Source organism: Pleurodeles waltl, chromosome 6 (assembly GCF_031143425.1).
Source record: "Pleurodeles waltl isolate 20211129_DDA chromosome 6, aPleWal1.hap1.20221129, whole genome shotgun sequence".
In the NCBI taxonomy this organism is placed as follows: domain Eukaryota; kingdom Metazoa; phylum Chordata; class Amphibia; order Caudata; family Salamandridae; genus Pleurodeles; species Pleurodeles waltl.
In genome coordinates this window covers 711,000,769-711,289,126 of record NC_090445.1, presented here as the reverse complement: position 1 = coordinate 711,289,126, position 288,358 = coordinate 711,000,769, and the positions used below count along the sequence as shown (strand labels likewise).

The 288,358-nt window shown below is 45.9% G+C and overlaps 1 protein-coding gene across 1 annotated transcript; it reads left to right on the top strand.

Moving 5' to 3' along the window:
• The first annotated feature begins 52,746 nt into the window (after positions 1–52,746).
• On the top strand, positions 52,747–282,152 carry HTRA1 (HtrA serine peptidase 1). The gene is made up of 9 exons (XM_069239178.1): positions 52,747–54,098; positions 119,913–120,012; positions 136,123–136,339; positions 224,092–224,286; positions 224,938–224,970; positions 234,471–234,585; positions 264,074–264,131; positions 264,705–264,800; positions 281,275–282,152. The coding sequence occupies exons 1-9, from the start codon at positions 53,642–53,644 to the stop codon at positions 281,441–281,443; spliced, it is 1,440 nt and encodes a 479-aa protein (XP_069095279.1). The 5' UTR covers positions 52,747–53,641; the 3' UTR covers positions 281,444–282,152.
• Positions 282,153–288,358: the final 6,206 nt, after the last annotated feature.

The following is a 288,358-nucleotide window of genomic DNA, read 5'->3' as shown; positions in this document are numbered from 1 at the left end:
GCGTGGTAAACTCACTAAAAAAGCATGCGTGGTAAAAGGTGCCCGATAAAGGCACTGCACTGGTGATACTTAGTTGTAAAGGATGTTTCCCTTCTTTCACAGCTGTTTGGAAAATGAGTATGAGCAGATTGATAAAGTAAATAAGCACAAAAAGCAATAAAGAAACTACAAATTTTAAAACGCTCTGTAAATGTGAAGGAATTTACAATTGGAGGCTAGGTATTAAATTGATATCCTTAGCATGCCTAGGGGTGTGGCACAAGTACAGCAAATTAAATGTATTATGAATATTTGGTGGTCTAAATTGCACTGACAAAAAGAGATAATGCTTTAGGAGCAAAAAAGAGAAAATTATACTGTTAGACGTGACAGCCTTAAGTGGTCACCCCTAACTTTGCCTGCCTCCCTCCACTATTTGGACACTGTTGCTAACCAGTGCTAAAGTGCATATGCTCTCTCCCTTTAAACATGGTAAAATGGATCATACCCAATTGGACTATTTAATTTGCTTGTAAGTCCCTAGTAGTGTGCACTATATGTGCCCAGGGTCTGTAGATTAAATGCTACTAGTGGGCCTGCAGCACTGGTTGTGCCACCCACTTAAGTAGCCCCTTAACCTTGTCTCAGGCCTGCCATCGCAAGGCCTGTGTGTGCTGTTTTACAACTTTTGCGTTTAAAAGTACTTGCCAAGCCTATAATTCCCCTTTTTCTATATATAAGACACCCCTAAGGTATGCCTTAGGTAACCCATAGGGCAGGGTGCTGTGTAGGCAAAAGGCAGGTCATGTACCATGTAGTTTACATGTCCTGGTAGTGTAAAACTCCCAAATTCGTTTTTACACTGCTGTGAGGCCTGTTCCCTGCATAGGCTAACATTGGGGCCACCCTCATACATTGTTTGAGTGGTAGCTACTGATCTGAAAGGAGTAGGAAGGTCATATTTAGTATGGCCAGAATGGTGATATAAAATCCTGATGACTGATGAAGTTGGATTTAATATTACTAGTTTAGAAATGCCACTTTTAGAAAGTGAGCATTTCTCTGCACTTAAATCTTTCTGTGCCTTACAATCCACGTCTGGCTGGGTTTAGTTGACAGCTCCTTGTGCATTCACTCAGACACACCCCAAACACAGGATACTCAGCCTCACTTGCATACATCTGCATTTTGAATGGGTCTCCCTGGGCTGGGAGGGTGGAGGGCCTGCTCTCACACAAAGGACTGCCACACTCCCTACTGGGACCCTGGCAGACAGGATTGAACTGAAAGGGGACCAGGTGCACTTCTAAGCCACTCTTTGAAGTCTCCCCCACTTCAAAGGCACATTTGGGTATATAAACAGGGCCTCTGCCCCTTCCAACTCAGACACTTCCTGGAGAAGAAACTTGTAACCAGAACCTGCATCCTGCCAAGAAGAACTGCCTGGCTGCCCAAAGGACTCACCTGACTGCTTTCTGTGAAGGACTGCTACCTTGCTGTTGCCCTGCTGCCTAGCTGCTCCCTGGTTGTGGTGAAGAAGTGCTCTCCAAAGGCTTGGATAGAGCTTGCCTCCTGTTCCCTGAAGTCTCAGGACCAAAAAGACTTCTCTCTTGCAACTGGACTCCTTGTGCGGCGACAATTCGATGCACAGCTTGCTAAAACCGAAGCACAGCCTGCCCAGCGGTGAGAAATTCACTGCATGCCGAACCGGAACGACGCAGCGCGACTTCACAAGGAGAAGATCGACACGGCGCATGCGTTGCGACCGGAACTCCGACGCACGGCCCACTGGATCAACACACAGCCGACCTGGGACGACGCAGCCCGACTTCCAGAGGGGAAATCGATGCAGCGCCTGCCGTGTGAAAGAAACTTCCCTGCAACTCCCACCGGAACGACGCAGTGCTTGTGACTTTGCTCCACAAGCCCAGGATTCTACGCACAGACGCCGGGGCATCTGAAAACCCCACAACCTGAAGAGGATCCATGACCAAGCACCGGAAATCGACATACAGCCGTCCCTGCGTGGAAACTAAATGACGCGTCGCTGTGTGTGGCCCGAGAAATTGATGCACACCCACTTTGTTTCCACGCTTCTCCTCCTCTGTGGCCCATTGCGTAGATTTGTCACGGGAATCAGGTACTTTGTGCTTATTAGAGACTTTGGGGGTTATTACAACATTGGTGGTATAAGGCGCTTACCGCCGTGCAGAAGACCGCCAATACACCGCCGCGACCGCGGTAGACCGCCACAGCTATTATGACACACATCAAGGAATCCGCCGAAATTCAGACACCCACACAACACCGCCACACCAAAGGTCAGCGATAAACTGGCGGTAACAAATCCTCCACCTCCACGCCAACAGAAACACGCCCATGCAATTACGACACACGAATCCACGCGGCGGTCTTTCAACCGCGGTATTCCATTGGCGGTACACACCGCCGCGCTCAAAATACACACACATCTCCAAAACACCGCCACATTGGACAATTCGAAATACACACACCTGATACACATACACACACCACTCCCACACACCCAATACTATATAAAACACACACCCACATCACCCACAAACCCCTACAACCAGAAATTCTGAGAGAAGGCCACAGAGACAGCACAGCTATTGACAACCCCAACACACAGAGGCACACAACACCATCATCCACACAACATCCACGCACAAAACACCACATACCACTACACTCATCCACACTCATCAACACATACACCACCCCACACATCACACATAACACCCCATGTCACGCCAAAGACACCCCCGCTTCTCCGAGGAGGAGCTCAGGGTCATGGTGGAGGAAATCCTACGGGTAGAGCCACAGCTATTTGGCTCACAGGTACAGCACACATCAATAGCCAGGAAGATGGAGCTATGGCGCAGAATAGTCGACAGGGTCAACGCAGTGGGACAGCACCCAAGAAATAGGGAGGACATCAGGAAGAGGTGGAACGACCTACGGGGGAAGGTGCGTTCAACGGTCTCCAGGCACAACATCGCGGTGCGGCGGACCCCCACCTCCTCCCCCACAACTAACAACATGGGAGGAGCAAGTCCTGACCATCTTGCATCCTGAGGGCCTCGGAGGAGTCGGTGGAGGATGGGACACTGGTAAGTCAAATCTTAACCATCACATCCCCCACCCTACCTGCATGCTATCACACACCCCCGCCCTCACACCCTCCCCTATCACCCCAAATCCTCACCAATCTACCCATGACACCAAGCACCCATCCCAACACCAAGCCCTGCATGACACAACTAAGCATGGGCACCCCTCACTAAAGCATGCCCACTGCACATACCCAGAACACCCCCCCAAGCATCACCACGAAAGCCCCCACACAGGAATGCCTGCACTGGGGATCACACACACCCAACCATTGCACACCATTACACACACAAATGCAATAATCATGTGCCTATACCCCTGCAGGAACCCGAAGGAACGTCACCACACCAGAGGGTCCAGACAACACCACTCCACCCCCAGAAGAGGCCCACAGTGACGACAGCAGCTCTGCCCCACTGGATCCTGATGACCAGCCCGGACCATCGTGGGCCTCAGGACAGTCGGTTCCCCTTGCCCAGCCACAGCCCAACACCGAGCTGCCACCCTCTGGTAACATCAGCACAGCCCCCACCCAGCGGGCCCAAACCTCCCTACCCAGGACAGGTCAATCAGCGGTGTGTCCACCACTACAGGGCACCGAGGCTAACCCACCACCCCAACAACAACAGGGACCTGGGGGTAGTGGTAGTGGGCACACGGACCAGGGGACGGAGGCACAGGAACACCGGGGAACTGGGAGGGCTGCTGTGCGACAGAGGGAGGACATGCCAAGGGAACCAACTCTCCACGAGGCCCTATCCTCCATCATGGGAGCATACCACCACTCCCAGGAGACGATGGCCACGGTCCTGGACAAGTTGCAGGAGACCCTGGGTCTGCAGGACGAACTGTATTTGGGGTTCAGGGAGGAGCTCAGGACCATCAGGTCCGCCCTGGGCACCATCGTAGGGGTTGCTGACGGATATTCAAAAGACCTTGAGGGACACCGTGGCACTCCAAGGGGCCCCTGACTCTAGCCAGGACGACAAACTGCCCACCACCTCCGCCGGCGCTAGTGGGCAGGACGCCCCGCCACAGGACCAACACACCAGCACCCCATCCCCTGCAGACGGACAACCACCACGCAAGCGGTCTCTGAGATCCAGGAACAGGACAGAGCAAGATGGCAAGACCCCCGCCAGGAAATAAGACCACCCTGATTGTCCCCCCACTGTCCCACTTTGTCACCCTGTCCAGATAGGAACTGCCCCAGCTCCACTTCCAATGCCCAGATGGGCAGTGCACCTGTGAGACGAATAGACTGGACTCTGCCATGGACATTCCTCCACCATCACCCATCACCATTTTACAACCTTCCTTGATTTTTTTAGCACTTAAATAAACACCCTTGAAAGCCAAAAAAACTTGAGTCAGTCTATGATTTGGAACTTTGTATTATCAATTACAGTGTCATAATGGGTTACTCATTGTAAGGCTAACATACCAATGTCACACATCACAAGCCCTTGATGGATGCAAGCAGTTGACATGTAGGTTACCACACTTGTGAAACTGAAATGGAAGGGTACAACTCAATTAACAAATAGTGAGTGAAATGTAGGTACAGGATGGAGGTAGACGTGTGAAAGTTAATGTAATGTTAAACCTGAAAATGTTCTCACCTGGGTGTCACTGGAAATATTGCTGTATGACGGACTCCCTGTTGTCGTTTCCTTCCTCCTCAGCTTCATCCTCATCACTGTCCACTGGATCCACAGGCTCCACAGCTGCCACAACACCGTCATCTGGATCATCCTCCTGCAGAAAAGGCACCTGGCGTCGCAATGCCAAATTATGGAGCATGGAGCAGGCGATGATGATGTCGCACACCTTCTTCGGTGAGTAGTATAGGGATCCACCTGTCATATGGAGGCACCTGAACCTGGCCTTCAGGAGGCCGAAGGTGCGTTTGATTACCCTCCTAGTCTGCCCATGGGCATCATTGTACCGTTCCTCTGCCCTGGTCCTGGGATTCCTCACTGGGGTCAATAGCCAAGAAAGGTTGGGGTAACCAGAGTCCCCCAATAGCCATACCCGGTGCCTCTGGAGTTGACCCATCATATCAGGGATGCTGCTATTCCGCAGGATGTAGGCGTCATGCACAGAGCCAGGGAACATTGCATTTACCTGCGAGATGTACTGGTCTGCCAAACAGACCATCTGGACATTCATCGAATGATAACTCTTCCGGTTTCTGTACACCTGTTCACTCCTGCGGGGGGGGACCAGAGCTACATGGGTCCCATCAATGGCACCTATGACGTTGGGGATATGTCCAAGGGCATAGAAGTCACCTTTCACTGTAGGCAAATCCTCAACCGCAGGGAAAATGATGTATCTCCTTACGTGTTTCAGCAGGGCAGACAACACTCTGGACAGCACGTTGGAAAACATAGGCTGGGACATCCCTGATGCCATGACCACTGTTGTCTGAAATGACCCACTTGCAAGGAAATTGAGCACTGACAGCACCTGCATGTCAGGGGGGATTCCAATCGGATGGCGGATTGGTGAAATCAGGTCTGGCTCCAACTGGGTACATAGTTCCTGGATTGTGGCACGGTCAAACCGGTAGGTGACGATGATATGTCTTTCTTCCATTGTCAACAGGTCCACCAGCGGTCGGTACACCAGAGGATTCCGCCATCTTCTCATATGTCCCAGCTGACGGTGCCTAAGAAGGACAACAGCGAAGAACCTGTCAATATTCCTCCAGGTATGTACCCACAGTTACACACAAGACTACACCAGACAAAAAAGCCTTCCTGTATGTGTGTTGAGTATAGGCCTAGTTATGCATGACGCAGTAGTAAATGAAGGCATGTGGGCCCCTGAAATGGCGGCTGCCTGACCTCACAACTGGGACAATGGGATTGTGGGGTAACTGCGCTGGCGTTGCACACCGTCACGGTAGGCGGTCGTAGACCGCGGCGCAATGCTGCATTGGTTAACATTGGACCCTATGGGTCCCAGGAGCCAATAAACAGGTGCGCCGACGATGATGATGCTCACCGCCGCGGACGTCACTGTCATTTTCTATCTGTTCACTCACTAGATACCTGACCTTCGACAAGAGAGGACCTACACTGCTAGTGCTGCTGTGACCTCGGTCTGGAAGCGACGATGGCTGCTGTGTCTGGGGAAAGGGCCCCTGCCTTCACTGCACAGGAGTTGGAGAAACTTGTGGATGGGGTCCTCCCCCAGTACACGCTACTCTACGGTCCTCCAGACCAACAGGTTAGTACACAGGGAGCACGTTGTATGGGCTAGGCCTGGGTGGAGAGGGCTGGGTGGAAGAGGGAAGGGGGCAGAGTACATAGAACACTTATGCATGGGAATGAATGGGCCACATGGCCAGAGTAGGGAGGGGGCCACTCACATTGACAGTGCAGTTGGTAATGACTGTTCCTCTTTCCTTGTGCATGTCATGTAGGTCAGCGCCCACCAGAAGAGGGACATTTGGCGTGCCATCGCCAAGGAGGTCCGGACCCTGGGGGCCCACCAGAGACGGGGCACCCACTGCCGTAAGAGATGGGAGGACTTCTGCCGCTGCAGCAAGAAGACGGCGGACGTTCAGCTGGGGATGGCCTCCCAACGTGGGAGGGGTGCCCGTCGCACCATGACCCCCCTGATGTTACGGATCCTGGCGGTGGCCTACCCGGAGTTGGATGGGCGCTTGAGGACATCACAGCAGACACAAGGGGGTGAGTACAACCTCATTCAGCGGAGTTAGTGTGCAGTGGAGGGGTCTGGGTGGGGTAGTTGGGCTGTGGGTGTCCCTAGGCCAGGGCGAGTTAGGTAGGCAAGGCCCCTCCGTTATATAGGCCATGTGGCACTCAACCCACCTCAGCAGAGTGCCAAGTTGAGGTATAGTTGCTCCTGTGGCATCCATGTGCGCAGATTCCCACCATTGCCATGTAGGCCATGTCCCAGAAATTGCATGTGCAGAGGTCAGGAGAATGGCGTAATGCAGGGGGCTGCTGCGTCTGTCTTGTCCGCCAACGGTAGCGGCATGCCATGCACTAAAACTCTCTTTCTTCTGTCTCCCCCCCTTTTCCTGCTCTCCCTGTCCTTTTGTACATCAGCATCATCAGGCGGAGGTACAGTGGCACCGGAGCACGAGGGAGCTGCATCCCACATGGCCATGGAGGGCCACACCACAGAGTCTGAATGCACCAGTGGGACGGAGGGCGAGGGGAGCTTCACGTCGGCCACCGGATCACCAAGCAGCGACACGGACTCGTCTGCCGATGGGAGCTCCCCTGTGGTGGCGGCACCACCTGTGCGCCCCACTTCTACAGGTACAGCCGCCACCCCCGTACCAGCACCGCCATCCCAGCAGCCCCTCAGCCTTCGTCCCGTGCCCGCTCACCCAGGAGGGTGGGCATCACCTTCGCCCAAGGCACCTCAGGCCCTGCTCCTGTCACCCCTGCTGCCCTCAGTGAGGAGGCCATTGACCTCCTCAGGTCACTCACTGTTGGGCAGTCTACCATTGTGAATGCCATCCAGGGTGTAGAGAGGGAGTTGCAACACGGTAATGCATTCCTGGAGGGCATTCATTCTGGTCAGGCTGTCCTTCAGCGAACCCTGCAATCTCTGGCCTCAGCACTGATGGCAGCCATTGTCCCTGTGTCTAGCCTCCCCCCTCCAACTTCCTCCACCCAGAACCAATCTCCTGTACCCCAGCCCTTCCCAAGCACACCTACAAACCAGCATGCAGACAAGTCAACACACACAAGTAGCTCAAGCAAACATAGGCACCACACACACCACAGGCACTCACGCAAGCCTCACCCACTTACAGACACAGCAACATCCACTGTCTCCACTGTGTCCCCCTCCTCCTCTTCTCCCTCCTCCCTCCCAGTCTCGTCTACACACACACCTGCATGCACCACATCTACAGGCACTAGGACTCGCACCAGGACACCCAGCACCACAAGCCGCTCACCTGCACTCACCACCTCCACTGCCATTTACACGTCCCCTGTGTCCTCTCCCAATGTGTCTGTGATGCCCCCTCCCAAAGTACCCAAACACCGCCAATCACTCACCCAACATCCATCCACCTCACGACAGCCTCCAGTACCTGCACCTGCACCCAAAACAGCTAAAGTGACACCTCCTACAACCACCTCCTCTTCCTCCACTCCCAGACCCCCTCCAGCTACCCATCCCAGTGTTCGTCAGAAACTGTCCCTCTGTGAAATTGACCTTTTTGCCCCCCCCCCTTCAATTCATCAGTCCCGTCGTAGCGCCTCAGCCAAAAAGCCTCCAGTACCAGTGGTGCGTGTTCCAGGTTTTTGGAGTGCACCGGCCACCAGGGCAGGCAGTAGGACCCGGAGCCAAGGCAGTGGCAGCCCACCCCCTGTAAAGGCTCTGAAAATGGAGAGTGGACGACGGGACCGTCTTAAGACTCCTGGTGGGACAACAAGTGACATGGGATCGAAGGCGATTAGTGAGTCAGCTGTAACTCCAACAAAGGTGGGGAAGGTCCAGAGGAAGTCTGCCCAGCCTGTTGTGAGTGTCACGGCGGAGAAGTGCGCCATCATATCCGGCGGTCCAGACAGAACCGCCAGTACCGTCGTCACTGGTCAGGAGACCACCGCCAGAGTCACAGGCCAGGAGAACCCAAGTATCGTCACTGGTCAGGAGACCACCGCCAGAGTCACAGGCCAGGAGAGCCTAAGTATCGTCACTGGTCAGGAGACCACTGCAAGAGTCACAGGCCAGGAGAGCCCAAGTATCGTCACTGGTCCAGAGACCACCGCCAGAGTCACAGGCCAGGAGGGCCCAAGTATCGTCACTGGTCAGGAGACCACCGCCAGAGTCACAGGCCAGGAGAGCCCAAGTATCGTCACTGGTCAGGAGACCACCGCCAGAGTCACAGGCCAGGAGAGCCCAAGTATCGTCACTGGTCCAGAGACCACCGCCAGAGTCACAGGCCAGGAGGGCCCAAGTATCGTCACTGGTCAAGAGACCACCGCCAGAGTCACAGGCCAGGAGAGCCCAAGTATCGTCACTGGTCAGGAGACCACCGCCAGAGTCACAGGCCAGGAGGGCCCAAGTATCGTCACTGGTCAGGAGACCACCGCCAGAGTCACAGGCCAGGAGAGCCCAAGTATCGTCACTGGTCAGGAGACCACCGCCAGAGTCACAGGCCAGGAGAGCCCAAGTATCGTCACTGGTCCAGAGACCACCGCCAGAGTCACAGGCCAGGAGGGCACAAGTATCGTCACTGGTCAGGAGACCACCGCCAGAGTCACAGGCCAGGAGGGCCCAAGTATCGTCACTGGTCCAGAGACCACCGCCAGAGTCACAGCCCATGAGGGGCCAGGATGCCACAGCCCCGCTGGTCAATGATGGAACGTCAAGCCACACACCAATGTCCGTATCAGAACCGCCATGGCAAAGCACCGCTGAACAGGGCAAAGACCGCCATGGCAAAGCACCGCTGAACAGTCCTGAAACGCCATGGCAAAGCACCGCTGAACAGGGCAAAGACCGCCACGGCAAAGCACCGCTGAACAGGGCAAAGACCGCCATGGCAAAGCACCGCTGAACAGTCCTGAAACACCATGGCAAAGCACCGCTGAACAGGGCAAAGACCGCCATGGCAAAGCACCGCTGAACAGGGCATGCACCGTCTAGGAATGAATGGACCGCCACATCAGGCATCCTTATCCCATGTGCAGCTGGGACAGTGACAGGACAGGTACTTTCACGTGGAGACTCATTCAGTCTGGGCACCAATCCCCCTCCAGAACCAGTGGAGACCTGCATCTACTTGAGAGACTGTGGCTTTGCACTCTCCAGGATGGCACAGTGGGCAAACCACCCACTGTAGTGACTTGAGAGACTGTGGCTTTGCACTCCCCAGTATGGCACAGTGGGCAAACCACCCACTGTAGTGACTTGAGAGACTGTGGCTTTGCACTCCCCAGGATGGCACAGTGGACAAACCACCCACTGTAGTGACTTGAGAGACTGTGGCTTTGCACTCCCCAGGATACATCAATGGGCATGGAGCCCCGTCGTGGATCTGGCTTCACATTCATCTGGCTGAGGTGCCCCCCCTTTCCTTCCCCCTCAGGTGCCTGTAGTGTTTCTATCTGATGCCCCAGCAGTGTTCTCTTCGATTTTGGTCAGGTATCTATTGTGGGCCTCGCCCATGCTTTTTTAGACTGTTGGTGCACGGACATTGTTGTGTACATATCTGCACCAGTTCTCGGATTGTATGTGTAAATAAGAGTGATTTTGAGATAGGTATATCTGTATATATTTTTTTGACATGTATATTGGCACATTACAAGGTTTGCCCACATTGTTTTCATTCTTCCGGGGGGGGATTGTGGGTTGTTCTTGTGATTTTTGTGACTGCATTGGTGTGCATGTTGTGATATGCGAGGGTGGGGGTAGGGGTGTTTGGTGGGTGTCCCCCTAACTTTTGCCTCTCCCCTCCCCCGTGTCGTAGGTGCAGTACTCACCAGTATCTTCTGCGCCTACGTAGCTGTTGATCGTAAAGGAGCAGAAAGACAAGGGCAGGTAGGATTTGTAATTCGGGCTCCATGGTGTCCTCCTTCCTCGTGGGATGTGTTGAGGTGAGCGTTTTCCCATAGCAAAAGCTGTTTCCGCCGTGTTTTTATCCGCTGTGCATCCGCCCCGGAAAAGGTGGCGGATTGGCGGGTTGTAATAGTGTGGGCGGTACATTGTGTCCCACCTGTCTGTTGGTGGTAACCGCTGCGCTGCTTGTCTGTACCGCCGTGGCGGTCGGAGTGTTAAAGTGGCTGTCTTTGTTGGCGGTTTCCGCCAGGGTCATGATTCCCTTTTTTTGTCCGCCGGCCTGTTTGCGGTATTTCCGCAGCTTTAACACCGTCCGCCATGGTTGTAATGACCACCTTTGTTTGCTTTTAAGACACTTTATATCACTTTTCAGTGACATCTCTACATTTACTTATTGCATCTTTGACTGTTTTGACCTGCAAATATCCAGATAAATATTATATATTTTTCTAAACACTGTGTGGTGTATTTTTGTGGTGCTATATTGTGCTATTGTATGATTTATTGCACAAATACCTTACATATTGCCTTCTAAGTTAAGCCTGACTGCTCAGTGCCAAGCTACCAGAGGGTGGGCACATGATCATTTGGATTGTGTGTGACTTACCCTGACTAGAGTGAGGGTCCTTGCTTGGACTGGGGTAACCTGACTTCCAACCAAAGACCCCGTTTCTAACAGATATACTACAGTGTAGCATATCACTTCATCTTTCAAAACATACATTTTGAAACGCTCCAACCTTCCCATTAAAATTAACATTTCGATTTTTACATATCTTATTGATTAAACAAAGTATGTAATAATGTGAATACAAAACAAGATGAGCATCCTCAGGTGAACATGGACGGGGAGCGCAACCATCTATAAAAAAGGAAGTGTCATAGGGGCTTAGACAATCTGCCTGCCATGGCCTGTGAAAAGCTAGGGGATGCTGCAATGAGCAAGGGGGACAAATGCCAAGGCAAAATAGTTTTGTAATAAGAAAATACCCCAGCGCCAAGGAAAAAGACACAGAGTTGGACATCCTATGAGCAATGGGGAGCTCTACAGACGACAGTGATAAAATAGCGGGATGAGGGCACTACTTGAGAAAATGAACTGTATCCTGGCCAAGAAAATAGACGCGCTAACACTGAGCTGGATGACATGAAAGAAAGGCTGGAGAGGCATGACCAGTGGCTCAGCATGGCCAAGCAATGGATTTTGGAAACAGAAGACACGCTAAAAAACGTGGTCAAAACACAAAATAAATGGAGAATGAATTGGAGAAAATGAAGCAGGAAAACAAGGATTTGGAAGCATGTGCAGGAAGAAGCTATGTGCGCTTAGACGGAGTGCCTGAGACTACAGCAACAGGGAAAATGTAAACTTTTGTTGAGAACCTGCTGACCACTGCGTTCATCCATTCCAACCTGTCACCCATGTTCGTGGTCAACAGAGTGCACAGCACAACACATTGGGCCCCCCTTCCCCTCACCGGTGCCTGGTGCGCTGCTGCACTCAATGAAGAAAATGAGTCACACCGTCTTTTATATAGCCACACAGATATGGAGACCAGGAATGCCACTCAGTCCTAACAAGCACGATATGTGTACATGGCCAAAGGTCACTGCCAGGGTATTGGACTGATGGCATGGAAAGTGAGGGGACTATGGTACAAGGAAAACATGTCAAGGACTAGCTCACTCTACCAGACACCACATAGATATACTCCAACCTCAAGAAACGCATCTGTTGCAATGTAGGTGTGGCAGGATGGCCAGGAGCCGGGTCCCCATAGGTATTTTGCAGCCTACTCAGGATAATCTAGAGGGCTGGTGGTGATCTTTAGGAGAGGTATGACTTACCAACACATAAAGATCTTAGCAGACCCTGAGGGGCAGTACGTGATTTAGTCCAAGGGATTCTAAATCAGACCCCTTTGAGGGGCTATGGTGTCCTTAAATCCATAAGAGGTCCACTAGACAAACTGGAATGAGAACTCCAGATTCTAGAACAGGGGCATAGTGATATGAAACAGCAAAAAGGTATAGCGAGGGCAAATGCCCAGGTCACACACTTGCTGGTCCCATCTGGCCCCACTGGGCAGCCAAGCACATTGTTACACTGATGAGGGGGATGTAATACATCACTCCACCGAGATTCTTTTATAAAGAATATGGTAAATATAGTAACCTACTTACATCCCACCTTCTAGATATGCTAGATAGTATGGGGAGGCAATCGTAAAAGATGAATTACTGCCTGCCATATGGGAGGCAATTACACCACAGAAGCCAGGCAAGTCACCGCAGTTGTGTAACTCCTACAGGACACTATTGTTAATAAGTATTGACAATAAAATATTGGCCAAGATTATTAGAGCTCGACTGCTCCCTCTGATGCATGAAATGGTCCTACCAGACCAATTAGGTTTCATTATCCCTGCTCCACATCAGGCAATATAAGAACTCTTCACTGTGGAACACCAGATAGACCCAGAGTGCAAAGTGGTTGTAGTCTTTTTAGATACCACCAATGCATTGAATTCCATCATGTGGCCATACCTAATGGTGACCTTAAATAGTCGGTCTGGGAAAAGCAATGACGTGATGGATCGAACTACTACATACAAATCCAGCTGCATAAATCAGGGTTAACACCATTGCAATACAGCAGGGTACATAGCAGGGATGTTCCCTGTTGCCATGGATATTCATTCTAGCAATTGAGCCTCTCACTTACATCCTGCATGAGTGTCATGTGCACAGAGGGATACAGTTTGGCATTCGCTGACTCTTAATATCCCTGTATGCAGATGATATTTTACTGTTAGATAAGAACCCAGACACAAATTTAGCACCAATTGTTGATGATATTGTGAAATTTGGTTGTTGGTCAGGTCTCACCATTGACTGGTCCAAGTCGAATATGATACCGCTAATGCTCACCACAACAGCACTGACACTGGTATACCCACTGCAGTGGCAGGAGTTACCTGTACAATATCTGGGAGTGAAGTTTCATAGGGACATTTCAGTTTTTATCAGCAAAAACTATGGTAAGACCATGGACAAAGTAACCACCAATATAGATATATGGGCAAAACTGCAAATAACAATATCTAACGGGATTGGTTTGTCCCCAGTTGACATATCTGTATCGGATAGAGACTTCTAGTTGCAGATTCCTTACCTTGGAATTTCCCCCAGATGTCAGTCTGGATCAGGAGATTTTTCTTGAGCAGTACCCCTGCGTGCCGTTAAGTGGCATTGGTTGGCTCCTCGTCCAGTGTCGGCATTGTGCATGCCGGATATGACATTGCGGGTCCTATATAGGCGCCAACCCGGCCCACTAACATCAGTTCTTTTCTTTCTGTGCCACCCAGCTCTGATCCAAAAAGAGCTACCCCTCAGTCACTTTTTGACTGCCTTTTTTTCGACTTTTTGTTGAAGATTTTTGAGTGCTTACACTCCTGGTGCATCAATGATGACTTCCCTGCGGATCCTGTATCAGGCAATGTCCATGACGGATCCACACCTCGTGTGTTTGTGTTGTTTGGAGCACGACCACTATCCAAAGTCGCGCTCCGTGTGCTGGGTCATGAATCCTAAAGCTTTGAGGGAGCTGTCCCTAAAGCTCCTGGCAGCCCGGCTCTTGGCTCCCTGTCGCTCCAGTTCTCGGTCGAGAGGACAGTCTCAAGAATGGCCGCCGAGCCCCCCTTCACAATCATCCTATTCCAAGTCCTTGGGATGGTCGGGAAAGTCAAGGCATAAGAAGAAGTCAAAGAAGCACAAGCGTTCTTCGACTTCGCCATGTCCGTTGGCCGACATAATGAGGGAAGAAGAGTGTCATTGTTCGAGGCCTCCATCCTCCAAGACTCTGTCTGGGCAGACTCCACGTTTCCAGGAGCTGGAGCGACCCCTGACTAACTTAAGAAATTTTATGAGGCTATGCGCCTCATCTTTGGTCAGTATGACTCCGCTGGGGTGGCTTTGGGCCAGCGGGGTTGGCAGGGGCCCCCTTGGGTTCCACACTGGCAGCTTCAGCTTCAGGGGGCTTCCATTGATCTGTTTTGGGATCGAAACTGGCATCAGTCGTACCAACACGACCTTCCCCAACGCCTGTTCCGACGTCAACGCTCCTAATGCTGCCCATGCCCTGGGTGGTATCAACCCCATCCTTATTGCCGACTCTGACATTGAGCCGGATTGGCGTTGCATGACACTGACTTTGGCAGGGGCCTTGCCCCCTATGTCAGAGCCTGACCCTTTTTCCTGTAGGTTAGTGTGTGGTGAGGGATGGACGGGATCGCTGGACCCTTTAGGATACCAGCTAGGAGATCCCATGGAGCGGCAGACAGACCTGGGTGAGGCCAGTGGTTTGGACACGTACCCTGACACTAGCATGCTTTCTCCCCCTGCCGTGGCTATGGAGGAGGGAATGTTGTAATCACTGGTGGTGCAAACAGCGGCCAAGGTCCTGGGCCTCGAGCTGCCTTCAGTGGCAGTCAGAACTAACCTCCTGACAGAGGTGCTTCAGCCTGGGGCTTCCTATTTTGAACTCATTTTACCCTTTAATGAAGCCCTTACTGATGTCCTGCTGGGGGCCTGGTCCAAACCCAGCTCAGGGGCTACTGTGAAAAGGACAATCGCCTGCCGCTATGGACCTACTCCACATGACTCAGTGTTTCTGAAGCAACACCCAACCCTTGAGAGCTTGGTTATCCAAACCTCCACGTCCCCAGCCGCATTCCCTTCCGCACCCTCAGATAGGGTATCCAAGAGGCTGGACAAACTTGGGAAGAAGATATTTTCTTCCTCCAGTCTGCCATTGCAGTCCATCAGCACTGCATGCCTTTTGGGCTGTTACTCCCATACTGTATGAGACACGTTGCGCAAGTGCTGCCACAGGTCCCAGAGGAGGCCCAGGCCATGCTCTCCTTTGCTTCTGCGGTTGGGAGGGATGCAGCAAAGTTCACAATACAATGTGGGCTGGATATGCCCGACTCACTAGGCAGATCGGATGCATTGACTGTGGCCTTGAGGCGACACACTTGTTTGAGGACGTCTGGCTTTTCGGGGATCTCCAATCTACCCTTATGGACATGTCCTTTGATGGCACCCATCTCTTTGGAGACAAATCAGACTCAGTGATTGAGCGCTTTGTGGAGTTCCAATCTATGGCCAGGTCCTTAGGATTCGCAGCAGCCCCTCGCCCCTCTCAGTCTGCTTTTTGGCCCTTTCGTGGCTATGGAAGGGGTGCCCAACCACAGCCGTTCCCCTCCAGCCTCTGTACTGCGCATGCTGCCCAACCTCTGCATAGCCGGGGACATGAGATCCACTGTCCTCGTGGATCAAGGAGCCAGCGGTCTAGCCAGTCCACCGCCCCTGCAGTGACCTCCATTACTTCCTAGTCTGGCGCTTCCCCACCAGGGACCAGTCGGAGGCAGGATTCGCCATCACCTGTTCTGCTGGCAGTCCATCATGCCAGACAGCTGGGTTTTGCAAATAGGTAGAAGGGGCTACTCCCTCCCCTTCAAGACGACCCCTCCATCCATGCCCCCATCCTATGATTGGATGGTAGAGGATCACCTGGCACTTCTACGTGAGGAGGTTACGGCTCTATGACAAATGGAGCAATAGAGAAGGTGCCTGTGACAGAAGTAGGTCATGGTTGTTATTCCTGCTACTTTCTGGTGCCCAAAAAGGATAAGGGCCTCCGCCCTATCCTAGACCTTTGGTCCCTCAATCGCTTCCTCAAAATGGAGACTTTCAAAATGCTCACTCTGGCTCAAGTCTTATCTTCCCTGGACCCAGGAGACTGGATGGTAGTGTTGGACTTGCAGGATGCTTACTTTCACGTCCCTGTCCTGCCTGCCCATTGACATTACTTGCGGTTCATGGTAGGCTACGAGCACTTTCAGTTTACTGTGCTCCCCTTCAGCCTTACCAGCACCCCTCTGGTGTTCACCAAGGTGATGGCGGTGGTCGCAGCTCATCTGCACGGGTCAGGGGTTTCAGTCTTCCCCCTACCCCAACGACTGGTTGTTAAAGGCGGACTCACCCCAGGCTGTTGTCTCCCACCACCAGCCTACGGCAGACCTCTTGCATTTACTGGGGTCCACTAGAAATGTGCCAAAGTCACACCTAACTCCCTCTCATATGCACCCTTTCATCTGAGCTGTTCTGGACACAGTGCAGTTTTGGGCTCATCCTCCCAAGTGGCTAGTCCAGGATATTCAGGCTATGATACCGATGTCTTGGCCGCTATCCAGGGTTTCAGTGAGAATGACTCTGAGACTGCTAGGCCTCATGGCCCCCTGCATCCTGCTGGTGACACTTGCCAGATGGCATATGCGGGATCTGCAGTGGGACCTGAAGTTCCAGTGGGCGAAGCATCAGGGGAATCTCTCTGACATAGTCCAGATCTTGTGGGGAACTGCACAAGATCTGCAGTGGTGGCTAACAACTGCAATAGGGACAGAAGCAGATCCCTCTCCTTCCCACAACCAGATCTGACTGTCGTGACAGATGCGTCACTCCTGGGATGGAGTGGCCACATGGGAGATCAGATGCGTCTGGTCTACAGCGGAGTCTGGGCTCCACATCAATTTATTGGAGCTCCAGGAAATCAGATTGGCATTGAAAGTATTCCTTCCCTCTCTCAAAGGAAAAGTAGGGCAGGTGTTCACAGACAACACCATCGCCATGTGGTATTGCAACAAGCAGGGCAGGTAGGGGTTGTGGACCCTTTATCAGGAGACTCTCCACCTCTGAGCATGGCTGCAGCATCAGTGCATCTCTCTGGTTGTTCAACATCTAGTGGGCTCTCTGAATGCCAGAGCAGACAAACTCAGTCGTTGATGCATAGCCGCTGACGAATGGCGCCTCCATCTGGAGGTGGCACAAGGTCTCTTTCAGCAGTGGGGAGAGCCTTGGTTAGATATGTTCACCTCTGCAGAGAACGCGCTATGTCAGCTGTTTTGCGCGTTGGAGTTTCCAAGCCGGCACTTGCTCGGAGACGCATTTCGTCTCAAGTGGAACTCCGACCTCCTTTACTCCTTTATGCCTATACCACTTCTGTCCAGAATTCTCAAGAAGATCAAGAACGACGGGCCTAAGTAATCTTGGTGACTCCGGACTGGGCACGGAGAGTATGGTATCCAGAGCTACTGAGCATGACCACCGATCCACCACTCAGACTGCCCCTTTGGGAGGATCTTCTGTTGCAGCAATAGGGGACGGTTCTCCACCTGAACTTGTCCAATCTCTGCCTTCATGCGTGGAGATTGAGCGGCAGCAGTTGTCGGCTTTTGACCTTCTACCCGAAGTCTGTGATGTAATCTTGGCAGCCAGGCGTCCCTCCACCAAAACGATATACGTCTGTCGTTGGCATAAATTTGTGGTATGGTGTACCAACAAATTTGTTGATCCCCCCTCTGCTCCTCTTTCTGAGGCTCTTTTGTTCATTCTTACTTTGGCTCAGCAGGGCTCTGCTTTGGGCTCCCTAAAGGGCTATTTATTGGCTATCTTAGCCTTTCTTAGGTTACCTGATCAGCCTTCACTCTTTAAGTCTCCTATTGTTAGTAGATTCCTTAAGGGCCTCACCCATTTGTTTCCTCCCAATCCATTCATCATGCCTCAGTGGGACCTCAATCTTGTCCTTACTTACTCAATATGCGCTCCTTTTGAGCTAATGCACAATTGTCCATTACGGCTCCTTACTTTCAAAACTGTTTTTCTTGTTGCCATCACTTCTGTTCGCAGAGTGAGTGAGCTTCAGGCTCTATCTTCCAAGCCCCCATTTTTGTCTATGCACCCTGACAAAGTGGTGTTACGCACTAAGACTTCCTTCCTTCCCAAAGTTGTTATACCTTTTCTTGTAGGCCAGTCGATCACTTTGCCTACTTTTTACGCACCTCCACATCCTCCTCATGAGGAGGACAGACTCCACCGCCTGGATCTAAAAAGAGCATTGGCGTTCTATCTCAATCGTACAAAAGATTTTCGGGTGGACGATCAACTCTTTGTTGGATATGTGGGTGCGATTAAAGGGAAGGCGGTGCAAAAATATACCACTTTCAATGGGTACTTCTTTGCATCAAAATATGCATCGCTTTAGCGAAGAAGCAACCCCCTGAGGGCTTGCGCGCTCATTCCACCAGAGCAATTGCTGCTTTCACTGTGTTAGCATGCGGAGTTGCTGTTCTGGATATCTGCCATGCAGCTACATGGGCATCCTTGCACACGTTTACTAAACATTACTGCCTGGACAGCCCAGTCTATAGCGAAGGCTACTTCAGTCCTTCGGTCCTGCAGGACTTTCTAGTATGATCTTGGTTCGCAGCCCACCTCCAAGGTGGCATTGCTTGGGTATCTATTCTAAGGTAAGGAATGTGCAACTAGAAGTCTATATCAGATATACAAGTTACTTACCTTCGGTTACGATATATCTGTTAGAGACATATTCTAGTTGCAAATTCTTTACCGACGCACCCATCCTCCCCGCTCCCAAACTGATTTCTAGGGACACGGCTTCCCCATTCAGGGCCTTAGCTCTGGTGAACCAATTTCAGTGTTCTTCACGGCTCTGCGCTTTGGCGGAAGAAATTCGTGAAAAGAAACTCATGCCACTGCTCTGAGGCCGCATCTATGTACTACTCCCGATGTCATCACGGCGACTACGACACTAACGACGCCCACGGAGTCGACCGTCGCCACTTAACAACACACAAGGTTATTCCTCGAAGAAAAAATCTCCAGATCCAGTCTGACGCCTGGTGGAGAGTTCTAAGGTAGGGAATCTGCAACTAGTATATGTCTCTACCAGCAATTTTGTTACCCAAGGTAAGTAACTTGTACAATGGGCATATCGTTGCAAATACACAAGGGATGTTTTCATGAATGTCAGAAGTGGATTAGTGCACTATAAATTCTTACACCGCATGCCTTACACACCAGACACCCTAACAAGGTTTAGCAGGCACGAGAACAGACACTATCTGAGATGTTACGCTTCCGGGGTAGACTTTATCCATCTGGCGTGGGTGTGTCCGCCGATCAAAGAATACTGGGAGAAGCTCTTCCACGACCTAATTGAAATGACAGGGCTGACCCTGGCAGCAGAACCGCTGTTATTGTTGATGGAATAAGTGAAAAAGGTCCCAAAAGTATGAAAAACCTGGTGGGGCTTGCAAACATCGAATAGCCATGTGCTGAGGGAGGGGAGGGCCCCCCGCTGTCCGGGAATTGGTACACGACTTAGCCACTTATAATGTGCATGCAGAAATGTATGGTGAATTGTCGTCAAGACCTCACTGTCAAAAGACATTTCGGACCCCAATAAACATTACTTGGTTGAGAAAGCTCCAAGCCGGCACGTCTAACACCCCTATGTTTCTTAATAACATCGCTTGAATGTTCAAGCTTTCTCTCTGACGAACTATGTAATGATGCTCTAAGTAGTTTTGATATCATTTGATGTAACTGTGTTAGCTTTGTTATTTACTGGTTGTCAGACAAATAAAGGGTTAATAAAAATGGTTAGGCATGGGGTCCTTAGCATCCAGTTTTGATTCGATGGAGGTCCACAGAAGTCAAAAGGTTAAGAACCGCTGGTATACAGGATATAGAAGAATAAAACATGAAAGACCTACAGACCAGGGAAGCTGTTAGAATAAAATAAATTCAAGAATGTAACTTTACAATTTCTTTAAATCATTGAAAAGGCTAAAGCCTAATTTATTTAGAGTGAAATATGATGTCTAGAACAAAGACAAGACAGAAGTATCCCCTAGTCTATCAAATACTAGTGACTAGAGAGAGTGAGCCAGTCATTTCAAAATAGAGTGAATCGCTATTGCTTGTACAATCCAGTATCAGCTATTGTAAGAAACCTCCTAATTTTTTTTCAAGGACCTGAGCACCACTGTGTATGGACTCCTATGTGAATAGCGTCACTCTTAGTATGGCTAACCTCGGAGAGACATATTAAATTGCTCATGACCGCTCTTAAAGTTGGCAAGATACCCAGAAAAGACTTTGGCACCAGCTATTCAAAGGTAGCAGATAGATGGAGGGTCCAGTTAACTATATGCGGTGACTCTTCTTACTAAAGGAATCGTCAAGTCTTTAAAGGGGTCATCAATGACAGCCTAAGTTCCGATCGGTAGATGACTTGCTTAACACCTCTTTAGAAAAAGCTGTTTTCAAATAATCTACTATTGTTATTTCAACATTTTACTGAAACAGCAAAGTGAAATTTACTCTAGTCACTCTTGAAGCCCTGTTTGCCTAGTCACACTTTTTCACATGTATGGCATGTTGTCCCCGCAGTGAAGGGGGATGGGACATTTTTCCCAGCTGTGTTGCCTTATATATTTGGTGGCATCATTACAGATAAGTTTTGCTCTCAGTACTAACAGTAGGTGAATATAAACTAGAGTCACAGTGGCAGATGGGCTGTATAGGCAAAGGGAGGGGAAGTCCGACTTGGAGTACAAGAGGCACTGTGGTGACTAACTGCCACTGAGTGCACCTTTCCATGTGGTTATAAGACCACTATTTAGGTAGGAGGAGCTAGCTGGTTGCCTAGACACACTGGGTCTAATTTAGAGTTCGGCAGACGGGCTACTCCACCACAGATGTGGCAAATATCCCATCCGCCTTATTACAAGTGCATTATATCCTATGGCACTTGTAATGAATCGGGCCCACTATCTAGTGTGTTTCACTCAGCCTGGGTTTTAATGTTGTAGGTCTGTCCCTACCACAGGCTTTCCTACTTGTCCAGTTTCTGAGCAGACCAACATTTCAGTGTTTGTTATCCACCTTTTCTTGGGACCTAATGGTGACAACTGGCCTCCATTCCTGTGTCGTGTATTAACTGAGGCGGAAGGGAGAACGAGCTCATTATAATCAGCAACTCTCAATCCGATTTCCCCATCTCCTAAGAAGCATCAACTTCAGAAGTAGACCTAGGTGAAGGGATGGAATAGGTTCAGTCAGTCTCCACTCTGGATAGAATTAGCATGATAATGACAGTCAGCATTTTGTTTCTAGAGGATAATTGTAGTGGAGGGGGAGGAGTGTCTACGAGTCAGTGTCTCCTGCCCATTATCATAGTGTTAGATGAGTGTCTGGCTCACAATCTCTGGTATGATTCTTTTACCTTCCAGCTCCCTAAATAGCCTCTAACTAAGCTGCCACTGTGTCTTTTAGGTAGAAAGCAGCAAGGCTTCACCAGTAGCTTGTAACCTGTATTGCTTCCAACTTTTTCTGCAACAGTGGTTCCCAACCTGTGTAGCCGTAAAGCCGAATCAGGAGGTCCCCAACAGTTTAGAAAATTAAATAATATTAACAGATGAATAAAGGGTATATATATTTTAAAAAAATGTAAATCTGAGCATTTTAAAATATATAAATGTGAAGGAATTTAAAATCGGAGGCTAAAAATTAAGTTTGTGTCCTCATTTTGACTTGTGGAAAATGTGTGTAGGAAGTTGGCTCTGTATATTCTATCTCAAAGTGAGAGATAGTGTGCACAGAGTCCAAGGGTTCCCCTTAGAGTTGATAGTGGCAAAATTAGATAATACTAATGCTCTATTTTGTGGTAGTGTGGTCGAGCAGTAGGCTTATCAGAGGGTAGTGTTAAGCATTTGTTGTACACACACAGGCAATGAATGAGGAACACATGCTCAAAGACAACTCCAAGCCAATAGTTTTTATATAGAAAAATATATTTTCTTAATTTATTTTAGAACCACAAGATTCAAGATTTGAGGTAAGTTCATAAAATGCAAGGTACTTCACACAGGTAAGTATAGAACTTTGATTTAAAACAGCAGTACACACAGTTTTGGTTAAAATGGCAATAAGCTATTTTAAAAGTGGACACAGTGCAAAAATCAACAGTTCCTGGAGGAGGTAAGTTTGGTTAAGTTTCTCAGGTAAGTAAAGCACTTACACAGTCAGTCTCTTGGGCATAGGCAGCCCACCGTTGGGGGTTCAAGGCAACCCCACAGCTACAGCACCAGCAACACAGGGCCGGTCAGGTGCAGAGGTCAAAGGAGGGCCCAAAACACATAGGCACCTATGAAGAACAGGGGTGCTCCGGTCCTAGTCTGCTTACAGGAAAGTACCCGCGTCCTCGGGGAGCAGACCAGGGGGGTTTTGTAGAGCACTGGGGGACACACACAAGGCCACAAAGCACACCCTCAGCGGCACAGGGGCGGCCAGGTGTAGTGGACAAAGTAGGTGTGGGGTTTACTATTGAAAGCAATAGAGGAACCCGGGGGTCACTTAGGTGATGCAGGCAGGCCACAGGGGGGCGTCTCGGGCCAGCCACCGACTGGGCTAGGATGAGGGGCGTCTGCTGGTCACTCCTGCACTGGTAGGTGGTTCCTCTCAGTCCTGGGGGCTGCGGGTGCAGTGCTTGGTCCAGGCATCTGGTTCCTTGTTACCAGGCAGTCGCGGTCAGATGGAGCCTCTGGATCCTCTCTGCAGGCGTCGCTGAAGGGGTGCAGGGGGGTTAACTCAGGGTGCCCACGTCGTGGTAGTTACCTGGAAGTCCTCTCTGCGGTGTTGGTTCTCCGGAACTCGAGCCGGGGGTGTCGGGTGCAGGGTGTGAAGTCTCACGCTTCCGGCGGGAAGAGAGAGTTCTTTGAAAGTTGTTTCTTTGTTACAAAGTTGTTACAGGTTTTGAACAGTGGCGCTGTTCTCAGGAGTTTCTTGGGGCCAGATGTAGCAAGCGTTTTGCATGGTGCAAACAGCAAATTTTGCTGTTTGCACCATGCAAAACGCACATCGCGATGCTCATTCCCATTTTGCGAGTCAGTAACCTGGTTACCGACTCGCAAAATGGGAATGCGACTCGCAAATAGGAAGGGGTTTTCCCCTTCCTATTTGCAATTCGCATCGCAATGTAGAATTGGACCACTGCCTGCTCTAAAAAATGAAACAAAAACGTTTCATTTTTTCGTGTGTATTGCAGCTCGTTTTCCTTTAAGGAAAACGGGCTGCAATACAACAAAAAAAACTGCTTTATTAAAAAGCAGTCACAGACATGGTGGTCTGCTGTCTCCAGCACGCCACCATCCCTGTGAGTGCTGCGAATCGGAAGGGGGTCGCAAATTGCGACCCACCTCATTAATATTAATGAGGTGGGTCTTTGCGAACCCCTTGCGATGTGCAGATGGTGTCAGGGACACAATCCTGCATCTGGGTTTGCGAATTGCAAATTGCGAGTCGCTCAGACTCGCAATTTGCAAGCCGCAAACTCAGACTTACCTACATCTGGCCCTTGGTCCTTTAGGTTCAGGGCAGTCCTCTGAGTCCTCAGAGGTCGCGGGTCCCTGTCGGATGCATCGCTGTGCAGGTTCTTTGAGTCTGGAGACAGGCCGGTAGGGCTGGGGCCAAGTCAGTTGGTGTCTCCATCGTCTCTGCGGGCTTTCAGGTCAGCAGTCCTCCTTCTTTCTTCAGGTTGCAGGAATCTGATTTCCTGGGTTCAGGGTCGCCCTCAAATACTAAATTTAAGGGTGTGGCTAGATCTGGGGGGCAGTAGCCAATGCCTACTGTCCTTGAGGGTGGCTACACCCTCTTTGTGCCTCCTCCCTGAGGGGAGGGGGGGGCACATCCCTATTCCTGTTGGGGGAATCCTCTAAAACCAAGATACAGGATTTCTAAAGGCAGGGGTCACCTCAGCTCAGGGCACCTTATGGGCTGTACTGACTGGTAGTTGACTTTTCCTTGTTTTTCTCATTATCTCCTCTGGACTTGCCGCCAAAAGTGGGGGCTGTGTCCAGGGGCGGGCATCTCCACTAGCTTGAGTGCCCTGAGGCATTGTAACACGAAGCCTGAGCCTTTGAGGCTCACTGCTAGGTGTTACAATTATTGCAGGGAGGAGTTGTTAAGCACCTCCATCCAGTGCAGGCTTTGTTTCTGGCCTCAGAGAGCACAAAGGCTCTCACCCCAGGCGGTCAGAAACTCGTCTCAGTCTTAGGCTGGCACACACCAGTCAGTCCTGCACTGAAATACTGGGTAAAATACAGGGGGCATCTTTTAAGATGCCCTCTGTGTGCATTTTGTAATCGAACACTGGCATCAGGGTGGGTTAAATATTCTTAGAAGTTTGATACCAAGCTTCCCAGTATTCAGTGTAGCCATTATGGAGCTGTGGAGTTTGTTTCAACAAACTCCCAGACCATATACTTAATATGGCCACGCTGTACTTACAATGTCTAAGAATAGACTTAGACACTGTAGGGGCATATTGCTCATGCAGCTATGCCCTCACCTGTGGTATAGTGCACCCTGCCTTAGGGCTGTAAGGCCTGCTGGAGGGGTGACTTTCCTATGCCACAGGCAGCATTTTGTGGGCATGGCATCCTGAGGGGATGCCATGTCAACTTTGCCTTTTTCTCCCCACCAACACACACAATCTGCAATGGCAGTGTGCATGTGTTAGGTGAGGGTTCCCTCAAGGTGGCACAACACATGATGCAGCCCTTAGGGACCTTCCCTGGTCACAAGGCCCTTGGTACCACTGGTACCTTTTACAAGGGACTTATCTGTATGCCAGGGATGTGCCAATTGTGGAAACAATGGTACATTTTTAGTGAAAGAACACTGGTGCTGGAGCCTGGTTAGCCGGGTCCCAGCACAATTCTCAGTCAAGTCAGCATCAATATCAGGCAAAAAGTGAGGCGTACCTGCAACAGGGAGCCATTTTCCTACAATGTGCAAGTGCATCAAACAGAATGTTATATGGACGACTAGTGGCCTCAAATGAATTTAGAAAAGATGAACCGTTTCCATTAAAATTTAGATTGTTTTTTTATATTTGTTTGCAAAATAAATAAATGATTAAATATTTGATGTTTTTGTTTGAAAAATGCTTGTTTCTGTATTTTTTGTATATTGTTTTGTGGTTCAAATCATCAAAAAAGATTAGGCTGGGGTCTTCTGCTTCAAATAATGACCCAGTGGATGTCCCTGGATTCCAATAGTGATTCAGTAGGGGTCCTTGGATTCTTGTAATGATCAATTGGGGGTCCACATGAGTCAAAGGGTTGTGAACCACTGCTCTACAGCATATACACTGGGGTGCACATATATTTATGTATATATTATGGTCCTTAAATAGCACAAACCTTGCTAATATTTGAACACTGAACAAGGATTTGGCCCTTCGATATGCAAACTATTCTTCCGAGTTAACATGATGCAGCAAGTCAAATGTACATTCCTATTGTGTTGGGTGATAGTGCTCAATCAAGATATGTGTTGAAAGCCTTGGTTCCAGATACTGGGTGCATAGACAGAAAAGGCCTGCTGTCTGGGCTTTACAACTTGCACATATTTGTCTTTTGTCTTGCAATGTCCTGGCCTTTGGTTTGTCACTGCCCACCAGAGGTGGTTACTTTCAGAGTCGGTGCTTATGGTCATGAATGTGATGTAACTGGTTTTGAAGATGATGTAGGGATGGAGGGGAACCCAATGTAATTCTTCAGTATAGTGGTAATGCAGTCCAAGTTCTTCAAACACAGGTAGGCATGCTGTAGCATTAAACTTGTCTTTGAGGGTTACCAGTGCTGCATCAGAAGGCTGTTGAGCACAGCATTGCCTCTACCCAGCTGGGAGAGGACCAGGACTTGCACTTTTGTTTTTATATTGGTTTTAAGTAGAAAAGGGTTCACTGTTTCATGAGAGAGAGTCAGTACCTTTCTGAGTTGGTGTTCTGGCTCATTTGTTCTTTGAAGGTGTGGTCCGGGTTGAAGGTGAAACTACGTGACTGCATTAGGTGTCTGCTGATGAGGGTAGCTGCCTAGGTACATGCCAGGTAACCAGACATCTATATGTGGTTATTTCGTGCTATGTGTAAATACAAGAAATACAGTTTTTGTTGGGTGTTCTTAAGGTAAGTGCTTCACATCCAGCTCTGGATTAGCTTAAGGCACGTCTGAGACACTAAAAATCTTGATTTAAGGATATTCTGAACTCCAGTTGTGTGTCGCCTGGCATTGATGGATTTGTATGAAGTTTAGGGCCAGCTTATTAGTTGACAAACAGGCTAGGGACAGTTTGTGTCCTATTTGCCACAGACAGCCTGTTGCAGAACTACTGCCTGTGGCATCTGGCTTGATCTAGACACCATGTCGTGCACAGCTGCTGGAGGGAGGAAGGTTTCTGGATCTTGAATAGCCACCATCCTCCTCAACCATGGCAGGCTCAAGTGTAGACTATCTAAGAGAGGAGAATGTAGAGCAGCACGCTGATGGGGGTCTTTTTGTACATATAGGGGGTGATTCTAACCCTGGCGGTCGGTGTTAAAGCGGCGGCCAACCCGCCAACAGGCTGGCGGTAAAAAATATGGGATTCTGGCCCTGGCGGGAACCGCCAACACAGACAGCCACCTTAACACTCCGACCGCCACGGCGGTACAAACAAACAGCGCGGCGGTCACCGCCAACAGACAGGCGGCAGACAATGTACCGCCCACACTATTTCAACTCACCAATCCGCCACCTTTTCCGGGGCGGGAGCACCGCCGATAAAAACACGGCGGAAACAGACTACGGACGGGAAAACGCTCACCACTACGCACTCCAGGAGGAAGGAGGACAGCATGGAACCCAAATTAAACATCCTACCTGCTCTCGTCTACCTTCTCATCTACCACGAGTACGAAGTCCGGCGCAGACGACAACGGTGAGTACTGCACCTACGACACACGGGAGGGGGAGGACGAAAGGTTACGGCCACACACATATGCGCTCCCCCCTCCCCCCCAACTACGTACTCACCAATGCAGCGCACCAAGTCACAGTGACACCACCCAAACACCCCTGAAAAATGCTAGGACATAATCATATTTGGAATAAATATTTATGTACCAAAAAGCTCCAGAAAATTAGCGTACAACCATGAAAGATATCCACAACAAAACTAATTACACACACATCAGTGTATAACTGAAGTACCAAGTCCTGCACAACCTACGATTTCAGCATGTCCGTGGGCCAAAGTCTTGCGAAACAAGGGCAAAGCCCACACAGGAGACCTGAGTCCTTTGGAGAGAACACTGCAGGGGCATCAGATGTAAAAACTACAGGCACCTCAGGGGGAAGGGAAGGGGGGGGCACCACAGCCACATGAGTCCACGACGCCAGATCCACGAGGAGCCACCATGCCCACTGGACCATCCTGGGGAGTGCAAAGCCACAGTCTCTCAAGTCTCTGCAGTGGGTGGATCGCCCACTGGACCATCCTGGGGAGTGCAAAGCCACAGTCTCTCAATGTCTCTACAGTGGGTGGGCTGCCCACTGGGCCATCCTGGGGAGTGCAAAGCCACAGTCTCCCAATGTCTCTACAGTGGGTGGGCTGCCCACTGGGCCATCCTGGGGAGTGCAAAGCCACAGTCTCTCAATGTCTCTACAGTGGGTGGGCTGCCCACTGGGCCATCCTGGGGAGTGCAAAGCCACAGTCCATCAGGTGGATGACAGTCTCCACTGGTCAAGGAGGAGGCATGGTGGGCACAGTGAACCATAAACGGTGCTTGCGACGGCGGTGCCCAGCGGAGCGGTGCTTGAGAGGAAGGGCCCAGCGGAGCGGTGCTTGAGAAGAAGGGCCCAGCGGAGCGGTGCTTGAGAGGAAGGGCCCAGCGGAGCGGTGCTTGAGAAGAAGGGCCCAGCGGAGCGGTGCTTGAGAGGAAGGGCCCAGCGGAGCGGTGCTTGAGAGGAAGGGCCCAGCGGAGCGGTGCCTGAGAAGAAGGGCCCAGCGGAGCGGTGCTTGAGAGGAAGGGCCCAGCGGAGCGGTGCTTGAGAAGAAGGGCCCAGCGAAGCGGTGCTTGAGAGGAAGGGCCCAGCGGAGCGGTGCTTGAGACGGCGGGGCCCAGCGGAGCGGTGCTTGAGACGGCGGGGCCCAGCGGAGCGGTGCTTGAGACGGCGGGGCCCAGCGGAGCGGTGCTTGAGAGGAAGGGCCCAGCGGAGCGGTGCCTGAGAAGAAGGGCCCAGCGGAGCGGTGCTTGAGAGGAAGGGCCCAGCGGAGCGGTGCTTGAGAAGAAGGGCCCAGCGGAGCGGTGCTTGAGAGGAAGGGCCCAGCGGAGCGGTGCTTGAGACGGCGGGGCCCAGCGGAGCGGTGCTTGAGACGGCGGGGCCCAGCGGAGCGGTGCTTGAGACGGCGGGGCCCAGCGGAGCGGTGCTTGAGACGGCGGGGCCCAGCGGAGCGGTGCTTGAGAGGAAGGGCCCAGCGGAGCGGTGCTTGAGAAGAAGGGCCCAGCGGAGCGGTGCTTGAGAGGAAGGGCCCAACGGAGCGGTGCTTGAGACGGCGGGGCCCAGCGGAGCGGTGCTTGAGACGGCGGGGCCCAGCGGAGCGGTGCTTGAGACGGCGGGGCCCAGCGGAGCGGTGCTTGAGAGGAAGGGCCCAGCGGAGCGGTGCCTGAGAAGAAGGGCCCAGCGGAGCGGTGCTTGAGAGGAAGGGCCCAGCGGAGCGGTGCTTGAGAAGAAGGGCCCAGCGGAGCGGTGCTTGAGAGGAAGGGCCCAGCGGAGCGGTGCTTGAGACGGCGGGGCCCAGCGGAGCGGTGCTTGAGACAGCGGGGCCCAGCGGAGCGGTGCTTGAGAGGAAGGGCCCAGCGGAGCGGTGCCTGAGAAGAAGGGCCCAGCGGAGCGGTGCTTGAGAGAAAGGGCCCAGCGGAGCGGTGCTTGAGAAGAAGGGCCCAGCGGAGCGGTGCTTGAGACGGCGGGGCCCAGCGGAGCGGTGCTTGAGAGGAAGGGCCCAGCGGAGCGGTGCTTGAGACGGCGGGCCCTGTTCAGCGGTGCTCTTCTGCACCGCGGGCCCTGTTCAGCGGTGCTCTTCTGCACCGCGGGCCCTGTTCAGCGGTGCTCTTCTCCACCGCGGGCCCTGTTCAGCGGTGCCTATCTCCACGGCGGGGCCCTGTTCAGCGGTGCCTATCTCCACGGCGGGCCCTGTTCAGCGGTGCTCTTCTGCACCGCGGGCCCTGTTCAGCGGTGCTCTTCTCCACCGCGGGCCCTGTTCAGCGGTGCTCTTCTCCACCGCGGGCCCTGTTCAGCGGTGCCTATCTCCACGGCGGGCCCTGTTCAGCGGTGCTCTTCTGCACCGCGGGCCCTGTTCAGCGGTGCTCTTCTGCACCGCGGGCCCTGTTCAGCGGTGCTCTTCTCCACCGCGGGCCCTGTTCAGCGGTGCTCTTCTCCACCGCGGGCCCTGTTCAGCGGTGCTCTTCTGCACCGCGGGCCCTGTTCAGCGGTGCTCTTCTCCACCGCGGGCCCTGTTCAGCGGTGCTCTTCTGCACCGCGGGCCCTGTTCAGCGGTGCTCTTCTGCACCGCGGGCCCTGTTCAGCGGTGCTCTTCTCCACCGCGGGCCCTGTTCAGCGGTGCCTATCTCCACGGCGGGGCCCTGTTCAGCGGTGCTCTTCTCCACCGCGGGCCCTGTTCAGCGGTGCTCATCCAGCAGGTCAAGGGAGCCAGACCTGGCCTCGACTCCCTGCTCAGTCGCCCTCGGACCGTGACGTTTCTGGACCCTTCGGGGACGGACTCCTGGCCTCCTTAGTGTCCTCCTTCCCAGCTGGGATGTGGCATGTGGGGTCCACCTTCTCCGCGCTCCTGCTGCCCTTCCGCTCCTTTGATGGGGCTCTCGGGCCCTTGCCTCCCCCAGATGGTGTGGGTGGTGAAGTGGCCGCACATTGCTCCTTGGGGGCAGCCCTGTCGGTCCTCGCACGGCGGTCCTTGGTTTGGCGGGTCCTCTTGCCGGGGGGGGGGGCTGGACGTGTCCTTGCTGCAGCTCGATGTGTCACTGCTGGCAAAGGGTGGGCTTCAGAACCCAGGCACAACAGTGACACCCGAAGCTGGGCTGGTGGTGGCTGCGGTGCTCTTGGGACTCCTTGAAGATGGATGGGGGAGGTCATCGGGGGGAAAGAGGTTAAGGTTAGCCAGGAAAAGTTTTTTAGGGCCAAGGTAAAGGGTAGGAGGAGTGGAGATGGAAGTGGAGGTAGAGGAGGTGGTTGTAGGAGAGTCAGGTGTGCTGTCATTGGGTGAAGGTGCTGGTGCTGTAGGCTGTCGTGAGGTGGATGGCTGTTGGGTGGGTGGCTGCCTGCGTTTGTGTGTCTTGGAAGAGGGGGTGACAGACACAGTGGGAGAGGACACAGGGGACGTGTACATGGCAGTGGGGGTGGTGACTGCACGAGTGTGGACTGTACTGGAGGGTGAGGTGGTGATGGAAGCACTGGCTGATGTTGGGGTGCATGCAGGTGTGAGTGTAGACGTCACAGGGAGGGAGGAGGGAGACGAGGAGGAGGGGGACACAGGGGTGGCAGTGGCTGTTGGCATGTCTGCATCTGGGTGTTGCTCGGGTGAGTGTTTGCGGGATCTGTGGTGCTTGTGTTTGGATGAGCTGCTCTTGGGTGTTGAGGTGTGTGCAGGCTGGTCTGATGGTGTGGATGGGATAGGCTGAGGAACAGGAGACAGAGACAGGCTGGAGGCAGTCAGAAGAGGGAGGCTGGAAACAGGGACAATGGCTGCCGTCAGTGCTGAGGCCAGAGCAGTGAACGCTCGTTGATGGGCAGCCTGACCCGAATGAATGCCCTCCAGGTACGCATTGCTCTGTTGCACCTCCCTTTGCACACCCTGGATGGCATTCAAAAGGGTCGTCTGCCCAACAATGAGCGTCCTTACCAGGTCAATGAGCTCCGCACTGAGGGCAGCAGGGGCAACAGGGGCAGGGGCTGAGGTGCCTGGGGCGAAGGAGACGCGCGCCTTCCTGGGCGAACCGGCACGGAGCGAAGGCTGAGGGGCTGCTGGGAGGGCGGGGCTGGTGCGCTGGGTGGCGGCTGTACCTGTAGAGGCGGGGGGCACGGATGTTGCCGCCACCCCTAGGGAGCTCCCATCCGAGGACGTGTCGCTTTCGCTGCTCTCACCAGCGGTCCCCGTCGTGGTGCTCCCCTCGCCCTCCGGATCACTGGTGCCCTCGGTGTCTGTTCCTGGGCCCACCGGGGCCTTGTGTCCTGCAGCTCCCTCGTGCTCCGATGCCATATCTCCTCCGCCTGATGATGCTAATGCACACATGCACAAGAAGATGAAGAGAAAGGGTGGGGGGAGAAAAAAGAAGACCAGGTTGAGTGCATGCAATGTCAACACCGTTGGCGGAGAGGACAGACACAGGTGGCTAATGCACTAAGCCGCGCATTCGGGGTACACTACTCAGTACTACTGACTAGGACAACAGGCCAAGAGACGTCAAACGCGCACATGGGAGATGCTGGACCTTCAATGGCTGTACTTGTCACCCTACAGAGGTGGGGGCCGGGGGCACAGGGCCATGCCTAAGGGAGAGGACTACACTACAGAAAGCGCCCTGGCCTAATGTCACCCACAGCCCTCCTCCCCCACCCAGACGCCTCCACTGCGCAGAAAGATAGGAGAATGTGCTGATACTCACCCCCTTGTGTCTGCTGTGATGTCTTAAAGCGCCCATCCAATTCAGGGTAGGCCACCGCCAGGATCCGGGACATCAGGGGGGTCATGGTGCGACTGGCACCCCTCCTAGGTTGGGAGGCCATCCCCAGCAGTGTTTCTGCGGTCTTCCTTGTCCCGCGGCGGATGTCCTCCCACCTCTTGCGGCAGTGGGTGCCCCGTCTGTTGTGGACCCCCAAGGTCCGGACTTCCTTGGCGATGGCACGCCAAATGTCGATCTTCTGATGGGCGCTGACCTATTAGACATGTACAGGGTGGAAAGGAGGAACTCATCAATGACCTGCATGTTAGATGTAATTGGCCCCCCCCCACCCACTTTGCCATATGGCACATGCTCTCATCTGTCGGGCGTTGCACTCCTCATTCGCCCCCCACCCCACCAACTTACATCCACCCCAATCCACACAGGCATAGCCCATTCCATTAGCACCCGGTGTACTCACTTGTTGGTCTGGAGGACCGTAGAGTAGCGCATACTGGGGGAGGACCCCATCCACGAGCTTGTCCAACTCTTCAGACGTGAAGGCAGGGGCCCTTTCCCCAGGCGCAGCAGCCATTGTATCTTCCAGACCGAGGTCACAGCAGCACTTGCAGTATAGGTCCTCTCCTGTGGATGATCAGGTCTTGAGTGATTAAGCAGATAGAAAATGGCGGTCACGTCCGCGGCGGTGCGTCCCGCGGCGGTGCGTACCGCGACCGCCGGCGCACTTCGTTATTGGCTGCTGAAACCCATAGGCTTCAATGTTAACCAATGCGGCTTTGCGCCGCGGTCTGCGACCGCCTACCGCCACGGTGTGCCCCGCCAGCGCATTGACCTCACATCCCATTGTCCCACTTCACAGGTCAGGCAGCCGCCATTTCAAGGGCCCACATGGCTTAATTTTGACTGCGACACACAGGCCTAGGCCTTGCATTGCCACACATACACGCCTTTCATCCCATTGCCATTCTTTAACTGTGCAAGCTGTCTGTACGTACCTGTGTTTTGGCTGACTCTGTGCTCCATGTTGTCCTTCCTAGGCACCGTCCGCTGGGACTTGCGATGAGAAGGAGGAATCCTCGCGTGTACCGACCGCTGGTGGACCTGTCGACAATGGAAGAACGCCATATAATACTTTGATACAGACTTGACCGTGCCACTATCCATGAACTGTGTGCCCAGCTGGAGCCAGCCCTGATGTCCCCCATCCGCCAACCCACAGGGATTCCCCCTCTGGTGCAGGTTTTGTCAGTCCTCCATTTTTTGGCCAGTGGGTCATTCCAGACCACAGTGGCCATGTCATCTGGAATGTCTCAGCCTATGTTTTCTAAGATTTTGAGCAGAGTGTTGTCTGCCCTGATGAAACTCATGCGGAGCTACATCATTTTCCCCGAGGAGGGTGACTTGCCTACAGTGAAGGGTGATTTCTATGCCCTTGGACACATCCCCAACATCATTGGTGCCATTGATGGGACCCATGTGGCTTTGGTACCCCCAAAAGACGATGAGCAGGTGTTCCGAAACAGAAAAAATTATCATTCGATGAATGTCCAGGTGGTCTGTTTGGCTGACCAGTACATCTCCCATGTAAATGCCAAGTTCCCTGGGTCAGTGCATGACGCGTATGTGATGCGAAATAGCAGCATCCCCTATGTGATGGAGCAGCTACAGAGACAACGTGTGTGGCTAATAGGTGACTCTGGTTACCCCAACCTGCCGTGGCTACTGACCCCAGTAAGGAATCCCCGGACAAGGGCAGAGGAACGCTACAATGAGGCCCATGGGCGTACTAGGAGGGTGATTGAGCGAACCTTTGGACTCCTGAAGGCCAGGTTTAGGTGCCTGCATATGACTGGTGGATCCCTAATGTACTCACCAAAGAAGGTGTGCCATATCATCGTGGCCTGCTGTATGCTTCACAACCTGGCTTTGCGACGCCAGGTGCCTTTCCTGCAGGAGGATGGTCCAGATGGTGGTGTTGTGGAAGCCGTGGAGCCTGTGGAGAGTGAAGAGGAGGAAGACTCAGAGGACGACACAGACAATAGGGATAGAGTGATACAACAGTATTTCCAGTGACACCCAGGTAAGATTCACCCACGCCATTTCCCAATTGCTTCTAGCCTCCTGCATCTGTACTTTCTGTAGTTCCCCACAGATGTTTTTCAGTAATTTTTGCCTTTCCCTTCCCTTCTCAGTGCTGTCTGACTCAGTACCTGACTTCTGCTTGGTTCGCCCATGAAATACAGCGTATTGACATTGGTATGTTGTCATGACTAATTGACAGAACAGAAATTGAACAGTGATATGTAATACATTTGTTAATAAGACAGCATGACTCAAAACAGATTATTGTGCAAAATGTGATTTATTTACAGTGCTAGATATCGGTACATGTGATTCTAAGGGTGATGGGTGGGGGTGGAGGAATATCCATGGCAGAGTCCAGTTCTCAGTCTCACAGGTGCATTGTTCTTTTGCCTGGGGAAGGATGGAGCATAGGCAGTTCATGGTTGGACAGGGTGGCAATGTGGGACAGTGGGAAGAGTTCAGGGGGTATGTCCTGCTGGCGGGGGTCTTGACATCCTACTCTGTCTTTTTCTTTGGTCTCAGGCTCCTCTTACGGGGTGGTTGTTCTTCAGCAGGAGGTGGGGTTCTGGGGGGCTGTCGAGGTGTTGGGACCTCCTGTCCACTAGCGCCGGCGGAGGTGGTAGGCTGTTCCTGGTCCGGCCTAGTGACAGGGGCCCTGTGTGGTGCACCATGGTCCCGCAACGCGTCCTCTATCCTGTGGAGGGCCAGGACGATGGTCCCCATTGCGGTCCCGATGATTCTCAGCTCCTCCCTGAACCCCATGTAGCGTTCTTCCTGCTGTGCCTGGACCTCAGTGAACCTGGCCAGTACCGTCGCCATCGTTTCTTGGGAGTGGTGGTAGGCTGCCATGATGGTGGTGAGGGCCTCTTGGAGAGTGGGTTCCCTGGGCCTCTCCTCCCCCCCCTGTCGCACAGCAGCCCTCCGAGCTGCCCGGTTTCCCCCGGCCTCTGTCCCCTGGCCGGTGTGCCCGCTCCCACTGCCCCCAGGTCCCTGTTGTTGTTGGGGTGTTGGGTTAGCCTGGGTGCCCTGTAGTGGCAGACACACCGCTGATTGAGCTGTCCTAGAGACAGAGGCATGGGCCCGCTGGGTGGGAGCTGTGCTGGTGTCGGCAGAGGGGGTCGGGTCTGGTGTGGCATGTAGCTGCCTGAGGGGAACCGACTGCCCAGAGGTCCCCGATGGTCCGGGCTGGTCATCAGGTTCACTGTCGACAGAGCTGCTATCCTCAGTGTGGGCCTGTTCCGGTGGTGGGATGGACAGTTCTGGACCCTCCTGGCTGGTGTGTTGTCGTTCGGGTCCTGCATGGGGTAAGAGAGTTTGGTTATTGTTTCTGTGTGTGCAATAGCGTGCCCTTGTTCCCCAGTGCAGGCATTCCCTTGAGGGAGGTGTTGTGAGGGTATTTAGTGGGGGGGAGGGGTTGGTGCAGTGGTCATGCATAGGTGATGGGTGCCCATGATTTGTGTTATCATGCAGGAGTTGGTGTTGGGATGGGTGGGTTGTGCTGGTGAGACATTGTCAGGGAGGATATGTGCTGGGGGGTTGGGGGTGAGGGTGGGGGTGTGGGTTGGCATGCTGGTGGGGTGGGGGGGATATAGTAGTTGAGATGGGACTTACCAGAGTCCATTCCTCCTGCTACTCCAGCGAGGCCCTGAGGATGCAGGATGTTCAAGACCTCTTGCTCCCACGATGTAAATTCGGGAGGGGTGGGTGGGGGTCCGCCGCCAGTCTTCTGGACCGCGATGTTGTGCCTGGAGACCATCGATCGGACCTTCCCCCGTAGGTCGTTCCATCTTTTGCGGATGTCCTCCCTATTCCTGGGATGCTGTCCCACCGCGTTGACCCTGTCCACGATCCGCTGCCATAGCTCCGCCTTCCTGGCTATACTGGTGTGCTGCACCTGCGAGCCAAAGAGCTGGGGTTCCACTCTTAGGATTTCCTCCACCATGACCCGGAGTTCTTGGTCCGAAAAGCGTGGGTGCCTTTGGGGTGCCATGGGGTGGTGTGGGTGAGGTGTGGGGTGGTGTATGTGATGAGGAGTATGTTGGTGTGTGGTCCTTTGTGCTACTATGTGGTGTGTGTGATGGTGTAGTGTGCCTCAGTGTGTCTTGCTAGGGATTGTCTGCTGTGTCTCTCTCTCCTTCTCTCAGTAATTCTGGTCGCAGGGGTTTGTGGGTGATGTGGGTGTGTGTTTTATAGTTGGTTGATTGTGTGGGAGTGGTGTGTGTATGTGTATCAGGTGTGTGTATTTCAAATTGTCCAATGTGGCTGTGTTTTGGTGATGTGTGTGTATTCTGACCGCGGCGGTGTGTAGCGCCAATGGAATACCGCGTTTGAATGACCGCCGTGTGGATTCGTGGGTCGTAATGGCATGGGCGTATTTCTGTTGGCGTGACGGTGGAGGTTTGGTCATCTCCAGTTTATCGCTGCCCGCCGATGTGGCGGGCTGCAGTGGAGGACGGATTTTTGGAGGTTTGGCCGTTGTGGGTCAGAATGACCGTGGCGGTTGACCGCGGCCGCGGCGGTGTTATGGCGGTTTTATGACCGGCGGTAAGGGCATTTCACCGCCGAGGTCAGAATCAACCCCATAGTTTTGTAAGTGGATAATGCAGTACTGTGGGTAGATTGTAGGTGCCTTATGTACTATGTGGGTACAGAAATGTCATGAGTACTTATGTAGAGAAGGGGTATAAGGCAAAACAAAATGTCCTTTAATCTTATTGAAAAATCTAGGTGACACATTACTAAATGATTTCAGTTGCAAAAATGCAAAATAAGAAGACTAAGCGCCACATTAACGTAATTATTTTTTACTTTAATGTGGCCCAATGAGGCTGAAATCCCCATGCCATATTTACAGGGTGGCGCACTGCATGCATTACGCCACTCTGTAACCCTTTGTGCTACATTATGCCTGCGCCAGAGAAGCGTTAAAAGGGGATTCCATTCTTCAGATTCGGGTCCTATGTACTCTGCAGGAGTAGCACCAATATTATGGCACTACTCCTGCTGAGCACATCAATAGCGTCATGAGAAATTACGCTATTGCCCCCTACCATGCGCCATGTTGAGCATGGTAAGTATTTTCAAGAACAGACCCTATAACAGCAAAGATTATCAAAGACAATTTTTCCCTTCACCCGTACTCATGGTGTGAAATAATCAATGAGCCCTTAAACGAAGAAATATTTCTGGCATCTCTGAAATCCAGACAAATTTGCCCCATCCTTAAAGAAACTAATCAGAACTCCATAACCCAGTCACTTCTCATTCTATTTGTAACCTCCTTTGGTTGGGGAAAGCTATGGAAAGAACCGTAGTTGACCACCTGAACGCTCATTTATGCAACAAAAGGCTAATATCCAACCATCAATCAGGCTTTGGAGCTGGCTACAGAAAGATTCTACTTTCTTAAAAGTTCTGAGTAACATACAAAGCCAGACTGTATACCAAAGTCAGCCCTCGCAAAAAGTGGCAAACGAGACCCCCATCTTACTACCCTTTTTAATCTCTCTGGCATTCTATCTAGTCTTTGTCCCTCTCCCTCTTTGTGATTGCTCCCCATTCTCTTTCTTAGGGCCTGATTTCGAGTTTGGCGGGTGGGTTACTCTGTCACAAACATGATGGATATCCCGTTCGCCATATTACTATTTCCTTGGGATATAATGGAATCATAGTACGGCGGACGGGATATTTGTAACATTTGTGATGGAGTAACCCAATCCGCCAAACACTACATCAGTCCTTCAGTCTTTTTTTCCACTCTTTCATTCACATATCTCTTTCTCGCACTGTTTCACTCCTTCTTTGCTCATCTACCTTCTGTACCTGCTGCAGTAAAGTGTCAGAGATGCCAGCATTGGCACTGAGGGTTCAAAACCGATCTCCAATTGCTCCAGCCCCTTGGGAAATGTCAAGTGCGATTAATGGCAAGTCCAGTCATGATGATGTATATCACATCATATATAAGGGTCACCCATGCCCTATTGTTCTCATTGATTTATCTGCAGCATTAAACATTATCGACCATTACAGTCTAATTTCCAGACTAGAACATTGCATACATCTCAAAGAAGAGTTCATAACTTTTTTCTCTTTCCTGGCTGACAGACATTTCTCAAACAAATGTGGTGACAAGACCTCTGACTCAGCCAAAATGATCTGTCGGGTCCCACAAGGATCGATCCTAGCATACACTCTCTTCAGCTGCTACTTGAAGGTGCTGAGCTTGGTTTGGAAGGACAAAGGGCTAAATCTACATCAGTATGCTGACAATGCTTGGCAGTATTTAAAAAGGTTGAATATATGAGAGATTAACTACTTTAAAAGTGCCACTCCTGTCTGCAAACTGGATAAAAGCCAACTTTCTGCTTTTGAACCTGGAGAAAACATTAGCATTCAATAGCTGTAAAAAAAAAACCTCTATCTTTTGCTCCCCAACACGGAAGACTTGTCACCACCTCACCATCAGCCATGTCCTTGGACTATATGATCAGCACTGCCCTTACTTTCATCTCTCCCACTAAGTGGATAGCAAACAGGACAAACTATGCAAATCTCTACTGAAGGCAGCATTCAATCAAAGGAGGATACGGACTTGCAGGCAAGCAGTGATTGCCTGTTTTAAACCCTGGGGGATGTATGCCCTGGCATTACACTGAAGAGCCATGTGAATACAGGAATTACACTGGTGTTTAATACAATGGTAGGTCATGTTGCTACAGGAATGCTACTCCTACTTTACGTTTTGATGAGCCAAGTAGATGCAGCAAACGTGGTCATGTCTATGACAAGGCAATTCTGCGAAAAATGCATCACAGATTACCCTTAACCCCAACAAGTGTTGCCATCACTGTTCAGGAACAGGAGTAGCAAAATGACACTTGGCCTAGTGTTGTAAAATTGTCACAGCAGCTATCCTTTCAGAGGCAATGGTTCTTTACATGCTGAGATATCACAATGTCTTGTCTTTTTTCTAGGTCCTGGGGCAGTTAGTTATTATTGGGCAGTATCTCTTGTGTCCCAGGGCATTGGCTTTTATTACACTGTAAAAGGTTAGCCAAGAATCTCTTTGTGGACTTGAAACTTCAATGTTAGTTTTGGTCAGTCTGCCAAGAGGATGTAAGTTATCATCCAAGTACAGTCTGACAAAATAATTTTCAATAATACATGGCAATTCCAGTGTTATTGTTAAGAAGGAATAAAAAGATTTCTAGCTATTACTTAAAGAATGTTCAATTCCATTAAGGACACAGATATGAGGATTATGCTTTCTCTCTCTTTACTCAGAAAATGACAGCAGCCAATCAACGTTAAACATACAAAAAAACTATATTTCCCAACATTCCCAGTAATCCATATCTTGCCCAATCCCAGGCCTGCTCTCCATATAAATGTCTCTGCCTCCTTAGTCCTTCTTCTTTCTTTGCAATAACAGAACAAGACAGTCTGTACTCCAAGAATTGGATTCTTCCAACTTTAATGAAGAAAAAACAAATTGAAGCCACCAACTAAACACTGGTGCGTGTCTCATGCCATTAGCGTCCCTCCGGGTACTCATGAACCCTTGTTATACGATCCTATTCATGAAAGGAAACAGTGCTAATAATCTGCTATTGACTATTAAGAAAAACATGGGTGGGCATAAGAATAATACATGCAAAATCATCACACATGAATTAAAACAGTAATATCTTAATTATAAAAACCTTTAATAATCATTATCTTAAATAAGGGTGGGATAAGCCTTGACTCCATGTCCTTAATAGAATTGAAAATTCTTGATGCGATAGCTAGAATTTTTTTTATTCTATGGCAGAACCGGAGGCTTCAGATTATGCAAGTTCAAAGTTGATCCACTAAAGCAGAAGCTACATCAACAGTAGGCTTATAATAAAAAAAAAACTTAAATGTATTATCAGAAGACCAATCTGCGGCAGCCATAATATCCTCTAAATGATTAAAACGACTTGGAAGCTATGGGACCGCGCACAGAATATGCCCCAAAAATGGCAACATCTAAATAAGCCTCTCCCAACAACCATCTGACTGATCCGGCCAAAGTGGCTGACGACACTGGAGAAAACGTCTTTTGTAATGAAATTAGTAATTGTCCTCGAGTATGTCTGTGAAATTCTTGAGTGCAATCCTAATAAGCCTTCAAACATTTTACAAAATACAATTTTTGATGATGGGGAAAAGCCGGGTAAGAAATACATTTAGTAACAGACTTTGTGCGTTTGGAAATAGTGAGGGAAACTCCTGTAGGAGTAAATACTCTAACTGCAAAATCACGTGCTCTTACATCTGATACTCATCTACATGAGATAAGACAACACCCCCGCCCCCGCACTACCTTCCACCATTACACCGCCGACGAACTCCACGCCTTAAACCCAGGTCGTTCCTCCACCTGCTGCCAGTCCACACCAACGCGCATCAGAGGACCCTTCTCTTGCAATGCCTGAAACTTCACCTGCAAGCCAACCCCCGAACACCATACCAAAACAACAGACTGCCACCTAAGATGCATCCTGCTGAACACCCGCTCCGTCCACAAACATGCAATTGAACTCTGGGACTTACTGACCACTCACTTGCTGGACATCGCATTCCTCACCGAAACACCGCCACCAACCTGCATCACTGGATAGAAGACTGCGCCAACACCCTCGCACCGCTCAAAAAACACCCAAACACCCCGCACAGAATCAAGGCCAGCTGGTTCACCCCAGATTTACAGGAATCCAAACAACGATGCCGCAGAATGGAAAAAAGCTGGCGCCGTGACCCTACCACCTCCAATCTCATCGCCTTCAAGGAGGCCCTACGCAGACATCACCAATTGATACGCACCGCCAAAAGGACCCACTTCAAAAACTGCATCGACACCAACGCTCACAACAGCAAAGAACTCTTCGGCATCATCAAAGAGCTATCCACCACCAGGGCATGCTCCAAAGAACCCCCGCCATCACAGGAGCTCTGCAACTCACTCGCATCCCACTTCCTTCGAAAGATAGAAGAAATCCACAACAGCTTCAACTCCCAGTCCCACCAGCTAACTACAAACACCCTCGAACCCTACGCTCCAAGCAACACCCACCTCCTCCACACCTGGTCCCCGGTCAACACAGAAGACACCGTGAACACCATGGCCACCATCCACTCCGCATCACCATCGGACCCTTGGCCACACCACATCTTCAACAAAGCCAACACCATCATCGCCCCCCATCTCTGCCACACCATCAACAGTTCCTTCGAATCAGCCACCTTCCCAGAGAGATGGAAGCACGCAGAAATCAACGCCTTGCTAAAGAAACCTAAGGCAGACCCTGACGACCCCAAGAACTACCGACCGATCTCCCTCCTCCCCTTCCCAGCCAAGGTCATCGAAAAAATCATGAACAATCAACTATCCCGGTTCCTGGAAGATAACTAGGCACTCAACACCTCCCAATCCAGATTCCACAAAAACCACTGCACCGAGACCGCACTCACTGCTGCAACAGATGACATCAGGACCATGCTCGACAAAGGAGAAACAGCATCACTCATCCTCCTGGACCTCTCCGCAACTTTCGACACGGTATGCCATCACACTCTCCGCACACGCCTCCATAACGCTGGAATCCGCGACAAAGCCCTGGACTGGATCTCGTCATTTCTCACGGACAGGACCCAGAGAGTCCGCCTCCCGCCGTTCCTATCAGAAGCCTCCAATATCACCTGTGGCGTCCCTCAAGGACCTTCACTCAGCCCCACACTTTTCAACATGTACATGGCCCCCCTCGGCAACATCGCACGAACACACCACATCAACATAGTCTCCTACGCTGACGACACTCAGCTCATCATCTCCCTCACGAAAGATCCCACTACTGCAAAGGACAACCTCCACAACGGACTCCACTCCATAGCCAGCTGGATGGAATCAAGCCACCTCAGGTTAAACACAGACAAGACAGAATTACTCATCTTCGGCACCAACCCCTCAGCTTGGAACGACTCCTGATGGCCCTATGATCCGCACCCTCACCCACCACTCACGCACGCAACTTGGGCTTCATCTTGGATTCCACACTCAGCATGACTCAGCAGGTCAATGCCATCTCCTCTTCCTGCTACAACACCCTCCGCCTGCTCTGCTGAATCTTCAAATGGATTCCCATCGAAACCAGGAACACCATCACCCACGCCTTGGTCAGTAGCCGATTGGATTACGGAAACGCCCTATATGCAGGAATAACAAACAAACTCCAAACAAAACTGCAAAGAATCCAGAACGCATCCGCCCACCTCATTCTGGACATCCCACGCTGGGACCACATCTCACCCCACCTCAGAGACCTACACTGGCTACCAGTATCAAAGAGGATCTGCTTCAAAATCCTCATCCATGCACACAAGGTCCTCTACAACACAGGTCCCGCCTACCTCAACGACAGACTCACCTTTCACACCCCCACCTGCAACCTTCGCTCCACCAACCACGCCCTCGCCTACGTTCCTCGCATCCGCCGCACGACTGCCGGAGGAAGATCAGTCTCTCACCTTGCCGCGAAGACCTGGAACTCCCTACCACTCCATCTCCGCCTGACCCAAGACCTTCTATCTTTCAGTAAACACCTCAAGACAGGAGCCCAAGATTGGGATAAGAAGAGCAGATAAGAAGAGCATAGCGTCTCTCGAAACGCCAAGCACTTGCCAACGTCTCCTGAAAGTTTCCAAGCCATGAGAGACAAGAGTCCCTGCATTATCAGAGGATGAGGAAGGTCTCTCATATCCAGGAGTAAGGATGGAAATGATGGAAGGAGGATCAGGGAGGCACATGATAGAGACATCGCCACTAGGAACCACGACTGAGCCTTCCAAAGAAGGGTCACCAGAATGATCTCCACCAACTGTCTGTTCACTTGAGAGAGTACTCTCTGAATCAAAGAGAATGGAGGAAACGCATAAAGGAGATCCATGGACCAGTCCTGGAGAAAAGCATCTGACCCCAGGGCTAGCTGGTCCAGTCTCCAGCTGTAAAATCGTGGGAGTTGAGCTGTGACGCACAAAAGTCTATTGAGCACTAGCCCCATTGATTCGTCTGAGCGAGAATCATCAACTGATGAAGTCTCCAGTCGCTGCCATCGGCAAAAAAGCGAGAGTTCCAATCCGCTACCACATTGGAGTGCACCAGGATTTATTCTGCCGTCACTGAAATCTGGTGTTGAAGGCAAAAGTGCCAAATATACTTAGCAATCTCCGCAAGGACACGGGATCTGGTCCCACCCAGGCGTTTTATGTATCTCACTGCTGATATGTTGTCCATACGTAATAGTATGCAACAACTGGCCTTATGATGAGAGAGGGAGAGAATTGCAAATGCTCCCACCAGAAGTTTCAAGCAATTGATGTGAAGGGTAAGCTCTTCCGGAGACCAACGGCCTCCCGTTTCCACTATTCCGCATCGGCTCCCCATCCCCACTGACTAGCATCTGACTCTATTATTATCTCCGGAGAGGACGTAAGGATCGCTTTGCTGTTCCAGGCATCCATGTGATCTAGCCACCAATGAATCTCTAACCTGGTCTCATCTGTCAGACAAATCTGTTCTGCGTAACATAACCCTTTAAGACGATGAAGGATCTTTAACCGTAAAAGGGCCCGGTAATGCAGAGGGCCCAGAAGTATTGCTTGGATAGAAGAGGCCAGGAGCCCCACAAGGCGTGCAGGGCTTCTCAATGATATAGTCGGAGAACCAAGTCCTCTCCATAACTCTCTCTTGATCAGAGTTCGTTTCAGAAGAAGTTATCTTAATTGCGCCTTGATGGAGTCTTCCTGAAAGCCTAAGAATTCTATTCATTGTGAAGGAATTGTGATAGACTTCTCTGAATTTATCAGAAAACCCAACTCCTGAAGAAGCCGAATAGTCCACAACAGATGCAATAAAACCAGTTCCTTGGTTTGGGCCATGATCAGAATGTCATCTAGATAAATGATGAGGCGAAATCCTCATTCTCAAAGGAATTGTACAACTGGTCAAAGTAGTTTGGTGAAACACCATGGGGTGGAATACAGTCCGAATGAAAGGACTGAGAACTCAAACCACAGATTTTTCCAACAAAATTGGAAGAAGCGACAATGTGGTGCAAAGACTGGCCTGTTAAATAGACATCTTTAAGATCTAGCCGGGCAGGCCAATCTCTGTCCTGCAAGAGATCTCTTAATAGATGTATGCCCTCCAATATGAAATGGCTGTGTACTATACAAGAATTGAAAGTTTTTTAATTTAGGTCTAGGCGGTAACCCCCACCTTTATTCTGCAATAGAAAGATTGTGCTGACAAAACTTGTAGGGTGATGGGTCGTCCTTATTATTGCTTGCTTGCGCAGAAGAGAAGCAATTTCGTCATCTGTGAAAGAGCTCTCTGCTTGGGAAAAATGTAGAGAGGGGGGAATAGTTGCTTGCCTGGGAGGGGAGTAAAACTCCAGCTTGTACCCACAAATTGTTTGAAGGACCCAGGGGTCTTAAGAGCTTTGTTTCCAAGCCTGTAAATGCCATTTTAGTCCCTCCCCCCCCCAAGAACAACCTCTGAAAAGGGAATTATTCTCACCTGCTGTTGCCATGTCTGAGGTGTTGACACCACCTCTGTCCCCGCACCTGTAGGTGCAACCCTGGCCTCTCCTGTTGCGTGGGGGTAGAATCCTGATGTGACTTGGCATGAGCCTAGACCTCTTTGGCAGTAGCTTGCAGAGGCCTGATAGAAACCTTGTGATAGCGTCCAGCCCTGTGAAAAAGGCCTCCGCTGAACATCTTCTTCATTGAGGCTTGAGCCTTGTCGAGGGCGGAAAAGGTGGAAACATATTTCCCTAAGTCTTTGACAAATTTATCAACAAACAAAAGACCATTTGCCAGAGTTCCAGGTTCTGATGGGGCCATTTTGACCAGTTTAGGGCCAATCCTCATTAGAAAGGATTTACGCTGTTCCGTGGACATGGCACAGTTGGCATTACCAAGGAGGCAAATTGCTCTTTGTGCCCATTGCAACACCGTTTTATGGTCTAGTGGCATGTTGGCCTCTTGCCCTTGAACTACCAATTCTAAAATTTTAGTGATTAGTCCTGATATTTCCTGTAATTTGTCCTGCCAACATCTCCAGGCTCGATCTAAGCCTTTCTTGGGGTCTTTAGCAAATTATTTGAGAAAAATGGCCATGCTAGGGTCCAGTTCTGGGGTGTCTGCCACTTTGCCTAGGAGAGAAGGGCGTGGGCATTCTGATTGCAAGGTATTGCGCACGTCTTTGTCAAACCTTTTACAAATTTGCTCTTGCACATAGTGGGTCACCTCCATAGAGGGTGCCCATTCAGTGGATCTTGGATGGATAATATTTTCGGGGTCAAAAAGTAAATTCCTGTGAACCACTGTCTCCTCAGTGGTATGATGGGTCTTGCGCTTTCACTTGGTTGGTTGTTTGGGTTCATCCAGTGCCCGTTCTGAATCCGAAGATTGGGAAGCAGAGGTTTAGGATGCCTCAGTGCGTGGTGCTGAGGGTGTAGGAAATACGCTCTGAGATTCCAAGGAGCCCCTATGCCCATATTCCCATATTCATGGTGTTTTAGCACTGAAGTGGCAATTTGCACTAAAATTTCAGCTGAGGAAACAATTCCCATTGAGGCTCTCTGGGCAAAGCCCATGTCAGAAGGTTGGATCTCTTGGACCCGTTTCTCAGAGGGGGTCTCCCCATCCGTTCTCTCGGTCCAGACCTCACCAGGGGTACTATAGCCTGCTTAACAGAGTCCTGCACATGGTGACCCAGGGCCTGTACCAGTCTCTCCTCCATCTGATCCACTCTTTGGCGTAGTATGCCATTTTTATCACAAGAGGAGATGGAGGACTTCAAAAAAGGGTGTGGGGGACAGCCCTTGCAGGTAAAATGAGGAGAAACTCCTAACCACAAAGAGAGGACAAACTCTCCAAAACGACCAAAATCAGAGTGCAAATTAAATTCCCCTAAGGCAAAGCCTTGAATCGTTTTTGCACCCCGCCATGCGTTCAGGGGGTACTTATATAGCCTTAGAACCCGCCGTAGCGGGCTCTACCGGCTATTAAAGGCCCGCTCCCGAGTTAAATGCCCGAGCCAAAGGCTAGGGCATTTAACAAGGGAAAGGGCCTTTAATAGCCAGTAGAGCCCGCTATGGCGGGTTCTAAGGCTATTAGAACATTCTGCCACTCAGGGCAGAATGTTCTCTTAAAAAAAACAAATTGCTCACGGAGCCCGAGGGGATTACAATCCCCTCGGGCTCCATGAGGCTTTGTTCACAGCTGCTGCTGTGAACAAAGCCCATTGGAATGTTGGCGCTGCGGGCTTTTACCGGCCAGTAAAAGCCTGCAGCACTCCATTGTTTTCAATGGAGCTGCCAACTTCCAATGTTCTAATTAAGGTGAGCACATGACATGCTACACAACAGACGAACTCCGAAGTGGAAAGCAACCTCGGAGTTGGTCCCGCGCATGCGCGCGCATAGAAGTAAAGAGAGGACAATCTTCTCAGTCCAGTGCTCGTCTGGCCTCAACGAGAGCCCAGTCACACTCTCCTGAAATACGGAGCGTCCTGCGTTCTGCGGGCATGCTCTGATCAATACCATTGGGGGAGAACACGCGTTTGCGATCCAAGGAAAACCTCGTAAGAGAAAAGGGTGTGTGAACCATGTAGAGAGTGAATAATAGGGGGAAAACAGAGTCCCTAGCGAAGCGCCTTTCAAAACCCCACTCCCGCTCCACGGTTGTACAATAAAACCAATAAAGTCAATTATAATGCAAAACGGACTACAGTGAAAAGTATTGGGTACCTATCTGGCTGCGAGCAGCAAAGAAAGAGGAAGGATTGAGGAGGCAGAGACATTTATATGGAGAGCAGGTCTGGGATTGGGCATGATTTGGACTACTGGGAATGTTGGGAAACATAGTTTTTTGTATGTTTAACATTGATTGGCTGCTGTAAATTTCTTAGTAAAGAGAGACAAAGCATAATCCAAAGCCTCCGGTCCTGCCTTAGAATAGGTCTAACATGCGGTCCAGAATAGGCCCTGTCCCTTCAAATAGGAACAATGCAAACGCAAAGGTTCTAGAAGGGGTGTAACACATGCATATGCAGCCCCTTTGGTGCAGAAGGGCACCCACCCCTTCAAATCCTTCAGTGGGCCCCCTTCAGGCAGATGTGATCGAATATCTAGGAGATATTTCAGACTCAAAAAGCCTCATCACATTCTGTAGGAGGGGACATCTTTTTGAATTGTGGGCTCTAGAATTTGAAGTTAATGATTCCTGAGATGATTTTGAGTTTGGCAGCAACAGCTGATTTGTACACTGACTTGGTACTAGTCCTGCCACATTTAGAAGTTGAGAGATGTTGGGTAAACCGTCAAAGTCAAGCTGATAGACATGGAGTCGTGCTCACGTATTTCCACGCGGTGGGAGAACATTCCCAATGGACCAGTGGCATTTTTTTGTTTTATTTTGCCAAGGAAACCCCTACCTTTGTAGTACGTCTTCAGAATATAAAAAAAATATGGTGACAGTTCCGCCATTGCATACCTAGTGGGCCCTGGATGCTTTCAATGGATAATATAGTTTTGATTAGCATGCTCCAATCAATGAATGTCACAATGCATTTTTACTTTCTACCCATCTGGGCTGAACTCTTGGGCTGCACAGCAAGAGCTTGCCAAAGTAAATTAGGGGATTGAGCCTAGCTCTGCCAAATACCTGACCACCCACCCAGGGTCAGGAGTCAGACCTGTATACAATGTGTGCATTAAGAGTGAAACAAGCAGACCTTTTACAAAGTTGATTTCAAATCTGTTGTAATGGCCTGCGTGAGCACCCAGCAAGGGTTCAAGTTACCCTTTCTGTTCCGGTGTCAGTTGACAGAAGTCACATTGTGCCTCTAATCACCTCATTTTTAGGTAGAGTCTGCAGGCAGCACACACATACTGCTCTCGATTGGTAAGCAATTGTATCTAAAAAATAACAAAATCCTTAAAGGGGCTTTTAGCCCACCCATTACTTAGCATTCATTGGCATCACTATTAGTCTTCTCTTCTGTCTTCTGATTTTACAGTGCGTCCCAGGTGTTGGTTCCTGCGTCCCTTCCGTTATTTGTATGGCACGTGGGAGAAGTCCAAATTGATTTCTCTCAATGAGTGTCCATCCACTCCTCACATTGTGATTAAGGTACTATTTTTTCATTTTTTACAGTATTTTGATAACGCTAACTTGACCTAAAGGTAATAGAACGCTTTACATGAGCACAAGTTACATTGCACAAGGACATGTTCATTTTTTTGTAGTGTGTGATTTTGGGGGACTTTGCACTTGACAGAACTTGTGCAAGGATGATGTTTTGTGTGTGCATTGTTTTGTCCTTCTCTCCACACTCCTCTACTGTACTCCACTCCACTCTAATCCACTCCAGTCAACTCCAATCTGCTCTTCTCCAATACACTCTAGTCCAATCCAGTCGACTCAACCTGTACCCCCTCCCCCCACTGTGATTTAGCTAAGTATGATGATGGGAGTATTGCTTGATGGCTGTCTGAGTATTGTGACCGGTTTTTATCACTTCAGTGAATGGTGCTGTCTGTATCTCTCAAACCCAGCCTGGAACATTGCTATCTTTTTTCTTTGTTATTTAACACCTGACTGTAAACTAGACATCACTTACTACCTTGCTGAAGATGATAAGTTTAAGCTACAAAATTCAATAAATGGAATTTAAAAAGAAATCACGAGTCCCGATTGGGAACTATGCAGAGTGGAATCTCTTTACACAGTGGCGTAATCAAAATGGTGGGGCCCCCTTGCAGAATCTGCTGAGGGATCCTGGTGTCTCCCAGATTGCACAGATATTCATTGGTCTTGTGCTCAGTGGGGACCCTGAATGGTTGGCCCGTAACCCCTACGCTGCAGAGGCCTACTCTGAAATCACAGTGGCTTTTCCCAAGCCTTTAACTATTTCTTATTCCATGCCAGTGCACACATTTTGCAAGGCATGCAATTGCATGGCTTAGAGAGTGAAGGTGCCTCCTCCAGAACAAGGGACCCTGGGGACCCCCACACTGCTGGGGCCATGGGGGCCTCTGTCATGCTCCTATCTTTCCACACAGTTATAAGTGGGCCAGTATTCCTGGACTGGAAGCAGGACAAAAAAAATATTTTTACCAGCTGGAAAATCCAACAGATAAAATCACTGTGGCATAAGCCTGCATTAGAGCCCTGACCCCTTTCATGACATCTGCTGAAACCTCAGAAAAGGCATGTTCCCCCAAGCCAACATTTCCCACTCTTTGATTCATCCTCCTCACCTCCTCCTTCCACCACTGCCTCACAATACACCTTTTCCACAGCTGCATGTATACTTTTACCACCTGCTCAAAGCAAGTGATAAATGTGTATGTTATACCCCATGGAAAAAGGAACACCATGCAGAATACCACTTGGTAAATCCGGGTCTGCACAGTAATCCCCCATTGCTTGGGGTTTAACCCGTAATTGCATGGTACTGGTGGGTTGTTACCACACAATACTGGTAGACTTTGCTTTTATGTATAGATTTTCTCTGGAATGTTGTCTATGAAGGGGACATTCACCAGCACTCCCCTTGTGTAACATTTCATCACTGTCTCCTGCCTCTTGGAAATAGTTTAGTTTGGCCGAAAAATGCTTGTGAAATCGTATTCTGCTGTCAAACCAGGCCTGGGTCTGTGAAAATCAGCATAACTATTGTGTATAATAGGTTACCAGTGCAAATGAATTGCACAGTGAAAGCACTACTGTGTGCACTACTCATTCTAATGACAAACTAGTAACCATGTGGTCTGCCTTGTTTCTCTTTTGTGTCCTATTCACGGTTGTTCCCTTCAGTACCCACGCCAGAATAATTAACATAATTAGTATGGACTTTTAGGGGAATGTGGTCATTCTTCTCATAGGAATTTTGGAGAAATGTATATAACAAATGTTGCATTTATAATACACATTGGACCTGCAGGATTCAAAAACATAGTTGATTGCTATTAAGATGCATGATTTCTGTTGGAATGACCTCTTTGCTGGACATTGCCCATGAGCCACACATTCTCTGTGTTCTGGAGCTTAAAGGAATATTGCATCCTTTGCATGTTAGAACGCCATTTGTTGCAAAGTTATTTCAAAGCATCTAACTTTTTTGCCTTTTCTTTGGACTTGGTGGATGTAGCTCTGTCATCTCATATGAGACCTGTTCAACATTGTCAGCTAACAACAACTATTTTGTTTTGATATAGAAGAGCACATTTTCTTGGCAGAGTAAATAACAGGTGTTAATATTGCCATATGGTTGGTCCTCAATTATTCAATCCTAGTTGGCAATCTCAGGCAAACGGAAGGTGCATTAGTTATAAAACCTGGGAGTGGCCAGACACACATCCCAAAATAAGGTATGTTAACCCATTAAGATCAATATTCTTGTTCTTGTACACGTGTGGGACTCAAATGAGCATATGTCCCAATGTACCAATGAGCAGACTAAAATCCCACCATCGCACAAAAGGCTGTCAGGATGGTCTTTCTGAAAACGAAATCAAAAATATTTCATAAACTCACAATCATTTCATAGAAGGAATTTGAATAATTGGCGAAAAGGGCCTTCGTCTTGTAACAGCTTGGCAAAAATTGCTTCTAAAGTATTTTGTATTGAAATTTGTAAAAGCTGCTTTTTAGTTTTTAAATCACCCATTCTTCCTTTTAAATATTTTTGTCAATGGACTAAAAACATTATCAAATCCACTAAAACATGTTTATTGTTATCCTAAACCATGTTTATTGTTATCCTATAAGGATTATCAAGATGTTTAAAATGTGCTGTTTCTCACTATAGTTTCTTGAATTGTTTTGAGGATAGGCCGGCCCCACTGTTTGAAGTGCTAGCTCCGACCCCAATCGTTGACCTATTAGCCATCCCCGAAGTTCAGATCTAGTTGCATCCCTGGTTGGACCCTTGGACTCCTGTTTTTTGACTGCAGCAGGCAGACCTTGATTTGGGTTCTTTATACAATGACTCAAAGGGTCCACTCCTGACCAGTGCTTAAAATGGAGCTATAGAAGTGTGGGTAATTTCTATATAGAGTACCTGTTTGCTTCTGAGAAGTGCCGGCACACTCCCATTAAATGTATCACTTCCATGATAAGAAGTGCCGGTATTCTGCCTTTCAGATTTAAAAAAAGTGCATGCACTCAATACCGGGCAGCACCTGCCCATTTAAAGCACTAATCCTGACCAAGGCCCACTGGTACAGTCTGAACGCACACCCGTTCAACGCTGGAGAACCGTAAAGCGCTCCTTAACAGATTAGGCGGGATAAGGGGATGGCGGTTCATGGAGAGGAGTGTCTGTCTTTGCAGGAGTCCCAGGAAAAGGTTTGCTTGAGACCTTTCTGAACTATCTTCTCATCTTTTTCTTGTCTGAGCAGGATTCGTGTGTTTTTGCCCTCTCTATAGCATGTCTGTGAAATCCAGAAAGCCTCGCCTTACACACCCTTCCTCCAGCTCTCTTTGGTGACTTTTTCTGCATCTGCTTCATGGCCATCTCGTGTCTCGTTTCTCCCAGCTGCAAAGATGTCTCGTCGCCCTTCCTTCCCGTGTCTTGCTTCTTCACTCCCTGCTGTATATCCCGCTATCCGTGTCGTCCTCGGTTTGGGTTTCTCTGCACCACCATGCATATGGCTGTCTCTAGTCTATGCTCGCTCTGTTGTATCGCGTTCTTCTGTTTATGCACTCTTTGCTGTCGCGACTGTCTCTCTTTGTCTGTGCTGTGCCTGCTCCAGGCATCACTTCTGTCAGGCTGAGTTGATGTGTCTTATCCAATGAGCTGGTGGTTTGGGGTATAGGGCAGTAGTCAGTGAAGGAGGCCAGCAGTCTCGTCCCGTCTCGACACTCCGTGCTGCATTTCTGTTTCTTCTTCCTATATGACCCTCTTGTCTCTGCACTCCTTCTGGTGGCGTCCTCTTGTCTCTCCACTACTTGCTGCATGGCAGTCTCTTAAGTAGGTTTGTTGCATGACTGTACCCCCCTTTGCATGAAAGACTTTTGTCTTTTTCAAGCCTATTATATGATGGTATATTGTCTCTGCACTATGGGCTGCTTGTCTCTACAGTTCCTGTTCTGTGGTTGTCTTGTCTTTGGTACTTGCTCTGCACATGTCTGTTTTCCTTCTTGTATGACCTTCTCTTATCTCTCCGCTGTTTATTTCCGCTCTTCCTCTTGTATAATTGTCTCATACCTCTGCTCTGTAACGGTATCTCAACGTCATCATTAGCGTTATTACTGCCTCTTTACTCTGTTCTCTCTGCACTGCGGGCGTCTCTTGTCTCTGCACTCCCTATTACATGCGGTTTTCCTCTCCTCTGACTGCCTTGTCTCTGACTAGTCTTTTCTCTACACTCTGCTGGGTGACTGTCTCAGCACGCCCTGCCTTCGTGTCTCACTCGTGTCTCCGGGACCTCCCCCTTCTTAGCACGAACTCTTGGATTCATGGTTTTGGTGTTTTTCCAACTATTAGGGAAAAATCGCCCTGGAGTGCTGCGGCCAGTGATGGAGCAGTCCCCATGGCCCCTCCTTCTCCATGCACAGCGCCTGGTATAAAGGAGCGCTTCCAGTCTCTTCACCTTCACACGGCAGCCTCGGCTCCAGCAGCCCTCAATCGCACAGCTGTTTGCCAGGACTTCAGGCTTCTTACAAGTGGCGCCCAGGGCAGACTTTCTTGGCATCCACTGTAAACTCGAAGTGCGGCGCGAGCCATCCCGCTGCCCGTGACAGTCCGGTGAAGCTAAAGATCCAGTAGTGCTGGACACGCCCGCCGAAGAAGTCAAGGAAGGACTGCACCCAACCCATTCCTTGAAGGTCAGGTCCGGGAAGGACTGGGCTCAAGACTGATCTTGATTTTTAGGGAAGAACTGTATTCTGGCCTACTTCCAAGGATTGTCCCAGTCCCCTGAGCTTACTGTCGCTGTAGGATCCAGGGCAGCGTGCGGCGGTTATAAGGATTAAGTTCAGGGAAGGTTTGACACATCTCCTGGGGCTATATCTCCTGCAGGTTTAGGGGAGGGCCGGACCCGTCCCCTGCTTCCGGACCTAGTGTCCCTCAAATTCCAGGGTTGTAGTTCTGAAGGTCTGATACTCGTCCACAAAAACTCTTCAATAGTGTATTACCCTGCCTTGTCTGTATCACGTGTACACGCGCCATCTATGGTCCTAACTTTTCCTGCAATGCCCTTCATCCTTTGACAGTTAGGTCATTTGTTTAGCCTTCTCCTTTCACTCCCTTACTCGGTGATACCACTTGAGGCATCTCTGTGGCCCTTTTGTCCACTTGGTTTGATCTATTTATTTTTCCTATACACAGCAGGAATGTGTAAGATGCCCCATTTACTCCTTCTTGCACTGCTATTCCTTCTTGCCACTTTCTCCCTTGTCAGCCCCCTCCCAGACTCCGGTTGCCCCGACAGGTGTGACCCATCATCATGCGCCCCCAGCCCGGCTCCTGAGGTCTGTGAGTCCGGGGAGACAGTACTTCACTGTAACTGTTGCCTGGTCTGTGCTGTCGGAGAAGGCGGTCGGTGCGGTCCAGGGCCACAAGGCGAGGCCCCGACGCCGTGTGCATCTGGGCTTCGATGCACCTTTCCGGGCTTGCGGAGGAGATTGGCGCACACCAGCGGGCGGTGTCTGTGCGCCTCCAGTGAACCCGTGTGCGGAAGCGACGGAAAGACTTACAGCAACCCCTGCCGGCTGAAGGAAGCAAGCAGGACCGCCGAACAGAGACGGGAGCCAGTGGTGATCCTCATCCAGCGCGGAGCCTGCGGGCGCGGTAAGGAATACACGCGCACATGTGGGTGAACCACGAGCCCAGGTCAGGACAAGACGTCACAGGACCTAATCATGTGCAGCACAGAGCAACGGCCGATCATGCACACAGCTCAGTACAGGGCCGAGCTGTGAGTGTGATTCAGCTCCACACAATCTCAAAGGGGTAGGACACCATAAGCAAACACTCAAACACAAATACATCATGTATATAAAACAAACTCAATACAAAGCCACACTACAAGACTCACTATATTGTTAAACACCATAGATAGACACTGTATGGCATTACCACACAAATCAACAAAAAACTCACCCTAATTGTAACTCGATAAAAGGTTGAGTCCTCTGACAGTTACGTCATTTGTTTAGCCTTCTCGTTTTACTCCCTTATTCGGTGGCACGAGGCAACACAGCTTAACACTATCACGAGCACACCTTAACACAACTGAAGAGACAGCAAAACAATGATCGCACCTCTGCACATCTCAACACAATGCCAAAACGAGATTACAATTCAGCACAAATCAATAGTGGTCAAACCGTGAGCCTCACAGAACTGAAAGGCAAACAATCAAGCCATAACTATAGCTCAACGCAAACCAAAGCATGCAACAAAGCTTAACCAAGGCCGAACCTTGAGCAGAACCCATTTTAAAAACAATGAATAAGAATTACATAACAGATTAGATCGTACTTTCTAATGAATACATGGCTTTCATGTAGAACCCAATCTGTTGTAGTCACAACTTTTGTATCCACCCTAAACCCTGTTTTTGCGTAATCCTCCAGGGCCTTGCCATTTCAACTCTTTTTTAGGCAGAGACACCTTTAGCTGTCTCACAGGGACTTGTTGAGTTATAAAGAGAGATGCTAAAGGTTAGCCCCCCGTCCCCCATCCACAGATTGTGTCTTTCACGCATTGATCAGCCTACATTTATCAGGCATTGCTTCTTTAGAACTGTCACTGCTGACATATTGAGTTTTTTCTCTTCATGGGCATATTTTCATTGCATTAGGACAGTAGGTTTGCAGAATGTGTTGCTGTAGATCATATGCTGTGCACACTTCGCCTAGGGAGAGATGTTTTAATTTGCTCTACATTGTTTGACCAGACGGCTTAAGAGGAGTGGAGAAAATCAAACCGCTTCTACAGCTGAGGGAGAGAGACAAGCCCTGGTGTCTTGTGGGTGCTATATTGTATTCATGGCCAACTAATATGTGGTGCCAGAGTTTTCCACCTCTGCCGAGGTATGCTATGACAGTTTTCAATCAATGGGCATGGGCCAGAGCTTGAAAAATAAAGTTTGGGACTGGTGGTCACAGACATAGATGTAGGACTACGAATTGGTAGATATCACGGATAAAGGAGAATTAACAGCACCGCTTCACACAGAAAAGGAGTATGTTCTCAATGCATGGGCGTAAAACCCATGTTAGATATATTAGTGGTGGATGTTTCAGTCGTTATTAAGTTTGTTTCATTTTACCACATTTTTACTAACATAGAGCTCTAAAGTAGACATAACAGGCCTGGGTGTATTGTGCAGTACTGGTCTTCATTTCCCATTTTGGTAAGTGTAACTTTGTTTCGTATTATAAAATGCTATGGTTATGGATGTTTCTGTGGATACTCTGGAAGCATAAATTGATGGACAACTTTGTAGGCTGACTGTGTGTGCAAGTAGTGAGATAAGTATGTTTGAGTGGGTAAGTGAATGGACAGGACAGGAGAATAATTCATAGTAGATGAACAGCCCATGTATTTTCAATGTAGTCAGACCTTTACCACTACTCACAAATGGGCACATTAATCCATCCATGCGCTCATTATTTACCGAGGCACTCATCCATTCTTTCGCCCATCAGTTCACTCATCATTTATCCTTGTACCCCTTTACTGACTTATTCAGCCCTCTCTGCATTCAGTTTCATTCAACCATTTAATAATTCTTGCATTCGCCCACCCATTTATCAATAAAAGTCAAACCGAAAGGCTTTGTCAATGGCTATTTCCACTCACAAGTAATATTTATTCACTCCTTTAAGATCTTTTATCCAATCCATGCTGATGGAACCCAAAGTCTCCTCAATTTCAGAGGATAAAGAGGTGCATTTTTAATTACACTGTAGACATTCTTTATTGGCAATGAAACAAAGGGCAATCATGAAATAATTGTGAATTTCCGAGCTTTTAACTTTATCAGGCAGGACTTCTGGACCTCTCATAGACTCCAACCTCTGCTCAGTAGCAATAATACCTACTGTAGTGAATACTTAAAGATCCAACGTTTAAAGAAAACCTACCCTCCTTGCCAGTGCATAAATGGATAAGTCCATACTAGATTTTGGTTACACCATCAGCTTGGGTTGCCCAGGAAAACCATGTTTAGAGCGTTGCTGTACAAACGTGGATTAATCTGATGTCTTCTGCCAACTTCCGTCTTGTATTTAAGGCTCTCCATGACCCAAATCTTCCTTTTTGTTAAAGCATTTAGTGACGGATAACCCTAGAAGTAATCTTTGCCAATCTGGGTCTCCAAACTGATGAAAGGTAGAGTTGCTCACAGATTGTTCTCTGTTCAGTTCTGTACATTGTGGGTCTCCCACCCACCTCTGCCAGGGGTTCCAGATGGACCTACCTGATAGGCCAGTGTTTGGGCCGGTTTTGTGGCTGTGTGTGGGTTGGTGCTATAAACACCTTTAAACAAGCATTTGTAATGCAACAGGTCTTGCATTTGTTTTAGTTAGTACTAATCGTATTGTAAATTTGTAAGTGGGCTTTTCTTGCTACATAAACTGGTCAACCCTGCCTCATAATTTCATCTTTTCTTGTCATATAAAATTCCAGTGGCCCTGCATATAACTAAAGCACTTCCATTTACCTTCTTCCTCTGTCTGCAGCAAAAACCGAAAATGTTGCCATTTAGCATCCTAATTTAAATCTGCCATGCTAATTTCAATAGAATATCACTTTCACCACCCCACCATCAGAGTTGCTGGCTAGCTAACACAATTCCCAAAACAAGACAGGCACGGAGGAGTAATGAGAGGAATAAACTAGAAGGGTCACCAAACATGAGTGTTCAAACAGTCATAGTCACTAAATTAAGCCCACAAACTTCACATACGACCTATTGTAAACTGGGCAAACCGTCTTCTTGCTTAGGGTGCCAAAAAATCTTTTGTACTGGACTTTATTTAATGCTTGCATTCCATCTCACTTTGGTGAATTGGGATCCAGCTTTTGACGTCTGAGGTACTGGTGACTGCCAGATGGGGTTAAATTCTGCACTTTGCAATAGTGACGAGTAAACATAGGGCTGGAATTTAACATTATAAATCTGAGTTCATGTGTTAAGATTAATCTCTGCTAAATGGGCAAATGCAGCAATTGCGTGTATCTTGCGATATTGAATGCATCTTGACTGCATTCGGCTTGCAGACCTTGTTCTTCTTCATTTCAGAAACATAATAAATATACTTTGAAAGCAAAAAACATAACGCTCTGTTTTTTAGATTGTTCCAAACAGTAAGTGAACGCCGATCTAGATCTGTTACTGCACATTAAAATGTGTTTGTGTTCAGCGCAGTGCCAGGCTATGTTGTCTTGCATGGAGCCGAGAGACTCGATGTTAGAAGAATCCTGGCTTCCTTGCATGAACGCTTTGTGAGATCTCGGGGAAATCACTATCATCCACTGCCTCTGTCCTCTTACCTGCCTAAAAGGAACACATAAGGAAATACTAATTAAAGCAGGCATGTGCAATGCAATAGGTGTCGCGTATATCAAACAAGTTTATTGTCATCTTTTGACAACAGCACCCACTAGCAAAAACAAAACAAAAACATGAGTGGAAACTGAGAAAAGACAACTCAACAAAATAAAATAAAGTTAGCTTTAAAAAATAAAACTTTGCCATTTTGTTTGTCCTGCTGGGCACGATTTGCCAGTCAAAAGCTTTCTGTTAGGACAGAATAGTACCTCGATCACGTCATGAGCAGTGGACAGGCATTAATTAAGTTAAAATCAATTAGTGCTTGATCCCTGCTCCAACCAGAGGAGTGGGAATGATGTCAGACATGCGTTGAGGAATTTCAAGGCTGTAAAGAAGAGTGCTTGCAAACCAACAAATGGTGAGTGACAGGTGGGTTCCAAGCCCTTTACTGAAAACAACAGCATCTCACAAACGAGACGCACACGCAAGGGCATGCACTCGCATGCTCGACCCTAGTAAAAACTAGGCGACTGTAGCAAGCAACACTGTGCAGGCTGTGGATGCTGTTGTCTAACTGCATCCGTGTGGATGAACCAATTGCACTTTTTGTTTAGAAAAGCAGACATGAGTCATTTAAAAAAAAAAATCTTTTTGATAGTTAAGGGACATAATGAATTTCACTGCCATATTTCTGGACTACTACCACACAAATTGCCTACAGCAAGCACAAATACATATAAGTGGTTCCCCATCTTTCGGTGACCACTCAGACAGCATGCCTTAAAAAGTAAAGAGTTGATCAATTTACAAATGTGGACCACTTTTTTTTTTTTTTTTACCATCCAGTTCATAAATATTGGTCACTTTTATTTTGGTGCTCCGGCCCTTTTTTTTGCCCCAGTCAGACCTTTTCTAATCTGCATGAAAGAGTGAACCCCCTGAAACTTAAAATGGCTAATAAAACTTGGCAGCTCCCAGCACTTTATATCCTATGTCTTTTGAAATATGAAGATATGACTTGTGTGCAAACATAATGCTGTATTAACTACCACTTTAGCATACCATAACTATGCCCACCATGAGCACAGATTCATACATGGGTTTATTATAAGGACATTGCATCACAGCACAAAGGCCGATTCGTGAACATAACTCAGCAATGCAACATAATTCAATGCGAAGTAGGATCATAACCTTAATTCAACATAGATCTAAGCCATGGGCATCACTGAAACAAAAGGTCAACGTGATGTAGCTCACTCTGCAGAAGCCCAAATCACAAGCACAATTCAACTTGAGAACAAATTATGGCAACAATGCAATGCAAAAAAAGCCAATTTATGAGCATAATTTAGCCAAAGGCATAACAGAAGACAAGGCCAGACAAGAACACAGCCAGACAAGACAGGCAAAAGAGTACAACTCACTCGCTGTAAGGACAAGTCAGGATCATAACTGAATATAAGAGCCAAACTTGAACACAATGCCAGGAATCACAGTAAAAATGCTGAACTATGAGCATAATTCAAAATACGACTAATCCAGGAGCATACTGCAACAGAAACCAACAGAAGGCGAAACTACACTTGTTATAACCATTGCCACATGAGTTGACAGCGCAGAACAACGAACATAACTAAATGCGAGGACACTTCATGAGCATAGCCCACCACAACAGCTAATCACTAGGGCAATGCAGCACAACATAAAAGGTAAATCCAAGAACCTAACTCCACACATCTCAACATGAGGCCAAACCATTAATACACTACAGCACCATGAGTATATTTTAACAAAGGTCTGCCGAAACTCAGAACATGAATTCCAAATTATTACAACCCAGCACCCTGAACAGAAATCAACAGAACCTTAAACAGCAAGTAAAATTCACCCACTCCAAGGGGCATATTTAAGAAAAGTGGCAATGCATCCACTGCAACGCCACTTTTCTGGCGTTCCTTGCGCTCCCCTACTGCCACCATGTGTGCACTGTATTTAATGTACCGCGCACCATGGCGCAGGGTCGGGGCAATTGCGATTAATTTTTTTACGATATTGATGTACTTTGCAGGACTAACACCAACAATGTTGGTGCTATTGCTGCAAAGTACATAGAAGCCCATTTTAACAAATAGTGAGCCTCCTTTTAATACATGCTCAGAGCAAGCTTTACAAAATACAGCTAAAAATGGCTCAGTGGCTCTTCAACGTTTACATGACCCCCCTCGCCAAAATCGAACGAACCCACCACATCAACATAGTTTCCTATGCAGACGACACTCAGCTCATCCTCTCCCTCAGGAAAGACCCTACAACTGCAAAGAACAACCTCCACAATGGATTTCACGCCATTGTCGGCTGGCTGGAATCAAGCCACCTCTAGTTAAACACAGACAAGACAGAAATAATCATCTTTGGCAGCAACCCCTCAACTTGGAATGACTCCTGGTGGCCCACCTCCCTAGGAACAGCGCCCTCACCCACCACCCACGCACGCAACCTAGGCTTCATCTTCGACTCCACACTCAGCATGACTCAGCAGGTCAATGCCATCTCCTCTTCCTGCTACAACACTCTCTGCACGCTCCGCAAAATCTTGAAGTGGATTCCCGTCGAAACCAGGAAAGCTGTCACCCACGCCCTGGTCAGCAGCTGATTGGACTACGGAAGCGCCCTATATGCAGGAATAACAACCAAACTCCTAACAAAACTGCAAAGAATCCAGAACGCATCCGCCCGCCTCATTCTGGACATCCCACGCCGTGACCACATTTCCCCCCACCTCAGAGACCTTAATTGGCTACTAGTGTCAAAGAGGATCACCTTCAAACTCCTCATCCACGCACACAAGGCCCTCCACAACACAGGCCCAGCCTACCTCAACGACAGACTCACCTTCCACACCCCCACCCGCAATCTTCGCTCCGCCAGCCTCGCCCTCGCCTCCATCCCCCGCATCCGCCGCACCACCGCCGGAGGAAGATCCTTCTCTCACCTAGCCGCCAAGACCTGGAACTCCCTACTGCTCCACCTTCGCCAGACCCAAGACCTCTTGACATTCAGGAAACGCCTCAAGACATGGATCTACGACCAGTAGCTCCCCCCCCAGAGCCTTGAGACCCTAACGGGTGATTAGTGCGCTCTATAAATCCTTGATTGATTGATTGATTGATTGATTCCACTGTGCCATTTGTGCAGTCCCCCTAACGGGGGAACGCCCTCTTTGCATACATTATGCATGGTACATTCATAATGTGGCGCAAAGGGTCGCAAAGTGGTGCAATGCATGCATTGTGTCACTTTGTTAATATGGCGCAGCGATTTTTGAAGCCTAACACTACATTAGCTTTAAAAAAATGACGCTAATGTGGCACTAGAGCTTCTTGAATCTGGGCCCAAGTTTTTTTTAATATGCACCCACACCCCCTAGCATGGAGGCACAAAGGAGTTTCCTTCATTCGTCCTTGAGCAAGGCAAGAGGGAGTTATTATTAAACCTTCCTCGCCCTTAACCAATGCTAAGAGACATGGTGTTACACTACCCATGACATAGGCAAGGTAGGCATATTTATTTCATGCCACCTACCCTTGGGCAAGTCAGACAGTATCTAGCTCTATAACGTTCCCGTCCCTTTGAAGGAGTTTCATAGTAAACTCCCTGCCCCCTTATGCCATTTAAAAATAAATCAGTCTGTGGAATTCAGTGCCATACCTTAGTAGTGGTTCCATGTTAGTTTATAGCACTTAGGTTGTGTCTCCATGTAGGTGAGGAGGGCCCCATGTGTAGTACAGTACCAAATAATTCATGTTTGCGAATGTCCTGTTCCATGTAGTTCAAACCTTTAGCATCATTGGAGCTTGGCCTTTGTGCATTCCTGGCAAAGTGTAGGGGTATAGCAGCTGCTTTGTCCCATTCACTTGTTTAACACCTTGTGTGTGATAGTATTTCTAAGGTACATATTGGCTGATTTAAGAGCCCCTAGCACCTCCTTGTGCCAATTTAGCGACATTTTCTTTGTGCTAATGTGGCCCAAAGAGGCCAAAATCGCTGTGCCAGATTTCCAAAGTGGTGCAATGCATTCATTGCGCCACTTTGTAACTCTTTGCACTACATTATGCCTGCACCAGGCATAATGTATGCAAAGGGGGTGTTTCCCCATTAGGGCGTCTGAAAAAATGGCGCAAGGAAATCTAAGAGATTTCCGTGCGCCATTTTTCTCTGCACTTTTGATGCCTGCTCAGAGCAGGCCTTAAAAGAGGGCATGCTATTGAATGCAATGGGCCCCTATGTACTCTGCAGGAGTAGCACCCAAATTTGGGTGCTACTCCTGCAGAGTACATCAATAGTGTCAAAAAATGTACGCTATCGCCCCCTATCCTGCGCCATATTTTAAATATGGCACATTCCATGTAGCGATGACATGATGTGTCGGCCTGGGGTTCTTTTCCAGTATACAGCGACTGGTTTGTGTCTCCATATAGGTGTATGGTGCCTCGTAAGCCATATAGTACCTAAGCCACATTATAATGTGTTGGTTCCATTGATCTAAAGGGGGGTTGTTTAATACCTGTTCTTCCCACCACCCCATATATAAATTGGCATAGCTTGGTGCGAAACAGGTTCCCATCGCTGTTCCGCACTTTTGTTCAAATATTTCGTTATGGAAGAAAAACATATTGTGTCGGAGGCACCAGTGAATCATATTCATTACCATTTTACTATGTTGAAAAAACCTAATAGGTCTGGCTCTCAAAAAAGGTTTGATGGCATTGATGCCCAAGTCATGGGGTAAACTGGTATACAACGCTGTCACGTCTAACGTCATCAGAAGAAAGTCTGCCTCCCAGCTGACATCAAACATCCTTTTCAGGAAATCTGTACTGTCCTTCAAATAAGAAGACAAGTTGCAAACAAGTGGGAATAGAAACCTGTCTACATATTGAGATAAGGGTTCAAAGAGACTTCCTCTGCTTGAAACTATAGGTCTCCCAGGGGGTTTGACTGCATCCTTGTGTATTTTGGGTATCAGATAAAATACAGGTAATTTAGGATGATCAACCTTTAGAAATCTATATTCATCATCAGTAATCAAACATTTATCTTTCCATTGCTGTAATTCCATATCAAATTTGTATTTTACACTTTCCACGTATTTCATGTCTATTCTCTCATAACAAATTGTATAATTTAACTGTCTATAAGCTTCCTCCATGTATTCCTCAATCGGCCAAATCACAATATTGCCCCCTTTACCTGATCCTCTGACTACTACTTGTGAATTCTTAGATAGCTTCTCGAGGGTCTTGAAATAACTACTCTTGATCTTCATTATTTTCTTTGACTCTTTTACTCTCAGAGCCTTTAAGCCTTTAGTTATTCTGTCTGAAAACTGATCAATTAAATCACCACTGGGTGCTGGAACAATTTGGGATTTGGGTTTTAGCCCTGAAACATCTGCCTTATCTGTTACTACCCCTTCCAACTCCAATCTGGTAATAACTTGCTCATCATCAATTGTACTGATATTCTCCTCCAATTCCCATAACTCTCTCATTAATGTAACATCTTCATTTACTAGATTGTCTTTCAACAATTCAGTTTGAGTGTCACCATCAACTGCCACTGACTTCTCCACTTGTGGTGTTTTGTTGTTTTTAAGTTTATGAATTTTTAACAACTTCAGTTTCCGTATAAATAAAAAAAGCTCAGAGCAGGCCTTAAAAGATGGCATGCCATTGAATGCAATGGGCCCCTATGTACTCTGCAGGAGTAGCACCCAAATTTAGGTGCTACTCCTGCAGAGTACATCAATAGTGTCAAAAAATGTACGCTATCGCCCCCTATCCTGCGCCATATTTTAAATATGGCACATTCCATGTAGCGATGACATGATGTGTCGGCGTCGGGCTCTTTTCCGGTATATAGCGACTGGTTTGTGTCTCCATATAGGTGTATGGTGCCTCGTTAGCCATATAGTACCTTCTGGCACAAGTTTACAAGCATCATTAGCCTTCCAAACTTGTAGCATTGGTGGGCTCCATCTATGTAGGTGTACTGCGCTTCCCTTGCCAGGGCCTCATGTTTGATAGTATGTGCTAGATGTATAGCACCCTATGTGTGATATAGAGCTCAATTATTTATGTTTATGAACATAATGTTCAATAGCGCTCTAATTTGTAGAAACCCCTGTGCCAGCCAAAGGTAGGGTGACCAGACGTCCCGGATTTCCCCGGACAGTCCCGGTTTTTAGAGGACTGTCCTGGTGACCCGACGCTTCTCCTAATTTTAAACAAATGTCCCGATTTTTGGGACACAGGTCAAATTATTACATAAATGTCTCGGTTTTTGGAACAAAGTTCAGATTATCTAGGGAAGCATAAGTTAAAGGTAGGCTCTCCTTTAACAGACGCCTTTTACTGTCAGGCAACGGAGTCCCCTGTCTGCTTCCAGCAGCGAGAGGGAGTGGGGGGCAGAGAGAGGTGGGTGGGGGCTGTTTGGGGGGTGCAGGCTGGGAGGTCAAGCCATAGCTAATTTTATATTTTATATGTATAGTCTTGTAAATGTTTATGTGTGTGTGTTTATATACATATATACACGTATAGGCACACATTCACAAAGCTACGCAAAAAAACGAGATAGGCCAGATATAAAAGTGAGTGTAAAGTCGTTAGCCTTTCTTTTATGTCTGACCTGTCCCGGTTTTTGCTCCTCAAAATATGGTCATCATAGCCAAAGGTCACGTGGGAGCCTGAGAAAGAGGAGTTGGGCCCGGGCCTTGACAAAGGTCTTGCTCTGCTCCCAAATGAGACTGAGGCAGTGAAAATCAAAGTGCAGAGCCGAAAAAAGTGCACACCCTGCACCCTTAGGTGGCGTCAGCTGCGGGGGTCAGGCTGCTTAGAGCACGGCTGCGTGCGTAACCTGTTAGTTACCGTAGAAGTCGGCTAATCATTGTGCGATCACGAGTGATGTATTGAGGGGAGTTAATGCGTTGTTTATCATAGCAGCCGAATTTCAGTGTTTTTTATGTTTTGTATCGTGAATATTAAATGATGCCCTTTCAGCTAAAGTCTTTTAGGAGATCGTCTACTTTTTTCGAAAAATAATGTTACTTTTCTTCTGAATAAAAAAATAACAAAGCCTGCAAACACGGTGTTTTCAATTATTCAGCTTGTCAGCAATATCTGCAACGTACGTTTATCAATGAGGCATCTCATGTTATGGTTGACATAATACTTCAGAGGAAAAGCACATTTTCCTTCATTAGTAACTTTGCTGCTTCTTGACCTAGAAGAAGGAATACCAAGTTGTGTTGCAAAATTGTAAAAAACAAGACTTTGAAGAAAGCATACACTATGAAAACAGTACTTTAAAGTTTGCTCCTTTCTGGTGCACGTACCGTAATCATAGCAACACGGGGAAGGACGAAGACAACAACACAGTATTTGAGTTGCCAGTGTCAGTGGAGGAACTTGCAAAAACAGCACAAAAATGTGTGTAATAAGGTGTATGTAGCCAGTAGCGATGGAGATACAACAAAATGCCAGGCAGTCACTGCAGCGAACTCCCAAGTGGAATATTGAAATATTTGACCGAACAGCAACATGTTTTAACCTGCATAGGATTTCTTCAGTTTAATTAAAAAATGATCTGATCAAACCGATTATGGTTTAGTTCAACCTTCCCTCTCCCAGCCTGAGAGAATTTCTCTCACTCGGTAAACATCCCTTGATTAAATATATCTTTCTCGTAATGTGTACCTGTGTGATATGATCCAGAAATGTCAGCAAAGGGTTCTGTTGATGAAATAACCTACAGGACCAAAAGCTGAATGTTTGTCAAAAGTTAATAAAACCTCGAGACCACACTGTCGGGCCATAATGCTCGTTTTAACTCTTATGTGTCCTGTTCAGGAAAGAAGTAGTAAGTAACTGCATCCGTAGATTTACAGTATGTGCAGATTTACTACTTTTTGCTATTGAACCATATTCCTAGTAGTCAGGGCCACTTGAATTATGTGGCAAGAGAGGGCCAAATAATGCGGCAAGTTTGAATAAATTATGCAGCAGGAAAAGTCAAATTATGCAGCGTAATGCGGCACATTTTGTACTAGTATTACTTTATTATTTTGCTCATTTTTAAACTTGGTAACACTGTCTGGGCATTGGTTGCACCTCATTAGTACCGTTTTAATATCCAAATATAGCAATAAGTAACAAAAAGGTGAAAAGTTCAGCCTTGCAAAGGGCCTTTCACTGCGCCGCAATACATGTTGCTGCATTTTTAGAAACTTTTCAACTGTTTGAGCTAGAAACATTTTTTTTTGTTAAAAATCTGCAGATCATGTGGCTGATAATGGATTATGTGGCAAATGCGGTAAATCTATAACTATGCGACAATCGCTGTAGCCATACAATGCCATAATTCCAGTGGCGGTGCTAATAGTACACCTGGAAAGCTGCGGCAGGACCGAGTTTTCAGGCGTATTACCGGGAATGTCAGGTGACTCTTCTTGTATGGTGCTATTATCCTTGTACGGAGTTCTCCATAACAGAGAAGTTTGTACAGGTGAAATGGCGCCCAGTGTGCAAATGCACAATTTTGTTTCACTTCGGAGAAAGTTCTTCCCTGTGGAAAAAAGTGCTTCCTCTACATCTTCACCAAATTTGGGAATTAATAGTCTCCCTCATCTGGATTTGCTGAGGAAACCCTTCACCTGTCATCCGTCTACTAGCAGGCCACCAGATCACAGTGACTGTTGCCGAAACCCAGTGCCTAATGTGAGCTGGTGGTTGCTAAGGGGCCCACCGGCACTCATTTTTCCTCATCAGATTTTGACCTAGAGCAAGTGAGAGCTAAAAAACACAAAGGTGAAATAAGAAGAAAGAGAACAACCAAAAACAGTGACAAAGGGAGAATCCAATGGTGAAAAAACCTGAAAGAGTGAGATAAAGGTGCAAGGAGTGTATGCTGGTAGATTAAAGAGGCCTGAGGTGCAATCAAGACCATGCTGCATTTTGCATCCTGACCTACAATAGCTCTGGTCATAGGCTTTGGAGCACAACTTTGGGCCCTGTCACTTATTCTTTTACAAATTAAGCACTGTTCCCGCCTATTTAGAAGGGGCAACCATCACTCATTTTCCCTGCTGTGCTTTGACATTCTAGAAATAGAGGGCTGGGACACGGATAATTCACAGTAGTGCTTATGTGCAGGGAGACTACTTTTTCCATATCAGGGCTATCACTGTTTTGTATTAGGGAAACAAACTCCAGCTTTGTGGCTAAGCAGAAATGTATCATGGCAGCTGGTCAGCATACTCATCTGCCTTCAGCTCATCTGCTGTACTGGTGGATGCTCTGAAGGCAGCAAGGCCCCCTCCTGGAAGGCAGGGATCTCATAAAATGACAGTCTGAGTTACCACCAAACTAGATGGCGGAAAATAAATCACACTAAAACTAGGCCTCTCTTTAGATAAAATCTATAATTCACGGGAGTCCTGGAATTTCTACGAATTATGGATGATAAGTCATAGGTATGACATCATCCTTTGAAATTAGGGTTCTGTTCTTGTGCAATAAAAGTAGCCAAAAAATGAATATGCATCTAAGCCATGACAGTGAAAACAAATGTGACCCAATAAATTAATGGAAACAAGTGTAGTAATAAACAAATATTTGCAGATATTTTGTGAAAGTCATATTCTATGTTAATACTAGAGCACAAGCTTAAAAAGAGTCTCTCATAGTTTTCGAAATGAAGCCACAGGTTGTGTAATTAGAAGTCCTGGCACTCTACTTTTGAATACCTTAGTTTATAGGTAATGCACATAAAAACAACATGGCTTTAACCATATATGCAGATCCACAGAAAGTAATATGCTGTTGAGGAAGGAAGCTGAAGGGCATCATGACATACTCTGAGTTCCACACCCTAGTCACATCCGCATCTCACTTAGGGGCATATTTATAATGCCCGAGTGCCACCTTGCGCCACATTAACGTCATTATTTCTGTTGTTAACGTGGCCCAACGAGGCCAAAATCCCGATGCCGTATTTACAGAGTGGCGCAACGCATGCATTGCGCCACTCTGTAACCCTCTGTAACCCATAAATCTGCCCCTTAATTCATTCAGCACATCTATTGTATATATGTATTTATATATTACACAGTGGGGATTGCCACTTGGTAGTTATAATTAGGTCAGTGTTTCCATAGGAAATGTGTTTTTTGTGTTGCTAATAACTTTGGCATGGTTTGACTAACCGCCACAAAACTTTTTTAAAAAGTGATCACTTTTGCCTAGTTCGTGCATGGAAAGATTTGTGGTGATTCGTCAAGCGGCAGCCAAGAAAAAAGGGGAGTCCCAAAACACAAAATCCCCATGCATTTTTCATGGACGTCTTTAAGAAGCGCTACCACACAAATTGGTGAATGGAATTACACCAAATTTGTCAGGAAGCTAGATCTTGGTCCACAGATTGTGATTTGGTGTAAATCTGTTCAGTATTTTTTGAGAAGTTAAGGTTTATAAATTGTATATCTGGATGATTGGCACTGGGAGAGGCTTGAGAGAGGTTTGCAGGACTGCCAATTTAAAATTAGAGCATTCTTAGGAACCTTTTTTCACTTGGGCTATCTTGCTCCCACTGGAGTGAGCGTTCTGATTGGCTGCCAGCAACATCAGAAAAATATTGCTGGCAGTCATTACAGGACTTGGGGACTTAGGGCCAGATGTAGGTAAAACCAGCACTGAGACTCGCAATTTGCGAGTCGCAATGCCGTATGCAGGATGGTGTCCCTGACACCATCTGCGAATCACAAGGGGGTCGCAAAGACCCACCTCATGAATATTCATGAGGTGGGTCACAATTCGCGACCCCCTTGTGATTCGCAGCACTCACAGGGATGTTGGCCTGCTGGAGACAGCAGACCATAATGTCTGTGACTGCTTTTTAATAAAGCAGTTTTGTTTTTTGTATTGCAGCCCGTTTTCCTTAAAGGAAAACGAGTTGCAATATACACGGAAAAATTAAACGTTTTTGTTTCATTTTTTCTGCTCTGAAAAAATGTTTTCAGAGCCATTCACAAAGGGGAAGGGGCCCCATTGGGACCCCTTCCCTTTTGCGAATGGGTTAGCACCCATTTAAAATGGGTGCTAACTGCGAATTGCTTTGCGACCGCGTTCGCGGTCACCAAGTAATTCTACATCGCGATGCAAATCGCAAATAGGAAGGGGAACACCCCTTCCTATTTGCGAATCGCATTCCCACTTTGCGAGTCTGTAACCAGGTTACCGACTCGCAGAATTGGAATGAGCATCGCAATGTGAGTTTTGCATGGCGCAAACAGCGAAATTCGCTGTTTGCACCATGCAAAACGCTTTCTACATCTGGCCCTATGTCCCCATCCTGAAGTTAAAAAAAATAAAAAATAACATAAGGGTGCATGGTATCTCGCGCTGCACACATCCTTTGACCGTGCATGGCACTGGGTTGGCTTTATGTATGGTAATAAAATATTACTTTACATAAAAAAAACAGAAATTCTCTGAGAAAACAAAAGTTAAAGTAGCGTTATAGTCAGGTGTGATAAAACGTCTGTTTTTTTTGTTTTTTTAAAAACAACCTTAGAAATTCACTCAAAGAAACAAAAAACTAACTTTATAGTTAGGTGAATATGTAAATGACAGCATTAACTTTTTGAACTAAAAATTACACAGAAATTCACCAGTTATATTTAGCAGAGCCACGCTTCTTTTGCACACATTTCTCTGTAAACAAGTATGGCATTAGAGGCCTGAAAGTAAGTACAAAATAGCTCAGAATAATATAAGGCATCATTAATGTCATCACAGAAACGTCTCCCTGGCTGTAGCATGCTTGGGTTATGTGCAACATTGACCCTATACCATACACTTCATGGGTAGCTGAGTTCAACCACGGATATATGGGAAATCCTGTTTGCACTCCGTGTTCATTCTGTATACAACTGTTCAGAGAAAGTTCTGGAAGGTACTCAATGTTTAAAAATGAATGACCTACTACAAGCAGCTTTTATCTGTATCAAACCCCTCACCGTCACTGAACATACAATGAAAAATGAAGTTGCTATGAGTAGAACTCTGGGTATTGTAAACACTATTTATAGAAAGAACTGACTCTGTAGTACACTGTTTACAAACAGTGAAACTCTCATGAGAAATACACTACAGAGTATTGAAACAAATATACTAAGATCAGTATGCATTCCATGCCATACCACAGGTAGCCGATCTTCTGAGGTAAAAGAAGCACATGTACAGAAGTTAGTACCTGGTTCACATAGTCTTCTACTTTATGTAGAAATGTTCATACTTAGTATCTACTACATAGATTCTTTGCCCTGTTGGAAACTTTTTCTGCAGAAATAAAAAACTTGTGTGAAACATACTGGACACAAGTCATCAAATGCTATCTTCACACAGAGTTACTCTTCAACACAAAGATTTCTAACATGTTCCTTACCACTATATACCTATAATGCATAAGCAGTGCATGTGTTTTGTAAACACTTAGACCCATTAGCTAGACACAGGCAGTACACGATTAGGTATGATGTCATTTGAGATGTCGTCCGTGATGACATAAGTGATGTGATACGTGAGGTCATAAGCAATGCATGGTGGGAGTGCAAGGTATAGTTATATTCACCAAACCATAAAATTATATATATTACCTACTGCCGGTCACCAGTAGGTAGTTATAGCTAGGACCATGTTTCCATTGAAAAAGCATTTAAAAAATATCTTTGCCACAAATTCATGGTGGATCTGGAAATTTGTGGCAACATTTTTTTTATAAAAGAAACAAATTCAGGCTCCCACACATGTATTTAAGAAGCTCCTGGGTGGGCTGGGTCCTGGGTGCATTTTTTAATAAAGGTATTGGGCGCACAAGGCCCCCCTGTTAGGGCAGATTGATGACCGGGGGACAGCCACCTCCCTGGGGCTTTGATGAAATATAATGCGGGGGGCTGCCTTGCTGCCCCCGCAGCCCCAGGGACCACCACCTCCCTGGAGCTGAACTAAAAGCATGAAGGGGGTTGGTTGCGGACCTCCCGCCCCGGGGATCACCACCTCCCCGGGGCTATTCTAAGTTGCAGGGGGGGTGCGGTCCACCTTGAGGAACCAAAGATGGCCCTGGGGACCAGCACCCCAGGGCAGGCTCCTGCATTGTCCAGGGTGTCCACTCCGGTACATAGCAGGTTGATCTGACTTGGCGGGAACTTTGACAGCTCCCACCAAATCAGAGCAAACACTTCACTTTCTGCAAGTGAGAGCTGTCTAAAAGTAGCACTCTGTGCTACTCTGCTCTACACCACTCCAGTCTATACCACATTACTCAACACCAATGTACTCCACTCTATTCTATGCCACTCTGCTCTTTGCCAGTCTACTGTATGCGACTTCATGCTACTTCACTCTACTCTATGCCACTGTACCCTTTGCTACTCCACTCTTCTCTACACCACTCCATTCAACCCCACTCCACTCCATTCATTCTATGACACTTTACGCCACTCCATACCACACCATACCACACCTCTTTAGTCCACTCTCCTCTACACCACACCTACTATTAACTATTCTGAACAGCAGCCACACAGCTCTACAAAATGGCTAAAAGGCATTTGCAAAAACAGTAGCTCTCACATAAGGAGAAACCTATTGGTTTTGCCGATACTTGTTCTTTTTGCGTTTAACTATGGCCATCCCCTCTGTGCATGGCCATGATCCATGTGAAGAGGTGGTTGACCTCCTGTGGAGGATAGTGAGCTGGGTGTGGCCAAACATTGTGGTCCATTTCTGCTGTATACAGACAAATACTGTTCGCAGTGCAGGTTGACCACCTGTGGAGGATTGGACGCAGGGCCTGGTCACTGCCAGTTTCTGTGGCTAACACCCATTGTGCAAGATTAAAGGCCGTGCACAGTTGGGGCTGGCTGCTCATGGTTCATTGGGGCAGTGAACTATTGCATGGCGGATATGATTTTAAAAAATGACTGAAGGAAACAAAATGAAACTTAAAGGGAAGTTAAGGTTACGTTTTGTTATAACACATCACCATATGTTTAACAAAACCTTAGCAATTCACTTAAAAAATAGACCTGCACAAAAGTTTAATTACACCTCTTAGTTTCAGGAACGTTTGGTCAATGTTTGAGGTTTAGAAACTCTGTGATTTCACTCACAGCTGAGGTTGATCACTTACGGCGCTATGAGCAGATGTCAGACATAAAAATTAACATGATCCACTTTAAATTCTAGGCACTGTACCTTGCAGACCTTAAGGCCTACGTGGAGGTGACATATTTAATATTCAAAATATTCAAAAGTAGAGCTCCTTCTTGACCAAAAGGAATGTTTGGACAGGTTTGTCTGCAGGTTCAAAAGCTGCAGCAGACAGGTTACAGGTGTAGGCCTGAAGCCATTTTTTTCTTTTGCAGCCTAATGGATGGCACAATATTTGCTGCTGTCCACTGATAACATGTATCTTTCCATGCAATTGATATATTTTGTGCACAATATACTATGGAATCAGGGGAAAGTTAAAAATGTCAAATGGGCTCAAATACTGGGAACAGGACAGCAGTGCCCCAATGTTCAGAGTTAAAGAATACTAACACTACCAGTCTGGAAAAAATTGGGTTGATCATGCAAAAAGACGGATTTTCCCACACATAAGGTGCACATTTTAGTGTTTTCTCATTTTAAATTGTAACCTTAACTGCACTGTAACTGTGTTTTAAAGTATTTAAGCAACTGTGAAATATTTCCCATATATATCAACCAATTAGGAAACTTGTAGACTGCGCTAAATCACCCGAAGGGGTACCCAACCCAGGCACTGGTGTAAGGAGGGTCTTTTTGAACAGCCAGGTCTTAAGTCTGCTCCTGAACTCGGCGATGGACGTTGCTGTGCGAAGGTGGATGGGGGGTCGTTCCAGGCCTTGGCAGCGAGGTGGGAGAAGGAGTTACATCCGGTTTGGGTGCAATGAATGCATGGGACATTGGCAAGGGCAATGGAAGCACACCGCAGGTGTCTGGTGGGACGGTGGAAGGTCAGGCGGTTGAGGTAGTCTGGTCCAGCATTGTGGAGGGCTCTGTAAGTGTGGGTGAGCAGTTTGAAGTGGCATCTCTTCTTGACAGGAAGCCAGTGCAGGCTGGCTAAGGAGGTGGGGGGGGTGATGTTGGCTCGTTAGGCAGGTCCAGAATGATTCTTGCCACTGCGTTCTGGATGGTTTAGAGGCGATTGAGAAGGTGAGTGGAAGTTCCGGCACAGAGGGCATTTCCGTAGTCGAGTCTGCTGGTGATGAGTATGTTGGTGACGGTTCTTCTGGTGTTGGTGGGGATCCATCTGATAATTTTCCAGAGCACTCTGAGGGTATTGAAGCAGGTGGAGGCAGTTGAGTTGACCTGGCATCTCATGGAAAGTTTTCTGTTGATGATGATTCCGAGGTTGCGGGCATTAATGGTGTGGGTGGGTGGAGGTCCGAGGTTGGCAGGCCACCAGGAGTCATCCTACAGTGAGGGGAGTCTTCTGAAGAGGAGAACTTTGGTTTTGTCCGTGTTGAGCTGGAGGCAGTGGCTTTCATCCAGTCGGCCACCTCTGTCATGGTGTTCTGAAATCTAGATCTGGTGGAGTCAGTGTCTTCGGAGAGGGAGAGTATGAGCTGTGTATCGTTGGTGTAGGAAACAATGCTAAGACCATGGCTGCGGGTAATGAGGGCCAGTGGGGTGATGTAGATGTTGAATAGTGTTGGGTAGAGTGAGGAGCCCTGCGGTACGCTGCAGATGATGTTCTTGGGGTCGCAGGTGAACGGCTGGAGGTGGGTCCTTTGGGTGCATCTGGTAAGAAAGGAGGATATCAGCTTTGAGGTTGTTGCTTTGAATGCCGATGTGGTGGAGACTTTGGATAAGGAGATGGTGGGAGACGGTGTTGAAGGCCGCTGACAGGGCAAGGAGAATCGGGCTGCTATGTCGCCGCTGTCAAGGATGGCTCTGATGTCGTCAGTGGCAGCTATGAGGGATGTTTCTGTGTCGTGGTTCGGGCAGAAGCCGGATTGGGAGGGGTCAAGTAGGTAGTTGAACTCTAGGTAGTCTGTGAGTTGTTGGTTGACAGCTTTCTCGACTACCTTTGCCAGAAAGGGAAGGAGCGAAATATATAAATATATATATATAGATATAAATATATATCGCAGTGCCCTAAGCCAACAACGCGGCAGACAGAGACGAGGTCGCGACCCTCGTAAATCCAAACAGACGTTTATCCGGCCGGGCAGAGCATATGAGCCGTTCTTGTCGAAATAATGAATCTCTGTCACAGCACTCGGTTTAAGTGAAGTTTTAATGGACAACCAAACAGCCAATGCGTTTCGGAAACTAAGTTTGTTCACGGGTAAGTAACCCTTCGACTCTTTCTATTTTAAATGGTAAGTGCACCAAACAATAATTAACAATAAACAATGAAGACAGACCTTGGATTCACACCTATATAAATTTACTTGAAAAGTGTCAGCCATCTTTGAGTGACTTTCAATTCGAACAATACATATTATCAGTGTGTATTTAAGCACAATTCAATATTAACAATGTAATCACACTTGTTTATCCATAGCCAATTACCTTGAGCTCTTGATTATTTGGCATTGAGTTCAGATTAGATCATGACCTAACATCTCTAATCGTTGTATAGTATTCACAAATCAGTAATTTAATTATTTTGAATGAGAAAAGTATATTCAATCAGACTTATATAAGTAATAATTAAAATCGCAAAAATTACAACAATAATACTCAAAATAAATATAGGTCAAACATAATCCTTCATCAATAATCCACCCAAATCCATTACTTATTGTTATGTACTCATTATGCTATGCTTATGATGTTCTCATTTTAGTCTCGTAATTGATCAGCCCAGTGGGCAAACCAAATTTACTTTGAGTTGTCACATACATCTCCAATGACCACAATTGTTAAAATATTTTAAATTATATATTCAGATAACAATTCTGAATAAATCATTGCAAATGGATTTAATAGCTCTTTTGCTTTCCTCTTTTCTCCAAAATTCAAGGTCCATCAATATCACACCCAAAGTGAAATTGCCACCTAACAAGTGAAAAAACAAAAGGTTAAGACCTTGTTTTTAACACATTTCTCAAACATATTACTATAAAAACACACTTAAAATCAACTTCTATACATCCAGACAAATCATCATCATCATACTATAGGGGGCCCTAGCTATCCAAATATTACAACCTTTTTACAGCAATTTGATCTCATTTGTTCCCATTTTTCTTTTAGCCCAAATGGCTAGCCAATTCCTCATCAATATTATGTCCAATGGGCTGTATTGTGTTAAAGCCAATAATGAATATTGACTCGAGTCTCCTCAACTCCAGTACTCTATTACCACCTCTTTCTCTAACTGGAATTCTGTCCAGGACTACAAATTTTAATAAACCAACCCTTTGATCATGAAACTCTCTAAAGTGCCTCGCAATTGGATATGTTTTTTCATTATGAGTAATCGCCTTCATGTGCTCCAAAACTCTTTTTTGAGCAGTATGAATAGTACTGCCAATATAGTATTTATTGCAGGGACAAATTAGCCATAGTCCGAATTACACGATAGATGTTTTCTAATGTCAAAAGGTCTTGGGCAAGTATGAAATAACAATCTCTTGATATTAGTACTATGTTTACAGGCTTTTCACCTGCCACATACATAAAATCCCTGAATTTGTTTTTGTTGGATTTTTAGTTTTCCCCTCTGGTAAAAGACACAAACTCAGCGAATCTTTTAAAGTGACACTTCTCCTAAAGGAAAACTGGGGATAATCATCAAGTTTATTTGCCAAATGTCATCTGTTCTCAAAGCCAGGCAATATTTCCCACAAATGTTCTTAAGCCCATAGATACTGTTTTGATATGCAGTATTAAACCTTATAGGTTGTTTATCTTGTTGGCATTTCAACTTTGTTACTAATAAATCATCTCTGTTGACTCTCATTACTGTACCGCTTTGTCAATAAATTGTTGGCTATAACCTCTATGACTAAATCTGTTAGACATGATCTTAACTTCAGAAAGAAAAGCCATCTCTGAACTACAATTTCATCGAGCACGTAGCAGTTCACCATATGGGATACTTTGTATTACACTAATAGGGTGACTGCACTTAGCATGCAGCAAGCTACTACCAGCTGCTTCTTTTCTATATAAAGTGCTCATCAATTTCCCATTCACAATGCTTATTCTTACATCTAGAAATTCGATAGACTCAGAGTCAATCTAACTTGAAAACTTTAAATTTAAGGAATTTTCATTCAAGGCATCAACAAATTTGCCCGCCAGATCTGCATCACCACGTCAGATACAAAAGATGATATCAATGTATCTGACCCAGAGGACTACATTGGTTTTCAGAAAGGTTGATGTTCCCAACCACCTGTTCCTCCCACCAGCCAAGGTATAAACCTGCATAGCTGGGTGAGAAGCAGGTTCCCATTGCAGTCCCCTTGAGCTGTCTGTATATAACTTTATTGAAAATAAAAAAGGTTATTGGTAAGTGTTAGACCTGACAGCCTTAGGGTGGTTATCCCTAACTTTTTGCTTGCCTCCCTCCACTTTTTGGGCACTGTTTTTGCTGGTTTTAGGACTCTGCAAATTTTACCATTGCTAACCAGTGCTAAAGTGTATATGCTCTCTAACTTAAAACATGTTGACATTGGTTTATACCCAATTGGCTTATTTTATCTACTTGTAAGACCCCAGTAAAGTACACTACATTTGCCCAGGGCCTGTAGATTAAATGCTACTAGTGGGTCTGGTCTGCAGCACTGATTGTGCCACCCACATAAGTAGCCTCTTAACCATGCCCCAGGCCTGCCATTGCAAGACCTGTGTGTGCAGTTTCACTGCCCCTTCGACTTGGCATTCAAAAGTAGTTGCCAAGCCATAAACTTGCATTTTTCTACATATAAGTCACCCCTAAGGTAGACCCTAGGTAACCCATAGGGCAGGGTGCTATGTAGATAAAAGGCAGAACATGTACCTGTGCAGTTTATATGTCCTGGTAGTGTACAACTCCTAAATTCGTTTTTACACTGCTGTGAGGCCTGCTCCTTTCATTGGCTAACATTAGGGCTACCCTCATATACTGTTTGAGGGATAGATTCTGATCTGAAAGGAGTAACAAGGTCATATTTAGTATGGCCAGAATGGTAATCCAAAATCCTGCTGACTGGTGAAGATGGATTTAATATTATTATTTTAGAAATGCCACTTTTAGAAAGTGAGAATTTCTCTGCACTTAAATCCTTCTGTGCCTTACAATCCACGTCGGGCTGGGTTAGTTGACAGCTCCCATGTGCATTCCACTCAGACAAACCCCAAACACAGGATGCTCAGTCACACTTGCACACATCTGCATATTGAATGGGTCTTCCTGGGGTGGGAGGGTGGAGGGCCTGACACTTACATGTCAAAGGACAGTAGCCTGTCCTCACACAAAGGACTGCCACATCCCCTACTGGGACCATGGCAGATAGGATGGAACTGAAAGGGGACCTTGTACAGTTCTAAGCCACTCTTTGAAGTCTCCCCGACTTCAGAGGCACATTTGGGTATTTAAGCAGGGTCTCTGACCCTACCAACTAGGACACTTCTGGACAAAAAAGCACTGGGAGAGAAACCCTGAACCTGAACCTGCAACCTGCCAAGAGGAACTGCCTGGCTGCCCAAAGGACTCACCTGACTGCTTCTCTGCAAAGGACTGCTGCCCTGCTGTGCCTTGCTGTCCTCTGGCTCTGCTGAGAAGTGCTCTCCAAGGGCTTGGATAGAGCTTTCCTACTGTTGCCTGAAGTCTCAGGACCAAAAAGACTTCATTTCTGCGAAAGAACTGTTTGTGCGGCAAAAATCGTTGCACAGCCTGCAAGAAACAATGCACAGCCTGAATCACGGTGAGAAAATCACTGCATGCAGAACCGGATCGACGTAGCCCGACATCCCGAAGAGGAGAATGACGCAGTGCCAGCGTTGCGACCGGAAATTCGACGCATGGCCCACTGGATCGATGCAAAGCCACGCCGGAACGACACAGCCCGACTTTCTGAGAGGGATTGACGCAGTGCCTGCTGTGCGATAGAAATTTCCACACATCGACCACTGGATCAACGCAGCCCCTGTGACTTCTTCCTGCATGCCCAGGATTTCAACGCATCGTCCCTGGGGCGTCTGAAAACCCCGCAATCCGAAGAGAATCCCAGTCTAGGGGCCGGAAATCGACGCAAAGCCTGCCCTGCATGAAAACTCAATGACGCATTGTCTGTGTGCGCCAGAAAAATCAACGCATACCTCCCCATTTGCCATGCAACTCCCCCTCGGCGGTCCGTTGTGGAGAATTTGAACGCAATAAAGGTACTTTGTGCTTGCAAGAGACTTTTGTTGCTTTTTAAGAATGAAAGACTCTTTATATCATTTTCTAAGTGATAGTTCAACGTGTAATTATTGAATCTTGATTGTTTTGACCTGCATTTAACCAGATAAATATTATATATTTTTCAAAACACTGTGAGGTGTATTTTTGTGGTGTTATACTGGGTTATTGCATGGTTTATTGCACAAATACTTTACACATTGCCTTCTAAGTTATGCCTGACTGCTCAGTGAAAGCTACCAGAGGGTGGACACAGGATAATTTGGACTGTGTGTGTCTTACCCTGCCTAGAGAGAGGGTCCTTGCTTGGACGGGGGGGTAACCTGACTGCCAAACAAAGAACCCATTTACAACAGTAAGGCAAATCAAAATCATGTCGAGAACCATCTCTGTATGTAAAAGATAGGATAAAGATCGGGCTCTTAAGAAATGTCGAATGGCATAAATGCATAAATCATCTAAACACATCAACAGAAAATCAGCTTCCCAAGGAATGTCATTAATCAGTCGCAAAAAATCAGTAGTATCCCTGATGTATGAGGGAAGTAATTCCACAAAAGGTTGTAAGAAAAATTCGACATACTTAGAGTTATTTTCCAACAGGCTCCCATTAGATGACACAATAGGTCATCTTGGGGGATTGGTCAAATGTTTATGCAATTTGGGGAGGAAGTAAAGAGCTGGAGTTTTTGGAAACTGACATTTTAAAAATGAGTATTCTTCCCATTCCAAAAGATCTCTATCTTTCCATTCCTCCAATAACAGCCAATCATTTCTATTGGCTTCTTTGACATCAACTGTGAACAAGACCGAGAGGTTGAAATAAGCTCTCCTGGAGTTCAACAAATCAATTGTTTGGGTTTCTCCAAATGACACTGAAAATGCCAAACACTTAATGATGGGTGCCTCCTCTGTGCAAGTGGCATACACGTAAAACGGCTTAACTTCAAAGCCATACCAAGCATCACGCGTTTTGGCTAAATGCCTTTCTCAAATGCTAGCAAAATAAAAAGACACTTGTATTCATCTGTTTAAATAGTCTCCCTTCATTGTTAGTTTCGATATTAGTCATCACTGAGAAAGGACTTCAGTTCATCCATAAATCACTTGGCTAAGAGTGCTGCCATTTTAACCTGTGTTGTTTATAGTTTTAAAGTCCCAGTTACAGTCTCACTATTGTAGATTTTGCCATACTAGTGATTCTGGGCACATTAAAACTGTCATTGTAATCGGCGCGCTTTCAGCATAAAAACTCAATGTTGTTGTAGAAATATATGAATGTCTTTTCATGAAACAAATTAGTTAAACCTGTTCATCTCCATCTTATGCCCATGTTATTTCCATACCTGAAGGCAGCAGTCTCGTGACTAATGCCAATCCATGTATTCATGTCCTGTAAAATCAGCAAGTATTTCAGTATTTCAGGGCTGTGGCAGTTCTGCCATTTATAATTGTAAGTTTCTCCAAATGCCACTGAAAATGCCGAACACTTAATGATGGGTGCCTCATATATATATATATATATATATATATGTTTATACAGCAAAGATTAAAAGGATGTTATAGTTAGGTGAAAATGTCAATGAATATATACCATTTTAAGCAAAACTACTGAAAGTTGTCAGTTACAATTTACTGAAATTCACCAGTTACAGTTATCTAAAGTACCTATAACTTGTGCACTAAAGTAACTATAATTCATGGGATTATGCAATCCATGTATAAATGTATGTTGCTAATTTCTTTATAATTAGAGATTTGTGAACGACGCAGTGCCAGCGTTGCAACCGGAAATTCGACGCATGGTCACCAATTTTAAAGAAACAATATCAAAATTCAACTGTAATAAGTTATTGTAGTTGAGTTCTGACGTCACAATGCCTGTTGCAGAGCCAGTAGCCGAGGTGAAAGGCAGGTCAGGTCACGAAGCAGCTGTTTAAAGCAATGAAAAGGAAATGTTGCGCTTCTTTCTTCTGCTCACAGTGACTACCAGAAAGAATATGACCATTTTTTTGCATTCCTTAGATAATTATAGAAAAGTTAGAATCTTTATGAATGTTTCTACACATTCTGAGCTACTGCAGATTTTAAAAAAAATCTGACATATTGAACTTTTTCTAATTTTTTGCAACAAATATCTTGATGTGTTTAATTTTGCACTAGAGGTTCTATTGTTTTCTTCATGTTTGCAAACATCCTCTCTCGTTCATATGAAAAAGCTATGCACCAATGTTTCAGGTGGTTTGTGGGAAAGGTGAATGTGTGACCAAGTATAAATGGGATAAAGTACCCCTTGCCATACATGATAAGGATATTGGAAGTCACTTCAGAGTTCCATAACCTAATATAGGAATTCGGCCTTCAGCCTCACTCTTGGAACTCAATGGAGCTCCTCAGTAACTTGCAATATCCTTTTAATGTAGTGAATGGGGTACTTTATTCCTTATATAATATTTGGGATTCTGTAATCCCTGTATAAACAGAAGTCACTCTTTATAATTGGCGACTTGTGATGCACCAAGTCGATGATTATAAAAAAAAGTCATCAGAACTTGACTAATAAGGTTATTACAGCCGAGTTCTGACATCACAATGCCTGCTACCAGAGCCACCAGATGAGATGAACGGTAGATCAGGTCACGGGCAATAATTAAAGCAGCTGTTATAAGCAACAAATCAAAAACTGCTTTTCTTTGTTCTGCTCTACTTTAGTAGCTTACAATGACAAGCAGAGAGAATATGTTCATTTTTTGCATGCCTAATTTAGAGAAAAGCTAGAATCTTTCTGCATGTCTCTACAGTTCTGAGCTACTTTAGCTTTTTTAAACTGTCTTGCATTGAACGGCTTCTCATGTGTGTTTGCAAAACCCTAACAGGTTTTTGATGTATTTACTTTTGCACTAGAGCTTTTATTTTTATTCTTTATGTTTGCAATCATGCTCACTCTTTCATATGATGGGCCTACGCACCAAGATTGTAAGTGGTTTGTGGGAAAGATGATGGTGTAACCTTGTATTTTATGGGATAAAGTACCCCCTGGCATACATGATAAGGATATTGCAAGTCACCTCGGAGTTCCATAACCTTATAAAAGAGCTCGTCCTTCGTCCTTGTTGCTTTATATGGTCATAAAAATCCTCGATGACTTGTAATATTCCTATAATGTATGGCAGGGGGATTTTATCCCTTATATAACGCATGCCTCCATCATGCACAATGTTGTCATTAATGATGTAATTACAGATGTTGCAGTGATGTTATAAATAACGTCATAGAACACGTCCTGAGTGTTGTAATATGCGAGGTAATTAGCAGTGCATGGCTAAGGCACAAGCTATAGTTACTTTAGGGCATAAGTTATAGTTACTTGAGCAGTTGCGGCTCGCACGATGCTGAAGATGCTGAAGGGACGGCGCACGGGGAGGGGGAGATATTAAATTAAAAACACTTACCTGTGCCGCCGCCTCCACGACCGCTCTGCTCCTCTCCTCATATCTGCCTGCAGGCGCCCAGCCTGCCCTGTGCTAATCCTGACACTGCTCAGAGCAGCATCAGGATTGGCTGGGAGCGCCCAGCTAGGGTGCTCCCAGGCAGGCTGGGAGACAGTGCAGGCTCTCTCCAGCTCAGCAACCCTGTGCGCATGTGTATTTGGCCGGCCTGAGATGGCCACCCAAACATGCATGCGCTCTGAGGGGGAGTGCTGAGCACTCCCCCTCATTGCTCGTCACCCTCGTGGCCCGCCCCGTTTCCCCAAAAATGATAATAAACAAAGTTTATTATTGCTTTTGTGGAAAAGATTTTCAGCTGCTGCTGCTGCTGCTGCTGGCGATGGGGGGGGGGGGGGGCGACGCTCCTCTGCCCTCATGGACGAGCCGCCCCTGTACTTGAGATAAATATAACTGGTGAATTGCAGTGATTTTGTTCATTCAAAACAGTGTGTTGTAACTGACATTTCCACCTAAATATAACGTCCCTTTAACCTTTGTTTTTTTCAGTGACTTTTTAAGGTTTTTTAATGTAAAATAACATATTATTACAATTCCTAACTATAACGTCAATTTAACCTTTTTACTAAAATAAAATGTCCATCAGCGTGTGTGGCAAGGGGTTGGACTCAGGGCCTGGCCTGTGACTGGGCCTTGTGCCCAGTATGCCACTGTGCTCAGCCTTTGCAGCCTGACTTTGTCACAGGGTCAGAACACCACAATATATAAAGTAGCATGCCTATTGGCTTGATGAATAGGTCAGCACATCAACGTATATAAAGCAGACCTACTGGCTTTGTCAAAAAGTCAACAATAACTATATTCAAATGTAAATTTTACAAATCCACACATAGCAATATTTAATATTAGCAACTGTCACAAAATATTTTAAATAGAGCATTAAAAAAACATGCAGCTCCAGCTCAGAGCACTTTAAACAAATATGGTAGCTCTCCTGGGGTCATAGATTCATTGATCCGGGATGTTGTTGGGGGGCTGCTGCGCTTCTTGAAGCCCTCTCCATAACATTAAGGAAAATACTTTGTGGTACTACTGCTCCTTTTAAGGGAATCCCCAGGATCCAAAAATAATATTCAAAAAGCCCTTTCAGGGCATTACGGAGCTCTCCGTGCATGGAACAGTGAATAATAAATGAGGAGGTTCAGCAGCTCATTTATTATTTTTTATACAAATATTTTTATGGGTTCCCTGGTGCCCACCTGGGCACCCACAACATGCCCAGGGTTGGAGGCTGCAAGGATGAACCCCAAGGTTCAGAGGACCCCTGCGGGCTTCCTCGCCAGCCCCGTGGAAGGAGATGTCCATTTTTGTTTTAACCCTGGTGCCCCGGTGCTCACGTCTGGAGTTCCCCTTTAAGAGCAAAAAAAAAAGTGGTGAAGGCTTCTTAATACCAATGAGCCCAGCGTCATTGTATCACATTGCGCTAGTTGTGTAATCGGGCATTGGTTGTTTTTACGCTTGCACTTTAAAATGTATTCAACATCATGGGCGTAGGAAGTGTGGGGGACGCGGGGGATATGTCCCCCCCAGATTTTGGAGTGGGGGGGACACGGGGGACAAGGGTGGGGGGGACGAGGGAACAGAAGAATTTTCCTTTCTCCTGTAATTCGCAGGGCCATTAGCGCATGAAAGCGCTACCTATATGGCCCTGCACTTGACCTGTGACCTGACTCCAGGACACTCGCCCTCTGCCCTTTTGTTGTGCTGCAGCACACAAGGGATTCTTTCTCACCTTGCCGCCACAGCTGCCTGCAGTTTGCACTTCTGAGAACAAAGGGGGAGGAGAGGCCCTTTGTTGATTGCTGTGTGCATCCAGTCCCTCCTGAGCCCGACCCTTCCTGTCCCTTGAAGATCGAACCTTGAAGACAGCAGCAAGATTTGAGAAGGTAAGGAGGTTTGGGTAATTAAATAAACTATTGCTAAGTAACTCCCTTTCTTTTTAAATACAGTGCTGTGTTGCAGAGTATCTCCCTTTCTAAAAACAGTATTGTTGAGTTACTGTTAGATATGAGCAGGACAGGCTTTAGCGCGCTAGTGGCACCCTGTGCGCCAGTGTTTGTTAGGGCCCCCCTTTCTGTCGCCTCTCTCTCACTCTCTTCTCTCCTCTGTCTCCAGCTTGCCTGCCCCAGTGCTAACTATTGTCCCCTAAGTTGACATCCTGCCCCCCCCCCCAACATTTCTGTCCCCTGTCTCTCCCTCAGCCTTCCTGGTATTTGTGAAAGCCCGCTCTGAAGGGCAAGGGCTGTCTGTAAATCTCATTTCCTGCCAATGGCCTGTGGATGCGAAGCCAGCACTGTGGCAGCTCACAGGCTTTACAGGACTTCACAGGCTATGGTGGAACAGAGCCTGACACTGCTGGATAGACAGCAGAGAGACCAGCACACAGCATGGGTCCCAGGAAGAACCAGATGGCCTAAGAGATGGACAGGGCTAGGTAAGGCAGCTAGGGCGATGCAACCGGTGCTGCCGCACTGGGTGCTGACTTAGGATGGGGGTGCTATGTTTGCAAGTATATTGTGACTTTAAAAGCACCTGCTGGATGTTCCTTGCCACCAACAGTTTTCAGGCAACAATAAAAATCTTAAGATAATTCTGGTGATTAATGGTCATTCTGGAGAGAGACTGAAGTTTTGTCTAGTGGAAGTTTTGACTCATCATAACGTACAGGGTTACTATGCCTGCTACAAAGGCCGTCTACATGCAGATCACAAAGTGTATATAATGTGAATAGGTCAGTGGGTTTCTGCTATTGTCAGATGCAGAAAAGTACCCTCTTTTTGGCATGGTTACCCCACTTTTTGCCTGTTGTCAGTATGTTTTGACTGTGTTCACTGGGATCCTGCTAACCAGGACCCCAGTGCTCTCTCCCATTAAATTTGGTTGCTTGGACCACACACACACCCCACTTGGCATACTGGTGCCCCTTATAAGTCCCTAGTATATGGTACCCAGGGCATTGGGGGATCAGGGGTTCCCATGGGCTGCAGCATTTATTATGTATTATGCCACCCATAGGAGCCCATGTAAACTGTGTCTGCAGGCCTGCCATTGCAGCCTGCGTGAAAAGGTGCTTGCACCCTTTCACTTCAGGCCACTGCACCAGGTCACTGTAAGTCACCCCTATGGTAGGCCCTCCTAGCCCAGAGGGTAGGGTGCAAGTACCTGTGTGTGAGGGCACCTCTGCAGGAGCAGAGGTGCCACCACGAACTCCAGCTCCATTTTCCTGGACCTCGTGAGTGCGGGGACGCCATTTTACGCTTGTACTGGACATAGGTCACTACCTATGTCCAGCTACATAATGGTAACTCCGAACCTGGGCATGTTTGGTAACAAACATGTCAGAATCATACCCCAATACTATTGTCAGTATTGATTGTATGATTCCATGCACTTTGGGGGCTCCTTAGAGGATCCCCAGCATTGCTCCTACCAGCTTTATGGGGTCTTCCGAACAGCTCACGCTGCTGCCACCCCTCAGACAGATTTCTGCCCTCCTTCTGCTGCTTGAGCAGCTCATGCCCAGGAAGGCAGAACAAAGGATTTCCTTTGGAAGAGAGAGGCAACACCCTCTCCATTACAAGGCTTGGGAGGGGTAGCCTCGCCAAGCTACTAGTATGCTCTGAAGGGCACATTTGGTGCCCTCCTTGCATAAACCAGTCTGTACCAGTTCAGGGACCTCAGCCCCTACTCTGGCGTGAAACTGGACAATGGAAATGGCGTAACCACTCCCCTGTCCATCACCACCCCAGGGGTGGTGCCCAGAGCTCCTCCAGGTGACCACTTGATTCTTCCATCTTGAATCTAAGGTTGGCAGAGGCCTCTGTGAGAATCTGAGTGGCCAGGTCAGGGAGGTGACATCACAGCCCCCTCCTAGGTGGTCACCCGGCTAGGTGACCAATCCCCCTTTCTGGGCTATTTTGGGTTTCCCTCTTGGGTGGGTCCTCAGATTTGACGTGCAAGATTCCAGCAGGACTCCTCTGCAACGTTTACTTTGACTTCTGGCCACTGGAACCGCAACTGGACTTCACAGGAACCTACAATCTGCAGCTCCAGCGACGACTTTGCCACGCAACATTGTTTCTCCGACTCCTTCCAGCAACTGCAACATTTGCCCAGCTGTGCTTCCTCTGAGGGCAGCAAGTCTTCAGTCTGCATGAGAAGAAAGAAGGAAAATTCCTTGAAGTGAAGGAGTCACTTATCTGCATCCGCAGGCACCAACTGCAACAACAACCGGCTGCGTGGATCTCCTCTCCTCTCCTCCTGAGCTGCGTGGATCCTGCACCAGGGGTGGTAGTCTGGAGTGGTCTCCTTGGTCCTCTCTACCAGCTGCCCAACTTTGGAGTAGGTAGGTCCTTGCCTTGCCATGCAGGACAGTACCCCCATGCACCGCATCTCTTGCAGCTACCCCCGGCACTCTTCTCTGTGAAGCACAGCCCTCAATGTGCTTCGCCTGTGAAGTGGGATCTCTCTTCAGGTGTGCTGTGGGCCTCTCTACAGCTCCTGGGCTCCTTGCCTGTAGGTCTTCTGTGGGGGCTGCCTCTCCTCCTCCAGACTCTCTGCCTTGCTGATGGTCACCTGAGACTCCCCTCCATGGGTTGAGTCCCCCTGGAACTTGCTGGTCCCCGGTAGCTCCACTTTTCTCCTACTGCGACATTTGCTTTTGCCAAGGCTTGTTGGTGGGTTTTCCACACCACAGACTGACTGCAATTCTTCATCTGGCGTGGGACGTCGACTGCATCACCTAGGAACTCTTCATCTGCTCCAGTGCTGCATTGCTGACCATCTTTGTCTCCCCGTCGACCAACTCCTGCATCCACAGATGGGTGGGTTGTGGCTCCTGCCACGACCGGACCATCCTACGTAAACTGGACTTGGTGCCCTTCTTTTCCAGGTCTTACTCTTCCAGGATCCACCTCTAGTTTCTTGCAGTCTTGTCTGCGTTTTGCAATATCCTTCTCTGAAGTCCTTTTGGTGGGTCAGGGAAAAAACTGTAACTTACCTCTTTTCTCCTGGTCGCTGGGGGGCACTCTGGTACTTACCTTTGGGGTTTCCTAGTTCCTCCAGCTCCCCTCTACCAATTCCACTTCCTTGGGTGGGGACCCGGCTTTCGCATTTCACTTTCTTAGTATATGGTCTGGTCCCCTCTAGGCCTTCAGTATTGCCTATTGCTTTTCACTGTTTTCTATTGCTTTTTATGCCAATTTGTGATTGCTGCTGTACATATAATAGTGTGTTACTTACATCCTATTGGAGTATTGCCTATCTAGTGTTTTAGTGTTTGTGTTACTGTAATAAGGAACCTTTATTTTCGTAACACGTGTTTCTTTCATGTGTGTAAGTGCTGTGTGACTACAGTGGTATTGCATGGTCTTTGCATGTGTCTTAGATAAGTCTTGGCTGCTCATCCACAGCTAAATCTAGAGAGCCTGGCTTCTAGACACTGCCTACACTTCACTAATAAGGTGATACCTGGACCTGGTATAAGGTGATAATACCATAGGTACTCACCACACACAAGGCCAGCTTCCTACATCAGAGAGCTCCTTTTTTGTCCCCTGCAATTTATAAATGAAAACTGAATATAGAACAGTGAGCAATGAACTCATCAAAGAGCTGCATGCAAACATCAAGGTATAGATTAGAGCGTCATGATTTCCCCCCACTTTTTGATTAACTTAATGTTGCAAAACAAGTTGATTTGAGTGCAGTTCTTATTATTAAAGAGAGCCCCCAACCATGGTGTTATGTTTTAAATTCTGAGTTTGCGCTTCTCCAGATAAAGCACTCTGAAACTATACCTGCTACCAGTATGGATGACCTGTGACACCTACACCTTGTAGTCCTCTGTCTTATGTAACATTTCATATACACTGATTTACACATATATGATGATTGTCTCTGCGTAATGTCTGTGTGATGTAAAGTGCTTTGACACCCTAGACTGGTATGAGGGATGAATGATAGAACAACACATGCGTATATCGTGCATGCCTTAACATCGCGTTCTCAACAATGACCGTGTCTTTACTACGCATGCCTTTACAACGAATTTCATTGTAAAAGCATGTTTGGTAAAGGAACATGCGTGGTAAATTCTCCCTACCCTGCCCCCTTACACCTGATACCATACTCCACCCATCCAAGCACTTAAAACTGCCCCTGCCCTGAGCCCTAAACCCCCCTGCCCTGAGCCCTAAAAGTAACCCTGCCCTGTCCTAAAAACTACCCCGACCCCCACTCTGAACCCTAAAACCTACCCTGAACTGCTCTAAAAACTACCTTGATGCCCCTGCCCCCACCCTGAACCCTAAAACCTACCCCGCTCTGTCCTAAATACTACATGACCCCCACCCTGTACCCTAAAACCTACCCCACACTGTCCTAAAACTACTTGAACTCCATGCACTCCTCCTGACCCCTAAAACCTACCCCACCCTGTCCTAAAAACTACCCCGACCCTACCCTGACCTAAAAATGACCCCAACCTCCCACTCTAAACCCGGCCACAGCCCTACTTACCTCTCTCTCCTCTGCTTCTTCCTGTTCCACCCGGACAGCTAGACCGCTATCTATGCTGTAACCACGCATATGTGTTGTAAAGATATGTGTGGTAAAGGCATGTGTGCTAGACCCATATTTGTGGTAATGGCAGCATGGTCAATGCATTGCATTGCATTGATTGCGTTGTAAGGGATATTTCCCGGTATGAGTGGTGCTATAAAACGAATGAAATGCATCTGAGAGAGAGTGGTGATGGATAGTAGTGAGGGAATCCGTGGCAGAGGTGGTCACTGGGGGGCACCAACAAACAATGTCGCACAGGGCGCCACCAGCACTAAGGACGGCCCTATCAGACAGCACAGCAGTTCACAGGAATGCGGCAGCACAGAGAGTGCCACTTGACAGTCAGACAAGGACCTAGCAGCAATCATAGGCCTTACTGGCCTTCATAGGCAGGCGGAGGCCCAGAGACTTATACAGCCTGACTAGTAAGAAAGCTCCCAACAGGCAGCACAGTGCCTGGCAGACAGCACAGGAATCGACAGGAAGCACTGCGCCCAGCAGGCAGTACAGGCCTCTTAGGACTTCACACAGGCGAACAGCATCACAGAGCCTGTCGCTGCCTAACAGGCAGCAAAGGGCCCAGCAGACAGGGAATTGCAGGCCACACAGGACTCGACTGGAAGCGACCGTCTTCCCCATCTCCCCCCACCACGGCAACCCTTCTGGGTGCAAACTTTGTGCAGGGGGCCCACCTCAAGGTTGTCCCTGTCCCCCCCAGAAATGTAGTGTCTCCTACGCCCCTGTTCAACATGATATATTCGCGTATCTGTTAATAGAGCGGTTCTATCTGGTTTAGTGTTGTTGGTACTGTGATTTGAATGGAAACATTTTAAACTAGCGGAAATCCCTCACCCTTCTCCTCATTTCTTCTTGACCTCAAAGGACTCTCTGGATTAGGCCTGCGGTGGGCGTGTCTCAAGTGAACTCTGCAGAGTAAGCTTTTTTGCCGGTCCTGCCTGCCTTTCGTGGAATAGATATCTTGCTTTTCACTAGTTGCAGCGAGCTTTTCAAGGAGCTTCGTCAGCTTTATTTTAATATCTTTTGCCAAAACACATTAATGTGATCGTTTGGCGCGGTTCTGCATGAAAGAGAGCGTCTTTTCTATCCCATCAGTACAGATGTTTGACAAGAGCTGGTGCACACGTGCCGTGTGTTGGCAAGCTCTGCCGCACGTGGGTGGAGAGCAGGATGTGGCCTCTGATTTGAGGAGAACACTATCCATGTGCATGCACTCTCAAGACTTGGCTACTGTGGTCTCATGAAACACGAGTGCGCAGCGTACATTTTGTTTCCAAGGTTCGGTGTGTACTTGGCTGTTAGCATTCAGCTTGAGAATTATACAAAGACACATACACAGTGCTGTACGCCACAATCAAGTGGATACCTCTTTTCAGATGCCGCGCTGAAGTGTAAGCCACTAGATGTTGACCACTGAGGGTGTGGCGGGTTAAGCTGGGGTGGTCGTATCAGCAATGTTAAGTCAGCAGCATCCATCTGGTTCTAAGGCTCTTGCACGGTTAAGGTAAACACAAAAGTACAATGGAAGCAAGTAGCCCTGTCTAGTTTATTAAGCTGTAAGCCGAATACCTTGTGCCAGGTCTTTTCTTCAGGTCATGTGGCAAATGGCGCCCACTGGGCCAGGGCTGTGGGTATTGTGACACCGCAAATACTCCCTTTGTAGCATTGATGCCAAGCAGTAGTGTGGTTGAGCAGTCACCTCATGCTCTAGAAAGTAGCACAGGTTGTGCTTCCAGTGACAGTTTAACAAAGTAATAACGCAAAGTAAAGAGCAATGCACAGTCACGTTAAAAAAAAATCAGGATAGTTAGAAATTGGTTGCAGTAAACAAACCTAAAGGTCGTAGCCTACTAGGAAGCCAAGACATGACCCCAAAAGCAATCCTAGAGCTTCCAAACAAGTATTGACTAAGTTACCTGCCCTGTGCTTTGGCTTTATAGTAAGTCTCTGGGAACAGTTTGACTCTGGGCATGTCATGGAAGGTTTGGCTAGGCCTTTGAGGAATAGTATGCTTCTCACAAGCCACTCAATGAATGGCATAACAAATATCAGCTCTGTAGTTGTCTGGACGAATTTCTGGACTGCACATTAGGCGCTTTCCAAAACAACTCAGGAGTCTAAGTCAAAGCTGCAGAGATCAGCTTAAAAAAACACTGGAATGTACCAGAGGCAAAAACAGAAACAGTGGGAGCGCTAGGATGGTAAACACTTTACAGTGTGGATTTAAAATCTGTCCATGTGTTGTAGCTTCCAGTTTTACAGTAAGGGGCATCAATAGGGTGAGTAAGACAAACGGGTTATAAAGCTGATGAGGCTGCAGTTTAGGAGTCCAAGGGTTATGATTGACTTTAAGCTCTAGTATCTTGATTCCTATTTGTTGCAGTCAGGATTGACTGGTGCAAGTGGCAATCTACAGATGAAAAGGGACTCAACACGTTCTCTGGGTGGCTAGATTCAGAGTTAGGTTCCACAAAAGGCGGCTAAAGGATTTGGCCACCAATATTTCTGGAGCAAACGTTTTAAGAGACTAGCTGAAAATGTGCCACACTGATTTCAGGCCTGGCTTTTCAGTGGACTGGGCCCAAAAGGTTCTGCATTCAAGAGTGAAGGCCTTGCATTTCTGTAGACCAATGGTGTTAGATAGGGGCATGCTAAAGCCAGAGGGGGGTTCAACGGATGCTTGGAGACTTGGCAGAGCAGTCAAAGGATTGTTACTTTCAATCATTGTTGCTTCTGCACAAGCGGGGTTGGGAGCACACTGCCTATCAGCCCGCACAATTCACCCCATTGCATTCTGGCAACTTACTCCAGAGTTGCTGTCGTTTATCACCAAAGTTGGTGCAGGTAGTGCTGTTATCTCTAGACACGTGTTCCTGGGTTTAGCCCTTCATATGTAGAGAGCAGATGTTATAGAGAGCAGCGAAAAGTTTTGTGGGGTTCCTGAAATGCTGCCCCAAGTCCTCACAGTTCACAGTAACACTCCACAGGCACACAGGCGCATACCAGATGAGGTTGTCTGCTTGTTGGATCAAGGGAGCCTTTTAACGACAAGGGGGGAGGGAGCACACTGCCTCTCATTTCAGCACAGTTCACCCTGTTGCATTCTGATAAAGGCAGTACGCTTTTTCTATTTCTACTGCACCCTGGATTATGTACCCAGGGCTCGCTACCAAACCCCACTATTACAGGGTAATGGGCACTGCGAATTGTTCCAACCGACAAGGTAGGTGAGAAAGTGTCAGTGCTTGTGGTATCACCTACAGAGCCTTGGGTATGTGATAAATGTTGAAGGTCCTTCTCCTTTCATGGACTGTGCCATAAACATCTGGGCTACTGTTCTCCATTGATGGCTGTGCAAATGTTCTTAGTGCCACAGCTCCCAGGTTGTTAGATCATAGCTGAGTCTTTTCTTTGTTCTCATATCTTCTCCTCAGAGGGAGCTCGTGCCACCAAACAAGTTTATCAGAGGGGTTCAGATTCTTTGAAAAATGCCATCAGCAACAGAATTCTGGTTCTGATACTCTCAGCTTTCCTGTAGAAATTGTTCCACAGTCCAGAGTATTTCTAGGTACTTCCTCTTCTAGGCAAGAATATATCCAGTTTTGGGGGCACTGGGTGGAAACAAGGATCCACTTGAGAGTATTGTCTTGTTCAAATGTGTTTTCAAGACAAACAGACATTGGCCCTCATTACAACATTGGCGGGCGGCAACCACTGCCCGCCAAGTTGTAACCGCTGTGCGGCCTCCAATGCAGCCGCACTCCTGCGGTGGCCATTATGAGATCCCCGCTGGGCCGGTGGGCGGAAACTGAGTTTCCGCCCACCGGCCCAGCGGGGATGTCGGCCTCAACACGGGAAGCGGCTCCAAATGCCATGCAGACAGTGAAAAGCTTCATGGGGCTGTGGCAGGGGGCCCCACAACTCCCCTTTCCGTCAGCCTTTTCATGGCGGTTCCTACCACCATGAAAAGGCTGGCGGGAGGGTGACTCGTAATCCCCTGGGCAGCACTGCAAGCAGCGCTGCCCTGGAGGATTACAACTGCTGGGACCAACGTGGTGATAAACCGCTGGTCCCGGCGGTGCGACCACAGTGCTTCCACCGCGGTAGTAATACCAAGGATTGCACTGTTGGCGGTGCAACCGACGTAACAGCCCTGGCCAGGGTTGTAATGAGGGCCATTGTTTTTGCCACCTTCTTTCTGTTCTTGCTGTGCTGAAGGTGGAATGTAGGCAGGCTATAGTCAGTCAGTGCTGCCTGGATGTGTCGTCTACACACCAGGCCAAATACTTGCAGTACTGCTTCCGAGGAAACTATGACGATCTGCTGCCTGCAGAGGGTTATATCTGCCGGGATTAACCCTAATTTAATGACTATTAAATTGCTGCCACCATCCATCGGTCAACAGGTAACTGTACCTCCTCCACCCACAAATGGTACACTGGTTAGTGTGCCACTATCTGAGAGGCAGGCATTCAAAAGGGACCATCTCAGTACTTGAAGCCAGTAAAACAAGTGATTTTGAGCATATCAGTTCTCTGAGGACAAAAGCACAGAGAACATCTAGAATATGAAAAATCGACGCAGGGTAATTTGGGACATTTGATCTCATGCACTGTTAAATGGGAACTCAACAAAGCAAATACAGAATAAAAAACATTAATGAATATACAAAAATACCTTGTAACTACCTGTGGCGCATTATTATTTGTAATAAGAAACCTTTGATTAGTGGGATGGAAAAGGCCTACAGACTCACTGATTTTTAAAGTCCTGCTCCTGTGTGCTTAACCTCCCCTTGGCCTACATCGGTTTGGTGTGAAGTGTTGCACAATGCAAAAGTTGTGTATCTGCACTGGGTGTATGAGTGCCTGGCAAGAGTACAATACAGGGAAAATGTAGTACTGTGCAGTGTGTGTATCTTTAATGCACGCACTGAATGTTTGTATACCTAAGAGTGGTACAGTACCTGAAGGATGTAGTAATGTGCAGTGCATGCATGATAAATGCAAATGCTTGGATGCATGTGTACCTGTGAGTGGTATAATATGTGAAAGGCACAGTGTGTGCATGTTAAATGCATATGCTGGATGTATGTGTGCCTATAAGTTGAACAGTACATAAAGGATACACTGCTGTGCAGAGTGTGTTGGTTGTATACCTGCAATGGGTGTATTTGTGCCTGTGAATGGTACAGTAAATTAAGCACCCTCGTTCCATTATGGGAGACTCATGCCTGCATGATGAAGTATGAAGAGGAGGTAGAGAGATTTCCCCAGACAGATTTGTGTATTGCTACATTACTGTAAGCTGGGTAGGACACACACTGGAGAGGGGAGATCCAGGCTTCCCCTTTAAACTTCAAAGGGTGCTCTTTGATTTACATGGAGGCCACAAGGAAGGGGCCTGGGCAGATCTCACAAAGGAGAAGGAGCAGATAAGATAATCATAAAGAGTAGGGCTGGGGACTCTAGGCTAATCTTTTGCTGCACAGTTCACTGTGACTGTCAACGAGGTGTAAACTCTATTCATTCTCATGGCCTGTGTTGTGGGACTAGCTGGTGTGCAGGCAACCTGCTCTGCCTGACTGCTTTTCAGGAGAAGAGAGAATAGAGGGTTGGACACTTCATAAGAAGCAGAACCCCAATATAAAACTTCAAAGACTCAGCCCCTAAATCATATTTGCTGTCTGGGGATGCACTATAAGAAGAGGAATATGAAGTTCCAAAAACTGCCATCTGCTAAGCAGATGGTTGGGCTATATGAGGAGGGTAAGCTCTGCAAGATTTCTGCCTATGACCAGGACTGGGGACCAAGGACACATCAATGGCACAAAGCTGCACATCACAAACTGCATAACCTATGGCATTACAAATCTTTCTTCAGAGTGCCTTATTCACGCCAGTGACCACCACGCCCGCTGCACCATGCTCTCAGGCTCCTTCCCACATTCAGCCAATCACAGTATGGTTTTGGGTGCTTGTGAAGAAAGAGTTGCACTGAAAGAAATATTACCCTGTGTGATTGTGAAACTGTGTACAACATTTGTCTTCCTACCACCACATACCTTCTCGTTTCAGGTCCTGCTTTTTCCTTCTCAGTATGCCAAACCCATTCAGCTGAACTCCTGAGTTTTTTCGGCTCCAAAAGCACTGAAGAAGTTACAAACCTAAAATACAGACTAATGTTTACTGATGTCATTCTGCACTTGATGTTTGTCCGTCATCCTTCATGTATTTTTTTATCTCTGGAAATTCTATATTTATGGAGTAGTCTGAGCCGGGCCAGTCTTGCCGGAAGGCAGGGATGTTTAAGTAAGCTGTGAATTGGCAAACAACTTGCAACATGTCCAGGAAGAAAGGAAAGCTCTGTTCGACGCGAGGGCGGCCTGCCAAGTGTGACACACAGGCTTGTGTTTTATAGAAGGCCCTTATGCTGCGGGGCAGGTAAATCACAGCTTCCAACAATCCATAGCCACGTGCTGTCTCCATGCTCACATTCAAGTAGACGTTGATGATGTTTTATGTTACTTTACTAAGGATTTTGCAATTACAGCCTCTGTTTTTTTTACAGAGAAAAGGGCTCCTTGTGATCCCGAAAACTCATACTTATTTGTAACTTGTATTTCTTTACAGAGGGCCTTTGTTATCGTCACACCACTATAACTCAGTTGGATTGTTTGTACCTGCTTTCAGGTAGTTTTGGTGGAGGTAAGCAGACTAGTCTGCCTGACGATTTTACACTAAAACTGACCTCTAACGTCGTTTGTTTTCCAAGATACAACATGCAGGCTCCACTGAGCAGGCAGATGTTTTCGAACCGCCCTTGACATGTCCTGTGTAATTTCCTGAAGTATATAGCAGCATCACGTGGCCTCTGAAGGGCGCAGGGCCTGTCCAACATGCTGCCCTCGGGCATCGCTTTTGTGGTCTTCTAAAACGCAAGCGGGAAACACGTGCTTCCCGGATTGCACTTGTAATTTTTATATAACAGTCTAATGAATTTTGCATAATCACAGTTTGCATTTATATAACACTTGCTCACTCTGTTTTGCCGATTTACCCAAGCTGTAAACAACAGATGGTATTAATCCTGAGACAGGAAGCCTGGACTCAGGCGGCTGGTGAGTTTTGAAAGTGGTGGGGTGTAATACCTGCCAGGTCACCCCATTTTTTCCCAAAATTGACCTCACTCATACTCACTTGCTCTCACATTTACTCTTTATCCTCACTTCCTCTAACACACATTTGATCACTTACTGATTCTCAGTCGTACTCACCCCTACTGACTGTTACTCAAACATAACACTATTCTTCTCACTAGTTCTTGGTCTCACTTAGAAACACGCTTACACACACACTGGCCCTTTCACACTTACTGACTCTGGGCCCTGGTGCAAATGCACCTTCTGCACCATTGATAGCTACACCGTTGACTCACTTCCACTCCCTCTCACAATGTACAATCATGCACTCCTAATGCACTCAGACTCCTTCACTTACTCCCTCGCACTCACTTTCACTTATGCATACACATTCAAACTTATATTCTCACTCACTTTCACTCTCATTGACATTCGGAAACTCCCACACACTTTCACTTAATCCAAGTTAATCTCAATCACTCACAAACACACACATACATAAAAAGAGAAGCCAATATTTTTTAACATACCATGCTTCCTTTGCAGCAGAGTAAGAATCTGGTGCTGGACATTGTAATCAGCAAGCCCTGATTCCCAATGAGCAGCCATCCAGAACAGCAAAGGTAGTTTGAAAAGGGATAGGCCCTCCTCAGTCCCCATCCCAGCTTCTTGATAGGACTGGCAGCACAGCCCTATAAGAAGCTGAGATAAAGCTGGGGGATCCTGTTCCTGATGCTCTGTGTAGCTTCTCATTGCCCTGAGGGATGCACTGACGTGCACCCTTAGCAGAGATAAAGTGCTGCCTAAGGCATGCGCCGTATGTCTGCTAAATAAACTGGATTGTGTCTGTGTGAGGGGACCATAGTTCAGCTATACCTCTAACTTATGCGCAGTCCAGACATCTATCTACTGAGTGTTGTGTTTAAACAACCTTCTAAGCCCCCTCCTCCTCCTTTTGTCACCAACAGCCTGGAAGAGGACATAGGGCTGACCTGCCCACTGGTACTGTTCATGAAAACACAAAATGTGTTTTTGTTATGAACAGTAAATTAAATAATGTATTGTGTCAGGACTCAGAGAGGCAAGGTGCAGAATGTGGGGCCTCACAGAAGGCAGGGGGGCTTCAGCCTGGAGCCCCTGACATTGAGCTTGAGTCAGCCTACCAGGATGCAGCTAGTGCACACACCTCCTCTGCTACCTTCCTGGCACAGGTTAGATGTTTAGTTTATCTTGCTCTTTTTTCAAAGGTGGAGGCACGAACAGTCACACTTCCATTCATGTGTTCGTTAAATTGTCTGTTGAAAGTACAGAAGCATGTTAACCATTCTACTCGAGCCTGGGGTATGGTGGGAGGGAATGTAATCAGGAGCCTTTATGAAACAGGCAGGAAAATCAAAAGGTAATATGTTGTCTATATATTTACAGTATATCATAACACAAATAAAAGTGGGAAAGTTCACATTCGATGGTGGTAATGCCCTGCCATATGTGTTCTGGTGTTGTTTTCCATTGGTTGGAATTGGTGAAGGTGATTACACAGCAGTCAAAAAATATGCTATAAACAGTAAAAATGTACAGGGTGATGTAGGAAGCTGGCCTGATGTGTGGTGGTACATAAGGTACTTACACCTTATACCAGGTCCAGGTATCCCCTATTAGTGTAATGTAGGCAGTGTCTACAAGCCATGTTCTCTAGAAGTAGCTGTGGATGAGCAACCAAGGCTTATCTAGAAGACATGCAAAGCTCATGCAATACCATTGTAGTCACACAGCACTTACACACACAAAAGAAACACTCAGTATTACAACAACAAAGGTACTTTATTTTAGTAACACAATTACCAAAAAGTACTAGAGAGGCAAACTTCCAATAGGAGGAAAGTAACACACTAGATATGTACACTAGAAATCAGAAATAGGCCTAAATAGCAATAGAAAACAGTGCAAATACTAATAGACAGTAATGACCCAAGGGGAGCCCAAACCATGTACTAAAACAATGGAATGCAAATGGCAAACCCCCATCTAGGTAAGTGGAATCTGTAGAGGGGAGCTGGGGAACTAGGAAACCCCAAAAGTAAGTACCATAGTTCCCCCCAGGACCAGGAAGAAAGGAGTAAGTTACTGGATTTTCCCCAAACCACCCAAAATGACTAAAAAGAAGATAATGCAACACCCAGACAAGACTGCAAGAAACCAGCAGCGGATGCCTGAAGAGGAAGACCTGTGAAAGAAGGGGACCAAGTCCAGAAGTTGCAGGAGTGTCCGGTGGTGGCAGGAGCCACTAAAGAGTTGGTCGATAGTAGGACGAAAACGGTTAGCAATGTAGCCCTGGAGTTGGTGAAGAGTTCGTGGAGGATGCAGTCAATGTTCCAAGCCGGATGTAAGATTGCATTTGGTCAATGTTGTGGAAAAGCCATCAACAAGCCTTGGCAAAGGCAAAAATCGCGATGAAGCAAAAGTGGAGCTGCCAGGGACCAGCAAGGTCCAGGAGGACTCAACCCATGGGGGAGTCCTGTGGGGATCCTCAGCAAGGCAGAGAGTCCACAGAAGAAAAAGTAGCCCTCACAGGAGACCCACTGGCAAAGAAACCAGGAGTCGCAGAGGAGCCCAAGCAGTACAACTGGAGAAGGGTCCCACGCCACAGGAGAAGCATGCAGAGGGCTGTGCATCACAGAAAGGAGTGCTGGGGGCTGGGGCTACATAGAGACTGAAGATCCCTTGTAGGAGATGCCAACAAGCCTTGATAGCTGCAAGAGACGTTGTTCGGGGGCTACTGTCCTGCGTCGGAAGGCAAGGTCTTACCTTCACCAAAGTTGCCCAACTGGCATGGAGGACCAAGGGGACCACTCCAGACTAGCACCCATGATGCAGAATCCACACAGCTCAGGGTGAGAGGAGATCCACACAGCCTGTTGTTGCAGTTAGTGCCTGCGGATGCAGGGGAGTTACTCCTTCACTCAAGGGGAGATTCCTTCTTCCTTCTCATGCAGGCTGAAGATTTGCTACCTTCAGAGGATGCACAACCGGGGAAATGTTGCAGAAGCTGGAAGGAGCCATGGAAACAATGTTGCAAGCAGAGTCTTTGTCGGTTGCTGGAGGGTTCAGTCGTGGTTATAGTGGTTAGAAGTCAAAGTAGAGGCTGCAGAGGAGTCCTGCTAGAATCTTGTAAGCTGAATCTGAGGACCCACCCAAGAGGGAAACCCTAAATAGCCCTGAAAGGGGGATTGGTCACCTGGCCAGTGGACCACCTATTAGGAGGGGGCTCTGATGTTACCTTCCTGACCTGGCCACTCAGATGCTCCCACAGGCCTCTGTCTGAGTAAAAACCTAACCTCCTCTGCTTCTTCCTGCTTTCTCTTGTTTCTAGGCACTGTTGCTGCACACTTTGTTCTTCCTGTTTGCTTGCTGTCCCTTCTAACGTATCTCTGCTTCTTCCATTTGTAATGCTAACTTGGAGACCATTGCCGGTATAGTGGGAGTAGAGTTAATCCATAACACCCAGTCTCAGCCTCTCCCGCCTGTAAAAGGGTGGTCATCTCTGACTTAGTTTCAATAGTTTCAGATGATATCCATGGCAACGCTCATTTTTATCAGTTCTTTGGTGCCTTGGATTTCTGTGATATCACTTGTTACTGTTGATGTTGGGAACCTTTTTACCAAGTCTTCCAGTATTGTCTTATTTCTAAACAAAGAGGATGTGGTGCCCTTATTTGAGATTTAAACTGTTGTTGCCTTTTTAGAAATAATTCCAGACATTATTCTTGGATTTCTGGCTGAAAATTTCCTTCTACATAAAATAATTCTTAGTTCATATTACCTGTATCGGACCGAATCATAATGAGAACCAAGTTCTTCTAAGGCAATTGTGATTAAATTTGAGTAGACTACGAGCTTGCCCAGAAACTAAATAGTTTAGTTTTGGAATATTCGGTTTTCAGTTTTTATTTGCTGTGAGTAATGGTGGGTTTTTAAAGTGTTTTCCAATCTTTGAAATTAGTGTTTTAACTTCTTTGGTTCGCAAGAAATCAAGGGGTGTTGTTTTTATGGTGCCTACAAAGATTTTTGCATTTGTCGTTGTTTAATTTTACTCCTTTTTATAATACATGCAATGTATGTGAAATAATACACAGCATGATGGAAAGGTACTATAGTACTTTTTTATTTATTTTCAACAGACCAACTCCTCCTTTTCCCTTCCACACACTTGTTACCACCTGTTACCACATACTGAAACCTGATGTTTTTATGAGGGCTAACACAGAGAAACCTTTCTCTTTAAACAGTGCTTTCCACACTGTCTATACAAAGAAAAGATGTATTTATTTTATGATCTTGGAGGTTTCTAGGCAGAGAATGCCAAAATACCCATGCTGTTAGACGGAGCTAATGAAATTTCAGTGCTCCGCTTTTCAGCAGCGCTTTTGATTTTAGGAGGTGGAATGGGATGGAGTGGGCGAACACAAGAAATGTGCATGACAGCTCTCATTGTACGTTTAATTATACAGTGTGGTATCAAGTTATAAGCCAATTACATGTAGCTAATCCTCACTTTCAAATGACATTCTGGCCTAAGTAGTCTGGTTTCAGCTGCACTCCCTGCAGAAACTGCTCCTGCATTTTTGAGTTTGAGTGGTACAAAACTGTAATTGTCTCAGAAGCACTCTTGCTATTCTAAGTGCCTCAAAGCTGATTTCTGTTGGCATTGTTGGAGCTGTGTAAATGAAATAACTATTGACATGCAGGTTACAGACTAATAAACTGAGGATAGCTAACAGTTCAATTACAAATGTAATCCTACAAATTCTATGCGCATGTAGAGTTTAAGAAAGTTAAATGGTTCCTGTCTCAGTTTATTGCTGGTCTATTGTAGGACATAATGTATCTTTGTTTCCTTGATGGGCTACCGAGACAGGAGACGATGTGTTTCCATATCCATCTCGGCACTTTTTGGCCGCCAGCAACATATTCCAGGCATCAAACAGCTCAGAAGGATTGCTTTATTTTGTCTTCTTTTACGCAGCAGAAAGACCATAAGAGAAATAAGAGGGTGAAAAGAAACAGTCTTGCAATCTGCTCCTTAATATCACGTCTGCATCATGAATAATCAGATGCCAATAGCTGAGCCTTGGGGGGGAAGGGGGGGGGGGGTACGAGTTATACTCCCCTTACCTAAATTACTCCCAGGTTCTTGGAAAAAGGACACAACTTCCGCAGTTGTGCTCGGTATGCACTGGGATCATGGTCCTTCTAGGCAATGTTATCTTCAGAAATCAGCATGGAAACACAAATGTGGTGGTAATTTACCCTTTGATAGGAGAAATCTAAGAATAGTGTGGTAATGCTGCCTCTAATGAGTGCCTAAATGTCAGAATGCTGCTAACTTATCTCAGTCTATTCCCATGCAAGATAATTTAGGGGCCCATCTTTCTGTAATATATAGACTGAGACTGCAAAGGGACTCACCAGGAACTTGAAAACGTACACCATGGATGACAACCAATAATTTTAAAACGTTGTTTTTAAAATAGTTCCAAGTCACGAGGAACAAAGAATGCCTCAATCTCCTCCTTGTGCAGTATGTGTCTTCCCCTTGCCACTGAATTCATCTAACTTCTTTATACAAACCCAAAGAGACAGATGGTTTGTTAATATAACACATTTATGAGAAGTGTAAGGAGACAGATTTCTCACTTGTATTTCAGGAGTGAATACCTTTATTTACTTTTATTTACAGAAGTCAAACGAACCTGCCAAGTTAGGCTATAGGATAACCATGCTCAACAGAAGGAGGAAAATTGCTCATCCTTATCCATCTCATGGGTGGGATGTTATCTGGGGCTTGGAGAGCAAGTACTATGGGATTGGCTCCAATATATGTGCACAACCATATTTTAATGTGTTCCTTGTCATACTTAAGAAAGTTCATGCGTGTCATGGCCGTGCATTTTTTGGCTGAGATAATAAATTCAGAATAAATAAATAAACTCTCAAAGGATAGATCATTTGTTCATTAATGCATAGGCAATTAATCACAAGCATTCTTCTGATAAAACCATATCTTCGAAAATTAGAAGCTCATTGTAAGAAATTGAGTTGTTAGTTGAAAAGGGTGGAAGCCTGATTCAAATAATAAATACAATCTTTGTTAGAGTGAACAACAAAAGTCACTAAATTAACCTGAGTTAAACCCTCTCGCAGCCTGGGACAAAGCTGTCACACTTAACTTACATGCAATGGGTAAAGTACTTGTGCAGCACTCAGACTGTAATAAAGTGAAAACACAACACTTGAAAAGTCCCAAATCAACTTAGCAAAATATAGTCAAATATAATAAATAAAATGACAAAATATCTAATCAGTACAACCTAAGATATGATTTTTTAAAAATGTTTATGGGAAAATACCACCAAAAAGAACAAAGTGCCACTCATTGTTATCTGGTTGTGAACAGGGCAAATTTTGCAAGTTCAGGCTGACCACAATGGAGCATAGGTCAGATATACGGGCCAGGTTAATTCCACTGAAGAGTTACCTTCTCAAGTCCCCACAAAAAAGTGGTGTTTACCTTGGTGGGGGCTGCAAGAAGGACGTCGGAGCAAAGAGCATGTTGGGTGTTGTGGGCAATTGCTGCCATAGCGGAAAGAGCCAGATATTGCTGGAGGTTCACACTTGTGGTCGGCATGAAGAGCAGGTTCTACTGGTGCTTCGTATTGGCAGTTTTTGTGGACGGTCGATTCTCATCGCAAGGAAGTCACTTCACGGCCACAAAGAGCCCAAAACTTCTGCTCTTTCACCTTTTCTTCAGGAGGAGTGAACTGACGCCAGCCAAGGGCCCGAAGGAGAGGGCACCTCTTGCGGGTAAGGGCTCACTCCAGCGGAGGCTAGCAGCAGGGCCCCAACTGGTTCGGGCAGGTCGACCTTGGAGTCCACTTTTTTGTGCTGGATACTAAGGGGAGCAGGTCCAGCCCTTGGGATTCTACTCATAAGTCATATCAGCAGGTAAAGTACTCCTTCTGTCTTCCACAGGTCCAGTAGTGTTCTAAAGATGGCACTGAGGGGTGTCACATTCATGCCTGGCACTAACCTGTAGCTGTGGATGACTCTTGTCCCATCCCTGACCAATAGGGGAAAAAATTCCCAGGGTAACCCTATGCATTTGCAGCCTTTCATGTGTGCCTTACTGTAGACAGTCCTCCAGTGCCCCTTTCTACCTAAGTCCAAAGTGGCCGAAACTTTCCTCCCTTGTGCGGAGCTCCTATGCCCACCCTAGAGATATGGCCAGGGAAATTAGCAAAACTATCCCTGTGGCCATTCAACACTGGATCTGGTGGCAGTTCTTTTCACACTGGGAGCCAGGCTGGCTAGCTGCCTGGCTAGAAGGACCGTAGAGGGGGGCAGCCCCAGATATGAGCTACATCAACCTGTGACAGGGCAGGCCCTTTGAAGATTTAAAATAAAAAACACAGGTGAAAAATTAGTCTGAGGCGGCCAGAAGTCCACTGGAATCTTATTGGCAGAACAGCAGAGTACCTCCATTTTATCTTTGTTAAATGTTAGGAAATGTGATGTCAGCTAATTGGTAACTTCTTGCATACATTGGTGAGAACTGTCATATGATGCTGGTGTCTTTGGATCCACAAATATTATAAGCGTGGTATCTTACGAATGGTACATAAAGACTATCCCCCAATGGCAGGTCCCAAGTTAGCTCTCCCCTGATGCTAGGTTGCTCTCTCCTGTTTTCTGTCTCGTTCTCACTGTCTTCTCCTTCTCTCCCGCTTTTTTTCTGAGTGCTTTCTCCTTAATACTCTCTCCTCCTCTCCTTTTTCCTGCTTTGTGCATTCTTTTTAATGCTTTCTCCTCCTCTACCCCCATTTTTCTGAGTGCACTGTCCTGTTTTTTGCCTTGTTTTCACTGTTTTCTCCTTCCTCTGTTTCCCTGTTTTTCTAAGGCCTTTCTCCTGCTTTTTGCCTTCTTTTTTTCACTGTTCATTCCTTTTTTGTTTCCCTTGTGGCTCCCGCCTGCCGCCTGTTTTTCTGCCTCCCTCCTGCAATGTAATTCCGGAACTCATCGCCCCGCAAGCAGTCATGTCCTAGCACTAGGGGACCTCAACTTCCACCTTGACGATCCGAGTGACACAAACTCCAGTGAACTCCTGAAAGGCTTGAGCAACATTGGCCTCAAGCAGCTCATCACTGACCCTACCTACATCGCAGGGCACACGCCCAACCTCATCTTCACCTTCAGCGACAAAGTAAGGTACATCCTCTGCACACCACTTACCTGGGCTATTACTAGAGCATTCACTTCACCACCTCAGGACCCACTAACCTCGACACCATGTCCCCCCGGAGCCACGCAAAGAAACTTGAAAAAAGGTATCAGAAGAACAGTGGAACAACACTCTCCGCTCCCAGTCCCCAGACTCTGCAAATGATCCTGAACAAGCAGCAAAGATCTTCTCCCAGTTGATCACAGAATGCAACGATGCCATTGCCCCTGCCAGGACAGCCAAGATCAAAGAACATAGCAAAAGAGAAAGCTTGTTCACTGAGGAACTGCACTCCACCAAATGCAACTGCCGCCACCTTTAAAGGAATTGGTTCATCAGCAAAAAAACAGAAGATCGCACCACCTTCCGGACCGCTCTCAGCCAGTACCACCACCTCCTGAAATAAACCAAGAAGAACGCACAAGCAGATGGCATCAAAGCCAGCATAAACCACTACAAATAACTCTTTGCCATTGTGAAAGAGTTCACCAGTCTTGCAGCCACCGAGAACGACATCACTCCCTCCCAGGAACTGTGCAACAACCTTGTGGACTTCTTCCACACCAAGATCTCGGCCTTCTACGAAAACTTTGAATGCCAACCCTCCACCGCAGACAGCCTCATCCAGCGCACATGCACAAACAGGAACCCCGAACACCTTCCCACCCACTGGGAACTCCTCACCACACAAGACACTAGCTCCATCATGAACTCCGTGCACTCTGGAGCACCCACGGAACCCTGTCCCCACCACATCTTCATCCTTGGAAGCAAGATAATTGGTGACGAGCTCAAGAAGGTCCTGAATACCTCCATCACCGCGGCCTCCTTCCCGGGAGTCTGGAAATATGCTGAAGTGAGGCCCAGGCAAATCGAAAAACTACCGGCCCATCTCTCTGCTCTCCTGTCCATCAAAAGTCCTTGAGAAAGCGATCAACCAACAACTCACACAACACCTAGGATACCACAACTTCCTGGATCCCTTACAATCCGGATTTTGAGTTAACCACAGCACCGAGACAGCCCTGATTGCAGCCACAGATGACATCAGAGCCCTCCTGGACCATGGAGAAACAGCAGCCCTCATCCTCCTGGGCTCTTAATTTTACTCACACTCACGCACACTTACGTATAGTTCCAGGTTTACTAATGCTTTGTTTTTGCCACTTTTATGATGGAAACCCAGAGCAAAGTGTAAGGGTGGGATTTACTATCCAAAGCAAATCCTGATTTGCATTGCATAGTATCCCAAATTAGCACAACATTGCACTATGCACTGTTTTGCGTTATTTTGAGTTAAGTGGGAATTCCATGGGTGGTGCATGGGTGTTCTCATGCAACTTCCCATGGATTTTGATGCAAATCACTATCTACAAACATTGGTAGAGAGCAATTTGCAGCAAATCTTAAGACTTCTCAAGGCAGGCATAACAAGCAATGTTTTCATTTCGCCTCGTCTTTCCAATGTTACATGTGTGCCCCATCTTATAGCTCACATACAATGTGGGGAAAGCCTAAAGAGTAAAGGACCCCTTCCGTTACAAAACCTAGGTGTCAGAGAACGCACACATCCTTGCACTATGGAGCAACGATGTACGTATTGGCTCAGGGCTGCTAACAGTACACCAGTGCACAGAGATAGAAACAATGGACCATATCTTTGTAGATATGGTGCATTTTTCTCTCTCCTATAGATGCAAGCCAGCTCAGCATCTTTGGTGCAGCATTGCCTTGCATCAAAAACTGATAAATCTGGGGCTCAATCTCACACAATCATACTAACCTACCTGTCACATCCTCTCACTCACTTTCGCTCACATACACATGCTTACACATATAGACACGCTCATATATATATACACTTGCTGTTTCTCAGATAAACACACTCATCCTCAAGCTTGCACACAACATACATTTAAAAACAGTTTTACTTACCACAGCTACCACCAAACAGCATTCCAACTAAACGTGCTCCATTTTTTTATTAAACTAATAGTAAATAATACAATATTATTCACTGTTTGTAAAAAATACAAAAAAGATGGGCAGAAAATAAGGAATACAAGGCCACCCCTTGTTGTTGGCACTGAGTTTGCCACGTCAGAGGCCTAGGGTCACATAGACAGCGCTAGGGTTTGCAAGGGGCAAGCCAGGTGACCCCTAAATGACATCCACCCAAAATGTGACACACACATGTAACAATCACTCTTTTTTCTTAAGAGTGTCCACAGCTTCTTTACATGCTCTGTTGCCCTCTCTTTGGGAGTGGATATGGTGTTACAACCAGTGCTGCAGACTATGGAACTGGGGAACCAGTTTTGAGTTTTGGTATTGGCTTAACATCCTGTGATTCTGGGAAAATCACTTAATCTTCCCATGCCTAAAAAAAAAAAAAAAAAAACTAACGTGATCTTGAACAGCGACAATATAACTATGTAACCGGTGGCAATGTAATGCACTCCAATACCTTCGGGTCAAGTTCATGCCTATAAATGTCTCATCACTCTCTTTTCCTTCCCAGTGTCCCCAGCTCTTCATTTCCTCTTGCGGCCCACCATTCTTATGTGTAAGACTTACAGCAAATCTCCCTATCTTCAGTGAGCGACATTGTCCCCTGCTTAGCTCTCCATAGTTTCCCCTTTTCCTCTACATGGTATCACCCCCTTCCCTTTCTTCTGAACGCTCCCAATTCTTCCTTTCTTCTGCATGTCCCCATCACTTTGCCATCCATCTGACTCGTTCTCAACTCTTCTTTTCCTCTTAAAGGTCACATCTTTTTTCTTCTTTCCCTCTTCAGCTCTTCCTATTTCCCCATCGCCTTCTGTTAGTTTTCTATTTCCTCTCTATGTCCCAATACTCTCCCCCCCACACCTCCCCTGCAGTCCTTACTTTCTGCCCCCTGCTGTCTTAACATTTGTTTGCCTGCCCCTTCCCTTTGCATGTCCACATTACTCTCTCGCTTCTGCCTGAGTGTTCTCATCTTTCTACAACGATTTCCCCTTTCAACACCATCTCTCTCACTCATTGTTATCGCTTTTGTTGGCAGCAGGAATAGAGTGAACACACTGGTTTATTTTTGCCCTGCTACAAAGGTCCGATTCACTGGTTCATATCCATTTGACAGATAATCTGTAAACCCAACTGCAAAGAATGGAAAAGGAATCGATCCCATTTGCTTCGATGCAAAATTTAACAAAATGATCTCTCTTGGCATTCTTCCCCTATGTGCCAGTATCATTGAAGTTCTCCACCTTTTTAGTGGCAACCAATCGCACTGAAATACTGTCTCTCTTCTGCTTGAGCTGCAAGAAAGGAGGTCTCTTGCTCAGCCCCCTGACATTGGTGAGGACCTCCCTCTGTTGTTATTAGCCCATTTCGGCTTTACAGAAAGTGTTTATTCAAGTTTGTTTTACTGGTTGGTGAAGAACCAGATTGCTTACAGAGAACGCCAGTCCTCATGCTGACATGATTGTCTTCTCTGGCCTAATTGCCATGTCTCAGCCACTCTTCCACGGCCCCTCAGTGTCTGGTGAGGCCAGAGCAGCCCCACCAGACACTGCCCGTCCTTTAGGGTGGAGGGGTCACACCCCCCCAACTTTTGCCCCTCATGAAGAGTGCCTGTCAAGCTGAGCAAAGGTCAGCCTGACAGACACTCCTCATATTCAGCTCAGGCAGCCAGGAGCAAGACATGCTCGATTTGCTTAGACTCCTGCTGCCTCAGCTGAACTTTACTGGGCTGAAGAGGTCACAGCTCCTATGGGCGTGACCTCCTCGGCTCAGCAAAGGTGCCTCGAGGCCCTCCCCCTCGGTGACGAGGCGATGCGTCACCCATTGTCTCCAACCTAGGCGCTTCAGGTTTAAGCCCTGAAGTGCCCAGAGCGAGTGTCAATCAATGACACCTCGTCACAGAGTGGGATGGGGTCAGAAGTCTCACTGACCCCATCCCACTCTCTGATGAAGTTGGGACTGCTCCCTTCCGTCTCTGGAAGGCAGCAGTCCCAACCCTCCTGGGACCTCCTAGCTGAAGGTAAGTGTGTGTGTGTTTTTTAAATTAATGTTTGGTGCGTGCGTGCGTGTATGTTTGAATGTTGATGAGTGTTGTGAATGGATGTGCGTGCGTGCGTGTGGGAATTAATGAGTGTGAGTGTGCTTCCTGCCCGCCCCCCTCCCTCCTAAAATTACCGGCCGCCACTAAGCCTCACTATCCTCTAACAGTTTCTCAGGTCTGGCAGGCTCTGACACCACCCAGTTCTGAGTTTAGTTAGAACAATCACCACAGTGAAAGGCATCAGTCGGTGTAGAAAGACCACCCTTGCCATACCAAGCCACCTGCAGCTCTGCCTCGACGTCTGTCAGAACTAGGGGGAAGATAATCAGGCAGATGGGCATGAGTACTCTCAGGGCAGGCTTTCTTGGTTCTCAACGTTCCATGCTTACCATAGGATAGTATATTATGGTCTTCCATGGGATGATGAAGCCCTGCCCTCGTATAATACTGCCTCTAGCAAAATATTACCCTATAAAATGAAAGAAAGTGAAATGTAGACATGTAGATAGAAGCTATGAAAAACGATAGGTGGTGGGCAATTGAATTGTCTCAACTACCAGTATCATAGATAGCTCATTTACACATAGAAATGGGTCACTCCACCAGGACATCTGCTGCCTTCTTGTCAACACCCTACACTGCCAGGTCATCTGGGTGCATGTCATCTGTCCTTGTCTGCACTCTTACCAGCTCATGAGCCATTTTTAGGTCGCAGCCTACCAGACAGCAGAGCCAAAAATATCTTGAGGACTTTTAGAGTGTTGACTTGGGAATACATTCCGCTCGTTGATTACTAATGGCTTTGTGGTTTGTAACTAACACTTTCTGACTTTCTGTTTGCTGGTGTTATTTGCTTTAGGCTCTCCAGGTTCAGTTCATCCCTCTCGTTGCCCTCACTTTGTTTTCTCTATCACTCCACAAACTGGCTTTCTGTTAACAGGCCTTTAATCTTGTTCTTATCTCATCACATTTGCTGTGCATTCAAAGACCAAGGTCAAATATCAGGTGCTGTCTTCAAGGGTGCTTGTTTACTTTTCTTTCTCTTACTTCAAAGTGAGAGCATTTAATTGACAATCTTGCTGGATGCTGTGGGGAGAGAGTTTTTTTCTAGCACATGACAACGTTTAAATGAACTGTGTAAGTATTTCAGAATTTATCAGAATTATGAATGCAGCAACTGAAGCACATTTTGGGTTATTTCTGAAGTGTGTTGGAAACAAATACTTTAAAATGATCAAAACGAATCATTAAACAAGATGATGCAATTTCACACATTTTTATCTGTGCACAGTGTAGTTTATTAGTAAAACTGTATGTCTGTGCAAATGTAATGGTCATTTCAATTGAAAATGTGTTATCTGTAATGGCAGTGTGCTACCAAACCATGAATACTCCCCTCTACGCCACTCCACTGTACTCTGCACCACTCCACACCACTGCACTCTACTCTGTGGCACTCCACTTTACACCACTCCACGCCATTGCACTCTGCACCACACCACTGCACCCTTGCCACTTCATGATACGCCTCTCTACTTCACCCTGTACCACTCTACTCTATGCCAATGCACTCTTCACGACTCTACACGACTGCACTCTTTGCCACTGCACACTACACCACTCCAGTCTACGCCACACCAATCTACTCTGCACAACTCCACTGTACACCACTGTACTCTACGCTACTCTTCAACAGTACACTCCACGCCACTGCACTTTATGCTAATACACTCTACACCAATGCAGTTTACTCTGTAACACTTAACTCTATTCCCCTGCACTCTGTCAGTCCACTGTATTCCACTCTAATCTACTTTACACCACTGCTCTCTATGTCACTGCACTCTACACCACTCTACTCTTAACCACTGCACTCTCCATCAATGCGCTTTACACAGATGCACTCTGTCTTTGTACTCTACGCCACTGCACTCTAATCTGGATTACTGTACTCTATGTCACTCTACTGCACTCTGACACACTACTCCACAACAGAGCTCTCTCAACCACTGAACTCTATGCCACTCTACATTGCACTACTCTATGCCACTGCACTTTGACACTATACTCTACTCAGCACCACTTCTTGCTACTTTACTCTACGCCACTGCCCTCTATGTCACTTGACTGTACACTGTGCTCTACGCCACTGCACTCTATGCCACTATGCACTTCTCTGCGCCACTGCCCTCCCCATCACTCAACTGTACGCCACACCAGTCTACCACACTGCATTTTATGCCACTTTACTCGAAGCCACTCTGCTCTGCGCCACTCTACTCTGCACAATTGCACTCTACTGTGCACCACTCTACACCACTGCATTCTATGACATTGCATTGTACGTCACTGAATTCAGTGACACTTCTCTCTACCCCACTATACTCTGCAACACTCTATGCCAATGTACTCTACACCAGTCCATTCTACGCCTCTCCAGTGTATGCTACTCTATGCGCGCAACTCCACATTCTGCCACTACCTTTTAGTCATGCTGAACAGCAGCCACGCTGGTGAACAACAAGGCTAAAACACATTGGCAAAGCCAATAACTCTTGCATAAGCGCTACAGATTGGCTTTGCCAATGCTTGTTGAGCTTCCCATCCTCACCAGGACCATGCAAACATATGTAACAGTGACCTGCGTCACAGTGATATGTTTTGTTCTTAGTCCATCATCTGCAAAGCACTGGTGTTGCTCTTTCCACCGGCGCCCCCTCTTCGGGGTACATTGTTCACAATTACAAAAAGAAGCCAGTGCAGTTCGAGGGATGGAAATACACTCTTTCATTACAAACTGTATACTAATGTGACAATTTTACAACCTAGTCACGGCTCTGAACTTGTTAAATTCGCCCTTTTCGACTGATAATAGTCACGACATGGTTTGAATGCGTCACTCCGCTAGTCCCTTGGTGAACAGCATCGGCAATGTACAAGCCATTGGACGTGGAGCTACCAACCAATGGAAAGATGACAGACAGGAGGATGAGTAGCTGTGTCAGCCCCTCCCCGTCGGGCAGCCGGCCGCAAGACTGAAAAGTGCCCAAGCAACAACGTAGTCTGGCACGACGGGAGTATCTGAGTAGACTCGGCGCTTCTGGCAGGTGGGAGGTAAGCGCCTGGACGCCTGCCTGAGAGGGCGCGTGCTCGCTCACAGAGGCCGCCAAGACTCACGGCCATAACCTCACAGTATTCACTCCACACTGCCACGCTCACACAGTCCTCTCTTCCACATTCTGCCCTCTCTATCCCGCGTATCCACGCTGCCCTCCTCCCTAACACCCAAACTATGTTCCTTCCTATCCTTGGCATTCCCTCTGTGCCCAAGTTAACAGCCACGCCCACATGGCCTTGCTCCTCAGCCCTGTTAGTTTTATTGATTTTCTCCATCCTCTGGCATACCTGGAACACTGCCTGCTCTTCCAGGGGAGGGAGAGGTGAGAAGGGAAGCAACAGAATTAACAGCCACAGTGGGGTAGGGATGTGTCAGGCTCAGCTCCTTCAGAGGGCACCAGGCCAGCTTCATACACCAGCCACGGACTCAGGCGTCGAGGCCTTTCACAAAAAGTAAAACTGGGCTCGACCTGCGGCGTAAAAGATGGAAGTGATTAGTCTAGAGCATTTCTGGGACTGGAAAACATTTACTATAGGAACCGATACATTGGGGGTCAAGTTGCGGTAGAGGAAATCGGATGGAGTCAGGAGGCGCGGAGCTTGCGAAGCACAGTCTGACAGACAATTTATACATTTATTTGACATAAAGTCGGATGCAAAGAAATCGGCAAAAAGGACCAATGTGACAGTAAATCTGTCCCAGCTTACTAAATTGGTCACAAAGAGGCTGCATTTTAAAATATCTGTTAAGACACTTAACTGCAGAGGTGTTTGTGCGCACAGCAATTAGCCATAAGATAACTGTGAGGGCTTCTGCAATTCTGAGAGAATTCTGCTTCTTGCCCAGTCACACTTTTGACTAATGTGCCTGCTGCAAAGCACATCGTATAGCATACAGACAGCCGATTTGGATTTGATTTTGATAGGTAAGCGGGCTACTACTTTTGATACTGAGATCATTTCATTACTTCCAGTTCATAAAGTGCAATCCTTCTGATATTGCACAGTGATCTATCTACCTGCATCACGGAGCTCCATGCAAAATGCAAGTCGTAGGTTTAAATCCTTATTGTTTTTTTAAAATGATCAATCTGTTGTCATTCTAAGATTTCCTTACATTGATTTACACAGTTGTATTATTTATTGTGCATCTGTGTGTGATGTTAAGCATTCTGACACCTTACATCTGGATGAGTAGTGTTATAAAGAAATTATAAAATAAATGCGTAAGTGCCATGTAAATCATTATTTGTGTAATTACTCCTATATACAGATAAATGATGCATTCTTATTGGGCATATGCTTCTCTTACATAGGTGGGTTGAACAAAGCCATAATCCTGTCTCCAAGTCATAGTTGCTGTACAGTACCTGTGATGTGATAACTTGTGTGCCTTTATTTTCTTACATTGCATTGACATCTAGGTATTAGGCTCCTGATAGCTCGCAGTCAGTATAATACTTGAACAAAAGTGAGGCTGATGGCCTTTTAAATGAGCTCTTTGTTTTGGGTCAGGCTGCAAGTGAAAACCAGAAAGCCCCCTTTGCCGCCTGTAGGTTGCTTCTCAGACTGGAATGCAGCCAACGTGTGGGCACTGCCTATTTATGCCCTGGTGTCAGAAAATGACACCATGACAAATTCAGCATATTTCCCTGGGACAGCAGGATCCCAGATCTGGCACAGAAATAGCAGCCGGAGCCAGGAACATGCGTGATGCCCCTACTTAGCAGCACTGGTGTAGAGTGGTGATAATGAAGAATGAAAAGAACACTTTTCAAACACCTCAGCCCCCATTTTGCTGGTAATTAGATGTGGAGATATTGGTGTCAGAGACATCACTCAAGAAATATGACAGGTCAGTCAGAGCCAGTGCTTGCATTAAATAGAAATGTAAAAGTGCTGGCACTCACTCTTGAGGGCAGAGCTCTCCAACCTTTACTGTAACGAGAGCTACTTCTTATCAGTGAAAATCATCGTGAGTTACAGAAAGCTAAACAACTTACAAATTATTACCAGACACCTACACGCTTCCTTAACTGTAAGCCTAATGCCCATAGAGCCAGGTTCTAAGGTTTGAAGACAATACTTTGACTAGGGGCACTATGCCAAAGCTGCCATGTGTGTCAGAGCTATAAATATGGCACAGTGTTCTACTGGCCTCTGGGAGCAAGATGCCTGCAGTTTGTAAATGCACCACTTTGAAAAAAAAATGAGAAAATTAAAATGGAAAGTTAACTTACTCATAAGGTAACTTTTCATTTTAATTTTCTCTGATTTAAAAGCACTGAGAAACATTATTTTGTTCTCACCTCCAATACTGAGTTGACAACTACTTTTATTTAGAGTTAAATACCTCAGTGCTTCAATTCTTCACCTCTGCGCCTCACCATGGGTCTGATTCCAGTACTGCTCCTTTTTAGGCCCTGCTATCTGCAGCCGGATGTTAATAATGTAAAATAAGCACAGCCTTCCCTTACATTTAAAAGTTAAAATATATCCCTGTGCTTATTTAGAAGTGAACCCCAGGCCGTGAGCTACTCTGAAGGGGTCTTGGAGCTACTGGTAGCTCACTTTCCAGTGGCTGGAGACACATGATCTAGGGTATCTGTTTGTTCCTGAAAAGTGCTGGTACTCTGCAATTAAGGCCCATATTTATACTTTTTGACGCTAAACTGCGCTAACGCAGTTTAGCGTCAAAAAATTTTGCGCCGTCTAACGCCATTCTGAAGCGCCATGCGGGCGCCGTATTTATGGAATGGCGTTAGCCGGCGCAAGCAGACCGGCGCTGCCTGGTGTGCGTGGAAAAAAACCACGTAGACCAGGCAGCGCCGGCGTTGGGCAAAAATGACGTTAGGGCGTCTTAAAATGGGGCAAGTCAGGTTGAGGCAAAAAAATCGTCTTAACCCGACTTGCGCCATTTTTTAACGACGCCCATCCCCCATCAACATGACTCCTATCATTGTAAAGATAGGAGTCATGCCCCCTTGCCCAATGGCCATGCCCAGGGGACTTCTGTCCCCTGGGCATGGTCATTGGGCATAGTGGCATGTAGGGGGGCACAAATCAGGCCCCCCTATGCCAAAAAAAATTATTAAAAAAAAAAAAAAAATACTTACCTGAACTTACCTGAATGTCCCTGGGGTGGGTCCCTCCAGCCTTGGGTGTCCTCCTGGGGTGGGCAAGGGTGGCAGGGGGGGTCCCTGGGGGCAGGGGAGGGCACTCTGGGCTCATTTTGAGCCCACTTGTCCCTTAACGCCATGCCTGACCCAGGCGTTAAAAAGCGGCGCAAATGCGCCGTTTTTAGCCACGCCCACTCCCGGGCGTCTCTTTTGCCCGGGAGTATAAATACCACGTAAAGGCCTGGGAGTCATTTTTTAGACGGGAACGCCTCCCTTGCATATCATTAACGCAAGGAAGGGGTTCACGCTAAAAAATGACGCACATTCCGGGAACTTTGGCGCTATACGCCTCTAACGCCATAGTATAAATATGGCGTTAGTTGGCGTTAGTTTAGCGTCGAATTTGCGTCGAAAAAAACGACGCAAATTCGGCGCAAACGGAGTATAAATACGGCCCTAAATGTATTGCAGCAGTGCTGAGAAGTGCAGTTACTCCCCCTTTTAAACTATAGAAGTGATGGTACTCGGTACCGAACAGTACCTGCCCATTTAAAATACTGGTCAGACCTGTATATTTAAAGTAGATCATCTGTAATTACAACAGCAATGCACAGCACTGTAAGACCAAAGGAAAACACACAAAAATCAAAACCAGAAGATCATAGCACCTTTTGGTGCCAAGATTCAACTCCAAACAATTCTAGAGCACTTATGTGGTAAGATGCAATAGTTTAAAATAACATGGGGTTATATATGACTATGCTATCAAGTAGGTCAAAGACTATGAACGTCTCAGCTATCACAAGTACTTGGGATCTCAGTCCTTTCAGTACAGCTTTATTTGTTATGCCCATTCAGTGGTACAAAGATGCCAGAAAGTTTGGTACAGTGTATTGAGGACAGTGAACACCATGATATGTCAGCTGTTTGCATAATTTTTTTCATTGACTGAGATGCAAATTGAAGCAACTCATTCAGTTTGAGTTTACTCACATAAGGATCTTTGAAAGTAGCCAGGAAAAACTGTGGGCTGGAGTCACAAACTGCACTTTTGAGTAAGTTTACACTTTTGAGTAAATTTCCTACTTTTCTGTTCACAAACTGGGCTTTTGTAGTTTAACTTACACTTTTGTAGTACATCCGGCACTATAAATTGTCAATCACTGGTACCTCAACCTCCAGTATTTTCTATAGGAGGGTGTTACAGTAACACTGGTTAGCCACGTGAAGTGCTGAACCTTCTACTGTTTTCTTTTTTTAGTAGTAAAAACTGGATATTTAGAGTTTGAGAATACTGAAAAGTAGTAAACTAAATCAAAAGATTAAACATATTTAAAAGTGCATGTTACCCACGTGAATCAGGCCGAAACCTTTTTTAAACCCCCCAAAATCCTAGATTCAAAAGTAGACTGGGGGTGATATTTCCAGAACAATGATGGTCCTGCATGCAAAAGAGATGGTCCAAAGGTACATTTCCAGGGTCCTGTTAACATAGCTACATTAGTCAGCAAGGAGGGGCATTGGATACATTGCAGGAGACTGTGCCATCTGGTCTCCAAATTCACAAGTTAAACAGAGGAGCTCCTGGTTCCTGTAATAGGCTAGCATCTGCAGTAGGCCTCTTGGAGGTATCATCTTTTTGGGGTTTGTATCACATGAATGCTCTAAATTTTTAGGGTGGGCACTCATGGGACCGAGGTACCCATAAAGGTCACTTGTTCCACTTGTAACCGGCAAATTGGAATCTAGGATTAGAGACCAAGAGTACTTTCACAATGCAGTATTTCCAGATCTGTGTTTTCATATCCACCAACCTCAGACCTTGAAGCATATCTCCGTGGTATACAGTGAAAGGTAAACACAGCATGACTCTCAGGCTTGAAATGGGGCATTTGAGCTCCCACTAAAGCAGAGGGAGTAAAGGCAGTGCAGGCTCAACAGGAGACACAGCTTTAGAAGGTCTCCTGCACATCCTCGAACCTGGAATAGTTATGGTGTGCTTATGCTGGCAAACAGCATCTTATACCTTTCATTATCATGGCTATATTAATCAAACCACTCTTAAGACCCACTTCAAAGGGTCTCATCACTACGAGGAAACCAATTGACTTACTTACTGCATCTTCCAGACCAAATGTTTGGGTCTTGTTTAACATTTGGCAGACAACCTGTTAGATCAGTTGGTTGGCAGAGGCTCTTGCCTCCACCCTTTGAGCAGAGCACCTCCTGCCCTACTTAAAGATTCCCGTTTTCCAGAGGGAGATCATTTTGCGAAAGTGCATTTATTGTTGCGGTGGATGCACATTTGGCAAAACTGGATGGTGGGTGGGCGGGCTGGCATGTGTTCGCATCCTGTTTGATATTCTTTTTTCCCTGCATAAAGAAACCCCCAATGTTTGGATTTCTCGATGTAGAAAAAAAGAAAATATTTCTCTGATGTACACTTTTTTCCCTGCATGTATGGGGCATTTTAAGATTTTGCTGCACCTCACCTGGCATTCATGAGTAGGAATAAACGGTGGTGGAAACCCTGCCAAATTTAGGGCAAGAAATTTGCTGCTGTGTTCCTCCCACACAGACACTGGCGGCTACAGTGTGGACATAGGCTACTGCCTCTCTCTTTATAAGGTTCTGGGTAGACATTTCTGTACCTAAGGCACACCGTATCTTTTTAACATTCTACCATGTGCTGAGCTAAGTAACCAATTGAGGTTATAAAGAGAATCTCACTCACGGAGTTTTTGTGACACGATTCATCATTGGACCCTCTCAACCTGAACATCTGAGTGGGCTCAGCCAGAAAATCTGGGAGCTCTTTTATATTGTCGGAACGAAAAGGGGGTAAAATTACCCAGGATGTAACCACATAGAGATTTTTTTTGTTAATAGTGGCCACCCTGATGCGCTTTAAAACAAGACGTACTACAAACTAGTCTACACTTAGAGGGCGACTGTTTCAAAGCATGAGGGTCATTGTTCTCGGAAGCATTAACAGTTGGCAGAGTATTTGGTGAGTGCAGCATCTTGAAAAGAATGATCACACCACTAAAAGCAAACATTATGAGTGATAAACAAATGCTTACTTGATCTGTGATGTACATAACTATGGAAGCGCACTATAATATTTATCAGGTGTTTATTTTTCAAAAATATAATTTGCTTCTGTTGTGAAATAAATGTGAGATAAAATATAAAAAAACAATTTAATCAAAAAATTACACCCCACATATACTAGAAGGTGATTGCATACTTACTTGGAGCATATATAATTGAATGTTTTGTTTCTAATGTGACTTGTGTTGGGTTTGAATGGGGAAGGCACCTCTCTAAGATGCTTTACTGAAGAATGGCATGCTTTCCGGACTCCTTTTTTGTCCGCTTTTGATGAGCGACCTTTTAGGACAGCCCTCGTCTGTCACCACAGTGTGACTCCCTGCCTCCTCTCCACTGCTCCTGCCACCAACACCGTCGCCATTGCCACCATCGCTTCCATCACCACCATCACCACCACCATCACCACCACCAGTAGTATGGGTCCAGATACAGCTGGACCACTCAGGCCCCCAATCCTAGTCACCTGATAATTGGATATGAAGATACTATTGCCACATGGTTGACTGGCTGGTAGGTCCACGTCCAGTTACTGAAAATTCCAAGTTACTAAGCCTGAAATAGGGAATAACATGATATATTTTCTGCAGTACAGAGTTACATTCTGCATGTTTTTTCTGATCCCTGGCTCATTTCCATGCGCATTTTGTTTCTCCTTTCAGCAGGAGGAAAATATGCACAGATAAACATTTTGGGCCAGATGTATGATTCTGGCCCATTGCGATTCGGTATTTGCGATTTTTAAGAAATCGCAATTACCGACTCGCAAAGGGCCATGTATCACATTTGCGATTCGGTAATTGCGATTTCTTAAAAATCGCAAATGCAATTACCGAATCGCAAATTGCGATACTGGCCCCATTCGCAGCTATGGGCCTGTTGGCCCATAGCTGCAAATTTTTTGCATTTCCTAAATTGCGATTTCTGAACCAGAAATCGCAATTTGGGAAATGCAAAAGGGAAGGGTGCGAGGGGCCTAAGCCCCCCTCTCCTGCACCCCAATTTTTTTTTTTTACAATGTAAAGTACACACATGCCAAAAGGGCATGTGTGCTTTACATATTAAATTTAAAAATGCAGTTTTACTGCATTTTTAAATTTTGCACCAGGTTACCACCTGGTTGCAGACAATGGTATTTTGCATGTGCAAAATACCATTCTGCGAAAAATCGCAATTTGCGATTTTTTGCAGAATAGCCTTGCGACCTGGATTTTGCAAAATACAGGTCGCAACGTAGAAAATCGCAATTTTTGCGATTTTCATTTTGTGGTCTGCGAATGCCTTTGATGCATTGCAGACCACGATTTTGCACTCGCAAACGGCCGATTTCGCCATTTGCGAGTGCAAAATCATTTGATACATTTGTCCCTTTATTTTCCCGGATGTGCGTGCACCCAACACCTAGTAAAACTTGAAATTGGGGAGGCACTATCACACCAGGGTCAGGACTCGGCCACAGTTGGAATTGGGGCTCTTATTTAAAATGATGGCAGGAGTTAGTTGGTATACAGCAGCAGTGATGAGTGGTAGTTTAAACCCACCAGGCGCATCAGAATGTCACTTTCAGAAATCCCCAGCATCTCATGCTCCCCAGTTGCATGGCAGTATGGAGCATGAAGGAGAAATAGCAAGGTCTCAGCAGCATTCAAGGGCAGCACAATGGTGCCTGAAGCCTGTCTCCGTTAAACAACCCAGCGCCTGTCTCCAGCTGGAATCATAGGTTCATGCAAGTTGACCGGGGAGGCGCTGGCTGTTGTGCACATTTCCACACACAGGAGCCTATCACGGGCACTTGCCATGGATGAGTGCACAACTGGGAATCCATGAGTCACCAGACTGTCACTGGACCCGGAGAAAGGGTGCGGTTTAGAGAAATCTGAACATGCGTAAATGATTGCTGAGTGATGGGGCAAACATAAACTTTCATTAGCCTAATTGAGCGGTGGTGCAATTCTGACCATGCACTAAGGATTAATGAGTTATTGTGCAAATTTGACCTTGAAGGCAACATTTTTAAGTGAGGGCGTCCGTCTGGACCAGAATGTAAAATTTCTGAATATCAGTCTGAACAAGTATGCCCCAGATTTTGTTTAATTTGCATATTGGAAAAACTCCAGAAAATGTATACATAATCTATTCCTTATTAGCTACAAGATGGCTAACCATATTGCATCCTGCTCGTGATGCGATCTGTAGGAAATTAGTTATAATCTTCCAAAGACCAGTTCGTCCTTTCATCCATTACATTTTTTAAAGTCGGGAAAACTACTAGATTGAAATGCTATACAAACAAGTTATTGTTACAGGAACAGTGCTCATATAATCTAGTTTGTGTTCTAGTGCCAAACGTTCTGTAAAATGGAACGAAACAAGTGCTTTTGCTTTATTTCCCTACTACACAAACAGTCAGCAAAGAAGCGTAAACGAGTATTTGTCCCAATTTTAGTGCCTGTTCTAATACACAGAATAATTTCCTGTAAATTGGATGAAAACAAGCAACCCCCCTTTTTTTAGCCTTTCAAATTACAGCTCAGAAATACTCAATGCTACTGCCCCGTCATGTCATGGCTGCCCCATCTGCTGCTTATGAGAACGACTGCCTTAAGGTCTTTGTACTGGAAGATACAGCTCACTTCCATATTAATCATTTCCCAGACTCATTAAGACGTAGACATAATGAGTAATTCTTTCTGTTTAATGCTTCTTTTCCCAGGCCAGGACGATCCTAATAGTCTTCGACATAAATACAACTTCATTGCGGATGTGGTGGAGAAGATTGCCCCTGCTGTGGTCCACATTGAACTGTTCCGCACGTAAGTATTGCCTTATATGTCTACTCAGGCCCTCCTGTTTATGCACTTTGCGCTCACCTGTTACCAACAGATGTTGCCTCTTCCCTCTCAGATGATCATCTACACCTGACAGTTTCCTCCTGACGCTGATGATACTACTTATTCCTATTGCCTCCTACCTTTGACCTCTTAAGTTTGCATCCTGCCTCTGTTGATTGCTTTCTACTCTGAATTATTGCCTCCTCCCTTTAAAGATGAGCGTCTACCCTGACTGTTGCCTTCTACTCTTAACAATCACAAGCCCTTGACTATTGCCTTCTACCCTTGACAATCACAAGCCCTTGACAACCACAAGCCCTTGACTCAAAAGTCCTTCACAATCACAAGCCCTTGACCCACAAGTCCTTCACAATCACGAGTCCTTGACATTTGATACATTTATTTCCCTATTATTTCTGCTGTTGTTAAAGATGACATTCGCCATGCTGCTATTAGTGACCTGTTTTTACCTCTGGAAACTGCCTTCAGCCTTTGATGATCACATGTACCCCTCCACCAATTTGCTCATATCTCTTTTAGTTAGAGTGTATCACCGAAAACTGCCTACTATAGCTGAAGATCCCCTTCTACAACTCTGTGTTCCCTGCTCTCTCCAATAATCATCGTCCACCCTTGATTATTGCCCCTGCCTGTAATGTTCCCTCTTGCCTGTAATTACATTCTGCAAGTAATTGACTTCCCCCTTGTGATTCTAACCTTCCAGAGGGACCAACCTTTAGCAACGTTGCTTGATTTTCCTATCGGCCAGTCTCCGTCTAGCACCAAGTATGCCATCCATGTTTCCTCCTTACCTCGTGTGCTATTAAAACTGGGCAAAAGGTTCTCCAGGAGATGCTGCAGACTATATGATATCAGAACTACCAACAATAAATCTAATAATTTCATTACCAAACTGAGATCACAAACAGGCTAGCACTACATGCCGTTCAAATAGAGACTGATCATGCAGGCACCCTCTTTACCTGGAGTTTATTTTTACGGCAATAACCTATCACTTGTTTAAGTAAACAAGCATTTGCAATGCTATGGGTCTCACGTTTGCTCGAGTTAGAGCTTTTAGCGTTGTATATTTCTAACTGGACTTTTCTTGCCACATAAATTGAAATATGAAAACTAAAGCAGTTGATATAAGAGAGCTGATTCAAAGCATGACGGCTGCCATGAGCGCGAAGGAGAGACACAAAAAGAAAAAGAAGTTTGTTCGCAGTGAAACGTATCAGCAAACATGCAATTATCCATGTAACAGGGTTGATGGCCAAGGAGGTAACAAAACTGCCCCACTGAGGGACAAACGTAAAGCATTTACAAATGATAACAAAGGATTCTCCAAAGGCAAGCCCATGAACGAGTGATAGTGATGGGCATGAGGTGGGTGTGGTTAAAAGCCCACAGACAGATTACGACACGTCAGAGCCCTATAAGGAACTATCTCTATCACAAAATGTAGTGCATTGTGCCACATAATTTGTAGTTTCTAGCTTCATAAGTTATTCAACACTGCTGCATAATTTTGTTTCCCCTGCAGCAAAATTCCAGTGGCACTACTTGTGCACGATGAGTGTAGAAAACATTAACACAATAGGCTTGTATTACATATCTTCAAACGGCCTTGCCCTTTACAGAAGTGAAATCTGCGACAGGACCCATTTGAGACATCTGCAGTGAGGGATTTGGGTTTGCCTTTGAGGCACGGTACGCTTCTGCAAAACACAACTGCTGCTGGAGAATTCTCACATGAAGACCATGGTTTTCAATTTATATTTATTCCTGGAAATGCATTCATACCCTAGACCAAAACATGCAAGACTTTGCCAGTTTAGCATCAACACACATGTTTATTCTGGATCCATCTTTCTCATCCGAGCAACAGAATTTAATACAGCCACGCCATTTCGGTGGAATCCATATATGGACTCTGGCTGTCAAGAACCGTTGTCGATCTTGGTGGCAAATCTGCATGACAGCAGGCGAGGGGAGAGAAGTGTTGGGGAATAAAGTTGTGGTGTTATTATCACCACAGTACAATCTTCGAACAGAGACAAAGTGAGAGGGAGCGACCATTCCATGCTGACACCCCAAAGTGATGGCTGTAATAACCTGATTGATGGTCAGCAAAAGTGACCCACGGCATCGAGTACTGCAGAAAAAAAACACAGATTCCTATCAAATGTTTCTTCAGAACGGAAGAATCAGAAATCAACATATTTGCTTCTCAAAATGTTTTAGCCACACGTCAGACAATACATAATAAAAGAGAATGGTACAATAGAGGGAAATATTATGCAATCATTAATCTATCAATAAAACTATAAATCAATCACTGGAACCCATTAAATTTATTCATTTCATTTCATACATTTTTAGTCAAACGAAAAGCAAAACCTAAGAAACATATAACATTTATTCACTCACAAAAAATAACAGAAAATGCACTTCAATCATCCTACTACTTTTTCGAAATGTGGTTATTGGCGATGCTATACAGATTAATCCACATAGGAGATGGTTGTATAGTATCTACATCTCAACATAATAATTACCATTATTTATATTCGAAAAGAGATGTAACCCATAAGCAATCTTGATAGTTAAAAAATCAACATTTCTCACAACCTCTACCAAAATTGAAAGGTCGATGCGTTTCGGCCCTTATTGATTGTGGGCCTCTTCAGGATTATAGGACAAAGAAGTACCTAATAAAAATAACAAAGACAAATTACACAACCTTAAAAAACATTTTTTGTTATTCCATAAAACCAAATTTGTGCCACAACAAGCCTAATCCCCAAATGCAATGCATGCAAAGACCATGCTAAACATGTACATTAAAAACACATTTACGGGAGACAGTAACTAAGCCAAAAACATTCCTTCACATGCAAATCATAGCCATAAGTGACATTTAGTGTACATTCAATATACCAGTCTGCTAAAGTGCTACCAAAACAGACTGCCATACTAATCAAATGAACACTTACTGCCAGCTTTAAAAAGATTACCCAATTGGTATTCATAAGACACAAGTAAGCCCTAGATAAGACAGAAAAAAAGGAGATGAGAAAATATAACTATTGGCTTGCAGTATCCTACCAAATTGTAATTATAAAGTACTGTCTTTCTACTACCAATATCAGTAAACAAACTTACGTCAAGGTCGCATAGAAATATGCATTAAAATGCATTCATGGCGCTGCTAGGTTCTGGCATGGCTCCAAAGTCCAATCACCCCTGTATACCCGACACCAAATCCCAGTTTCAAAATGTACAGCCACGCCAGTTATTCTCTTATTAAAGAATGTGGTCACATCTTTAGCAACCTGTGAGATATGAGTTACTAGTTCGCAACTAAAACATAGAAAGGTTAAAAAAAATTCTAGCTATCGCGTCAAGAATTTTAGGTTCTATTAAGGACACGGAGGCGAGTATTATGCTTTCTCTTTACTTCACTGACAAAACAGCAGCCAAAAAAAAAACAAATAACTTAAAACTACAACTCCCATGAGCCCAAGTCCACCAATCATGGCTCTACACTGTCCACATAAGTAGCCTGAACGCTACAGTCCGCCCTCTTTCTTTGCGAAATCCAACGTTAAGATGCATTAAAACTTGCAGAACCTTGGGATAGAAGTCCCTCCTGTCACCTGGAACTGATTCCACCATAAACCGGAACATTGAACCGAAACATGCCTCTTGATCCAAGGAAAGAACTCACAAAATTGTGTTAGTTGCCCCTGTGGAAGACAAAATATATAGAACTAATATCCATGTATAACCTTGGGTGGGCAATTCTTATTTGTAATTATGCAACTATAAATTCATTAAGAAACATTTATAACAAATGATTATAAAAAAGTACAACGGGTGGTATAATCCTCGCCTCCGTGTCCTTAATAGAATCTAAAATTCTTGACGCAATAGATAGAAAATGTTTAATTCTATATCAGGACCGGAGGCTTCAGTTTATGCTAGTTAAAATCTATTTACCACATCAGATACCACATCAACAATAGGTTTATGATAGAATACTTTGAAAGTAGAGTCATTTGACCAGTCCTCTGCAGCCATAATATCCTCTAAACTAGCTCCAGTTGAAAAAGCCTTAGAGGCCATGGCTCTTCGCACTGAGTGAGCTCCAAAAATACTTATATCAATACCTGCCTCTGTTAGTAACCATTAGACCCAGCGAGCCAAAGTTGCAGCAGTGACTGGCCTAAAAGGTTTCTGTAAAGAAATTAACAATTGCCCAAAAGCCTCTTGCCTGAATTCACATGTGCAATCTTCATAAGCTTTTAAAAATTGAACAACACAAAGTTTCTTATTTTGCAGAAAGGAAGGGTAAGAAATACACTTTGAAAAAGTTTTAGTACGCCTAGTAATGGAAAACGATACTCCCTCAGGAGTAAATACTCTACCTGATAAATCCAGGGCTTTAACATCTGAAACTCGTCTACAAGACAATAAACATAACAGGATCGTCAATTTGGCTGATAATTGCTTACGGGATAATCCTTCATTATCAGACCAATTTCTGAGAAAACGGAGAATCACATTAACATCCCATAAAGATGTTTATTTTGGTTGAGAAGGTTTTACCATACGGTTACCCTTAAGCAGTTTACAAATCAAAGGATGCTCCCTAACCGGCTTACCCTGAATATGAGGGTGACCTGCCGACAGGGTGGACCGACAATTGTTAATTGTCCTATACGCCAAACCTTGGGAAGCCAAATCAGATAGAAAATTGGCTATGACATGAATTTCTGACCCATGGGATCCAGACTCCTTGCACTGCACCAACATAACCACTTCCTCCAGGCTTGCTCATTTCTTTTATGAGTGGAGGGGGCCCAAGACTGGCATAAGAAAAACAGTGCCGATTCTGAAACTCCAGGCAGCTGCCATTGACGCCTGAAAGACGCCAAGCCATCAGGGACAACAACATCTGTAAAGTTGCCCATTGGGTCCGTGAAAAGATTCATACTCACTGGAAGCATCACTCGCTGGAAAATCGCATCACAGATGCATTGTAGCTGGGAACCAAGGCTGTGCCCTCCAGAATGGAGTCACCAAAATGATCTCTGACCGCTGGCGCTGAACTAGTGCCAGGACGCGTGGAATCATCGCGAAATGAGGAAACGAATGAAGAAGTTCCTTCGGCCACAGTTGAAGGAAGACATCTGTCCCCTTCGACTTAGGATTCGTTTTCCAACTGAAAAAACATGGAACTTGATTGTTCAACCGGGAGGCAAACAAATCCACCTGACAAATCCCCCACCGCAGTTGAAGAGCCTGGAATATCTGTGGTTTGAGCTTCCAGTCACTGCCACCCCGAAGGAATCGTGAATTCCAGTCCGTCGTCGTATTGGCACGACCCGGAATGTATTCCGCTATTACTGAGATCTTTTGTTGGAGACAAAAATGCCAAAATTCCTTCGCAATCTCCGCTAGGAGTCGTAATTTGGTCCCCCCCAGGCGATTGATGTACCTGACCGCAGAGACGTTGTCCATCCGAAGGAGGATGCAAGAATGAGCTTTGCGAGGGGAAAGGGATCTGACTGCGAAGGCTCCCGCTCTGAGCTCAAGACAGTTGATGTGATAACTCAGTTCTCCCGGGGACCAACGACCCCCCATTTCCACTGAGCCGCAACGAGCTCCCCAGCCCCACCGGCTGACATCCGACTTTATCACATCTGGACTAGATGAGAAAATCGCTCTGCCATTCCAGGCATCCATGTGAGAGAGCCACCAGGATATCTCCATCTTGGGTTCTTCTGAGAGGGGAATCAATTCTGAATATTGAAGGCCTTTTCGGAGATGAAGGATCTTCAATCTCTGCAGGGCCCTGTAATGCAATGGCCCCGGAAAAATCACCTGAATTTATTATGCCAGAAGCCCGACCAGGCGAGCTAAGGTCCTCAATGATATAATCGGAGAGGCAAGGGCTCTCTGTAACTCCTTCTTGATCGAAATCCGTTTGTTTAAGGGAAGGAGTAGCAAGGCTTTTATTGAATCTATCTGAAAACCTAAGAATTCGATATTCTGAGTTGCCACTAAACTGGATTTCTCGGAATTGATGACAAATCCGAGATCCTGTAGTAATTGGATTGTCTAATTGAGGTGTACAAGTACTAAATCTTTGTCCTGAGCCATAAGAAGAATGTCGTCTAGATATATAATTAGTCTCACACCTCGCTCCCTTAAGAATTGGACTACTGGACGTAGAAGCTTGGTGAAACACCAAGGAGCTGAAGAGAGACTGAATGGAAGGGCGGTGAATTCGAACCAATGGGAGCCCCGTTGGAACTGAAGAAAACGCCTGTGCGGAGAGAATATTGGAACTGAAAGGTAAGCGTCCTTGAGATCCGAATGTACCATCCAATCTCCGTCCTGTAAAAGATCTCGGAGAAGATGGACACCCTCCATCTTGAAATGGCATATACCATCCAAGAATTGAAATGCTTGAGATTTAGAACTAACCGTGAACCGCTGCCTTTCTTTTGCACTAGGAAAATCGTGCTGATGAACCCTTGAGGGTGTGGTATGGTTTGCACCACTGCCCCTTTCTGGATGAGAGAAAAAATCTCTTCTTCGATAATCGTGCGATCTGCGAGGGAAAAAAGGAGAGGGGTCGGAAGAGCCCCTTGAACCGGGGAGGCGTAAAACTCTAACTGGAAACCCTGGACTGTTTGAAGAACCCAAGGGTCTTGAGTGATATTTAGTCATGCCGGGAGAAAAAAATGCAGTCTGCCTCCCAAAATTACCTCAGAAAAAGGAATAATTCTCACCTGAGTTGGAGGTTTCCTGGTTGGAACCACCTCCACGGTAGCCTCTGGAAGAACGACCACGTCCTCTGTAACGGTTGGGATAGAAATTCTGGTGTTCTGTGGAACCACCTCGGTTTCTCTGAGAGGTGAATCTGGAAGCCTGGTATCTACGGCCTGGTGCTCGGCCCCTGAAAAGCCCGGCCCGGGCAAAAAGAGCATTATTGAATACCTTCTTTAAGTTGGACTGAGCCTTGTCCAAGGCTGTGAAGGTAGCAACATATTTGCCCAAATCTTTAACGAATTTGTCACCAAAAAGCATGCCGTTGGCTGAAGAACCAGCTTCATTAGTTGCTAAATCAGCCAGTTTGGGGTCAAGCCTAAGAAGAAAAGAACGTCTGCGTTCCGTTGACATGGTGCAATTGGCGTTGCCCAAAAGACAGACAGCTCTCTGTACCCATTGCAATACGACCTCCGGGTCCAACGGAGTATTGCTTTCCTTAGATTGAATAGCAAGATCTATGATTTTTGTTAAAGGACCTGATAAGTCCAATAACTTGTCTTGGCAACCCCGCCAAGCACGATCTAGACCTTTCTTGGGTTCATTAGCAAATTTCCACAAAAATGTAGCCATGCTAGGGTCCAGCTCTGGCGTCTCCACCACTTTACCAAGTAGGGAAGGTCGAGGCCATTCCGACCTGCGAGTATTGCGCACTTCTTTCTCAAAACATTTGCGCAGTCTATCCTGCACGTAATGGGCTACCTCAGCTGTAGGAACCCATTCAGGGGAACATCGATGTATGATGTCTTCGGGAGAAAACAAAAGATTTTTACCAGCTGGAGTAGTTACTTCAGACATGGAATGTTGTGACTTGCGTTGCTTTTTGCACGGAAGTGAATCTGACTGCAAGTCATCTGACTCTGATTTAGATGAGGATTGATCATGTACGCTTGTTTGTGAGAAGGAAGCTTGTGGAAAGGAGGTAGATGTTTCCTAAGGGGGCAAACCCCCATATTCATGATCACGCAGCATCGAAGCTGCCATCTGTACCAGAATTTCTGCTGAGGAAGAACCCCCAGAGCGCTGCAGAGAGAGACCAGACACCTCCCTAGATTCTCCAGATTGCAAGCGGGGTTGTTGACTGCCCTCGCCCAAAAACTCTCTTCTGCCAAAATTAGCCAAAGACTGAGTAAAAGGCTTCAAGGCCTGAATTAGGGCCCAATTCACGGAGTCTTGCACATGGTGCCCAAGTGCCTCCACAAGCCTTTCCTCCATCTGGTGCTCAATAAGCATTTTGTGCAGTTCCTGATACTGCTCTTCCTCATCAGCGTAGTACGCCATAATAATATCTGGGAAGGATGGAGGAGTTGGCGGGGGGAAACAACCCCTGAAGCAGGTGAGTAAATTGTAATGAAAAACAGCCATCTTAGAACAGGAGCATAAAGTTCCTCTAGTCTCGGTGGCGGCCATCTTAAAGCATGTAATGGGACTGACGAGCTATTCGGAAATGGCCTCCGAGGGTTAATTAAGGGAGCGAATACATCACGCTCCTTCAGAACATTTTAGAACCAGATTAGTTATCCAAATTCAAAACTCTCATGAACCTCTGCAAGAACACCTAAATCAATTTCCAGCAACTTCACTTATAATATAGATAAAAATCATCTATGAATATATAGCAAACAAAGCAAAATAGCTCAAAGTAAATAAAAAAATAAAAAATCAGCTAAATCCAAAAGGCAAAAAGATTGCATTCAAACAAAAAGTTTTTTGAAAAAGAACTTCGTATCCATAGTTCTAAACTTCTATATGCTCATGTAAAAAATGAAATTGACTAGAACTCATAGGCATCCATAAGGCTTACAGGGCAAAGCCTAAACCCACTTACACAGAGTCTATCTACATCAATGCGTGTTAGTATCACTAGATTAGAGGGAGTTCATAGTAGCTGTTATTACAATTTATCAACAGAATCTAGTTTATACCAGTAATATATAATCGCACCGGGAAATAAAAACTCTTAGACCCTTCAATCTCATAGTAGACTACAGAAGAAAGGAAACTAAATTAAGGCCCACATTTCATCCAAATCATTAAGTCCATGACGAGCTGTTCTATATTTCTCAATAAATCTTGCTTCCATTTTGATCAAAACCATTGATACTAGTTGTCCACTCTGATTAACTTGGGCCACGTACAATACAGTCCACCAGATATCATCTGGCTTGTGTTTCAATTCCTGATAATGCTTGGCCAAAGGTGTGCCTTTTATTTCGCATCTGATTTGCAATCTGTGTTGGAGAAAATGCTTTGACTGGTTGCGTCGTTTGTCCTATATGCATTAACTCACAAGGACATTCAACACAATAAATCACATTTTATGTAGTACAGTTAGACAAGGCGGTCAGTGTTAAAGAGAAATACAGACTCGTACAAGTTACAATATGCAATGTGCATCTGTCTATAAAGCAAGGGAGTGTAAGAGGGTGGCACTGAACATGTGTGTTTATGAACACTTGAGATCCTTCGCCCATCCGATTTTCTCAATCCCAAAAACAAATCCCTTAACTTTGATTATTTATCTGTTGTGCCCTCGCCATCTGTGCCCAGAGTACATGTCATGCGCGGTGTTTACGCCTCTCACTGAAATTGATGGCCATGTCCCGACTGGTAGCAGCTCATCATCTTCCTGGGCCACCATGGTAGAAGGCAGTATGTATGAACAACTATGATAGGAGCTGTGTGTGCCACGCCCCCACCATCTCTGAAAAAGAGCGTGTCCTGCAAAATGTCTGCCAAGGAGTTACACAACCTGATCTAAGATGACCGTGAGAGCGAAGGTACTACGTACTTTAGGCCATCTTTTTTTGGGCTGCAGGAACATGGGAAGAACTGGACGGACAGTGATTTGCACACATGTATCACGTGACTCTTTCATAGAGCACAACTAGACTGAACAATAACAATTAAACCATAGTAAAACAAGCTGCAACACAATCTTTACTCACTGCGCTCTCCTCGGACAAGCCACTCCCTGTAGAAGCCACTTAAACAAGACTAAGAGAGCGAGGGTGAGCTTGTCCTGGAAATTCCCCCCTCTGCGGTTGTTTTATGTTTGCAGAGGGAGGTGGGGGGAAGGGAGACCTGCTGTAGAACTTGTCCGAGGAAGCATGGCTGCTCTGAAGCACACACCCACAGTGTAAGACAAGCAGACCAAAACTGAAAAAAAGTCACCTACAAAAGAGAAAAACAGGACAAAGTGTAATTATACAATAGTTGTCCCTGCTCTGAAATTGAAAAAGGAGGGAAAAAGATGCGGAACTGACCACTAGAAAGCAAAGATTTTTAAAGGACACTGCAACCAACAAATAAAATCGCTTTAAGCCCACAGTATAAGTATACTTAAAAGTATGCACAAGTTTGAACGCTGAGGCTTGACCTAAAAATTGTTTATTATAGACAGCTGAATAAAGCTTTCTACCTCGGAATCCTGGTTTGTTGCAATCCCAATTTCTCAAGGACTGGTTCCTGAACTCCTAGGCCCATATTTATAGGAAAGTGACAGAGCGCGACGCGGTGCCAAAATTGGCCGTGCCGCAGTCTGTCATTTTCACAATGCAGGGATGTGACTTATTTAATTAAATATAGCGCACCCCTGTGTTGTCCCCTGCGCTGGCGCTAAATTTAGCTGTCAGTGACAATGCAGGCATCCTTGCACCATCGTGCAAGGATGTCTGCGTTGAGGGGTGTGATTGTTTATGTGTGGGAAGGTGTCCCTTCCTGCACATAAACAATCACTAATGGCGATTTGTCACTTCTGTGTGTGCAGCAGAATGCAGCACACACAGATGTGCCAAAGTGTCATTTTCAAATGATTGTTTATGTGCAGGAAGGGACACCTTCCTGCACATAAACAATCATGTCTGGCATTTTGCCCTTTTTTTGTGCTGAATGCAGCACACATACAAAAACAAAAAATGAGGAAGAATAAAAGTATTCCTCCTTGTTGCACCTTTCTAACACCTGCCTTTGAATGGCATTAGATTTTGCCGCTGCCTCAGGTTTACAAAAACATGTAAATCTGAGGCAGTGTCAAAATGCAATGGGTAATGCTGTATGCCCACAGAAACACCCACTGCACACCCCTTTCACACAAAGGGCTGGGCGTGAAGGGGTCGTATTTACAAGGTCGTGTTAAGCCACAAAAAGTGGCTTAACGCCACCTTGTAAATAGGGCGCAGGGCATAGCGCCACTGGAGCGTCACGAAAAGTGATGCTCCAGTGGCGCTAGGGACTCATAAATATGCCCCCTGGTTCCTAGACTAGTTTCTAGGTAAAGGTCCCATCATAAATCTGTGTAGTTTTTCAGAGAACGCACAAAAAACCTGCTCTGGCCTGGAGACTGACCGTAGACTGTCAATATCTTTAAATGGATCTTAGGCTGTAGAATAATGGACACAAAAAAAAAAAAATGTGAAGTAGCTGCAGTCACCCGTGTATACAACAGTACCTTGGAATTACGCGTTTTGAGAATTTCAAAGATAGCTAGCTATCTTGAAGGTTAACGTTAGAAGAATGCTTATAACTCACCCGAAAAGTTGAATAACAGAATCGCTACAGTTTATCTGTTATCGCTTATTGTCACCCCATGGCGCCAGTCATGGACTCCCTTCACTGACCCCCGGATGCAGAGTGCATTTCCTCACTGATTCTTAAATGCTCTCACCATTTGAAATATGGATAAATATCAGCAATTGCCTGCTACTGCAAACCTCTGCGAAGTTTCTCGCAATATATTGTATAGCTCTCACTTAGAGTTTAACAGAGTATTCTGCTACAAATACGGTGGAGTACCCTGCACGCTAATCCGGGAGTCTACCTGCTCTATCTAGAGTTGGATGAACTGTCATGTTTCAACCAGCGATGCCCCAGCTGGCACCGCTGGCCAGAATCTTCCACTGACAGCCCAAAGATCTTGTGGCCCATATATAGTTTTCGGCCCAACATGTTTGGTGTAACATTTTACAAGTGAGTGGCTTCAGCAGAAGTGATCAACAGTTGTTCTTTAAGTCATTTCCTCTGCTGATTTAAGGTTAAAGCAGTGCTTGAATTTCCAGGGCATGGTCATTTCAAAATGTATGTCTAATTCTCACTTACTCGTGAGCAATTGATTCACACTGTTTGACCCTCATGAGTGGAGGACAGGCTTTATGCAAAGCGGCGACTTTAATTAATTCATTTGGAGAAACCGAACTTAAAAAAGTGGCCTTTCCTTTTCTCCGAAGATGGTGCAATAGTGTTTGAAGTTGTTAAGTCAGACTGAGTACTCCTTAGGCCAGACTTCCTTTTTGTATCACAAACAGGCTTTAGTTCTTACAAAACCCAGCACTACGATTAATCTGGGCTGAGCTAAAAGATTTTAGGCCGATGTTTGAAATATTTTTCACTATTTTAATGACTGCTCTGCAGAAAGTTTCAGTGTTTGGGAGGTGCAAAACCAAATCACAGTGCATTAAAATGATACCGCAAGTCGCAAATGTCTTTACAATGCACATTGTCAACATTGTGATATTGTGATTTCTTGCAACACACAAGGGATCGACAGAGGGATACCGCCTTCCTTGCAAGTCTCAAGGAAATATATCTGACTGACCGCCTCAGTGGTCAAAAAGCCTTGAAAATGTACTGGCTGCCTGGTTTCCTATGGTAACAATTCGTACAGTAGAATCTGTCTATAACAGAAAGCTGCTGATGTGCGAATGGAATGAGTAGAAAGTAATCCTACAGGCCATGCCATGCTTCCTCGATATCACTTTAGCAATTTTGTAATGTGGAATTCTTTTTGGTATTACAATTTAATCCCTTAAAAGGCGATAATTGTAATACGAGCATTTTGCATATGCAGAGATGGAGGTCTGTTGCATGCTTCCATCTTATCATTCACAGCTTATCCCAAGTATCTGCAGAAGGAATCTTGACTCAAGACCATTTATGAGGAAAGAGTTTTGCGAATCCTTGCAATTTACTCCTTTGGTCTCTGTCTCATTAATACGACCAGCACAGAACTAAAAACTGACCAGGTGTTGAAAATTGGGTTACTGGTTAAGGGGGTGCAACCCTCCTCAAGCAGAAACCACAACCTATGTCAGGGTGAAAAACAAGCAAACCCCAGACTGACCTATGATGAACCCTCTGGTGATGTATCACAAAGGCAGTCCGGCTTAACTTAGTGGCAATGTGTAAAGTATTCATGCATAATATCAAGCAGAAATAAAGTAAGTGAAAACACACACAAAGAAATACCACCCCAGTTTAGACAAATAGAGTACATTTTAATAAATTATCTGACACCAAAACGACAAAAATCCAATTAGTAGAACTGGAAATGTGCAGTTTTAAAGATTTAAAAAATAGTGTCTAGAAGCACAAAGCATCAACTGTGTTTACCGTGATGGAGTGTGTGCCTGATACAGGGACCAAGTTAGACCCACTGAACAAGAGTACCTTAAATCTTGATTTCAGAGTTGAGCAAGATTATACTTCAAGAATGCGTGGAACAGTGGCAGTTCACAGGAGCTGCAAGGCTGCAATGTGAGGTCCTGCTTTGTTGTCAAGGAGGGGCTGTCATTTAGGGGCTTGCGATGCAAAGTCTTGCTTCGAAGATGAATCGCACACCGGCTAGTTCTGAAGAATTTGTGGGGCTTGCAATGCGGAGTCCTGCCTTGTTGTCAAGGATGCAGTTAACAAAGTGCATGCATTACGGAGACCTGTGGCAAGGATACGTCGCACAGCAGCGGTTCCAAGGAGACTACGGGCTACAATATTAAGTCCTGTATCAGGAATGCACCGGTCAGCTGCGGTTCTGAAGCTGAGCTGCGGGAAAATGCATTGCACTTTGTTGGTTCTGCCCACAGGACCAAAACTGGGTTGGCAGAGCACCTTCAGGTCTACTTCCAAGGGTCTAGGACTAGGGTGGCACCACTTAGGGGACAAGGCTCACAGCAGACTGAGTCCAGGTCTGAGGTTGAAGGTGGTTGGAGCCTGTTCTGTCCCTGAGGCTCCTGATCACAAGGCCAGCTAACTGGCCCTTGGAGTCACTCTAGTGGTCCTGGGATCAAGATACAGGTCCAGTCGATCACTCAGACAGCAGAGCAGCAGTGCAACATAGTAGCAGTATTTCTTTCAGAGTGGCACAGCAGATCTGGGTCCATAGGTGTGCTGAAAAGTTGGGCATGAGGGTCCAATGTTTATACTTTGTGCTCACTTTGAAGTAGAAGAAGGTTCTGGAGGTTTCCACCCCCAGAGGTGCTCGAAAGTTCCTGCCTCCCTGCCCTGGCCCCAGATTGTCTGGAGATCACATTAGACTAGTGGCAAACCCTATGTGAGTGAACTCAGGCAGAGCCTTTGTAATGTGCAAATGTGGTAGGTGACAGCTCCTCCCCGTCCTCAAGCCAGAGGTGGCCCATTCTGCCAACACCAATTTTCCCTTTGTCTCACTGTCTGGGAGGAATACACGACGACTAACTGCCAGCTACACCTAGGGCCTGATTACGAGTGTGGTGATCCTCGGACTGCCACACTTGCAGTGGCTGTCAGACCACTGTGGTTGTGGCGGTCCAAATGCCACATTACGAGGTTGGCAGGCAGCCCCGCTATGCTACTACCATCTCTGCTGGGATCTTTGATCCCGACGGGCTGACAGTGGCGTAGGTTGGAATCAGCCAGGGTGGTGCTGAAGTCAGCGCTGCCCTGCTGATTATGACCTGGTTTTCCGCCAGCCAGGCAGGTGGAGAACAGATGCAGAGGGCCACAGGGGGACCCCTGCACTGCAAATGCACTTGGCATGGGCAGTGCAGGGGTCCCCCTGTCCAGCACCCTCGCAATGCTCACTGTCTGCTGTGCAGACAGTGAGCATTGCGAGGGTGCTGGTGCACCATGCGTGTGGCAGCATTGTCGCCGGCTCTGTAGAAGCAAACGACAATGCGGCTGCCACTTTCCCACCTGGCTGATGGGTTTAAACCTTGGTTTCCACCTGCAAGCCCAGCGGAAATATCATAATGGGCCCGGTGGGGAGGTAGCCAGTAAGGTGGAAGCATCTCCATTGGAAGTTCAGGGGGCAGGTCATCTTGTCCGCCGAACTCATAGTCAGGCCCCTAGTCATCTGACCCAAGACACAGGCAGCATACACCAAAAGGTTGGGACAAGAAAAAGCCAACTTTCTAGAAGTGGCATTTTCAGAATTGTGACTTAAAATCTGATTTTACCAGTAAAGAGGGCTTTAAATTACAAGTCTTTGGACTGCACACTCGACCTTCCTACCTGCTCCCAATTTAAAGTTATCACTTATTAAATGTAATAAGTTAACCAAATGTTATTCTATGGGAGAGGTAGGCAGTACAGTAGTGAAAATGAATGTAAAGTTTTTCACTAGCAGGACATGTAAAATTAAAAGTACATATCTGACTTTTAAATACACTGCACCCTGCACCCTACACCCTACACCCTGCCCTTGGGGTTGTCTAGGGCCTACCTTAGGAGTGACTTACATGTATTAAAAAGGAAGGTTTAGGCTTGTCAAAAAGGATTATTTTGGCAGGTCAAAACAGCAGTTTTAACTGCATGCACAGGCTGCAATGGCAGGCCTGACACATGTTTAAACGGCTACTTAAGTGGGTGGCATAATCAGTGCGGCAGGCCCCCAGTAGCCTTTAATTTACAGGCCCTGGGTACACGTAGTACCACTTTACAAGGGACTTACAAGTAAATTAAATGTGCCAAATGGGTTTAAGCCAATTTTACCAAACTTAAAGAAAAGAGCATAAACACTTTAGCACTGGTTAGTGGTGGTAAAATGCACTGAGTCTTAAGGCTAACAAAAACAAGATCAGGAACAATGGAGGGAGAAGGCAAAAGTTTAGGGAAAGCCACCCTTGGGTTGTCAGGTCTAACACCAGGTCACTGAAGACACTCCAAAAACAGCGCTGCAATACAACCTAGCCTATAACACAACCAGACACGTGTCTTGGCTACTGAGACCTTCTGTCTGGAAACAATTTATAAACATTACTTGTTTTAACTAGGCCTGCTGGTTACATTTACTCGCTATAGCTCCAGCATATATCACATCCACATTTTTTTAAACAAATCTTCTGATTCCATTAAGAGCTTTGGCTTTTTGTTTTGCTGTCATTTAAATAGAAGTGTAAAACGTTCTTATTCTAGAACATCATCCCTACATTAATGCGTACACTTACAATGTACATGTATGGTGACTCTTACTCTGAACCTTGGCTCTCCTCTGCTCCTCAGGTGGTCCCTATCCTTCCCTTTCCCAAAAAGGGATGTGGCAGTGGCGAGTGGCTCTGGGTTTATTGTCTCCGAGGATGGCCTGATCGTAACCAATGCCCACGTGGTGGCGAACAAGAACCGAGTGAAGGTGGAACTGAAGGATGGCAGCACCTACGAGGCCAAAATCAAGGATGTGGATGAGAAGTTGGATATTGCACTCATTAAAATCGATGCGCAGGTGAGACATCTGAGTCAGAGCCCTAAACCTAGCTTGAAATATGAATTTGCAGAAAGTGTACACAAAATAAGAAATACCTGCAAAGCTTCTAGTCTGAATGTTGCACTTTTAAGTCTCTCTCAACAACATTTTTTTCTTTGACCAGTCTGCAACAAAATTTACAAAAGATTTCTGAGTGATGTGTGAGGGTGTGTGTTAGGAAAGGGAGAAAAAGGGATAACCCCGGAGAATATGATATGCATCGTGTCCTTAACGAGAGACGTGTTACTGTGGCGTGCCTAATAATTATCATATAGTTATAACACCCCTTTTATTTGTTATGCCTTCTGAATTGTTTACTAGTCACTCGGCAGGGTTGGTGCATCATTTCTGATGCTGCAACATCAGAAAAGAAAAATCCATAGATGTATCTCACAAAAAAAGCAGGGAATGCCTGAGCCAGTGCGTCTTCACTCCAGTGGCTATTATCTATAAGGGCTACAAGCCACTTTCCAGCAAGCATGGTTACTTAATAAGGTTTAGTGATGATTTTTATAGATAGGTACATAAAGGATAGTGAATGTTAGCATGTTCTGAAACTAATGCAAAGGTCCCAAACTAAATTTTACGTAGGTAAAGCACACACACACACACACACACACACACACACACACGCACACACACACAATATCAACACACACAGGTACAAGCCCACACATATATACACTAAGGGCGTCATTACGAGTGTGGCAGTCTATTGACTGCCACACTCGCTGTGGCGATCTGGACTGCCACTAATGCAGCGGTCTGACCGCCACATAAAAACCCTGGGGGTCGGACGGCCAGGGAACCGCCAGCTCCACCAGGATCTTGGATCCCAGCGGTCTGGAGGTGGCAGAGATCCTAATCCACCAGAACAGCGCTGCAGGCATTGCTACCATGGGGATCACAACCTCATTCTCTACCAGCCTTTTCATGATGGTAACACTGCTGTGAAAAGGCTGGGAGTGAACAGGTGCAGGGGACCCCCTGCCCAGCACCATTGCAATGTTCACTGTCAGCTTTGCAGAGAGTGAAAATTGTGAGGCTTCTTGTGCACCCTGCGGGCTACAGCATTGCCGCCAGCTCGATTTCGAGCCAGTGACAATGCTGTAGCCTGTTTTCCACTAGGCTGGCGAGCGGAAACCAAGGTTTCCACCGGCCAGCCTAGCGGGAAACTCTTAATGGGGTCAGCGGGGAGGTAGCCTGCGTGGCGGCAACCTCCTCATCTGAAGTTTGGCAGACGGTGAAAACTGTCTGCCGAAATCGTAACTACCCCTTAAGTATCCTTTTGCAATTCTGACTTGATGGTCACAGTCTTTGGGAGGACATTACGAGGTCGGCAGATGGCTTTCACTGTCCGCTGAACTTCAGACATGGAGATTGCCGCCACACTGGCTACCTCCCAGCTGGCCCCATTTAGAGTTTCCCCCTAGGGTAGCGGGAAACAGGCTACAGCATTGCCACTGCCTTGAAATTGAGCCGGCGGCAGTGCTGTAGCGTGCAGGGAGCACCAGCATCCTCGCAATGTTCACTGTCTGTAAAGCAGACAGTGAACATTGCGATGGTGCTGGGCAAGGGGGGCCCTGCACTGCCCATGCCAAATGCATGAGCAGTGCAGGGCCCCCCTGTGGCCCCTTGCACCTTTTCTCCGACAGCCTTTTCATGGTTGTGTTACTGCCATGAAAAGGCTGGTGGGGAATGAGGTCGTAATCCCCAGGGCAGTGCTGCTTGCACCATTGCCCTGGCGGATTAGGATCTCCACTACCTCCAGCCTGCCAGGATCCAAGATCCTGGCGGAGCTGGTGGCTCAGGGTTTTAAAGTGGCAGTCTATAGACCGCCCCACTCGTATTGACCCCCTTATTGTCCTGCTGCATCCAGTGCTTGAGGTCAGAGTCCAAATTCTGCAGCTGTCCGGGATCTATTGTCACATAAACCATAAACGCCAGTGCTCTGGGTGTGTGTTATGTTCTGTTGATATTCATTTCTAGGGCTCACAGCCTCTGTAACCTTAGATGTTGGTAGCTTGCGGGGTGTGAAACTACATTATGTGAAAATTTACCTTCGCCTTCCTGTCACTTACCTGTCTTATTTGCCAGAACTAGAAGGGCCTTGAAACATGGTAGAAACGAATATTAAATCATGCACATTCACATTTAGTCCTGTAAATGGCTTGTTCTCCCCTCTGATCTTAGGCACCAAAGGGTTATGAAGGTTTGTAGCAACAGCAAGTTCAGGCAGAATTTGACAGATAGACAATTGCTGCTGATTAATGATTGAAGATGGATGCCTGGCAGTTAATGCTTCCCTGAGGGATCAGGATGTCTCCAGGTGCGCTGGGCACACTTTCCGCCTCCATCCCCCCTGCTGCAAGACTCAATAATTATGTTGTTCATCACTGTGGCAGAAGGAACACTTTAAGATCTGACTATAGGGCTGCCAGTAAAACATCCAGCTCCAACCCTTCACCCAACTAAATCCTCAGGGCACAGGGAGAGCTCCCTCTGCAAGAGTCAGCAGTTTCAGCTCTGCAGTGGAAGGAAGCTCTTATTCGGCCAAATGTGTCACCAGTTGTCAGCGGGCAGGATGCATCTGGCCAAGAATGTTGGCTCTGCTCTGAGCATAAGGTTTCAGATGAGTATCATGGAATAACTCACTATACATTTTGCTTCCAGATCCAGTGCTTTTCCCCAGGTTCATTTGGAATCTGCAGTCCTCACAAGTGTCTTCTTCTTCAAATGTATCCACAGACATAGAGTCTGCTGATAGCAGTAGGACATCGCAGCCAGTCCCACAGACTCTGGCTGCTGAATAATGAAACAGAGATCTGTGGTGCATACAAGGCAAACACAATGGCTACAACAGCACAAATCCAGTAATAATGTTGAGTGTCAGTGCTCTGACACGTGCCTAACCGAAGAGCAAACATAAATATGGAAAATGTAGGAGATAAAAGGCAGGAGCCTCTTTTAAACACAACTCATGGTTAGTTGTCTGGTGTGCAGGCTTTGCACTGGAATGAACAAGGAGAAGGTGGAGCCTAGAAGAAAACTGGGACACTTTGAAGGTCAAAGAGTGTAAAATTTGTGTGCATGTTTGGGCATGTGTAGAAGCTTGACTGGGTATGTGAGACTGTGGAATAGCGTTGCTGAGGACTAGGGCCAGATGTATAATTTTTTCAAATAGCGATTACCTAATTGCGATTATCTGCAAATCACAATTACGTAATCGCTATTTGATTGTATGAAACTCAATATTCATGAGGTAGGTTGCAATTTACGACCCATGGGGGCCTGCTGTCTGCGACTGCTTTTAAATAAATCACTGTCTGCTCTTAAAAGATGTTTTCGCATGCATTCACGACCCCTTCCAGTTTGTCAATGGGTTACCACCTACTAGAAGTAGGTGGTAAAAAACAAATGTTTTCTGATTGCATTTGTGTCACAAAACATTCCTACATACCGCTGCGATTCGGTATTAGGAAGGGATGCTCTTCATACGCCCCTTCCTAATACCGAATCGGTATGTAGTCACAAATCCGATTTGCGATTTGCTAACAAGTTACTGAATCGCAAATTGGTATTCATACATACCAAAATGCATTTTTGCGATCGCATGATACATCTGGGCCCTGGGTCTTTCAAGATTGTGCTACTTTATCATTGCACTGCGAAAGAGTGCTGAAGCACAGTTCAGATCAAGGATTTGCCTGGCTCAAGGTACTGCTCTAGCAGAACAATGTAATGCTTTCTGAACAGCTGTTCTGTATCCACTGTTCTGCCTAGCTCAGTTGGAATGGAACTGGGGCACAAATTATATGTTCTTCAGAGAGGGACTGTCCCAAGAAGGGAGAGGAGACAGATGACTACCCATCCTCCGGTAGTATGATCACAGCAGGGGTGGTTTCTCTTTTAGGGCAGAGGGGCTGTGCCCCTCTGAAATTCCTACACATTCATATAAAACATATTAAATAGATCAATTTGTATAGAGATACGATTGTATCTCTAAACAGATCAAAGCATTTAAGTCTGGGCTGTCTGTCCCAGGCTGCCTGCCCCGCCTTGCTTTGAAGCACGAGACGGAAGTGAGGCAGTAAATCAACTTTCTACACTGTGACGCACGATGCAGGACTGACTGCTCTAAAGCCCTTCATTTCCATTGTGATTAATGGTTGTATCCACTATAGGCCAGTGACACTTTTAGTGTCATGATTTTGGGAGTCTGAGTTTTCATCCCTGCATGAGGACAGCCATCTGTCATAAACTGGCATAGATCCCACACTTTCCCCATTTGTCATGCAGTTGGAGTGGATGCAACCATGTGTGATTTAGTGCCTTGTCTTCGGTAACAATAATTGTTATAATGCTATAATGCTAATCTTGTGTTATTTTTGTTGTACTGAGAGCCCTAGTCATGCTAACCTCCCCATGTGACACCCCAGGCCATGGCGGCAGATCTCTGGCTCCTTTAGAAGTGGAGCTGCTGTATTTGTTCCTCATGAAATTGTTCCAAATAAAGGGCACGGTTCTTGCTCCCTTGCAAAATGGATCCAAACATCTGAGTCAAATGCAAGAGGAGAAATACATGCTTACAATAAAGGCAGTTGTCAGCTGTATGGCGTTAAAACAGTCCCTATCTTCATGCCCTTAACATTAATGCCACAATGGATTGATATGAAAACAATGAATGTTAAAATATGTGTAATGTGTGTCAGCCATTTATTTCCTCTTATTTCACATGTTTTACTTAATGTTGCATTCCCCAAGAGAGTTAGCTGTTTCATCATTCTATTTTTCTGTGCATTGTATCACTCTTGCATAGTGCACACTTTGACTCATGCCAGGTGTTTATGAGGGGCTTTGATAGAGGGCACTAGTGCTGAGGCTAAAGGCACAGCAAAGTGTCTGACAGTGGGTTGGTCTTTCTGCAGAGCAAACAGAACCATGGTCATGTATTCCAGTTGTAAATGAAATTCAGTGTAAATGTGTGTGAAGGGGTGCGTAGAGGTCAAATATTTAGACGGCAAAAGCAAAATGAAATAAAAAGCTTAAATGTGAATGAGTGCAGTGTGTGTTTGGGGTGGATGAGGGAGATGAAAGGGGGTGCATTTAGGGGAGAGGTAAAAGAGGGTGCGGAACAGGAAAGAGAGGAGGTTGAAACTGCGCAGATGGATGAGATGTGAAGAGAAAAAGGCCATACATATCTAACATAAAACACACATAACTGAAGGCCATACTCCCTCCATAGGCCTCAATAATATTTAATTCACAGTCTCGCAATTTCAGAATTGAAACATTTCCAATGTAAATTATTTATAACTAATCATTGTTGTTGCTCATTTATCTTAAACAGCTAACAACCATGGACAAAGCCAATAGAACTGACAGGTTTTAGGTGTATGTCAGTTGCTGTATTTTACTTCTGGATGCAGTAATATCTCAGAGAGAAACCAAAATACAGGCTGGATGGCACACTATACGAATCATAGAAATTTATTTTACATGTTCCCTTTTAAAAGGTCCCCACTTTTTTCATCCCACTTAAAGATCTGTCTGCACATATTTCTGTATAATTGATTGCATCCAGCAGCTGCGGGTGCTTCCTGATGCCTGGTTAGAGCATTATCTTCCAAAGTTGAGTCTGCATGCAGTGCAAGACACTCGGCAAGCACCCACTTTAAAGGGCCTGAAGTTGTTGTGCTGTACACTTTGCACATTAAAGTAACTTGTTGAACGTATTAATGCAGTAAGGTATGGGGCAATTTTTAATGTGTTTAGTATTTCCACTGCTTTAAAAACCTTGCTTTCTCACTAACTTCATTTGCTTTCAAATGCACCATTTGTCAATCTTTTTTTCAGTTTTTTCTTGGGAGGAGGGCTCACCTTGGACCCCACATTTGTCCATTAAGCTTGCTCGTTACATAAAAGTCATACCCAACATTTACACCACACCACTTTTAAATGTCACCTGCCGCCACTGATGATCAGATAACACAGGCCCTTCTCCATCGAGGGTGGGGATGCTTTCCCTTAATGAGGATCATGTTTACTAGCTGCAGGACACGAACAGCAGGGCCAACAAGACCGTGTGCCCACAGTTGGGGTGTAGAGTTTGGCAGAGAATATTGAGCTCCACAGATTCATGGGCATCCTCCTAGAAAAAAGCAGGCCTGCAATTTCTTGTTCTGTCAGTGGGACCAAAATCTGAGTTTCTGCAACATCACAGTGTGTGACCTGCAACATCTCAGAAGCCTAGCAGAACCTCCATCAAGTATCAGAAGCCATCTTAGACTCCACTTACTTTGAGTGCTCAGTGGAAGGCCTTTTTGGCACAGATGGACTCATTTGATCTCTCAGCACAGGCATTACACGATTTATTATTGATACTTGCTATTTTGGTGATGACTCGTTTTTAGGTTAGACTATTCGACCACTTCCTTGAATTCAGCTTATTGTGGGATGGTGGCACAATAGAATGTGAAGAGGGGTCCCCAAGTCTTCCATATCTCATAGATATTCTTTGGCCTTGGGCTTAAGGGGGTCCTCTTGGAAGCCCTCCAGCATTGAAAAGTCCCCCCGCAACATTGGCTGCAGGGACGTGTTATGCCGCCGTTGTCGGAGAGGTCTGTAAAGCACATTTACACTGGTTCACGGGAGTGGTGGTGTCTAACAAGATGGAACACCAGCACTGGGATAAATAAACCCTTACCCAGCACACCGTTCCTGGGGAATCCTGCATATTTAGTGCTTCTGAAAAGCTACCCTCTCCCTTTCCGGGACATTTTTTTTAGAAGTCTGTACTGCTTGTAGATTTGTTTCATAGCAGCCTTAAAAAATGAGAACCTCATGCAAATCCTCATGGCAAAATTACTTCTGCCTCAGATGCCATGAGTTCAATGTCTTCACTTGACTTGAGAGCCTGTCCTGTCTGCATCCTCACACTATGCTCACTGCTCTCTCGCAGTGACATGTTGATGCTGCGGGCAGAGCAAGAGTTCATTCACTCCTTGGATCTGGGCTTTGGGGGTGGCTGCAAGTGTACCCCCTTTCTCAGTGTCACCTTTCTTACTGTCCAGAGTCCACTATCTCTAATTATTGTTTCTTTAGGGGTCGGGCAATCTCCTTCTACTGCATCCTTCTCTGCCCTTTCTGTCTCCTCCTCCGTCACCCCCTCCATTGGTTATTTTATCCCCCTGTCAATGCCTTTAGTGCTGTCAGTCAGCTTAAGCTTTGGGTTTCACTCATTACTCCCTGTCATGAGCTCTGAGCCTCCTAGCTCCAGCAGTCCCCTGGGCTCTCTGCTGCACGCTCCCACCATGCAGCCTCCTTGATAGCTGTGTGTTGCATTCTCGATGAGACTCATGGCCCATGCTGTCAAAGACTAACAAATGTGTTTCCACTGCGCATGGCTGGTTCGTTGCTCATGTGCGGTGCAAGTTATGGAGGGTTCCAGGGGAAGTAAAAGGCGCAGCCTAGTCTTGTCCCGGAAAACTTTGAGACATTAGAATAGGCCGGACAAGATACGTGGGTTCATAGGCGTGGTGGGAGTTATAGCCACGATATAAGGAGACAGGAGAGGTGGGACCATCCTGCACTGCACTACAAGGGTGGCCTGTTATCTGTCATCAATCATTGCTGACTGATGGTGTAGACACCACTGGTTTGGAAGCTGCCATGCAGCAAGGCGTTGCCCTCCACCTCATTTACTGCATTTGTTAAGACCACCCTGTGAGGTTACCCTTACGGAGCAGTCCATAGTATTATTACTACAGGTCTCCACACATCCCTACTACACCCTTACAGGCCAATAGAGATGTACTCCACAGCTCCACTCTATGCCCCTTTCCACACTGTTGGCCAAAGTGTGTCACGTTTTTACATATGTACTAATGTGAAAAGGAGCATAATAACTGCGGTTTGTCTGCTAAGCAGTGTGGAAAGTGTCATAATAATGGTAGCTCATGGTAAGTCGCTATTACTATGTTCATTTGCCATTCATTTACTGAGTGTATTAATGCTTTTTCATACTGATCAAAATGAAAACGCACATAGTAGTTGTGCTTCACAGTAAAACTACATAGCTGTATCAATTTCCACACGTATTTGCTCAGTATATTCTATGTGACTAACACCTGAGTTAGTGGTACGCCGACCAGGTTTGCAAGTTGAGTATCATTTTTACCTGGTTTAAGGAGAACCATGGGTGTTATAACTCCTGGCGCAGAATTAAAAACTGGTGTTATTTATTCTTCCTGGAGTTTACTATGTGTGAGGTTTCCAGGGTACGCACTGCTCATCGATGGAACAAAATGATCCTGCAGACACACACAATTGCGATGCTCGGAAGGAAAAGAATACTCCTGAAATGTTTGAAATACTATATGAATTTCTGCACACAATGTACTGCAAACCTTTGACCGTTAGGTCATAATGGGAAAATGTTGCAATAAAATACACTGTTGGCACACAGTGTTTGAAGTAACTCTTGTGTGGAGATCCCCATCCCAAGCCAATGGGTGAGCTTGCTTCCACGGTGCTGTATGAGGCCATTATTAAATATTTTCCCATGCGTGGTTTTGATGAGCATAATGTTTTTGAACAATATCTAAAATTGATGTTATTTGTCCTCGCAAAAGACTTGTGATTTCAATGCTATATGGTGGGACACTGTGTGTCAGAATTTCTCTTCTTCTTCTGTGGTACAAATGAATAATGGGCATTGCGTCTTGGCACAGTATTTACAATTGGAGTACTTTCTCTTGGTATAGGGTTTTGATTCTCATATTGTCTTGTGGGGCACACTGTATCAGAGAGGCACTGGTTCACCTGTGTCACAAATATATTTGCCTGCTGAGAACGTAATGTTTTGTAAAGGATACTGCAAAACTTAAGTGAAATTTATCAAGCCGTGGAAGGCCACCTTGCATGTCCATGCGTGGCAGGATACATTTGGAGTAATGCAAGACAGTGCAAATAACTCTCTTGCATTACTCTGCTCTAGGGAGGTGTTACATGGGTGGAGCATGGGAATTTCCATTATTCCACTCATGTATTTTGGCGTATTTCCAAATTTACTATGATATACATGGAAAGCGTCAAAATCCTAGGATTCCCCAGGGGAAGCATGACGAGGAGAAATATGTTTATTTCTCCTCGTTGTCCCCTCTTTCTGCATGTGCTGCATTTTTCAGCAAAAAAGTATTTGTAAAATGCCTCTCGGGGTTGTTTTGTGCAGGAAGGTGTTTCTTCCTGTACAAAAGCAATCCTGCCTGGCACAACGGTGCATGTGTTGGCACTAATCTGCTAATTGTGCATCAGTGCAGGCATAGGACAAGAACGCGCCAAATCCGGATAGATATTGCACAAGGGTTCCTGCCTTGGTGCTAAGCTGCTAATTGTGCACCAGCGCACGCAGCAAAAAGAAGCAGGATGCCTTGTTGCATTGCACTGCATGAACGTTTGATAAATCAGGGCCTTTGTTTTTTTGCACCAATATATTCACGAAGAAGGCATACTCCCAACCCTTATTGGAGAATGGAGACAGCAAAAAGTGCTCACTATGATTGCTCATGCATTACAATGCGAACCTGGCACAACATCTTCTGACAGGGCTGCTTTGTTTCACAGTCCTGACCTGCTGCAATCCAGTTATAAACTAGCACAATTGAGTCAGTAAGATTTTCCACGAACCTTGGCCACACAAAAGTAATTTGTTTGTCTCCAAGAGTATATACATTATTGGAAGATAAAGAGCAAGAGAGTCGCACCAAGGAAACTTCAATCAGCTTTAGAAAGTGTATAATTCGATTTTCTCATTACTATCATTACTCATACCAGCTCTTCGTTTTACTCTGGGGATTATTACAAGTTATCAGCCTAACTGCATCTCGGCCATGGGATTGCTTTATTAACTTAAGGTGGCGAGGTTTAAACAAGAAATGCATACCCTCCCCAGCGATCCCTTCTGTCTAAGAGTGTATGCAGAGAAGTGAATGGTAACAGTTTTTCTAAGTTTCTTCTGTCTTCCCCTCTGTCCAACATACTTTGGACTCGTTAAAGATCACCTGACTGGAATACTGGGGCTTTAAGCATGCACCAAAGATAGGGTACCGGTCTGTGCTTCGTTTGTTGAGGTGGCTTCAGGTGGTGGTCATTGGCAGTTATTTTTAAGCGTTGCCTACAATTATCTGTTGAGTACTTAATGTGGACAAAGAAGTACTTAGAACGTACTGTAGGGAAGCCCATTGTTTACCACTGGGTGACTTTCTTGCCAATCTAATTTACTTGCTTCTTATTGCTTCCTCTTCTTGTAGTTCTTTACCATACTTATTGGAAAAGGCATATTCTTCCACTTCTTATATTCAGGGGACTACCTTTTTCATTTTCCATAAGCACTCCATGAAAGTGCATGTGTTTTCCTTCTCTCGCGCTTGGGTGCTCATTCCCTTCTCAAATCCCACCCCCAGGTTCTACCTGTTACTCTACTGCCCACATAGGTCATCTGTTGCTTCCCTGATCTGCCCCAGCTATCTTCTGCCTTTTTTAATGACATTTTATTTTTCAAACCCCTATCCTCTTAGTTGCACCTGCTCCTCTACAGGAGTGACTTGCTGTCATCCCCTCTTCCTCACTTGCTTCGCTGTTACTTCCTTGCCCCTCCTGTTGTGCTTTAAAAAAAAAAAAATCCTTTGTTTTTTGGAGGCACACCAGCTGTTTTTTGTTTTTGGTCCACTCATTTCACTTGTTGCACTTTATTGCATTTTTTTTTTTTACTGCTCCTAAATTGGTGGCCATCGGCTTAGAACAGTAAACTAAACATAAAAAAATATATATGGCTCCATAGTCATGCCATGTACATGCGCATATGTGATGACGCATGCACATGAATCTACATCACGCTTCTGCAGCTTTTTATTTTGTTTTTGTTAGTACTTTTCTGCGTAAGCATACAAGCTTTTTTTCTTTTTGATGACAAGGAACAGCACCTGAAAAACCATTGGCAAAACCATTGAAAGGTAAGACCACCTGGCTTTTCCAGTGCATGTTAGGGACTTGAACTTTTTTAATTATCAGACCTTGATCCAGAGCAAGATACAGAAAAGCAGCAAAGAGATAAAACAAGAGGTAGGGTAAGATAGGAAAACACTACAAAAGCGAGTTAAAAAGATAGGAAAAGTAGTGTGATGGAAGAGAGCGGTGTGAGGTGAAATAAAGATTCAGCAATCTTGACATTCTGCAACCCCAGCTTTTGACAACATCAGTGGCAGTCGTCTATAAAAAACAGGATCCCCTGCATTTATTGTTTACCAGTTAAGTACTGGTGCCAACATTTACAAAATACTAGCTTGTGTACCTATTTCTACAAGTCTCCTGTAAGTTCTGCATATCAGAAGTCTGGCCTAACTCGGACATATTGAACCACATTTTGCTGTATCTTTTGAGGTTCTGTGTCTGTTGTTGAACTGAATGAAGCCTTAATCCAGGAAAAGTAAAAAACTGTTCACATTAGCATAATGCAAAGTCATAGTGCCCGGATGCAAATATGTTGCGCGACCTCGAAGCCCTTCAACTCGAAGTTCTGCTTCCCAATCATGAACGTGGCACCTCGCCTAAAATGACCTTGTGGTTTCAGGCATGTGGTTCTGGTCCTTTACAAATGCCCAGGGTGTTAGGATGGGCTATGAAGTCAAGCCCGCTGAGGAGGTGGAGTCTTTCCCTACGCAGATTCTCTTCTGTTCGTTGTACAACAAGCTAGCAGGCTCAAGGTCGAGAAACCTGTTGTAATTCTGCCTCAGTTTTACCCCTTGTGTTCTTTTGTGATTTTTAGTAATTTCACACTTTTCTCTCACTTGTGGGCCTTCCCGCCCTGTGTCAGGCCTTCTGCACTTTCTGTTGTGCCCTCACAGCACCTGAGCCCTCCCCACATGCTTTTTCCCACTTTCTGCTGCTCCTTACCTGCGCTTCTGCTGCATTCTCCTTCCTATCTTGCCTTATCGCCCCATGATAGCCCCACTCACTGTCCTGTGCTCCTCCCCCTGTGCTTCTACCTCTCCCAGAACCTACTTAAAGATGGCTGCTCTGCAACCCTGTTGAGCAGGTGCCCTCTCTTTCACTGAAACCTGGCTGAACTCCACATTGGCACCCAGCATTACTATGGGAATGCCAGAATGCTAGAAGAAAGCAAAACAGTACCTCACTCGCAAGCCAGGAGGACTCACACTCATCTACAAGGAATCCATCAAAGGCTCAACATCCATGGAGAATGCCACCAAAGTTCATGGAACATCTGCACTTCAAGCTGCAAATCTCAGAAATCTTCTCCCTGAACAGAACCCTCAACTACTGACCCCATGAACCACCTTCATTAGCCTCTCCAACTTCATCCGGCTCACCAGCGACTCCAAAGCCTACATACTCCTTGGCGACCTCAACTTCCACCTGGAAGACAGAACCGACCCCTACTCCACAGCACTGCTCGAACGCCTGGGCAACATTGGGCGTAACCAGTTTGTCCCAGGAACAACACTCACTGCAGGACACACTGGACTCCATCTTCATCACCAAACAATCAAAATCTTTGTAGGGTGTGCTACACACCCGTCAGGGTCTCAAGGTGCTGAGTGGAGGGGGGAGCTTCTACTGCTCGAACTGCCAGGTCTTAATAAGCCTCCTGAATGTCAGCAGGTCTTAGGTCTGTCGTAGGAGCAATGGGAGGGTGTTCCAGGTCTTGGGGGTGAGGTGGGGGAAGGATCTGCCTCCTGTGGTCGCTCTTCGGATGCAAGGGACGGTGGCGAGGGCGAGGTCGGCTGAGTGGAGCTGGCGGGTTGGGGTGTAGAAGGTGAGTCTTCTGTTGAGATAGGCTGGACCGGTGTTGTGGAGTGCCTTTATTGCGTGGGTGAGGACCTTGAAGGTTATCCTTTTGTTGATGTGGCCAGTGTAGGTCTCCCAGGTGGGGAGTGATGTGGCTGTGGCGGGGTGCGTCAAGGATCAGGCGTGCAGAGGCACTTTGTATGCGTTCCAGTTGTTTGAGGAGTTTGGCTGGGGCTCCTGCATACAGGGCGTTTCCGTAGTCAAGTTTGCTGCTGACGAGGGCCTGGGTGACTGTTCTTCTTGTTCCTGTGGGGATACATCTGTAGATCCTGCGGGGCATGCAGAGGGTGTTGAAGCAAGATGAGGAGATGATGTACTCACCAGTGACATCATCAAGTACAACTCCGCCTCACTGCTCACATGGACGGACAACTCCATCATCCACTTACACATCATCGTTTGAGGAGTTTTGACTGAGGATCCTGTGTAGACATCATCAAGTACAACTCTGCCTCACTGCTCACATGGACGGACAACTCCATCATTCACTTACACATCAGCACACCACAAGTCAATGCACCCACCAGAACCAGTCTACCAATCCGCAGCTGGGGAATAATCTCAGAAGCAGATTGGAACACTGGAATTCAGTAAATCAAAATGCAGGTGCAAACAACTGGAGAGAAGATGGCGCACCAGCAAGAACCACGCCGACCAAGCCACTTTCAAAACGGCCCTCAACGACTACACTGCCAGATCAAAGCATCAAAAAGAGAGGCCCTGACCTTCCAGATCGAGAACACCGCCAACCAAACCAAGGAACTGGTCACCATTGTCAGAGAGTTTGCCTGCCCATCAGCCATCAAACACTCCATCCCTCCCTCACAAGAACTCTGCGATGCCCTCGCCGACCACTTCCATAACAAGATAGAAACCATCTACAGTAACTTCGATCTCCAACCCTCTGACCTCCCCAGCATCCCATCAACCTCCTACCCCGACCACCCGCACACCGCATGGGGACAACTCAGCACACCGAACACAATCACACTCATGAGCTACATCCACTCTGGAGCAATCACTGCCCCCTGCCCCCACTGGATCTTTAACCATGGAAGGAACATGATCAGCCACCAGCTCACCACCATCCTCAACACCTTGCTAACTACAGCCAATTTTCCAGAAGCCTGGAAATGCACACAGATCAGACCCATCCTCAAGAAGCTGTATGCAGACCCCAGTGACCTCCAGATTTAACACCTGATATCTCTGCTCCTGTTCCACGCCAAGGTCCTAGAGAAGGTCATGAACCTCCAACTTACCGATCACCTGAGGAGAAACAACCTGCTAGACCCCTCCCAAACAGGATCCAGAGCCAATCACAACACAGAGACAGCTCTGGTCGCTGAAACAGATGACATCTGCACCCTGCTCGTCAGGGGAGAAGCAGCCGCCCGATCCAGCTCGACCTGTCCACCATCTTCGACACCGTCTCCCACCACACACTGATCAACCGACTTCACCTGATTGGGATCACAGACAATGTGCTCAGATGGATGGCATCCTTCCTCAAGGGATGCAGCCAGAGAGTCCGCACCCCCCATTCATCTCACAGGTCCATCACACCATCGGCGGCCTCCCCCAAGGCTCCTCCCTAAGCCTAACACTCTTCAATGTATACATGATGTAGGAAAATAGCCTATCTCTAGCTTGCCTACCCCCACTTTTGGCCTGTTTGTCACTGTGTCTAATAGGATCCTGCTAATCAGGACCCCAGTAGTTATGCTCTCTCCCCTAAATTATGGTTGTTGCATGCTGGCAACCCAGTATTTCACCCACAATTGGCATACTGGTGCCCCCTTATAAGTCCCTAGTAAATGGTACTTAGGTGCCCAGGGCATTGGGGTTCCAGGGGATTCCTATGGGCTGCAGCATATCTTTTGCCACCCATAGGAAGCCCATGCAAAGGTTTCTGCAGGGCTGCCATTGCAGCCTGCGTGAAAAGATGCATGCACTCTTTCACTGCCATTTTCACTGCACCAGCTCACTTATAAGTCACCCCTACAGAAGGCCCTCCAGCCCTAAGGGCAGGGTACAGAGTACCTGTGAGTGAGGGCACCCCTTCACTAGCAGAGGTGCCCCCATGACTTCAAAGACCATTTTCCAAGACTTCGTGAGGCAGGGTGCCATTTTACCCGTGTACTGGACACAGGTCACTACCTATGTCCAGCTACATAATGGTAACTCCAAACATAGGCATGTTTAGTATCAAACATGTTGGAATTATACTCAAAGCTTTTGCAAGCATTGGTTGTATGATTTGATGCACTCTGGGGGCTCCTTAGAGGACCCCCAGTATTGCCATTCCAGCCTTCTGAGGTTTTCCAGGGAACCACAGCTGCTGCCACCTCTCAGACAGGTTTCTGCCCTCCTGTTACTTGAAAAGCTCGAGCCCAGGAAGGCAGATCAAAGGATTTCCTTTGGGAGAGGGGTGTTACACCCTCTCCCTTTGGAAATAGGTGTTACAGGCTTGGGAGGGGTAGCCTCCCCAAGCCACTGGAAATGCTTTGAAGGGCACATTTGGTGCCTTCCTTGCATAATCCGGTTCAGGGACCCCCAGTCCCTGCTCTTGCGTGAAACTGGACAAAACAAAGGGGAGTGACCACTCCCCTGTCCATCACCACCCCAGGGGTTGTGCTCAGAGCTTCTCCAGAGGGTCCCTGGGTTTTGCCATCTTGGATTCCAAGTTGGCAGGGAGCTCTGGGAGCATCTGAGTGGCCAGTGCCAGCAGGTGACATCAGAGCCCTCCCCTGATAGGTGCTTACATATTTAGCTGACCAATCACACTTTCAGGGCTATTTAGGGTCTCCCTTTTGGGTGGTTCTTCAGATTCGGATTGCAAGACTTCAGCAGGAATCTGCATCCTCCACTTGAACTTCTCACTGAAGAAACTGCATCTGAACCCACCAGGAACATTACAAACTGCAACAAAGAAGCAAAGACAACTTCTGCAACATTGTATCTTCAGCTCCTGCCAGCAACTGCAACCGTTTCCAGTCGTGCATCCTCAGAGGACAGCCTGTATTCAGCCTGCACTAGAAGAGCAAAGGAATCTCCCTTGGGGTGAAGGAGTCACTCACCTGCTTCAGCAGGCACCTACTGCAAGGCTGAACGGCTGCGTGGAGCCCCTCTCCTGACGAGCTGAATGGATCCTGCATCATGGGTGGTGGACTGAAGTGGTCCCGACGGTCCTGACATCCTACTGTCCAACTTTGGTTGAGGTAAGAGCTTGCCTCCCCACGCAAGACAAGTACCCCTGTGCACCACGTGTTTTGCAGTTGCCAAGGCTTGTTGGCATCCTTCCATGAAGTTCTTTGTGCTTCGTGCAGCTCCGGCCCCCAGCACTCTATCCTGCAACGCACATCTTCCTGAGTGGTTCTCCTGTGGCGTGGGAGCCTTTGTCGTAGTGCTGCATGGGTCTCCTTTTGCACCTTCTTTGTCCCCTTGCTGTGGGACGCCTGTGCACACTGCCTGGTCTTCTGTGGGCTCTCTGAGTTGCTGAGAGTCCCTTCTGACTCCCCCTCCTGGATAGAGTCCACCAGGTCCCTCCGGGTCCTGGGCAGCGCCATTTTCCGCTAACCGCGAGCTTTGCCTGTGCCAAGGCTTGTTTGCAGACTCCAGTGACGCAAACCAGACTGCAATCCTCCATCCGGCATGGGACATCATCTGCACCAATGAGCAACCCGAATCTGTCTTCTTGGGTGCAGTACTGACTGTTGTTCTTCACCTGTGGTTCTTCTTTTGCACCTTCACCCGGGTTAGCAGATTAGCAGGGGCTCCTGTTATCCCTGAACTCTTCCGTGCTTCTTTGACTTTGTCCCCTTCTTTCATAGGTCTTCAGGTCCAGGAATCCACTTTTGGTGTCTTGCAGTCTCTTCTGGTTCCTGCATAATCTTCTTTCTCGTGTTTCTGTGTGTTCTTTGAAAGTTACTGTGTTTTACTTCTACTTTCCTGGGCTCTGGGGTGGGTTCTAGTACTTACCTTTGGTGTTTTCTAGTACTCCCAGCTACCCTCTACACACTACACTTGCCTAGGTGGGAAACCAACATTCGCATTCCACTTTCTTAGTATATGGTTTGTGTCCCCCCTAGGCCCATTTCTAACTATACTGAATTTCACTAATTCCACTGTTTTCTAGCTGTTTTTATGCACATTTCTGCATACTAGTGTATATAATTTGTGTATTACGTACCTCCTAAAGGAGTTTAGTCTCTATGGTATTTTTGGTATTTGTGTCACCAAAATAAAGTACCTTTTTTTTTGTAACACTGAGGTGGTCATTCTGACCCTGGCGGTCTTTGACCGCCAGGGCGGAGGACCGCGGGAGCACCGCCGACAGGCCGGCGGTGCTCCAATGGGGATTCCGACCGCGGCGGTAAAGCCGCGGTCGGACCGGCACCACTGGCGGGGTCCCGCCAGTGTACCGCGGCCCCATTGAATCCTCCGCGGCGGCGCAGCTTGCTGCACCGCCGCGGGGATTCCGACCCCCCCTACCGCCATCCAGATCCCGGCGGTCGGACCGCCGAGATCCGGATGGCGGTAGGGGGGGTCGCGGGGCCCCTGGGGGCCCCTGCAGTGCCCATGCCACTGGCATGGGCATTGCAGGGGCCCCCGTAAGAGGGCCCCTACATGTATTTCACTGTCTGCTGCGCAGACAGTGAAATACGCGACGGGTGCAACTGCACCCGTCGCACAGCTTCCACTCCGCCGGCTCGATTCCGAGCCGGCTTCATCGTGGAAGCCTCTTTCCCGCTGGGCTGGCTGGCGGTCTGAAGGCGACCGCCCGCCAGCCCAGCGGGAAAGTCAGAATTACCGCCGCGGTCTTTCGACCGCGGAACGGTAACCTGACGGCGGGACTTTGGCGGGCGGCCTCCGCCGCCCGCCAAGGTCAGAATGAGGGCCAGAGTGTTTTCTTTCAGGTGTGTGAGTACTGTGTGACTACAGTGGTATTGCATGAGCTTTGCATGTCTCCTAGATAAGCCTTGGCTGCTCAGCTACCTCTAGAGAGCCTGGCTTCCAGACACTGCCTACACTTCACTAATAAGGGATAACTGGACCTGGTAAAAGGTGTAAGTACCATAGGTACCCACTGCAAACCAGGCCAGCCTCCTACACATGACACCACTCGCAGACATTGTGAGATCGCACGACATCAATGTCATCGCCTGCGCTGATGACACACAGCTCATCCTTTCACTCTCAACAGAACTCACCAAGACGAAGACCAGCTTCCACAACTGTATGAAGAACGTTCCTGCCTGGGTGAAAAACAACTGCCTGAAGCGCAACACAGACAAAACAGAGTTTCTGATATTTGGCAGACACTCAACCCTCTGGAATGACTCCTGGTGGCCAGCAGAGCTTGGGGCCACCCCCACACCAAAGATCACACCCGCAACCTCAGCATCAATCTCAAAAGTGAACTCTCCATAAAACGCCAGGACAACGCTGTTTCCCCAGCCCGCTTCGACACTCTCTGCAAGATCTTTAAGTGACTCCACATCGGCATGAAGAAAACAGCCAACTCGACTATGGCAACGCACTCTGAGCAGGCACCACTACCAAAGTCATGCAAAGACTCGAGACGATCCAGAACACAGCTGCCAGACTGATCCCCAACCTGCCCAAAGAGAACCCACATTACCCAGCATCTGAAGGACCTCCATTGGCTCCTGATCCAGAAAAGATGCCACTTCAAGCTGCTGAACCATGCCTACAAAGCCGTCCATAACCAAGGACCCACCTACCTGTATCACCACCTTCACCTCCACCCCCACCTCCACCAACCCATCAGGAACCTCCGCTCGGCACACACCGCTCTCACAAAGGTGCCACGCATATATGCTGGTGCTGCACCAGAGGATGCTCCTTCTCCCATCTCACAGCCAAAGGCTGAATGCCCTCCCCTCCTCCTCCACATCACACACTCGCTGACCCACGTAAGAAAGGGACTGAAAACCTTGTTTTTTTAATAAACTCCTGCAGCAAGCACCTGGATACCCACTCGGGTGACAAATCGTGCTATACAAATAACACCTGATTGATCAGCACCCTCAGTATGGATCAACTCAACCTCACAGACAACCTCAACAAGAATATCACCAACTTCAACAACTGGATTCAAAACTGTGTGGATTCCCTTGCACCCATCAACCCTAACAAGCAAAGAAGATCCAACAAACAGGCCAGCTGGTTCTCAGAGAACCTTCAAGGTACCAAACGGCAAAGTAAACAGCTAGAGAGGAAATGGAGACCCGCCACAAAACCACTGATAGAACCACCTAGAAGGCTACACTCCTATGCTGCCATCAGCAACTAAGAAACGCTAAGGAAAGAGCCCTAGCTTATCACATCAAGGAAGCTCCAATAGCTGCAAGGAGAACTTCTAGATCGTCAAGAATTCCACCACACTCTCTCTATAAAACGTCTTCCACAGCAAAATCGTAAACATCTACAGTAACTTTGCACACTAATCTGACCCTAACGACCTTATCACCAACCTACCTATCACCAACCAAGACTGCCACCTGACCGAATTGACAATCTTTACCTGAGACGACACAGCAACAATCAGGTGGACCATCAACTCTGGGGCTCCAATGGATCCACACCCCACCACAACTACAACCTGGGAACACTACCAGATAGCACCGCCCTCACCAACATCATTATCACCTTGAGCATATCTGCCATATTCCCGGATGACTAGCAACATGCAGAACAAAAACCTCTCCTCAAGAATCCATCAGCCGACCTGAACTAACTGAACATCTTCTGATCTAGATCCCGCTTTCCTACCCAGCCAAAGTGATTGAGAAGGCAATCAACAAGTAACTCTCAATCTACCTTGAGATTTACCTCTGTCTGGACAACCACCAATCAGGATTCAAAAAGAACCACAGCACTGAAACAGCACTCATCTTGGCCTCAGATGACATGTGCCCCAAGGAGAAACAGTGGCTCCCTTCCTGCTCGACCTCTCCACAGCTTTCAACATGTCTCCCACGACACTCTCATCAGAAGACAGCACGAGATTGGAATTCAATGGTCCACACTCAAAGGGACCTGTTCCTTCCTCATAATAACCCAAAGGTGCCAGCTGCCACCCTTTACGTCAGAGACCAAGTGCCTGATCTGCAGAGCCAACCAGGGATCATCCCTCAGCCCCACCCTGTTCAATGTCTACATGACACCGCTCACCAACATCATCTGATCCCAAAACATCACCATCATCTCTTATGCATCCTCTCCCTAATGGACAAGACAACCACCACTAGAACCAATTTCTCATACTACATGAATATGGCAGAAGAGTGAATGAGAACCAACTGCTTGAAGCTCAGTTCAGACAAGATGGAAGGACTAGTCTTCAGAAATAAGACCTCCCCATGGGCCTCCACCTGGCAGCTGTTGGAGCTAGGACCAACACTTACTGGCACAACATGGCGTCACAAGTCAGTGCATTGAGCACCTTCTGGTTCCACATCCTACGTATGAAAGATCTGCAAGTGACTGCCACAGAAAACCAGACGGACCATCATGCAAGTACTCATTATAAGCAGGATTGGCTACAGCAACGCACTCTACGCTAGAATCTCAAAGTAATTCCCACACAGACTTCAGAGCTTCAAGAATGCCGCCACAAGACTCATACTCAACCTCCCACGCTGCGCCCACATCGCACTGCACCTCTGGGAGATTTACTCATTCCTCATTCACAAGCCCAACCAATTTAAACTTCTTCCGCACACGTACAAAGCCTCACACAACACTGGACCAGCATACCTGAACAGCTGCATACACTTTCACCAGTCCACCAGAACACCTAATCTCAGCCTTACAGTCACTCACACACCTGCCCCACATTCCCAAAAGCAGAGCAGGAGGTCACTCATTCTCCTACATCCCACCCAAAACATAGTTCAACCTTCCTAAACATATTGGAGCCTTCTCCTCGCTTCTTGAGTTACACAAGAGGCTTAAGACTTTGTACTTAAAGTAACTCTGCAGGGACTACATGTCTGCTCAAAAGCCTGAATATCCTTGGGGTGATCAGAGCACCATACAGATCTTCATAACATGACATGACATTCCATGACAAAACATAAACATAACAACTAGGTGAGTGCAGCACTTGCATGTCAGCTCGAGAGGCTGGTGCAGTTTTTATGACTGCTTTTGTGGAAGGTGCCACTACAACTCATATTAGCCTCAGATATTGCTAAGAGCTCAATATGCAGACCAGCTTCCAAGATAAATCAGATCTTTAGCATACTCTAGGTCTGAGGTTTACTTAATCTTTTACACTAATAAAGCCGTGTTTCCATATTATTTCACTGGAACCTCGTGTCCTCCTTTCCTCTTTCTACATCAAAAGCATCCCCCACTTGTATGGCTAGTTGTTTACTTGAATATATAAGGCTTATTAGGACAGTTGGGCTTACTTTTTGCATAACGATTTTTGGTAACACTATTTTCGGAATATTCTTGTCTGGAAGTTAGATTCCTTGTGTCGAAAGCAGGTGGCTGATGCTTGCTGCATATGATGTCGTATGAAATGCAATTCCCTGCTCTCGGCTGGATGTCTGGTCTACTGAGAGGGTGGACGACCTAACTGCGGCCTGGATAAAAAAGATTTTTATTAAGTGCCTCCAACAGAAGTGTGTACAGGGTTCCTACTTAACAAATGCATGAATCTAGGTTAGTGTGCGTCAACAAAAGCTCCACAGATTCTGGAGTGAACAGGCAGATGGATGTAGCTGGTAACATGCAGTTGGGGAACAGACACTATCTACTTTCTGCACCAGCCTAAAGTTAACTTTATCTGCACAAATATTCTGGATTGGTACCCATCTTTTTCCTGACTCAACCAAGTAAATATCGTCATCCAGCATATTCTGGGAGACCTACCTGGAAGTATTCTGCAGGCTTTGTTTCATTTGTTTATATAAAAAATATCGCTACTTTCCTAGAGGTCTGGGATATCTAGCACCCAACTAGAGTTGTTTTCTCTAATGTTACTTCCAAGTCACCCACCTATAATTCCATATTAAACACTCTAATTTTATTCCTACATTTTTACTGCAGTCTTTTCTTACAACCTCTCTATTTCTAGTCAGTCACATGGTGTGATATCTCTAGTCGCCTAGTTTACAGCTCAATATTAATTTGTAGCACCCAGTCCTTTATCGTGACCTATGTTATTTCTCCAGAGCCTCTTCCTCTTCCCAGTTTATGTTTTTGCATTTCTAATCTTAGTCTTGACTCCGCCCCCCCAACCCTCTCCCCACGCCGTCTTAGTTTAACATTAGGAGCCCTAGTTCTATGGGTGCCCTATTCTGAATAACTCAGCATCTCCTGCGGCGTTAATTCTTTTTAGAAACTTTCAGATCACTTTCATATCTTAGCCGCTCGCCCGCTCTGGTGTACACATGATTAGATTGCTTAGTCTGCCCTTATAGGACCCGTGGCTTGCATTTCATGTTTCCCTTTTTGTCACCTCAGTTTGTCCTCACCCCTTCTAGACCTAGGGTCGTTGGCTCACTCCGAAGGGAAAGAAATGTATGCATATTGTATTCCCAAGTTTAGAAAACAGCCATCGCTCAGATTTATGAAGCAAACATATGAAAAGCTGGTCCTTCTGACGACAGAGGTCACTTTATTCTGGCACATTTTAGAAGGCCGTGATAGATGAGAACTTGCTCACACTTGGCCGGCTTTGGGGAAGTTAGAAGACTTGTACACGAGTTCACATCCATTCTTTTAATTTTCTCACGTCCCTTCTTCATTTTAGACTTTCTCCTTTGACCTCAGCCTGGCTGTGGGACAAGACCATGGCGAGAGCGCACAGGGTGAACTTCTCCATCCCTGGCTGCAAAAGTACTGCAAGTGCAAATAAGCATTTGCAATGTAATAGGTCTAGCTTTTACTCGAGTTAAAGCTATTAGCATTGTAAACTCCTAACCGGGCATTTCTTGCCACATAAACTGAAAAGTAAAACAGTTTCACTTAAGCGAGCGGATGGCCACCATGAGCGCAAAGCAAACACACAAAAGGAAACAGAACTTCGCTCGCAGTGAAACATATCGGCAAAAGTGCAATTATCCATGTAACAGGGTTGATGTCATGCAAAGCTCTCTACTACTGCTCAGTGAGATTGCGCTACCTATGAAATACAGAGAAAAAAATAGTGCAGAAACCATACTGAAAACACAGAGCCTTGTATGTTTTCAGTAGTTTACCGGTGCGCTCGAGGCGGGATAAGCACCAGAAAAGGCATCACGTAGCCATGCCTTTCACTAATTAGATCAAGCTAATTTTAAAAGGCAAGCCTATGAACCAACCAAACTGATGGGCTTGACATGGGCGTGGTTACAAGCCTATGGAGGGATTACACCAGGGACAAAGAGCTTTGTGCTTGACCCTAAAAAACGAAGGAGTAACAGCCAGATATGGACTCTCCTGGATGAGAAGCATATTATAAAACAAATGCAAACCATTCAGTACGTATATGTTTTGAATTATACAAGGCTGCACTGACAGAAAAGACACTGAACTTCACTAAACAAATAATATACCCAAAAAGCAGTGTGAGGGAGGTGACAGCCAGGGGAAAACCAGAGACGTACTAGGGTTTGAGGATGCTGCAAGCTAGGGGGAAAGGGAGCAGACCAGAGGGGCCTCTTGACTTTTGACTGTCCTTACCTTCTGTGAATCCATATACACCAGGACTGCACCAGCGTACACATCTCTGAATCTACACATACAACTGCACTAGAGTACACTTATATGAATTTATACATACTAGGACTGCAAAAAAGTACACTTCTATGAGTCAGTACATGCCAGGACTGTACCAGAGTACCCTTCTCTGAACCTTTATATGCCAGGACTGCACCAGAGTACGGTTCTATGAACCTATACATACCAGAACCGCACCAGAGTACATGTCAATGAATCTATACATGCCAGAACTGCACCAGAGTCCACTTTTCTGATCCTATACATACCAGGACTGCACCAGAGAACCCTTCTATGGCTATACGTATATCAGTACTGCACCGGAGAACACTTCTGTGACTATACACTCCAGGACTGCCCCTGATTATACTGCTATAACTATACACATATAAGGACTGCACAAGAGAACACTTCTATGACTATGTACACATCAGGACTGCACAAGAGAACATTTCTATGACTATACACATATCAGGACTGCACCAGAGAACACTTCTATGACTATACACATATCAGAACTGCACCAGAGAACAGGTCTGTGACTATACACGTATCAGACTGCACCAGAGAACACTCCTATGACTATACAAATTAGGACTGCACCAGAGAACACATCTATGACTATATACAGTTCAGGACTGCACCAGAAAGCACTCCGATGACTATACACATCAGGACTACACCAGAGTACTCCTCTATGACTATACACACCAGAATTGTGCCAGAGAACAAGTATATGACTAAGCACATATCAGCACTGAACCAGAGACCACGTCTATGACTATATACAGGTCAGGACTGCACCAGAAAGCACTCCTATGACTATACACACCAGAACTACACCAGAGAACACTCCTATGACTATACACAGCAGTACTGACCTTTCTGTCTGCGCTGACATTATGGGCCTCATTATGACATTGGCGGTAAATGGCGCCTACCGCCACGGCGACGACCACCAACATACGATCGCCGTGGCTACCTGCTGCCAACCGCATTATGACCGTAGATGGAATACCACCAGAAGGCTGATGTTATTCCATCAACGGTCATGGCGGCAGACGGCGGTAAGGTGGCGCTGCTGCTAGCAGCAGTGCCACAACAGAAAAACACCACCTACCGTATCATGAGCCATGATACGGCCCAGTGGTGTTTTGCTGGTGAACGCTGCTGCTGGCAGCAGCACCGAGTCCTGTCTCCTGCTGAGGACCCCTGCAAGCAAGTAAGTCGGGTTGTCCAACAGGAGAGGGGGTTGGGGGTGTTGTGTGTGTCTCTGTTTTTGTTTGCGTGCATGCGGGTGTGAATGTATGAATGTGATTGTACATGTATGTTGTGTGTTGTGAATGCGTGTGTGCTACAATGTATGTTAGTGTGTGTTGCGGGGTGTGGGTATGTATGTGTGCGTGCGTGGGTGGATGTGGGTATGCGTGTGTGTATGAGTGTGTATGTGTGCGCGTGTGGGTGTGTGGATGTTGGGGGGTCGGGAGTGGGAGGGGGACGGTGGGGGAGTATTCTGGGGAAGGGGGCAGGGGAGACCCCTGTCAGTGCCATGGAAGGACTTCCCTAGCACTGTTAGTGCCTAACGCCATGGTTTTTGTGGCAGTTAGATTGCCACGAAAACCATGACGGTAGGCGCGGTTATAATCCCGAGGGTGGGATTGTGACGGCACCGGACTGGAGACCGAAGTCTCCAGCCCAGCGGCTGTTACCACCTTGGCGGATAGAGTGGTACATTGGCAGTTTGGCTTGAGCCGAACTGCCCATGCCATAACTTGGGAAAAGGTATTGCCAGCCTGTTGGCAGTATCTTTCCCCAAATTACCGCCGTCCGCCAGGGTCATAATGAGCGCCTATGTATTCAATTAATGTGGCTTCCAGTTTTACTGTTTTTGTAGGTTTATGGTATCATAATGTGGTCTGATACAAGTCCAGTCAGCTTTTGAATGCTATATAAACACAAGAAATTAAGAATGTCTTCCCCTTACTCTAGATCGGAAATTGTTCCATTCTTTTGACACTAGATGCTCTTCTACTTTTAACAAGTGCAGAAAAAGGAACGTTATTGATGTCATTTTATAGGAAAATGTCCCTCTTCCTGCAGGAGTCCGCACTGCATCACCCTGCAGAGTCCCATAATGACTCTAATAAACTACCTTTTGAAATGACCTGCAATGATACCCTTCCTGATTGGCACCAGCGTTTAACTTTTTCCAGGAAAATAGTTGTCTCATCTAATGTGTATGCAAATCTGTTTGGAGGATGTCTTGATCTAAAACACGCCAGGCAACCTTTATGCCTTTGCAATGCTTTGTACATAGCAGCAGGAAAACATTTGACTTTCTTCTCTTACAGACATTTTGTTTTACTTTTATCTGATCTTAGCTTTCAATAAGTGATGCCCCTTCCGCCAGCCCCATACAATAATTTTGGCTGCCACTGGCCATTCAGAGTACTCGTGGAGACCTTAATTTGCGGACCTCTCTATCAGCACTTTGTGGGCAGGTCAGCTACATGCCTACACATAAATGTGTCAGAGCTTGAGGCAGTCTTCTTAGCTTTGAAGGCTTTCACAGAAGTATAGATATTGAGTTCAACTGTTTTCTACAGTGTCACAACCCTCTTTGCCATCAGTAAGCAATTGGGCACCTACTGCCCACAGCTTTGCCGGATAGCAGTTACTTTGTTTGAATCTGTGTAGCAACATGACATATTGCTGATAGTGTGGCCCATCACAGGGATCAACAACAATCTGAGTAGGTAACTCTACTTGTTCCTGAGTGGAAATTTACCGGGAGGCTCTTGACCCCATTTTTGAGACCTGAAATTCACTTGATCAGGAAATGCAACCAGTCAGCTTTTTGGTCTAGCAAGGTGTATGCCTTCTCCCAGTTCCTCTGACAGTCCTTCAGAAGTTCATGGAGAGCCTGAGATGTTCCCTCAGTCTAGTGGCTTTGATCTGTCCTCCCTGAGACTGGTAGCTGAACCGATTTCACCTCTTTCAGGGGGTTTGCATTCCACAGGGAAGAAACCTACCACACATGTTATCTGTGCATGCTTCTCCAAACAGCTGCTAACATGTTTTATCTTCCCCTCTTTGGGTGCGTAAGGAATACTGGGTCTCTAGCCGATGGATGTCCACGCCCTTTTGCAATCCTTAGTTTATTTATGTTGGAAAATGCCCTCTCTTTGCAGGGTCATCTTCAACCAGTGCTAAAGTGCTTGTGCTCTCTCCTTAAAACATGGTATAATTGGTTTATACCCAATTGGCATATTTAATTTACTTGAATGTCCATTGTTGAGTGGTATACTACATGCCTAGGGCCTGGCAATTAAATGCTTTCAGTGGGTCTGTAACACGTATTGTGCCACCCACTTATGTAACCCTTCAAAACTTATCCCAGGCCTGCCATTGCAGCCAGAATGCCGGGTCACAATGCCTTTTCGACTTAGCTTTTTAAACCTGTTGCTATGCCTTAAACTCCCCTTTTATTACATATGTCAGCCCTAAGGTAGGTCATAGGTAGTCCATAGGGCAGGGTGCAATCTAATTTAAAAGTATAACTTTAACATTTAAAGTTTTACATGTCCTGGTAGTAAAAATCTCTTAAATTCATTTTTCACTACTATGAGGCCTAGCTCTCCCAAAGGATAACACTGGGGATTCCTTATTACATTTAATAAACTCTAATTCATAATTGAACTGTGGTAGATATGTCATGTTTGGTACCTATTGAAGTGTATTGATAACCCCTCTTTAAAGATAAAGTCAAATTTATCGTTACAATTTTGAAAACGCCACTTTTAGAAAGTTGGCATTTTCCTACTCTTAGCCCTCTGTGCCAGCATCTTGTCTTAGGTCACATGCCTGTGTGTAACTGACAGTTAGGTCTTTGTAAATTCCTTCCATTCACAGAGTAGTGGGGTTAGCAAAGCCTGAATGGCCCATTAACTGGCAGGATGGGGGGGAGGAGCTGACCATAGCCCCACTTGCACCTAAATAGGCTGTGTCCTGTCACCTAACATTAGGCTTAATTACCCTATATTATCAGTGCAGCCACCTTGGAGCCACCTTTCTGGAAACTTCTCCAACCTTCTAGGAGCAGGGCACCAGGGTATAAAAATAGGACTCTTAGGCCCACCCTTCATTTCACTACTTAACCTGTGGAAGGACTCTCAGAGAACCACCTGCTTCTGTGACCTGCTATGCACTCTGCCACACTGCTGCTGTACCTGGAAGGACTACTTTGCTGCCTGGAGCCTGCCTTGAAACCTCAGAGGCCAGCCTGCTGTCAAGCCCTGCATCTTCACCTCCACTCAGGACTTCCAGAATTGACTCCAATGGCTAGTTTGCTGACTTGCTGTGCAGAGCTAAAAGGCTATACCAGGCTCACACCATCTTGCACCCACACCTAAACTCAGATTCAATGAGTCCTGAACCCACAAGAGGTCTTCATAACTCCTGGACCCTTGGTTATGTTGTTAAAGGTGACCAGATGTCTGCAGCTGGCATTGTTGTCTTTTAGGTGCTATTTTGAACCTTAAACTTAAAAAATTCATAATTCCGGTTGAATTGATTGGATTTTCTTGTGCTGTGTTTTCACTTTATTGCTGTTTGTGTGCTGCATAAATACTTTACACATTGCCTCTAAATTAAGAATGTCTTCTTTTTGCACCAAGCTAGCCAAGTTAAGCACAGGTTAATTTAGGGACTTTTTGTGGTTCACCTTGCAAGGGATTGTGGCTGTTGCTTGACCAGGGCTCACACCCCAGTCAACCAACAACACAATTCCTCATTATTTACCTAGGGTCCCACTCTCTTTTTGCAATTTCCACTGTTGTGTCTCTGATACATGTGTGCCACTGTGCTTGAGCTACATTCCATTTCTTTCCATATGAATTAATTTGTTCTCTCTTTCTAGTGAACCAGTGTTTATTTTCACCATCATCCCGTTGTGTGGTGCTTGCCCTAGTGCTTTTTACTTCCCCTCTCACTTATTAGGTTGAGCGCGCAAGCACTCTGACATGTTGTAATCTATCTGTGGGCTTTTAGCCACGCCCACGGAACGCCCATCACTATCACTCGTTCATGGGCTTGCCTTCCAAAAATCCTTTGTTATCACTGGCAAAAGCTTTGTTTGTCCCTCCTTAGGGCAGTTTTGTTACCTCCTGGGACATTGACCCTTTTACATGGATGATTGCACTTTGCCGATACTTTTTACTGTGAGCAAACTTCTTTTTCCTTTTGCGTCTCTCTTCCCGCTCAAACTCATGGCGGCCATTTCACTTTGAATCAACTTACTTATGTCAAGTGTTTTATTTTTTCATTTTCAATTTATGTGTCAAGAAAAGTCCAGTTGGAAATTTACAATGCTAATAGCTCTAACTCGAGCAAACGTAAGACCCATTGCATTGCAAATGCTTGTTAGTTTTTCAATCAAACATCGATTAGATCATTACTAAGGGATGCAGAACTCTCATAAAATGACAGCTCTTATTATAGTGTCTGATATTCTCTTGAGACATTGATCATTACAAGTGCTCACTACAGTGGTGTACCCATTTTGCCTTTTTCAATATTGCCTCCTCTCAATTAGAACTGTGAGGTTTGTACTTCGTCCTCCTGGGTAAACCTTACTCACATTTCTCAGAGACTGATCTATCTTTTCTATGTGCAATTAAAAAAGTGAAATATCGCCCAGTGACATGACATGGAAAGGGAAAGAGGCGAAGGGAAAAATGACCCACAGAAATCTTGAATTAAAACCACCTGAAAGCACCAAAGAATAGTGGGATTTGCACCTTTAAAAAGTAAGGAAATAAAAATACATTCTGTGAAATTATTTGAATCAAATACCAATTGGTACACTTTGAACAGTTCTGAATACCTTATTTCTAGGAGCTGGTACCCCCAAAATGTGTTTTTCTATGAAATCACGTGCAACCTGGAGTCTGATACAAAAAGACTTGAAATTGTGAACATCTCAGCATTAAAGATTTTTTACATGGCAGGTTTCTCTTGCTTGGCAAGATAATGTGCAGATCTCCTATTCTGAAATCTTTTTTGCCAAATTTGTTTACCTGTCTCTTTATGTTTGACTTTGGGTTTGATGGCCTCGTCCTTGGCATGGATACCGGCATCATAACTAGTGCAGTGTCCATCTCTTTTTAGAGCCTGCAATGTTGCAGTCCTTGGGGCAGGCAAAATGGAGGTTGAAGCTACTGTGCTGTTTTGTGGTTTGTCAACATTGAAGGACTTACCTTGATCCGCTGAGGCTTGAGACAACATGACACATGGTTGGTGAATGGCAAATGTTGCCAATATGGTTTGTTGGAAACTTTGTATCTGTTTTGATGAAGGATCAGAAGATGGACTCCTCACATGAGGTTTTAGCTTTCATTTCTTTAATATCGGTGTTCTCAGGAGGAGTTGGGTAGTCCCTGGAAACCTGTCTTGTCTGACGACGTTTAATCCAAGCCTTAACCACCACAAGTTAGGAAAGAGACATGGTTGCATGAAAGATATTTTCTCAAGTATTTATGTAAAAAACAATTAAAAGAATAGACTTCTGGACCTGTGATTTCACCAAAGTGGAATTTTGCTGATCTGCAACCGAAGTTACACAGTACCACCGACACCAATGATTGGAATCATTACAGAAAGATTTCCGGGTACAGTGCAACACCTGAGGTAGGTTCATATACGCAACCTTCTGGAAGACATTTGTCTGTAAACATAAACTATTACTGAAGGTACTGAATTTGTTCTTCACAAGTGCTTTTGTTTTGAGTTGCTTGGCTTCATGACAGACTGAGAGTTTTTGTATGGAGAACCAGGTGGGTAGGAACTGAAAGAGTAGGTATATATATATTCTAGACTACTAGCCATGTACTCCCTTCTTTGCGCTTCACCAGTCTCTCTGTGAAAGAAGTACCAGTGTACATACTGCAATTGTCATGACCGCTACTGCAGGGCGTTCCCTAAAATAGCCTACGCATACACTCAACATTCATACAAATGACTGTGTAAAATAGTTATACTCAATCACAACTCGGCTGCTCATCCTCCAAGCTTTGTGATTTTCAAAAAGAGACAATTTTGTGAGCCCATTTCTGGATTATACTCAATCCACCCTTATTCTTCGAAGGACAGTACCCATGCGTCATAACTGGAATGAGAAACAATATTCAAGATGCAGCCTCACCGGTGATGTGTGCTATTGTAACAAAATGTCTGTTTTTCAGCTCAGCTTCTGGTTATATATAAACCCCTCACCCCCAACCCCCCCACACACATTCCTCTCAATCTGCCCATGACCTTGCCATATTATACACCCACTGTGAGCTTTGAGCTTTTCTCATATGTTGACCCCATTAAGCTATTCCTATCTGGGTTGTATCTTGTAAAATAGTGTACAGTCCGTGTCTTCAGGGGTTCACCATCAATTTGCTCCATCCAAGGCAAAGATCTGTCTTTCAAAATGAGGGGTCTGCAGCTCTCCTTGGAGGAAGCAGTGATCCTTCCAGAGGCAGATAGAGTCTTTGTGGAATGGCTAGGAGGTACTTGGAAACCCCATAACCCCTCCGAAGGGGTAGTCTTTGGTGAAAACTGATGGTGTGCCATTTCATACGTGGCATGGAATATTTATACTTCTGAAAGCCTTTTTGCACCTGTGCCCGTGTCTGTAATTTAGGGCCAGATGTATTAAAGGGTTTTGCCCATTCTGTGTCTATGGAAAAATGGTTTTGTACATCTGGCCCTAAGTGTAGGTGCAAAGGCATTCCTTAATGTGCATGGGGGAAAATACGAGAACACTCCCTTTGGATCACACCTGAGCATAATTTTGCACCTGTGCAATCTGTATTACAGAATAGATTTCCTAAATGTCTGCATCCCCTTTTGTAAAACCAAGTGCTTTGGGGTATAGTAGAGAATATCCTTGTCAGAATAGTGTGTCCTAAATATGGTTTGCAAGCAAAATTGGAGTTTATAATAGCAAATCTATGGCCAGAAGGATGATATTTTTGTACACGTTATTTAAGACACAGTATTTATGTCCTAAAAAACTCCTGTTGCTTCCTGGGGCGTGGTCTGCAATAGAGCGTTTAGTGGCCATTAAACTTTCATCTGCATGCTTAAAGCCTCTCTTAAAGAATTCTGTGGCCTAGTGACTTGGCTCTTAAGGTCCTACAGACCTCTAAGTAATAGCCAATGAACGTATCTTTTCAAATGAATTCTGTGTTTGTGTTCCTCCTCTGCAGACAGACAATGTGCGATCAGAGTCCGATTAAAGTTCAGGCACAAACGTCCCCTGCAAGCCAGAGCTCCCTGAGGGTCATAGCTCTGGTGGGGCTCCTCACACCTTCAACCATCTGAGCTGTGGTTGTCGACAAATGGCATTCTTGTATGATTCTGGGAACACTTGGTTTCAGAATGTGTCTGGTATATAAAAAAAAATCACACTTTAAAAGAAGACGGAACCATTTACACAGTTATTGCCCAATGCATTTGTTACCTGCATCATCAGCACCTTTGAAGACTTTTATCAATGAAGTTTCATGTTTTTTTAAATCTAATAGTCCATTTTCTTTAGGCCTTATGAATTTTAAAGAATGCCATAGGAAGGTACTCATATAAATACGTATATGTCGCCGTGATGAAGTGAGGTTTTAGCATGGAAGTGTTGACGTTCAGGGCCGGCTTTAATACTGGTGGCGCCCTGTGCAACATTCTTTTTTGGCGCCTCTCCCCACCCCATGACCACCTCATCGGATTCCCTAGCTACCACCCGAAAATGTGCCCCTCATCTCTCCGTATCCCCCGTCTCTCACATACATTCACTTGTTTTAAAGCACTTGTAAAGGCTGACTTTACTAATTCACTCAGCTATCTACATAACATATAGCTCTGTTCTTTGAAGCAGGCATATTAACTCTCTGAGCTAGTTTATTGCGAGTCAAAGCTACTGCTAGACAAAACTCCCATCTCTCTCCCTAGCTGGAACATTAATCACAAGAGGTATCTTGACTTTTTAATTGCTTCCTGAAGGCTGGACGCACAAGGAACTTTTCAGCAGGTGCTTTTAAATTGCAAGTTTCAAATGTATTGATAAACATAGCGCCCCCAAATCCAGGTCAGCATCCGGTGCGGTCGCACCGCCCTAAAGCTGGCCCTGTTCACACTAGATGCAATAAACCACACTCCCTACTATCATTATGAAAGTTTTTTTTTTTAAATGGTCCTTACCAAAAAGATGTGTGTTGGACCTGGCATCCTTGGTGTAGTATCCCCTAAGTTTTTGCCTCTACTTCCCAGGTTTTGCTGTGTGCTGGATTTTTGCTGCTCTGGGCACTTTACCACTGCTGACCAGTGCTAAAGTGAAAGTGCTCCCTATGGGAAATTGTATGTGTAATTAGCTTTTCCATGATTGGCATATTTGATTTACTAGTAAGTCCCTAGTAACGTGCACTAGAGGTGCCCAGCGCCTGTAAATCCAATGCTACTAGCGGGCCTGCAGCACTGAGTGTGCCACCCATAGGAGTAGCCTGTAAGCATGGCTCAGGCCTGCCATTGCAGTGTCTGCAGTTTTAAACTGCCAATTCGACTTGGCCAGTGTACCCACTGGCCAAGCCCAAACCTTTCCTTTTTATACATGTAAGGCACACCTAAGGAAGGCCCTAGGTAGCCCCATGTGCAGGGTGCAGTGTATGTTAAAAGTGGGATCTTTGCTGATGTGTTTTACTTGTCCTACCAGTGAAATAATGCCAAATTTGTTTTCCATTGTTACAAGGCCTTTCTCCCTTGTAGGTTAACATGGGGGCTGCCTTTAAATATCTCTTATGCAAAGTTTCCCCTTGAGAGCAGATAGAGATAAGGAGTTTGGGGTCTCTGAACTAACAATTTAAAAACACATCTTGTGGTAAAGTTGGTTTTAAGATTGTTAGTTTGAAAATGTCACTTTTAGAAAGTAGGCATTTTCTTGCTTTAACCATTCTGTGACTCTGCCTGTTTGTGGATTCCCTGTCTGGGTCAGACTGACAGTTGGGCTGTTTGTTAATCTCCTCTAGACAGTGACAATAAGGGAGCTGGGATGTAGCCTGCATATTCTGATGAGCCATCTGGGCTAGAGTTGGAGGGAGGAGTGGTCACCTACACCTGAATGGACTGAGCTTGCCCTCACACAATGCAGTCTTCAAACCCCTGGTGTGTGTCTGGGGCCAGGTCTGGGCAAGGCAGGATCCTGTAAACAACAGAGACTTTTTTTGAAGTTGTGCAACTTCAAAGGCAGAAAGGGGTATAAGTATTGGCCCAAAAACCCCAAAATTTCGATTCTTCAAGATTTGCTTCTGGAACCAAGAGGAACCTCTGACAAGGAGAAGATCTGAAGAGCTAGGAGAAGTGCTGCCCATGCCTGTGACTGTGCCTTGTTGGGCTATCCTGCAGTTGCTGCTTCTGCCTGTGAAAGGGGACAAAGACTTGAATTTGTGATATATTCCTGCTTGAAAAGAATCTCAAAGGGCTTGGACTTAGCTTGCTTCCTGTTTTTGAAGCCTAAGGGACAGCAAAGGCTTCACTAACCAGTCTCTGAGTCTGAATGCTGTGGTCTCTAGCTTGTCAGATGGTGCCATTCTAGTTCTTGGACTCCTAAGAGTGAATTTCTGGTAAAATTCGGTGAAACTATGCTGGACGATTCCATGCGACTTTGGAAGGACACAGCTGCACCAAACCTGGGGCGCCGCCTGCACCTGAAGCTGTGGACGGCGCCAGTGGCATCGCATTGTGGGAAACAACTCCGTCATGACACCGCTTAACATAAAATTGCAGCATTGGTGCTTCTAGGCATTATTTTTGTGTTTTTAATTGCTAAAGTCATATTTTTAATTGTATATTTGGTCTTGTTTATTTATTTAGATAAATATTTACTATTTTCTAAACCTCTGTGGTGTCCCGTTTTGTAGTGTTTCACTGTATTACTGTGTGTTTGTTGGTGCAAATACTTTACACATTGCTTCTGGGTTTAGCCTTTCTGCTCATGCCAAGCTACCAAGGGGGGAGCAGGGCTTAACCAGGTGTGTTACTCCTTTGCCCTGACTAGAGTGAGGATCCTTGCTTGGAGAGGGTGCAACCTGACTGCCATCCAAAGACTCAATTTCTAACAAAGTGTATATCTTTTATTGCGTGCCTGTGTGTACCTATACAGAGGTTTTCTTTCTGCTTAGGACAAGATTGCATGAGTTAGGTATGCTTGCAGTTGAGGGTACAAGGCATTTTTCTCCACCAACTGTCCTCAGCTCCAACCCCACCTTCCTTCGGTCTGGCCTGGTCAACTAGGGTGTCAGACGTTAAGACCAAAACTTAATTTAGTGTGGATGTAGCAAACTGCTTTTAACGTTTTTGCCAGGGCTGCTTTTGGTTTCCAAGTCTAGCCCTGCTTGACAGTACTCCCATGAAACCTGTCAGTCCCTATTGGGTCAGGATACTTGTTCATCTTTTCTCACAAGGCACAGCCTTTGGATGCACAAAACATTCCCCTTATGAAACAACGCCTTTTTTGGTTAAAAATCCATTTCTGTGCCTCATGCACACTAGTCGTTATCAAACTTGCTGGCTCTTAAAAAGAAACACCTTCTTTCATCTGCGTCAACATCCTGGAAAGGGTGGGCAAAGCTTTGACTATGGTTCCTGCCACATAACAACTCAAAAGGAGACCCTTTGTTCTATGAAAGTGGTGTGGTACCACTGAATCACACTTTACAGCACTCAGCACATCACACTTGTTTTCAAAAGACCATTGAATGCAATCTCAAAGGACCCTGTTCCTTTGTTCTACCTGATCAATCTTATATGGGTGGTTATGGGAGTTCTTTTAATGTCCCATGCCAACTGATTCTAAAAATGATATCATCTGCACACTCACAAATTGCATTCCATTATCCAGCACCAAGAATTCCTGAAAGCCTGGCCACACAGGCTGCCTCATGAATGGAGATGGCAGGCTTCTTTGCAATTACAAAGCTCTAAATATGTGCAGCTGAATAAAAGTGGGGCCCTGGAAATCATAAGGATAATGCCTCATCAACCCCTCCATCCTTCCTTGTGACGACCCTGCTGCTCTATCAATCGCAGTGCTTTTCCATGTTGCAGGAACTAAATAGCAAAGCCATAGGTGAGGGCTGATATTGCCTTGTATATCTAGAAGGAGCTACACATCTAGGTAGCTGTTCTCTGTGTATAATAAGACAGTTCAAGAGCTAGGATAAAGCTTAACATTTAGAAGAATGTATGGTGTCGCACAGGGCCGGATTGGGAACCTAAAGCCTCCCTGGCAATTTCTGCAGACCAGCCCCCACATAAACAGCAGTTAAGTGCAAGTGTGAAGCACTGGCTGTCCCCGGGAGACTGAAAATGAGAGTGAGTGGATTATGCTGTCTTGCTGCTTTTGTTACCGGGGACGATATAGCAGCGCAGTTTCAAAACTGGCCCCACCCTTCCAGGGAAATGCCTGATGCCTGGTATAGCCACTCCAGCCCTTGTGTTGCAGAGGACAGGGAAAACAAAGCACGTCTGTTTTCTTTCACTCTCTCAGATGTTTTCACGATCCCATTTTATCACCTGTCCAACCTATTGTTTCTATTAACCTTACGGCTCTATGAGGGGGAAGGGTTGGGGGTGACCCAAAAACTATGGCAGCACCCCCAGATATGGTAATCTGCCATTGAGTGAAAGTGGTTTGAGGGAGGTAATAAGTCTGTGGTAAGAATGGAGGGCAGTCATAGTATGGTCCAAAGGTGAGGCGAGTTCTCTGTGCCACTGTTCTTAGATTTCACCTGCAGATCATTTGTCTATGGTCAAAAGACCTATTGTGGAAAATACTAGCCATTATAATGGGTTTTGGGTCAGCCCATTGCTTATTATTGGCTGGGTGCCTATAGTCTCATTTACTTGCTCATTATTCAGTGGTTTCCTCCCTCATCTTGTGTTTGTCCCTTCACCAGAGCACATCTTTTTTTAACCACACTTTTAACTGTGTGACATGCATGCTCCCACTGCTCACATTCATGGAACTACTTTTTATGTCTTTTGCTGTGACTTTTTGTCAATACATTATATATACATAAAGCGGGTTTAAACCAGTCCCTTTTCAAGATAACTGGTTTTGTTGTCTGCCGCAGTTGCTCTTATTTCCATGGCTTTCCTACATTTTTTTGTTCGTCCCATCCAGGTGCTTTTCACTGTCGCAGTTTTCTGAGATGATGAGTTGTATCCTTCAAATACATACTTCAGGGGACTATTTTTTATTTTAAAATCACCACTGGAAGGGAGTGCATGTTTACTTGCGCTCCCTCCCGGTTTTTCCTTCCTGTGCACTCCTTTCATTCCCCCTTCTCTCCTACGTTTCCCTGCCCCGTCCTGCTGCCCGTGACTTTTTTATTTTTATTTTATGTTCCTTTTTCCCCCCTATTGCTGCGAAATTTCATTTATCTTCCTGATGCTCGCCAACCCTTTTCTTATCATCTTATTTTAATTGTATTTCTTTAATGATTGCCTCGCAGCTGGAAAGTTTTGCAGGGTCGCTCACTTCCTTTTTTGTGTGTGCACTAGCACACACTTTTCTTTTTGTCCACTTTTATTTATTTACTGTTCTAACAAAACCGTCCGCTATGTTAGAATGGTAAATAAAAATGACCTTTGTGCATTACCATCACGATGCGCACGTATGTCAAAATGCACACTTTCACATATGTCATGATGCTTGTGTTCGCACCAGAGGCCAGCTTGGAATGGGTGGAACATTGTCAACCAGGCCAGTCCATGTGTCTGATGCATATGTTCACTTCTAAACAGAAATATAATTGACAAAGCCAACAGCCAAGCCTTTTAGCACCGACTCTACTCTTTAGGGTCGAGCCTGCGTTGCAAGCACTCGCGCATGCGTATCGCAGCGAGACGCTTTAGTGTTTAGAAAAGGGCTCGGAGCCCTGTCAACGTCAAGTCAGTGGTCAGTGTTTTTTATTGGTTCGTGGGCGTGCCTAATAAAATCTGCTTGCTTTCATTAGTCGAAGGCACGCATAAGTCATGCCTTTTCTGGTGGCTAGCCCTCCTCGAGCGCAGCGACCAAGTACAGAAAGCATGCGAGGCTCGCTGTTTCTCGTCAGGTTTGTGGACTACTTTTTATATTTTTTTCTCAGCGTGATCTCGCTTGGCAGAAGTCTAGCGCTTTGCATGACATTGACCCTGTTACATAGTTAATTGCACTTTTGCTGGTTACGTACATAATTGCCCTTTTGCTGATAGGGTTCACTACGAGTGAACTGTAGCAGTGCGATCGCACTCTTTTTTTGCATTTTTTTCTTTCTACATTCATGCCGTCTTCAACTGTCCGTACGAGTGAACTGTAGCAGCGGGATCGCGCTGTTTTTTCCATTTGATGTGGCAAGAAAAGTCCTGTTGGGAGTTTCCAACTGCTAATAGCTGTAACTCGGAGAAATGCGAGACCCTATTGCATTGCAAATGCTTGTTAAATATAGTTTTTATTAAGGTTTACAAGGACATATATCGCATAGACATAAATAGTAGAGCATTTATTCAGTCATGTATCGTCCTACAATTCTATCCAAAACTGTACCCCAACATCCCCCCTCCCGCTGCTCCTGACAGTGGTCACAATTAACAAGCAAATGTATTCACCAGGGTGTTCCCCCAGGCCTTGACCCTTCATTCATATGTTGCCCTATTTGTAGCTCTTGAATGGACAGGTCCCTTTCCCACGGTGTAGGAGGCTGGCCTGGCTTATGGTGGGTAGCAGTGGTACTTAGATCTTGTGTCAGGTCCAGTTATCCCTTATTAGTAGTGTTCTAGCAGATTAGGCTGATAGAGGTAGCTATAGCAGAGCAGCTTAGGTTGAACGAGGAGACATGCAAAGCTCCTACTATACCACTTACATCATATAGGTACTATATAGTAAGAATCACAATACTCAGGGTTACTAAAAATAACGGTACTTTATTATAGTGACAATGCGCCAAAAATATCTCAGAGGATATACTCCCTTAGGAAGTAAGTAAAATACACACAAACCAAAATCAGGTAAGTAAAGCAGTCTGAAAGTAATGCAAACAATGTAGAAAACAATAAGATGCAATAGGCCTAGGGGCAACACACACCATATACTAAGAAAGTGGAATGCGAACCACAAATCGACCTCTAGTCTAGTGTAGTGTGTCGAGGGTCTCTCTCAGTGTAAGAAAACACTAAGGGTGTCCAAGATACCCCACCCCAAGACCCTGGAAAGTAGGAGTAAAGTACTACTATTTCCCCAGAAACACACTAGAGTTGTGATAGAGGATTTTGCAAAGACCACAACAGACTGCAAAGCACTGAAGATGGATTCCTGGACCTGAGGAAGGAAGGGGACCAAGTCCAAGAGTCACGAAAGTGTCCAGGGGGGCAGGAGCCCACTTAACCCCAGAGGAAGGTGCAAAATGTCTGCCTCTGGATGGAAGAAGCTGAAGATTCAGCAAAAAACAAAAGGTGCTAGGAACTTCGCCTTCATGCAGAAGATGTCCCATGGAGTGCTGGAGGATACAGAGTTGTTTCCTTGGCAAAATACCACAAACAAGCCTTGCTAGCTGCAAGAGTCGTGGTTGAAGAAAAAGGGTGCTGCCCGGGCCCAGGAAGGACCAGGGTGTCGCTATTTGGGAGAGGTAACAGAGGGGGCTCTCAGCAACGTAGAGAGCCCACGCACACAAAGGTAGCACCCACAGAAGTGCTTCAACACAGGTTCAAGAAGTCTGAACATGGTAGTTGTCTCAACACTACAAAAGAGGGTCCCACGACATCAGAGATCAACTCAGGGAGCTGAGCATTGCACGACAGAGTGCTGGGGACGTAGGCTTGGGTGTGCTTGCAGGATTTTGTGGAAATGTGCACAAAAGCCCTTGTAGCTGCAGTTCACACATTGCACAGGATTACTGTCTGGAGAGGGGAGGCAAGGACATACCTCCTCCAAATTTGGACAGTTGGACCACTGGATAGTCTGGGTCACTTGTGTCCACCATCTGTCTGTGTTCCAGGGGCCACGCTCGTCAGGATGAGAGGGGTCCCAGAGTACCGGTGACGCTGAAGTTTGGTGCCTGCTGAAGCAGGGGGAAGATTCAGTCGACCCACGGGAGATTTCTTCATGGCTTCCAGTGCAGGATGAAGGCAGGAAGCCTACAAAGCATGCACCACCAGGAAACAGTTGAGAAAGCCGGCAGGATTTGGCGCTACAAAGTCGCTGGTAGTCTTCTTGCTACTTTGTTGCAGTTTTGCAGGCGTCCTGGAGCTGTCAGCGGTCGATCCTGGGCAGAATTCGAAGAGAGATGTGCAGAGGAACTCTGGTGAATTCTTGCAAGTCGTTATCTGTGGAAAAGCCCACTGGTGAGACTCTAAAAAGTCCTCAGAGGAGGATTGGCCACCTAGTCAGGTAAGCACCTATCAGGAGGGTCTCTGACATCACCTGCTGGCACTGGCCACTCAGAGGCCTCCAGAGTGCCCTCACACCTCTGGATCCAAGATGGCAGAGGTCTGGGACACACTGGAGGAGCTCTGTTCACCACCCCTGAGGTGGTGCTGGACAGGGGAGTGGTCACTCTCCTTTCCTTTGTCCAGTTTCACGCCAGAGAAGGGACTGGGGGTTGTCAAAACCGGTGTAGACTGGCTTATGCAAGGAGGGCACCATATGTGCCCTTCAAAACATTTCCAGAGACTGGGAGAGGCTAACCCTCCCCAGCCTTTAGCACCTATCTCCAAAGGGAGAGGGTGTAACACCATCTCTCAGTGGAAATTCTTTGTTCTGCCTTCCTGGGACGGGGGTGGCAGCAGCGGTAGCTGCAGAGAAAACCCCAGAGAGCTGGTTTAGCAGTACCCGAGGTCCATAGTGGAGCCCCGGGATGCATGGAATTGGCACCCCACTACCAGATTTGCCGTGGGGGGACAATTCCATGATCTTAAACATGTTACTTGGCCATATTCGTCATATATTGACCTATATGTAGTGCACATGTGTAATGGTGTCCCTGCACTCACAAAGTCCGGGGAAATGGCCCTGAACTATGTGGGGGCACCTTTGGTAGTGCAAGGGTGCCCTCACACTTAGTAACTTGGCACCTAACCTTCAGCAAGTGAAGGTTAGACATATAGGTGACTTATAAGTTAAGTGCAGTGAAAATGGCTGTGAAATAACGTGTGCGTTATTTCACTAAGGCTGCAGTGGCAGTCCTGTGTAAAGGCTTGTCTGAGCTCCCTATGGGTGGCAAAAGAAATGCTGCAGCCCATAGGGATCCCCTGGAATCCCAATACCCTGGGTACCTAGGTACCATATAATAGGGAATTATAAGGGTGTTCCAGTGTGCCAATTGAAATTGGTAAAAGTGGTCACTAGCCTATAATGACAATTGTAAAGGAAAAGAGAGCATAAGCACTAAGTTTCTGACACAGTTAGTCACTACACAGGTTCATTCAGGCCACAGACTATGAGCACTGGGGTCCTGGCTAGCAGGATCCCAGTGAGACAGGCAAAAACAAACTGACATACATGTAAAAATGGGGGTAACATGCCAGGCAAGATGGAACTTTCCTACACACGGCCCCATGCTATCTCATTCTCTTCTCTCTCAATGGCTAGGTACAACCTATTCCTCTATCATCTGGATCTTCTCCCCCTCTCGTGCATAACCAGTAGGCATGCCCTTGCCTTAACTATGTACACTACCAAGACCCATCAGCTGGTGGCTCCCTCAGGTCACTCAACATGGCAGCCCATGCCAGCAAGTTATCTTCCACTTTTTTGTCCTTCCTGATGAGTTTCATGTGTACCTCCTCTGCTACTGCTCACAGTCATATCCCTGAGCCAGTCCTCATATCTTGGGAGTTCTGCGGCCAACCACTTGATAGCTATGCGGTGTTTCACCAACAGACACAAATTTCCTGCTAAACTTCCTGTTGTTAGGGGCAGGAAGCAGGTCCAGTAATACCTGTTTAGGGGTATGTTGCACTGCCCAGCTTGTGGCCTGTTAAGTTGCTTTGTTACCTCCCACCACAAGGGCACCAAAGAGGGACAATTCCAGGCTACATATAGGAAATTTGCATTAGATTTTTTACATCTGGTGCAGCAGTCCGCACGGGTACCATATATAGTGTGCAGCGTTTTCTGGGACAAATAGGTGTGCTGTACATAGTTATATCAGTTTAAAATGTGCATTAGAGGTAACAATCATCACCTCTGTGTGAACTTGTTCCTAGTCTCTTGGTGTCTTGAGCTCTTCAAGCAGGGGTGGCTCCTCCATAAGGGCGGAGGAACACCACCCCCCCACCAGCAGCAACTGCTGCAAATCCTTTCACAAGGAAGGGATAATAAACTGAGTTTATTATCCCTTCCTTGTGAAAGTGGTGGGACATTGAAGGTGACGAGCAGAGGGAAGTGCACTGTGCACTCCCCTCAAAGCGCATGTGTGTTTGGCTGGCCGTCTCGGGCCGGCCAAACACACATGCGCACAGGGCTCTCTGCAGTCCAGCAATGCAGTTGCTGGGCTGGAGAGATCCTGCACAGGCTCCCAGCCAGTCCTGATGCTGCTTTGACCAGCGTCAGGATTGGCCGCAGGGCAGACTGGAAACCTGTGCCTGCGGCGCCAGCGAGATGGGGGAGCAGAAGAGCGGCGTGGGAGCATAAGTAAGTTTTTAAAAAAATACATTTTTATTAATTCCTCCTCCCCCCGCGTGCCACCCCGCGCCCAGGAATCCCCGTGAGCCGAGACTGTCTTCAAGTACTTCCTCCCACTTTGCGAGTATGCAGAGTAGTGTCACGCCATGCTTGATAAACATTAGATATCAGTCATCGGCCCCTGTCACGTCTAGGAGCATAATCAGCAGAGTGTCGCAACCTCCAAGTTTCCATTTTTGTACTGACAGCGTCAGCTATTTTGAGGAATGGCTGCACATTCCACAATGGCATATCTGGGGCATACGGGGCTCAGTGTATCACTCACGTAATGACTATCTCCCAGATCTTACACACCTGCCAGATAACACATGGTGTGCTCGAACACACCCTTGCACCCACATCAACAAGGTGTGAAGCAGCGTCTCTCCTTGGTTCCTACGTACCAACTGCTTCTCCAATACCGTCAGGAGCTAACCAGTGGACAGCATGCTGGAGGTGCACTGCCATGTAGGATCACTCTGGGTTTGGGACATCTAACCTCCTCCCCCGTCCCAGGTCCTCTTAAGCATACTTGCTGTCTCCACTTCTCTGTTGTTCCCCTGGCCATCTTCTTCTTTTTTCTAATTATTTTACTATTTACAAGGGCTTGATAGCTGCATCTTCTACTAGGACACTCTTATAAAAACTCGCTTTTGCAAGCGAGGGAATCTGCCATCTTGTAATGGTAAATTTAAAAAAAAAATCGAAATGACAGGGTCCTCGTGACATATGTGCATGCATGCTTGGTGACGCATGCAGATTAACCACTGTGGAGCATGTGCCATAGTTTTATCAAGCATACATGCATGATCATGCACATGTGCATGAACATCTTTATACTATTTTCATCAATGTACATTTTTTTAGTTTTTCGCTGAAGGTTCGGGAAAAAGCATTGGAAAATCCAATAGCTCTCCATTAAAGAAGCAGACAGGCAAAATCTTTGCCAATCCTTGTAGGTATTTGTGACCTGTTTTTGGGCAACTGCCTTTTTGATGATGTGGGTTTTTATCTTCAGGTAACAACAGTATCTACAAGGGGAAATAAGGGAAAATGAAGCATTGATAGAGTTGCTATGTATGGCTTTCACTGGAACCTTTTATTGTGAATTTCAGCTTCTTAATCTGGATAGACACTGTGGATCACTGACACAATATCGTGGTAAACAATACTGTTGACAAAAATATTATGTCAAAAATATTGTTTACCACAATATCATGCTGCTATACTTATAATGGCAAGTACTAAAATATCATAAGAAAAATATCATTCACACTAATATTGTTAAAACAAATTCACAAAAATGTTGATAAAAAAATAGAGTTTAATGTAGTAAACGTTAAATATTTTAATATATAAATGTAATATGATGTACATTTAGTAAATTCCACTAATATTAAATACTATATATACATATAGAGTTATATCAACGTTTGTATATGTGTCTTGCAATTATTAATTTTTAAATCATCTATTTTTTTATATTTGCAATGTATTAATTATTTTCAATGTACTAATTATTATATATATATCAAATACATACACAATAGAACTATAAAAATATAAGCAATTCAATAACAAAAAACATAATAATTAATTTAGGCAATAAATAAAATATTACAACTTTAATACCCCCAAAACAACTTTACTAAATCAATTTGGAAATAAAAACAAATACTATAAAACAATTAATGCTATAAAATATGTTAACTAATATTATGAAAACAATTGGAGTCTACGAATATTAAATATACAATTACCACTCCAAACAGTGCAACAGTGGGGAAAGTGTTGCACTTTACAGAGATTCAATTTACTATTCTCACTCCAAACAGAGCAATAGTAGGGAAAGCGTTGGATTTCAAAGGGGTAAAATTTACTATTTCCAGTCCAAACAACACAACAGTGGGGACAGTGTTGAACTGCAAAGAGGTTAATCTTACTATTCCTAATGCACTCTAAGGAACACTAGGGGAAGTACTTCACTTCAAACAAATTAAGTGTATAAGTAATCCCTTGAATGTAGAAAAAATATTGAACTCTTAGAATACAATTATTAAATACCATGAAAAAATTATATGTATTAAACTAAAAACAATCAATTTGCTTAATTACTATTCAATAAAATAATTAACATTTTATAAATAATTGTTATTCAGTTATTAATTATTCTCCTACCCCTATACCTCTACAAACCTTGCAGCCCGCACCTAAAGTTTGCACTATTCCATAACTTACATATTTAAAATAAATTAAATGACTAGTTAACAATTAATAGATGATTGTTAATTATTTAATTTTAATTAATTTTCCACCCTAGACACCTACAGACCTAGCAGCCCACAACTAAAATATAAGTAAAATAAATAAGTATCCCATAATTTAAAAATTCAAAATGTAATTAATATACAAATATTAGACAGTTAATCATTACATAAATATCTTTCCACCATATATCCCTACAAACCCAGCAGTGCACAGCTAAAATATAAGTGAAATAAATCAGTATTCCATAATTTACGTGATTAAAAATCAATTAAATGATTAATGTACAATTAAATGATTAATTGCTAATTAATTATTACTCAATTTCCCATTGCAGACCCCCACAAACATAGCATTTTGCATCTAAAATATAAGTAAAATAAATCAATATTCCATATTTGGAATAATTAAAAATCAATTAAATAATTAACAATTAATAATAATTTGTGTATTAATTGTTACTTACATAAATTCCCACCCTATATCATTACAAAACTAAAAGCCTAAACAAACAACATGTAATGAAACTAAATCAGTTACATAATTTTCATAATAAATATCAATCATATAAATAAATATGTATTGAATAATTCATAAATAATTATTACCTAAATAACTTTCCATCCTATCCCTCATAAGCCCAACACCCCACTCTTTAAATTACTAACAATAAAATATCCTAAATTGCCTAAAATGACAACCTATAGTAAAAAATAAAAATATTATATAAAGAATGCTGTTACTGATTTGCCCCCTGACCCATTATACAGTTCGTGCGCAGCAGCTCGCTTATCCATTGATGAAGCTGCTTGCACTCTCAATCCACCTACTGTAGGGAGGAACAATACCAATAGCCCTTTATCATTGCCAGCAACTTGTAAGAGGGCCAAGCGCGGAGTATCTTGAGTAAGCATGGAGCCTCATCTAGCCACATCCACCAGGCCACTCAGATTATGGCCCCGGGCTCTGCACTTCAGGCCTCCACCTCCCCAGTTTTGCCATGTTTCCCTTCTTTCCTGGGAGAGGGTCTTAGGGGATTTGAGTGCCAGCACGGAGTGCCTTATGGAGGATTTCTGTGCAAAAGTTAAAGCTGAACTTTCTCAGTTAACGGAAAGACTTAGGGCCTGATTAGGAGTTGGGCGGTTGAACCAATAAACTTCAATACGGCAGTGGGGAGGGGCCATCAAGCTGGCGGCTTCTCCATCTCCGTATTACAGTGTTTCCACCGGGCTGACTTGCGGAAACGTCATATTACGATGTTTGTGCCCAGTGGAAACAGTGTAGTGGCAGGCCAATATTGTTGCACACAGCACCTTCGGAATGCGCACTGTCTGCCATAGCAGACAGTGTGCATTCTGAGGGTGCTCTCACGGGAGACCCCACCATTTAAAGGCTGGTGGAAAGCAAAGTCACGATCAGCGCAGCGGTGCCAAACGCGGCACTGCTGTGGTTGACTATGACTTTGACCACCACCAGCCCATCGGGATCCCTGGTGTTCGACTGCCAGGATAGTAATCCGGTGGTCCGACCGACAGGATTGCGGCGGTCTGACCGCCACTGTGAGTTTGGAGGTCTGTGGGCTCCCAAACTCGTGCTTAGGCCCTTAAACTGTTAGAGTCTTATTTAACCATCCTCACAAGGCCACCCCTGCAACCCATCCCCCTTTTTAAATGTACCTAACCATGAACAGCCATCTGTAACTGTATCAGAGTCCTGCATTTATAGTGCCACTTCTTCTGGATTACCCGGTGGGCCTGGAGTTGGCATGCATTTCGCTATGGTGCTGGGGTCCACATCAATCCCTGGAAATGTTCATCGACCTGAGGGGGCAATTCAGGCTGGCCAAGAGGATTTTCACCCATCCGTTAGTGCCCACAAGTGCCTCATGATCCCACCATGAATACTAACCGAATCACCATCAACCTCCCTCCAGCCGCTTGTCCCTATGTTGTTATACTTAAGGGAGTTCCCCCACTATGTAGAGATCAGGGAGCATCTCATGGAATGGCGAAATAAGGTTTTGGATTGGCTTGTCCATAACCAGGGTTTTCCTCTTACTTCACCAAATGAAATATTGCTGACCCGTAGGGTGAGTTGGATTGGACCAGGTCCATGAGATACTTGCAGAGATTGTGTCATATTGAATTTTAGATTGATTCATTTGGTACAAAGCTTACTGTTTTTGTCTATAAGTAGGGCCGGTATCAGAAGTAATATTACCCTGGCCCCACTAGGTTATTTTCACAGACCTTATCTCATTCCTCATGCTGGCAGTCTCCAGCCTTTTTCCAGTGTGATGGACAACGCCAGGTGTAACCAGGAGCTTTGTTCAAGTCCCCTTCTAGGTGGGAATCCAAAGAAAGGCCCAAAGTCGACCATGAGGTATTATTCCATTGCCGGGCATAGAGATAAACTGTCTAACCCAGCCTGGCTTTACCTCATTTCCAAACACAATTTCATTGTCTTGCAGGAAACCTGGGACATTACCTCTTGCTCATTTGTGGGTGTTGCGTGCTCTCCCTCTTCCACCATTCCATTGGCATGGGGCAGGGCGAAGGGCAGACTCTCTGTATGAATAAAATTGACCTTAAGCGTGAAAGTGAATGTCGTTGACACTGGAAGTTCGGCCTATATGTCACTGTTCATCAAGGACACTTTGAGCCCTTTTAACTTTTCCTCGGTTAGTTTTTATAAACAATTACTTTTAAGTTCTGTTTGTGCATCTTTTTCTCAGTTGTTTTCATTTTTTGCAAATTTAAATCAGTACAAGGTAGGTTCCTTATCACAGCCTAATTTCATGCTTTGTGGGAACTTTAATGACAAACTGAGAAACAATTTGGAAGGGAAGGGCTCCAAGTGTTGTGGACCTTATAGGAGTCAATCTGTCAGGACGAGAATGGAGTTAAGTCAGTATCTGGCTATGCATGATCTTGTAGATGTTGTGGATTTGATCAAGGGAGATAGACCGCCCCATGTAACTTTTAGAGCAGGACGGCAAACAGTAATCAACTATTTATTTATTACTAGAATTTTTGCCCCTATTTTCTCAAAGGGTGCCATCATTGAGACAGAGTTGGGAGACCATAATGCTTTAACAGCAGAACGATATTTTCCTGTGTTTAGATCTGACAGCCCCGCAGAGATTATTCCATTCACTCAGTATATTCGTGATGGTCATGGACTTGTTTGGTACCTTAAGGATCCACGGGCCACTCTTTCCCTTCTTGTAAAAGCCCACCTGAAGGTTTTTGTGGACTGTCTGGGTGATGACTGCACAGGGGCAACACAAGATCATTATGATCTCCTATGCAGGTGTATTAAGAGTCACTTGTTGAGACCGAGTCAGAGGGTACATGATAACCTATGTTAGTTTAATTGACAATGCCCAGCAGCAAACCGAAAATTAAGAAAGGCACTGACTGCAATCCCCAAAGATCCTGTGGAGATTTGTATAGCTCAGAATATTTGCAAGGGTATTCTGAAGGCTAAGAAGACTGCCTCGAATAAGAAGGATTGGGCATTGTTAGAATACACAGCACTCTTGAACAACAGAAAAGTGTTTTGGGACATGGTCAAGAAATTTAGATATAGGGAATGTTCAGTCATTCCCTTCCAGCAGTGCAATATTTCAGGCTCTGATTGGGTCTCACATTTCAATGCCATCTATCATGCAGCCCCAGATGATGGTTTAGGGTTGATACTCCAGGGCAAATTAGGAAATTCCCCTGCTCTGCTGGTCACTTTACAGACGTACAGGAAGCCATCAGGCACAGCTCAGGCGGCAAAGCCCCAGGACCATATGGGGTCACTATGGATCTCATAAAATGCCATGTTAAATTGTGGGGTCTCCTGATTTCAAACATACTCAATAGTTCTTAGTGTAAAAAGATTCCTAGCTCCTAGGCCCTATCTACTTTCGTCAACATATTTAAGAAAGAAGACCGTATGTCCTCCAAATGTTATCGCCCAATCTCTTTGATAGACAACACAGTCAAAATAATTGGAAGGGTAATATTCAATCAATTACTGTCCTGGACTAATTTAAATACATCCTGAGCCCCTACCTATTTGTTTTCCTTCCTCTGCTGGGTACCGCGGAACAGTGTCTTAACTTACATTTGATTATAGCAAAGTACACCATTACCAATTGCTGTCCCATGTATCTGGTCTTCATGGATTTATCCATAGCATTCATCTGTTAAACAGAACCAAGCTTTGGCTGATGCTATTGGAACTAGGGGTTGAGGTGTCCCTGGTTAACTTCCTGTATAGCCTGCAAGAGAATGTAGCTACGAGGGTTCGTTTTGGCCCACCAGGGGAAATGTCAGACACTTTCCTGCTTGCCAGAAAGGTGCCTCATGGTTGTATCCTGGCCCCACTGTTGTTTCTTATTTATGTTAACAATTTGACTTCCTTTTTGAGCGATATAGTTCGGGATAACCAGGGATTGCCAACCAATCAGTACCATCGCTGCTTTATTCAGAGGATGTATCACACATCACACGGACACCTAAGGCTCTTCGTGTGTTACACCTTGGACCTGCGCACTAATTTTGAGAAGTTGCATGTCATTGCATGTGGCCCAGGTAGGAAACATATACGCAAGTTAACAGTTGGTGGTCAAACTTTGAGAAGCATGTCTAATTTTAGTTATATAGGGATTGTCTTTGATTCCACTGGTTCCTGGCAGCAACAGGTTATTAGCTCCTGAAAAATACTCATTAGGGCAGCTGGAGTTTTTTCAATTGCCTCAGCCTGTAGAAAGGGGAACTATTTCCTCTCATTCGACTATTTACAGGACCCAGTGTGTTACTGCAGCTTTGCATGGAGCCGAGGTTTTGGGTTCCCACAATGTTAGTGCCTTGCAGGCCGAAGAAAATCGTATATGGGGGCGTCTCCTTATTCTTCCTCACGCCAGTTGAATCATTCTTTCAGAGCTAAGGCTGGAGTACAGGGCTGATAAAGTTAGTCTGGCCCCACTCATGCTCTGGGTTAGTATTTGGTCTAACCCCAAAGCCGGCCTAAACAGGGACATTATTCTAGACTGCCTTAGTATGGAAAAAGGCCTTTTAATCCACTGGCTGAGATATGTTTTAAAAACCTTCAAGGATTTAAGCCTAACCGCCATTTTTAATGCACCTGACACTTTAAAAAAGAACCGTACGTTAATAGCCTAGCGCAGTTTCCTCGCGCTTTGCCAGTCCCAAAGAACAAGTTTGGAGATTTCTAAAAGCTCTGTCAGGACTTATTATACCTTGCTGGTGCGGGATGTCCCGGCTATGTATTTAAGTGTGGAACTTACACGCTGGGAGAGATCGCTTTTATTCCGCTTCAGGGCTGGTTCAGTTTGGTGCCTTTTGTGCTTTCCAGAGCTTCACAGCTCTCAAGGAAGTAAAGATTCTGCCTAACCATGTGATGTGCTGTCAGAGCGAACTCTAATACCTTTGATGTTATTTTTTCAAATTGTATGTTCTTTTCTTTTGGTACTTTTTAAAACCTGCATTAAAGCCCCTAGGGCAGTGGTTCCCAACCTGTGGGCCGGGGACCCTGGGGGTCCGCGAAGCCTCCTCAGGGGGTCCGTGACTGCTTAAAAAATTTAATAATATTAGGTAACAGCTATCAGTAATGACACAGTGGGGGTCCCCGGGTTCCAATAATAATTCAGTGGGAGTCCCCGGGCTCCAGTATTGATAAAATGGGGGTCCACAGAAGTCAAAAGGTTGGGAACCACTGCCCTAGGGTTTCACAAGTGCAGGATCACACTGCTACATCTTCAGTTGTAAGGTAGCTTTGATGTTTTTTACACAGTTTGTTCCTTTTTTTAAAACAGCTGTGAGGTGTAAGAGATCGGTGGAGGGCTAAGCATGTAGAAGCTTGGTATGAGCACCTCATGATTTCGCTTGTGCAGCCTTGCAGCACAAATCATTTTGACTTGAGCATTGATGTATGCATATTGGCATTTGTGTTTTGCTATTTTAGCTCTCACCATGATGTTATGTGGGATGTATTTATTTTTACTTCATGCATTTTTTTTATCTCATGTTGTTTTTATTGTACTGAGCTATGAGTATACTTACTGGAACCTTTTGGTACACTATCCTACTGTGTGCACTTTACTATCTTTGTACTGTCAAAACATGCCAAGGTTATATCAGTTGAATTAACTGGCACGTCGTTGTAGTATATGCCCTTTAGTACCCATGTACTTCTCAAATGTCTTATTAGGTTCTATGATGGTTGCATGTTTTTTTAAACGCATTTTATATTGTATGTATCTTTTATGGCCACATGCTGTGCCGAATAAAATACAACTGAAGTGATAAACAACAATTAAACATAAAATTATTGTATCAAGTAAAACACATTAAAATAATGTAAACGATATTTTTAACAACTATATTACTGAAAACTATTTTAAAAACACCAATATTCTTTCAAACACTATCAAACAATTTTATTCTTGTCAATGACATTTGTGCATCACGATATTTGTATGTTACAATATTTAATTTCCAATATTTATGTCTCCCAATATTTTTAATTTGGTATTTGTCTAAAGACCAGTCACCTCACTGCCGTAGCACAGTGGGAAACGAAAGTTGGTTCCCATTGATGCTACAACAATTGTTTCTCACTGTTGCTGTGGGATAAATTAATTCTATAATACTCTAACAAGATTTTAGAGAGCCTGTTAGCACTGTCTCTCGGCTCCCATGGAGAGCAAAGACCATAACTTTGAGTGGGGAGGAGAAGGGGTATTAGGGGTGAGTGGTAAGAGGCCAGGTATTTTTGTTTTTACATTTGGGGCAGGAAGAGTAGGCCATCTTATTATGTATGGCTCCAACATTTCTCGGCAACCCCTGCATAGCAGCTGAAGACAGAGGCAGATGATGCTAGGGCCTTACCCAACAATAAGCTTTAGTCTGGAAAAAAAGAATAAGTGGGCTATTTTTCACCCTACAGTTCTGAGTGACATAAAGGACAATTCGGGCTTCCCTCTCGTTATGTTTTCGATGTCATTCAGAAACCCTCAGTGAAAAAACTTCCCAATTATTCATTACTACCCATCTATATTTCTGTATGATACATATGGGTCCAATAGCCATTCACTAAATGAGGCTTTTCAAAGCCTGGTTAATTATTTCATTATCTCGCAGGAGTAGCAAACAAAGTTTGTTTTCCAATGATCTGATGTGACAATGCTTGCCTGACAAGTTCTAATAGACAGAAAACATAAAGAAAGCAAAAGCCTTTCTTAAAATGAGAAACGACTAAAAAGATACAGTGACAGTCTAACAGTAACAGACCTCTAAAAAACCCTGGATATAGAATCAAATGAGCAACTTCTCTTTACTCACAATTGTTGCTTCTAGTAAAATGAATTCATTAATATCCCCATTATTCGCAGTCACACATGACTTCTATAGGAAGCCTCTATCGTGAACAACCCGACTGAAATCAGTTATTTACTGCTGGGATGTAACAACAGTGGGTAATTGCCTTCTCCTTCTGGCCCTGCGGGTCTGCAGACTAGTACTGACAGGACCAAACACCCTGCACGGACATGCGGCTCTCACAGAGGTGCGGTGGGCATGCTACCAGACCAGAGTGTGCAGCTATGGGCAGGAAGGGTGTGCGATGGCACAGAGGGAGGCAGGGGTAGGCAGGAGGGCAGCTTTTTTTGTTTATATTTGGATTGTGTAAGATTATTTTCAAAGGGTGGTGTAGGTAAGTGGCAGTAAGCTAGGTATTTATTTTTCAGCTAGGAGATGAAGAGGGTATATTTAAAGGGCAGCGGGAGTGGGTTTCCCGAGGCCTGGTTTTTAACGTTTGGCAGGCAGGGCATGTTATGTATGACTAACCCACTAATCCTCCCCCAAATTTATCTCTACCCCTTGCCTGATTTGGGGGCAGGTGGCATATATAACATAAAATTGTATATAGATAAAATGTGAATATCAAGGATTTGTGTCGGCGCTGTTTTTGTGACAGCATAGACAAGTCTATCTTCTCTCGTCTATTTGACAACCCATCAGTGAAAACATGCCCTTCACTTAGAGTTACCCAGTTATAGTACCATACATTATGTTAACGACAAGTCCAGAATGTGACAGATTGTTTTCCAGACCTACTGTCCTTCCAAAAGCACCAGTATGTCTGGGCCCATCAAATGACCGATAGTTTCTCAGCCCTACGGCCATTTTAGAGCCACCAGCTTTATCTGACCCTAATGCGACTCTCCTTTGCCCCAGCCCTGCCGGCCTTTCAGAAACATCTTCCTGTCCAAGACTGACTCTGCCCTAGGCTTGCTTGCCTTTCTGAAATACGTACATATCTAGGTCCCCAAGCCTGAGACACAACTGACTCTGCCCCAGCCCTTCCAGATTTCCCTATGTCACAAATCTAACGTGATAGCCGCCTTTCATAACACTGCTTTTTTTTCTCCTTACACGTGCCTCATCCTTACGAACTCTTGCGTAAACGAGACCAGTCCTTGCATGGGACCTTCCGCCCAAAGCGATGCTGCTCTTGGAAAAAACATCCCGCAGATGTCTTTGTGGTGAAGCCAGCCTTACTCTGAGTCATCGGAGGTTCTCCCTTGTCCAACTTCTTGAAGTTGCATCTTTCTTTGTCAGAGTGCAAGCAGTGAGCAGGATTCTTATTCATTGAGAGTTTGGCCGCCAAGGAATGATCAGCCAGCTGTCTCCACTTCCCATCTTCCCAGGTCCGAACACGAACATCCTGCCCAGTGTCAAAAACAGGAAGATGCCGAGGGAATGCTGTGGCATAACGTACTCCTAGAAGCACAGAATGCAGGGACTTGTCTTAACCAACCATGGGCGTAGGAAGTGTGGGGGACGCAGGGGATGTATCCCCCCCAGATTTTGGAGGGTGGGGGACACGGGGGACGAAGGTGGGGGGGACAAGGGGACACAATCATTTCTCCTCACATCTATTATTCAGAGGGCCATTAGCGCACAAAAGCGCTACTTACGATAGCCCTGTACTGACCATCCTCCAATCTGATGGTAACAGAATGAAGGTGAGTCCGGAGGCCCCCTGCGCCCTCTGCCCTTTTGTTTGTCCTGTTCACAGCTGTGGACATTAAGGGTGCTCATAAGAACAAAAGGCACGAGGAGGAGAAAAGAGTTTTGGATGATTACTGTCTGCATCACCTGCTGCCTTGAAGAGGAGCACTGCAGGATGCCTTCAAGAGGAGCTGCAAGACAATGAGGAAGATCTAAAGAGAGAACAGACTCCCACTCAGCCTGACACCTGCAGGCTAGAAAGGAGACTCTGTGAAACACAATTTTTGTATTTGCCCAAGATCACACCAGTTGGTGAAACAGTAAAGTCGAGATTGAGCCCAGATTTTACCTTTTCACACAACAATTTAGCTATTAGAAGGGTATATATTTTTAACATTTATGTTTAATGTTTTGTTTTCTAGGTAATGAAGCGCTTGATTACAGCGTGGCTAACAGGGAGAAGCCATATTTCATTTTGGGCTGTTATGCCTAGCGTTATTATTTATGTTGTTGTTATCGTTACATACTTCAGCATATTGAAGTATATTATCTTTTCTCTATCTTTTCTTCACTCTACTCTGAAACAATCTACCCTATGCCACTGCACCTTACACCACTTTTCTCCACTCTGTGTAACTCTACGCCACTGCAATCTATGCTGTACCACTCCACTCTACACCACGCCACTACAATCTATGCTATTCTACTCTAACCATTGTACACTACGCCCCTGCACTCTGCCAGTGCACTGTTCACCACTTTACTCAAAACCAATGCACTCCATCCCACTGCACTCTATGCCAATCTACTCTGCACCGCAGCACTCTATTCCACTGCTTTCAATGCCACTGTAATCTGTGCCACAGCACTCTATGCCACTGCACTCTACAGGGAGTGCAGAATTATTAGGCAAATGAGTATTTTGACCACATCATCCTCTTTATGCATGTTGTCTTACTCCAAGCTGTATAGGCTCGAAAGCCTACTACCAATTAAGCATATTAGGTGATGTGCATCTCTGTAATGAGAAGGGGTGTGGTCTAATGACATCAACACCCTATATCAGGTGTGCATAATTATTAGGCAACTTCCTTTCCTTTGGCAAAATGGGACAAAAGAAGGACTTGACAGGCTCAGAAAAGTCAAAAATAGTGAGATATCTTGCAGAGGGATGCAGCACTCTTAAAATTGCAAAGCTTCTGAAGCGTGATCATCGAACAATCAAGCGTTTCATTCAAAATAGTCAACAGGGTCGCAAGAAGCGTGTGGAAAAACCAAGGCGCAAAATAACTGCCCATGAACTGAGAAAAGTCAAGCGTGCAGCTGCCACGATGCCACTTGCCACCAGTTTGGCCATATTTCAGAGCTGCAACATCACTGGAGTGCCCAAAAGCACAAGGTGTGCAATACTCAGAGACATGGCCAAGGTCAGAAAGGCTGAAAGACGACCACCACTGAACAAGACACACAAGCTGAAACGTCAAGACTGGGCCAAGAAATATCTCAAGACTGATTTTTCTAAGGTTTTATGGACTGATGAAATGAGAGTGAGTCTTGATGGGCCAGATGGATGGGCCCGTGGCTGGATTGGTAAAGGGCAGAGAGCTCCAGTCCGACTCAGACGCCAGCAAGGTGGAGGTGGAGTACTGGTTTGGGCTGGTATCATCAAAGATGAGCTTGTGGGGCCTTTTCGGGTTGAGGATGGAGTCAAGCTCAACTCCCAGTCCTACTGCCAGTTCCTGGAAGACACCTTCTTCAAGCAGTGGTACAGGAAGAAGTCTGCATCCTTCAAGAAAAACATGATTTTCATGCAGGACAATGCTCCATCACACGCGTCCAAGTACTCCACAGCGTGGCTGGCAAGAAAGGGTATAAAAGAAGGAAATCTAATGACATGGCCTCCTTGTTCACCTGATCTGAACCCCATTGAGAACCTGTGGTCCATCATCAAATGTGAGATTTACAAGGAGGGAAAACAGTACACCTCTCTGAACAGTGTCTGGGAGGCTGTGGTTGCTGCTGCACGCAATGTTGATGGTGAACAGATCAAAACACTGACAGAATCCATGGATGGCAGGCTTTTGAGTGTCCTTGCAAAGAAAGGTGGCTATATTGGTCACTGATTTGTTTTTGTTTTGTTTTTGAATGTCAGAAATGTATATTTGTGAATGTTGAGATGTTATATTGGTTTCACTGGTAATAATAAATAATTGAAATGGGTATATATTTTTTTTTGTTAAGTTGCCTAATAATTATGCACAGTGATAGTCACCTGCACACACAGATATCCCCCTAACATAACGAAAACTAAAAACAAACTAAAAACTACTTCCAAAAATATTCAGCTTTGATATTAATGAGTTTTTTGGGTTCATTGAGAACATGGTTGTTGTTCAATAATAAAATTAATCCTCAAAAATACAACTTGCCTAATAATTCTGCACTCCCTGTATGTCACTCTACAATACACCACTGTACTCTGCGACCTTCTAATCCGCAACATTGCACTTTATGCCACTGAACTCCACTCCACTCTACTCTGCACCACTGCACTCAGTGCCACTGTGCTCTGTCCCACTGCACTCTTTTCTGCACCACTGCACTCTAATCTACTCTACACCACTCCACTGTAGGACACTTCACTCTTCTTTGAAATCAGCTCCTCTATGACACTGCAATCTACGCAACTCTACTCTATGCTATGCCAGTCTAATCTATCCTGCACCACACCAATGTACCCTGCACCACTCCAATCTGCTCTGCACCGCTCTATGCTACTGCACTCTACATCACTATGCCCCACTCTGCAACAATCTACCCTTCACCACTATACTGTACTCTGCAGCAATCCACTCAATGCCACTACACTCTATGCCACTCTATTCTACTCTGCACCACTGTACTCTACGCCACTATTCTCTACTCTGCATCACTCTACATCACTGCCCTCTACACCAATGTATTCTATGCCACTCTACTTAACAGCACTGCCCTTTATGACACTCTACTCTGCAACAATGCACTCTGCCTCTGAACTATACTCCTCTCTACTCTGCACTGCTCAACTATATGCCACTCTACTGCACTCTACACCAATGTACTATATGCCACTACACTCTATGCCACTCTACTCAACAGCACTGCCCTTTATGACACTCTACTCTGCAACACTGCACTCTGCCACTGAACTATACTCCTCTCTACTCTGCACCACGGCACTCTACTCTGCACCGCTCAACTATATGCCACTCTACTGCACTCAACACCAGTGTACTATATGCCACTACACTCTAAGCCACTCTACTCTGCATCACTGCACTCCACCACTACACTCTACACCAGTCTACTCTACCTTGCACCATTCCACTCTACCATGCAACGCATCACTCTGACACAGCACTCTGAACCACTGCAATCTATGCTGTGCCACTCCACTCTGCTCCCCTCTACTCTTCACCACTCTACTCTACTGCACTGTACGCTAAACCAGTGCAGTATTCGCCAATGCACTCTACACCACTTTACTCAAAACCAATGCACTCTATACCACTACACTCTACACCAATCTACTTTGCACCACTGTACTCTATGCCACTTCACTCTAGACCACCCAACTCCACTCTGACACTTCACTCTGACATTACACTCCATGATACTAGACTCTGACACTCTATTCCATTAAACTAACACTTTCTCCACTCTGTAACTCCCTACACAACTCCCTCTACGCCACTTCATTCCACTTTACTCCACTGTATGCCACTCCACACTACTCTATGCCACTTCAATCTACGATACTCTTACTCAACGCCACTGCACAACCCTCTATGCCACTCCACTATACAACAATGTACTATGTTCACTGTAACACTCTACCCAACTTTCTCTATGCCACTCTACATTACTTACCTTCACTCTACTCCAGTTCACTCTTCCTTATGCCTTTCCACTCTATGACACTCTATTACACTGTGACACTAATCCACTCTACTACTACTTTATGGCATTGGCGCTTGATTAGAGATTCAGATCTCCATTGATTGCCTTCTCACTCATATGAGAAGTGAGTCCGATTTATCTTCGCCGTTTTGGTTACAAGCACTCTGTAACCCTTTTAACTCAAGCTTAACGAAGGCTTAGGATGATCCTGATACTTGTCTAGGGGATCGAAATATCGTCGGCCAAAGTACCTTGACTTTAATTTGTGAAATTGTACATAAGTTGGCATAAGCATAGGTACTATGAGCTAATGACTTCTTGATTCACTATTTGAGTCATTCATGTAAAAGTCGGTGTATAAAAGCTTGTAAATCATTATTGTGGATGCTAACCTTGTAGGAAAGTAGCCTCTTTCTAGCTTGGTTACCCCCACATTTGGCCTGTTTGCCAGTGTGTTTGAGTGTGTCTACTGGGATCCTGCTAATCAGGACCCCAGTAGTTATGCTCTCTCCTTTAAATTATGGTTGTTGCATACTGGTAACCCAGTATTTCACCCGAAATTGGCATACTGGTGCCCCCTTATAGTCCCTAGTATACGGTACTTAGGTACCCAGGGCATTGGGGTTCCAGGAGATCCCTATGGGCTGCAGTATTTCTTTTGCCACCCATAGGGAGCCCATGCAAAGGCTTCTGCAGGACTGCCATTGCAGCCTTCGTGAAAAGGTGCATGCACCCTTTCACTGCCAGTTACACTGCACCAGGTCATTTATAAGTCACCCCTATAGCAGGCCCTCCAGCTCTGAGGGCAGGGTGCAGAGTAACTGTGTGTGAGGGCACCCCTGCACTAGCAGAGGTGCCCCCACGACCTCCAGGACCATTTCCCCAGGCTTCCTGAATGTGGGGATGCCATTTTACACGTGTACTTGAAATAGGTCACTACCTATTCCCAGATACATAATGGTAACTCCAAACATAGGTATGTTTAGTATCAAACATGTTGGAATCATAACCCAAGGCTTTTGCAAGCACTGGTTGTATGATTTCAGGCACTCTGGGGGCTCCTTAGAGGACCCCCAGTATTGTCATTCCAGCCTTCTGAGGTTTTCCAGGCAGGCCCAGCTGCTGCCACCGCTCAGACAGGTTTCTGCCCTCCTGTTGCTTGAGAAGCTCAAGCCCATGAAGGCAGAACAAAGGATTTCCTTTGGGAGAGAGGTGTTACACCCTCTCCCTTTGGAAATAGGAGTTACAGGCTTGGGAGGCGTAGCTTCCTTCTCCAGGCCACTGGAAATGCTTTGAAAGGCACATTTGGTGCCCTCCTTGCATAATACAGTCTACACCGGTTCAGGTACCCCAGTCCCTGCTCGGGCACGAAACTGGACAAAGGAAAGGGGAGTGACAACTCCCCTGTCCATCACCACCCCAGGTGTGGTGCTCAGAGCTCCTCCAGAGGGTCCCTGTGTTTTGCCATCTTGGATTCCAAGTTGGCAGCGAACTCTGGGAGCATCTGAGTGGCCAGTGCCAGCAGGTGGTGTCAGAGCCGTCCCCTGATAGGTGCTTACCTGTTTAGCTGACCAATCACCCTTTCATGGCTATTTAGGGTCTCTTCTTTGAGAGGTTCTTCAGATTCGGATTGCAAAACTCCAGCAGAAATCCTCTGCATCCTTCACTTCACCTTCTCACTGAAGAGACTGCATCTGGACCCTCCAGGAACTCCACAAACTGCAACAACGAAGCAAAGACAACTTCTGCAACATTGTATCTTCAGCTCTTACCAGCAAATGCAACTGTTTCCCGGTCGTGCATCCTCAGAGGACAGCCTGTCTTCAGCCTGCACCAGAAGAATGAACGAATCTCCCTTGGAGTGAAGGAGTCACTCCCCTGCTTCAGCAGGCACCTCTCTGCAACGACGACCATCTGCTTGGGTCCCCTCTCCTGTTGAGTTGCATGGATCCTACATCACGGGTGGTGGACTGAAGTGGTCCCGATGGTCTGGCCGTCCTACTGTCCAACTTTGGTGGAGGTAAGAGCTTGCCTTCCCACGCAAGACAGTAACCCTGTTCACCACGTGTTTTTCAGTTGCCAAGGCTTGTTGGCATCCTTCTATGAAATTCTTTGTGCACAATGTAACTCTGGCCCCCAGCACTCCTTCCTGCAATGCACAGCTTCCTGAGTGGTTCTCTGGCGGTGTGCTATGTTTTTGTGCTGCATGGCCTCCTTTTGCAACTTCTTTGTCCCTGTGCTGGAGGACTCCTGTGTGCATTGGCTGGATTTCTCTGGGCTCTATGAGTTGCTGAGAGCCCCCTCTGACTCCTCCTCCCGGGTAGAGTCAACCAGGTCCCTCCTGGTCCCAGGCAGTGCCATTTTTCTAATCGTGAGCTTTGCGTGTGCCAAGGTTTGTTGGTGGAATCCAGCGAAGCAAACCAGACTGCAATCATCCATCCAGTGTGGGATATCATCTGCACCAACCAGGAACCCGCATCCATCTTCTTGGGTACAGTACTGACTGTTGTTCTTCACCAGTGGTTCTTCTTTTGCACCTTGATTCGGGTTAGCAGGGGCTCCTGTCCTCCCTGTACTCTTCTGTGCTTCTTGGACCTAATCCCATTCTTCCACAGGTCTTTAGGTCCAGGAATCCACCATCTGTGTCTTGAAGTATCTTCTGGTTCTTGCATTATCTTCTATCTCGTGTTCTTGTGTGTTCTAGGAAAGTTACTGTGATTTGCTCCTGCTTTCCTGGGCTCTGAGGTGGGTTCTATTACTTACCGTTGGTGTTTTCGAATACTCCCAGCGCCCCTCTACACACCACACTTACCTAGGTGGGAAACGGACATTCGCATTTTACTTTCTTAGTATATGGTTTGTGTTTCCCCTAGGCCCATTTCTAACCATTGTTATTTTCACTAATTGCACTTTTCTAACTGTTTTTATTGCTATTGCTGCACACTTGTGTATATAATTGGTGTATTACTTACCTCCTAAGGGAGTATAGTCTCTATGGTATTGTTGGCATTTGTGTCACTAAAATAAAGTACCTTTATTTTTGTAACACTGAGTATTTTCTTTCATGTGTGTGAGTGCTGTGTGACTACAGTGGTATTGCATTAGCTTTGCATGTCTCCTAGATAATCCTTGGCTACAGCTACCCCTAGAGAGCTTGGCTTCTAGACACTGCCTACATTTCACTAATAAGGGATAACTGGGCCTGGTATAAGGTGTAAGTACCATAGGTACCCAATACAAACCAGGCCAGCCTCCTCTAAACCACTGTACTATATAGGTTACTTTTTACATTTTTCTTGTAATTGGTGACATTGGGTCATCCAGATAACTTGTGTAATGCCTGAATACCAGTCTTTCTCGATTTCCCCTGTTGATGGTTTCCCAGTACATTTGATCTTTTATATTTTGATTGAATAAATGTATGAAACATTCCATTTGCATACTACTTTAATATCATTGTTTATGGGAGTGGTGTTGCATTTTATTCAAGGGACCCCTGTTCCTTTAAAGGTAGTTTACTGCTCCATTCTAGGACACTCTACTTACTCCATGATACTACGCCACACCAGTCGATGACACATCATTCTCCTTTATGCCATTAACTTTGAGCCATGCTGAATAGTAGTCTCACTGGTGTACAGCATGGCTAAAACACATTGGCAAAGGCAATAGAACTTGCATAGGCGAGACCTATTGGCTTTGCCAATGCTTGTTTATAATGTATGATCTTCAAGGTGACTTGCAATATCCTTATGTATGCCAGGGGTATTTTACCCCATATAATACATGGTCACACCACCAACTTTCCCACAAACCACTTAAAACCTTAGTGCATAGCTTCTGTCATTCCAAGATATTAAAGTAGAGCAGAAGAAAGAAAAGCAACATTCCATTTTTTGCTTTAAACAGCTGCATTAATTATGCTCTGTGACCTGATCTGCCTTTTACATTGGCTGCTAGCTCTGGCAGAAGGCACTGTAATGTCAGAACTCGACTGTAATAACCCTATCATAGTCATTTTCCGATGTCTTTTCTTTGGTGACTTGGTGCATCACAAACAGCCGTTTCTAAAGAAATTAGTGACTGCAGTTTATACAGAGATTAGAGAATCCATGTTTATATAGCCTGTAACTGCAAGAGCTTCTTCAGTTGAAATGCTTCTAGTTATGACTGATGTGGACCTGAGCTGCCCAAGATCACACACAGGAGTAGAAGTGTTATTAGAACTATGGTTTCCGAGCACAGTTTACAACTCTCGTACATAATCGCTTTTGATATCTCCAGTGCGGTTCCAATTGGCATGAGGCGAAGGGCATGGTGGGTGTGGGGCGCAAAGGGCATGTTCTTCCTTTTTACCCGCCTGCCTTTATTTTCTTGGTGCAGGAAGATGCAAGGTTAATCAACATGTTATTTTCACATTCGAGCTAATTACTTTGTGAATGTAAGTAACAACTGTGAAAACATGCCTTCCTTTCTCCCTATTTCACTTCCAATATATATGATTGTGTATATTTATCGGAGCCTGCAGTTCGTAAACAACAAGCGATTTGTATAGGGTTGATTGAAAGTCCCCAAGGCTGTCCCTGTCCCCCCCAGAAATTTATGGTCTCCTACGCCCCTGTAACCAACCATTTTCTCGGGCTGACTGCGGGGGCATGCCTGAACACTACCCTCTCAAGTGAATGATATTTCCGGACCGCTCTTTCCAAAAACACAAAATAATATATCATGCCACAGCCCTACTCCCTTTAAAGAAACAAGCATTGGCAACACCAGTGGGTCTCGCCTATGCAAGAGCTATGAGGTTTGCCATTATCTTTTTGTCATGTTGTACAGCAGCATGGCTGCTATTCTGCATGGCTAAGAGTTAGTGACATGGAATAAAGTGGTGTAGAGAAGAGGGGCATGGAGTGCCGTAAGCCAGAGTGGCATAGACTGGAGTGGCATACAGTAGAGTGGCATGAAGTGTGATGCAGTAGAGTGGCGTGTAGTAGATTAGCATGGCGTAGTGTTAAGTGGCGTAGAATGGGGGTGTATAGAGTGGAGTGACGCAGAGTACAGTGGAGTGCTTGGAGTTGCATAGAGTGGAGTAGAGTGGCATACAGTGATAGCGAGTGGTATGGCATAGAGTGGAGTGGCAAATGAATACCGTAGGGTGGCATTGTATGGAGTGGAGGGTAATGTAGAGTAGCATATAGTGGCGTAGAGTAGATTGATGCAGAGTGGAATGGTGTAGAGTGGCATTTAGTAGAGTGCTGTCGAGTGGCATTGTGTGGAGTGACAGAGTAGAGTGGCGTAGAGTAGATTGGTGTAGCATGGAGTGGTGTAGAGTGGCATAGAATGGAGTTGCGTAGAGTGGGGTGGCATAGAGTTACGAGGTGTAGGGTTGGGTGGCGTAGATGGGCTTGGTGTAGAGTGGAGAGGCTTAGAGTTAAGTAGTGTAGAGTGAAAGTGGAATTGTGTGTAGTGAGCAGTGGTGTAGAGTGGTATAGTGACGTAGTATGGCATAGTTTGTAGTGGAGCAGAGTGGCGTAATGTAGAGTGCAGTGGAGTGGAGAAGTTTAGACTAGCATGGAGTGGCACTGAGAGTTGTAGAGTAGTACAGTTGTAAGTAAAAAAAAAGCATCAGTAGAGACATCAGATAGGGTGAAAGCAACATAAATAAGAAGCTGTATGGCGGCTCTAGGAAAGCAGATTGCACGTCCAGGAATAATACCAAAACATTCATAAAAAAATAGTGTGTTGCAAAAAGAAGTGGAAGAACAAAGATGAGGTGGAATATATGTACTAGGTCCATGCTCCATAGAGGAGCTGAGACAAAAAAGGAAGGAAAGCCTACAGGAGCTAAGCAGTAGAAAGATTGCAAATGAGAGTGACAGCAAAAACAGCTAATGGTATGCTGTGTGCAGGTTGTGAGCCCACTAAATTGCAAACAATATGTCTCACAGTGCATGCGCTGTGTAGGCGAGACCTAAAAATTAGGACACAGGCATACATCTCAAAGAACTCTGAAGAAGGACTTATGTTAGACCACTTCAAAAAGAGAAGGATGGCATAAGCAATTAATTGCACTCCGAGGGCACAAAATTAGGTAACATGTTTGAACCATGCCCTCTTCAAAGGTGCAGAATTGTGTGATATGCCTGAACACAAAGCTCAACACGGGCTCTGAATTGGAGGGTACAATCTAATATCAGCCCCAATTTTTAGGTCTAGCGTTAGCCAAAAACGTTTGATTTTACTAAAATGATATTTGTAATATACCAAATGGTGCTTTAAACAGCCCTCTTCATCCATGTGTTTATTATTGTGTTATTCACAGTTTTCCTCTTCCCCCTACATCATACAGCTAGAGGCAATAGGCCAGCCCACTTCAGCTATTGGCCACTTTAGTGAATGAGTGAAATACTCTGACACAAATCCACCACCCGAGAAAACAGACTATGGGAAATGCCTTGCCACTCCCTTTTCTGAGGACTCAGGGTGAGGAAACTACTGAACACTAGTGTGCTATCAGCACAAACAATGGATGTAATAACCTATCACTATCCAGTCCACTCCAGGACACTCAGTGGAGAAATACACATACATTTATGTCCCCTTTCCCACCAGGATATAGAACTGGAAACCTATACCAACAGTAATAACGGCCAAGACACTAATGAGGGAAATATCCCAGGACTACCAGTGTATTCTGTGTTAGTAGTAACCTACTAAAGCTAGTGTGCTGAGGTCCTTGTGGATCTTCTTGAGTAGGTCTTAGAGAGCATTCAATAATCCATTATTGTTTCCTTCTGGCCACAGAAGTGTTTCTTCACGAAGCACCACGAGTTTGATGCACCCCCAGTCCACCTGCATTGTCATACACGATGCTTGCATTGCCCAATTTCCACAGGAACTCAAGAGTAAGGCCGGACAGTGTACATCTCATTTTTCTACAATAGACCATGCAAGGAGACCTGCTGTCCCACCTTGTGGTCACTTCACCGTTCTAGGCAATTGGCATGAATTAACCTGTTGTAGCAGGAGCCAGGTGTTTCATAGAAATGGCCATTTTCCCCAGGAAGCCAAGGGTATAGAAAATATTTAGGATACTAGGTCCTTTCACCAAGCTAGTCTCTCTAACCTCAGCTGATCAAACAGTGGGCCCCTGTTAACATCAAAGACGATAAACAGTGTATACCCCAATGCATTCCCACTTTGAAAACTTTGGCTAGTACAGAGAGAACTATCTTCTGGCGTAATCCTATTTTTATGAAAATAATTGCATTTCAAGGGGGAGTACCTTACAGTACACTGTAGCATGAGGGACAACTATGAGGCTGATTGTAGATCCTGATGAAGACATCACATCACACTGGAAAAAGATGGCAATGGCAAGACAGATCACAATTCCATAGGGATCTTGTTAGAGTACACTGATGTAAAGACGGCAATGATGGGACAGATCTCAGTGTCTGGTGGAGGACACTGCATTTCCCCAGACCAAGGAGAGCCAATGGTTCTAAATTTGGGGGCAGAGTAAGTGAGACAAGGGGATGTAGGTCTAGGGGCAGTTACTGCCTGAAGCACATTTAAAACCAGGCAGAGAAATTCAAAGTGAGCCCTGTTGTACTAAAGGAGAAAGCTGTTTCCAGGTGATAGCATTATGGAGTAGGAGATTGCTCATGGGATCCTGAGGTGCAAGTCTCTTAGGGGAAGAATGAGTATGGGTAAGGGTGACAATCAGAATGTTAAAGTAACTGGATGTGCTTGGGACATATGTGTTGTTGACGTTCTTGGGTAAGGGCAATGACAGATGAGTTTATAGGTTTATAAGATCGTTGAAATAGTGTAGTAGCAGCAACATTTTTGGGACATATGATACACTGTAATATAAATGCTTCAAAAAATACTATATTACGTCAGGCGTGCCTTTGTTTCCTCGTAGATCTACCTGTGCTATTGCATTTGCTGCGGATCTCATCAAACAGAACTATCTCACACTCCTGCAGATAAATTTGCAGTGAAAACCGAGGCCCTCATTATGAGTGTGGCGGTCTTACCACTGCGAGGCCGGCGGTAAAGACCATGGTATTATGACATCACCAGTTTGCCCGGAGCCAAACCACCACAACGCTGCCAATACAGCCAGGGCAGTCGGACCACCTCCAGCCCAGCCCAGCCCTGCGGTGAGCACCTCCAGCGCAGCAGCAGCCGTAAAACCGCCGGCTGGATTAAAACTCAGCATACTGCCAGGCTTTTCGCGGCGGTTGCACCGCCATGAAAACCCTGGTGGAAACACAGCCGGTGACAGGAATCCCCATTCCTGTCACCAGCACATGCCCCCCACATGTCCTCACACCTGCAGACATGCATCCATACTCACCCACACACTTCCTGACACACACCCCCACCTGACCGCACGCACTCACACAAACAGCCCCACTCGCACCCACACAGACACGCACCCCCACCCGACCCCATGCACCCACACAAAAACCCTCTCTAGCACTCACACAGGCGTACCCGCACCTGTCCGCATACATTCACCCCCTTACCCCCGCATACTTACACCCCTCACATACTTACACACCCCCACCATGTACGCATACATACACACCCCCACCTTCCACACATGCATACATACACACATGCACTCACAAACACCCATTCTGATACACGCACACACCACACACATCCAAACACCCCCCTTCAGTCGGTCCACCTACCTCTCTGGGCAAGGTGGTCGCCTGGGAGGGGATGGGTATCGCCTGTTTCACCACCAGCACTGCACCACCGTGCAGGGACCGCCGTGCCGTATTACGTCTCATAATACGGCAGGCGAGAGTCCTTGCAGTGCGGCAGCGCTCGCGGTTGAACCATCTTTCACCCGCCATCGGTCAGGCCGACGGTGTCGGATTTGCACCTGTCAATGGGTGGAAATCCATTGGTGAGTCATTATACAGCGATCTGCTGACTGCCAACATTAGTGGTCCTTTGGAGCCCGCTTCAACAGCAGTCTTGCCAAAAGACCGCCAATGTCATAATGAAGGCTTAAGTCTTGTAAGCCCCTTTGGTCCTGCAAGAAAGGTATTATGAACACCCCTGTACATACTGAAGTACCCCAAAGGTTACTCTCTTCCTTGGTTGGACTTTAAAAGTTCAGAAAGACCTTTACCAGTACATGCTGCCACAGATCTTGTAAGATCTCACATGAGTGGTATGGTTGCAAATTGCTTTGGAGTTCATTGTGCTTGCTTGCCTCATAGATAAGCAGTAGCGGCTGATGTCAGGAAAAGGAGGCAGGGAGGTTGGGGGGAGTTCAGGGAGTGCGGGTGGGCAACAATAAGAAAATACATTTTAAAAAAGAACTTACCTGCCTCCCGATGAATCACTGCTCTTCTGCTCCTCTGCCTCCATGGCAGGCACAGGCTTCCAGACTGCCCTGCGGCCACTCATAATGCTGCTGTCATGCTGCTGGCAGCATGAGAGCAGCTACAGAATTGACCTGAGCGCCCTCGATATGCACTCCCAGGCAGACTGGAAGCCTGTGCCTGATGTTTCCACCCCTGCATCACAGCTCTGGTTGGAGACAACTCAGTGCGCATGTTGATTTGCCCATCCTAAGACGGCTGGCCAAACTTGCATGTGCACTGAGGGGAGTGCACACCACTCCCCTCCATGGCTGTCAGCATGTTGATCACCCAGCCCCCAAGACTCAGCCAGTGACGAAAAATAAAATGATAATAAACCTAGTTTATTATCATTTTATTTTTCACATTTTGCCTCTGCCTTAACGGAGGAGCCGCCCCTGTAATGAGTCGAGGCTCTGTCTCCTTCCCCACCACCTCTGTTCTTTCTCATCGGTTGCAATATCCAGAATGATACATAGTACATCTCATTTGCATGCGCAACTCTCAAGGGTGTGTTGCATAGGAGCCTTATGAGTACCAGTGAGTCACATGATATGGAATAGCTGCCTGCTTCTTTCCTCAGAGGTAAGCAGCCGAGGGCACAGAAGGATGGTGGCTTATTAGAGCTCCCCACAGATGGCCAGAAGACAATCCTTCTCTTCCAGTCCTGGAGGTTTAACTTCCTAAATGATCTGTTCTTGAGCTCGCATAATACTCTCACTGTTCACTGAACATAAGTATTTCTAAAGGAAAGAATTTATCTGGCTGGTTCTATGTATATTTTAGGGTGCAGAGAAATGCTGCATCCCTGTTTTCATTGTCCTTTCAAACTAAGCTACCAGCAGCATCCTTTAGTGCACCATGATCTGGATGACTCTTACTGACAGGCCAAGATTCAAAATAGCTTTCAAAAAGCATTTGCAATCCAATGGGTCTCGCATTTGCTCGAGTTAGTGCTATTAGCGTTGTAGTTTAGTTTAGTTTAATTTAGTTTATGGGATTTGTAAAGCGCATGGCTACCAGAAGGCCTCCCAGAGCTGATGAGGGATTGCTAAACGGAGGAATCAGGTCTATACTGAGAACAGCGCAGTTTTCAATTTCCTAAGAAAGGAAAGTTTGGATGTATCTTGGTGAAGCTCTAAGGGGAGTTCCAGATGTTAGCTGCTCTACAGGCAAAGGATCTACCGCCCCACCTGGATTTCTTAGCACGAAAAGAATTGGTTATAAAAACTGATGAAGATCTAAGTGTTCTCTGAGGGATGTAGGGTGTAACAATTTGTTTGAGAAAAACCGGACCCTTGTTTTGAAGGGCTCGGTGCACAAAACACATGGCTTTAAAGATGTGCACTGTTCAATAGGGAGCCAGTGAAGAGAAGCCAAGGCCGATTTAGCAGACAGATGTCTAAGGGTGTCCGTAAGTAGGCGAGCAGCAGCATTCTGCACCACTTGCGGTCTCTTTAGGACATAAGAGGGGGAACGCAGGAACAGAACATTCCCATAGTCAAGACGTGACAATATAACGGCCTGAATAAGGCGTCTTTTGGTGGAAAAAGGAAGACGCTTAAAGATCTTTCTAAAAGTTCTTAGAAGACTAAAGCAGGTGGCTGCAAGTTTTTTGGAATGACATTCCATTGTGAGATGAAAATCTAACCAAAAGCCCAAGCTCTTTATAGTATCTTTTGGCAGGGGAAGTTCTTTAAACCAATCCATAACTGCGGGAGAAGACTTGAGTAAGGAGGGGTTCCCAACCATCATAACCTCTGTCTTTCCATCATTGAGCTTAAGTTTGCTATCTGCCATCCATCTGAAAACATCTCAAAGACAAGAGGAAAGAGTGGCTTGTTCTAAATTAGCCTTGGTAGAAAAGGAGAAGACCAGCTGAGTGTCATCAGCGCAGGATACGAAGGATAGTCCATAGGGCTCAACACATTTTGCCAAAGAGGACAAAAAGAAGTTAAAAAGAGTGGGGCTTAAGGAGGAAACCTGTGGCACCCCATAGCCAAGGGGCAAAGAATTAGAGAAGAAAGACCGATCCAAGACTTGAAAGGTCCTATCCTTCAGAGAGGAGAAGAACCACTTGAAGGAGGTCCCTACAAATCTCCTCTGAGATACTCTATGTAGCAGTATCTTGTGATCTACAGTGTCAGATGCGGCCCTCAGATCTAATAGAATGATCACTGCATATCCGCCTTAATCTAGGCGTTGGCGGGTAGCTTCTGTAACGGCCAAAAGTGCAGTTTCAGTGCTGTGTAAAGTTCTAAAGCCCATCTGGGTATGGTCCAGAAGATTATAATCCTCATGAAAACCTATATCTTCTTTATTGACTTTTTCAATGATTTTAGTTTCTATTGGAAGGAGAGCAATTGGTCTATAATTACTTAATAAGGTCGGATCAAGCCTAGGCTTCTTGAGTAGGGGTACAATGACAGCATGTTTCCAACACTGCGGAAGCTGACCAGATGTAAGAGAGTTGTTAAGAGCCTTGGTTAGGACCAGCACTATAACATCCAAGCCTAAAGCCAGTATAGACGGTGGAGCAGGATCAAGACGAGAGTCTCACTTTATAGTACACAGAGGTTCATTACTAGATCCTCCGTCATGGGCTGAAAGACTGAAAGAGTGGTTCTCAGGGGGTGGAAAGCGTCTAGGGGAATAAATTTGGCCTCTTGGGGGAAAGTTAGTTGAATATAAAGAATTTTCTCTTGAAAGTAGCCTGCTAAGTTGTTGCTGTCCTCTATAGAGGCTTGAACTGAGATGCTTGGAGAGGGGTCCTGAGTCAATTCTTTAAAGATTGAAAAGATCTCTTTAGGGGAGTTGGAAGATTGTTCAATTCTAGCAGAATGATCTAGTTGTAAACTCCTAACTGGACTTTTCTTGCCACATAACTTGAAAATCAAAAGTAAAACAGTTTCACATAAGCGTGCCGATTCACAGCACCATGGCCGCCATGAGCATCAGTGAGAGACACAAAAGGAAAAAGAAGTTCGCTTGCAGTCAAACTTATCGGCAAAAGTGCAATTAGCCTTCTAACAGGGGCGATAGCCAAGACGGTAACAAAACCTCCCCAAGGAGGGACAAACGTAAACCATTTACCAATGTCATCAAAGGATTTCTGAAGGGCAAGCCCACGAACGAGTGATAGTGATCGGAATGAGGTGGGTGTTGTTAAAAGCCCAGCAACATACCAACACGTCGGAAAAGCATTGCATGTGCGCTGCTATGCTCAACCTAAAAACTGCTCAAATGGGTTAATCAGGGTGGCCTGTATAAACTAACACCAATAGATGCTTTTCTGTGTCACACTCCAGCTTTCACCACAGGTCCACTTTCCTCTCCCTTCATCTTTTCACTTTCCCAGTCGACATTGTGGGGCAGTTGGTCTCTCCAATCTGCTTTCTGTTAAACCATTTTCCAAGGTATACAACGGGGTCCGTTGATCTGAGACCAGGAATGGCTTAAATTTTTAGGGGTTTGTTGGATGTCCAATTCAGCGCTCAATTTATGCAGGCGGTTGCAGGTGGTGGACACTGACACTCATTTTTGTGGACATCAGACTTTGATCCTAACCAAGAGAGAAAACGGAAAAGAAAAGAAAGGGAAAGAGGAAGATAGAGAAACAGTGACAAAGAGAAAGCAGGGACGAAAAAGAACCTGCTAAAGTGAGACTGGGACAGAAATTGAAGGGTAGTGAAGAAAGAGACATTGGGTGGAATCAAGACCTGGCACCCTCGGCAGCCCCAACAGCAGGCTCCTTTGAAAATCGTAGGACATTTTGTACTGTTATTCACTAGTTTCCATGTTGGCACATCTTGGACTTTTCCCAAAAGATTGCCCAGACAATGTCATAGTTATTGCTACGTTTATACTGCATGCTCATTTCTTTATCTCATTTGCCACTGAAAACCCCAGCTCACTCTCAAAATTTTAATTCTGCAATATCATTTGTTTTTAAGCGAGGAGAAGATAAAACAGCCCCATTGAATATCCCACACTTATTGCTCCACATGGCTTTCACATGTTGCCTTTTCTCAAAAATGAAAAAAAGTGTTTACTGTTGAAGGAGATCCTATTAGGTTTTGCACTTTTTTGACTTCTGGAATTTAGAAGTATATGACTCTGGGGAAATTTAAAACATATGAATAATACATATTGAGTGACCGGACATTCATTTAAAATATTTAATGCCGGAATAGAAAGAGGTATGTTCTCTTCTTTCCAGGCACAGGAAGAAGGGTTGCCGTTCACGCTCCAGGCGGAAAAATGCTCTCTGTGCAGGCAGTCAGACCGATGGCCAAAATATCTGAATATATTGAAGGCTCCAAAGTGTAGATTTTTGCCTCATCGTGCGTCATGTAAATAAGAATAAATGAATAGAAATATAAGTGCTTCTTGCCTGGTAACAGACGCTGCTCCCTTGGCACGTAAGCTCAGGTAGGTATGTTGGTACTGAAATGACGCACTACGATCTCTGGAAACAAAATGAGGAGGAAGTGGAATGGAAAAATCCATGTTTACACCCCTTAGCTTGGCATACAGTTGCAAAGCTAATACAGGTGTTCTTTCATAAGCAAGACATCTCCCTTCTGACATGCAGAATGCTTTGTTTGATTTTCAGGAGAAAATGTGTCTTAACCTAACTTCTTGATGAAGTCGAGGTTGCTGTGCATCCACATCCGAGGTTGACTGACATTTATTTAAGAAATAACAGTGCATGAAATTCAGTGGAACTGCGACATCTGGCCTTTGTTTAAAAAAGATGACGGCAAAATACTCCACCGAATGATGTGGTACAGACCATGCTCACTAAAATATTAGTCCAGATGTCCACATTTCACAAAGTCTCTGATTTGAATTAAGGTTATTGTGCGGTTACTTTCAATAGAAATCTCAACAGGCAATCCTTGTTGCCTGAAAGAGTTCAAAGTAATGCTAAAGTCTGGCTTATTCTGTAGAGGTGTTCAAGATAGAGTTATTTTTTCATCCACAAGCCTTGGGCACTCTGCTTTTGATTCAGACACTCCCAGGGCTCCGTATGAAAGTCACTGAGAGTTTGCTCCTGATAATAAGCAAAACTCACACAGAGAATATCTCATATCAGGACCAGACATCTTAACTCGTAGCTCTGTTCTTTAAAGTAGCCAGTTGAATTCAAAGCTGTGCTCTTCATTACAACAAAGACTTAAGGCCTGATTTAGAACTCGTCAGACTGGTTACTCTGTCCCGTTCGCCGAAATCTAAATCCCATTATGCTCTTTGGGATTTAGAATTTAGCGAATGGGATGTCCATCACCGTTGTGACCGAGTAAACTGTTAGCTGAGTTCTAAATCAGGCCCTTAGTAATCATGGGAGCAGGGTGCCTGGTGCAAGCAAAGACAATGGGCCCTACCATTTGGGCAGTAGTAGAAAGACAGACATAATTGGGGTGCAGCGGGTCCCTCATACCAATGGGCCCTGGTGTCACTGCACTTGTTGCAGTAATGAAAGCTACACCCTGGATAGATTCATTCAGAACTTTGTTTTTAATAATACCTAGAGTTCCTAAGATATTTTCTACTGATACTACAGGACTCAGTCAGAGTTTTTTAGCTGATATTTCCTAGGTGGCTCGGTTCACCCAGCGCGCCAGTCTTGATAAAACCTAGAGCCACTGAAATGTCTAGTTTAGATCTTAGCAGGTTTATGAAGAACTCTGCTCTAGTAATACCCAGAGGCCCCTGCACTCACAGCAGACTTTATTATTATTAACAAAACCTAGCCCACTCATTAATATTATTTTTGTTGCACGGTCACTCAGATAGCTGCTTTTGAAAGTACCTGGAACCAAGGAAACATATAGTCTGGCTAAAACTCACTCATTCAAAGCTCTGTTCCTATTAAAAACCAGAGTTTCCGGGGAGACGCTTATTAACAATATCTCGATTCACTCAAAGCTCTTATCTTGAAAGTGCAAAGACACATTCAGAACTCAAAATCACTCAGAGCTTTGTCGTTGTTATAGCTAGACTGGCATTGATTGCAATGATATTGTGCAGAGGCACTGAAAGCTCTATTTGTGATAAAAGCAAAGTCACCTAGAGCTCTGGTCTTGGTAACACTGCGTCGTTCCGAGTTCTGCTCTTAATAATACAAACGTATCCCCATCAATGTTGCTCTAAATACTTACTCGCAACCGATACTGCTTTTTGATAGTAGGAGCCACCGCATAACGAAACCTTAGGTGACCCTTTGGAAAGAGCGATGAGGGGGCCCCAACCATATCTCAGCCTGTTTGTCCCACATAGCGTACCTTCACAACGTTTCACAGGGACGGGATTAACGGGGCAAAAAGAGCCAGTAATTACTAGCACAACGAGATTTTGGTGTTTGTTATTCCCCATCACTGGGGAAAAAATACTGAATATTTATTGCACTTGATAAATTCCAAACTCAGTAGTGTTGGGCTTTATTGGGTGCAGTAAATACTGGATACGCCCCTAGTGCGTTCCTAATCAAGGTCTGAGTCTATATTTCCCTTTCACTACCTCTCTCTCTGCCTCTTTAAAGTCTCTTTCGCTCTCTCTCATTCTACTGCCTCTGCCTCTCTGTTATGTACCTGTTATTCAGCTGTCTTTTCATAGCCGCCATGTTTCTCTGTCCGATACTTTCTTCTCTTTCAGGTGTCCCTATCGTTTCTCTCAGTTCTCTCTCCCATGCTCACACTCAACGGCTTTATTCACGTATTTCTTTAAAAATGTGCTCTCACTTTCTCTCCCCCTCACTTAGCCATCTCTTACTCACTTAACACCATTGCGACTTGCTTACACTCTGAAGACTTTTTATTCGTGTCCTCTCTCCTCGTCATTTCCCTTTCCCTGGTGGTTCTTTCCCTCTGTTTCGCTCTGTTCTCACTCTCCCTCATGTGTGAAGTGACAGAGAGTCACGTGGGTGCCTTTTCCTGGGAACTTGAACTTTTTAGGTTGCAACAATAAATCAGGACGTGACAGCTGTGTTTCTTGCTGCAAACTGCCAAACATCTCTCACGAGCAGCAGCAATTGCTGTTCTTTATTTTGTCAGAAGAAACTGGCATTGCATGGTTTCTTGCCTTGAACTGCTCCATCAGTGTGGCAGTGGGTATGGTGAAAACTGCAAGGCCAAATGTACTATTCTAACTCCAGACCTAGAAAATCTGGGGAATGGGTATATTCCCCCAAATATTTCAGGAGGCTTATTTACTATTCTAATTTCAGTCCTGAAATATTTTGTGGAAAGTTAGAAATTCCCCCAGTATTTTTAGGGATGGTTGAAAAGTAGTAATTTTGAATTGCATAAAGTGCTGCCCTGCAGCTCAGGGTAAAAAACTAGGATACTGCATGGGTGCCCAATCCCTGGCGACCCAGCACCATGGTGCCTGAGGGCCCCTGTGTAACGCCCCGGCCAGAGCCACTGAAAAAAGAGGGCATGAGGCTATGGTCTTCCACACATTTTGGCAGAGATAATCCAGTGACAACTGGTAAGATTTTTGTCCCCTTTGCATTGCAAACAACAAAATGCACACAAATGAGGGCTCACCGAGCAAAGCCTTCGCCATCCTGCAGGCTGATACAAGCAAATGCAAGATTAAGGCCTTTTTAGGAGTTTGGCAGATGCACGATATCTGCCAAAAATCAGCAGATGGTCCCATCTGCACTACTTAAATTGCATAGATCTAAACACTCTAAATAGGGTGGACTGGACAGCCTCCAATTCTTTTTACAGATTTCTGGCATGCGTCTAACTATGGCCCTCATTTTGACTTTGGCGGTCAATTTCTCTGACCGCCAAAGCCAAACCCGCCACTAGACCGCCATTGCAGGCAGTCTGCAGACTGCCATACTACGAGTGCTGGCAGCCATCCTCCATATTTATGGTGGAAAGTCGCCAGCACTCATGCTGGCAGTCGCTGGTGCAGAGGCAGTTGCATCACTAGCACTGCCACGGCAGCAGGACTCCGCCCGTCATACTACAAGATGTAATATGGCTTGGTGACGTCTTGCTGACGTGGTGGTGCTGGCGATGCAAGACCGCAAGGACCCATCTACTCCTGGACGTCCTCCTTGATGGAGAAGGTAAGTGGGCGTCCGAAGGGTGGGTGAGGGTGCCTGTGTGTGGGTGTGTGTGTGCATGTCTGCAGAGGGGAAGGGGTGGTGAATGTGTGTGTGTATGTGAGTGAATATGAATGTGTGTGTGCGTGTATGGTGGTATCTGTGTGGATAAGTGTGACTGAGTGGGGGTGTCTGTGTGGATGAATGTGAGTGAGTGCATGTATGCTTATGCTGAATGGGTATGTATGCAAATGCATGCGTGCGTGAAGGGATGGGGGGTGTTTGTGAGTATGTGGATGGGTGGGGGTGATCTGTGCATGTGTGGGGACATGTTTGCATGTGTGTGCCGGCGACAGGAATGGAGATTCCTGTTGCCGGGTGCATGACCGCCAGGGTTTTTCGTGGTGGGGTGACCGTCATTGAAAGCTTTGCAGTTTGTAGCCTCATAATCTGTACGGCAGGCTGAGGCCTGCTGCTGGGTTGGAGGTGCTCCCCGCTGGCTGTGGTGGTGTGACCGTGCCGGCAGGCCAGGCAGTGTTGTGGAGGCTTGGCGTCCTCATAATGAAGGCCTATATACGGCCTTAAGTGTTTGGAAAATAGTCACATCACTTGGTCTGGGAAGAAGTGAGAATGTGTTTTTCCACCCACAGAACACTGACCTACTCTCACACAAGCAGCACACAATAAAATCCTATTAAGTTATAAGAAATGTAGATAAATTGTTTTTTGTATGTTTGTGTTTGGTACCTGCTCTATTTATGTATTTACAGTGAAAGTGGTAATTTGAGACTACCTAATACCTGTGGTGTGATGGTGCATATTAAATAGTATTTCTTACAAAGTCTGCCTCATAAGTTTGCTTACTAAATTTTAGGTCAGAGTTACTTGTGTGTTTCATTTTTCTAGTTTCTAAAAGGATGTTGAGCTTTGTAAGCAATGCATTTCTGACATTTTAATACCAGCTCAAGCAAACCAAACAATATAAAGACCCCCCCCCCCCATTTTAGGGTCGAGCATGCGAGTGCTTGCGCTGGTGCATGCATCTCTCTTGCGAGACACTGTTGTATACAAAAGGACTTGGAGCCTTCCCATTGCTTGCCATTTGTGCACTTCAGTATCACTCTTCTTTCGTGTGTACCTAATTGGCTAATCCAGCTGAAACATCACTTCATGCAGTGGAGCACAGATTGATTTAACTTAATCTGTGCCTGTCCGCTGCTCCTGAAGGGATTGAGGCACTATTTCTCCCCATCTTCCCCCAGACCCACTGCCCGCTGCTCCTCCTATAGCAAGGTGTTTTCTTATTTTTGATTGCTAGACTGTGTATTGGTTTGAAAAAAACAAACAAATAATGTTTTGAGTTAATTGCTCCTTCTATCAGGTACACTATAGTGATCTTTCTGTTGTGCAATGTCTGCACACTCAATGCTCTGTCTCCTAACTAAACATTAAGGCCCTCATTATGACCCTGGCGGTGTTGCACCGCCAGGGCCAACGGGGGCGGGAGCACCGCCGACAGGCCGGCGGTGCTCCCTTGGGCATTCTGACCGGGGCGCTTTTGCCGCGGTCAGAAATGGAAAACCGGCGGTCTCCCGCCGGTTTTCCGTTGCCCATTTGAATCCCCCATGGCGGCGCAGCTCGCTGCGCCGCCATGGGGGATTCTGACACCCCCTACCGCCATCCTGTTCCTGGCGGTTCGCCCGCCAGGAACAGGATGGCGGTAGGGGGTGTCGCGGGGCCCCTGGGGGCCCCTGCAGTGCCCATGCCAATGGCATGGGCACTGCAGGGGCCCCCGTAAGAGGGCCCGCTAGTATTTCACTGTCTGCATAGCAGACAGTGAAATACGCGACGGGTGCAGTAGCACCCGTCGCACCTTCCCACTCCGCCGGCTCGATTACGAGCCGGCTTCATGGTGGGAAGGTCGTTTTCCCCTGGGCTGGCGGGCGGCCTTTCGGCGGCCGCCCGTCAGCCCAGGGGAAAAGTCAAAATACCCGCCGCGGTCTTGCGACCGCGGTACGGTATTTTGACGGCGGGACTTTGGGGGGCGGCCTCCGCCGCCCGCCAAGGTCCGAATGAGGGCCTAAATCTTATGGTTATCTCATGCATAAATGACGCTAACGAAAAATTTGAGTCTGAACAGACCCCAATGTTAATTCTTTTTCAGACGGCTTGTTATCTCAATTTTTTGCTTACCAGTCGCTCTCAGTATTACCTAAATGTATATTTTGTCTGTTGACCATGCCTACAGAATGGAGGGCTGAGTTGTCGGGATTTGAACTCTTGACCTGCAGTTGACCTCAAATGTCCGTGGTGAGCGCTCATTTATTGAGCCATGTAACACTTTTAGTAAGGTATCTGCCTCATATTTTTGCGGAACTATGCCATCTTGGTGCACTTTTGAGAATTATTTTAGCATTACATAGGCGGTATTGTAGGGGGCTTGTGCTTGGCTGAACCTGTGCTTGGTTGTACTTGGTCTCTAAGTAAACAGTTATTAGTGGCCCACATATTGTAGTCTGCCATATAGTGTATTGGGACTCCAGCACGTGCATGCTCATCAGAAAGTACCAAATCATAATTGTCACTTTATGTCACATCCATATCCAGTTACAGTTCTACTGTATCCTAAACCATACTGCGCTTTAGATGCACACCCTGGCATTATATTGCACACAGGTTCGAAGCTGCACAGCTGGCAAACAGGTGCCCCCTCAGCAGTACATTTACACCAATAGTGCACATTAGTCAGAACCCCTCCCCGTGCATACAACACTACTGCAAGCTACGTGGTTAGCTAAGTATTTGCCACCTAAACATCACATCTATATCAAGCTGTATTTGTACCTTAGACCATAGTTATTGTTGATATTGTTTTGCATCGCAATTACTTTGATTTTACTTTTGTTGTCTTGCTTTGAAAAAGCAGAGTTCTGGACAAAACGTATGTCTGCTGCATTAATTACTTGTATAGTGTATTATGTGTCATTAAATGTATTTTCAGAACATTTACAGTAACTGTAAGATTTTCAGCACCCTAAGAGTGTGCACTCTCCTTTTTTATACAGTGTGAAACAAACTGCTGACATTCAGTGTGAGGGCCTCACTGTTGTTTCTTTGGCACACTGGATTCGAAGCAAGTGGTGATTCAAAATTCTGTAGTGCCTCCAGGTTTGTGCCACTTGAACTACTCATTTGATGCAGGGGTGACTGGTGTTCATGGGCAAAAGTGACATTGTCCTGCCACCCTCGGGGAGAGGCAAGAACAGGGAAATTAACACAGAGCAGCTGAAAATGAATCACTGCTTCAAGGCAGTGTGCTGAATCTCCTGGGTGAACTCAAGTGAATTTTGCGGATGTCCTACTCTGACGCAAGTGCCAGCCAGGCAAGGGTTTCTTCAAACTGCAGGCACAAGCTACAGCAGTGACATCATCAGAGAGGGGAGTGCTGAATTAGAAAGCAATTGATCCAGTTGCTTTTGGGACACATAAACAGTGGCCCTGGGAGGAGTTACAAAACTCCATCCACTTAATAGCCAGGGGTGGGACAGGCTGACGAGGACAAAGAGGGAGTGGGTGGCAACAGTTTTTTGGTCATCACAGAGGCACAGGATGTAGGAGGGGTGCAGGGGGCTGCTCCCCTTGCAGTAAAACATGTTTAGTACTGCATTTACTTTCACTGTGAAAAAGCGTAATGGAGCTGAGCACAGAGTGCTCCTTATCGACTGTAGAGGCCCAATAGAAGGAAAGAACCAACTGCAGACAACAATTACACTAGTGGACTAAGAGTTAAGTGTGCAGTTAACCTTCTACCTGCATCAGGGGCATCATCAAGCCTCCTTCCCCCACCCCACTTTAGCAGCTGCAGTGGGAGGGGGTTCTTGATGGACCTCTTCTGTCTACAGCTCAGCAAACAAAAGGTCATAAGTAACTTGGGAGGGTAAGTGAGTGAAAGGAAGGATGGGTGGATGGATGAAATGGTGGGTGAATAAATGCATGGATGATTGAGTGAAAGGATGGACGTAAGAATGGAAGAGTGAAAGGCAGGGAGGGTGTATGAGTGAAAGGGTAGATGGATGGGTGAGGTGAAAGGATGGATGGATGGTAGAATGAGTGAAAGGATGGATGAGTGGAAGGGTAAACGGGTGGATGGATGGAGTGAAAGAAAGGATAGATGAGGGAAAGGATGGATGAGTCAAAGTATGTATGTAAAGATGGATGAGTAAAACACTGGTTAGATGAATGAAAGGCAGGGTAGATAGATGTCTCGTTGAAAGAATGGATGGATGAGTTAAAGGGTGATTCGATGGATAGATGGATGAGTAAGTGAAAGGATCGATGGCTGAGTGAAAGGGTAAATGGAGGGATGTATTGATGGATGGGACGAAGGGTGGATGGAAGGGTGGGTGGCTGAGTGAAAGGATAATACATGGATGAGACAAATGGAGGATGATGGATGGATGGAGAAAAAGGATGGATAGATGTAGTAAAGGGGCGGATGGATAAGTGAAAGGATGGATGGATGATTGACTAGATGGATGAACGGATAGATGAAAGAGGGATGGATAAGTGAAATGATGGATGATTGAGAGCATGGATTGATTTGATGGATAGGTGTCCCCTCTCCGTTATGGGCTCCGCATCTACACTATACCCTCATTGTTTTGTTGTCTGTTTTTATTGTATCAAGAGTGAATAATTATTCACTCTTGATATAATAAGAATAAAATGCAGACCTTTTTAGGGCAGCTAGTGACATTGTTAGATTGCTGACACAGATGCATGTAGGTGTGTGCGCCAACCATCAGAGATACTATTCAGAGCTGGTGAAATCCCAGCACTGTGAGCATGTCTGTGTGACTGTGTGTGTGAGTTAAAGAGAGCGAGAGTCAGTGAAGGAATAAGTCAAAGTGAGTGAGTATGTGTGTCAGTAAGGACCAGTATGTGTGAAAATGAATGTGAGCGAGTGAGGGAGAATGACAGTGAGTGTTACTGTTTGTGAGACTGAGTCACAGTGAGACTGCGTAATTCAGAATGGGTGAGAATGTGTGGGACTGGGACAGAGTGGGCCAGAGTAGAATGAGTGAGACTGCATGAATTAATGAGACCAAATGAGACTGAGTAAGTCAGAGTGAGACAGTAAACTTAGTGCACGAAAGTGTGAGAGAGCCCTTCAAGAAAAACCTATTTGGAATTCAAGCCAAGGTTTACAGCCCACTTCTTTAAAGGTCACCAGCTGCCACTAATTTGGTGCTCCTCCTCAAAGAAGTGAAGCTACACTTTGTTTTAATCATATTTTTTCCAGTTCTCCCTTTATCCTTCCAATTTGTATCATGTGCAACATGATTGTTCTAGTATAGCTCTAATGCCACACTCATTATAACAGTATCAGTTCACAGAGGATGACCTTCCTTTCTGTGCTGGCTCTTTATCACCTCTCTACCACCCAACACATACTTACCAGTAGCTCATTTTATTTGAGGCCCCTTTACAAAACGGCAAAGACATGGCAGAAATGTTCAAATGTTTATCAGCGTGATGCACGCACCCTTCTTTTAGTTGAGTTTAATGTGGCCTCAGCTTCACCTAACATTTTTGCAGTTCTACTGAGTACCGTAAGAGTAGTGGAAAGTATTTCAGTTTCTTGCATGCAGTAATAGTGAAATGTTCCTCAGCCACTCCAACAAGCAGCCGGATTCACCAATGGTAAAATTGAGGGCACAAAAGCAGCACTCTACGCCACTTCACTTTTCACCACTCTAGTCTACGCTACTGTACGACACTCCACCCCTCACCCCTCCACCCCATGACGCTCCACTCTATGACACACTACGCAGCTCCCTCTACACCCTTCTGCTGCATTTTACTCAACTCTATGCCACACCAGTCTACTCAACTCCACTCTGCCACACACTATGACACACTATTCCACTCTACTTCACTGCAATACACAACACTCTATGACACTCATCTCCACTCTGTGCCACTCCACAACCCTCTACTCCACTCTATGCAACTCCACTCTATGCCACTCCACTCTATTCCAGCTCACACCATGCTACTCTCCTCCACACCACAAACTTTTAGTCTTGCTGAACAGCAGCCACATTGGTGTACAATATGGCTAAAACACATTGGAAAAGCCAATAGCTCTTACATAGGCTAAACCTTTTGGCTTTGCCAATGCTTGTGTGCACTATATATGTCAATCGTTCACCTGCCAAGTCTATATAGGAAGGCTAGGTGGGCGGTTGAGTGCCAAGTACGACAGGGCAAACTAGAGGGTGTAACTGCCTGCAGGAGACATCATGCAAAACCTCAAACATAGCAAAATTGCCTAATTAAATATTAGGGATTGTACTTTGATTTTGTTTTGCAGCTCCTATGTGTGACGTGTTTGATAAGCACTGATTTACAAAGAAAACGTTTAAATCTAAACATGGGTAGGCATCATCACTGGAAGTAGGGGCACTGCAGCACCCCAAAAAACATGTTGAAGTTCAGAAGGTCAATGAGGAATAAAGATGCCTTTAGATGTTGTGTTTATCTTGCCTCATTTGCTATGAGTTCAAATCAAAGGTCAAATGACATTCTATGCGTGATGACAAGTTGGTGCTTATTCCGAAACTGAAAGTAGGAGGATATTGTAACAGTGACCTAGGTGACAATCTTGCTGGGGTACAGGAAATGAAAGGAAAGGCTGTATGAAGTGAGTTTTTTTCTTACACACATTTAAATACATGTAGGTGAACTATACACGTATTTCAAAACATATCAGCAATTAGGAGAGGACAAATAAAGCTCTTTTTTGTAATTCTGATAACAACAAATATTTTAATATGATCAAAGCAAATCAAGACATTTTACTTGGTGATGCACATATGATAAATATTTGCAGAAACCTCCTTTACACATTATCATTTGTTTACGATATAGCTTTACTAGTAAAACTTCACGCCTATACAAATTTAGTGGGCATTTCAACCTAAAATGTGCTTCCTGTAAATGATAGTGTGCAACCACAACAGTGCTCCAAAAAGCACCACTGGCTACTTACCATTCCCTTACCACTCTCCTGCTGAATCAGCGAGGTACACTTACTACACTTGATACTGGTGTGATGCTTGCATTTTTCACAAAGGCTATGGCTTTAGTGTTGTAACATTAATGGCGACATCCCGCTCTGAAAATTGTTCCAGCACCACTGTGGGCAGGCGTATTTCTTCTGAATCCAAGATTTACGACGTACCCGAAGTGCAGAGACCTCAAGCATACTCCATTAAATGTGGTAGTTGATTACAAATGTCTGGCTGTGCCAGCCCCCAGACTGTGAACTGCCTACATTGTGGTAGTTGGTAGTTGCACAATTGAGTAGTTAGGATACTTGGAAAGTGCCACAAATATACGTATTCCTTCATATGTCCTTGTGGAGGCTCCTCTTCTTGACACCACTATAATGTATGGGGGTAGTTATGCAGTTTCAAACACTTCCATTCACTTTTGACTTTCCATCTCACTGACCGGAGTATGTGGTGTAGCAGGCACAGGATAGTGCACCACCACCCCCATTTTCAAGGGTTTTTTGGGAAAGGTTAGATTTTCAATGGAAAATCATTATTTATGAAATGAAAAAAATACTTTTTTTTTAAACTGTATAGCCCTAACGTATAGGATTAGACAACTAGGGAAATCTAAAATGCACCTTTGAATCCCCTTCTTTCCGTTGAAAATGTTTTATATAAAAAGTTGCCATGTAGGTGAAAGTACGCAATTGTGGTACCTTTCCCAACCTTCTTGAGCCCCAGCCACTTACAGCTGGTTGATGCTGTGTATTCTTAGAACAGCAAATACGTACGCAAAGGCATCTCTCATGGCTTACAATCTCATCAAGGTCAGCACTCTGTGGATGTTCGCCACATTTGCAAGGACCAGTGACACTCTCCTGGGGACACACGCTAAGTGCCTCTTAGGGCTGTGGAATTTTCAAGCATGTTTGGAATTTCCCTCCACAAATATTTATTTTGTGGATCGTGTTGGGAATAAGAAGCACAGATCTCGCTTCCTTCCATGCCTATAGTTGACTTATCCATGGAGAGGATTTGTAAAGGGGGTCTTATTTTTCTGACATTTTCAGAAATAGACTCTTTTTCTTCTTTGACCAGAGGGGCATGATAAAATGTACTTATGAATCCACTGAGTCATTTTTCTTTTAAATAAAAAGAGACAATATCAAGAGGCTTTCAGAAATGTGGAATATATCTGCCTTTAGAGCGCCATTCTAAAGTGTATTTAAGGATCAAGAGAGACCTAGGGACGTTAATAGTGAAGGATGGAAGACTGCTTTTGCAGAGTGCAGATAATCTCTCATGTCAGTGCCTCTGAAAGCCAATAGGCTCAGTAAACCAAAAATACATAGTTACACATAACAAAGGTAAGAGGACACTGCTCCTCCTTCGAACTCATTTTACTGCTGCTGCAATCACATGGCAGCATGACCCCTGGCAATTGTGCAATAAGAAAACTGCACCCATTATGTCAATCGAATAGTCTGCTGTGGCAAACAAGGCCACGTGCCAGTTCTGGCATGTCTGTAGGCAAAGAGCAGAGTCAGTAAATGCCAATGCGTCTCTGTGTAGGCCAGTAGGCAGGGCTTTAAATGGGCCGGTATTGCCCGGTACTGAGTACAGGCACTTTTTTTATTTTGGGAAGGAGAGTACCTGCATGTTTCAGGAAAAACCATAATCCTTTTAATTGGAGAGTACCGGCACTTCTCAGAAACAAGCAGGTACTCTGCTCCAGAGTGCCTGCTTGTTTCTGAGAAGTGCCGGTACTCTCCAATTAAAAGTATTATGTTTTTATTACTTTTTTTTTTTTTAAGTTTTTTTTTCTCCATTTAAAGCACTGCCAGTAGGGCTGAGGAATTGAATAACCTTGAAAACTGTCATCTGATAGACCGACATGGCTGCGGTAATGCTAAACACAAGCCAGGTATAATTCAAAATGGGCAGCATTGCTGGGAGAGACTCGACCACATGGCAGACACACTTCGAGACGCTTCTACAGCTGAAGAAGAGTCAGTCATTGGTGAAGTATTTTTTTCACAGTAAAGCAGAGTCAGTCACCCATTAGGTGCATCTTTTAATGGCCTTACGGCAGGGAAGGAGCCAGTGACATGTTGTATGCACCTCTGATAGGCTGGTACAGCCTTTTCAAAGGCTGTCACACACCATGTGCATCTGTGAAAGATGGGTAGATTGGAGCATAATCAGTGAGGTGCTGGACGCATGCCAGTCATACCCCTGAAAGGACAGTAGGGCTGGAGCAGTGTTAGCCACTGACCAACCATGCTTTTGAAGAGCCTGTTGAGCTTGGCCAGAGTAAGTCCTTTGGTGGATGCACCCCTTAAAGGTCAGTAGGGCTGGGCAGAGTAAGTTATATGTCCGGCAGACCTCTTAAAGATCAGAAGGGCTGTGATAGAGTAAGATACATGCTAGACACACCTGTGAAACGATGTATCTCCTGCTATGTTTTAACAAGCGTCGACAAGGACACACTAGGTCACAAGTACGTATGCAGTCAGCGCGAGACAAAAAGATTAACACAGACAGCCACGCTTCCTTTGTGACAACACACATACAGAAACCCATGGAGACAGACACACTCCTGCATGCGCTCTGCAGTCACTCTCGAGGCCTGCAGTCTCTCTGTGCACCATGTACTCTTACATGCCGTGCTTTCCACACTCCTCTGCGCCCCTTGCTGCCCATGCTCACTTCACAGTGCCAATCATTGTGGCTTTTGTATAGTGAAAAGGTGTGCACCAGTCGTCACTGTGCCTCGTCCGAGGTATAGTATGGGCAGCAGCAGTGCAAGCTCCCATAACACACAAAGCAGTTCCATAAGAGCTGGTTCCTGTTTGTGCCCCCTGACCCCACACAACAAGCACAGCACGTGGAGCAGCAGTGAGAGATTGCAGATGTGTGGGGAATCAGCATCTGTGCGGCTACCCACGGTCTCTTCTGGCCACCACTCACGCCTCCAAACTTCTTTTAAATGTGCCCCCATCAGACGTTTTCACCTTCATGAAAATGCAGTTTTCACAAACGTATGTTGCTCAGTGTATTTATTTATTTTATTGATTTGTGAAGCGCTGGCTTGTGGCGCTGGAGGTGTTTTTGTCAGGTGATCGCGTGATCTCAGCTGGGGGACTGCGACTGAATGTAACAGAAATACATTTCCACAAACTGCATGCAAAAGATCATACAATGCGCGCAAACCAGTGTTTACTTATTATAATTTATTTTTTTCGCATGTCTTCACATAGAAGTTAAAAGCCTTAGTTAATGGCTTTGTCAACGCCTTTCTGATGATATATCCTACATAAACCTAGTACATTGGGCAGCATGGAGGGAGCTGGAGAGAACTCCCATGAGTCGGTGGATGCCAGTTAAGGGCACAATTACCTGGTGGGGTAATTGACCGAATGCATGTGCTGCCATGCAGACCCACGATTACTTCAAATAGAATAAAATATTAATGTCACATGTTGAATTGACTCACAAGCCAGAACACCATCCGTTGATGGCACAACCGACACTGATTTGTGGGTCTACGGTCATGCCAGTCTCAACTGAAAATAAAGTATTTTAAAAGAGTACTTTTAGTGTTGAGTACAAAACACAATGTAAATGGATTGTACTGTGGATTGTTTGTTTTAACTTCTTAAATTCTGTCCCCATAAACAATGTTCTCGGTTTGCAGGCCATCTGTTCGCAATATGTTTTGAAACATTTGAAAATGTTACAAAGGACGCTAGTAAGTGATTTCTGAAGTCTCCTTAGACATTCCAAGATGGTTATCCACGTCTGCTGTGTCACAATTGTACAAGCTTTGGCAAAGCCCAAAGCGGCAGCAAAGGAGCATTGACAAAGCGATGTTGGGAGGTTTTGCTAATACTTTTTGTATCTGTGTGGTCTAGGGAAGGATTAGCATATACCTTCTCTTCTAAACCTCCCCTGGTGGATGATAATACAATAGGAAAAGTATCTACTGTAGAGTTCAAAGTATAAGGGTCCCACACTGTAGATCTAAACAATTATAAACAAAGACTGGTAGATAATGCTTTAGTCTCTGAAATCCACTTATTCTGCTTCATTAAACCTAAGCTTTGGCGGTCTCTGAATCCAACCAATAGATTGTAAGGGAACACAGATACAGGGCGCCTTATTGTCTAGACCCCTTTATCCCTTCAAACCATGTGGAGGCAGCAGCTGATACATACCTCTTTCTAGCGTCACTGCAGCCTTGCCTCAGTCACCAAGAGGTACCACTTCAGGTCATGGAGGTCATGTTCATGGCTCTGTACCCACTACACGGATGGATAGATGCCGCACGTTCGCCCACTAGGCCCTGCAGGGACTCCATAGAGACAGCACAGTTCAAGGTGACAGGATGGGTGGGTGCTCAGTCACCTACCGAAATGTATGGCTCATAACTCTGAGCGACACTTATTCCTTCTTGCTGCTGCTTCATCTTGGACCTCTGTAGACTGCATGAGGCTTTGTGGGCTCCATGTGTTCTATGGTAGCCACATGTTCATTGGCTCTCTAAGCCTGTTTTGGAGAGGCTATTTTCTCTTCAGAACATAATGTGCAAAGCAAATATTTCTGCTGCAGCTGAGCTTCTGCGGGTCAAGCATGCGCCTTGCACTACTCTGATGGCAAAGCAGAGAAATCATAAGTCGGTATCAGTAACAGCATTAATATCCTTAGTAAATTTCACTCTAGTGAGTTCCTGGGCACTCGCACTGAAGCTGTTTTACCTAGTGTCTCTCAAAGACTGTCCACACTGAGGCTCTGCAAATGACAATGTAAAGATGATGTGGGGGTCACTAGTGCAAAGGCCAGTAGAGTCATTATCATTAAAGCTCACTATCACACATACACTCTGCTGGTCTGCCCCATTCCACAGATGGTGAAAATCAAAGCAGGCTCAAGGAGAGCCAGCGGAGACTGCAGCAAGTAGGCTGCAGATGATGCCTGACCATATTCAGATATCGCTGGATTCACTAGACATAGACCACAAATCTACTGGTCAAGGAAAACCAATTAGATGTACTTTTGAGAATGCATGACTTACACTTAATTCCAGAGTTTTTCTCTGAAACAACAAAAAAACATGCAGATAGTGAAAGATCCGGTGATATTGGACTCAGGCACCCAGATTGTGTAGCCATTAAATGGGTAGGTGGTGACAAAGTCATACATGCGTTTCTGAGGGTGATAGTCAGGTCCAGGTGTTTCATTGTAAAGATGGGAGAGATATGCATAGACAGGCTCCCTACACTAAACTAGTTGGGCTCTGATATCTCAGTGCACGCCCGAAGGTGAATATGTGCACTGAGCTGGTCTGTAGAGAAATGAAAAGATCTACAGATAGAGGTGGTAGAGGTCAAACAGTGCAAATCACTAGATTTTCTGATGGACTAGCCCAAACCTTGGCACATCCACTAATTATTGAAATTTGTAGACAATTCATTTTATGATGCATCCAAACCGCTTCTCAGTTCTTTTTTTCTTATGATCTACATCCTTCCGCTGGAGGAAACCATGGGCTACTTCTGGGATTCACGTCCCTTGGTGTCGGTAACGTTTTCTGTAGTACATCTTTACTGAAAACTATCCTGGCACATTCCATTGCAGGGTAAACTTCCTGTTCTACTGCTCGGCAGATCTGAGGATTTAAGGCCTGGAGAATTTGTGGTTGCCATTGGAAGCCCATTTTCCCTTCAAAACACTGTGACAACTGGGATCGTGAGCACGACACAAAGAGGCGGGAAGGAGCTGGGACTGTGGAACTCGGACATGGACTACATCCAGACAGACGCAATCATCAATGTAAGTACAAAAGAGGGACATTCATGTTGTATGTCCAATGTGTGGGCAATGTAACACGGACAGTGACAGCATATGCCATCATTATAGGGGCTTGAACTGTAAAATGTTGTTATTCAGCTGTATCCACTATTGTCAGAGCGCCCATCGTGTGACCACTGCCAGTATATATTTCAGTATACCCACTAACAAGGCTGCTAGAATGCACCCACTACGGGCTTACATCAGACCTCACTTTTACACTGCTCGTGCGTACCCACTAGCTTCCCCATCACCAGTAAAGCTATCAGGCAGCACTCACTGCAAACCCATACAAATATACAGACGAACAACATTTGCAGTGCATGCCCTCTTCTAATCCATCCCATAATGTCAGCATCCACCACTGCCTGCATCTATCTATAGTCTGAGAATAGCAGTACAAACAAAGTTTCATCATTAGCAGTTGTCCACTGTTAGCCTTTAAGCATGGGCACTACCATCCTACTCGCCCTGAACAGCTTAGCCTCAAATGCTACCACTGCCAGTTCAAGAACAATATATGTACTATTAACACTGGCTGAGCTGTGCACCCTCTGCTAACTCTGCCAGTTATCACTGCCAGCCCCAGTTACCCTCCTGTTCACTCTCTCTTCTTCTGTTCTTTCTTCACAGTATGGGAACTCGGGAGGACCCCTGGTAAATCTGGTAAGTGACCATGTTTTCATTTGAATTCGGAAAGTCTCATCAAAAGCAGCCGTTCATTATGGCTAAACACATTGGCATGGCTCAAATTGTGTGAATTGTTAAACTAATGATAGTGTTAGTCACTGCTAAACGTTATTGCAAAATTTCAGGTACAGTATGATGTACACTCCTAAGGCTGGATAATGGACGTGGTATCTTTGTAAAAAAAGACTGTGCTACCCATGGTCCCGTGTATAGCAGCTCTGCCATTTTTAAAAATGTGTTCAGAATCTGCCTTCATGGCACTCTACTCTGCCCACGTTGGGTAAGTGTTCATATACTCGCTTGTGCTGCCTGTCTACAGAGTTTCCCCCTGACCTTGTCTATAGACTCTTCTTCCATCAGCCTGTGACTGACGTAAATCTCTGGGTTCATGCACTTCCTTCAGGGAGCCTGAGTACCTGTGACTGCCCTCCAGGAGTCTGCATGGCGTTCTGTACTCTATTCACCTTATGGCATGCACTGGGAATGAGGAATGATCACCGTTGGTAAACTTATGTGCTGGCCGCATGTGCCTCTTAGGCTCAGTGCAAAGGTTCCTCTCCAAACCCTGGTTGTTAGAAATGGGGTTTTTGGTTGGCAGTTAGGTTGCCCTCTGTCCAAGCAAGAACCCTCACTCTAGTCAGGGTAAGTCACACACAATCCAAAATCAGCCTGTGCTCACCCTCCGGTAGCTTGGCACGAGCAGTCAGGCTTAACTTAGAAGGCAATGTGTAAAGCATTTGTGCAATAAATCATACAACACCATAGTATAACACCACAAAAATACACCACACAGTGTTTAGAAAAATATAGAATATTTATCTGGGTACTTGTAGGTCAAAACGATCAAAGTTGCAATACGAATTTGTAAAGATATCACTGAAAAGTGATATTAAGTGTCTTTAAGTCTTTTAAAAAGCAATAAAGTGTCTTTCAAGCACAGAGTACCTGGTTTCTGGTGGGAAATCTCCTCAGAGGGCCACAGGAGAAGAGATGCGTGGAAAAAGGGGTGTGTGCGTCGATTTCTCCTCAGCACACACAGACTTGCGTCGTTCTTTTCCACGCGGGGAAGTCGGGCGTCGTTTTCCGGCGCGCAGACAGTCTCTTTTTGTGGATCGCGGGGATTACCAGATGTCCCGGGTCTGTGCGTGGATTCTCCTGCTTATTTTCCGGCTGCGCGTCGTTCTGCGGGGCTGCGCGTCGAAGTTTCGATCTCACGGTAGGCGTCGCGTCGATTTCTCCTTGGAAGTCGGGCGGCGTTGTCCTTGCGAGGCCGTGCGTCGAAATTTTGGTCTCACGGCAGGCGTCGCGTCGATTTCTCCTTGGAAGTCGGGCGGCGTTGTCCTTGCGAGGCCGTGCGTCAAAGTTTCGCACTCACGGTAGGCGTCGCGTCGATTTCTCCTTGGAAGTCGGGCGGCTTTGTCCTTGCGAGGTTGTGCGTCGAAGTCTCGATCGTCCCGAGGGCGTCGCGTTGATCAGCTTCGGTGTGCGGCGTTTTTCTCGCCGCGAAACAAGCTGTGCGTCAAAATTTTCGGCGCACGAAGCGTCCACGTGAAAGGAAGAAGTCTTTTTGGTCCTGAGACTTCAAGGAACAGGAGGCAAGCTCTATCCAAGCCCTTGGAGAGCACTTTCACAGCCAGACAAGAGTTCAGCAAGGCAGCAGGGCAACAGCAAGACAGCAGTCCTTTGGAGAAAGCAGACAGGTGAGTCCTTTGAGCAGCCAGGCAGTTCTTCTTGGCAGGATGTAGTTTCTGGTTCAGGTTTCTTCTCCAGCAAGTGTCTGATGAGGTAGGGCAGAGGCCCTGTTTTATACTAAGTTGTGCCTTTGAAGTGGGGGTGACTTCAAAGAGTCTCTAAGAAATGCACCAAGTTCCCTTTCAGCTCAATCCTGTCTGCCAGAGTCCCAGTAGGGGGTGTGGCAGTCCTTTGTGTGAGGGCAGGCCCTCCACCCTCCCAGCCCAGGAAGACCCATTCAAAATGCAGATGTATGCAAGTGAGGCTGAGTACCCTGTGTTTGGGGTGTGTCTGAGTGAATGCACAAGGAGCTGTCAACTAAACCTAGCCAGACGTGGATTGAAGGGCACAACAAGATTTTAGGGCAAAGAAATGCTCACTTTCTAAAAGTGGCATTTCTAGAATAGTAATATTAAATCCGACTTCACCAGTCAGCAGGATTTTGTATTACCATTCTGGCCATACTAAATATGACCTCCCTGCTCCTTTCAGATCAGCAGCTGCCACTTCAACAGTGTAGGAGGGCAGCCCCAATGTTAGCCTATGAAGGGAGCAGGCCTCACAGTAGTGTAAAAACGAATTTAGGAGTTTTACACTACCAGGACATATAACTACACAGGTACATGCCCTGCCTTTTACCTACACAGCACCCTGCTCTAGGGGATACCTAGGGCACACATTAGGGATGACTTATATGTAGAAAAAGGGGAGTTCTAGGCTTGGCAAGTACTTATAAATGCCAAGTCGAAGTGGCAGTGAAACTGCACACACAGGCCTTGCAATGGCAAGCCTGAGACAAGGTTAAGGGGCTACTGAGGTGGGTGGCACAACCAGTGCTGCAGGCCCACTAGTAGCATTTAATCTACATGCCCTAGGCACATGTAGTGCACTCTAATAGGGACTTACAGGTAAATTAAATAGTCAATCATGGATAAACCAATCAATAGTACAATTTACACAGAGAGCATATGCACTTTAGCACTGGTTAGCAGTGGTAAAGTGCTCAGAGGTCAAAAGCCAACAACAACAGGTCAGAAAAAATAGGAGGAAGGAGGCAAAAAGTTTGGGGATGTCCCCGTCAAAAAGCCAGGTCCAACACTGGTGTACAGAGCCCTATTCCACTAGCATTTGTACACATGTCACACGGCGACTACGACCCCAACGACAAGGCGAGGTTCCTCCGTGTGGGCGGAGGCGCGTCGCCCCCACCAGCAGCAACCACTCCAAATCCTTTTACATGGAAAGGATGATAAACTTTGTTTATCATCCTTTCCATGTAAAAGGGGCAGGGCATGGGGGGTGACGACCTGAGGGGAGTGCACTATGCACTCTCCTCTGAGCGCATGTGTGTTTGGCCATCCGTCTTGAGCCAGCCAACACACACATGCACATAGGGCTCTCACCAGCCCATCAACATAGTTGCTGGGCAGGAGCGAGCCTGCATAGGCTCCCAGTGGGAGCGCCCAGGCTGGGTGCTCCCAGCCAATCCTGACGCTGCAGTGAGCAGCGTCAGGATTGGCGCAGGGCAGGCTAGAGTCTGTCCCTGCAGTAGCAGGATGGGAGAGGAGCGGCGTGTGGGAGCAAAGCAGGTAAGTTTTTTTTTTGTAGTTTTTTTTTTCCCTTTCCCTCCGCGCACCCCATGCTCCACCCAGTGATGCAAGCAGCTCCTGCCAAGGACGCCCGCAGAGTTGACTGATGCCACCTACTGATGCGCAAGGGCATTGCTCTGAGAAAAATCTCCAGATCCAGGCTCACGCCTGGAGGAAAATTCCAGGGTAAGAAATCTGCAACTAGAATATGTCTCTACCAGATATTTAGTTACCGACGGTAAGTAACTTGTACTTCTTCTCCAGTGGACTGTGTGCCTCTTGCATTCAGATATGTACAGACTCTTCCTTTCCTTAGCCAGTTTACGGACTCCAGATACATGCGCTTGTCTACAGACATCTGGGGTGGGGGCACTCTTACAGATGCCGCCCCAAGCGCCTGTGTACAGATTCTCCTGCATGGGCCTATGTACCGACACAGCATTCATAGGCCTGTGTACAATCACTCGTAAGGTGCCTGTGTACAGTCTCCCCCTCACGGGCCTGTGCACCAGCTCACTCAGTGCATGAGTCTAGGTAGTGACGCCGCTTCAAAAGGCCTTTTCCAGATGCCCATGGGTATGTTTACGAATACACCCTCTGTGGCCTGTTTACAGGCCCTAATTTTTGTAGGCCTCTGCACAGACTCCCTCTCCCCGTGGCTGTTGCAGATTCTGCCCTCTGAGAACAGACCCCACACATGTTCCTTCTTACATTAATTGCTGACTTTACTCGTGCACTGCCGGGAAGCCTGTGGTCTGCCATGACACATCCCCGGTTTGGCATCCCAGGGAGGATTCTATTTTTGTTTGCCGTTTTATGTTGTCTGGAAAATATTTGACCAAAAACCCACATCATCTTGAAAAGGCCAAAGACTTCAAAGTCAGCTAATAATTATTTGATAGAATTGGTGCACACAAAAAAATCTGCTTAGTAGCGATCCCCTTCATTCTTGCTGCAAGGTTGTCGTTCTAACATCTTTTTTTAATCTCGGAGGTGGACCGTCCTCAAGTAAAATACCCTTATTACCAGCAAGCCTGTACTTTTAAAAGACTAATAGGGCTGGGACAGAATCAGTCACACATCAGGCCTGCCGGCGTGATATCCTACTGTGGGTACCCAGCTAACCTTGCCACATAAGCCACCGTGGACTCTGTGTTTTGTGGGTGAAGAACTGCTGTTAAGTACAGCATCCCAGAAACTCTGCTACATCTGAATAAGATTTGAGAAGCTCAGCTCTCCTTCTGGTACCTTAACGTTCTTGTACCCAGGAAACGGGCGTTTCATGGACATTCATTGATCCGGTCAGGTTGAGGAAGCCTTGACCTGGTTTCCCTGGGAAGAAATACTTAAGACGCGGTATTTATTTTAAAACAATAAGGTACAATACGATAGTGTGTCTCAGGACTAGCTGTCGGGCAAACTATACGACAGGTAAAAGCTGGGTTTTATAATGTCCTCTGTCACAGATGTATTTCAAAACACCTTCAGCAAACCACTGTTCGTTCTCTGCACTAGCCTAAATTTAAGCGGGCGTTTCTTGATTGACAAATGCACTTGTCAGTATTAAAATGCCCGGTTCACAACCACGCTGCAAATACCTAAACCTAAAAAAATGTGTAGCATTAAGCACTTCAGGCCGCCAAATTCCATAAAACTATAGATGTTGTTCAAGGAGAAACTAGCACGGACTATTTTGACTAGTAGCGAAGTTTAATCTCCTAGTATTAAATAGTTCATGTCCAATAGGACAGAATCAGTGAGGAAAAAAACAATATGGCGATTCTATATGCAATCTGAGCCCTCGTAGAATATACACAAAAGGAAAATTAGGCCAGGGCAATCACCGGGGCTGTTAATTCAGTACCTTCTATTTATAGGTTCACCTGCTGTGAGTGATCCACCCCACCCAAAAAAATCTTGCACGAAGAGGATGTTAAAGTGTATTATCAAGAAGCAACCAAGATGGACAGTCACCGCACAAGCCACGGAGTAACGAGTGAGGCTGGTGGTGGAGCGCAGGGTAAGCTTGGAGGAGGTGGATGAAAACATGACCAAACATCTGGTCTTGTTAATCAAAGTATTCCTTCAGAATGTGTGTGAAATCATGTTGGAAGGCTTGCCCCACCGAACACCTGAAGTAGATAGGAACGTAATGCCTTTCTCAATATCTGTCAAACAATAGCAATATCACCGGAGAAACTGGTGCTGATAGGTTGCCGAATTTTAACACCCACTTCCGGGAGATGCTGCAGAGTACAACTGGCTTCCAGCAGCCACCAGGACCTGATGGCAGAAAAATATATCCACAACTGCTTCACATTCCAGGCCAAGATACTGCTGGATTCACTTACCCAATAGTGAGAGGCTCTCTGAGCCTTTACTAGCCCTATTCCCTGAATTCCTTACCCTCTCTACTGAGTCACAAGCTAATCTAATTTTCTGGATTTTTATACTTCGTGGGGGTGATTTAGCAAGGATGGAGAATTTACTAAGCAACCTGATCCAGGTCCTCCACTGGGAGCCAAGCTGACGCTACGAAAGCAGATGCTGTTTATTGACTAAGTTACGGACTGGGAACCTGGGATTTGGGTTTTAATTCCTGCAAAAGACAAAAATCATGTGATTCTGGTCAACTCTCATAGGATCATTTAGATGTTAATGCCTCATCTGCCTACTCACGTCCACGGCATGTTGTGTCCATGGCCCAACATAGTGATGGGGAACTGCTTGTTTTTCCACTGGCAGAGTCTCAGCTGGCCCCACCGACATAAACCTGTGACCTAACGGCTTGTCTGCTACTGGAGAGCCAGATCACAGTTACACTATATTAAGGCTGGAAAAGCACAACTGGTTTTCTCTTTGCAGGGCTATCGTGTATTGAATGGCAACCCAGACAGGGAAAGTGTTCAGTGTCCCTCAAGCGCAAGGAGAAAACTCCCAGCATGTCAGTGCCATACATTTGTCTATTTTTAGAAATAAACCCCGCTTTAGAGATTTGTTTCTGAAAAACAAAGAAGAATGCTTAGCAAGTAAAAACAAAACATGGTGCTTGCAGTCAGGGTTGCATCGAAGGAGGAGTGACCGGTGCAGCTGCACCTGGCGCTGACCTCGGGAGGCACCATATTTAGAAATAGCACAAAAGCACATGCTGCAAAGTTCCTTGTATGTCTAGAAGTTTTCAGGCAAAAACAAACATGTCAAGATAACTCTGGTGAATGATATTTCTGCTGAAGAGAGATCTTTTGTCTAGTGGCAGTTTTCACTCATTATAAAGGGGCAGTGGGTTGATATGCTTGCTGCAAGAAGGTGTACCGTTCAAATAACTGAACTGTGTTTTATGAATCCCTCAGTAGGTTACCTCTTCTGTCACAGAGATCCTTTTGTTCCTTGTAGTTCATAAGTTACAAGCCTAACATAGCACAGTGAGCTATGAATTGTAACAAAAGAGCTGCATACAGACTGCATTGTATAGTTTTCCCCAAGTCTTTCAGTATACTAATGTGGCTAAAAAAGGGGTTCCTTTCGGTAGAAGTACATATTTATTAGTAGAGCCAACCAAGGTAGTATTTTTTAAATCTTGAGTTTGTGCTTCTCTAGACCCTCTTAAAATATACTGCCTAGTAGTATTGGTGACATGTGACTCATAATCTTGTAATTTTCATTTCCTTATGTAACATTTCCTTTAGACTGATTTATACAGGTATGAATCATTGGCTCTGTATAATGAGTGTGTGTTGTAAAGTGCTCTACTCCCTACACTAGTATGAATGACACTATAAAAGAAATGCATGAGAGAGAGGGGCTATGGTGAGATGTGTGGCCCTGGTGGAGCGTGGGGGGTGAGGGAATTTGTGTGGAAGGAGGTTTCTGGGGGTGGGGGGTCCAACAAAAATTGTCACAATGGACACCACCAAAGATGAAGCCGACCCTGCCAGCACTGCATTTGATGGAACACACACTGTCATAAGATATTCCCACCTTGGTTGGATCACTTTCCTTAATCTACGTTCGCGTGTAAATTGTGAAATTTATGTTTGAATTATGATCCACTTGCATAGCATTCAGTTCCTATGTAAATAGAATAGCTCCTACTGTAGAAGTACTCATACATACATTCATGGAACAATCATATGAGAGGAGGGCTGCTGCATATGGACTTTGACCCATAATAATTGTTGCTTACTTTGGGGAGCCACCACGGATGAAGCTTTCTGTGGTGGCAATTCCATCATGTCAAGGCAGCATGATGGAAATGTCATCACAAATCTGGGAGGGCACATTTTCAGTACCCACATTTAAAAGGTTTCTGATGTGCCGGGTGTTTTGACCCAGCCTGTCAGGGTCATTTCAATGGGTTTATTGTGCAGTCTTGTACTGATTTGCCAATGCCAGAGATCGTGTCAGATTGGCCAACCTAATTTGGACTGCTAGTCCAATGCCACTCTGGAAGAGTTACAGCTGCCCAATTTAGGGCCAGATTTACAAGGCCCTCGTGTACCCGGAGGGTCACATTTTTTGATGCTCCGGTGGTGCTGTGCAGTGCGCTGTATTTACAAGATGGTGGTAAGCCACTTTTTGTGGCTTAACGCCACCTTGTAAATACGGCCCCTTTACATGCAACACTTTGCGTGGAAGAGGCGTGCAATGGGTGTTGCTGTGAGCATTCCACAGCAGCACCCATTGAATTTTGACCCTACTCCACATTTATGAGATTTCTTAAATCTGAAGCAGCGCCAAAATCTAATGCCACCCCAGGGGTGGCATGAGCATGGCGCAACAAGGAGAAATGTATTAATTTACCCTTGTTTTTTGCTCTTTCTATGTGTGCTGCATTCTGCTGCACACATAGAAAGAGCAAATCGCCACAGAAGATTATTTTTGTGCAGGAACACGTCTTTTCCTGCACAATAACAACTCTCCCCCTCAACGCAGCCGTCCTTTAACTATGGCGCAAGGGTGGCTGGATTGGCGCACAGCAGCAACTGTAGTGCCGCCACAGGGGGAAACACAAGGGTCCGCCCTACTATTGTAAATGGGGTGCATCCCTGCGCCAATTCTTGTAATTCTGGCCCTTAGTTCCCAATATTGCAATATTGAAGCAGCTATTTCTAAAACCTCAGGAACACTGCCATTTTCTGACATCTATTAGAATTTAGTTCGTGGTAGGTGATTGCAGAAGAGCTAAAGCTATACAAGGTGATTCCTCATGCTGCTAGAAACTAAGACATTTCTTATCCCAATCCAATTATGGGTAATAGCCAGCCATGCAAACTCTAACCATCAATGGGAAAAAAAAGCTGTGGTCACTCTCTCTAGTCACAAGAAAATAGTAAAACTGTATCCATATTAGTATGCCTACGTACGGGTGCACACCAGTACTTTTGGGAATTTACAAGCATTCCCAGTAGTGTACCTACAAAGCTGCGCGAAGCACCGGCTTTGCAGGTGTACTACTGGGAGTGTCATGTGACATATCCCACACCTCATGTTCCAGCTTTGCAGATATCTACACTGTGCTGATTTAAGCACATAAGGAATGGTGCCCCCCTATGCAAATCACGTTTTTTTTTCTCTGTCGGGAAATATTTTATGCTGTAAAGAAAGCCTTTCATCAATGCCCTAAATCTCAAATCTAGGTATGATCCGTTCCCTTTTACATCCTTGAATGAGAGCAATTACAACCCTTGCCTGGAGAACATTTTGAACCATTTCCTGATTTCCAGGGTGGCATGGGGTCGGATTTCAATTTGTGAACGCCCACACCCAAAATGTAATAGTTTGTGGATGTCTTCAAACTTGCAAGACTAACCATGCCCTTTAACAGACTTCTTGGGTTATGCTTTTCGAATCAGAAAAGGACAAATCCGTTTAGGCAGATACATACTGAGTGCTACAAACTCCTCTCTCTTCTTGAAGGATTAATTTAGTCCTTGCTTACCCCTGGAGTTCCTAAACACATATTATCCTTGGTGTAATAGCCCATACAAACTGACACATGTGTAATTGTTATTAATAGGATTAGAGGTGCCCGCCTTTGTGTATATTCATGGATATATAGTAATGTCCACTAGAGAGATATATTAGTATACTTGTGTTATTTTTCAGCACCAATCTTTGGTATTGTATTGTACTTATGCGTTTTACTTTTCTCTGCAGGACGGCGAGGTAGTTGGTATTAACACCCTGAAGGTCACAGCCGGAATTTCTTTTGCCATACCATCAGACAAAATAAGGAAGTTCATGGCCGAATCTCATGATAGGCAGGCCAAAGGTACGGGTTTATACACTTCCTGTCCAATCCCATGCAGTCAGAATGGGCAGTGTAATGTACACATAAACACAGAAAAAACAATATGTTTAAGGTGCTCTGCATCTGGGCAAGATGCAATGATTTGTACAGGGTAATGTGGGAGTGGAATTGAGTTAAGGAACTATGAAGGACAATTTGTGTGGATAACATGAAATGATATGAGCATATACAAATGTGAATTTGAACACGATGAAGTGGGTCGGGCGGGTTAATGTGCAAGTTGGTTCAAAGCAGGAGCCTGTGCAGAACAATGTATACATATGGAAAAAATAAATGAGCATTTGCTTGAAAATGTACATATTGTTAGATTTTTTAGCTTTTGTTAAGCATAAACTCTTGTCAATTATGTGAACTTCTGCAGTGGAGGGCTGTCAAAAGAGGGCGTATGTTAGGAACTTTTTGTCCTTTGGTTCCAATCGTATGATCTATTAGATTTCTCTGGCCTACATTTTCAGGGTGGGAGCAGGATGACATGGTGAACTAATTAGTGTATTGAACAGGAGCGGTTTCTGCCTCATGGGCGCTGGGGCATTGACCCCTGATACTTTTGCCCTCTTGTCCCCCCAATATGTGTGAGTGTGACGAAATAAACATCATTTATTTTATCTTCCTGACTGTGCTAGCCCACGGCAGTTACAGCGGCAGTTCAGCTCTGAAGGATGTGGGGCCTAATTGACTAGACTGTCAGTGACTATCAATCAATCAATCAAGTATTTGTAGAGTGCATTACCACCTGTGAGGGTCTCAAGGCGCTGGGGGGAGTGGGGAGGGGCTGCTACTGCTCGAATAGCCAGGTTTTGAGCCGCTTCCTGAAGGTCAGCAGGTCTTCGGTCTGACGTAGGGGCAGAGGAAGGGTGTTCCAGGTCTAGGCGGCGAGGTGGGAGAAGGATCTGCCTCCGGTTGTCACTCTTTGGATGCGGGGGACAGTGGCGGGAGTGAGGTCGGCGGAGCGGAGTTGGCGGGATGGGGTGTAGAAGGTGATTCATCTGTTGAGGTAGGCTGGACCGGTGTTATGGAGCACCTTGTGTGCGTAGGTGAGGAGTTTGAAGGTTATGCTTTTGCTGACGGGGAGCCAGTGTAGGACTCTCAGGAGGGGGGTGATGTGGCTGTGGGCATCGAGGATCAGGCGTGCGGAGGCGTTTTGTATGCGTTGCGGTCGTTTGAGGAGTTTGGCCGGGGCTCCTGCGTAGAGGGCGTTTCCGTAGTCAAGTCTGCTGCTGACGAGGGCTTGGGTGACTGTTTTTCTTGTATCTGTGGGCATCCATCTGTAGATCATGCGGAGGGTGTTGAAGCAGGATGAGGAGACGGCACTGATTTGCTTGGACATGGAGAGTGTTGAGTTGAGGATGACACCCAGGTTGCGTTCGTGGTCGGTGGGTGTTGGGGCTGCTCCCACAGAGGTCGGCCACCAGGAGTCATCCCAGGCTGTGGGGTTGGCGACGAGGATGAGGACCTCCGTCTTGTCTGAGTTCAGCTTCAGTCTGCTGTTTCTCATCCATTCTGCAACGGCCTCCATTCCTTCATGGAGGTTGGATTTGGCGGTGAGGGGGTCCTTGGTGAGAGAAAGGATCAGTTGGGTGTCGTCAGCGTAGGAGATGATGTTGAGGTTCTGTAGCCGGGCGACGTAGGCGAGAGGGGTGAGGTAGATGTTGAATAGTGTAGGGTTGAGGGATGATCCTTGGGGAATGCCGCAGATGATCTTGGATGCTTCAGAGCAGAAAGGGGGGAGGCGGATGCTCTGGGTTCTGCCGGAGAGGAAGGAGGTGGTCCACTCCAAAGCTATGTCCCGGATCCCTGCGTCGTGGAGGTGTGTACGTAGGATGCGGTGGCAGACAGTATCGAAGGCGGCCGAGAGGTCCAGGAGGATGAGGGCAGTGGTTTCGCCGTTGTCAAGCAGGACCCTGATGTCGTCGGTGGCTGTGATGAGGACAGTTTTGGTACTGTGGTTTCTGTGGAACCCTGACTGGGAAGGGTCCAGGATGTTGTTTTCTTCGCGGAAGTGGATCAGTTGTCTGTTGACGATCTTCTCGATGACCTTGGCCGGGAATGGGAGCAGGGAGATGGGATGGAAATTCTTGAGGTCTCTCGGGTCTGCTATGGTTTTCTTGAGTAGGGGTTTGATTTCAGCATGCTTCCAGCTCTTGGGGTAGGTCCCGGTCTCGGAGATGTCGATGATTTTGCGGAGGTGGGGTGCAATGACTACACATAATACAATGGTACTGGCAGGCATTGGCGCCTAGTGTGCATGTTGGATGGGACAGCTGTCTTTCTCTGGCCAGCCCGACATGCGCACTAAAGGATTCTCTTCACTTGCTCATTCGTGAGTGGGGGTCCACTGATGAACGGTGAATTAGCCTGCTCACACCAATCCTGGCCCTGTTCTCATGCTGTGTAACAGCAAGGGAGCAGGGCTGGGCAAGGCTGCTCATGGGCCAGGGGATCCGGGCGGAGATCACACCTTGCAGAGATCTGACTTTGTCGAGTCGTCATGCTGTGGTGTGCGCATTTTCCTTCTGACTTTGAGCCAACGAAATCGAGTGACACAGTGGGCCCTATTGTTGATCACAACACAAACAGTCCACCACGTTTACCTGAAGCCTGAGAGACAGAAGTAGGTGGCACAAAGTTGTTTTATTTACTGGAGGGTACAGTATTTTATCATTTGAATCTTGATTTACTTTTCGGCGTCTTCCACGCATGCTTGTTGTTCTCATCTGAATAATGTAATGTAGCTGGTGCTATTGTAAAGCGTTCCAATATCTTCGGGTACACTTTGCGTTATGCAAAACTAATTTGAATTTCTGTTGTATAGGAGCCCTATTTGCCCATCGAACAAATGATTAGATGTATTTAATCCAGGATGGTAAGTCCCAAATGTCATTCTGAGTACTATGAATACCTCTGAGTAGGGATTTACGTAAATTACGTGTCGGTATCTCCAGGGTTGGGTTAACACATTTATATTGTGCAATCTGACGGTGTCTTGAAATTTCCGGCATTCCAGTTTCCTCACTTTAACGCAGTGTACTCTTCAGCAAATTGTTTTATATTGTACAGTTGAAACACAGCTTGACCAGTTAGTAATGCAGAAACATTGGTGACTGAGTCCCGTTTTTATTGGACCACTGTAAGCAGCAAGGAGGGTAATTAAGTCCTTGTCCCTTGTCCCTCACGTTTTAAAAACTCTGATGGGGCCACTAGGTATGTGCAGAGCTTTTCTCTACCATCAATACATACATATGGCACCTATAATAAGACATTGCGGAGTCAGTCACCCTTCCCCCTCTTTCAGGGCCTCAGCAATGAATGGATTCGCTATGCCAGACTTTCTATGCAGACGTGCACGGGGAAGTCACTCACTGTATACTCTAGTGTAAACTGGCAATGAAATACATTGTGTCACATATAAAGCACAGACAACAATGGTTGTATGAGAGCGAGATAATGGCAGGCAAGCTGCTGGGTGACATGAATATTGCCCATACCCCTGCTGAAAGTGAACACTATGCGCTAACTGATAAACTGGTTGTAACATATGCCTAATACTTCAATCTAAGCAGGGTGTGTCTGATATCACTTTCATTCGCATTGCTATTCGGTCATTTATCCACCCACTCTCAAGCTCGTCAGCACACCCACCTATTATTTAATCAACTATCCATCCATCTCTCTATCCTCCATCTATCCATGCATCTACCTACACTTCCATCCAGCCACTCACAATTCTATTCATTCATTCATGCCTGCAGTCCTATATCACTTTGATTCTAAAATCAACTGCATTGATTTTTTGTTATCAAAACTTTGATAAGATGGTGCTGGATTTGCAGCCTCTCGACCCATAAAGAGAGCCGTAATGTTATGATGAAAGCCTCTTTGCTATAACTCGCAGTGCACCACTACTACATTTTAGCGCTGAAGTGTGATCCCTTAGCCTAATATTTGTGATCCCTTAGCCTAATATTACGCCTCATACACCGCAGGAGGCACGGTTGCGATAGATGGGAGAAAGGACTACATTGCTTTAGCTGTTTGCCCTCTAGGATCGCAGTACCAGTACTGGATGATCAAAGAACAAGCCACAGAAGAGCAAGGCCACTGACTTCTTTCTCTTGCCCTCCTTCATACACTTGTTTTATGTATTATACCTTTACTCCGCACTGTTGCTGGAGCTGTATTTCAGTTTCCAGGACAATGCTTACTTTACTTCTCGTTATACGTAGTCTATATCCATTCATTCAATGTTACTTTATTAAAGTTTTGTGTTTCACTAATTGAATAGCCTCACAAACAAAATGCTCGTCCACTTAGCGCACAAGTACCGTGTGTAAACATTGCACTGTTCGAGCGAGGTATTTTCTGTAACAAAGACAGTGCTTAATTCGTAAATAAAAACATGCCGGTGACCAATGGTTTCCTTTGAAACTGCTGCAATTAGATGTGCAAGCACAGAACACTAATGCAGCATAATCCTGAAGCCATCTCGGGCCTCTTCAATCCATTTATAGCCACTCCCTGCTCCTTCAGCTCACTCTTGCAGTTTTCTCTCTTTGTAACACATTTTTCTTGTTCTCTTCCTCGCCTTTTCCATATGTGTCTTTTGTTCGCAGTAAATGCTTGAGGCTGAAAAATAAGTGCCAGTGCCCTGCAACGAAAACACCGGCTCAATGTAAGCACTGAGCAAAGATTAACCCTAATTTGTTTCACTGTAGCTCAGGTGCTTCAAAACGAGGAATCTCAGGCCCTCTGGAAGCAGTTCACAGTGAAAAGACTTCCCTGAGCTGCTAATGTCATGGGGTGGTAGGAGAATTTGCTAAGAGATTTCCCTTAAGGTGAAAAGTGGTATTCTTAGGGTTGAGACCAAAGATCAATGGGGTGCATGCCAAGAGGTGTTTTCCACAAATTAAATGTAGTAACTAACATTGTGAGGAACTCTTGAACCCAGACGTTCGATGTTGTAGTTTTCTGGTGCATGAATAGAGTTGTATAGGGATGGACAAAGATTAGCTGGGGTTTATTGGTTGCATGTGGGAAATGTGTATCCCTTGCTATGGGGGGGCCTCACTCTGGTCTCTACTGCACAAAGCTATCTCTGAGAGGATCTTCATTTGGGTTCATAGGTGGAGCTGTAGGGAGTCCTTTAACACACACTGTGGGAGCTGTAACTCTATGTGCATTAAAGGAGTCTTTAAGGAGCCCCCTCACATTTGTTTGGGTGCATAGGTGTTTTCATGGGGAAGCCTTAAGCTCTCACTTGGATGGTTTAGTTCTGAAATGACAGTCAAAGCCCTTTTACTCCCATTCAGCTCAATTAGTACAGGTAGTGCCATGTACAAATAAATGAACTGCCTGTCTTAAACATTGCAATAACTTCACCCTCTGAAAATAGGTGCCAAAAGTTCTATGAATATGTCCCCATGGTGTTTGGGCTGTAAGATGTCTGTTCTAAGAGAACGTGATGTAACAGAAGGCATAAGTCCCCCAACAACTGAGATCATAAACTGAAAGGGACAGAATATGCCAAAATGTAATATTTTTATTTTCCTTGGGGTGTTTCTTGTAAAGGTTACTTATATCGTAGTGAGCTGAGCACCTCAAACTACTACTCAAACCTCAAAACTCAAACCTTTTTACATTCCCAAATTTACTTACAAATGCACCATTTGTCCACTCTTTTTAAAAAACAATTCTAGGAGGGATAATCCCTCTGATCCCCACTTAAGACAGTCGGGCTCGCTCACCTACGACAGGTCACACATCATAAACGTTTACACCCCACCGCTTTAAAATGTCACCAGCCGCCACTGGTATTGAAATCACTGACTGGTGTTACCCTTGGTTGGTGAGTATTACTGGTTATTGTGTTGGACCATGGCCAACATGTGGCAAATGTCTTGCTTTGCCTGATGGAATAGTCACATTTTCACAGATTGTCTGCAGTTTAGGGCCCATATTTATACTTTTTGACACTGAACTGCGCTAACGCAGTTCAGCTTCAAAAAGTTTACAGCTGTCTAGCGCCATACCAAGACACCAGCTGGGCGTCATATTTATGGTATAATGCTAGCCAGTGGTAATGTCCGGCTATCGTCATAGAAAAAGACGCCAGCCGGGTGCGGGAGGCGTAGGATGAACAGTGGGTTTAGCGTCAGAGGATGACGCCAGTACGGGCAGAGGCAAAAAAAATGCCTCTGCCGAGACTAGCGTAATTTTTTGATGTTAAAACCCCATGGACATGACTCCTGTCTCAGTTAAGACAGGAGTCATTCCCCCCGACCCCATCCAGCCAAATGGCCATAGTGCCATAGGGGCACTTTGAAAACAATTTAAAAAAAACTTACCTAGACTTACCTCGGATGGGTCCCCCCATCCTTGGGTGTCCTTCAGGTGTGGCTGCGGGTGGGTGGGTGTGTCCCTGGGGGCAGGGAAGGGCACCTATGGGCTGTTTCCATGGTCTCTGAGCATGGAAAAAGGCCCACAGGTCCCCTAACGCCTGCCCATACCCAGGCATTAAATAATGGCTCTAAGCAGACTTAGCTCCATTATTGAAGGCCCTCCTTCTCCCGAGTGTGATTTTTGCACGGGAGGATAAATAAAGCCCTGGGGCCTTGGAGTCATTTTTTTCCCAGGAACACCAGCCTTGCATCTCATTGACGCAAGGTAGTTTTCCGCAGGCAAAAAATGACTTTAACTCCAATATTTTGGCGCTAGACATGTCTAGCACCAAAATATAAATATTGAGTTAAGTTTGCGTCAGATTTGCGTTAAAAAAATGACACAAATCCGGCACAAACAGAGTATAACTATGCCCTTAAGTGTTCATTGGTGATACCTATGTTGGGTGGAAGGGAGCTCTAGAGTTCTGCTAACGAGTCTGCTAATGAATGACCACCCATTTGGAGTTTTGTTGGAGGGTACAATGGAAGGGTTAGCGAATGATCAAGCAAAGCCACGGGGTGTAGTGACAGCATTTAATTTTCACACGGAATTTGCAGCTATTGAGTTGGCTCCTTAGTGTAGAATGAAATCAATCTGCTAAAAAGATGTTACTGTTGTTATATGTGGTTTAGGTGATTACAGAGCAATGTGCTGCCAAACAGACAGGTAATTCCCTGCTGTGAGTTAAGGTTCAAGGCTGATGATTTAAAGAGAGGAGGCATGATCCCTATGACTAGTTGTTTGTAAGCAGGGCAAATATGAGCATTCAGTTGTTTGCAAGGTAAGCTGTTTGGTGGTTCAAGGCATGTCCTCCTCTGACTCTCCCATGACTACTCAAAAGAATATTAGTGAAGCCTTTGAACAGTAAAGTCCATGATGGTAAGAGAAGTGTAAGTGAACCATTTTTCAGTTAAAACGACGGGGATAGAACCATCATTTTTGGTAACATCTGTTATTATAATATTGTTAAAACAGTGGATTTGTAGCTGTGTGGTGAGAGATGAGCAGTTGTAGTAGTGAATACTTGGGACATTTCAACTGACCATATTCGGAGGTTAGTAGTTTCCTACTTGTATTGATAGGAAGCAGGCTAAGATTTAATAATATTAGTGGCAGGGACTCATGAGGGTATGTGTTGTGGAGGTATTGTTGTCCAAAGCTTTGCTAATGGTTTTTTGAAGATTAGCTTTGGTGTAGTGAATTGTAGTTGTTTGTTGGTCATACTTCCAGCCTGTTTGCTATGAACTGTTCTGTATTTTCCATTATTAATGTTGTGGTAGCAGTCTACCCAAATTGTTTTGCGTTTTCTATATGAGTATTTACATTTATCAAGTTTTATTATTGGAGTTTCATTGGCTATTTAATTACACAGCTTAGTTAGTCTGACTGGAAGATTTAACACTTGATATTTAACACAAATTCCAATTGTGGGTGTGCTAACCACTGATTAAGACATGCTTTGTGATGTTCACTGCAGTGTGTGATTAGGGCATTGGATTAGATAGTTTGGATGTTTACTTTGAGGCCACAATAAAGTTCCTCTGGAATTGTAACACATTGATTGTTATATTGATATCACAAAGGTCTCATCTAGTTTTCAATTATTATACAAGAAAATGTGGTTGCCAGCTCAATCAGGTTCATCTGTACTTAAAATGTTGGAATTAACTCAGTTTCTATGGCAAGTTATATACCTTTTATCAACATTTTAAATAATAAATCAAAATGACTGAGATGCAGGCTCAGGGCATTCTGCACAGATTAAAAAGGATCTGCTGTCGTTTTGACTTGTAGATTGTTTGGTAGAGCTTTCCTCTGCCCTATGCAAAATGTTTTCAGTTATAAAACATAGATTTATAATTCACTACCGTTGGGAAAATAACACAAAGCCTAAAACTACATTTACAAGAACAAACCAAACATATAGGCTGGCTGAAATTATTTTATCAGTCAGGGAAAATCAAAAGAAATGTAGCAGTTGGTCAAATAAATTGCCTTTTTCATACACGTATCAGTTGAGATTAATTAATTTTAGGCCATCAAACGCTATGAATGTATTTGTACCCGTATTCATTTGCCGTGAAGTTAGAAAACACAATACATTATTTATTACCGTTCTTTTATCTTTTTTTTTAGTTTGGCAAAATTGGAGAAGAAATACTTTTTTTTGTTGGGAATGTCAAGAGTGAAATAATTACGTAGTTCTGCTGAAAAATATTGTTTTGAGGTGAAACGGAACAACATAGAGTGACACATTAATACACTCAGTCCAAGTTTATCATTGGTTTATGTTCAAGATAACTTATTTCTAAATGTACTCATTTGGTATTATTTGAATGAAGTACTATTACATGGCATGACTGGTCACCTTAGTGATTCCCTGTGGAAAGCTATGCCTCTTACATTTTGATTAATAATGTGAGCCACACAGAGAATTAAGAAGTGAAGGCTCTTTAGCTTTAATTGAGGTGTTAAAGCAATCTGTGCTTTTCATAGCAAACATGTACTGCGTAAATGATTATAAACTTTTTTTTAAATAGGAACGTTTTATGAATTCATAATAATGAAGCTGATCGGAAACAAATAATCTCAGAATGGAAAATTAAGACCACAGAGTTCAACAAATGATAGCACACGGCATTGGTCAAGTACCTGACTTTGTGCACAGGCGTCAATTTTACTGACCTACTCAACAGGTGAAGAAACTTGCTGGCAAGGCGTACAGAGGTTTGGCAGCCTAAGATAACAGTAAAGTAAACAGAAAGGAAGCAGTTTTCAAAGCAAATGCCAGCCAGTACTGACAATTTAAAAACAGTTTGGGGTTACATATTCATGATGGCCATAGGTGGAATTTTCACCAGATGCTTTCCTCTCAAAGCTTATCCTTCCTGTGCAGGACGGCCATTTTGATGCAGACCCCGTGCTGCAGGACTTGATAGATATGTCAGCTTTTGCGATGCTGTTATGGAAAATGTGGCATTCACCCACAATGGAAGACAAAGGGGGTCTTTATGAGTTCAGCAGTTTCATGACCACCATATTGGCGGCGGCGGTTGTACCGCTGATGGCCTGGTGCTGAAGACCACCATATTATGACCATTGTGGTGTTCCCAACAGAACACAGCCAAACTACCATCAGTACCACAAGTGCGGTCAGGCCTCAGACCAGCATGGACCATGTTTCTGGCAGACACATTACGAGGCTGCACACTGCCAAGGTTTCCACCGTGGTCGCCCCACCACCAAAACCCTGGCGGAAACTAACAGAATAAAAAGGAGACACTCACCTTCAGGAAGCCATACCCATTTGGAGCCACCATGGAATCCGAACTCGAAGTCCTCCCACTGCTCTTTCTCGCACTAAGACTCCGGAAACATCGACCAAGACAACAACCGTAAGTACACCCACCTAGCACCCACAGAAGGGAAAGGCATTAGTGCACACACACAACATGCACACCTCGGACGGCCTGCAACAGCCACACACACACCCATATGAACACACACCCTTACATACACACATGCACACACATACTATGCACATGCACACCCAAACTACACACACCATGGCCAACACACATGCCATACACACACCAGCCCACACACACTCATCACCACCACTGTCCAACACAATCATACACACCACCACCGAGTCACACAATGACATCACAACCGCAACTCCACAAATGCTTCGCCGAGCAATTACACTGCACACCTACACATGACAACACATACTGACTGTAGGAAGGTAGCCTCTTTCTAGCATTGTTACCCCCACTTTTTGCCTGTTTGTGAGTATATGTCAGGGTGTTCTTACTGTCTCACTGGTATCCTGCTAGCCAGGACTCCAGTGCTCATAGTTAAAACCCTATTTGTCAGTGTGTTTTATATGTCTCACTGGGACCCTGCTAGTCCTTGCCCCAGTGCTCATAGTTTGTGGCCTGTATGTGTATCCTCTTGGGTAATGACCTAGAGACCTCAGGTTGGGCTAAGGTAGAGTTTAATACCCATGCATCCATGCTGGGTATCCCTGAGGAATTGCTTCCTCTCATTTCAGCTGAAATGAAAAAGCAAAAGGCGAGAAAAAGGACTGAAATCTCAAGATCCTTCTCCAACAACAGGTAAAAAGGGCATCAACGTATCCCCTGCCACTAAGGATACCAGTCATGTGGTGGGATAAACCTCTCCTGGGGTGGAATCTGTACTAAGGGCACCATAAGCTACAACAGCTGTACTCCCTGAGGTAAAAGTACCTCTCTGTGGGATAACTAATCCTGATGTGAAAAATTGCACCATTTTAGGTAACATGGAGCATCCCTCCAAGCCTACCAGAGAAACCTTAGTGCAGCAGCCCTGCACTACCTCAAAACACTTAGGACAGCAGCCCTGCCCTAGTGTGGAGCTAATGGGACAACAGCCCTGCCCTGCTTCAACTCAAGAGAAACAGCAACCCTGTTCTCTCTTACAGTCATATGGACACACCTTTTGCCCAGCTATGGCTTTATTGAGACAGGATCCCTGTCTGGCATTCTCATCACTTGATATAGGCCCAGTGGACCAGTCCCACTGCTCTAAATTAAAACATACTGATAGGAACTCTGAGAATATAACTTCACATTGTTGGCTAGCTACAAAACTCCAAACAAGGTGGTTCACATTCCCACAAGGAAGTAACCATACAGTGGATGATAAAGGGAGTAACCAATCTATTGCAGAGCTACTCTCCACTAATCACCACTTAGGCAATAAAGACTCAACTGGCCAAGGTTAGCCTTATTGTCCTTCATTTGGGGGGAGGGGGTTATGTATGAAGGTAGCCTCTTTCTAGCATTGTTACCCCCACTTTTTGCCTGTTATTGAGTATTTGTCAGGGTGTTCTTACTGTCTAACTGGGATGCTGCTAGCCAGGACTCCAGTGCTCATAGTGAAAACCCTATTTGTCAGTGTGTTTTATATGTCTCACTGGGACCCTGCTAGTCAGGGCCCCAGTGCTCATAGGTTGTGGCCTGTATGTGTATCCCTGTGTAGTGCCTAACTGTGTCACTGAGGCTCTGCTAATCAGAACCTCAGTGCTTATGTTCTCTTTACCTTTCAAATTGTCACTATAGGCTAGTGACCATTTTCATCAATTCTATTTGGCACACTGGAACACCCTTATAATTCCCTAGCATATGGTACCTAGGTACCCAGGGTATTGGGGTTCCAGGAGATCCCTATGGGCTGTAGCATTTCTTTTGCCACCCATAGGGAGCTCAGACCAATATTACGCAGGACTGCCACTGCAGCCTGATTGAAATAACGTCCACGTTATTTCACAGCCATTTTCCACTGCACTTAAGTAACTTATAAGTCACCTATATGTCTAACCCTCGCTTAGTGAATGTTAGGTGCAAAGTTACTAAGGTTGAGGGCACCCTGGCACTAGCCAAGGTGCCCCCACATAGTTCAGGTCAATTTCCCCGGACTTTGTGCGTGCACTACATATAGGCCAATACCTATATGTAGATTAACAATGGTAACTCCGAATATGGCCATGTAACATGCCTAAGATCATGGAATTGTCCCCCATGCCAAATCTGGTATTGGGGTGCCAATCCCATGCATGGACCCCGAGTACCGCCAAACCAGCTCTCTGGGGTTTTCACTGCAGCTACCGCTGCTGCCAACCGACAGACAGGCTTCTGCCCTCCTGGGGTCTGGGCAGCCCAGTCCCAGGAAGGCAGAACAAAGGATTTCCTCTGAGAGAGGGTGTTACACCCTCTCCCTTTGGAAATAGGTGTTAAGGGCCTGGGAGGAGTAGCCTCTCCTGGCCTCTGGAAATGCTTTGAAGGGCACAGATGGTGCCCTCCTTGCATAAACCAGTCTACACCGGTTCAGGGATCCCCCAGCCCCTGCTCTGGTGCAAAACTGTACAAAGTAAAGGGGAGTAAAGGGGAGTGACCAGTGACCTCCCCTGTCCATCACCACCCCAGGGGTGGTGCCCAGAGCTCCTTCAGTGTGTACTAGACCTCTGCCATCTTGAATCCAGAGGTGTGAGGGCACAATGAAGGCCTCTGAGTGGCCAGTGCCAGCAGGTGATGTCAGAGAATCCTCCTGATAGGTTCTTACCTGATTGGAGGGCCAATCCTCCTCTCAGGCTATTTAGGGTCTCTCCTGTGGGCTTCTCTTTGAATAACAAATGCAAGAGCTCACCAGAGTTCCTCTGCATGTCCCTCTTTGACTTCTGCCAAGGATCGGCCGCTGACTGCTCGAGGATGCTTGCAAAACTGCAACAAAGTAGCAAGAAGACTACCAGCGACATTGTAGCGCCTAATCCTGCCAGCTTTCTCAACTGTTTCATGGTGGTGCATGCTCTGGGGGCTGTCTGCCTTCACCCTGCACTGGAAGCCAAGAAGAAATCTCCAGTGGGTCGACGGAATCTTCCCCCTGCTAACGCAGGCACCAAACTTTTGCTTCACCGGTCCTCTGGGTCCCCTTTCACCATGACGAGCGTGGTCCCTGGAACACAGGAACTATAGCCAAGTGACCCCGACAGTCCAGTGGTCCATCTGTCCAAATTTGGCAGAGGTAAGTCCTTGCCTCCCCTCGCCAGACAGTAATCCTGTGTACTGCATGAATTGCAGCTGCTAGGGCTTCTGTGCACTTTTGCAAGGAATCCTTTGTGCACAGCACAGCCCAGGTCTCCAGCACTCCATCCTGTATTGCTCAACTCGCTGAGTTGACCACCGGCTTCATGGGACCCTCCTTTGTAGTGTTGAGATGACTGCCAGGCGAAGTTTTCTTGAACCCATATTCAAGTACTTCTGCGGGTGCTGCCTTCTTCTGCATGGGCTCTTTGGGTTGCTGAGGGCCCCTCTGTCTCCTCTTCCAAGTGGCGACCTCCTGGTCCTTCCTGGGCCCAAGCAGTACCCATTTTCTTCAACTGTGGCCTTTGCAGCTAGCAAGGCTTGTTTGTGGACTTTCTGCATAGAAACAACTCTGTATCCTCCAACATTCCATGAGACATCTTCTATGCAAAGGAGAAGTTTCTGTCATCTTCCGTTGTAGCAGAATCTTCAGCTTCTTCCACCCAGAGGCAGCCATTTTGCACCTTCATCCGGGGTTTAGTGGGCTCCTTCCCCCCCGGACACTTTTGTGACTCTTGGACTTGGTCCCCTTACTTTACAGGTCCTCAGGACCAGGAATCCGTCTTCAGTGCTTTGCAGTCAGTTGTTGTCTTTGCAGAATCTCCCATAACGACTTTAGTGTGTTTCTGGGGAAGTAGGGTCACTTTACTCCTAATTTTCAGGGTCTTGGGGTGGGGTATCTTGGATACCCTTAGTGTTTTCTTACACCCCCAGCAACCCTCCACACACTTCACTTGGCCTGGGGTCCCTAAGTGGTTCGTATTCCACTTTCTTAGTATATGGTTTGTGTTGTCCCTAGGCCTATTGCATCCTATTGTATTCTATAGTGTTTGCACTACTTTCCTAACTGTTTACTTACCTGATTTTGGTTTGTGTGTAATTTTTGTGTATTTTACTTACCTCCTAAGGGAGTATATCCTCTGAGATATTTTTGGCACATTGTCACTAAAATAAAGTACCTTTATTTTTAGTAACTCTGAGTATTGTGATTCTTATGATATAGTGCTATATGTTATAAGTGGTATAGTAGGAGCATTGCTTGTCTCCTAGTTCAGCCTAAGCTGCTCTGCTATAGCTACCTCTATCAGCCTAAGCTGCTAGAACAACACTACTTATCTACTAATAAGGGATAACTGGACCTGGCACAAGGTGTAAGTACCATCAGGTACCCACTATATGCCAGGCCAGCCTCCTACACTGACAACAACACGTAACAACGCCACACAACCAATCAGCACTAACACACTGCCATAAGACGTTCCATATGTCACACCACGCGCACACACAACACATATGACAAAGCTATCACTACACACACGGGCGCACACACAACAGCCGCAGAAGGGTACACAACACCACCATAACACATGGCAACGCAAACAATTTTGCTACACACTTGCATGTACCAAACACAAACATATCCTACACACAATATACAGCAATGACAGCTGGACTAATGGCAGGGCCACACACACACATGCAGCCCAGGCTCAACAGCTAGCACACCCAACACACACTAAACAGACATGCAAAAAGAAAGGCAGGACAAGTATGTTTCCATCAAATCCAACATCAGGTTCACCCAGATGTATTATAAAGGTGAAATGGAATAAAAATAAATAACTATATACAATCATAAGGCCATTGGCCAGTCCAATGTTCATCCTGCCAAAGGCACAAAAGGTACTTCACTGTGCCACTACTTGACTCCTGACTACAAAATGACCTCCACAGGGAAGGAGCATCAAGGGGGCAGGCATGCACCTCAAGGGTGAGGTGGGGCTGAGAGGGGGGTCCTTGGGCCTGGGAGGGGTCCGTGGGCTTGGGAGTTGCAGACTCCTTGGCAGGGGGAGGTGCATGGACACTACTGGGGGCAGGGGAGGACTTGGAGGTGGAAGGGGTCACAGAGCACTTGGGGGTTTCACAGGGTGGGAGAGGGGTAGGGAACAGGGAAAACTCTGAGAGGCAATGTTTCGTAGACACACAGGGACAGTCATGGCAAAAGGGTTTGGGAGTGGAGGGAGAGGGAGTGGTTGTGAGATGTGTCTTGGTTGATGTCTTGAGTGCAGGTGCGTGCGTGGAATGCTTGTGGGTGCTGGGTGTCTGTTGGTGAGTACGGGTGGTTAGGTGTCATGGGAGGAGGGGAGGAGGAGGTGCTGGGAGATGCTATGGTGGATGGGTGATTGTCCATTGAGGTGGTGTCTGCAGGTATGGTATATGTGCTGCACGTGGGGGGTGTCAGTGGTTGTGGTGGGTGCGGATGTGGTGACTGGGGTGAATGTTTGCAGGTCTGCTATTGTGCTGACTGTGGGTAAGATAGGACTGGTGGCTGGATCCGTCAATGATGGTGTGGTGGCTGCAGGTCTGTCTGGTGTAGTGTCTGTGAAGGAAAGGGTGGCGGGGGAGTCAGCGCAGGGAGTGGATGTTGCTTTGTCTGCAGGTGGGTGTTGCATGTGTGCATGCCGGTGGTGAGTCTTGTGGTGCTTGTGTTTGTCTGAGCTACCCTTGTTTGTTGAGGTGGATGCTTGCTTGTATGTTCATGTGCTTTGGATGGGTATGGGGAGAGGGGTGTGGCATTGGGAAGAGGTAGTTGGTGGGTGGACAGGAGACAAAGGGAGACTTGCTGCCGTCAGAGTGGAGGCCCAGAGCCTGAAAGGATCTCTGTAGGCCAGCCATGGCACTGTGAATGCCCTCCAGGAACACATTGTTCTGTTGGACGTGAGCTGCCAGTCCCTGGATGGCATTCACAATGGTGTACTGTCCCACAGACATGGACCTCAGGAGGTCAATAGCCTCCTCACTGAGGGCAGCAGAGCTGACTGGGATGAGGGCAGAGGTGCCTGCGGTGAAGAAGATGACCATCTTCCTGAGTGAGTGGACAAGGGCAACTGGGTGGGGAGCAACTGGGAGGGCAGTGATAGTAAGGGGGCTGGCGGACAAAGATGGTGCTGGGGTGGTCCCAGATAGGTCCGCCACAACCAAGAAGTGTCCACCAAAGGAGGAATCTGAAGAGGAGGTGGTAGATCCGGTATCCCCCGTGGCACTCCTCACCCTCTGTCTCACCGAATCCTTCGATCTCGCTGGTGCCAGCTTCATGGGTCCCGTGGGCTGCTGCTTCCCCACTCACCTGTGCCCCCACTCCTTCGCCAGACTATGCTGATGCACACAAAGAGAGAGAGAGGGAGGGGGAGAGAGACAGATAGGGGGGGGAAGGTCAACGTATACCTCCCATAGACACAGTTAAACATGTTAATCTGTGAAATTACAATTCATAGCTAGACAATTGCAATTGCCATCACACATTATCTACATCATGTCTTTACATATCACTACCACCCACACCTGTATGCCAATCCTCACACATACATCAATACCTAAGTAGGACAGCACTACTAGAGTCATCCCCATTATGCCAACCAAAGCCCCTTATCTGGCACAGCATGCCATGGATGCAGTATCAATGGTATGCCTGAATACACATCTTACCTCTCCATACCCGTTATACTCATTGAATATGCAGCTGACTGAATACAACACTTCAGGCCTCTACAGTAACATGATACGTGCATGTCCTATGTGACATGTCAATCACAGCACATTGAAGACAACTCCTCTCACAGACCACACTGCACCTACCTGTCATATTACATGGCTGGCCACTCAGTACAGTTACGCCATTATGGAAAACAATTCTGATTTACCCAATACAAGTCAGACCCCCCACAAAGTTCGCTTCTGATGTGTACTATGTGAATCTGTGGTACAGCCATGTGATCAGACAGACCCTAACACGGTGCCAGTGCAGCTGACACACAACACATATAACACAACTCATTATACTGCTAAGTGCACCTATAATGGGCCATGTACCACATAAAACACATCTAAAAACATCCACTCAGTGTAATGCCACAACAGAAGTACAACTGGAACACACACATGATATCATGGACCACTTTCAATGAACCCACACGGGCAGGTGCACCAGTTAGACTACGTACCATGACAACTCCAGCCTCACACACACCATTCAACAAATGGCAAAACCTGTCACAGAGCCCAGACAGCACACATCTCAGAGGGGAAAGTATTGCAATAATTAGTCACACATGGACATGCACCACTGGCTGTATACCAATTACATACCTCACTACCACATAAGGCAGCCTGAGTTGACTGAATCCAAATATTGAATCACATCAACATGCCATGTATCATGCAATACCCAAACCAATCCTAATCTGCCACTACCTGTTGCCCAAGTCAAGCTGTAATAGTCACAGGCCATCAGATGTGCCCCCAAATATCCAGTATGACATTATGTAGGCTGTTATTCAGTATTGCACCATAGGAATTGATAGGGCCTTGCCATACATGTCATTTACACACCATGGTGACAAATAAGGGATCTCCCAGGTCAATTACCACCTCTAGTACCATCCCATAGGTTTGAACTTTCCCCACCCCCAAAGTATAGCTCCTAGGTATGCATATTATGTGCACTCTGGCCTCATACATTCTACATATTTCAGTATCCCAGTTCGCCTACCTACACATACCCTACAGTCAGCAGATCAACTATCAGGCCTATACTCCTGTCCCATGAGGGCCATTCTTGTGGTGGAACTGTAATGCCAGCCCCACAATCTGTCTGTACCAGATACAGTACGTGAATTACACTGTTGCAGTGATAAAAGGAGAGTCACCCAGTAGCATGTACAGGTAGGCTACACAGATGGGACTGGACTGACACCTCAGAGCGACTAATGCAGATGGATGGAGCTGGTCATACGCAATGCTTAGGGTGATCCAAACACTCACATCCATTGTATGGCCAGGATGGAGTCAGACATGTGATTATGTCATCAGTGTATCTCCACATTACAGACATGGAGAGGTATGGAAATGTGAAATATACATTCACTGACAGTAAAGCAGGAAACATATCTACTTAAGAAACTGCCAGGGTTCCTAATACCCGTTACCAATTGATGATTTACATGTAGCATAAACAACAATGTCACTTTGCCTCCCTTGAGGCACCCAATCCCATCTAAGGCCAGGCATGTCCCAGGATAGAGTCAGTACTCACCCAGTTGTGGATGCTGTGCCCATCCACCTCAGGGTAGGCCGCTGCCAGTATGTGGGCCATTAGGGAGGTCAGGATGCAATGGGCACCCCTCCCTCATTGGGAGGACATTCCCAGCTGGGCCTCATTGGTCCTCCCACCGCTTTCTGCAGTGGGTGCTCCCCCGGCTATGGACCCCCAGGACACGCCATATCCCCTTCTTCTGATCTGCGTTTACCTGCATGGGTGACTCAGACAGAAGGTGAAAGTCATGTAGCACCATACCAACAGCAGTGGACTATAAACATCAGACTCACCAAATGCCCACACATACACATAGTCAAGGTTCACATCCCTTAAACCCATGCCCCTTAACCCCATGCCCCCTGCATGCATGTACTCCCTGACCAGTACACTTACGCCATTCACCCTCACACACACCCCTATCACAGATGACTATGGCATTGAACTCGCCTGCTCCTTTGGTGCCCCATACAGCTGTCCATACAGGGGTAGGGCCCCTTCCACCAGCTTCTCCAACTCTTCTTGGGTAAAGCCTGGGGCCCTATCACTTGCAGGACGTGGCATGATGGCTCCCAGAGACATTACACAGCAGCTCATGTAGTGGAGGTCTTGCTTGCTAGAGTGTCAGGAGTCAAGTGAGCAAGGCTGCAGAAAATGGCAGTCACAGCCACTGCGTACAGGATCGTCACCGCTGGCGGTGATCGCCATTGGTCCCATCCCCCATAGGCAGCAATGTTAATCAATGAGAAGTTGTACAGCGGTTGCGACCGCCAACCGCAATGACGACACACTCCAGCGAAATTAGGTCACTTCCAACTGTCCCGGGCAGCAGGACAGGCAGCTGCCATTTTTTGCACATATCATGCCTTGCTGCAGCTACATACGTGCGCCATACACGTTTATTTACCTGAATGCGTAGCAGGCCTATGTTGTGCCATCATGGTTAGGCTGATACATGTGACCTGCGTGACACAGTGACGTCATATGACCGGTTGTCAGGTGACATGCACGTCGGAGCCTCATAGGCGTTGTAACCAAATAGGTATATAGCATGATTACATAAATGCTCAGTGCAGGACAGCAAAGTGTACCAGATATGGAACATTACACAAGTGATGTGTGTCACAAACTATTGATCAGGGACAGCAATGTGCAGCAAGGATGGTTCCCATGCCGCATAGCATGCCCAATATAGTATGTGTCAGCAATGTGAGGCATGTCTACAGTGTTGGGTGTGTGCAATGAGGACAGGGTCAACTGACATGTGTGGAGTGCTTCTCATATTGTACATTCTCTCCTCTCTATCCTAGATGGCCTTTCAGGAGGAGATTGAGACATGCACGAGTGTACTGTCCGCTAGTTGACCTTGCAGCCCTGTAGGAGAGGCATATCACCCGACCTATCCTCTGAATCGTCACACCATCATGGATCTTTGTGCCCAGTTGGAGCCAGAACTCTTGCCTGCCATACGTAATCCTTATGCCATCCCTCCCACAGTCCAAGTCCTCTCAGTGTTACACTTTCTTGCCACAGGCTCCTTTCAGAATACAGTGGGCTTGGCAGCAGGGATGTCACAGCCCATGTTCAGTCTTGTTTTGAAGGATGTACTTTGTGCTTTCTTGAAACACCTGGACAGCTACATCAGGTTCCCCCAACGTGTGGATTTGGCCTATGTGAAGACAAACTTCTATGAGATGGGATACATACCTCATGTAATAGGGGCCATAGATAGCACCCATATAGCTTTGGTTGTTCCCAGTGCCAATGACCAGGTATATACATACAGGAAAAACTACCACTCCATCAATGTTCAGGTGGTGTGTGTGGCAGACCAGTACATCTCCCAAGTGACAGCCAAGTTTCCAGGATCTGTGCATGACTCTTTCATTCTGAGGAACAGCAATGTCCCTGACACGTCGAGAGAGAGAGAGAAATAGAGAGAGGGCTTGGCTCATTGGTATGTATACATTTGGATGTGTGTTTCTGTTTTGGCACTTGTCATCACAATCTTTTCTGTGTCTGTACCTGTACTGTAACAGGTCCCACATTTGTGCACACAGGTGACTCTGGCTATCCTAACGTTCCCTGGTTGTTGACACCAGTGAGGTACCCTGCTACGGAAGGGGAACTCCGTTCCAGTGAGGCCCACGGCAGGACGAGGCGTGTAATTGAAAGGACATTTGCCCTAATTAAGGCAAGATTCAGGTGCCTGGACCTCTCTGGAGGTACCCTCCTCTACACTCCCCAAAAGGCATGCCAGGTCATAGTTGCCTGCTGCATGCTTCACAATCCTTAGACGTCAGATACCATTACTAGCTGATGATGAGGAGTCAGCTGGACCAGTGGCTGGTGATGCAGACATAGAAAGTGATGAGGAGGCAGATGAGGAAGTAGCAGCTGACTATAGCACAGAGCTCATCAATCAATACTTCCAGTAACATACAGATATGTTGTGTGTGTACTTGCAAGTGTTGTATTTCCACATTGTTTGGTGTCAGTGGTCCTCCTGATTCAAATCATCAGTGGTGGTGTAATGTGTTCCTATCCCTATGTGTTTGTTGTGGGAGGTGACTGACTGCATGTAAGGTGCAGAGTTGCAATGTCTATTCTCTAACATGTGCACTCTATGCAGGTTGCAAGTATCACATCTCCTGTGGACAGGCCTGTATTGTGCTGTGTGTCCAGCATTCTCCTGTTCTCATGTCAGTCCAACAAGTAACTGTGTACTGTCAATCTTTGCTTCACCTACATATTGCTTGAGGCATTTGTGTTCATTAGCCTTTGGTAACTGATTACAGAATAGAGATTAGCCCGTAACAGATGCCAGCTACAGTGTTTTGTGATGTATTCCCTGAGACAGGTGATGTAGAAGTGACATCTGTTGTGCCCTGTATAGTTGGCAGTCCACACTGGGCACGACAACTATGACCTGCATATGTGCTTTGTGTGCCACCATGCCTACTATCCTGATGTAAGTTTCTGTCATGGTATTTTTTTAGGTTGGATCAGTGGATATGCTCTGGTGTGTGGCTGGACTAGTGACTCCCTTATATTTGGCCTGGGACATGTCTTTTGTTCTATGCCTCCTGCACCTCTCTCTGCTGTCCATTACACCGCCTGTTGATTTAGGGGGCCGTACCCACATGACATATTGCTGAACAAACATTTGTATATGTAAAAATAAAGACACATATGTATTTGCTGTGATCTAGTATTTATTGTGCATTAATTGTCACACAGGGTATGAGTGGGGTCATGGTGGTTGAAATCATCAGAGTAGGTGGCACAGCTGTAGGTAGCACAGATCCATTGTCCAAGGGCTGTGGAAAATGGAGAAATGTTATTGGACAGTCAACAGGGTGTCTCAATGGCACACAAGGGAGAAATACAATCAGGAGAGGGTCACTTCCTGGCAGTGGGTTTTGTCTTGTCATGTGCTGCAGCCAGATGTCTGGGTGGATGTCCTTGTTTGTGGGGGGAGGTTCTTCAGCTACAGTGGGAGGGGTGCCTGTGGGCTGTGGTTCCCCTGGCAGGGCCTCCATTCTACTAGCTGCCACAGACATTGAGGGTTCAGATGTGATGTGACTAGTGGAAGGGGCCTGTTGGTGGGTGGAGGAAGCTTGCTGGGTGGTGTTAATTTTCTTGAGCACTCCTGCAATGGAGGCCATGGTGGCAATGTGGGCCTGCCACTGCTGCATGACCTCCTGGTGGTATTTCCTCTGCAGCCTTTGGTCTTCCCCCAATATGTTGATGATCTGGCCCATCCTGTCCTAGGATTGATGGTATGCTCCCAGGACTTGGGAGATGGCCTACTGTTCAGGTGACTGCCTTGGGTGCCCCTTCCTCTGGCCCACAGGTTCCCAACCATATGCCTGTGCCCTTGGCACAGTGTGTCCACTCCCAGTGTCAGCAGGACCTTCATTGTCTTGGGTGTGAGAGGTCGACTCAAGTCTCTGTACGGTCAGGCACACTATTGATTGAACAGTCTTTGGGACACAGGTTTGGTGACGAAGGGTTGGCTGTAATGTTGGTGCCACAGGGTGGGGGGCGGGGGTTGATGTGGGCAGGGTGAGGCAGGGAGTGGTAGACTGACCAGGGGTCCCAGATGGGGCCAGGTAGGTCGTCATTGTCCAGACATACAGCAGCGTTGTCCTCACTGCGGCTTTCATCCTGAGGAAGGCTGGCAGTCTCTGGTAACCTCTCCATGGTGGCACTGGCAGGGGTACCTGTGGATGGAATAAGATAGGATTAAATGGTGGAGGTGTGAATAGTTGTGTCTTTGTCTGATGCATACAGTGGCTTGACTTGATTTCCAGCAATGGCAACAACAGGTACAGCACTGCTAACACAGTTTGTGCATGTTGGATTGTGACATATGTATCATGCTCCGTACGGGTTGTTGTCGGTCAGGCTTGTTAACTTTAGGTCAGTGGGTGGGTTCTGTTGCTGTGTGATTGTTCACATGACAGGTATCCCCTGTTAGCATATGGCAATTCAGGCTTGCTTGTTGAGTGGGCATGGCTGTACATTGAAACATGGTGTCCAAGAGGGAGGGGGGTAATATATGTGGATGCAAGATTGCTTGTCCTGTCTGTGCATGTAGTAGTCCTCAGTGGAAACATCCAGTTGGTGTAACTGGTGCAATCGTCATAAATGAAAGAGATGTGATGTGAGGTGCACATTGCAGGTTCTGATGGAGATGGGCAGGTGCATTGTGGGAGTCATAGTGATTGTGATTGGCAGAGCTACTCGTGCACTTGGCAGGGTCTGTGTGGGCATTGGGGCTGGGAGGAGATGTGGCTTGCAGGCAAGGCATATTAGGTGATTAGGTGGAGGTGTAGTGGAAGGTAAGGTGTATTTGGGAGTGATTGGGTAGTGAGGAAGCATGCTGGACTGTACGATTTAGTGCCAGGTGAGTGTTAGTTATTTACCCAAGTCCAGTCCTCCAGGTATTCCAGTCAGGCCCTCTGAATGAAGAATGTCCAAGACCTTCTCCTCCCATGATGTGAACTCTGGGGTAGGAGGTGGAGGCCCACAGCCAGTCTTCGGCATGGCAATTTGGTGTCTGGATGTCATGCAACACACCTTCTCCGGTAGGTCGTTCCACCTCTTCCTGATGTCCTCCCTTGTGTGTGGATGGTTGCTCACTGAGTTGACCCTGTCGACTATGCTCTGCTATAACTCCACTTTCCTGGCAATGGATGCTTGCTGTGACTGTGCTCCAAACAGTTGTGGCACTACCCTGATGATTTCATCAACCATGACCCTCAACTCATCATCCATGAAGCGTGGGTGCTTTTGATGGGACATGGTGGTTGTGTTGTGGGTGGGTGTTGTGTGTGTCAGGGGGCAGAGTAGGGTGCTTGGTGGAATGGGGGTGTTTGGTGTGTGTAGTGGTTGAATGAGGTGTTTGTGTGAAGTTAAGATGTATGTGTAGTGTTGATCGTGCAGTTGTGTGGTGTGTGCTTAGTGTGAAGTGTATGCATGCCTATGGTGTATATGTGTTAAGTAATGAGTTTGTGAATCCTCGCTGTCTGTGTATGTGTTTTTTGGTGCGAAGGATTGTGAGTTGTGTGGGGGTGTGTTTTATATTACTGTGAGTAGGTGTGTCTGGTGTGTGTATATGTTTGTCAGGTTTGGAGTATTCAAACTGTCCAATGTGGTGGTATGTTCTGTCTGAGGTGAGTTATTGAGCGGTTCGGTCATTTGTGGGTCATAATCTGGTGGGTGGAAAGTTGTCGAGCTGGTGGTGCTGCTGGTGGAACGGCCTGTTTCTCGGTGGTGTCAGATTTGTGGCTGTTTTTTGGCAGTCTTCACTGTGTGACTCTTAATACGGCAGTCAGATGACCGCCAACATGGCAATCTTTTGGCAGCCGCGACCACGACGGTCTTGCGAAAAGACCACCAAAGTCATAATGAGGCTCAAAATGTCTGACATCTATTGCCTGCAGAAGAGGGAACAAACCTGTAATGAAACAAGCTGCAAGGGGATGTCTTTCCACAAATGGACCCCTGCAGGCTCAGGGCTTTGTGCGATATGCCTGCTTTTCATGATGAACAAAATAAATATTGTAATATTGTGGATTTGCCACTATGTTGACCATATGATGTGGTTTCCATCAATAGTGTTCGCCTAGATAATCCCCTTTGTTGCAGCACCAAACATAGAAAATTACCTACTTTGCCTCACATCATTCAGCTGTAAATGAAGTAAACAGCTGCCAGTTGAATTCTATATGACCAGCTGGTAAGATGCTTAAAGAGAAGTCCTTTGTCCTTGGCCACCATAAGGATTACTTTTCGCACTTCTACCAACCATCAGTGCCCCGCTCAAACTGCTGCTGTTATAAAACAGCACTACATCTGACAGATTCACTCTGCTCCTAACTGTGGTTGCTATATCTACATCACTACAAGCAACTATGGAGTCCCACAGGTATCAACCGTCTCACTGAACCCTTCTCAAATTTACATACCTGCTTTGCCCTACATCTTGAATGCCCACTACATTCCTCATGCCCACAGATGACACTCAGGTCTACCTGAAGTATGAGGAAGATCCTACACCTACATATAGTTACCGAATGGATAATTGTACTAAAATGTCTCTTACTGGATGAAATTCAACTGAAAAACTGCCCCTTTGCACAATGGATCTTAAGGCATACCCCCTCAATGCTTGGACAAAAGGCACACATCCAAGCAGTGTTGGTCTAACACAATCTCTTTTACACCTCTTGTCAATGCCATCATCAAGAATGGGTTCCATCACATATGCCGTCTTTGTAGAATCCTCTCACTGCTGCAATTGCATTACAACAAAGTTCATGATGGGCACATTCTGGTTGGACTACCACAATTCCATCTACACTGAGATTAGAACGATTCTTTCTAAGTTTCAAGAATCCCAGTATCAGGCAGTACAATTCAGGCACCACTACCATGTCATACCTGTCCTTAAAATCTTACAGTGGTTCAATTTCAAAGGAAGATCACAGTTTTAGGGTTGTTAGGTAGGAGCGGGTGATAAGTTCCGCTCCGCCAACTGCCATGTGGCAGATTCTTTTTTCTCATGTGCAGCTTTCCAACCGTAAATTGGCAAGCACGAGTGAGAATTGCCATCCGCTAACTCAATTTTCAGGAGCTAGGAGAGCTCCTGGCAAAATGTTTTCACTGCAAATAGTCGCAGGCGCAGTAGAATATCTACTTGAGTGACATCAAAATCAACTTGATTATCAACACTATTTGACTTTTTCAGTGTGGAACAAGCTCCCAGCATTAAAAAAATCAGCTTAGCATTGTAACATGCCAATTTCCGCCCGTTCGCAGAACTCTGTGGAATTACTCAGCGTTTTCATGTAACTCCCCGGAATTCCGTGGAATGAAACTACGAGTTCCACCCACCCCTGTTTTTAGGAGTAATCTACATGGAGCTGGGAACAGTATGAATAGCTTCTCAGGACATGGAACCCTGGTCACTGAGATATCCATTTCTCTACAATTCTCTGTGAATCACCACAGCCACATGAATGCATGCAAACAACACTAATCTGAAGACCTTTGCCTGCATGGTTAGTGGGTGAACTGGAACAAGGCAATAGCTTGGCAAGCTGACCCTATCCCTCGTTAGGAGTAAAGTGATGGCTTGAAAGACGAGAAACCGATAATTGAAGGTATTTAGGGTCAACAGGCCACACTTATCTGCAGGCTTGAACAAGGCCTGTAAGTTTGACAACTAAAATATGACCCGTGCAGGGAAAACGGTAAATAGCTTGACGTCTGAAAAGGTAAGATGTTAGTCTAGAACATGGATACTCAAAGTACGGCCCGCGGGCCTCATGCGGCCCCTCTGACCTTTACATGCAGCCCCTTGGGCAACAGGAGCACTAGGCAGCTGTTTGCTCGACTCTGCACTAACAATAAAAATATTAAATACACACACAATCATTTATTTCAAACTTAATTGGTATTAAAGAAAGGAAGTAACTAGGGACTCCTGCACTTAACTTTAGAAACGCCTTCATTTTTAAAGACATCTTGCAGCACAAGTGTAAAATTAAGACAGTCTCTTTAAAATTAAAAACGTGTATTTAGTTAACATGCAGAACCTTTTTGCCTTAGTACAATTTATTTTAGCAGTGCACTGAGATGTATTCCTTTAAAAGTGATAGTTTTCAAACATACATTTGGAAACATACATTTTGAAACATTAATTATTTCCCTTATCCTGAGAACACAACCAATAGTAAATTGAAGAGGCCAGTCACTTGGTATGAGCACTTTATCGGTGGCCTGGGTTCCTATCATACATTAACAACATTATAGTTTATTAAATCAAACATAGAGGCAGGTTTTGTGCAGCGCACACCACGAATCATGTATTTTAAGGTCATCTTAAATGTGATAATGCAGAAAAAGGAGTGAAGTAAGACTAAACAATTGCACAGGATCACACAATTTGGAAAAGTGGGTAAGCCGGGATTCATTCCAGGTTTTCTGGTTTTCCATTATTTATTTCAGCCACTAGATGTATATCATTTGCTTCTCCTACACCTACCTTGCCACCAATCCCCCGAGCCACCCCACTTGACCTCCACAGCCCTGGCATCAATGCGGCCCCCAGGCGTTTCACAGACCAAACATTTTGGCCCCTGAGAAAATGTTTGCGAGTACCCATGATCTAGAAGGAGAAACAAAACACTTTGCATGGGGTGGACGTTAATGCACGAAAATGCCAGGGATATCAGCAGTAACATCACAAATCGATGGTAAATACAGTGACATCACAGAAGTGACAGCTTACCTATGACCTTTATTACATCACAGGGAGTAATATGTGGCATTAGCCCTCATTGCCATTACTGGAAGTGACATCATACATTCTTGGGCCCTAAGTAAAATCCTGCGTCAGAAGTGGAAATAAAGTACACAATGAAGGCAGGACTGTCAATTAGTGTAACAGAATTTGATTAAAATAATAATAATCATCATTGTTATTACGTGATGTTTTAATAGTGCTTTATGGAGCAAGTCTGCATTTCTAAGGACTGCAAATAACAGGTGTTACTATTACCTTATTGATTGGACCCCAATATAATTACCTTGGTACCGGACGTATGATAGAAAAGGAGAGCATTTTGCTAATTATTAAAAGAAAAATTACAGATATGGCTCATGCTGGTCTACACTTGAATGGTTAATATATAGCCATAGGACATCCACATGAGAATAATGAGGAATTGTACAGCTTTCTGGTGAAAAATGTAGTAGTAGAATGCACATGTGTTTAGAGCTCACACTACCGAATATTGAAGTACCCATTGTAAATGTAGTCTAGACAGTCATAAAAACAAGGGCCCAATTCACAAATTGCAGTTTGTAGTATGCTTAGTAGTACTACAGTGGTATTACTCGTATACTGAAAATTGCAGTTCACAAAACTATGTGATCTCTGCCTTCAATATCTTTTATCTGAGGAGATCTCAGCATGGGTAGGCCTACGTTTTAATAGTAAATGTGGGAGGGTCAGGCGTTGTGGCTGAAAAACTGCCTAAAGTGGAGCAGCAATGTAGGTTCTAGGGAGGAACATGCAAAAACAAAACACCCATCCACACAAGGATAAGCCCACTGCAATTCACAAACTGCACTTCTAAAGGTATTGCAACCAAAAGGGTCCCACATCAACAGTAAATATATTTCAGCCATCCATGGAGTAAATTGAGCATCACACATGGCTACTCACAGGTAATGCAACATACTCCCATAGAGAACAGTGGAGGCAGGGGCTTAAAATAACACCACACTGGGAATAATGTTAAAATAAATATAAATATTTCGACTTTTTATATAAAAATGTCAGTGTAGTTGAATTGTAAAAAATATATATTTGATTAATAAATAATCATTCTATTCATTTAAATAATAACGTTATTTTAATATTGTCATTATAATAAACTTTACATCTGTTAAATAACTATTTGCAAGTAATTATGTACACAACATTGAATAGTTAATACATAATAATTACAATTAAATATTTTAATATAGGTGGGATTTGTTATGTATTCCTCAAAGATAATATTTTTTAATTCAATTGATGTGTTTTAAATGATTACTTATTTAATACACATTTAAGATAACATGCTGTAACATTTTATTTTATTAACTCTAGATCTAAAGTAGCTAATAACATATTTTTACCTTTTTTTTTTTTCACGTTTAGTAAACTTTAATACATTTTCCTACATTTTGTCTTTGAGAGATTCCGAACTCCACTGGTGGACACCTCTGCCTATGTGTGAAAAGATATGAGTAGTAACTTTACTCTCACAAATCCTGCTCTAGGAGGCTCATCCTGGGGGTGATGACATGTAAGTCTGCTGTATCTAGGAGTAACTTTACACTCAGAAATGGTGACCAGCAATAATGGGTACAGTTACTCCTAGTACCAGGAGCAGATTTACACATTAGTGAATTTACCTTTGTGAATCAGGCAGAAATGTTTCAATTTTTTAAAATTAAGATGTGTGCGATCTGCTGTGCTTAAACAAGTATTTCCACTTTTACTTGCATACTGTAATAGAGCAACAATTGGCACAACATGCTGCATTGTTGATTTTGTTTTCAATTGAGCGAAAAAGGGCAATCGTTTCTCAATATTATGTTTGTAAAGCATCAGTTGATGCTCCGTCTGGTTAACCCCAATTGGCATCCATGATGAATGCATTACTTTCTGTGATTTGGAGTATAGAGAGGCAATATGTAAAGACCTGCCTACGGACATGGGATCCAGAAGAGGAATGTAACAGTCACTAAAATGTACCTTTATCTTTTGAAACGCAAAAATGCTGCATGGTTTGGTTGTATAGATACATGTTCAATGATAAAGGATTATGAAGATGAAACTTGAAGATGAAGATTTGAATGATGGTATTACAGTCATATATTGGTGACCTCTATTCAACTGGTCATTCATCTTTCCATCCATTAAATCCGTCCTCCCATTCATCATTATTTTGCTTATCCGCTCGCATATCCTCCACCAAGCCAGCCCCAACATTCCATCCACCCACATCCCATCAATCCATCCATCCATCCACCCATCCATCAATCTGATCCTCCTGATCCTACTTCAAAGCATGTTCCCCACTCATTGCTGCATACCTCCTTAAATGTAGGCACCCGGTCCCTCCCAACCTTCCTTCATCAGGTAGCCTGGCATTATCAATTTTATCATGCACTTAATGTCATATCTTTTGATTGCTTAATGATCTTTGTTTTATTTCTGTAACAGGGAAAACAATAACCAAGAAGAAGTACATTGGTATACGCATGATGTCCCTTAGCCCGAGGTAAGATTTTAGGATGAACATCAATGTATTGGTCCTATGCCCAGCTCTATTACAGAGGTTTAAATTGACACCAGTTATAGGACCACAGTCTAAACTAGAGGATTATCATCCTCATCCATCATAGGGGCAGCATTTTATATACAGCATAGACTGCTTGAGTCTGCATTGATCAGAGGAGCTCACTCACCGTTCATCACAGAGGGCTGTATAAAACATAAATCTTAGAGGGTTGTGTTACATGTCTGTCAGATAGAGGGATCCATTCCACGCCCAGCACAAGACCTCATTTTCCATGAATCTGTCTTCCTAGAAAATTACTTCTCAATGTACCATAGAGAGCTGCTGTGCCGATCCTCTAGATTACAACATTCTCCAGACTTTAGAGGTCTGCAGTCACCAGGTGTCAGAATTGCATCCATCACATAAGGCCTACTTCTGAGTGTTTTGACAACACCCATTGATTTAACATTGTTGTGAAATATTAAGTGACACAGTATGCTGTCTGTGTATCGCGATCACATGCTTATGCTTCAGCTGCTGAAAATACAGTGACTTGTTGTTCTTTTCTTATAGCAAGGCCAAGGATCTTAAGGGACTCCTCAAAGACTTCCCAGATGTCACTTCTGGAGCATACATCATTGAAGTTATCCCCAATACACCTGCTGCAGCGTAAGTGAGAGTAATAGGTTCCTGCCATTCTGATATGGGGCTACTTGCTAGTGTTTCGACGTTTAATACTTGCAGTGGTATGACGTTACATGAAATGCCAACAGCCTCACTCATATAGAATTATTCTACACCTGAGACCATAGGAAGAGCCACCCCCACATCCCAGCTTCCTGTCACAAGAGTAAATTTACTTCTTGTTATACACAAAACAACCTCCATGTGCTGCTCTCAAAACCATATTGGAACTCACCAATAGTCTTCCACTGTCGGTTTCAGTTGAAACACGACTCGGTAGCCCTCTTTTAGTGCATTCTGGTCAATGTGGACCTTATTGCTAAAGTTTTAGTTCTTCCAGTGAAACAAGGCATGATAATTAATATTTTTGTCCAATATTTCATTTTCACAGCCACTGACGTGTTTCACTCTTCTTGCGCTCTTCAGGACACAGGAGGTACTGAGTTCCAAACCTGTATGTAGCATAACATTTAAAAAGAGTACCTTCTTAACTTCATCAAACTGCATGTTGCTGCAAAGGTCATCTCCCATTGGTGCATAGCCATTGGCTCTAGGAACTATTTTATGAAAAACAGCCTCTATGTGGCCGCACTTAAAACAATACTGACACTCACCATTAGCCTTCAGCTGTAGGTTTCAAACTGAAACACAACTCTATAGCCATCGCACTTCATTCTGGTCAATGTGGTTAATCTTCACAAAGTTTCAGTTGGAGGTTGTTGTTACGTGCTTTGGCTACAGTACCTATTCACATTCATGTTTTTTCCTTCCTGTTCCACATTCTTCAGTGTTTCCTAGTGAAGGTGACTGACCATTCTTTATAATGATGCCAACATGTGTAGTCTAAATGCTACTGGGAAGTATCCTTTGCTTCAACTTAGTATACAAACGAGAGGCAGGCACTGGAGCCAAAGAGTTTCATTTGACATGTTCTCTAAGGTGGCATCCTTAGGCCACAACCTCTGTTTAGATTACTAGGGATTTATCACAGATGCAGAAGAGGAGCATCTCTTCCAGCATCTTGGTATTGCCTCTGTCTCAGACAAGGGCACCTAGAGAGACCATGGAACGTGTAAAGAAAAGATCATGGATACAAGTACAAGCATTTCTCCCAGTAAGCCTCATACTCTCCCCTTTTCAAGGGTTGTATGACACAACCAAGCATGCAAAAACATTGCATGCCTGAACAATGCAGTCAGGACCACGACTGCGTCTTTACCACGCATGGCATTACCACACATGCATCTACAACACATTTTGTTGTAAAAGCACATATGGTAAAGTAATATGAGTTTAATTTCCTGCACCCTAATATGCCCCTATACTTAAAACTCACCCACCCCCTGCCATGAGCCCCAAACCTAACCTTCTCTTAAAACTACCCCACACCCACACTCTACCCTTAAATCAAACCTGCCCCCGCGCCCTAAAGCACATCAGCCATCCACCCCACTCCTGCCTGAAAAACTACCCTGCCCTCCCTGAGGCCCATATCCACAAAACTACCCCTACCCAGCCTGCCCCCAAATCTACACAGACCCCCCAGCCATGAGCCCTAAATTCCAAAAACTACGCCCCAAGCCCTAAAACCCCCCATGCACCCCTCAATACCTCCCCAAACTACCCCAACACCCCCACCCCGCCCTGAGGTCTAAATTCCAAAAACTACACGAACCCTCCTGTCCTGAACCCTAAAATGTCCCATGCACCCCTAAAAAGTTCCCCTCCCAAACTACCTCTACCCCTTCCCCTGAGGCCCTTAATCCACCAAACTACGCCGGCCCCACAGGCCCACCTACCCTTAGATCTACCCCAACCCCCCGAGCCCTAAACCCTCCCACGCACCCCTAAAATCAGAAAAAATCTGCCACCTCTAAAAACAACCCCAGCCCCACTTACCTCAACCGATCCTTCTTCCTGCTTGCCCACCCATCCTCCCCTGGCCTGAGTCCTAAACCCCCCATGCATCCCTAACAACCTCTGCCCAGCCCCCCGTCCTTTAATCTAAGCCTCCTGCCCCCCAGGCCTGACACCCACCAAACTACCCCGACCCCCCCAGCCACCCTGCCCTTCAATCTTCCCCAACACCCCATGGCATTGAGCCCTAAACCGCTGCCCCAACGCACCCCTAAAATAAAAATAAAAAACTCGCCCACCCCAGAAAAAACAACCACACCCACCTTGACCGATCCACCTTCCTGGTCCTTCCTGCTTGGCCGCTCATCCGTACAGCTAGACCGATGCCTGAACCATGCATATGCGGCCTGCCTTAACCACGCAAATGCGTAGTTAAGACATACGCGTGGTTTAGGCAAGGGTCATTCAGCTTGCGGCCTTCCAGAACTCGTGGCTGTGCCCTCATAGTTTAGGCCATTTCCCCTTTTCAAGTGTATATTATTTCAAACACTGTACAGGAAACATTGAGATGACAGGTGGCAACCACTTGAACACCAATGATAGTTCATATCTGGGTGTTACATAACTACCACCACCCTAAGGACATGACATACCATTTCCTCAACTCTGTACTTTATGAGTCCCAGATCCCATGGGGCCAGGGTTCTGACCTAAATACTTCACAAGAAACTCTCTTAAAATACAGCTTCTTGAGCCCCTAGACTTTAGCCTCAGTGTTATTGTACACTTCAACACAGTCTCAAACAGTAGCAGTCTGATTGGCTCTACCAAGTCCAAGGAGACACCAAAGACCAGCCTCAACTACCACTTTGACTTCAATAGAGTCTATCTCATGAACAGCTCTCATTGACTGAACTGCCTCTAATAGAGTCGCACTAAGGGGCTGCTCTTACATTTCTATTGATTTCAATAAAGCCTCACTAAGGACCACATTCAATGGGTACAAATATACCAATGGAATCTGTTAGAAATGGGGTCTCTAGTTGGCAGTCAGTTTGCACCCTGTCCAAGTAGGGACCCACCCTCTAGTCAGGATAAGGGAGATACCTGCTCAGATAACCCCTCCTCACCCCCTTGGTAGCTTGGCACGAGCAGTCAGTCTTATCTCAGAAGCAATGTGTAAAGCATTTGCACATAACACACAGAAACACAGTGAAAACACTACAAAAGGACACCACACCAGTTTTAGAAAAATAGCCAATATCTAACTATTTAAAACAGGACCAGATACAATAAAAATCCAACATACAGTGTTAAAGATATGAATTTAGCAAGATTTACTCAAAAATACAGCTCCTTAAAGTCAATAGCTCCACCTGGGGCTATCACAGCATCGTGATCAACAAAACCAACAGTTCAGGCCAGTGGCGGCATTGCGAGCCAGCCACGGTGTGGGGAAGACCCAAAAACAGTACCTTTGGAGTTCCACGGTGAGCTCCGAAGAGCAGCGTCGCTGATGTTGCGTTGTCGGTTCCAGAGTCAGTGCGGGGGTCGTCTGGCCCTTGAAGTCACATGTGTTGCAGATAGAACTCCGGGCTGATGAAGTCAAGAGCGCTGGCGTGGATGCCGTCGGGGCTGCAGTGGGAAGCAGGATGATGAGACGTGCGGTGCTCACAGGTCACAGTGCAGGCAGCGGATTGATGACGGCGTTGGTGAGATCAGGGCTGCGGTGTGAAGAGGAGCGGCACGACGTGCGGTGTCCACAGGTCACAGTGCATGCAGCGTCGTCGTCATTGCTGAAGCGCTGTCATCCGTAGGCCCAAGCCAGTGGTGCGGGACGGAACGGTGCTTCGTGACCCTCACGAGCGGTGTTCACAGGCCACGGTGCAGGTAGGGATGCCTGATGATGACAATAGAGTTGATTGTGCTGGTGTCGTTGGACCGGGGCTGCAGTGCGGGACGGTGCTTTGTGGTCCTCACAAGCAGTGTCCACAGGCCATGGTGCAGGCAGTGGCGCCGGTGTCAGCAGGAGCGGCATCGTCGGTGATGCCCAGGCTGCGGTGTGAGCAGGCGATGCCGGAGTGCGGGCCCACAGATCAAGGTGCGAGCAGCAACTCAGTGAAGTCGTCCGATGACGGCGTCAGTGAGACCAGGGTTGCGGTGCGAAGTGGGGCAATGCGACTCCGTGTAGGGTCGGCAGGTCACGGCACAGGCCAGCAGCATCGTTGGCGGCGGTGCAGTGGTTTCTCCTCTTGAACAGCACAAAACACACAGTTCCCAGTGCTGCAGGTCGAGGAAACTAAAGTCTTTGGTGTCCCTGAGACTTCCAAAAGGAGGCAAGCTCTACTCCAGGCCCTTGGAGAACTCTCTGAAGCAGGACACCAGCAAAGTTCACCCTTTGCACTCTTTTCAGGCACAAGCAGCAACTGTAAGCCAGTCCAGCAAAGCAACACAACAAAGGGTTAGTACTCCTCCTTCAGCTCTTTTCCTGGGCAGAGGTTCCTCTTGATTCCAGAAAGGTTCTAAAAGTCTGGTGTTTTGGGTCTTCTTCTTATACCCTGTTCTGGCTTTGAAGGTGGCAAACTTTAAAGCAAAGTCTCAAGTGTTTGCAAGATCCTTTCTTGTCCAGGCCAGGCCTCAGGCGCACACCAGGGGATTGGAGTCTGCATTGTGTGAGGACAGGCACAGTCCTTTCAGGTGTGAACAACCATTCCTCCCTCCCTTCTAGCTCAGATGGCTCATCAGGATATGCAGGTTACACCCCACTCCCTTTCATGTCACTGTCTATAGAGGTGCAAAACAGCCCAACTGTCAAACTGACCCAGACAGACAATCCACAAACAGGCAGAGTCACAGAATGGTTTATGCAAGAAAATGCCTACTTTCTAAAAGTGGCATTTTCAAACAGAAAATGTAAAAAACAACTTCATTAAAAGATTTATTTTTAAATTGTGAGTTCAGAGACCCTAAACTCCACATTTTTCTCTGCTCTCAAAGGGAATCTGTGCTTTAAGGATATTTATAGGCAGCCTGCATGTTAACCTATAAGAGAGATAGGCCTTGCACAGTGAAAACTAAAATTTGGCAGTATTTCACTGTTAGGACATGTAAAACACACTAGTATATGTCCTACCTTAAACGTACACTGGACGCTGCCCCTGGGGCTACCTAGGACCTACCTTAAGGGTGCCTGACATATAGTAAAAGGGAAGGTTTAAGCCTGGAAAGTGGGTACACTTGCCAAGTCGAATTGGCAGTTTAAAATTCCACACACAGACACTGCAGTCCATACAGGCTACTAATGTGGGTGGCACAACCAGTGCTGTAGGCCCACTAGTAGTATTTAATTCACAGGCCCTGGGCACATCGAGGGCACTTTACTAGGGACTTATTAGTCATTTAAATATGCCAATTATGGATAAACCAATCCACAGCACCATTTATATGGGGAGCACTTGCACTTTAGCACGGATTAGCAGTGGTAAAGTGCGCAGAGACAATAAACCAGCAAAAACAGAGTTCAAAACCAGGAGGCCAGAAGGCAAAAAGACAGGGGAGACACACGCCAAAAAGCTGCCAGGTCTATCAGAGTCTTGTTCAGGTTTAGCCCAAATGCATCCAAAAACCCAAATGTCGTCTCACTAATAGCTAACTCCAATGGGCCTAGGAACAATGGTGGAATTGTTTGAGGAGTTTTATTGACAACCAGGCTCAGCAGAACAGTAGATTACCACGGGGATCTTACTAAATGCTACCCACAATGGGTTCAAAGGTTCAATGGAATTTTACTTAAACCCAGACTCACTGATCTTATTGGTTTTCACAGAGCCTCTTCCCGGCCTATTCTTGTTTGAACTTATATCCTTGAAAGTGCACAAACAGTATAATATATGTTTTTTGCCTAAAGCATTTCAGTCAAATGATATAGAGCATAATTCAAGTAGTGTAGTGCATCAATCATTAATGTCACTTTGAACTGCACTGTGCACTCTAATGGACTGGTGTCCTGCTTCTCCTGACCACTAGACACTTAATTTCAGAGGGTTGTTTTCCTGCATCCAGACCTGCTGAACTCTTCTGCTTTTTACCTCTAGCAGCCCATCCCTCTATTTTCTTCCCACACCACCTTAAGGCAGAAATGCCACAAATCTCAATTTCAATTACTCTGATGTGTTTCTCTTTGATGGTTTCAAGCACTAGATCTAATACCACCTGGGAAGAACTAACCCCCGAAGTAACTCTTCGGGAAAACAAGTGCTTCTTTACATCAAGTTAAATCTCTGGCCTCTACAAGCTGCCTTGAAAGTCCAACTCACTGGATCTGAAGTCACTCCAGAGAGTGAGCAGGATGAGTCTTCCAGTGGATCCGATCCCAAGAACTCTCTGTCTGTTGTTGGACACAACTCTCAGAAGTGCACAGGATGAAAGTTAATAAGTCATAGGGGGGATCAACAAATAAAAGGAGAGTACTTGCAATTGATAGGGTAAAGAGCAGTTTGTTGGAGTAACCACCCATAAGCTTGCTGAAGCCCAATCCTGCAACCTTTCCACGCAAACTCTACTACTGCAGACCAACCTAAAATCAAAGCTAATATTTCTCAGCTGATAACTCGCCTGACTAGTGACGGTCGAAATGTTATCAGCATTTGAAAGGATGTTTAACCTATCGCTTTAAGCACAATTCACTGTTGTACCTGCATCAATGCCTCCCCTTTATTCTTCTAAGCTCCTCAGCAACTGGAATATTTACCATCACTGAATCCAAGATGTGTTGCACAAATACGCCAGAAAAGAATCTTTATGAATTTTGGGAACAGAGTTTAAGCTGCCATTTCCTCTGTTAGCTTTTAAAATCCAGGAGCATAACATAGGTCCCCTGGGCATGCTGTGTCCAAAATACAAAGAGTTTATCAGAAAAAAAACACAGGAGATACCACACTTTATTGTGAAAGGACCAGTTGACTGGAAATTAGTCCACCGAATCAAGAGTTGCCATTTAGTAAGTTCTCTTGTTATTATTCAGGATATTTTAATGATCTAGCACATGTTTTGGTGTTCTCCAGGCCCTGGATTGGCTAGTGGTTTCCAACAAGGGATGTGATATCTTTAAAACATGCAGACACCAAAGAAGGTAACTGATAAGGTTGCTTTAGTTTAGTATGTAGTGTTTTCCCCCTCTGAGTGATGAGGCAGGAGTGATTGTCATCCTTGATAGATGTGATATTTCTCTACAGTTACACACGGAACAACGTCCTCCATTGATTGATGTGATGTGTTGCTCATTTGCTAGATAGAGGTGGAGGAGGTGCTGCTAAGTAGTTTTTTGTTTTTCCAGCAGACCATAGTTGGTACAACAGGTGGTCTTTTAGAGTCAACCTATGGGGATTAGGGGGAAGGTAGAGGGAGCCTAAGAATTGAGTAGGGGGTGATGTTGACAATGTTTGTTTCCTGTGGCTCTTTCCATTTAGTGCTCTCATTCCCTCTTTATGTAAGCTGATGCTTGCAATGGGGAAGGTGGAAGATAACATTTCATCACATACAGAAATGTTGGCATATGTGTGCTGGGGTAAGCCAGACAAGAGCTAAAGACAAGGGCCCATATTTATACTTTTTTTAGCGCCGCATTTGCACCGCTTTTTGACGCACAAGCGGCACAATGTTACAAAATATAATTGGATTTTGTAACTTTGCGCCGCTTTCGCGTTAAAAAGCGTCACAATTGCGGCGCTAAAAAAGTATAAATATGGGCCAAGATGCTTTAGCTAAGGAGCTAACTTGCAGTAGAAAGTTGCCATCCTGTATCTGAGCCTCTCTTGTCTAATCTGTGAAGAACCTTACCCCAGGTTTAACAGTCCAGCTTGGATATTGTGAGGTGCTAGATTGCAGTGGCAGGGTGTTTTCCGGTTATGAAATCATTTCGGACTATTTTCTTAGAGTTAAATAGAGAGGAAGACCTAAGAATGGAACACTATCCTCAATGATAACAGTTTTATTTCCTGTGGTTAGAGAGTTTTGCACTAGTTGAAAGGTCAGGATTTGATCCAACTGGTAGGATCACAGTTCTGCTCAAGTTCAGTCATGGACCTGTTGAGTACATCAAAAGCATAATGTTTGATGGGTTTTAGCAAGTGTGTATTCACTGTTGACTAACCCAAGACTGTAAAGAACAGTTGGATATCCCTCATTAACGTTCAAAAGACTTGCCGGGTGAGAAGGGCTTGTAAAGGCTTGGGTAAGATGAAAAGGAATAGTGTTGCTAGCTAATAATATCCAAATACCCTGCAGGAGTGGGTTATTTTGAATGCAAAGCACCATTAAACAATAACCTTGGAAAATGTTATAAAGCAGTGTCTGATGCCCCTTTTTATTTACTGCAGCTTAAACAGCAGTGTGAGATCTAGCATCATGGCAAGAACAGCTTCTTTGTTATCAGACTTCTAAGAATAATTTACCATTAATGTTGAAAAGGTCTGGTTTGGTTCTCATGTAGAACAGAATTCTGGCTTCCAGTCACTGAAGTCCTGGCAAGGTCCTAGCTGCTGCCTGTTTTCAGAAGTGATCTTTTACCCAGGATTTTAGCAAAAAAGCTAACAGAGATGGGGTGGAAAGTACCTGGAACTGCAGGATCATAAATAGATTTTTGAAAAGGGAACATTCTAAGACTCCTTGTGTGCTCCAAGAACCAAGGAATGGGCACAGTGAGCTGAAAGGATGCAAAGACAGACGTCAGCAGATGAATCTTAGTCATGTTTATTGGGCAGAGAGTCTGTCAGAAGGAGCCCAGAGAAAGTTAACTCCGCTGCCACAGCTGTGTCCAGCTGAATGCTCCTTTCTACAAAACTACCCACGGGTAATAGCACACCCAACTTTCTGACAATCACTTCACATATGGGGCCTCTATTTAATCCTTCAAGAATATGGCACTCTGTACACCCCAGGCCTTCTTCTGTGTATTTCAGAATCCTGATCTCTTCCTCATCTGGAATCTGTACTCCTCCCACCAAATGTTCTTTTTTTCTAAAATGTTTAGACTAATTCTTTCAGACTAAAACATTGCAATTTCTGATTCTCCCTTCAGCCACATGGCAGTAATCCACATACTTGTATCTGCCTTAATCAGGCACAAAACCAGTGGGAAACTCTTTTACCAGCTTTTCCTAGCGAGTTGAATCCACCTCTCTCTAACAACAGTTTGCATCCATCAAATCTCTAAATATGTTTGGCCTGATTTAGAGAAGGGTGATATAGTGTAATCTTGAGAAAACTAGATGGCGAGTCATTTTCTCCATAAACGCAGTTTCCATTGGAGGATTCTCTGCTGGATGAATTAGCACTGCATTGCTGTGGCCTTTCGATACTAACGATTTTGACAAACAATCATCTGTGAAAATTACACTTATTGGGAAAATTGCCTTATTACTGCTTTTAGACACTTTCCTACTAAAGTCCCTCGGTCTGCAAATAGTCCACTTGCTGTTCCTCCCACAGAATTGTACCTTAGAGGCACAACCTGACCACTCAGGACAAATCCAGGCATCTCCAAAGATGGTCCATAGAGCTTTTCCTTAAGAGGCATCCCTGACAAACAAATCTCTGAGTAGATGAAGCCAAGAGGGGCCGGCCACCAAAACATAGTGCTGATGTGTAAGGTGCTGGTACTTCGTTCGCCCTTGTTTTATTGCAGTTGACCTTACTGAGTCTTTTTACGTCTAAAATAAATGGCAGGTGGGAGTGGGGGCGACACAAAGTTTTTAATTATGACTGTCAGTACTCAACCGAGGTCAATAGTATGAATCTTCTCTGAAATAAAGCCGTTGAATATCCCTCTCGGACTTGACGTAAGGACGCAGCCCCCTCATCCGTCTACCACCGACCCCCAGGCCTCCAGGACAAGGATAATGCCAAGTCAGGACCCGGCTTGAGTTTTGCAGCAGTCTCGCCGCCGTGCCCCGGTAATGCCTGTGCCCGGTAATGCCTGTCCAGAATTCGCTTTCTTATATGCAGCACATTAAGATAAATTATTTAACAAAAGTCTTTAACGGCCTATGAACAGAAGCCCCTGGACGTGAATAGTGTTTGCTGTGGCTGAAGACGGCGGTTCCCATGTCAGTTCAGATGATTCCCCGACGGCGCTTTCACATCTCTGACTGGAGCTGGCCGCGCTAAAACAGGATAAACCAATGCCAAAGAAAACCGGGACACTGCGGCTCCAGGAACCGAGCCAATCTGTCTGTAACACATTCGCTGTGGAGGGGAGACCTGGGGCTGCAGCTTTCACGTGGCACGTTTACAGCTGCAGCTCAGGACATTCATACTGTGCTTTCAGCAGCGCCATCCTCGTTTGTAAGAGCTTAAGGGCCATTTTTATACTTTTTGACGCAAAACTGCGCTAATGCAGTTTTGCGTCAAAAAAATTAGCGCCGGCTAACGCCATTCTGAAGCGCCATGCGGGCGCCGTATTTAATCAATGACGTTAGCCGGTGTTAGCCGCCGGCGCTGCCTGGTGTGTGTGGAAAAAAACGACGTACACCAGGCAGCGCCGGCGTAGGGGGAAATGGGGCTTGGGCGTCCAAAAATGGGGCAAGTCAGGTTGAGGCAAATTTTTCGCCTCAACCCGATTTGCGCCATTTTTTTCGACTCCCAACCCCCATAGAAATGACTCCTGTCTTAGCAAAGACAGGAGTCATGCCCCCTTGCCCAATGGCCATGCCCAGGGGACTTCTGTCCCCTGGGCATGGTCATTGGGCATAGTGGCATGTAGGGGGGCACAAATCAGGCCCCCCTATGCCACAAAAAAAAGAAAAGAAAATGACTTACCTGAACTTACCTTAATGTCCCTGGGATGGGTCCCTCCAGCCTTGGGTGTCCTCCTGGGGTGGGCAAGGGTGACAGGGGGTGTCCCTGGGGGCATGGGAGGGCACCTCTGGGCTCCTTCAGAGCCCACAGGTCCCTTAACGCCTGCCTTTTCCAGGCACTAAAAAACGGCGCAAAAGCGGCCGTACGTCATTTTTTTTGACCCGCCCACTCCCGGGCGTGAATTTTGCCCATGAGTGTAAATACGGCGCACATGCCTCGGAGTCAGTTTTTTAGACGTGAACGCCTACCTTGCATATCATTAACGCAAAGTAGGTGTCCACGCTAAAAAATGACGCAAACTCCATGGACTTTGGCGCTAGACGCGTCTAACGCCAAAGTATAAATATGGAGTTAGTTTTGCGTCGGAATTGCGTAAAAAAAAAACGACGCAATTCCGGCGCAAACGGAGTATAAATATGCCCCTAAGTGTCAGAAAGTGGTATCCTTCAAACAGGTGCATGATCCACTTTCTTCCGACGTGCAGAAATCTCAGGTTTTCTGAAAGTCAAAGGTGCACTTACTTATGCAGACTAGGACACACCTTAATCCAGTCCTCACTATCCAGTCCTCCAAATATTGTACACTTGACTTGGCTTATGTACACAAAACACTCCTGTCCTATTGCAACCCTCCTTCCAACACTAAGGCCTGCCCTCACACTGTGCCGTGGAAGAACCGTGGGCTCTTTTGATGTGGAAGACTAGTGTGAGCTCTAGTGCATATCTGAGGTCATGTGGGAGGACTGTTGTCCACGAAGCAATGTGACCTGCAGATCCTCCCACCCACACCAACATCCCTTTCTTCTCCACAAAACATTATGATTAATGTCACGAGCATCCAAAGCTGGACCAGGGGTTGGAAGCACTGGTCATTGCTCAGAGGCACATGTGTTAGGTACAGCCTGTCTGGAGGAAGGGGTCACATCATTACTCCAAAAAATATCAATGCATAAATGTCCGCCCTGGCCCCCCCCCATAATAATCCCAGACATTGACCGTGTCCCTGCATGCTGGCTCTTTTGTGGCGCCTAAACAACAAGAAGCTTCTGTGAGGTCAGATATCCAAAGCTGATGTTTGCCGACACGCTCCACTATGCCTAGGTATACCACCTGCATTTTATATGTCTAGAACTCACAACTAGTTCTACAAGTCAACAGGCTCTGAAGAGCTCATGTTTCGAGTAGTGGTCTGTACATCAATAGGCAGCTGGGAGTCGCAACATCCAAGGTGGGCCTGCATGCATATAGTAGACATTGACTGTGTGCCAGAATGACAATAGGCTGGTGGGAGTCCAGACATCCACTGTGGGCCTGTATGAAAACAGTCTGCTTGGAGCCTGCAGACATTGCATTGTATTGTATTGTACTGCAGCATTTATATAGCTCTTACTACCCCTATGTTGGGTATTTAGGTACTTGCCTACACTAGTAGTGTGCTACACCATGTAGGATGTGAGGTTGGAAAGGTGTTGTCTTTGTTCTGATCCTATGCAGGAAGTGTTCAACCTGGTCAGTGCATTGCTCTGCCTCCTGTGGCTCCACCCTGTAAGTAGAGCCCTTTCCCTGGCTCCTCTGAACTCCTGACCCCTGTCAGGAGTTTGAGGCCCTCCTCCACCCGCAGGCTTCTGCCTGCGCCTCATCTCTGGTGTCTAGTGGGAGAGCTCTGCTTTCCTACTAGGATACCTTCTGCCTCTCTTCTCCTTTTGCTTTGCTTTGCTCACTGCTCTGCTTCACTACTGTCCCTTAGTGCTCCTTTTCCTCATTTCTCTCTTACTCTGCTCTCTCTCACTTTTGCTCCCCCCTCTCTCTTTCTCCCCTGCCACCCCACCCCCTTTTTCGGCTCCATCACTTTTTCACGCCGTTTTTCGTCCCCCTCTCGCCTCCCAGCTGTCCTCTCCTCCCCCACCTCCATACACGCACAGCGGGCGCGCCAAAGCACCTGACATCACCATAGCCATCCCAGATGGCTACAAGATCACCCGCAGGGACCAGGAGGAGGCATCACCATCATCCACAAGAACACCCTCAGGATCACGACCAACACCAAAGACACCCTCAGCACCTCCGAACACCTGCACTTCCAAATCCACACTGACCAAACACCACCCTCCGAGGAACCCCCAGCCCACGACAGCAGTTCAGTGACTCTATTACCAACATCATCAGCACACACGCTATTGAATCCACTGACACCATACTCCTCGGAGACTTAAACTTCCACCTCCAGAACACCAACAACACAGCCACCCTGCTGGACAACCTATCCAAACTCGGCCTCAAACAGCTCATCACGACACCAACCCACTCTGCAGGGGACACACTCAACTCTATTTTCTCCACCAGCAATCACACCACTGAACTCCACTGGACAGACCACCGCTGCATCCACTTCTCCTTCAAGAAGCCCACAACACATCACCACCCACAACGGATCCCCCACTGCAGTTGGAACAAGGTCACTGAAGACCAACTTATCGGGACCATTTCCCAGAAACCACCCAGACACCACTGACACTGATGCATCTGCCTGCAACTTCAGGCAATGGGTCAACAACTGTGCCAATACTCTCGCTCCAATCAAGAATCCCTCCAACAGACGCACTGACAGAAAAGCCTTCTGGTTTACCACCGACCTCTACGAATCTAAGCAAAGCTGCCGAAGACTTGAAAGAAACTGCTGCCAAGATCAGACACTGGACAACCTCACAGCCTTCAAAAATGCCATCCGCAGACACCACCAACTCATCTGAGCCGCCAAGAGAACCACCTTCAAAGACCGAATCAACAACGCACAGAGCCACAAGGAGCGCTTCAATATTGTGAAGGAACTCTCCAAACCCCAGCTCCAATGCCAACGCCATCCTGCCATCCCGCCATCCCAAGACCGCTGTGACTCTCTAGCCTCCTACTTCCACTGCAAGATTTCAGGCATCCACGACAGCTTCAGCACGTACACCCCCCCCAGCAACCACCAATGCCACAGATTCACCTCCGACCAACCTTCTGCTCTCCGGAACCCCCGTCAACGACAACAACACCATTGAAATCATGAACACCATCCACTCCCGCTCTCCATCTGACCCCCGCCCTCACTGGCTGCTTGCTGCAGATGGCATCCCAGCTAACAACCACACATGCCGGAGAAGAACTGCACCAATAATGCAATGAGTTACATGGCTGCAAAGTCCCTCCAGTCACCCTACCCCTTGCAAGTCCTAATCACCTATTGTACAGGTTATCTAATGGCAGCAACACCATCATGACATGTACATCACCCTAACCACCGAAAGAGCATCGCAGCACTGGGGTGGAGTCTTACACCCGCAAACCACCAAGGAGGCGCTCCTGGCACCCTGAGGGACCAATTGTCCAGAGATTATTTGCTAGCCCCACACACACACACCTGGGTCCTGTTGGCAAACACACCCGGCCATGTGTCATCCATCCTTGCAGTTGCACAAATGACTCAGACATGGTTTCTGTTGGTGACCCTTCAGTGGCTCACTCGCATCCTACACGCAGCTCAGCACAGTGTATGTGGTACTGTTGTGGCCCATCGGAAAAGGCCTCAAGCGGATCCCTGCATGAGAGATGGTCTGGAAACTGCTCTACCGACAAGGTATTGGGAGGCACTGGGGGCCTCAGAGGAAGATGTCCAAACATCGTTAATGCCATCCCAGTCCGCTCAAAGTTGACCTTTCACTTAAGTCAAGACACCCCAAAAGGAAGCTCTGCTGCGGACTCCACCAAGGCTCCTGATGCACCCCAGTTTGAATGTTTGACATTAACCACACTACCGCAAGAGTAAGTGGATTCAGCCAACATTGCATAAGTTGACTTTTACTCAACAAACATGCTGTCAAAGGATGCGTACTCCATCTACACCCATGTTCGTGCCCAGAGTCATCTGGTGAAACCGTTGATGCCTGCAGTGACGCATGCATGCTCCCAGCTGCACTTGTCCACTTATCCAGCGCTGTCCTCCTGACTGCCTCTTGAGGATGAGAAACTCAGTGGTGTCCAATTTGTTTTATGCCCACAAGTTGGACTCATTTTTGTTTTTCAATAAGGTTTGGAGGAATATAGTATCCTGCAGGACACATACCTATGCTTTGGCATGTAGCTGTTTTCCAGCCACTCCTCGAGAGCTGGCCTTTACACTCAACCTACACCCATCTAACACAGGCATCACCTGTCAGGTGACCCTGTCAATAAAAGGCCCGTGTTTGTGGCCAGTTCTCTACATTCACATCAGTGTCCGTGCAGTTCATTACCAGGTTTCTGTGTCTAGGGCCCAGAACACCACAATATCCATTTGTAAAAATAATAAGTCCTGGGGCAAAAAACTTTAGTTGAGGGGTTGCTGCAAGTGCTGCAGAATATAGTAGTGCTGAATACTAAGGCTGTACAGTGTTGAGTCCCTTTCATCTATCTTTAACCCATCACCAGACACTATCTGCCTCCCAGCTCACTCCTGTCATCTCTTCTTTCTCACTCTGCCATTGTTTTCCAGTCTTTCTCTTCTCCCCTCTTTCTCCTTTTTCTGTTTTCTCTCTTTTGTTCTGGGCCAAAGTGTCATGATGAAAAATAAATGCCCGGGACCAAATATAAGTGTAGATGGCCCCCACCAGCAACCACACGTTCAAAATAAGCACTGCAGAGATCTACACACCAGCCAGCTACTGCAAACCCACACTTCCACAGCATGCCTGTCTGCTGATATGATTCCTCTGATATAGAGTGCCTTCTGTTGTCAAAGACATTCAAAGGCAAAGCTCATTATTCGGTTTGCAAAAAAACACATAATTGACAAGAAGCCCAGCGGTTCACAGTGGACCACTGTTTCTGATTATACACATTCATAGTGACCTGCAGTAATCCCCACTGTGACTCCTGTGCTTTGACCTCATGTCTGAAACACACATCACAACAGAAGTAGTCACTCACCCGTTATTTTGTGAGATACACGTGTTACTATGTATTGGCTGTAATCCACCATTGTAGTATGAACATTTGTATCCCTGGTATAAAAGCTCTCTGTAAGGTTCATAGTATAGGGGTCATTTAGAAATTGATGCAAGGAAGAGCTACCTCAAATCACCAGCTCTCCATTCCTCCTTAACTCGAGGTTCCTTGTCCTTCAAGGGCGTAGCTTTAGGGAGGGTATTTGATCTTCTAATAAATGTTGGAAATAGTTGGGTATGGTGAGGTGTCTGTTGGGGTTCACCTGGAATGATTTTGTGCACACACAGACAAAAAACAATCTATCTCTCTCCTCTTTGTTTTGAAGGTCTTAAAAAATGTTGGTTATTTTACAAAATATTTTTTTAAGTACAACTGACAGTCCATTCCTGCTCTCCTTTGCCACTGTCTCTTAAGCCCCTCTCATGTCCTGCCTCTAAGATAATGTATGTTAACAAGATATGCCAGCATGATGGCCATTCTCTAAACAATTCCACAGGTCTTTAAAAAATTCCTTACACCTGAAACACTGTATTCTCATATTACTCACATTATACACCCATAGTGTAGTCACAGTACACTACTGCATTAACACCTTAACTGCATTTGACTAAAACTGAAATAATACCTCACAATCTTTATAACCTTACACTTTGCTCCTTTGTTTCCCAAAAAATAATATACCCTTAAACCATGTTTTTCTCATGCGTTATATCATGTTCGTGCTATTGGTATTGTACCAATAATTACCCCTTTATTACCCTCTGCATTCTGCTCTTCTCTAGGGCTGGTCTGAAGGAAAATGATGTAATCATCAGCATCAACGGAAAGACGGTGATATCATCCAATGACGTCACAGATGCCATCAAGAAGGATGGTACCCTGAACGTGGTGGTGCGCCGAGGAAACGAGGATATAGCGCTGACGGTGGTGCCAGAGGAGATCAACCCATAGGTTGCATCATAGGTTCTATTACACAAGGACCTGGGTCCTCACTTCATATTACTCAGGACCAGTGTTGGCAACAGTAGACTTGACCTTCATGAAGGCTTCCTCAGGGGCAGAGCCCAAAGTGGACTTGGAACTGTATTAGATAATGGAAGAAGGAAGCAGAGGTGGGTAAGACATGGGTATACATTTGTGCAGTAAGGCAGTTTAGTATGGGAATACTCATGCTTGTAGTGAAAGTTTAGTATGAGCTTGCATGGGTGTAATAGAGAGTGGACTTTACTATTGGGCAGGCTTTGGTGCAATGATTTTACTAGGTGGGCATTTAACCTATGCTTGGTATGGTCTACAGAGGAATATTAAAATGGGTGGCCACACATGGGTCCAGTGATGGAAGACTGGTAGTGGCAGGCATGAGGGCCTTGAAGAGTTGCTAGACCTAGGTCAAGTTAGGGAGGCTGACATGGGGTCATTGTGGGGGCTTTAGGGTGGGCTGTAAATTGGTAGAAATGGGTTCCACAAATGAGGGCTGCGAGCGGGCACGCAAACCCCATGCCTTTGCAGATGTGCTTCTCGACTGGATATCATCCATGCTCTGCAATCTCTGCCAGATGCCAAACTAGCTGCACTTTTTATATGATTATCTCACATATTCTGCAGAATTGTCAGCAAATGTTACTGGTAACACAAAATAAAATTTGTTATGAAGATAAAAGACAGACTCTGCCTCTTGCTGGAAGTGACTTGAGTGGATAGAACCCTCTACCCTGCTGTCACCTGGACATGCTAGAAGTGGGGAGGTATGTGGGGTGTTGCAGGCAGACTCTCCTCTGAATGATGTGTGAGGAACCCTTGCAGAATCTTACAGAATCACTGGTTTAATTTTTTAGGATATCCAGAGCCCAGGCATGTTTATTGCCACCTGGCTCCAGCCATCATGGTAGTAACCAGCCTCATTTTTAGCTTCCCATTCTAAAACAACATAGAAAAAGTGGCCAGTTTACAGTCTGTCAGCACTGCATGGAAAATAGAAATTAAATGCAATTGTATGTTAGAATTGCGAGCACAAAATATTGTGCAACAAAAAGTATCGTAGCCAGGTTATCGACTACTAAAATGGAGTGAAACATGAAGGTAAATATGAATAGGTGAGTAGTGATTTGCTAGTTTTTGACTCCACTTCGACATACCCTGGTGCTCTGCTTAGCTTCAAACTAAGAGGAAACAAAGCTAAAGAATACAGCACTCCTAGTCTAAGTACTGTATTTATTAACCCCTACAGTGTGGGCGTCGGGCACTGGCCTATGCCCACACTACCTTTCTGGTGCGGATCACGACCAGTGACCGACACCAGGGAGGGGGTTAGAAAATCCTTGGGTGCGTTGCACCCGAGGATTATTTTTTTCCTCGAAAAATGCCCCGGGAGATCTTCCATGTCTCCCATCTCACCCGCCACATTGTGACGTCAGTACGCCGCGCTAACGTCACTGTTTTGTTTTCTCCATTGGAGCAGGAAGCGCCAAATGGCCTTCCAGACGTTCCCCTTTCAAACGAGGCCTTCCTGAACTTGTTTCCTGCACTGCGATTGAGGGCCAGGAAGCCCCACTAGCCACCAGGGATTTCACTTGGGGGGGGATCGGCCACCTCGGCATATGTGCCAGCCCCGGCCATATATATATATTTTTTTTTTAAAAGGTAGGTGTCCCCAGGGGCTAAATTAAAAAAAAAAAAAAATTGACAGGGGATCGCCCATGAGTATGGTAACCCCCGTGAGGGCAATCATTTTTTTTAGTAGTGGTATGGTTTCCCTGGGGTCCACTATGGCCCCCAAGGAAATCATACCACTACTAAAAAAAAAAAATATATATATATTGTCAATGTGTGTGTGGTTTCCTTGGAGGCTGTGATCCCCAGGAAAACCGCGCCCACATATAAAAGTGATATAGATATATATATATATATATATATATATATACACACACGTGTATGTGTGTGTGTATATATATATATATATACACACACACACGTGTTTATTTTATATATATATATATATATATATATATATTCGCCACCAGTTGTCTTGCAGTTGCAGCTTGCATCTTCAAAACAATGCACGTACTTCAACTGATGCGTTTCAACTGTAGCTTTTAGGCAGCAATAAAAAAGTGAAGTAAGTCTTGTGATTATGCTACAAAAGGATCACACTTTTGTCTAGTGGCAGTTTTTATGCCATAAAGTAGCGCAGAAAGTTTATATGCCTACTGCAAAGATCAAATCTGTATTTTATGTAAATAGCAGAGTAGATTAGTAAACTCAGCCATTACCTGCGCTATAATACAAATGAAATGTATGTGCGAGGGGCTATGGAGAGTTGAAGGGCACTTTTGCAGGGTAGTAGTGAGGGAATCCGAGGAGGAGGTCATGGGAGTGGGAGCACCAATAATGATTGCTGGACTGGGTGCTAGAGGTGCTAAAGACTGACGATTGGTTTGAGACAAGGTGTTTTTTGAGTGTTTTGAAAGAACGTGCTGATTGAGGGGAAAAAGCGAAGGTAAGGTGACCTCTACTGTTGCATGTATCTCACACACACACGCACCCACCAGCAATTTTGTGACTGTCTACGTAGGCTAGTGTTTTAGAGCAACAGTTTAGCCAGTAGCACAGATGGCATCTCGTTGGATGACTGCTGCTCAAGCCCTCACCTGGGTTATAGAGGACAGCTCTAACGTAGGATCAGAGACTGAGACAGCAGATACTGAGACAGCATCTGAGGGATAGGACAATGGCACAGACTCTGGGAGTGATTTTTCAGTCGGAGGAGTCCCATTCGATAACTCCTCTTCCAGCGATTATGAGGGAGGTGATGAGGACAGTCCTGCTGTCCCTTCACAAGCACAGTCCGTGCCATGGGACAATGGAGGGTTAACCCAACCCAGAGAGTAGGTGTATGCGGCAGCAAGCACAGAGAGAGTGCTCCCTTAGGAGCTCCTCAATTTAGTTCAGTCCCAAATTCCACCACCTAAATCGTATTGTGGAGACATCAAAATTGTCTATCACAAAACAAAATGGTTTTGTAAGGCAGGCACCTGTGTTTTTGGTCTTGGGCTCGGTGTCCATATAGGGAAACATACTAAACCCAGACATTTCTGGAAACTAGACACCTGGGGGAGTCCACAGAGGTGTGGCTTGTGTGGATTCCCCAAAGTTTTCTTACCCAGAATACCCAGCAAATCTGAAATGTTGAATACAAACTCTATTTTTTCTTGCATTTCTGGCACACAAACTACAGGAATATGCTGGGATCCACCAAATTCCTACCACCCATTGTTTTCCCACCTGTCCTGATAAAAACACTAAGCCACTTGAGTGCCTGTACCTAGTGCCTGCGTCAGGAATGGATCACCCCAGGGTCAACAGTTGCCCTAATGTAAGGACCAACATTGACCGTTGTGTGATCTATTCCTGTCGCGGGCACTTGGCCTACCCACACAAGTGAGGTACCATTTTTATCGGGAGACTTGGGGGAATGCTGGGTTGAGAGAAATTCGTGACTCCTCTCAGATTCCAGAACTTTCTGTCACCGAAATGTGAGGAAAAAGTGTTTTTTGCCAAATATTGAAGTTTGCAAAGGATTCTGGGAAACAGAACCTGGTGAGAGCCCCACAAGTCACCCCACCTTGGATTCCCCTAGGCATCTAGTTTTAAAAAATGCACAGGTTTGGTAGGTATCCTTGGGTGCTGGCTGAGCTAGAGGCCAAAATCCACAGCTAGGCACTTTCCAAAAAACACGTCAGTTTTCAATGTAAAAATGTGATGTGTCCATTTTGCGTTTCCTGTCGCAGGCATTAGGCCTACCCATGCATTTGTGTCGGGAGACTTGGGGGAACACAGAATAGAAGAACAAGTATTATTGCCCCTTGTCTTTCTTTCATTTTTTCTTTCAAATTTAAGCCAGTGCATAACAAAGAAGTATTTGAGAAATGCCCTGTAATTCACATGCTAGTATGGGTACCCCAGAATTCAGAGATGTGCAAATAACCTCTGCTTCTTAACACCTTATCTTCTGCCCATTTTGGAAATACAAAGGGTTTCTCAATACCTATTTTTCACTCTTTATATTTCAGCAAATTAATTACTGTATACCCGGTATAGAATGAAAATCCATTGCAAGGTGCAGCTCATTTATTGGCTCTGGGTATCTAGGGAACTTGATGAACCTACAAGCCATATATATCCCTGCAACCAGAAGAGTCCAGCAGACATAACAGTATATTGCATTCAAAAATCTGGCATTGCAGGAAAAAGTTACAGAGTAAAACATGGAGAAAATGGCTAGGTTTTTTTTCAGCTCAATTTCAAAATTGTTTTATTTCAGCTGTTATCTTCTGTAGGAAAACCTTGTAGGATCTACACAAATGGCCCCCTTGATGAATTCAGAATTTTGTCTATTTTATTAGAAATGTTTATCTTTCCAGGATCCAGCGTTGGTTTCACACCCATTCCTGTCACAAACTGGAAGGAGGCTGAATGCACAGAAAATAGTAAAAATGGGGTTTGTCCGAGTAAAATGCCAAAATTGTGTTGTAAAATATGGTTTTCTGATTCACTTCTGCCCATTCCTGAAAGCTGGGAAGATGGTGATTTTAGCAGCGCAAACCCTTTGTTGATGCCATTTTCAGGGAGAAAACCACAAGCCTTATTCAGCAGCCATTTTCCCCCATTTCTTTAAAAAGAAACAACATTTTCGTTCTATTTTGGCTAATTTCTTTGTCTCCTCCAGGGGAATCCACAAATTCTGGCTGTCTTTAGAATCCCTAGGATGTTGGAAAAAAGGATGCAAATTTGGCATGGATAGCTTATGTGGACAAAAAGTTATGAAGGCCTAAGTGCAAACTACCCCAAATAGCCAAGAAAGGGCTAGCACTTTGGTGGGTGGGGTGGGGGTAAGGCCCAGCAGCTAAGGGGTTAAGGCACTTCCCAGATCTCAAAGGAAGACACACAAAAATATTAACATAAGCATTTAACTTGAATGCGCTAAAACACGTGTAGATACCAAAATAATCACAGCAGTTAAACAACGATATGCAGAAAAAGTGCATTACATCAACAATGAATATGTATGCAGCGAATACATATATATTTATGCATGTGCACAGCAAAGCTAGATAATTAAGAATTAAAATGCATCACCATGGGGATCGAATCCAACATCATTCTTGCCAACGTCAAGCTGTGGAACCCTAGACAGCTGAGACACAAGAAACACTCCCCAATGGGATTTGGTTTTTGAGCAGTGCGTTCACCCTCAAAATGAGCTCCGTCTGCCTCAGCACCAGGCTTTCCCACCTCAAATACTTTAACCAAACCCAAGAGGAAGGCTGTGGTAACCTTCCCGCTCCCTTCAAATAAGTTGTGAAATTCAAGCACTAGCTATACTTGGTCAGTGTCAAAAACACGCAAAGGAACTGGCCAAGCCCCAGTGTGCATTCCAGAGACAGAGCCGTACCTTTCTCTGCTGTAAACATTCTCATCCTGGTACACTCTTATCACCTCTGCGTCCCCCACATTATGTTCCCCGCTACGGTGAGAAGAGCAAAAACACATTCAGAGTAGCAAACAAGCTGTGCGTGGAAAAATACCTGTGCCACCGATGTGACAGCATCTGAAACTCAGCTAAGCACAAAATGGAGTCAGTGGTCAAGATGGAGTCAGTGGTTAAATATAGATAGCATTACACTCCACCCTTTGACCATTGACTCTCAAAACATACAGGTCTGAAAGTAACCCTTTTCGGTCTAAACATTGTAAGTAGATTAGGTGTGCATTGTGCACAGCAACATAGCATTTTTATAATACAAATCACTACAAGTACTCCACCTAAAATGTTGCATAATTGCCCAAAATCAGGCAACCAGCTAAATAACCAATCCTACCAACCTTTGTCAATATCTTGTTTTATTCCTTTCATCAATTCATGTAAAGTATCATTATGAGACTGTATAGATTTAGAGTGGTCTGACAGGTTAAAGCAGCACATTTCCTCTAGGTCTGAGCAGCCATGATCATGCTTCAAGAGCAAGTAATTAATGGCTGCCCTGTTTTGCAATGCAGCTTTTCTAGTGCCTCGTCTATCAAGTAATAGTTCAGATAGAGGTGTGGTTAATGTTCTTAACTATCAAACATGCTAGTTTATTGATAACTCAAGTATTATAACCATATAATTCTGGAACTCCTACTATGGAAATACTGAAGCTCACATATTAGGATTTAGATAATAACTGAATTTCAGAATCTCAGTCTTCGCTTAATAGAACTGTTTCCCTCAGAAAGAGAGTATGTACAGAGTGAAGTGGAAACATCATGAGTCCTAACTATGTAAAAGCAAACGGTCCACCGGTTATATTGGCAGAAATGTATGTATAAGTGATATTTCCAGAAGACAACAACCACTCCGTTGGTAGATTAACGTGTTTGATGTGGCTAGCAGCAGTTACAATATGTCGACAAGACATGCTATTCATATTTTTACAAGTTTTATCGTTTCTATGCTGACACAGTACTCCTTGTTCCCACTGGATCTCTTGAGGAGACCTTGTTGCTTTAAGGCTCATTTGAGCACATTTTCCCATTTTGTAATTATCACAAGTAAAGTTGTAGCAGACATCACCGGTAGTAATATTGTAAGTAATCACATTGGTCAGATGGTCCCATTTTTCATCTGTTACCTCTTGGCAAAACCTAGAGTACTCATATAATGTAAAGTGTGACAACACATGACTTTCTTGAACTGCTCCATCATTGTGGCATTAAAGAAGTCGGTATGGCGATCAAGCAAGTGAAGATAACATCAATGGTACATTCATATTCGTCATGCAGAAATCCGATCTGTTGAGCACGGCTTGTGCCAGACAGATCCAAACT

Excerpts from the sequence above, each read along its gene's own strand:
- HTRA1 (XM_069239178.1), top strand. The coding sequence starts at position 53,642 with ATGTGTAAGATGCCCCATTTACTCCTTCTTGCACTGCTATTCCTTCTT. Across the intron at positions 224,971-234,470 it reads GAGGACCCCTGGTAAATCTG|GACGGCGAGGTAGTTGGTAT; the intron begins GTAAGTGACCAT and ends TTTTCTCTGCAG. Across the intron at positions 264,132-264,704 it reads ATGATGTCCCTTAGCCCGAG|CAAGGCCAAGGATCTTAAGG; the intron begins GTAAGATTTTAG and ends CTTTTCTTATAG.